General features: G+C 40.8%; 1 protein-coding gene across 1 annotated transcript; it reads right to left on the bottom strand.

Annotated features, from left to right (window-relative positions):
* Positions 1–61,798: 61,798 nt before the first annotated feature.
* On the bottom strand, positions 61,799–260,423 carry LOC124607412 (DIS3-like exonuclease 2). The gene is made up of 15 exons (XM_047139737.1): positions 260,025–260,423; positions 245,985–246,338; positions 236,769–236,877; positions 229,534–229,587; positions 216,066–216,167; positions 201,252–201,287; positions 194,824–195,056; positions 188,373–188,543; positions 188,097–188,289; positions 187,164–187,337; positions 159,956–160,197; positions 134,124–134,394; positions 91,112–91,302; positions 90,770–90,962; positions 61,799–62,280 (listed from the first exon to the last, which is right to left on the bottom strand). Exons 1-15 carry the CDS (start codon positions 260,282–260,284, stop codon positions 62,047–62,049), a joined length of 2,817 nt encoding a protein of 938 aa, XP_046995693.1. The 5' UTR covers positions 260,285–260,423; the 3' UTR covers positions 61,799–62,046.
* Between the last annotated feature and the right edge of the window lie 27,935 nt (positions 260,424–288,358).

The raw sequence follows: 288,358 nt of genomic DNA, 5'->3' as shown, positions 1-288,358 counted from the left end.
ATCATAATAAACACAAAATTTAAAAAAGGTGACCTGTTAAATAGAGACAGTAAAGAACTTGGAAGAGCAGTTGAATGGGATGGACAGTCTCTTGAAAGGAGGATATAATATGAACATCAACAAAAGCAAAACGAGGATAATGAAATGTAGTCGAATTAAATCAGGTGATACTGAGGAAATCAGATTAAGAAACGAGACATTAAAAGTAGATGAGTTGTGCTATTTGGGAAGCAAAATAACTGATGGTCGAAGTAGAGAGGATATAAAACGTAGACTGGCAACGGCAAGAAAAGCGTTTGTGAAGAAGAGAAATTTGCTAACATTGTGTACAGATTTAAGTGTCAGGAAGTCCTTTTTGAAAGTACAAGTGTGGAGTTTAGTCATGTATGAAAGTGGAACAAGGACGATAAACAGTTTGGACAAGAAGAGAATAGAAACTTTTGAAATGTAGTGCTACAGAATAATGTTGAAGACTAGACGGGCAGTACACATAACTAATGAGAAGGTGTTGAATAGAATTGTGGAGAAGTGGAGTTTGTTAAAAATGGTTTAAATGGCTCTGAGCACTATGGGACTTAACATCTGAGGTCATCTGTCCCCTAGAACTTAGAACTACTTAAGCCTAACTAACCTTAGGACATCACACACATTCATGCCGGAGGCAGGATTCCAACCTGCGACCACAGCAGTCGCGCGGTTCCGGACTGCAGCGCCTATAAGCGCGTGGCCACCGTGGTCGGCAAAAATGATTCAAATGGCTCTGAGCACTATGGGACTTAACATCTGAGGTCATCAGTCCCCTAGACTTAGAACTACTTCAACCTAACTAATCTAATGACATCACACACACTCATGCCCGAGGCAGGATTCGAACTTGTGACCGTAGCAGTCGCGCGGTTGCGGAACCGCTCGGCCACACTGGCCGGCAGTGGAGTTTGTGACACAACCTGACTAGAAGAAGCAATCGGTTGGTAGGACACATTCTGAGGCATCACGGGATCACCAATTTAGTACTGAAGGGAAGCGTGGTGTGGGATGGGGGTAAAAATCGTAAGAGAGACCAAGAGATGAACACAGTAAGTAGATTCCGAAGGATGTAGGTTGCAGTAGCTACTCGGAGATGAAGAGGCTTGCAGAGGATAAAGTAGTATAGAGAGCTGGAGCAAACAGTCCTGGCAGATTAAAACTGTGTACCGGACCGAAACTTGAACTCGGAACCTTTGTCTTTTGCATGCAAGTGCTCTACCAACTGAGCTACCCAAGCACGACTCACGCCCCGTCCTCACAGCTTTACTTCTGCCAGTATCTCGTCTCCCACCTTTCAAACTTTACAGAAGCTCTCCTGCGAAGCTTGCAGAACTAGCACTCCTGAAAGAAAGGATACCGCGGAAACATGGCTTAGCCACAGCCTGGGGGATGTTTCCAGAATGAGATTTTCAGTCTGCAGCGGAGTGTCCGCTGATATGAAACTTCCTGGCAGACTAAAACTGTGTGCCAGATCGATCTCGGGACCTTTGCCTTTCGCGGGCAAGTGCTCTAGTGGTACAGCACTTGCCAGCGAAAGGCAAAGGTCCCGAGTTCGAGTCTCGGTCCGGCACACAGTTTGAGTCTGCCAGGAAATTTCATATCAGCGCACACTCCGCTGCAGAGTGAAAATATCATTCCAGTCCTTGGGCTGAAGATCACAACCACAACAAAGTTGTAAACGTATCAAGAAGAACATTTTAAATTAAGAAGGTATTTAAACCAATAAGTACGATGAGCAAGCCCTTCCACAACACACTCTGAAAGCTAAGCTGTGCTCAAAAACCTTTTAGAAATATCAAGTACACATTAATAAGAGACCAGCAAAATTACACAGCAAGTCGCTAACAAGGCAGTAAGCCAACTCAGAGCAATGGAGGCCGGTGCAGCATTCGATTGCATAGCGGCAAGCAGGCCCACAGAAACAACAGCTACAAGGTTTACCCACCAAAGCCATGCACCGGCGATCCAACCGAGCCACCAAGAACAGGTCACATAAGCAACGCGCGAATAGTCCTCGAAAGGCCGCAGCCGATTAACTGACAACTGTCCCCAAACAGGAATTAGCAAGCACGCCAAGACACAGAAAGCAACGCCGGCCAAGCTCCGCCTCTGGCCCGCAACGCTGCCCAACTTGACTCATCTCTCTCCCGTCCTTGCCGCTACGGCTGCATGCCAAGAGCCAGCGCGAAAAGTCGCGCCTGCAGGTCGAAAGAGGAATCGAGGCGAGCCAGCTCGGCTCAGTTGGTCTAATACACTCCTGGAAATGGAAAAAAGAACACATTGACACCGGTGTGTCAGACCCACCATACTTGCTCCGGACACTGCGAGAGGGCTGTACAAGCAATGATTACACGCACGGCACAGCGGACACACCAGGAACCGCGGTGTTGGCCGTCGAATGGCGCTAGCTGCGCAGCATTTGTGCACCGCCGCCGTCAGTGTCAGCCAGTTTGCCGTGGCATACGGAGCTCCATCGCAGTCTTTCACACTGGTAGCATGCCGCGACAGCGTGGACGTGAACCGTATGTGCAGTTGACGGACTTTGAGCGAGGGCGTATAGTGGGCATGCGGGAGGCCGGGTGGACGTACCGCCGAATTGCTCAACACGTGGGGCGTGAGGTCTCCACAGTACATCGATGTTGTCGCCAGTGGTCGGCGGAAGGTGCACGTGCCCGTCGACCTGGGACCGGACCGTAGCGACGCACGGATGCACGCCAAGACCGTAGGATCCTACGCAGTGCCTTAGGGGACCGCACCGCCACTGCCCAGCAAATTAGGGACACTGTTGCTCCTGGGGTATCGGCGAGGACCATTCGCAACCGTCTCCATGAAGCTGGGCTACGGTCCCGCACACCGTTAGGCCGTCTTCCGCTCACGCCCCAACATCGTGCAGCCCGCCTCCAGTGGTGTCGCGACAGGCGTGAATGGAGGGACGAATGGAGACGTGTCGTCTTCAGCGATGAGAGTCGCTTCTGCCTTGGTGCCAATGATGGTCGTATGCGTGTTTGGTGCCGTGCAGGTGAGCGCCACAATCAGGACTGCATACGACCGAGGCACACAGGGCCAACACCCGGCATCATGGTGTGGGGAGCGATCTCCTAGACTGGCCGTACACCACTGGTGATCGTCGAGGGGACACTGAATAGTGCACGGTACACGCAAATCGTCATCGAACCCATCGTTCTACCATTCCTAGACCGGCAAGGGAACTTGCTGTTCCAACAGGACAATGCACGTCCGCATGTATCCCGTGCCACCCAACGTGCTCTAGAAGGTGTAAGTCAGCTACCCTGGCCAGCAAGATCTCCGGATCTGTCCCCCATTGAGCATGAAGCGTCGTCTCACGCGGTCTGCACGTCCAGCATGAACGCTGGTCCAACTGAGGCGCCAGGTGGAAATGGCATGGCAAGCCGTTCCACAGGACTACATCCAGCATCTCTACGATCGTCTCCATGGGAGAATAGCAGCCTGCATTGCTGCGAAAGGTGGATATACACTGTACTAGTGCCGACATTGTGCATGCTCTGTTGCCTGTGTCTATGTGCCTGTGGTTCTGTCAGTGTGATCATGTGATGTATCTGACCCCAGGAATGTGTCAATAAAGTTTCCCCTTCCTGGGACAATGAATTTACGGTGTTCTTATTTCAATTTCCAGGAGTGTATTTTCATAGTATTCGTCTTATATTGATTTAGTCTTTACAAGAATTGCAGTAAAAATGGCGATAATCTTCTCAGTACAGGATGTATCAAAAAGAATCGTCCGATTTTTATGAGATATGTGAGTGAACAACGTAGTGTTGGAAAGAGCAAACTCTCGAGTTTTACATGGTTCTCGCTAGGTAGCAGCAGTGCGCACCCACTTCACTTCCAGTAAAAATGGTGTCGGGACAACAGAATGTGTTTTGTGTTCCACGTTTTGCGCAGTGCGGGTCAGTAATAACTGTTCAGCGTGACTTTCGTACTAGGTATGGTGAGGATCCTCCTACAGCACAGAGCATTAGACGATTGCATGAACAATTCCGAAAACACGTTATTTGTGTGAAGGCAAATCGCCGGGCCGTCCCCGAGTGTCTGACACAGACGTCGAACGCATCCGCCATTGTTTCACGAGTCCGCAGAAGTCCGTTCGCTGTGCAGCTCGACAGCTCAGCATGCCCCCAATGTCTGTCTGGCGTGTGTTGTGTCGATGTTCACACATGAAATCATACAAAATTCAGCTTCTGCAAGCTCTTCGTGAAGGTGACAAATAACAATGTGTGGAATTCTGTAATATCGTTCTTGGTGAGATGGAGGACGACAGTTTTCTTCCAATCATAGTGTTTAATGACGAGGCAACATTCCATTTAAATGGAACGGTGAACCGTCATAATATGAGAATATGAAGTCGTACAACATGAGAGAGACTCTCCAAAATGTACTGTGTTTTGTGCAGCTTCACAAGAAAAGGTGTGTGGTCTATTTTTCTTTGCCGAGAACACTGTTGCAGAAAGCACATATCTCGATATGCTTGAGAACTTTCATTTCCTACAGTTGGAGACCAACTCCGACATCATTTACCAATAGGATGGCGCACCGCCACACTGGCATCTGGAAGTGTGGGAATTTTTAAATCAAAGGATTACTGAACGATGGATCATGGACCGGTCGCACTGGACCAAATGATTCAGCCTTACATTACTGGCCTCCAAGGTCACCAGACCTGACTGTATGTGATTATTTCTTGTGGGGGTTTATAAAAGATTGTTTATGTGCCTCCGTTACAAACAACAGTGAATGAACTGAGACATAGCATAACAGGAGCTGTGGAAGCCGTAACCCGAGACATGCTCGCTGCAATGTGGAAACAATTTAAATGCCACATTGACATATGCCGTGCATCTCAAGGGGGGCATATTGAAGACCTATGAAAAGTTATGGAAAAAATTCATTATTGATGTTCATTAGTTTCAGAAAAACAGACATGTCAAATCGGATGATTCTTTTTGATACAGCCTGCACTTTTAATCGGTTTTGCCTTGTGGCTGAAGGGATACTATCTTCTATCAATTGCTTTCACTTTTGTTTCGCTTGCAGTGTGAAATGGTGGACTCATGCCTCAGTCATGGGACTGTCTCCTTACATGATGTTTTAAACTGATAATGTTTTGGGACATCAGTTAGGACGATCATTTTCGAGAGAAGTAAGGCCTCCATCGAATTCCTCAGCTCATTTCAAATGGTTCAAATGGCTCTGGGCACTATGGGACTTAACTTCTGATCAGTCCCCTAGAACTTAGAACTACTTAAACCTAACTAACCTAAGGACATCACACACGTCCATGCCCGAGGCAGGATTCGAACCTGCGGCCGTAGTGGTCGCGCTTTTGCAGACTGTAGCGCCTAGAACCGCTCGGCCACCCCGGCCGGCTCTGCTCATTTTCTAACTGTTAAAAAGGAAGGAGGGGACTCAATAAATCTTCACCTAGTGAAGTTAATTCCATTTTGACAATAAATAGTTCAAAGAATTTTCAGGTATTATGGTATGTAGCTTTATGTCTTTGAGCTCTACACTACGAATAGCATAATTACTTTTCACAGATCACATTTTACACTTGACTTACAGTGTTGTGCAACGTGTAACATTATAATAAAAAAAAAGACAGAGGTCAACGCCATCTCTGTGGTATCTCACTGCCCAAATACGGGTATCTTTGGTACAAGGCTATTTTTAGAGCCAATACTAAGTAAAGTCTCCTAGTACTTTTGGGATTGTTAATTAGCAGTGTCAGTCATCATTTGCCTTACATTACTGCGAAAGTCCCAAAAATCGCAATACGTCGGTGTAATATGAATCAACTGACAAGAATAATGAACACAAAATTACCAAAACACCTCAATACAGAAGTGGAAGTGTGATAGCGAGCCAAGGCGCTGGTCTGTATTCGTCACTTGTCTGTGGAAAGTTGAAAGAGGTATGGCAGCTGGCTCAGTAAGAGTGAGACACAGCATTTCAGCAGCCAGAATATATACTACACAACAAGACAACAAGTTATCAGGGGTCTGAAAAAAAAGTCACCAAACGAAGCTTTATTCATGAATACTAATGGAAGGAACGTAATTAGTAAATGTATGTTTTTTTTCAGCATGGACAAAGATAGCGTTACACAAAAGCAACGACAGTTGAAAACAAATAATTTTAATCGCAGATGAAGAATTCGAGCTAGATAATCAAATCTAACCTAGGTGTATCGTTAGTTGCTCCAAATAATAGAAGATGAACTTTGTTGGTGATGCACAATATTCATGGGTTAGCCTGAGATAACCCGACGCTGCACTATTCATCTTCGGCACGCCAGTGTAGAAGTTGTCAAATAATCAGCTAAGTAAAAAAGTCAGTGTTTATTTGCGTATACAAGCCGATTTCCGAATTTTCGTTCGTGTGAGACCTCGAGTTCCATTCGAAATGCAAGAACCTAATACAGATTGGTCACAGTTGAAGATGCGCTACTTTATCCAGCGTAAACAGGACACCATTTACCTTGTGGGTACCCAACTTTATAGGAATGATGTTCAGACAGAGCACTGCAGGATCAGCGTTGTTAGTGGTGTTAGTGTAATGACGTGCCGTTAGGCGCCGGGTTGAAACCCAAGTGTCAGTGTGCAGTACAATTGCAGATGGTTACCATTGGTCTGGATAAGGTGAGCAGGGCTTCACCCGTGAAGCTGTTTATCAAAACAACAGCTATAGTGTTGCTGCCCGTAGCTAGTATCGACGCATTAAAGGAGTACAGAGAGTACCTCTTTCCACGCTGGAGTTGAAGACCATGGTTCGGAAGTTCGAATTAACTGGCGATTTGGGAATTGCTCCTGGGAGAAGCCAATGGCCAATTGCATCACAAATTGTTGAAGAAGTTACTGTTGCTATGGCTGAGAATGTTGGATGCGGTCCCTGAAGCGGTGAGCTGTGTCATGACAGCTGAACATTCCATGGCCTACCGCTCGAAAAGTGCTGCGAACGATATTATGAAATGGTATCCGTACAGACTTCCAGGATGTCGTGGATGCAGATGGTCGTCAGACTGAGTAACATTTCTAACCTGATACGTAAAGATGATATGCAATTAACAAATGTTACCCTCTCCGTTTCAGTGGTCTCTTTCGCATGTCCTTACAAATGTTTTCACAAAGTTTCATTGTCCTACGATCACTCATTTCTCATTGGGTCCCTATCATGTAGCGGAAGTTTAATTATAACCACGCTGTATTTTACTGTTCGTATCACTTCTGCATCATTTTTCATTAATTGTGTCAATACTCTTTTGTATCTTGATATTCTGTAAATTTTCGAACATTTGCGAGTTCCGCATTAAACTCATATCATTGTGTCAATACTCTTTTGTATCTTGATATACTGTGAATTTTCGAACATTTGCGAGTTCCGCATTAAACTCATATCATTATCGTCGATTGTAGGCCCAAACGTAAATTGTACTCTCTCAGGAATGTTTGAAAGAGTAGGTGCATCCTCGTTCAAAACAGCCATTCCCTAATTTCATTGTACAATTACATGAGAAATAAGTTTGTTTTTGAGACTCACTGAACACGTTCCTATCGACAGGCCAGATTCCAGTTAGTCGGAACCCATTCACAGCAGTGATCATTGTTGCAGCTTGCACATAAGTTGCACCAAACAGACAAGCGATCTGAAATAAGGTCACAACTCGTCCAGGATTAGATGTTAGCCATTTTCGTACTTCGTTCTCCTAATATTTTCTCAATGGTTTAGTAAATGATACATGGCTGCAGTCTATGACAACAATGTGGTGGAAAACACAGCAGAGTCATCCCATTTTCCCCTGCTAGGTCAATCAGGGTCAGACTTCTTGTGCACCTCGAGTGTCCATCAAGAAGAAGTAACTCTCGTCTTTCTTTTGTCGCTCCAGTGAACGAAATGAACGCTTTGAACCAGGCTATAAGAAGTTCCTTAGTCATCCATCCGCTTCATGAACTTAATCAGAAGTGCCAGGAGGAAATCAGTTTGGAATTCTTGTTGCTTCTGTTTTCTTGGAAAGACCAGCATGGGTGAGACATACGTCCCAACAGCAGACACACGAATTTTCTTACAAGTCTGAAACATAGAACCGTCAAAGGAATCCATCCGAATAAATAAAAGGTAATTAAATACGAAGTGGGCTGAACGGGGTACTACCCCACTATGCCCCACCCGTTTTGCCCCGTAAGAACATTTTTACAGTTATGAAGTCTTGACAGCAAACGTAATTCAAATATCTTACGTAATGTAAAGGAATAAGAAGCTCATAAAGCACACTTCGAAACAATAACACAACCTGTTACCTTTTTCCAGTGTATATTATTTCTACTTACTCGAGATCAAAGGATGCTGACCAAAGGCAAAACAAAGGCAGAGTACTAGGTAGTGGCCAAAATAACACACAAACACGCATGGAATGGCGGAAAACTGTCGTATGGTAGCAGATAGCCAGGTGATGTCAATGTTCTGGAAGATTCCGACAGATAGCGCCTCTTTCTGCGGGGGTAAGAGCCTCTACCGTAGTCTTTGACTTTTGCCGCCCACAAGACATAAATTACCCTCATAATTTTCGGTTTGACGATGAGTATGCTTGACGTCACGTTCCCATGCAGTTAAACATCAGGCCACTGTTCTATCCTAAAGCCACACAAATCTTGATATTGCATGGTTCGACGATTTGGCTCAATGGAAACACACAATGGAGCCCCTCTCAAACCGTTTACTCCCCTTATATACCCTACCTGGCCTGGAAACATCAAAAAACGCGAAAAGCACTATACGCACTCTGGTGACCATTCTGTCACAGAGAATTGTAGCTCCAGTCATTTACATACCTGCCGACGTTGTGCCCATGTACGAAGTTACATTAACATTCGACCAAGACTTCTGGGCGTTTCACTTTTTTTGTCAGGCAGTGACTTTCCTTTGATGTATGTGGCAATAGCACAACATGGTCAGAAGTCTAGAGATACCAAACCTTTCACGGAATATGAGGCTGAAAGAAACCAGAGAGTCGGTGGCGGTACAATAGAAGCTAAGTATGGGAACATGTTTACACACCTAGCCACAGTCTACCAAAAGGTCTCGTGGACATTATAAAGGCACTTTTCCTAGATCTGTCAGACACTCCGTCTTAAAGGAAATGTGCTTTTGGTAGAACACAGAATTGGAATGATGAGCTAGTGAACAATATGCGTTAGATCAGAATTCTGCTTCTGACCAATGAAGATTCTTTGCACTGGTTGTTGGAGTTGGCGTCTCCTCACACACAACCTCAGTAGGCTGTTGCTAGTACTATTGTTCGCGTTGTCATAAGAAACTGTAATTTTGTTACTTACCTAAGTTTCTGGATGTTTCTTCTTTTTAAAAGCTTGATGTCAGAATTGTACCATGTTTGCACTTGGCTAACAACATAATTCACTGAGCAACATCAAAGAAAATAGGTGGTTCTTGAGATTCGTCATATGAAATGGTCACACATGCTTGGAGCACCATTTTAGCCAGCAGTGGAAACATGTTTTACAAATTTGTTGCCAGTACATTTACTAAAAAGTTTGGATCGCAGATTTTTTCAGAGAACAAATCGTGACAAACCTGTCTCAGCATATCTATCGAAAATAAGTTAAAAGTACTCTTCAGGCTTTCCCGGCGATCTAAAGACATCTTGGGTTGTTGGGTGTTCTGCCGGATATCAGCGTCGTACTTGCACGGTATTTCGGTCACGTAGCTCGTAACCTTCATCAGGTGCGACCTGAGACTGAGCTACGTGGTTACGAGCTACGTGACCGAAATATCGTGCAAGTACGACGCTGATATCCAGCAGAACACCCGACAACCCAAGATGTCAAATTAAAAATGCTTCGAGTTAAGCTAAATGCAAAACACATACATCATTTTAAAGAGGAAACACTCGACTGTTTTAATATTAATACTAAGAGACAGTCTTAGATTGCAGAATGCTCTTTATTGGCCCGAAACCGACGAGTTTCGCGCGGGTAGAACATTATCAAGTAGTGTGATTATTCAGAGAAAAAGTTACAGCTTGCATTCTCCAATCCAGGATTGTCGGAAAATATCAACCACAATAGAAGATAGCCGTACCACACCGACACAACAGACGAGACTATATTTTATCAACTATTTTAGTATTAAAAAGAACAAAAAACAAAAATTTTCGTCATTTTCTAGATCCAGACCACCATAAAACAGATAGTGGTCGATTTGCTCCCCATTCCTTATCCAGCAGATCTAGTCTTCTCTGTCTTCATTAGATGCCTTTCTGCTCAGGGTTGGCAGGTGCTGTGAATTCTCGCAAACAGATTAACAATAATTTAATAGATAAGCAACTTTATTTCAGTGCGAGATTTATGCAAATCGTGGGGTCTTTGACAATGAAATTATATCTATTTTTATACCATCTGATAATTTTTACTGCAAGAATCTTCATCTGTAGGTAATTCACTGCAAATAACCCATTAATTTGTTCATATATATATATATATATATATATATATATATATATATATATATATATATATACAGAAAAATCTTTCTACAAGATGTAGGCCACTAACGAAACTACATTCACTATTTATGCGCTAAGAAAGTTTTGTTATTCATGTGTCCATCACCAAAATATGTAATCCAGTTAACATTCTTTTTTGCTTCTAGATGCAAACCGGCGTGCTCAGAGTTTTATGGATCGATCCAGGAAACGTTCCAAAAACGATCGGAGAACGAGGAAGACAGCTTCATAGAATAACACCGTGGGAAGGAGCCTCGCTCTCCTCAGCTGTAGTTTACTTCAGGAAAATAGTTCTGTGGACAATAGTTTTCAGTAATGGCCGTCACTGACAAATCTATAATCTTCGTTTCAGTTTATTGTGTTTTAGTTATTTCGTGCTATTGTGTGCACATGAATGCTATTTATACTGGATGTCTTTCGCTTCCATGTCTAATTTAAGCAAATCATGATTCCTTAAAAAGCAAATAAGTAAAGTTGTCTTTTTCCGGTGTGTTCATCTTAATTATTGTACATTAGTGAGTAAACAATAAACACATAGAACATCATAAAATGTCTGTAGGGCTTCGGAACTGCAGCTGGATGACGTCGGCATCTTGCCACGATATTTCGGCTGGCAACCAAGCAGCCATCCTCAGGTGAAGTTGCATGATTGTTGCGTACTACTGCGCGTCAGTGTATTTATTATGATGCATTTACACCTTTGCATCTAGATGCTAGGGAGCGTGTGGAACGGTGTGTACTGGATGCATCTAATTTGAGCGCACCGGAGTCTCTCCATTCCAGTCTGAGAGATATAAGCAGATGTCATGCGCATGTCCACGATTTTGTTCGTTTGTTGGTTACTATTACTACCGCTGATCGTAGAAAATTTCAGCTTTTCGCATCCGTCGAAACGGCCTCATTAGGAAGATTCGCGCCAGGTGCAGTCGATGAAGATGCTGTGAGTATCAGAACCATACCCCGCCTCCCCGAATTGCGCACCGTCGTCGCATAGTGTGGATGCAGGCGACAACGTGGGGAATGTCTGTGCTGTGCAGCTGCTGATGTGGTTGGCTGTGGCGCGATGAAAGACAGCGCCAACCAAACCGCATCCCCACATTCCTCTTATAAACCACCAGGAATATCTGCCGAAAACCAGGAGGTAGGACGTCCGTCCGACCGCACAGATGGGTCCAGCACTGGTGCTGATACTAAAATGTGGACTTTCACCAGTGCTGTCCATTATAATTATCCGGGCTGTTATGCCGTGGTCAGTTGATAAATTCTGTGTCAGTTCCCAACGTTTCGTCTCCGACTGCGGGAGACATCTGCAAGGGGGTCCGTAGCTCGATGGAAGGTCCAACACATCCACGGGCTCGCTACTGATTGCCGCTAAAGGGAGGCAATCGAAATCGCTAAACACCTTAATAATTTCAATCGAAAGGAGGAGGGCGTGAAATTAAACGGTATATGGATGCCGGTGTTAAAGAAGATGTGTACCACCCGTCCACTACTGGGTGATGGCAACGGCGATCGACGGCGACGGGCAGCGGCCAATTGCACTGACGTTTTCAAAACACGTGACGTCACGCCGCAGCGCGGGAGCGCGCGGACACGGAATTTAGCGGCAGTCAGTAGCGAGCCAGTGGGTGTGTTGGACCTTCCATCGAGCTACGGACCCCCTTGAAGATGTCTCCCGCAGTCGGAGACGAAACGTTGGGAATTGACACAGAATTCATCAACCGACCACGGCATAACAGCCCGGATAATTATAATGGACAGCACTGGTGCTGCTGAGGATGCTGAAAACTGTACTACTGATGCAGTGCCGCTGTCCGTGACTGCCATCGCAACGAACGGTGAGGGGCGCTGCGGCTGCGGTAGCTGGTGCAGAAGCGGCAGGGGCCGACCTCCATGGCAGAGTCGTCGGAAGAACCATGCGCCCGGGCGAGGCACCAGCAAGGGCTGCTGTGTGCAACAGGCTGGATTGCAGCCAGCGTAACTGGAAAATGAAAATCTGTGGCGGGATCGTTATAATCACGGAAAAGAATTTGGTTTTGATGTCGTCGACGGGTGCCCGATGCGCCGTGAATACTATAATGAGCACAGCCAGATGTATGAGATTCCCGGTCGTGAGAGCTGTTACAGACAGGATGGAAAACATTGTCCTCCCGGCAGAAATTTGCTGCAAAGTTAGTGTCGGAAAAACAGCGGTGAGGCTGAAAGAGATGCAGCAGAGGGCGGTGGACACGACAATGTGAGGGCTATGCTGGTGAAGTGTCGTGAGCAGGCATAGTGCAACAAGTGCTCAGAAACAAAAACGAAGCATTTTACCTCGAATGTGAAGCACATAGTTTGGGCATATAGGCCTTGAAAGTGCGAACCATTAGACTGAGGAGAGAATGGTGCTGTTCAGATACCGTGATTTCAGTTTGTTGGCATTGTTGAAATTCCGACGAAGAGAATTGTGAGCCATTGTCCGAAACAGTTGTTTGTGGCGACCCTTTCAAGTAAAAGGCTGAAGCCTGTGCTCTGGTAGTGTTAGCGCTAGTAGTCAAATGCACTGGAATGGCAGAAGGATATTTGTTGTATGCATTGACAATAACGAGCCATCGTGTGTTCCAGAAAGAACCAAGAAAATCAATATGAAAACGTTGCGAAGGACCGTCAGGTCGAGGCCAATTGAAAAATTCTTGGTGCGGTACTGCGTGGTTATCTACGCTTGCGTGAGCTACGGGTGGTCATACCTTCAATCTGTCTACCAAGCCTGAGCTATGAACAATGCTTGCGTCCTAGCAGCTCACTGTTAGTTCTAACGATTCCCCTATGTCCTCTAGATAATTGTTTCGAAACATGGTGAGGCAAAGACGAGGAAATCAGGACTCATGTTTGCTTATTAGAATGAATAAAATTACACCATTTTGAAGAGAAAGGCTGTTGCGTTGTGCATGTTATTTGCAACATGTTATTTGCAACCTACTGCAACTGAGACTGAGCCCTACGTCAGATAGAACTTGAAAAGAGACTCCATATTTATGAGGTGCTGTTCTGGTATTTGTCGGGGTACAATTATTCCACTTAAATAATTTGAACAGTACGGAGCTTTCAGCATCATTTGTTCAGAAAAGGAAAGTGCTGGTACTGATACAAGCCGAAGTGCTTGTCAACCAACAGAAATTTTTTTATTTTCTCATCAAGGGGGAGTTGAAGATAGGCATCGATCAAGTGAGGTTTTAAAAAGAATCTTCCACCTGGTAGGCGATCCGTAAGCCCGTCAATACGTGGAAGTACGAATGAATCAATCACTGTCTGAGCATTAACTGTAGCTTTAAATTTGTTACAAAGCCTGATCTTCCCACTCGTTTTTCTCGTGATCGCAAGGCGAGATGCCCACTGATTTGCAGAAACGGGTTTCAGAACTCCGATTTGTTCCAATCTGTTGAGTTCAGAACCAACTTCATCATGAATGGCTTGGGGAATCGAACAACAACGGTGAAACTTCATTTTTGCATTGACCTCAAGCCTGATGTCTGCGTGAAAATTCTTCTCGTGGCCGGCCGATGTGGCCGAGCGGTTCTAGGCGCACGTTCGAATCCTACCTCGGGTATGGATGTATGTGATGTCCTTAGGTTAGTTAGGTTTAAGTAGTTCTAAGTTCTAGGGGGCTGATGACCTCAGCAGTTAAGTCCCATAGTGCTCAGAGCCATTTGAACCATTTTTCAGAATTAAAGATGATATTTATTTCCATTTTCCTACGTCGAGATTTGTGAGTAACAGAATTTATTTTGCGCTTCTTTTACATGTCCACTTGCTGTGTGTGTTCTGACTTACGGCAGAATTAGTATTCTGCATGTTGGAGAAAGCCGTTTCTGTGATCGTGCGTTACACAGTATTTCACATGAAACATTAGACGGTTTAATTTACGAGGAGAACATGGCAAGTGGCATCACCCAGCTTTCCAGAAACTCGACTCAGTGGAAAAGAAGCCAAAATAAACGAACACGTGCCTCGACTTATCCGTAGATACTCGGCCGTTTCTGAAAAACAGAACGATGGTCAAAGTTTTCGAGGTATTTTCCACGTATTTTCTGTGTCTTTTACCGCGCCATCCCCTCAGACGAAATGATGCCACAGTGATTAGCGTCGCGGCTCGTCAGTTTTGCGGCCTGTGTTCGAAACCAGATTACTGTTTTTGCTTATTTTTGTTGTTTTCGTTTTTCTATCCATGTTTGTAGAAGGCGACTACACAAAAGTTTCTTATCAGATTAGGGGAAACAATGGCGTTGTATTCACTGTAATTCACACATTTGTTGTATTTGTGTGTATGGTATTTTGGGGGTTACAAAATTTTTAAATCCTTGTTTACTGATATTTCATTCTCTTATCAAATCTGATATTAATTCTTATATTTTATCCATACATTTATTCTCATTTATTCTTCAGTAAGACCTGGTGCATTCCCTTGACGATACTGATCGTAGAAATACAGAGTAAGTTCCATAAGTTATGCGACCAATTTTTTCTGACGCAACGGTACACCACAGCGTGTTGTAACCGGCTGGGCTAAGTGGAGGGGGGTGTTAGCTTCAAAATGTTCTTTGTCTCATTCGGCTGCGAGCTGCCGGAGAGTGAGGACGTGCGTTTCCGTCAACCCCGTTTTGAGTTTATGTAACACGGCACAATGGATCATTCTGTAGAGCAACGGTACGCTATCAAATTTTGCGTCAAACTTGGGAAGTCTGCCACCGAAACGTTTCCATTACTTCAGCATGCCTTTGGGACTGATTGCTTGTGCAAATGACAAGTTTTCCGATGGCACAAGTCGTCCATGGAGGGCCGAGAGGAAATCACCGACGAACCTCGCAGTGGACGGCCATCAACCGCACGAGTCGACGAAAATGTGACGCGTGTGCGTGATTGTTTGAACACTGACAGACGGCTGAGCCTTCAATTGATAGCACAAACTCTAAACATGTCAAAAAGAACCATTTTCCGCATTGTGACCGAAGATTTTAACATGAGAAAGGTGTGTGCCAAACTCGTCCCGAAAGTGTTGACCGACGAACACAAGCACATGCGAGTGCTTCGGTGCCGACAAATGTGGGAAATGTGTGAAAATTATCCTCATTTTTTAAACTCAGTTATCACTGGTGATGAGTCGTGGATTTTTGAGTACGACCCTGAGACAAAAAGGCAGAGCTCAAAGTGGTACACCCCATCGTCGCCCCTTCCCAAGAAGGTATGCATGAGCAAGTCTTCTTTGACGTCAGAGGCATTGTCCACCACGAATTCGGACCTACCAGGACTACAGTGAACTCAGCTTTCTACTTGGAAGTGCTCAAAAGACTGAAAAGGAGGGTCTTGCACTGCCGAAGCGACATCAAGGAGATGTGGAAAGTTCACCACGACAACGCGCCGAGTCACAGCGCCTTCATTGTCAACGACGTCCTGGCCAGGACCAAGGCACCACTGGTTCCCCAGCCTCCCTACAATGCTGACCTGGCTCCCACTGACTTTTTTTTGTTTCCTCAGTTAAAAGGAGTCATGAAAGGAAAATGTTGGGACACGATTGAAAGCATCCAAGCACATGTTACATCAGCTCTGAAGAACATTCCGGAAAAGGTATTCCAGGATGCCTTCCAGGGATGGAAACATCGCCTCCAGAAGCGTATCGACGCAAGAGGGTGCTATTTTGAACATTTTTGATTATTTGCACGGGTATATTCAATAAATGATTTTTTATGAATTTGGTCACATTAAGGGCGATGTACTTGAGGACAATATTATGGAAATGGAAGAGGATGTAGATGAAGATGAAATGGGAGATATGATACTACGTGAAGAGTTTGACAGAGCACTGAAAGACTTGAGTCGAAACAAGGCCCCCGGAGTAGACAACATTCCATTAGAACTACTGACAGCCTTGGGAGAGCCAGTCCTGACAAAACTCGAATACCCTCAGACTTCAAGAAGAATATAATAATTCCAATCCCAAAGAAAACAGGTGTTGACAGATGTGAAAATTACCGAACTATCAGTTTAATAAGTCCCGGCTGCAAAATACACTCCTGGAAATGGAAAAAAGAACACATTGACACCGGTGTGTCAGACACACCATACTTGCTCCGGACACTGCGAGAGGGCTGTACAAGAAATAATCACACGCACGGCACAGCGGACACACCAGGAACCGCGGTGTTGGCCGTCGAATGGCGCTAGCTGCGCAGCATTTGTGCACCGCCGCCGTCAGTGTCAGCCAGTTTGCCGTGGCATACGGAGCTCCATCGCAGCCTTTAACACTGGTAGCATGCCGCGACAGCGTGGACGTGAACCATATGTGCAGTTGACGGACTTTGAGCGAGGGCGTATAGTGGGCATGCGGGAGGCCGGGTGGACGTACCGCCGAATTGCTCAACACGTGGGGCGTGAGGTCTCCACAGTACATCGATGTTGTCGCCAGTGGTCGGCGGAAGGTGCACGTGCCCGTCGACCTGGGACCGGACCGCAGCGACGCACGGATGCACGCCAAGACCGTAGGATCCTACGCAGTGCCGTAGGGGACCGCACCGCCACTTCCCAGCAAATTAGGGACACCGTTGCTCCTGGGGTATCGACGAGGACCATTCGCAACCGCCTCCATGAAGCTGGGCTACGGTCCCGCACACCGTTAGGCCGTCTTCCGCTCACGCCCCAACATCGTGCAGCCCGCCTCCAGTGGTGTCGCGACAGGCGTGAATGGAGGGACGAATGGAGACGTGTCGTCTTCAGCGATGAGAGTCGTTTCTGCCTTGGTGCCAATGATGGTCGTATGCGTGTTTGGCGCCGTGCAGGTGAGCGCCACAATCAGGACTGCATACGACCGAGGCACACAGGGCCAACACCCGGCATCATGGTGTGGGGAGCGATCTCCTACACTGGCCGTACACCACTGGTGATCGTCGAGGGGACACTGAATAGTGCACGGTACATCCAAACCGTCATCGAACCCATCGTTCTACCATTCCTAGACCGGCAAGGGAACTTGCTGTTCCAACAGGACAATGCACGTCCGCATGTATCCCGTGCCACCCAACGTGCTCTAGAAGGTGTAAGTCAACTACCCTGGCCAGCAAGATCTCCGGATCTGTCCCCCATTGAGCATGTTTGGGACTGGATGAAGCGTCGTCTCACGCGGTCTGCACGTCCAGCACGAACGCTGGTCCAACTGAGGCGCCAGGTGGAAAAGGCATGGCAAGCCGTTCCACAGGACTACATCCAGCATCTCTACGATCGTCTCCATGGGAGAATAGCAGCCTGCATTGCTGCGAAAGGTGGATATACACTGTACTAGTGCCGACATTGTGCATGCTCTGTTGCCTGTGTCTATGTGCCTGTGGTTCTGTCAGTGTCATCATGTGATGTATCTGACCCCAGGAATGTGTCAATAAAGTTTCCCCTTCCTGGAACAATGAATTCACGGTGTTCTTATTTCAATTTCCAGGAGTGTACTAACGCGAATTCTTTACAGACGATTGGAAAAACTAGTAGAAACCGACCACGGGGAAGATCAATTTGGATTCTGTAGAAATGTTGGAACACGTGAGGCAATACTGACCCTACGACTTATCTTAGAAGCTAGATTAAGGAAAGGCGAACCTACGTTTCTAGCATTTGTAGACTTAGAGAAAGCATTTGACAATGTTGACTGGAATACTCTCTTTCAAATTCTGAAGGTGGCAGGTGTAAAATACAGGGAGCGATAGGCTATTTACAATTTGTACAGAAAGCAGATGGCAGTTATAAGAGTCGAGGGACATGAAAGGGAAGCAGCGGTTGGGAAGGGTGTGAGACAGGGTTGTAGCCTCTCCCCGATATTATTCAATCTGTATATTGAGCAAGCGGTGAAGGAAACAAAAGAAAAATTTGGAGTAGATATTAAAATCCAGGGAGAAGAAATAAAAACTTTTAGGTTCGCCGATGACATTGTAATTTTGTCAGAGACAGCAAAGGATTTGAAAGAGCAGTTGAACGGAATGGATAGTGTCTTAAAAGGAGGATATAAGACGAACAACAAAAGCAAAACGAGGATAATGGAATGTAGTCGAATTAAGTCGGGTGATGCTGAGGGAATTAGATTAGGAAATGAGACACTTAAAGTAGTAAAGGAGTTTTGCTATTTGGGGAGCAAAATAACTGATGATGGTCGAAGTAGAGAGGACATAAAATGTAGACTGGCAATGGCAAGGAAAGCGTTTCTGAAGAAGAGAAATTTGTTAACATTGAGTATAGATTTAAGTGTCAGGAAGTCGTTTCTGCAAGTATTTGTATGGAGTGTAGCCATGTATGGAAGTGAAAAATGGACGATAAATAGTTTGGACAAGAAGAGAATAGAAGCTTTTGAAATGTGGTGCTACAGGAGAATGCTGAAGAATAGATGGGTAGATCACATAACTAATGAGAAGGTACTGAATAGGACTGGGGAGAAGAGTAGCTTGTGACACAACTTGACTAGAAGAAGGGATCGGTTCGTAGGATATGTTCTGTGGAATCAAGGGATCACCAATTTAGTATTGGAGGGCAGCGTGGAGGGTAAAAATCGTAGAGGGAGGCAAGAGATGAATAGACTAATCAGATTCAGAAGGATGTAGGTTGCAGTAGTTACTGGGAAATGAAGAAGCTTGCACAGGGTAGAGTAGCATGGAGAGCTGGATCAAACCAGTCTCAGGACTGAAGACCACAACGACAAACAACGACTTATGGAACGCACCTTGTATTTGAACACAGATATTCTGAACACTATGAGCATCGCGTGAAGGCAGGTTTGTCACAGTGACATTTCTTCGTATGACTCCCACTCGGGAAATAAACGTCGTTAACATTGATGAAGATTTCTCGCGTTGACAATTATTTCACGGCAAACCATGCATAACGGATCACTTTTCCGAAAACTTGTGCTTGCAGTTGATTATGAATGAACTACAGGCATGTAATCGAAAAAAAAATTTCAAATATTAATTTCATTTTTTAAAAATGTATTCATCTGACACACAATTAGAAGACGAACAAGGACAACATTATATCAATATACACTGGAAAACATTCACGTAGTAATATTGTACAAACGTAAGTATATATATATATATATATATATATATATATATATATATATATATATATGGAAATGAAGTCCCATGCTTCTTGACAGAGCGTAGAGACAGATAATGTCGTGCAGAAAAAGGCACACAAAGGACCTGGAAAACAGCTCGAAAACTTTAAACGTTTTTTTCAGAAACGGTAGATTATCTACGGATAAGCCGAGACATGTGTTCGTTGAGTCTGACCCCTCTTCCACTGAATGGAGTTTCTGGGAAATCGGCCATGTTCTCCTTGTTAACCAAGGATGCAGCTGAGTGCCTCGTGCTGTGTTTATGCTTTTGCCTGTGGCAACAGTTGTCGCGTTCCATGCGAGACTGGGACCGCTGCAGGCTACCCGCGACCAGAATAACATTAAAGTCAAGTTCAATAAAGCTTCCACTCTCTGTGCTTCGATTACCGGTACTTTAAGCGCGTCATTGAGACCAGTGATGTGATGCTTTAGAATCTCAGCTGTATTCTGTTATCAGCAGGGTTGTGATTAATGGCATCACGAAGCGTATTTTCATCTTGTAATGAGGCTCCACAAGAGCAATTAAATTTACAGTTCCTAGCCCTTGAGTTAAGCGATCCGTTCCTTGTAGGATTGATTATTATGATAAATACGAAAAAATTTCAAAGAAGCAGCAACTACACGAATCTGAGCATCAAAGAAATCATTCAATATGCTAACATTGTCTTCACAGGGAGGGAGAGTGAACAGCTGTCTGCACAACATAAAAATACATATTTCTGTCAATGAAAAAAAGAAAGTGCGTCACGATTTATTTTCTATGATGTATGCTTGAAAATGTTGCTTTAGCTGCAGGCTGTCCATTCCTCTCTTTCTTCAATAAAAGAGTGGAAGGGAGGAGGCAGCACCTGACCACTGACATTCTGTGCTTCACTCTTTATTGTTTGTTGGGTTTGTTGTGCATCCATCAGTCTGCCAATAGCCGTGAGCAAGCAGGTGATTTTTTGGCTCTGAAACTGAATAATGGCAGTGAGTGATTGCTCTCCAGCAGTTGCCATTGCATACGCAAATTAAAAACACTATAAAATATATTTCACGCAAATATTACAAATTTTTTATAAATTTCTGACAACTGCCACACTTAAGCACCAGACCCTTCGCCTATAGACGTCTGATATGTTGATAGTTGAGGTGGTCAATAAATACAATCAGACATCTAGGAAAATGTAACACATTACTAAGTCTGTTTACAGTACGTACGTACACTTAATAATTGAGATGTACAGTGTGGTTATAATTCTTCTCTCGCTGCTTGATCCAGTGTAGACGGAAAGCTTTACCATATGGGTACTCAACTTTATAGGAATGATGTTCAGATGGTCTGCTGCAGAATTTACGTTGTTGGTAGAGTTAGTATCATGACTTGCTGTTAAGCGCCGGTACTGTTACGGCGACATACGGTTGAAACTGGTTTCGCCCTCAGTCCCGATGTATCTGGGCCGTCGCCGTTAGGGAGCTTCTTGTCCTGGCATCCTGACAAGACCCAATTTGTTCCGATTTTTCAAAATACTGATACGAGCTTGGTACAGGTACTGAAGAAACGCCATCTGTTAGCGCAACATGTAAATGCAACCGCGGTTCTATTTACGTCAACAAGTTTATGAGAAGGTTGTCTCACAGATGGCACTCCATGTTGCGCATCGTGTATCGACGATGCAAGCACCTTCTAGATCTGGCACCATCTTTCGAGAAAACACCAGACTTCTCCAGCAGTAGGGGGCTGGAACTATTTGAGCAGCGCCAAACGGAAGAATCGGACAGTTCTCATTGAATAGTGACCTGATAAGACGATTCTTTCTCACTGCAGTCCTTCGTGTCAAGGTTTATATGAGTCTGAAAGTTCACTGAATCTGGGGAGAAGCTTTGACTGCGGCTGCTTAAAAAAGGTGCATTGGCTTATCAGATTCACAGGCAGTGAACTAATCTGAATTCAGCATTCTCTGGTGGCTTGTATACATGATGCCCCCTCGAAGGCAGCAAGCGATGGAAGAGCGACTTCACCTGGCGGCACACTGCTGTCTCCTACGTAACTGTTAGGGCCCCCAATGCACCAGGTGCGGTCCTTGAAAATAATGTCTGTACTACCATCCAGTATCCTTGATATCCATCTGTTTTAGAATCTTGGAACATATTCTGAGTTTAAAAATAATGAGATATCTCTAGCATATTGACCTCTTAAAGCATGGTTACCAAAAACATTGGTCATGCAAAGCCCAACTCTTGCTTTTCTCCCAAGCCATTCTGAAAGCCATCCGTCAAGGCAGTCAGCTAGAGGAATATTTCTTAAGTTCCTAAATCATTCGGCTCAGTGACACATATGAAGTTGTTATAGAAAGTACAGTCAAATAGACTATCAAACAAAATTTGTGACTGGACCGAGCGTAATTTGACAGGCTGGACACAGTATGTTGTCGCCAGATGTAGAAGTAACTTCAAGTCTGACCCAGGGAAGTGTGTTGGGACCCTTGCTGTTCACGCCTGCACATGGTCCAGTCACATTAATATTCAATTTCAACATGCAATAACCACTCACAGACCATAGGTGGCAGCACTAGCAGTGGAGGCGATGTGAAACGTGTCAGGCGGACCCGGAAACCAGTGCAGTAGTTGCCACAGTGCGGAAATGGAGCGATTTATCTAACGTCCACAAGGTCCTGATCATTGGCTTTCAGGCCAAGGATGGAAGCATTTCCAAAAGGTTAAGTATGTAAACTGTTCGTTTGCCGCCATGGTTAAAGTATACCATGTGTAGCAAAATGGCACTATCCAAAACAGATGCTGAGACAACTGCATACCTGCCAACCTTCAAAAACCAAAAATCAGGAGATTCAGTTTTAAAAATCAGGAGATACGAAAGATCAAAAAGCTGTGGCTCATTTTTGTATACACCTTTGCCATTTCTCCGATAATTGCGACAGTTTTTGTCCTTCCGTAGCTGTATTTTTTCACTATACTGCTATCCAGGAACATTTTCCGGAACAGGTGACTCGCATGGTCAGCGCAATTAACCGGCAAATTATGTTCTAAAATAAAAGATGTAAATAAACATTCAGCATTTATCACTCCATCACTTTCGCTTTTGTCGCTGAATTCCAGTTTTTTATTGTTATTGACGCACTTCAAATTGTCTCGGTGCTTTTTTGTTTCCACACATTTGGAAACATCACTTTTTCCACCATGTGATACACAAATATCACATCGGCAAACGGTACAAAAAGCCAACATACGTCCAAGCAGAACACTGTGCACTACCGAGGTTCCTACATGTGCACTACGGGACACGGGTACATCTTCGACAAAACGCGCGGGAAAGTGGAAAAATAACTATCGATATACAGGGTGTTACAAAAAGGTACGGCCAAACTTTCAGGAAACATTCCTCACACACAAAGAAAGAAAATATGTTGTGTGGACATGTGTCCGGAAACGCTTACTTTCCATGTTAGAGCTCATTTTATTACTTCTCTTCAAATCACATTAATCATGGAATGTGTACCCGTGGAGGCCAATCAGCTGCTGATAGTGCCTCCACACGCTGTACATGGTACGGAAACAACTGGTTCTTCTGTAGCACTCTCCATACACTGACGTGGTCAACGTTACCTTGTACAGCAGCAACTTCTCTGACGCTGACATTAGGGTTATCGTCAACTGCACGAAGAATTGCCTCGTCCATTGCAGGTGTCCTCGTCGTTCTAGGTCTTCCCCAGTCGCGAGTCATAGGCTGGAATGTTCCGTGCTCCCTAAGACGCCGATCAATTGCTTCGAACGTCTCCCTGTCGGGACACCTTCGTTCGGGAAATCTGACTCGATACAAACGTACCGCGCCACGGCTATTGCCCCGTGCTAATCCATACATCAAATGGGCATCTGCCAACTCCGCATTTGTAAACATTGCACTGACTGCAAAACCACGTTCGTGATGAACACTAACCTGTTGATGCTACGTACTGATGTGCTTGATGCTAGTACTGTAGAGTAATGAGTCGCATGTCCACACTAGCACCGAAGTCAACATTACCTTCCTTCAATTGGGCCAACTGGCGGTGAATCGAGGAAGTACAGTACATACTGACGAAACTAAAATGAGCTCTAACATGGAAATTAAGCGTTTCCGGACACATGTCCACATAACATCTTTTCTGTATTCGTGTGTGAGGAATGTTTCCTGAAAGTTTGGCCGTATCTTTTTGTAACACCCTGTATAAATCGCGCTCGACTTCCTGATTTCTATAAACTTCGATACGTATCGATTAAGGTCGACTAATACGCAACGAATTCCGGCAACTGGCGAAAAAAAGAAACTGAAATGGTGGGTTTTCAAAAGAAATATCGTAAGTTTGACGATAACTAGTAAAAATCGGGAGAAGTACTGGAATAATCGGGAGGCGGGAGAAAAAGTGGAAAATCGGGAGTCTCCCGCCTAAATCGGGAGAGTTGGCAGGTATGCAACTGTGGTGCACCACGGGGCACACAGAACGGAGATGAACGAGAACTGTGGCGATGTGCATGGAAGAACAGATATGCAACTGACTACCCAAATGAACCAAGGGTCTACCAACATTGTCTCTTCAACGGCCATTCAGCTTATGTTGCTATGTATGGGCCTCTGCAAGTGGTACCTGGTTCATGCATCCATTCTGACTGACGATGAAGGCTGGAATTTCCACGCTAATATCCCAACTGGACGTCCACTGAGGGGCAACAGGTGAACTTTTCAGACGAATCACGTTTTTTGCTCCATTGTACAAATGGCCGCTGGTGTGTCCAGCGTGAATCACCTGAAATCAAACACCTTGCAACAATCGTTGGAACATTCCAGGAAGGAAGAGGGAACGTAACAGTCTGGGGAATATTTTCGTGGCATTCCCTGGGCGATCTCATCATTCTGGAAAGCACAATGTATCAACGCAAGTATGCATCCGTCCTCGGGGAGCATGTCCGCCGCTACATGCAGTTTGTTTTTCCTCGGCACGATGGCATCTACCAGCAGGACAATGCAATGTGTCATAAAGTTCACAGTGTATGTGTGTGGTTCAAACAGCACCAAGTTCCCCAGATTTAAACCCAATGGAGAATCTGTGGAGCCTCGTTAATCAGGCTGTTCTCACCACGGATTCTCAACTGAGAAACCTAGTGCAGCTGTCCATAGCACTGGAGTCGGCATGGCTCCACGTCCCTGTCGGTACCTTCCAGATCCTCAATGACTCTCTTCCTGTATGTCTCGCAGCTGTCCATGCTGGATAAGGTGATTACTCAGGCTTTGGACCAGCGGCCACGTTAATGTGTATGGACAGTGGTATAATGAAGTTGAAGATTGTACTAAAGTACCTCTGACTTTTCGCAAATGGTACAGTTATCTGTAATGAAGTCCTGCCTGATAAAAGGCAATATTGAGTTAGATTTTAATTAGATTTCAAAGCTGTGCAAAGACTGGCGTCTTGTTTTAAATGTTCAGAAATGCAACACCGTGCACTTCGCAAAACGAATATAATGTAGTATCTCTTAACTGCAATGTAGGTCACAACTCGAATCTGTCAGGTCTGTGGTCGTCAAACTTTTTTCTTCAAGAGGTGGGGTGTTACTGAGGGTGGGCCCGGGGGGGGGGGGGGGATGGGGGGCAGCACCTTGGGTCCCATAAGTACCAATCTCCTTACTAATTTGTAACGTATATAAATTAGTATGTTACGAGCCCTCAGCAGACTAGCTACAGTAAGTGAGCGCTAAGTTGGCTGCTGGCCCCCAAGTACTGATCGTTAAAAGTCGGCACAATTCGGAACAGTTTTTATTTAACTTCCTGGCAGATTAAAAGTGTGTGCCCGACCGAGACTCGAACTCGGGACCTTTGCCTTTCGCGGGCAAGTGCTCTACCATCTGAGCTACCGAAGCACGACTCACGCCCGCTACTCACAGCTTTACTTCTGCCAGTACCTCGTCTCCTACCTTCCAAACTTTACAGAAGCTCTCCTGCGAACCTTGCAGGAGCGCTAGTTCTGCAAGGTTCGCAGGAGAGCTTCTGTAAAGTTTGGAAGGTAGGAGACGAGGTACTGGCAGAAGTAAAGCTGTGAGTACCGGGCGTGAGTCGTGCTTCGGTAGCTCAGATGGTAGAGCACTTGCCCGCGAAAGGCAAAGGTCCCGAGTTCGAGTCTCGGTCGGGCACACAGTTTTAATCTGCCAGGAAGTTTCATATCAGCGCACACTCCGCTGCAGAGTGAAAATCTCATTCTGGAAACATCCCCCAGGCTGTGGCTAAGCCATGTCTCCGCAATATCCTTTCTTTCAGGAGCGCTAGTTCTGCAAGGTTCGCAGGAGAGCTTCTGTAATGTTTGGAAGGTAGGAGACGAGGTACTGCCAGAAGTAAAGCTGTGAGTACGGGGCGTGAGTCGTGCTTCGGTAGCTCAGATGGTAGAGTACTTGCCCGCAAAAGGCAATGGTCCCGAGTTCGAGTCTCGGTCGGGCACACAGTTTTAATCTGCCAGGAAGTTTCATATCAGCGCACACTCCGCTGCAGAGTGAAAATCTTATTCTGGAGTTTTTATTTATTTTATTTACACGTCATTTTGTCAAGTTCCGTGGGGCCAAATTGGGAACAAATCTCCAAGGTCATGGAACGTGTCAGTACATGAAATTACAACATAACAGTAATAACAGACAAAAATAAATGTTTATGAACCCGAGAAATGTCATTCCATAAGTTTAAGTAAGCGCAATCAACAACACAATAAGAATAAGCTTAATTTTTTAAGGAACTGTCGAAGCTGCGTTGGTAAAGTACCGGAATTTCAAGCGCTGATAGAAAACACCGAAGCTGAAATCGTTATATGTACGGAAAGCTGGCTGAAGCCAGAGATAAATTCTGCCGAAATTTTTACAAAGGCACGGACGGTGTTTAGAAAGGATAGATTGTATGCGACCGGTGGTGGCGTGTTTGTCGCTGTTAGTAGTAGTTTATCCTGTAGTGAAATAGAAGTGGATAGTTCTAGTGAATTATTATGGGTGGAGGTTATACTCAACAACCGAGCTACGTTAATAATTGGCTCCTTTTACCGTCCTCCCTACTCAGCAGCATTAGTGGCAGAACAACTGAGAGAAAATCTGGAAAACATTTCACATAAATTTCCTGAGCATGTTATAGTCTTAGGGGGAGATTTCAATTTACCAGATATAGACTGGGACACTCAGGTGTTTAGGACGGGTGGTAGGGACAGAGCATCGAGTGACATTATACTGAGTGCACTATCCGAAAATTACCTCGAGCAATTAAACAGAGGACCGACTCATTGAGATAACATCTTGGACCTACTGATAACAAACAGACCCGAACTTTTCGACTCTGTAGGCGCAGAACAGGGAACCAGAGATCATAAGGCCGTTGCAGCACCCCTGAATATGGAAGTAAATAGGAATATAAAAAAAGGGAGGAAGGTTTATCTGTTTAGCAAGAGTAATAGGAGGCAGATTTCAGACTACTTAACAGACCAAAACGAAAATTTCTGTTCCGACACTGACGATGTTGAGTGTTTATGGAAAAAGTTCAAGGCAATCGTAAAATGCGTTTTAGATAGGTACGCGCCGAGTAAAACTGCGAGGGACAGGAAAAACCAACCGTGGTTCAACAACAAAGTAAGGAAACTACTGCGAAAGCAAAGAGAGCTTTACTGCAAGTTTAAACGCAGCCAAAACCTCTTAGACAAACAGAAGCTAAACGATGTCAAAGTTAGCGTAAGGAGGGCTATGCGTGAAGCGTTCAGTGAATTCGAAAGTAAAATTCTATGTACCGACTTGACAGAAAATCCTAGGAAGTTCTGACCTTACGTTAAATCAGTAAGTGGATCGAAACAGCATATCCAGACACTCTGGGATGATGATGGCATTGAAACAGAGGGTGACACTCGTAAAGCTGAAATACTAAACACCTTTTTCCAAAGATGTTTCACAGAGGAAGACCGCACTGCAGTTTCTTCTCTAAATCCTCGCGCAAACGAAAAAATGGCTGACATCGAAATAAGTGTCCAAGGAATAGAAAAGCAACTGAAATCACTCAACAGAGGAAAGTCCACTGGACCTGACTGGATACCAGTTCGATTCTACATAGAGTACGCGAAAGAACTTGCCCCCCTTCTAACAGCCGTGTACCGCGAGTCTCTAGAGGAAAGGAAGGTTCCAAATGATTGGAAAAGAGCACAGGTAGTTCCAGTTTTCAAGAAGGGTCGTCGAGCAGATGCGCAAAACTATAGGCCTATATCTCTGACATCGATCTGTTGTAGAATTTTAGAACATGTTTTTTGCTCGCGTATCATGTCATTTCTGGAAACCCAGAATCTACTCTGTAGGAATCCACATGGATTCCGGAAACAGCGATCGTGTGAGACCCAACTCGCTTTATTTGTTCATGAGACCCAGAAAATATTAGGTACAGGATCCCAGGTAGATGCCATTTTCCTTGACTTCCGGAAGGCGTTCAATACAGTTCCGCACTGTCGCCTGATAAACAAAGTAAGAGCCTACGGAATGTCAGACTAGCTGTGTGGCTGAATTGAAGACTTTTTAGCAAACAGAACACAGCATGTTGTTCTCAATGGAAAGACGTCTACAGACGTAAAGTAACCTCTGGAGTGCCACAGGGGAGTGTTATGGGACCATTGCTTTTCACAGTATATATAAATGACCTAGCACATAGTGTCGGAAGTTCCATGCGGCTTTTTGCGGATGATGCTGTAGTATACAGAGAAGTTGCAACATTAGAAAATTGCAGCGAAATGCAGGAAGATCTGCACCAGATAGGCACTTGGTGCAGGGAGTGGCAGCTGACCCTTAACATAGACAAATGTAATGTATTGCGAATACATAGAAAGAAGGATCCTTTATTGTATGATTATATGATAGCTGAACAAACACTGGTAGCAGTTACTTCTGTAAAATATCTGGGAGTATGCGTACGGAACGATTTGAAGTGGAATGATCATATAAAATTAATTGTTGGTAAGGCGAGTGCCAGGTTGAGAGTCATTGGGAGAGTCCTTAGAAAATGTAGTCCATCAAGAAAGGAGGTGGCTTACAAAACACGAGTTCGACCTATACTTGAGTATTGCTCATCAGTGTGGGATCCGTAGGAGGTCGGGTTGACAGAGGAGATAGAGAACATCCAAAGAAGAGCGGCGCGTTTCGTCACATGGTTATTTGGTAAGCGTGATAGCGTTACGGAGATGTTTAGCAAACTCAAGTGGCAGACTTTGCAAGAGAGGCGCTCTGCATCGCGGTGTAGCTTGCTGTCCACGTTTCGAGAGGGTGCGTTGCTGGATGAGGTATCGAATATATTGCTTCCCCCTACTTATACCTCCCGAGGAGATCACGAATGTAAAATGAGAGAGATTCGAGCGCGCACGGAGGCTTTCCGGCAGTCGTTCTTCCTGCGAACCATACGCGACTGGAACAGGAAAGGGAGGTATTGACAGTGGCAAGTAAAGTGCCCTCCGCCACACACCGTTGGGTGGCTTGGGGAGTATAAATGTAGATGTAGATGTAAATGCAGACAGAATAGAAGGAGTGACCCATGAGGAAACTCTTCAGTTTCGATGGATTACTGCTTAGATTTTTGAATTCGAGTGGTAGCTTATTGAAAATGGATGCAGTATACTGCAAACCTTTTTGCACAAGTGTTAAGGAAGTCCGATCCAAATGCAGGTTTGATTTCTGCCGAGTATTAACCGAGTGAAAGCTGCTTATTCTTGGGAATAAGCTAATGTTGTTACCAAGAAATGACAGTAAGGAGGCCAGTGTCAAAATACCCAGACTCGTGAACGGAGGGCGACAAGAGAGGTTCGTGAACTTACACCACTTATTGCCCGAACAGTCCGTTACTGAGCTAAAAATATCCTTTTAGAATGGGAAGATTTCCCCCAAAATATAATACCAAACGACATAAGCGAATGAAAATAAGCAAAGTAGACTAATTTTCACGTCGTACGATCACTCACTTCTGATACCGTTCGCATAGTAAAAATGGCAGTATAAATCTTTTGACAAGGTCCTGAGCGTGGGCTTTCCACGACAGCTTACTATCTACCTGAACACGGAGAAATTTTAACTGTTCAGTTTCACAAATCACATGCCCGTTCTGTGAAATTAAAATGTCAAGTTTTGTTGACTTGTATGTTAGAAAGTGTAAAAACTAGGTCTTACTGTGATTTAGCGTTAGTTTATTTTCTACAGGCCATGAACTTAGGTCATGCACTGTACTACTTGAAACTGAGCCAATGTTGCGCACGGCATCCTTTACTACCAAAGCTAGTGTCATAAGCAAACAGAAATATTTTAGAGTTACCCGTAATACTAGAGGGCATATCATTTATACAGGGTGTTACAAAAAGGTACGGCCAAACTTTCAGGAAACATTCCTCACACAGAAAGAAAGAAAATATGTTTTGTGGACATGTGTCCGGAAACGCTTACTTTCCAAGTTAGAGCTCATTTTATTACTTCTCTTCAAATCACATTAATCATGGAATGGAAACACACAGCAACAGAACGTACCAGCGTGACTTCAAACACTTTGTTACAGGAAATGTTCAAAATGTCCTCCGCCAGCGAGGATACATGCATCCACCCTCCGTCGCATGGAATCCTTGATGCGCTGATGCAGCCCTGGAGAATGGCGTATTGTATCACAGCCGTCCACAATACGAGCACGAAGAGTCTCTACATTTGGTACAGGGGTTGCGTAGACAAGAGCTTTCAAATGCCCCCATAAATGAAAGTCAAGAGGGTTGAGGTCAGGAGAGCGTGGAGGCCATGGAATTGGTCCGCCTCCACCAATCCATCGGTCACCGAATCTGTTGTTCAGAAGCGTACGAACACTTCGACTGAAATGTGCAGGAGCACCATCGTGCATGAACCACATGTTATGTCGTACTTGTAAAGGCACATGTTCTAGCAGCACAGGTAGAGTATCCCGTATGAAATCATGATACCGTGCTCCATTGAGCGTAGGTGGAAGAACATGGGGCCCAATCAAGACATCACCAACAATGCCTCCCAAACGTTCACAGAAAATCTGTGTTGATGACGTGATTGCACAATTGTGTGCGGTTTCTCGTCAGCCCACACATGTTGATTATGAAAATTTACAATTTGATCACGTTGGAATGAAGCCTCATCCGTAAAGAGAACATTTGAACTGAAATGAGGATTGACACATTGTTGGATGAACCATTCGCAGAAGTGTACCCGTGGAGGCCATTCAGCTGGCGATAGTGCCCCCACACGCTGTACATGGTACGGAAACAACTGGTTCTCCCGTAGCACTCTCCATACACTGACGTGGTCAACGTTGCCTTGTACAGCAGCAACTTCTCTGACGCTGACATTAGGGTTATCGTCAACTGCACGAAGAATTGCCTCGTCCATTGCAGGTGTCCTCGTCGTTCTAGGTCTTCCCCAGTCGCGAGTCATAGGCTGGAATGTTCCGTGCTCCCTAAAACGCCGATCAATTGCTTCGAACGTCTTCCTGTCGGGATGCCTTCGTTCGGGAAATCTGACTCGATACAAACGTACCGCGCCTGTTTCACCAGGTATCCAGTCTAGCTTACCAAATTCCCAACCAGATTAACATTAATTATAATCTTTTAATAGTCATACGAAAACCGGTGATATATATATAAAAAGAGAATTTAAATAAAAAGAAATAAATCAGTTTATATTTGGAAATTTATTTTAACATTGATCATTGAAATTTCAGCATATTAAACGTGAGTCATAACTAAGCTGGTGCCTTATTTAGGACTGTGAAAATGTGAGTTTGTAATCTTACGGAACACATCAAATATGGAGCCAAGATTGGGAGACTGCATACAACACTGCATTCATAAAATAACACACAAGGAACGTTGAAACATATGCAAGAGAAAATTAACCACTACCAATCGATTCAATTTTCACCCAAAGCAGTTACGTTCGTAGCACAATCCTGTCCGTCATGTAATTACCACACACTGGTATACTAAATTCATATTAACTCTTTGTGAAATCTTCGCGAAAAGAATAGCTGAGGGCTACTTTGATGATTACACCACATGCTTCACGTGGTCAACTTGGTTTACACAAAGAGTGTAACTCCACAATAATTATGATAATTAAAATAAATTAGATCGAAAAGCAATTTACAAAAGGAAAACCTCGAACTGGTTACTATCGTCTTACTATTAACCTGATGGGTCAAACAATTATATAAGCAGGTGATAGTGGTCTCACAAAGTACACCCCACGTGGGTTGAACATAAAGAAAAAAACCGAGCGAGGTGGCACAGTGGTTATCACACTGGACTCGCATTCGGGAGGACGACGGTTCAATCCCGTCTCCGGCCATCCTGATTTAGGTTTTCCGTGATTTCCCTAAATCGCTTCAGGCAAATGCTGGGAGGTTCCTTTGAAAGGGCACGGCCGATTTCCTTCCCCATCCTTCCCTCACCCGAGCTTGCGCTCCATCTCTAATGACCTCGTTGTCGACAGGACGTTAAACAGTAATCTCCTCCTCCTCTTCCATAAAGAAAAGTTGCTATATTGAAAAATACTGTCAAGACGAGACGTTATAATCTCACGCACATTCGCATTTAAGATTGATGAACTTAGTTAGAGTTACTGATCAATACATGGTTCCACTTTACTCACAAAGTAGTGACAAAGCAACTACCGGAATATATTCTGAACTTCACACGAGAATTACACTGCGCTGCAATTTAAGATAACATTAGATATTTTAGAGCTAAACCTGAAATAAAGGTGATTAAATTTTCAGTTAGGCTGAACTTCAGAAATCCATTGTCCTACGGACTTAGCAGACACGCGCTTACCCGGAGATCTTACCACTTCAGATGCTCGCCACGGACAGACTGACCTCGTCCCTTTCTGAGGTTGGCTCACAAATACAAACGGAAGTGACCAGAGGGCCAACTTCCTATACCAACATGACAAAGGACAGACAGGACCATACTAAGGATAGAAACCTCTTTGCTTTTAGAAAGCGTAGCTACCTGTTCCGACATTGGTCCTACTGTTCTCTAGCAGACAGGCTTGTCTGCTACCCTCAAGCATGCAACTAGAAACACATTTGCTCATTCATCCTCTCACACAGAAGGGAAGGGGGATGACAGTATCTTATCATATACAGTATATAAAAGAAAGCGGATGTAGGTTCCGTATGAGACGGTGTGACATGAATTACATATAAACTGTGTTTTAAAGTGTAGTAGTGTGACAGATCATTCTTGTTTATGTGTAAAAGTAACACGTTTCACTGCTCAGTCTCCTCCCAGATAGTCAGAAACGCCACAGTAAATTTAGAAGAGGAATTTATGCCGTAAATGACAACAGATTTAAGAAATCAAACATGAAAGGAATCCAACACAGACCTTTCACTGTACATTTGATAGCAAATCGTGTGATGTAAAATGATCAATTATCCTTACACACTCAGCCGTTTCAATAACTTCTGCAAATACTATTGGCGTAGAAATAGGTCTAAAATTACCTACATTATCCCTTTCTCCCTTTTTATAAAGCGGCTTTACTACTGAGTACTTTAATCACTCAGGAAACTGACAATTCCTAAAGGAAAAATTATAAATATGGCTAAATACAGGGCTAACATGTGCAGCACAGTACTTAAATATTCTGCTAGACACTCCATAATAACCATGAGAATACTTAGTCTTCAGTGATTTAACTATTGACTCGACCCCCCTCTTGTCTGTATCACAGAGGAGTATTTCAGACATCAATCTCGGAAACGCATTTGCCAAGAAAGATACATGATTTCCAGTAGAAACTAAATTTTTATTTAATTCACCTACAATGATCAGAAACTGATTGTTAAATACTGTACATATATCTGATTTGTCAGCAATAGAAATATTTTTACAGTGAACTGACTTTATATCGTCGACCTTGTGCTGCTGACCAGACTCTTCATTCACAACTGACCACATGGTTTTAATTTTATCCTGTGAATTAGCTATTCTATTTGCATACCACATACTCTTTGCCTTCCTAATAACATTTTAAAGTACCTTATAGCACTGTTCCATTAAGTTTCGGGTGTGCAGCTGCAAGAAATCTCCTTCTTCTTCTAATATTTCGGCTGTAAAACGTTCAGCCATCTTCAGAGTGAGCCGCAAGACTGCCGCTCCAGTGCTTGCTTCGTCCCTTTATACTGTTGTACCGCGCGACTGCGCATGCGGCCACAGATGCAAATGCGCCAGAGACGTTGGTCGGCGGCAGAGACGTGCATAATGCGCGAGTTGTATCTATGACTCCGCAGTTGATCTTTGTTGGCATATCGATATATCATTGTGAGCTGCACTGTGACGACGTCTTTGCGAGTTTATCACAGCAAGTGCCGGGGTCCAGGATTTATCAAGGTTGAAACCACTGTCTCTATTAATTAAGTCCGTCGTCAAGCGAATTTCAATTGCCTCCTTTACTATTGAGTCCCAAAATGACGATGTAGTTGCCAAAATTTCGACGTTGTCATACAACATACTGTGACAATTATCAATACAGTGCTCTGCCACGGCCGACTTGTTGGGTTGTAAAAGTCGTGTGTACCTCTGGTGTTCTGTACATCTTGTACAGTACGAGTTGTTTGTCCGATGTAAGAAAGGCCACACTCACAGTGAATTTTGTAAACTCCAGATTTTCGGAGCAGCAAATCATCTTTGACGGAGCCCACGAGTGCAGCTGTCTTAGGTGGAGGACGAAAAATCACTTTTATTTTGTGTGTGCCGAGAATGCGTCCTATTTTTGATGAGAGGCTACCCACATATGGCAGGAAGGCCATCGATTTAAAGGTTTCTTCATCTTCTTCTGCTTTCTTTGTGGCCTCTTTCGGTTTCATTTTCAGTGCCCTCTGCATTTGTTGTGGAGAGTACCCATTGTCTTCAAACACTCTTTGTAAGTGGGAAAGTTCATCTTGCAGACTGCTTTCGTCAGAAATAATATGCGCTCTGTGAGTCAAAGTTCGGAGAACACTCATTGTCTGGGCAGGATGGTGGCAGCTATTTGTACGTAAATACAGATCAGTGTGTGTCGGATTCCTATACACTTCATGTCCCAAAGTGCCATCCTCTCTGCGGCGAACCAGAACATCCAAGAATGGAAGGCATCCCTCCTTTTCAATTTCCATTATGAACTTTATTTGATCATGGAGGGAGTTCAGATGTCTTAAAAAGTCTTGCAGGTTGTCTTCACCATGGGGCCAAACTACAAAGGTATCATCAACATACCTCCAGAATACCGTGGGTTTCAAGTCAGCAGATTCAAGCGCCTTCTCCTCGAAGTCCCCCATAAATAAATTGGCCACCAGAGGGGATAAGGGACTACCCATGGCAACTCTGTCCGTCTGTTCAAAAAATTCGTTGTTAAATAAGAAATATGTGGAGGTCAGAACATGTTTAAATAAAGCTGAAATCTCTTTGTCAAAACTTCTTTCAATAAGTTGTAGAGATTCTGGAAGGGGAACCTTTGTAAATAAATCCATCACATCAAAACTAACTAATATATCAGATGGGTTCATTTTCAATGATTTCAGTTTACTACTGAAGTCAGCCGAGTTTCTTATGTGGTGAGTACATTTTCCCACAAGAGGCCTCAACAATGATGCCAGATGTTTGGCAACGTCATAGGTCGGAGAGCCTATGTTACTCACTATGGGGCGTAGAGGAACATCTTTCTTGTGGACCTTTGGTAGACCATAAAGTCTAGGAGGCACCGGACCACTTGGTTTCAATCTCCGAACAACTTCTGGTGGAAAGGGAGAATCATTCAGAAGCAAAAGAGTTTTCTTTGCCACTCGATTAGTGGGATCCCTGCTGATCTTCCGGTACATGCTATCACTCAATAAATTGTACATTTTATCATGGTATTCGTCCCGAGACAATAAAACACTAGCATTACCTTTATCTGCTGGGAGTACCACCGTCTGAGTATCCAGGCGAAGCTTGCGTAGAGCAGCCCTCTCTGCCACAGATATATTGCTCCTTTGTGGGCGAGCCTTCATAATTGCACGGCATGTTTCACGTCTTATTTCCTCTGCTGAACCTAACAAGTCGGCCGTGGCAGAGCACTGTATTGATAATTGTCACAGTATGTTGTATGACAACGTCGAAATTTTGGCAACTACATCGTCATTTTGGGACTCGATAGTAAAGGAGGCAATTGAAATTCGCTTGACGACGAACTTAATTAATAGAGACAGTGGTTTCAACCTTGATAAATCCTGGAATCCGGCACTTGCTGTGATAAACTCGCAAAGACGTCGTCACAGTGCAGCTCACAATGATATATCGATATGCCAACAAAGATCAACTGCGGAGTCATAGATACAACTCGCGCATTATGCACGTCTCTGCCGCCGACCAACGTCTCTGGCGCATTTGCATCTGTGGCCGCATGCGCAGTCGCGCCGTACAACAGTATAAAGGGACGAAGCAAGCACTGGAGCGGCAGTCTTGCTGCTCACTCTGAAGATGGCTGAACGTTTTACAGCCGAAATATTGGAAGAAGAAGGAGATTTCTTGCGGCTGCACACCCGAAACTTAATGGAACAGTCTTTGTGCCGCCAAAACCTGAAGATTCATACCTTATAGCACTGTTTGTATTGGGCTACTGTAGCTTGATTGTGACTACTTCCAACATTCTTATATGATTCCCGCTTTGTTCTACAAGATATCCTTATCGCACTAGTCTGCCACCTGGGCTGTACCCCGTTTAGAACTTTCTAATAGAAACCGACTGTTCTTCGTTTCAGACTGCTGCCGCCCTCAACGATCCCAAAGCTGTGATACAGTTAGGCTGACCAGATTTTAGAGATAAAAAACTGGGGCACTTTTGATTGTACTTTATATCTTACTTCATTACTACACTTAAGCTCAGCTTTCTTCTCAGTTTTAGTGATATATTGAAATCGGCTACAAGCCTGTGGTGATGTAGCAGCTGAGAAACCCATAGCACTAATGTGTCTTCATTTTGTGAATTGGAAAGAAAAATGTAGATACATTACACACACTTAAATAAATTCTCCACCTCAGAAATAAAAAATCTGATACGTATTTTTTATTGTAATAGCTGGATATATTTTCTGCAATGATTAGTCACTCACTAGGTAGTTATGTACAAATTGTTGACCCTAAAAACTATGTAATATTACTAATCAGCAATCAAATACAAATTATACATGCTGTACCAAGATTTATGATTTCAGATTGTTGGGGCAAGCGTGCATACACGACAAACAACATTCAATTCACGCAGTGTCGCTCACATTCTTCACAAAATTAATTTTCATACGGCTGCAGTCCCGTTAGGGGAAACGTTCAAATTAATTTATGTTCCTTTACATGTCCTTTGGTTTTGTTTTTGCTTGTCCAGTGGACCATAAAGTGCAAGATTGGCAAGTTAAAGGCGAGGGTAGGTAATACCTGCTTCTCTTTTCAACATATCTCTTACTCCTTCTTTAGGCGTAAGACCAGTTAAACCACATAAGGCGAAAACATATATTTCTATAACGTTCTACTTCTAGAAAATTTGTTTTTCACAAATATGTAATTTAGTGAAATATACTAGTTGACGCATTTTCTTCCTCAATTAAAGACCGTGGCAGTTTGTGTCCCAAATGGTTTTCTCGGGTCACCAGCACATTTATGTGAAAGCCAGAACTGTCTCAGCAAAACCAGGACATCTGATAACGATAGATATAGTAATTGCCTGTTGAAGTGTTGTGTTGTCTGTGTGAATAATGATTAGTTGGTTAATAACAGTCACTATCGTTATATTTAAATGCATTTTGCAACACGAGACACGATCACAAATGTTTACTAAATGTTTTGAATGTCATTTTTCTTCTATTCATTGCGTTGTATTACAACAGCCTTAATTTTGATTTCATATACTGCATTTGAAGATGACCGCTTCTGTCATGTGCATTCATGAATCCACGATACTTCCATTTGTCATTTATACCATAGCAGCTGATCGGAATGAGGCACAGCCGGCCGGGGTGGCCGAGCGGTTCTAGGCGCTATAGTCTGGAACCGCACGACCTCTATGGTCGCAGGTTCGAATCCTGCCTCGGGCAAGGGTGTGTGTGATGTCTTTAGGTTAGTTAGGCTTAAGTAGTTCTAAGTTCTAGGGGACTGATTACCTCTGAAGTTAAGTCCCATAGTGCTCAGAGTCACATGAACCATTTGGAATGAGGCAACATGCCCGTTTGTCAGCACTGGAAGACGAAAATAAAATCTTTCCCCGCTCACATTCTGCAACCACGCAGTAGCCACAGTATTTACCTCTCTGCCCCTGACGTTAAGGTGAGCTGGCGGCCGAATTTATAAATGTTAATTAAAATGAAGCACATCTTAAATTATTACTGTCTCTGTAAGTATTTCTGTTTGTTATTGAGCAGGAAAAGTATACCCTTAAGAAGCTTTCAATTCTAGTTGTTGTTTTAGGATTCGACTGTTAGTTACTAGATACATATTACCATAACATGGCCACCATAACGTGGGTCACCGAATGATTTGGGTCACAGTTTGACGACCACTGGGTCAACTCCGTACATATACACTATGTGATCAAAAGTATCCGGACACCTGGCTGAAAATGACTTACAAGTTCGTGGCTCCCTCTATCGGTAATGTTTGAATTCAATATGGTGTTGGCCCGCCCTTCGCCTTGATGACGGCTTCCACTCTCGCAGGCATGCGTTCAATCAGATGCTGTAAGATTTATTGGGGAATGGCAGCCCATTCTTCACAGAGTGGTGCACTGAGGAGAGTTATCGATGTCGGACGGTGAGGTCTGGCACGAAGTCAGCGTTCCAAAACATCCCAAAGGTGTGCTACAGGATTCAGGTTAGGACTGTGTGCAGGTCAGTCCATTACAGGGAAGTTATTGTCGTGTAACCACTCCGCCACAGGCTGTACGTTATGAACAGGTGATCGATCGTGTTGAAAGATGCAGTCGCCATCCCCGAACTGCTCTTTAACAGTGGGAAGCAAGAAGGTGCTTAAAACATCAATGTAGGCTTGTGTTGTGATAGTGCCACGCAAAAAAACAAGGGGCACTACTCACGCTGGCAGATCACGTTTTCCGGGCATTCGCCATACCCACACCCTGCCATCGGATCGCCACATTGTGTACCGTGATTCGTCACTCCACACAACGTTTTTCCACTGTTCAATCGTCCAAAGTTTACGCTCCTTACAACAAGCGAGGCATCGTTTGGCATTTACCGGCGTTATGTGTGGCTTATGGGCAGTCGCTCGACCGTGAAATACAAGTTTTCTCACCTCCCCCCTAACTGTCATAGTACTTGCATTAAATCCTGATGCAGTTTGGAATTACTGTGTGATGGTCTGAGTAGATGTCTGCCTATTTACATTATGACCTCATTTAACTGTTGGCAGTCTCTGTCAGTCAACAGACGTGGTTGGCCTGTAGGCTTTTGTGCTCTACGTGTCCCTTCACGTTTCCACTTCACTATCACATCGGCAACAGTGAAGCTAGGGATGTTTAGGAGTGTGAAAATCTCGCGTACGGATGTATGACACAAGTGACACCCAACCACCTGACCACGTTCGAAGTCCGTGAGTTCCGCTGAGCGCCCCAGTCTGCTCTCTCACGATGTCTAATGACTACCGAGGTCGCTGATATGGAGTACCTGGCAGCAGGTGGCAGCACAATGCACCTAATATGAAAGACGTATGGTTTTGGGGTGTCCGGATATTTTTGATCACGTAGTGTAGCCATCATTAATTAATACATTAACTGTGTTCGTTTTCAGAAGCATTAAGTTTGGTGCAGGATGCAGTTTTTGGTTACTGGAAAGCCGCTTTTTCGACGGCTCGGCGCTACGTAAAAACAGGCTGCTGTTTCGCCCTTTTACACTGCTGCATGGCGCGCGACCCAGCCGCTGTGTCGCGTAGTCACAAAAAATGTCTTACACGACACTGGATCTCTTCCCAGAAAAACTGACGCTTTTTGTATCTTAGTTAAGCACTGGCATTTATTCTGCACTTTAAAACTGTCACTGTTCTGCTGACTCTAAAGGTGTTTAATTAACTTGTTGACCATGTGTTACCTTAAGGAGTATATTGTTAATTTTTAGGCAGTTTCTTTTTATCATGGACCTCTCTGCAAAGTGCGATGAGGATAATGGAGCACAATTTGCAATAACTTCAGCACACAACAAAGGATAATGATCTCTTCACTGCCTGCGTAATTGTGTGGAGGGAGGGTCTCAATCGAGGCTCAGCTCAACAGTAGGCGCAGGCTCTACGCTGGGCCACCACTTCACATTTTCTCTCTGCCTTTGAAGAAAACGAAAACATAAAAGCAAGAAATGCAAAAGGTACCTCATAAAACGAATATTCTTACATATTTAAAACTCTCTCTGGACCCTGATCATCATTCTCGGTGCAGAGTTGGATTCGCTGATATGTGTGCCTGCTTGCCTGGTGGAGGATTTTGGTACTTACGATTCTCAAGGTACTGGTAATCACTTCTTTCAGCTCTTCAGAGGAAGTCATGCGAGTTGCAGAAATCTGTTCTCATGAGGAGGACTGTATGATTATGTTTATGTTTTTGATCTACAGTTCTGTAAATTATTGTTCTTTGTTTTAACTTCATTTTTGTTTTCAAAACAAATGACAGTTTGAACTGCACAGAATATAGATGTAGAGTTTAGCTGTTGGAGCGTGATATTGGTCCTGTAAGAAAAAGGAAGTTTCCAAAACATAATTTTGAATTTAAAATACTGTGCTTCTGCGATTAATTGTACAAGAAGACCAACAACTGGTGACTCCGGCGTGATGGTGGTCCTGTAACAAAAAGGAACTTTCAAAATAATAATTCTGAATCTAAAATACTGTGTTTTGTGATAAATTGCATGAGAAGCCCAACAAGGACCACAGCCAATTAACGCACGTTGTTAAGTCCAGGCAGACATGTAAGAGGTCCTCCATGTCCAAACAGTAATGGAAACTAGTTGTCCAACCAGACTCAAACAAAAGTCCAGTAGCATCTAGGAGCACCATCCTGTTACATAACAACGTCATTCAGCAGGCCAACTTTGTCGAATTCAGGAACAGCCAGTTACGTCCAGAGGTCCGAAGCCCATCAGAAGCTCATTGAAGGAATACGGCCCGACAAGGTCACTGGTAACACCTGCCCTATAGCATAACATGAGGAGAGAATTGGTTAGTTTCTTCATAATGATGAGAGTCGCTGGTAACACTAGCCCATAGCATAATATGTGTAGAATGTTAGTTAATTTCTTCATAATAATAAGCATGTCTTTCACTCAGATATAACCATTTTGAGACTGGGAGCTAAGACCACAGCACAATCATCTGTCATCATAATCTTGAGGCGAGCTCATAATGATGGAAAAGCTGCAAGGAACTGTTCGCTCGAATTACATTGCTTATTCATATCATGATCACTTAATGCTGCCGGGTTGAAATGAATGGTCACCTTCTTTCTTCATTCAATGACGGATGGGGGTTCTGGGAATGTTCATCTCCACCGACCACTTCTCTGAGGATTTGTTTGGTGAACGAAGCAATTATGCAGTAATCGTTCAGCGACTTCATTATCATTGTCGTATTTCTTTGGTCTCTCGTTGCATAGCGCATCTCTCACAGACCCAGTTGCAAGCGCCTTCCCTTACAGTTTCTGAAGAATAGCCTCCATTGGGGCTTCTTTCTTGAAGCGATTAAAAACGATTCTCGCAATTTCATCATATGTCCCACCCACTCTTCTCACGCACCCATACTATAAGAAGAAGGCATCCATCGGTTGTGAATCTACTTGTATTCGCCATTATAACACAAATGTTTACTTGAGTATCACCTACGTAGCAAAACAGAACACAGTCACATGCCATAGCATTCGCTAGAACCACAAGCAAAACAAAACGATTTTCAGGTAGTGACACCAGAATTATTGTTATTTAGGCGCACCAGTTATCGCCTGCATTATTGTAATTTGAGTGACAGATGTATTGTAGGCACGTAGAATACATTTCCAGATCCATGTAACCGCGAAAGTATACGTTATGTTAACTGAACACTTTCTGATCGCGACTGCTGGCTCACCATGTATTATTAGAAGAACGCGACGAATCTCCAAAAATAATCTTCAAATTGGCCAGTAGATTAACTTTTAACAGCTTAGGACTGCAACAAGATCATACTCATCTCTACAGCTGACCGTGTAATTGTACACCTATGCTAAACCGAACGCATAATTCGTATTTCTGTGACTGATCGTGGTTCTTTGTTGCATTCGTAGACTTTGGGAGGCTGCCGCTCCTCGAAAGCACATTTTTCGACCTTCAAATGTAAATTGTATTTGTTATTTTCAACTTAGGTGTTTGAGTCCATAGCTCAAGTATTCAGCTACATACACGCATATACTCCGCAAGCTACCGAATGGTGCATGGTGGAGGGCATCTTGTACCACTTCCTTTCCTGTTCCACTCGCACAGAGTGAAGAACAAAAACGATTATCTATATGCCTCCGTACCAGCCCTCATTCCTCTTATCTCATCTTCGTAGTTCTTACGTGAGATACGTGTTGGCGGCAGCTGAATCGTTCTGCATTCAGCTTCAAATGCTGTTTCTCTCAATTTTCACAACAGTGGCCCACGAAAAGAACATCGTCTTCCCTTCATGGATTCCAGTTCATGAAGCACCATTGTACCACTCACGTCATGACTGAATCTATCGTCAACAAATCTAGCAGCACGTTTCTGAATTGCTTTGACGTCTTTCTTTTATCAGAACTGGTGGGGGTCCAACGTATTCTAGCGGTACTCAATAGTGCATCGCAGTAGCGTTCTATGCAACGTCTCCTTAATACAAGAGTTACATTTTCCCAAAATTCTCCCAATAACCCGAAGTCGACCATTCCCCTTCCCTACTATCGTTCTTATGTGCCCATTGCACGCCATATTGCTCTGCAGCATTATGCCCAGCTATTTAATCGACGCAACTGTGTCAAGCAGCACACTACTAATGCTGTATTCAAACATCATGTGATTGGTTTTCCCAGTCATCTGCATCAACTTGCATTTTTATAAATTTAGACCATGCTACCACTCATCACATTAGCTAGCAATTTTGTCTACGCTAACTTGACGTATAGATGTACATATCTAATTATACAGGGGGCGTTTGAAAAGTCTGTGCAGAAATAAAAACTACTTTAGTGTTTGGGGTAAACCTTTTTCATTTTTCGACATGGTCTCCTTTGTTCAACGCTTTTCTAAATTGTTGATCCTTTCCGAATAATAGGAATTGTCCAAGTCTGCAAAATAGCTATTAGTTGCTGCAGTCACCTCCTCGTTTGAATAAAATCTTTGTCCTGTCAGACATTTCTTCAAATTGGGGAACACATAGTAGTCCCAGGGAGCCAAGTCTGGAGAATAGGGGGCATGTGAAAAGAGTTGGAATCCTGTTTCCATTAACTGCTGAGGTGTGAGCTGGTACATTGTTGCGATGGAAAAGGACTTTTTTGAGATCCAATCCGCCAGCGTATTTCTTGCAGCTCGGTTTTAAAACGGTCCAATAACGATGAATAATATTCACCTGTAATAGTTTTATCCTTTTGCAGATAGTCAATGAGGATTATCCCTTGCGAATCCCAAAAGACAGTCGCCATAACCTTTCCAGCCAAAGGAACGGTCTTCGCCTTTTTTGGTGCACATTTTCCCTTGGTAACCCATTGTTTAGATTGTTGTTTGGTCTCAGTAGTATAGTAATGTATCTGTATTTCATCCACAGTGATGAAACGGTGCTTAAAGTCCTTCAGATTCTTCCTGAACAGCTGCAAACCATCCTTGCAACACTCACACGATTTCGTTTTTGGTCAAGCATGAACAATCGTGCAACCCATCTTGTGGATAGCTTTCTCATGTCCAAATGTTTATGCAAAATATTATGTACCCGTTCATTCACACTAGCAATCTCACGCACCTTAACTCTTCTGTCATCCATCACCATATCATGGATTTTATCAATGATTTCTGGAGTCGTAACCTCCACAGGGCGTCCAGAACGTTCAGCATCACTTGTGCCCATATGGCCACTCCGAAAATTTTGAAACCATTTATAAACTGTTCTAATCGAAGGTTCAGAGTCACCGTAATGTTTATCAGGCTTCTCTAGTCTCCTGAGGCGTTTTGCCTTTCATAAAGTGTTGTTTAATCACCACACGAAATTCTTTTTCGTCCATTTTTTGACAATCACTCGACTTCCTTGATTCACACGAATGCCAAACACAAGGAAGTAGACCAATATGGCTGAAACATGGCGTGCGTTCTTTCCAAAGATGCTACTAACTAAACATGACTTCAATCACGGCCGCCTGTATTAGAGGCGGCCGTGCCTCAATACGCACCGGTGGTGCCATCTCTCGGACTTTGCACGGACTTTTCAAACATCCCTTGTACGGTGACGAAAGTCATGGGACAGCGATATCCATATACATAGATGGAGGTATAAAAGGGCAGTGCATTGACAGAGCTGTCATTTGTATCCTTGTGAAAACGTCTAAGGCATGTGAAAACTTCTAAGGCATGATCATGGCAGAACGCACTGAACTTTGAACGTGGAATGGTAGTTGGAGCTAGATGCAAGGGACATTCCATTTCGCAAATCGTTAGGGAATCCAATATTCCGAGATCCACAGTGTCAAAAGTGTGCCAAGAATATCAATTTTCAGGCCCTACCTCTTACCACGGGCAAAGCAGTGGCCTAGGGCTTTCACTTAACAACAGAGCAGCGGTATTTGCATAGAATTGTCAGTGCTAACAAACGGGCAACACTGTGTGAAATAAATGCAGAAAATAATTGTGGGGACATACGAAGAACATATCCATCAGGGCAGTGCGGCCAAATTTTGCGTTAATTGTGTATGTCAGTCAGTAGATGACCGACATGAGTGCCTCTGCTAACAGCACATCATCTGCAGCGCCTCTCCTGGGCTCGTCACAATATCAGTTGGACCTTAGATGACTGGAAAACTGTGGCCTGCTCAGATGAGTCACAATTTTAGCTGGTAAGAGCCAATGGTAGGGTTCGAGTATGACTTAGACCTCATGAAACCATGGACTCAAGTTGCCAATAAGGGCATTGTGCAGGCTGGGTGTGGCTCCAAAACAATGTGGGTTGTTTTACATGGAACGGATTGAGCCTTGTGGTCTAACTGGAAATGGTTATGTTCGGCTACTTGGAGATCATCTGCAGCCATCCATGGACTTCATGTTCCCAAACAACGATACAATTCTTATGGATGAAAATGTGCTGTGTCACTGGGCCACAATTGTTCGTGATTGGTTTGAAGAACATTGTGGAATATCTGAGCGAATGATTTGGCTACCCATATCACCTGATATCAATCCCATTGAACACTTATGGAACATAATCAAGAGGTCAGTTCGCGCACAATATCCTGCACCAGCACACATTTACAATCATGGACAGCTATAGAAGCAGCATGGCTCAATATTTCTGCAGTGGACTTCCAGCGACTTATTGAGTCAACGCCACATCGAGTTGCTGCCTGTGCTGCGCGAAAGGTGGTCTGACATGATATTAGGAGGTATCCCATGACTTTTGTCACCTTAGTGTAGTATGGCTATTGTTCTGGGTGTACTACAATACATAGCTCTGTCATTTAAAATGGAAAATACAATCAGCAAGCCATCAAGCATTTTCCTCATCAACAGGCATGGAGCATTGGCATGTATGCAGCTGCCATTTTTAATTGGTGATGGATCCCATATTCCACTGTGCTGGACCGGCTCTCCACTGCATCACAGTAAGGGCTGAACAAGGAGGTGACAGTAAAACATTGAGGACAATGTAGCATGGTTCTGTAAAGGTTTGCATCCATCTTGACTGCCAAACGCACAGCTGCATCAAGACCTTGGCATCACTTCCCATGAACAGAGTGACAATTAAAAAAGACCAAGATATGTAGTGATTTGTTAAGCTATGGCATTACTCATTACATTTGTGAATATTAAATCTGTAGTTTAGTGGAATCACAAGATAGTGACTGTTAGAAAGTCAAGAGGATTCTGTAATGAATAAAACAGGCTGTACCCAGATTCCAGGAGTGGCCAAGTGAACTTTCTTGCACCTCCCCCCCCCCCCCCCCCCCCAATCCCATGCAAATGTCTATGGGTACAAGGTATCAAACTATCCCATGAAAGTCTAGTTCCAAGACCCAGCTTCACATAAGGGATCTATAAAAGTACTACAAACCCCTACATGTCACTTCACCATAGGACTGTGAATACAAGATTAAATTAATAACACCCCACACAGGAATTTATGTTATCATTCCTCCTGTGCTCTGTATGTGAATCCAATGAGGAAAGGTCCTAATAACTGGTACAGTGGGAGTACCCTCTGTTGTGCACTTTACAGTGGTTTACAGATATAGATGTACGAGGGCAGTTCAATAAGTAATGCAACACATTTTTTTTCTCTGCCAATTTCGGTTGAAAAAAACCGGAAATTTCTTGTGGAATATTTTCAAACATTCCCGCTTCGTCTCGTGTAGTTTCATTGACTTCCGACAGGTGGCAGCGCTGTACGGAGCTGTTAAAATGGCGTCTGTAACGGATGTGCGTTGCAAACAACGGGCAGTGATCGAGTTTCTTTTGGCGGAAAACCAGGGCATCTCAGATATTCATAGGCGCTTGCAGAATGTCTACGGTGATCTGGCAGTGGACAAAAGCACGGTGAGTCGTTGGGCAAAGCGTGTGTCATCATCGCCGCAAGGTCAAGCAAGACTGTCTGATCTCCCGCGTGCGAGCCGGCTGTGCACAGCTGTGACTCCTGCAATGGCGGAGCGTGCGAACACACTCGTTCGAGATGATCGACAGATCACCATCAAACAACTCAGTGGTCAACTTGACATCTCTGTTGGTAGTGCTGTCACAATTGTTCACCAGTTGGGATATTCAAAGGTTTGTTCCCGCTGGGTCCCTCGTTGTCTAACCGAATACCATAAAGAGCAAAGGAGAACCATCTGTGCGGAATTGCTTGCTCGTCATGTGGCTGAGGGTGACAATTTCTTGTCAAAGATTGTTACAGGCGATGAAACATGGGTTCATCACTTCGAACCTGAAACAAAACGGCAATCAATGGAGTGGCGCCACACCCACTCCCCTACCAAGAAAAAGTTTAAAGCCATACCCTCAGCCGGTAAAGTCATGGTTACAGTCTTCTGGGACGTTGAAGGGGTTATTCTGTTCGATGTCCTTCCCCATGGTCAAACGATCAACTCTGAAGTGTATTGTGCTACTCTTCAGAAATTGAAGAAATGACGTCAGCGTGTTCGTAGGCACAAAAATCTGAACGAACTTCTCCTTCTTCATGACAACGCAAGACCTCACACAAGTCTTCACACCCGAGAGGAGCTCACAAAACTTCAGTGGACTGTTCTTCCTCATGCACCCTACAGCCCCGATCTCGCACCGTCGGATTTCCATATGTTTGGCCCAATGAACGACGCAATCCGTGGGAGGCACTACGCGGATGATGAAGAAGTTATTGATGTAGTACGTCGTTTGCTCCGACATCGACCAGTGGAATGGTACCGTGCAGGCATACAGGCCCTCATTTCAAGGTGGCGTAAGGCCGTAGCATTGAATGGAGATTATGTTGAAAAATAGTGTTGTGTAGCTAAAAGATTGGGGAATAACCTGGTGTATTTCAATGCTGAATAAAACAACCCCTGTTTCAGAAAAAAAATGTGTTGCATTACTTATTGAACTGCCCTCGTAGATAAATATCAAACTAGGATAATGTCCCCCGTAGCAAGCACAGTATCAGATCTAAACTCTGGTACTACTGGAGTGGTGTCTCTATAGTTCGGATTTTCTTGGGCACCAGTGGACCAGCAAGATGCAATATTGCTTTGATATCAGTCACTGACATATGAGCCAACTTTTTAAACAGCATACAAATTATCACCTCTTCCACAACACTCACATCTGCTATATAAAACAACACACATTCATCAACCCAGAACTTGTGCTTATTTCTACAATTTTGTGTTTAGATGAAAATAACACCAGTCCTGGTAGCAGCAACTGCTCGTGAAGCAAACATCTTGAGCACTAGAATAGCTTGCGTACTTTACCTAGCTGTGAAAAGAATCATGATGATGATGATGATGATGATGATGATGTGTTGGGTTGAGGGGGTGCTTGACATCATGGGGGTGCTTGACATCATGGTCATCAGCGCCCTGACGAAAAATCAACATTAAATCTCATGGGTGTCCCCACATGTAGAGCAATTTATAATGTACTAAAGTCTGCCACCCTCCCCCACCAGTTTAGGGATGAGGACTGATAGTTCACAAAATTTCACCACTCTGTTAACACTGGTATCGGTATCTGCGAGGACGGTGGGCAAATCTCCAGCGAGACCAAGGGCTGCCCTATTATCAGTATACAGGACACACGTAGCCACAATATGCTGAACTGAAAGCAGCACGCCCCTGGAGGAGGAAGCTATGTGTGAAAGGGCTGTGCCCAATATGCAGTCTGGTAAGCAAAACCTCCTTCCAGAGGCAAGGCTGACACAAAGTTCGCCAAGCTTTTGTGGTCGGTTTGCAGTTTGAGTTACCACAGTTTGTTGTCCAACACCTGCAACCATTCAGTCTCCCACTGACGCATGGTGCATCTGTCAGAAAATGAGTTAATGGTGTGCAACCAGATGGGACATTGATGGACAGCACCATCCCAACATGCTTCCTTGGCAGCTTTATCAGCCATGTCATTACCCTGTATTCCAACGTGGCCAAGTACCCAACAAAAGATCACCACCTTGCCATGGCCTTTGAGCCACTGTAAGCAGTCATGGATCAGCTGAATCAGCTGGTCTATCAGATACATTTGGTGATGTGTTTGCAGTGCACGAAGAGAGTCAGAACTGAAAAGAAAACTCATATGGTGATGTCTGTGAACCCTCTCCAGTACCATCAGAAAGCCATATAACTCCACATCATAATTTGTAAATTGATCTGGAAGACACAATTTAAAAACCCTATAGGGAAAACCACAGAACAACCGAGAGCATTCTTCTGATGGGATTCATCTGTATAAGTAACGATAAAACTATGGTGGATACTTAAAATAGACGAAAACAAAGTTGTAAAAACTATATCTGGAGTACAATTTTTTGGGTACTGTGTCAAGCTTAAAATCACTTTGGGCCTCCGAAGGCACCAAGGCAGCAGTGCGTTCCATCCCTGGGTGTGTATTTTCATGCCCGAGAGATCCAGATCCTTGAGGCAGGCCGTAGCACATATACCAAATGGCTGGGTCACTTGGGGCCAATTCCTGAATAGTCGTTCGAAGGCGGGTTGGATCGCTGAACTAAATGCCAACGGCTGGGGTGACACTGAGATTTTCAGCACCTGTTGAACCAAAAGGATACGTCGCCGAATCCAGAGTAGTGGTTCACGAGCCTCTGCACACAGACCCTGAACTGGGCTGGTCCAAAAGACTCCAGTCGATATCCGAATGCCTGCATGGTAGATAGCATCTAACATCCGGAGGTAGGAAGGATGGGCCGATCCATAGACCACGCTGCCATACTCTTAAGCATTATCGAACTAATACCCTATAAAACTGTAGGAGGCGGAACCTGTCAGCTTCCCATGTTTTTCCGCCAAGGCATTTCAAAATGTTCAACAACTGGAAGCCCTTTGTTCGTAGGTCTTTCAGGTGTGGAAGCCATGTTAATTTTGAGTCAAATAATAAACCCTAAAAGTGCACTGTCTTGAAAAAGTAAAATACAATCCCCCATTGTAAGCTCTGGTTGGTTAAAACTCTGACGAGCACGATTAAAATTGACACACACAGTCTTCTTAGATGAGAACTGAAAACCAGTTGTCTGGGCCCAGGTTTCCAGCCTCCTAATGGTCAGTTGTAGCTGCCTCTTCGTTGTCATAAGATCATACGAAGAGTAGAAGATTGCAAAGTCATCCACAAACAAAATGCATTTGACAGGGCTACTCACCGCAGAGGAAATGCCATTGATAGCGATGGCAAACAATGTAACACTGAGGACACTGACCTGGGGGAAAAGAATCAGATGTGCACAGTTACTGAGAATACACACAATACACATGCCTCTTCTCACATGAGAGGCAAATGCACTTGCACCGGTGTTACGTGCACCTTAAAGACAACATGCGTGGCAGCACGTGTGCAAACCTTGACTGTGTGGCCACCCTCCATTGCACTGTGTGCTTTGCCATTGATTTTGCAGATTCTATTTACCAGTGAATAACTTTTACAGCACTGGAGTCAATAACAGATGCCAGTCTCAGAGACTTAAATTGTAGAAAGTCCTATCACTACTGTGAACAGTCATTTTCCGATAATATGTTGTGCCTTATAATTATAACCAAATAGTTGGTGTATTAATTGTAGATGAGCCACTTACCAGTTCACATGTAAGAGGGTATGAGATTTTCCAGACTTTTGTAGCCCAAGTTTTATGAAATACAACATTTTGTTGATTGAGGGTGAAATCTTGTACCAATTTTGAATATAAATGAATGAGCTTTATTAGCAGAAGACCTGTTCATTTGCTTACCTAGAAAAAAATCGTCCAGAACTTAATAGTTTAATTATTATGTAAGAAAATATATTAAGGAGCAAGTCTTGTATCATGTTGACCCGTCCCAAGTGTGTTAAAGCTGTAGTTGGTCCCAAGACATGCAAAATAATCAGAGATGGGCAAGAATCTTCTGCACAAATCACAGGGTCAAGGAATACTATTGGCCATGACATCATAACAATAATGACCAATATATACTGCTGTACAGGTGCTCTCATTTTTCTTTGAAAGTTCAGAGTATGTTAAAACCAAATTGTACCTAGATGATTAATCTATGATCATATTTTGTAATTAAAGGCACAATAAAAGCATTCCTATACATCAGAGTTGGTTCTGGTAGAAGTTGAGCTCTTCTGCAGATGCAAGAAGAATTATCAGTGAGTCAGGGTACATAGAGTTCTCAGAGCTGAAGACTGGCAATGAGGTAATTCATTAACTGAACTCTCACAGTATCAACAAATCCTAAAGAAATTGTTGTTGAATTACTTGCACGATGTTTCTTTGGTAACAACAACTGGCACAGCATGACGGAACTCCTGAACATTACCAATGACCATGAGTAGAGCACCTCAATAGACAACATCCTGGGCACTGGATTACATGCTGCTATGTTGTTGCATGGTCAGGAGCACCAACTAACTTTTTGTTACTAGATTATGTCTTTGTGGAACTAGTTAAAGACTAAACTCTACACAATCACTGGTACCATTAACAACAGAGAATCTACCTACACCAGCTGCAAAATACATTGAAGTGGTTTCTTTCAGCAAGAGATGTGTAGAGAAATTGAAAATATAATACAACAAATTAGATAACTCAGTTACAACACAATTTCCATTCATAACCATTTGAAATAGCTGTATCTCAGAAACTTAGAAAGGTTATTGTATGCTTTCCCTTTATAATAATCCTTATGTTTACCATCTAATGCACAGAACATTTGGCAGCCCCCAAGACGAAGTCCAAGTCATGTGCTTAAAGTGACAATAAATTTGCCTCCCATCAGACTCCTAAGTAAGGCTTTCTACATCTACACTCTGCAACCACTACGAGGTGAATGGCAGAAGGTATCACCCACTGTACCAGGTATTAGAGCTTTTTACTGTCCCATTCACATATTGAGTGCAGGGGGAATGTGTGGTTAAATGCCTGTGCATGTTGTGATATTCGCTATTTTTGACTTCATTAAAACAGCAAATACGAGTAGTTAGTACTTTCAGCCAGAAGGCAAATACTTGTTTGTAAATAATGATTAATGTATAATGAGGCGTCACATGGCGATGGTGGAATTTTCTAAATAATGTAATTCGTCGTCTTTGGGCGGCAATATAAACAGAAAAATACGGATAGATATGCGATCCTTCACTATTTTGTTCGCTGGAGAACAAACGAAGCCTTGAGCGCTAAAAAGACTTGTACTGTTTTTATCAAGTAAGACGGACGCAGATTTGTGGTAGTCTGATCTAATTTTTTTACTAAATGTATAAAAACGTGTTATGTCTAAGTTTGAGTGAAGTGTAAAGAACTGTTATAACTTACCGTGACGACGCACGAGCGACTCAAAGAAGACAATGGCCATATAAAAAGAGCGCTCAATGGACATGATACGGACATAAAAATCTACCGTCATTGTAGTACTAAGCTTAAGGTACGATATATGTTTTAGTTATAATAAATATTTGTTCTGGAAATACTGAGTCATTTAGCAGTGCTCATTCCTGTCATCTCCTCAGTATTATTTTCATTTTAATTATGCATTTTGCTAAGATTACAGACACCAAGATCAGCAGTCCAATGTGCGTGTTACATTGATAAAAAGAAAACTGTTTTATCGTCTTCTTGCATCAGCTTTAATATTGAATTTCCCTTTTGTGTGATGTTACAGTTGTATTTGCACCCTTAAGAACTTTCTGGTCCCTTAGGAAATTGTTTTGTCATAACAATAACTTCACAACCGGGTATGATCGTACCTACGATCATGAAGTAATTAGAAAGACAATAACGCAATTTCTTAATCAATAGCACGCTAGTTGTGACTGCCTCAAGCCACGCGAAGCTGCAAGTAAAAACTATTCACATCTCATAATGCAATATTTTATGACAATGGTCAATCCATGATTCTTACGCCAATTGTGATTGATAAAACAGTAAGCTAAATCTCAATTTCCAACTTTCCATTGAATAACAACATCACTTTTATTTTGTAACATCACAATGTGCCATAATTTATCTGGTCTCATCCTCACAATCCTTGCAGGAGAGATGCATAAGGGGTTGTAGTATATTCCTAGAGTCATCGTTTAAAGCTGGTTCTTGAGGCTTTGTAAGCAGGACTTCTCAGGAGAGTCTATGTCTTTCTTCAGCAGTCTGCCAGCTCAGTCTCTTCAGCATCTTTGCATCAATCTCAAACAGACCAAACAAACATGTGACCATTCATACTACCCTTCTCTGTGTATGTGCAGTATCCCTTGTTTGTTCTATTTAGTATTTGAGCAATAATCTAGGATGGGTCACATGACTGATTTGTAAGCGATCTCCTTTACAGACTGACTGCATCTCTGTAGTAATCTACCAATAAAGTGAAGTCTTCCATCAGCTCGAGAGTGTGCACTAGGTGCAGTGGACACGAGTCTGTGACCAACAGTGTAAATACAGCTTCCATGTGAAATACCTTCGATAAACCAAGTGTACACTGTGTAGTAACAACTGTGTTTGTCCATTGTTCAAGCAGCACATAATGTAAAGAATATAACCTACATAACCAAAGTTGAAAGTTACCAAAAATAAAAAACAGGTTGGTGCAGAAGCTTATAACATTTATATCTGGGTTGTTAGCACATAGTTTGTATGAGTGTTTTTATCCCTTGTTCTTTTTTTGTTTAACATTCTACTACTGCTCTTGCAGCTGGATAGTGTATTTGGCATATTTGAATTTTACAAGTGTTGTCTAAATGTCATAAAATGGTTCTCTTATTTCAAGGAGGACCATTTTGGTGTGAACTACTCTTCACATACAGAAAGGCCAACTGGCATTGATGAGTATCATTTAAATGTTTAATCCATGAAGATCCACATCGGTGTACCCAATAATTGGCAAATGTGATAAACTGCAACCATTTAATGGGCAGCATTCAAAAGTTGCATTAGTGGTAAAATTAATGTAGTACTTAACAATTAAATGATAATTCAACTGCTCCCCATCCATATTCTTGTAAGTTCATATGTACCACATGGAACTGAAACCTATGATCTGCCTTAGAAACTATTGTATGTTTCAGTGAGATCACTGTCTTGAATCCAGCTATTTTCATTTGCTATGAGTATCGTAGCTCTCTGTAGCAACAAAGCGATATGAAAGAAAATCTTCACATAACATAAAAGAGTTGTCAGAATCAGTTCATTTACCCCAAAAGTTCATTACAAGTTTGGAATATTAGCTCCAAATTATATTCTATAGCTTGCTCATGTGTTTCCTCAGAAATAACATTTCTCTATATTAAACAAAATCCTGTCTTTCAAGGCCATAACATTACAAGATTACCCTAATGTTAAATTGAGAGAGGAGGAGAAGTACTGACGTACTAAATTTTCATTTTATTACAAGTAAATTCAACTGCATTAGATACAATTAATTTTTATTTAAATATAATTTTAAAAAGTACTGCTTGTTGAAATGTCACTTTATTCTGTACATAAAATCTTTGACATAAATAAATAAAATATTTTATGAAAATTTTTCCTCTTATCGACATATCACTTAAAAATTATTTACTTCAATATTAAATTGAAGTCACACTGCTGTACGGTGAAAAATCTGTAAACTGAGTAGCTGAATATCACAAGCAGACTTGTCTTGGTCAGGATGAAATTGATATTCTATTGTCATTGTTTTGCACTATTTTCATTGGTAACATCCATTTCTCTAAAAAAATACAAAAACCGAGTTTTTCATCATTAAAAGTTAAAGTGGCTTTCAAAATTGGATTCCTAACAGTGCAACCCACATCATTAGCTTGATGTCTACCAGATGAACCTGTAACAGTTCGAGATCAGAATAATTTGACTCTTGAAAACATTGTAGCTGCAGCAGCTCTTATTCAGTGAAGTTAGATACAAGGTGTTAGGTGATTTTGTGCACTTTTTTACAGGGGGGGGGGGGTTAGTAAATTCTGAGAAGCAAATTGCCACCGTAACTGAAGGAAAACTCTATAAATATACACATCAACCAGAAAAATCAGAAAAATCAGAAAAAAAATCCTCCATAGGGGAAAAAAGGCAAAGGTAAGGACAGCATGTAAACTGCTCAAAATATTTGCTTTTGACAGGTATTTCAATATCAGAAATGTTAAGAGATTTATCTAAGAAAATAGTTAAAAAAAAAAAGAAAAAATGTTTATTGGGTGTCATTTTAAAATGTTTTCTAATCACAGGCCTGAAAAATTGGCAGTTTTAACAGAATCGTTATATGCTATTCCATCATAATGACTTTCATAAGGGTCTTCAAAATTCTACATTCCAGTAGAAACTTGAGATGGAAATGACAGAAGAAAAGTTTGCTGCAGAAAGGGATGCCTCTACGTCCCATTAGCTGACAATTAAAACATGTATTTAACATGTAGGGAAAGATAGATTGCTACTTACCATAAATATGACACATTAAGTTGCAGACAGACGCAATAAGCTTTGGGCCACAGCACTCATCAGTAAAAGAGAAAAACACACCATTCATTCACACAAGGAAGCACACCTCACGCACACATTACAACCAACACCAGCAGCTCGGGCCCAACTGACAGAATCTTTCAGTATTCAAAAGTTTATCAACAGATTTGGTTAAATCCTGAAACCACTTCAACATATTGTTGGACTCAAGAGAAGCTTAAAGCAGTCTAATAATGTTACTTGCATTATATTTAATAAAATTAAAACTGTTGATGTTTCATGATGTGATTCCATATAGCTGTTGGCTGTTGGATAAAACAAAAATATAAATTTTTTGATAATGTACTGAAGTTCCTGACAAGCTGTGCATCATCAGAGAATGTAACTAAGATTGGAATCATCTTCCTACTAACAGGTTGCTTGTTTCTGCCTTGAGATGAAGATTTTTCTCTCATTAAGAGAGAGGTACGGGTGGGAGTGGTATGGGGGGAGAGGGGGAGGGGGATTAATATACTAATATACACATGAAGTATTTGAGAAACACAGACCACTAAAGTTGACTGGAAAAGATTGCCCGTCCCAAGGCTACACAATACTGGTAAAACAGCATTAAAAACAGCAAGTCAGCTTCACTTCAGACTAATAGCCTATAGTAGAGCGTGCACAGAATAATGTGGCCAATAGACAAGCAATTGGCAGAGGATACATGGGGAGAGCAGTAGTGGTGGGGGTTAGGGCGGATGCCATAGTGGAAACTCCAAGTACTTGAGGGGAAGTGCCATTCTGAACTGAAGTCTACGCTCACAATTTTTGTAAATATTAAGTGTAGCCCCTCCAGACCCCACTGCATGGTGATCACTCAAAAATATCTACTGTCACATCTACTTTAGTGAGTATTTACAGATAATTCCACTTCAAATGCAACAAAAAGCAGTGATTACTTTCATGTGGCTTGTTAACCATTTGTAACATTCAGAGAAGCATCATGAGTGGCGAATTTTGAGCAAAACCTACATTTCTCTTGTTGCCATGTTAACATTTGCTTCTTTTGCCAAAACACAGCTGAGATTACTTAACTGTCACCTCACTAACATGTTGTGCAGACATAATTGTGGGAGGATTCTGAAACCATGGTTTATTAAGTGAGGAACTGATGAAAAGTTAAGATCAACAGATTAAAGCTATCATTTGCCAAAATCTCATTTTGATATCTCAAATTGTTTATTAAATTTGAAGAATGCTGTGGATATGTCATTCTGGCTTTATTATTGGCACATGCAACCACAAATGAGTGTGCTACTTCAGATCAATTTTCTTGCGATTGGTGACAGACAGAGATCACCACCCAAGTCAAAAGAAAAACTCAGTATGTTAGCTAAATTTGATACATGGCAACATAATATGTTATACGCACCAAATGCAGCATCATAGCAACCCCTATTTTTCATTACAAACTTTTTCAAATTTCACTCACTGTCTTACTTAAACGCAAATATCTCAATAACTATGACCATTAATAAAAAAAGACAGGCACATGAACATGAATGTGACAAATAGAGCTATACGGAATGCAAAAATGAAATTTTTTACCAAATAGTTTCTGTAAAATCATTTGAGACCATTTGTGGGGCATGCAGCTTGATTCTGTCATTGCTGCACATAGCTGCCTGGCTGGAAGTTGGCAATGTCGGAGTCCCCTTCAGAACAAACAAATGAACTCTTCCAGTGCTTTGGACAAAAACTGGTTACTGCACATCACCCAAAGCATCCAGTGCAGACTCTCCATTAATTTTCTAGAGAACTAGGATGGAAACATTTTAGTCAGGGGAGAACTTATGTATACTTATATCAGGGCAAAGTGGCAAATCTGTAAAGCAAACTGTGCATCTGTATATCCTGTCAGTATGCAAGTAATGGCTGTAGAAAATCAAGAGGTTCATTGGCTGTCTTAAACTTGGAGAATCTGTGAGTGTCACCTTTGAAAAGCTGTAACAGGGCTAAGGGGAACATTTCATATCAAGAGCACGAGTTTTTTCACTGGCACAAATCATTTTTGGAAGGCCAAGAACATGTTGAAAATGAATCTCGCTCAGGAAAACCATCAACTTCAAAAACCAAAGCAAACATCAGAAATGTGCATGCTCTTGTGAGATCAGACCAACATTTAACAATAAAGATGACAGGTGACCTGTTAAACTTTAACATTTTCACCATTCATCAAATTCTGACTGAAGTTTTGCACTTGCGAAAGGTTCGTGTGAAAATGATGCCGACAAACTTCACAACTTAGCAGGAGTACAATCAAAGACAAGTTTATTGAGCTTCTTCATAAGATTGCCAATGACGATAAATGGTTCAGCCATGTGATCACAGGTAATAGATGCTGGATTTTTTTTAGTATGATCCTGAGACAAAGCGGCACAGTGAGGAGGGGCACACTGAGACATATCCTGGGAGGAAAAAGCTCGAATCAGCAAATCAAAGCTCAAAACAATGCTGATGTGCTTTTTTGACAGTAGGATTACTGTGCACAAAGAATTTGTTCCTCCAGAACAAACTGTCAACCAAGGGTTTTACAAAGATGACCCCAAAAGGCTCAGCAAAAGGGTGAACTGAGTAAGACCGTACACTGCAGGCAAGTGGATGCTGAATCACGACAATGTCCCATATTACACAGCCACTTCCATCACAGAATTTTTTACCTCAACAGATATTTCTGTTGTTCTACAGACCTCATATTCACCTGATCTGTGCCCTTGTGACTTTTTCTTCTCCTGAAATTGAAAAAGTCTTAAAAAGACATCATGTTGGCTCTCTGGAGAACACTCAACAGAATGTAACCGACATGTTAAAGTCCATACCAGTCGAAGCTTTCAGTGCTGCTGCCAAGACTGGAAAACACTCCCATTGGTATATAGCTGTTTTAAACGGGAAAATACTGTTGTTTGAAAAAATAAAAGCTTTAGCAGATAAAAAATTAGTTCCATTACTTCTCTCACACACCTTATATATGCTTTTCTGTAAAAGTAACTAAATTTTGAAATGCATTTCTGATGTTTTTAATGTAATACACAGCTTCAAATGATACTTCAGTATTACTTTGTCATACAGAAAATCCCTGCCTTAAGAGGGATAAATTAATAAGTGTGTGTTTACATCATAAGTAGACACATGTATAGCTTGGTATCAGAAGTGGACACACACACACACACACACACACACACACACACACACACACACACACACACAAAGGGAAGGGGCAAAAAGAAAAGAAAAAAGAAAGAAAGCTGATTCCTGATTTCATACAAACAGCGTATGTCTGCCTCTGAAATTCAGCTACTCGTACACTTTCAATGTCATTAACTATTTGTGATTATTTTAAGTCATTATTTGTACTTTTATTGATACAAAGTAAATGGGAAACACTTATAAAAACATGAGTACTCCTTGGAATGTTCATGAGTTCTGTTATGACAGTCACTGTTGGCTGTTCTTTAAGTTCACCAGAACAATAAGAATTGACTAATTTGCCATCTCTGTGGTTCACATGTAATATATACAAAATTTTCAGGTAAATTGTAGGCATGTAAAACAGCACTGGATTTTGCAAATATGTGATGTGCAATATCTCAAATTCACTTTTGCTCCTTCTTCATTCACATTACTTCTACGAATCAGGAGAATAACAGTAACTGTAAAACATAATACTTAGTGTTCTACCTTCTATCTGTACTGAAATGTAGTTAACTACAAAACCAAGTACAAATGAAGCACTTCCAATCACAAACAACACAGCTATGTAATAATTATTTCTTGCAGTAAGGCTTTGGAACATTGTGGATCACAAAATACAACAAATCTGATATTTCCAGATAGTATTCCAAAATGACACTTTGAATGTTATGCGTGTGCAAAATAAGAAAATGAAAACAATTATACCAGTTGAACAAATAACACCGAGTTGTACAGTAATCCTCGCAATTTAAAACAATACTATCTATTTTTTTATACTCTGACTGTTAAGATAATGCTGGAAGTGTGCTGAAAGAATTTTGGTTTTCTGCAAGACAACTAAAACATTCACCAAAGACTGAGCATTCGAAACAAAAAAGAGAAGGTTTGGCATACATTCTTATTCTTGAACACAAAAATTGAATCTGTATATTCAAATTATGTTTATGTACAATGTTCTTTGTTTTCTGGATATATGTTGTTGAAGAATTGAAAATTAATCTTACTGTAGCTACAGGCAAATTGCCTGTTTATTCTAAGGAAGCAATTAATCACAGATTTTAAATCTTTTTGAAAAACCACAATTTGGTGCAATTGCTATATGCCATTTCTTTGTTACAACTACCAGTTTTTGTCGATCAACAGATCATCCTTACGCATGAAAACTGACAATTACATGCCATGCAACCAAAAACAGTCCTTTGTACCTAGATCCATACTATACATTAACTGTGTCACAATAACAGGATGCAAAAAAGTATCCAATTTATGCATTAGGCAAAATGTTAGGGTAAAGCACAAGGCCAAACTGAGAGAATATATTTCTGGAGCTTTGTGTCCTTTTTTGCGCAATACTTCTGGTTGGAGGACTACGACATGTGTGCCTTGTTCTTCAGGAAAATTTCAATCCAAAAGTACACATTGAAAGTGTTTCAGTTGCCCTACTAAACAATGTGGCCTGTAGGAGGGATGGAGTATCTGTATTGTTAAAGAAAGCACCTGCAAAGATACTTTAGTTTTCAAAGAGTTAGTATTATTTGCAGCAGAAGTTGCTAAAAAAATGACAAAAAACCTTAACCTGGTATATCATCTGCATGTAGACAGATATAACAGGAAAAAGAACAACCATGGTGGCATAAACCACAGCCAGGGTACAAATAAGCAAAATTATGTCACAACTTTGAACTGGGAATCATGAAGAATATTTCTTCATCTGATAAAGTATGCAAATAAGTCTGCAATAACTGCACTTTGTCACTGAGATAAAACAATGTCCAGAAGTAAAAGTGTTTTGTCCATTTCTAAATTAGATGTGAAATTTATTTTTCTTGGCCAAGAGAATTATCACTGAAAACACACACACACACACACACACACACACACACACACACACACACTTGGACATGCTAGTTGCTGTCACAACTAGTGGTAGAGAGCTCATTTTCCAAGATGGGTCCTGTCCATGTCGTCATATGAATGTCAAATAGTATGTGCACTACATCTGCCCGTTCAACAAATTGGTCACACAATTTCCACAAACAATATTGCTGTATGTAGCCACCCAACTTGCTAGATTTCCCAATGGGGGAATTGCTTTCTGTATGGTTTCTTTAATGATGAATCAAAAGTACCCAGAATATCACTTTAGACCTGGTGAAGCAAGTTAGGCATCTTATGTTTCTAATATTACACAGTGTGATCACTTGGAGGACACCTAAGGTTGAACACTGGAAACTTCCATCTTTGAGATGATGGAAACAACTTAATTCATGAACGGCCTCCAAATAAATACAACTTTATGGAATTACTAAACAATATTAATGAAATCAACAGTCAAATCATGATGATGTGTTATTGCAACGTCTCAACAAGGTAGAAAACTCATCAAAATGTTGCGACGACACAGTGCCACAACTCAGCTGATAATCCAAGATTTCATACATGAAATACACCAAGAAAGCCTGCATTCACACTAAATAATATGTAATAACTTTGAAGATAATGTAGGCAATTTCAGATGCCTACTCCTTACAGTATGTCTACATTACTATGGATACATCCACACACTTCTACATAACCCTAGACAAATTGAGAGGAAGCATATAACAACAGCTTTTAAACAAAAGATATAAAATAAAGATAAATATGGTAAAAAACTGCAAGCAAATAATACAAATAAAACATACTGAAATAATACAAATAAAACATACTGAGATAAATCACAGCACAAATACAAGGGACCAAGATACAAAATGGTGTAATCACAAAATTTTTCACAACAGCATATGTTAATAAAAATTGTTAATGTGCAGTCTTTGTCCATTTACTGTTTTTGCTCATGCTTTCGAAACTTATTTGTATCTTCCTCAACATCAGTAGAAAAATTGCAGTTGTTGAAACATTACTGACTTTCTACACATTCTTCTGCCACTCATTCAGTTACCTTTGGCAGCAGCAAAGTTTACTACACTCTGCATGTGCTGAGAGGCCAATTCAGTAATGGAGAAAATTGCACTACATCTTTCTACCTTGTGGTGTATAACAGTCTGTTCAGTCACATGGTGATAAACTTACACTCTCTCCGTATATTTTTAAACTCTTGATAGCAACAACTCTGAAAAGGCATAACTTGTATATAGAAAATCTCTTCTCACTACATTTGAGACTCAAATGAGAGAAATTTCCATCATTACAGTAGACCAACCACCTAAAACCTTAACTTGAAACAAAATTCAGTTTTCTAGTCATATCTGAAACAAATTGAAGAGGTGCATAAGATGATTACTGACTGTTAAAAGATCAATATATTCAGTATAACTACAGCAGTTCCAAACAGTGTGATGATGTTATACATATTATTTATGTAATGCAACGTTAGATTTCATAAAATATTTCTATATCCATTATAAAAATCAAATGTCAAATGACAGACAGACAACAATGAAAAAAGTATCTGATTTGCACATTTTATCTTCTAAGCATGTGACAGCACGAAGTAGGTATTATCTTTTCTATATCATAAAGACATGAACCAAAAATAAAGTGTAACTCAAGAGACAAGCTACAGTACTTCTTTCATCAGCACTTTCTGTTTAGTGCTATTTTCGTCTATACCTGCTACCACGGAAAATCTTTCTTTTTCTACATGATACATTCAGTTACTGTCATAAACATTTTGTTACCAACTGGAGTCTAGAAAACTCACAACAAACACAAAATAAAGTGAGTCACTTTGAATATTATCATGTCAAGCATCCATCAACATTGCTGACATTATTGGTATTAGCATTCTGAGGATCTATCAGCTCGGCCATAATTTTAGTCTGCTCTTCTGCAGCTGTCAGTCTCACACGAACTAAGCTGAATATCTCAATTACTTGGCAGAATATGTTATTCAAATTCTTTGATGACTTCCATGCTATTTTCAAGAATGAGAAATCCTTCTGGGATTCAAATTCAACATCTGCATCCAGTTTCTGCAAAAACAAAAATATCTGTTATAAACAGATTAAAAAATACAAACAAATTTTTAAATTATAATCCACATATTTTATTGGACAGTAGGTCAAAGGAGTGATGTTAGTACAAGAGAGAACTAATTTAAAATATACCTACTACACAGTCAGGGCTTGCAGTCACTGGCAAACATGTTACAGAAGATTGAGAGCTGTTCTTTATAACAAACACTCACTTCTGAAAGAATCTACTTGCCAGTCTACAATTAGGTTTTACTCTCTGTGATAAATCAGCCACAGTTTTCACATACATTATTATATGGACAGCATAACATGATGGTTTTAGGTGATGAGTGTTTTGAATTATGGCTGTGTAAGAGACCTACAGAGATTGGACCTGAGCTACCACTGGCAACCTCAAACAAACAACTGTGCCACTAAATGCTTTGTGTACTTCATTTTGCTGTGTGTTTTACACTGCTTATTGTTTTCTTTTCAACTTTGAAAAATGCGAAGACACTAGCCCTGGTCTGTCACAAGGTATGAATGTGATGTCAATGATGCCAGAAAGGATCAGCAATCCCTATGACCATGTGTCAGTTTCGGTTCTGCAAATGTACAAAACTCTGATGTAGGGTGGCAGCCCTGTGAGAGGAAGGCTGGGTTTATTCCCCCAACTGCTCCTCTCCTCTTGGGCAGTCTAAGTTCTTGTTTGTTCACACTTGCAGCCAACGGCCATGATAGTGTCTTCAATGAAACTCGTCTTGCCAATATTGTTCAAATGTTACATTTCTACTTCTTGCTGACTTAAAAAAACCATGCATTAATACATAAAAAAAATCATTTTTAAGAATACAGTATACTGATGCAAAACTGTGATATACTATTTCAATGATTTATTAAGTGCTAAAGTTTTTTCGTAACTTTTTGAAACTTCTTAGAGACATTACATAACAGAACTATGCTTCTTAAAAACATTTTATCCCTTTTTTACTAACTCCCTCTATTTTATTATCTTCCAGATTTTCCCAGCCCTTTACGGATTAATTCCTGATCACATGCTATAACAGGTATGTTATTCATTGTTTTTGAAACCTAAAGCCCTTTTATTACAAATTTGGATACAATCTTAATATACAAAGATTCAAATTTCTTGCTGAGTACTGTGACTGATGTGTGTGTGATACTTGACAACTTCAACTGCGAACTATGTGGGAAGAATAGCCTTTAACAGGCATTACAGTTATGAGGTCACATTCCTTGACTCCCACATTTTTGCGTTTCAGTTTCAAATAAAACAATCAAGCTACTTCTGCCATACAATTAAAGGCAATAAAATTGGACACGAGCAAAAAGAAACAGTGCTGAAGTTATAAGAGCTGTGCTCAAAGCAGATTCACCCCAGGCCCGAATGCTTCTGTGTCTCAGTGCCTAGTGTCATTAAAACCTGTTCAACTCCTGATAACATTCTAGCAGGGCATTCACATGTAACTCAATATTGTCATTTAGCAGTCATTCAGTGCCTGTTGCAATGGTAATGAAGGTAACAGACTGTGGCCCTACGTACTGTCTGTAGAGAAGGAGTGGTTTGAACATCCTTTTCATATTTGTTCCCCATAAAGTGATCCATAAAGAGTGTTGCCTGTTCCACTGCATCAGACAAATAGTCTGTTAAAATCTCTTGCTCTTACTCTCTCTGGTTGTAAAACAGTAATACTACATGAAATAGTGTACTGTTTTCATTGTATTGGGTGTGTGTATTTACATTGTTTTATGTTGCTTATGTTGTAGTTATGAGTGTTTCTGCTTGATTGATTTGGTAGCCGATTTCATTTTGCTTCATTTATCTGGAATTACATTCCTCCTTGGGGAATGCTGAATATCAATTCAGTATTACTCAATGACTTTCCATCGATTACTACGTACAGTGATCTTTCCGAGAGGAAATCACAGGGCTACTCACACAACTGAAGTGTTACTTCATAGGCACACAATCTGATTAGAAGTCTCGTAAGGAACTTTGTCGAAAGTCTTCTGGAAACCTAGAAATATGGATTCAATTTGAGATCCCCTGTCGACAGCACTCACTATTTTATGTGAATAAAGAACTAGTTGTGTTTCACAAGAATGATATTCTCTGAATCCATGCTGACTGTGTGTCAATAGACCATTTGTCACCTTTGAGGTAATTAATAATGTTCTAAAATCCTACTACAAATCAAATCAGTAATATTTGTCTGTAATTTCGCTAAGTATAGGGCTTTTGTATCAGCATATTCTGAAATAAATCTTACTGGTATGCTAATTGAACTGGAAGCCTTAGTTTTATTAACTACTCTAAGCTGCTTCCTACACTGAGACTACTACTTCTAAGTTAATCATGTTGGCAGTAGTTGTTGATTTGAATTCTGGATATTTACTTCATCTTCTTGGGTGAAGGAATTTTGGAAAATTGAATTCAAAAACTTTGCTTTAATGGCACTGTCATCAGCACTATTACCACTGGTATTGCGCAGTGAAGGTATTGATTGTTTCTTACTTCTGGTGTGCTCTACACATGACTGAATCTCTTTGGATTCTCTGATAGATTTTGACAAACAGTTTCATTATGGAAGCTATTAAAAGCACCTTGCACTGAAGTACACACTAAGTTTTGAGCTTCAGTAACTGTTTTGACCTGTTTTTATGTGCCATGGGGGATTAGCACCATATTTTATTAATTTATTTGTTATATATCTTTCAACTTCCTCAAATACTATTTCTTTGAATTGAAGCCACATCTCATCTACACTTACATAGTTAGTTGGGAATAAGTGGGGGTTATCTCTTAGGAAGCAGTCAGATGAATTTTTGTCTGCTTTTTTAAACAGATATATTTTGCACTTACTTTTAGTGGATTTAGATATTGTGGTGTTTGGTCTCACTACAAAGATCTTGTGGTCACTAATCCCTGTATCCATCATGATGCTCCCTATTTCCTCAGAATTATTTATTGCCAAGAGGTAAAATATGTTTTTGCAATCATTTACACTTCGTGTGGGCTCCTGTACTAATTGTTCAAAATAAGTTTTGGAGAAAGCATTTAGTACAATTTCTGACGATGTTTCATACTTACCATCAGCTTCGAATACGTATTTTCGCCAACAAATTAAGAGCACATTGAAGTTACCACCAACTATAATTGTGAGAGTGGGGTACCTATTTTTGATAAGAGTCAAGTTTGCTGTGAACTGTTCAGCAGTTGTATCATCACAGTCAGGAGGTCAGTGAAAGAACTAATTAATAATTTATTCTGTTTGTCATGTACAACCTTTAATCATACTTACTTACTGGAACTATCTACTTCAGTGTCACTACAAGATAAACTATTTCTAACAGCAATAAAGATACCACTGACAACTGTATTTAATCTAACCTTTTGGAACACTTATGTGCTCCGAAAAAATTTTGGCTGAACTTACCCCTGGCAGGAAATACATAGTGCATGTGGGTGCTAGGTGCAGACACAGAACGTGCTGGCTGCATTTCACCTGAAGATATTTTTGGCTATGCTTAGCCACCTGCATGGTTGCTGCCTCTGGGTGTAGTGCTGTAGAGCATCTGGGGCATCACATAGGACATGTTAGGTGTTGATTATTTCTCCCACACGCTCTACTGCCAAGGTAACTTGCAGTGTACCCATCATTGGGATCTGTGCTCACCACAGGCTGACTTGCGGATTCTAACACATTTGTGTCACTTGGGGTGTGAAGTCAATGTGGAGGCTGGTCTTGTGGTCAAGCTAATTCACTCTGTGAGTGGACAGGCTGCTCCTTCAGCAGGATCCAAGCAGGCACATGGTGGGGTGGATGGGTTTACTAAGGATTGGGAGGTCCAATGTAAGGTACGTTATGGAGACCATTACAGAAATAGCATTCTGGGCTGGAAAGAAAGCCAATGAGAACTCAGTATGTCAGCTGATGAGCTCCATCCAATATGCGGAGGAGGCCCTGCCTGTAGCTATCAAGCATGCAGGGTGCGATCTTCTGGAAGTTGTGGCTCACGTTGACATCAATGATGTCTGTCACTTGAGCTCTGAGGCCATCCTCTTGTTCGTTTGGGCAGCTAGCACAAGTGGTTTAGATTGTTGGCCTTGCGTGTGGGGTGCAAGCAGAGCACACAACTTGCAGCATTGTTTCTGGAATTGACTGGGGACCTTTGGTTTGGAGCTGTTTTGGTGGGTCACACTGATTGGGTGGGTCTCAACCAAAGCTTCTGTCAATTTTGTGATTGTCTTGCCTATGATTTATAGACTGTGCTTTGGCGTAAGGAATTGTAGGGCTATCCTCAATAGATCAGGGGTAGACTGCAAAGATGAAGCAGCTACTCAGGTAGCACATGTGAGTTTTTTTTAGTCTAGGTTGTAGTTTGAGGGCCCCTGATGAATGCTCGTCTGTTGATTTAGAGTGTGAAATCAGGTCTCTTACAAAGTGGACATACCTTTGAGTGTCAAAATTTTAACAGTAAAATGACGAAGTATTTGTAATATAGCACCTGAACCTACTGCCCTTTAGCAAAGTTGTCAGACTAAAATTATTCTCGCAGCCAAGAGCTGGCTGAAACCCAAAGTAGAAAGCTTCAAAATATTTAGTGACGCATGGAAAGTATATCAAGAAGACAGACCCAATTCCATAGGAGGGAGAGTGTTCAATTCTGTCAAAAAAATATTGTGTCTATTGATATCAAAACTGATTATCCTGACACAAGTAGCAGGATTAGGTGAACTCAAGTTAGTTAATGGATGTTTCACTGCCCACCTGACTTCCCTGCAACACTTGTACAATCATTCGAGGGAAGTCCACTATCAGTAGTGTGGAAATACCAAGATCATGCAGTACTAGTTGGAGAAGCCATTAATCTACTGAGTATGGACAGATATCTATGGACTCACTGCACATGATATGGAGAGAAGGGTTCGTGAAGCACTTTTGAACGTGTTTTCCAGAAACTGTTTTGAACAACTAGTTCAACAGCCTAATGCAATAGAAATATTTCAGACCTTGTAACTACAAACAGGCCTAACCTCAACAACAGTGTTAGTATAGAACAGGGATTAGTGATAATTATATCATAGCAACAACAGTTACTAAAATTAATAAATCCATCAAGAAGGATAAGAGAGTATTTAAGTTACAAAAAACAATGCGCAAATGTTGATGCACAGAAGTTAGTAAAAATTTGTGCATCCATAGGAAGATCAACTCACAAAGCATACAACAATTTCCACCATCATATCTTAGGAAAAGATCTTGATCAGAAACCAAGGAAAATCTGGCTAACATAAAGTCCTGAGCAGATCAAAGGCTGGTACCCAATCACCCACTGACCAGTCTGAAATGGCAATAGAAGACGGCAAAAGGAAAACTGAAGTTTTAAATTTTACATTTAAGACATCATTCATGCAGGAGGATCATACAAAGATACCATCTGACTGTCACCCAGACTCCCACATGGAGGACATAGAAACTGGCACATGTGGTGCAGAGAAGCAGTTGAGAGGGTCTAAAACAAATAAGTTGCCTAGTCCAGATGAAACCCCAATTTGATTTTATACAGAGTGCTCTGCAGCATGTGCCCCTTAATTAGGTTCTATTTATCATGAATGTGTCACCTACGGCCCAGTCCCAAGCAACTGGAAAAAAGTGAAAGTGAATCTTGTGCATAAGAAAGGTACAACGGACCCCATAATAACAGACCAATATCCTTAACCTCAGTTTGCTGCAAAGTACTTGAGAACATTCTGAGTATGAATAAAATAAATTTCCTTGAGAAAGAAATGTTTTTGTCCACAAATCAGCACAGATTTAGAAAGCATCACTCGTGTGAAACTCAGCTTGCCCTTTTCTGAGATGATATCCTATAAACCATGGATTGAGGGCAACAACCAGATTCCATATTTCTGTTGTTGTCGTGGTCTTCAGTCCTAAGACTGGTTTGATACAGCTCTCTATGCTACTCTATCCTGTGCAAGCCTCTTCATTTCTGTGTAACTACTGCAACCTACATCCTCCTGAATCGGTTTACTGTATTCATCTACTGGTCTCCCTCTTCAGTTTTTACCTTCCAAGCTTTCCTCCAGTATGAAACTGGTGATCAATTGATGCCTCAGAATGTGTTCTATCAACTGACCCCTTCTTTAGTCAGGTTGTACCACAACCTATTCTGTTCAGTACCACCTCATTAGTTACGTGATTTACCCATCAAATCTTCAGCAATCCTCTGTAGCACCGTGTTTCAAAAGCTTCTATTCTCTTCTTGTCTCAACTGTTTACCATTCCTGTTTCACTTCCATACATGGCTACAGCCCATACGAATACTTTCTGAAACGACTTCCTGACATTTAACTCTATACTTGATGTTATCAAATTTCTCTTCTTCAAGAACACTTTTCTTCTCACTGCCAGTCTACATTTTATATCCTCCCTACTTTGACCATCGTCAGTTATTTTTGCTTTCCAAGTAGCAAAATTCATTTACTGTTTTAAGTGTCTCTTTTCCTAATCTGATTCCCTCAGCATCACCTGATTTAATTAAACTACATTCCATTATCCTCATTTTGCTTTTGTTTATGTTCATCTTATATCCTTCTTTCAACATACTGTCCATTCCGTTCAATTGCTCTTACAAGTCCTTTGCTGTCTCTGACAGAATTACAATGTCATCGGCAAACCTCAAAGTTTTTATTTCTTCTCCCTGGACTGTAATTCTCACTCCAAATTTTTCTTTTTGTTCCCTTTACAGCTTGCTCAATATACAGATTGAATAACAATGGGGATAGGGTACAACCGTGTCTCACTCGCTTGTCAACCACTGCTTCCCTTTCATAATCCTCGACTCTTATAACTGTCATCTGATTTCTGTATAAATTGTAAATAGCCTTCCACACCCTGTATTTTGCCCCTGCCACCTTTAGAATTTGAGAGTATTCCAGACAACATTGTAAAAAGCCTTCCCTAAGCTTTGTCTATTCCTAGACATCCAGTAAACAACTGACATGGTGTCCCGTTGCAGACTGTTCACGAAGGTCTGAACATATGGAATACATTCCCAGATATGTGAATGGCTTGAAGGCTTGCCCTCGAGAGCAAGTGTCATCAGAGACATCGATACCATCAGGAGTGCCACATGACACAGAGGTATTTATGGCTGTTTGCTGAAGAAGCTGTGGCGTACGGGAAGGTGTCCTCCTTGAGTGACTGAGGGGGATACAAGATGACTTAGAGACAATGTCTAGTTGGTGTGGTGAACGGCAGCTTGCTTTTTTTTCCCTAAGAAAAGTTAATATGGTTTACTTGGAAAAACAATCCTGTGACGTTCAAACACAGCAATAGTAATGTTTTGGTTGAAATGCCATATGATCACTTCATTTTTTTCATCAGTTAAATATCTAGGCATAATATTGCAAAGCTTCTGGCTCATAGTTGGGATGGTGAATGCTCGATTTTTTTTTTTTTTTTTTTTGGGGGGGAGGAGAATTCTGGGAAAGTGTAGCTCATCTAATAAGGAGATGGCATAAAGAGTGACCCATTCCTGAGTACTGCTCCAGTGTTTGGAATCTGCATCAGGTCAGATGAAAGGAAGACATCAAAGCAGTTCAGAGGCAGGCTGCTTGATTGTAACTGGTAGGTTCAAACAACAGGCAAGTTTTATGGAGATGCTTCAGAAACGTAAATGGGAATCCTAGGAGGGAAAGGAACATTCTTTTTGAGGAACACTACTGAGAACATTTAGAGAACCAACATCTGAAGCTGACTGCTGAATGATTCTACTGCTGAGAACACACACTTCGTCTAAGGACCATGAAGGTAAGATACGAGAAATTAGAGCTCATACAGAGGCATATAGACAGTTGATTTTTCCTCTTGCTCTGTTTGCGAGTGGAACAGGTAAGGAAATTCCTAGTAGCAGTATGTTGTACCCTGTGCCACGCACCATACAGTGGATTGTGGAGTATGTATGTAGGTGTAGATACAAGAATATTTGGAATAGAGGAGTCAGGAACCACGAAATGGCTTTCCGACATGTAAAATGCTAAGCTATTTCTGTGACCATGCCATGCTGCACGAGTTTGCATAAAAAGATAATAATTGCTCCTATTACTCTTTATTTCGGGACAATGAAATTGCAGAACTTCACTACCAAAAGACAGGATAGTGGAGTTGGAACAGAAATTAAAAGATGTCACACGGAATGAAACTAAAAGTCAAACATTTAAACTCATGACAGATGCTTTACTACAGCGGAAAAGAATAGGTTGGTAAATTCATGTTTAAGCTATATTGTAAAAGAGAAAATTACAAACAATGCTACAAATATTGAAAGGATCTCAGATGTAATAGAAAGAGTTTAAAAAAAATACATTCCATTAAATTACCGATGTCTATGCATCAACATGCCCACAGTATCATGAGCAGGCGGAATACACAAATATCATCAATACACAAATATCATCAATACTCAAGCAAGCCACATGACGCTGTGCGGTGGTAGGTACTTCTAGTACCATTATCTGATCCCCTCTTCTATTCACAAATGGCATGCAAGAAGAATGAGTAAAGCTCTATATTAGCTCTAGTTTCTCAAATTTTCTCATTGCAGTCATTTCAAAAGATGTATGTGGCAGGAAGTAATATCATGTCCAACTCTTCCTGGAAAGCGCTCTCTCAAAATTTCAATAGTAAATCTCTCTGTGATGCAGACAGCCTCTCTTGTGGCATCTGCCACTACAGTTTATGCACCATCCCTGCAACCCTCTTGCATCGATCAAATGACCTGGCACAAAAGGCACTGATCTTCAATGGATCTTCTCCATCTCTTCTATTATTTCTATCTGATATAGGTACCAGAGTGAAGGGCAACACTAAAATTGGTTCAACAAATGTTTTTAAGTACTTTTTTCCTGGATGAATTACCTTTCCTTTAGATATTTCTTATGAATCTCGATCCAGCATCTGCTTTTTATACTTTCTGTCTTATGTGGTCATTCCACTTGAGGTCGCCTGGATGGTTACTCCTAGACTTATTATGGTAGGTATTGTCTCCAGTAATTTGACATCAATGATGTAGTTGAACAGTAGTTGGTACACATGCAATAGCGTGTGCTATCTACATGTTCCAAAACACTACGCATAAAAACAGGATTTTCCTGTGGCTCATACCTCAGGTTCTACTGGTGATAGAAAGATAGGGTCAAGTGCTTTGGATAACTTTTGAAGTAGGGACCATTTGTGTACCCAAAAGAAGGACTGTCTTACTGTAACTATCCTACAGTACAGCATGGAAGTTTGAATATTACACATTTCCTCCAGCTTAGACAAATGGAGTAAATCAGTTGACTCTTTTTGCGCTGGGTGTGAACTACGGCGTGTCTTAAGGGGCTTATGGAGGCGCCATTTAGTTCACGGGTGATTCCTGAGAAAACCCATAAAAAGTGTTTTTCGCCATTTTTCTGCCATCTGGAGCAGATATCTAACCACAGCAAAGTGCTGCATATTGTCTTGGCATTTAGCTAAAAGTGCTATCTCCCCATTTTCAAAAACTGAGAACCACACCAAAAACATTGGTTTTGGGTAAGAAAACCAAAATGTGTATTCCAAGGTGGTTAGGCACAGCAAATGGCTGTAATTTTCACGATATTCCTACAATTGGGATCTCGAATAACCTTGAAAATTTTCTTGATATCTTTATCCTTTCAGAGATAAAAGGATTCAAAGTATCATCAAAAGTGTTCTGGGAAACCCACATTGTGGTACTGAAGTACACGCAAAATTTTTGTGCACATAAAATCCAGTCTGAGGTGTAAAATTAGTTTTGCATTATCCTAATTTCATGTAAGTAAACCACCAAAATTTTACTTATCCGTAAAGTTATTTTCATTTGAGTGACACGCCCTGCTGTTGCAGGGAAAAGAAGGGAGCCAGATAAAAATGCTCCTATTGGAGCACAAAAAGGTGGATATGCTCCTGTTTAATAGACTGACTGAAAAGTGGGGTACCATCTGCTTCATTCTACCTTCATCATCACCTTTAAACATATTCCTACATTTTTTTGCATGTCATCATATTCTCACTTTTCTATGCTGTGAGAGAAAGAGACAGTGGTAGTGGGAATGAGATGGAAGTAATAAATACTGAGAGAGAGAGAGAGAGAGAGAGAGAGAGAGAGAGAGAGAGAGAGAGAGAGAGAGAGAGAGAATGACAGGAGACAGTAGCAGAAAGATAGTATGAAGGAGACTAGGCGTTAAGACAGGAGACAGTCACATTTAGAGGTACACAAAGAGACAATGACATTGAGTTCAGCAGAATGAGTGAATGAGAATGGGCAAGTGGCAGTGGATGGGTATGAGCAACTTACAGGGATGGACTAGGGGGAATGAATGAGTTACAGTTATGAGAGGGTGAGGCAGTGAGGTCAGTTGCATGTTACCAAGAGTGCGTATATTTTTGAGCTAGTATCCCACTTTCCAGTAAGTCTTTTAAGCAGAAGCATATTCACCTTTTTTGTGCTCTGATAAGAGCATTTTTCCACTGGTAGTTTCCCTCTCCTTTGTATGCGCAATATGTTACATTTGGAAATGACTAAAGTCTTCTGACAGTGATACTCTCTTGTACTGCCTATTAACAGACTGGAGCTTCTGACATTATCTACTAAATCCAAACATACTATAAAAATCTATGTACGTATATATGTATCTTTATAGGTATGTACCACAACTCTTAAACCAATGGACCAATTTCAACCAAACTTGGTATGTAAATCTCTCACTGTCTGGAAATAATCTCTGTGGGCATAAGAACCACCTACATATGAAAAGGATAGGGTTGGGGGTGAAAAAGAAGTGTAGCTCACAATGAGTGAATACCCAGACTTTATTCATCCATTATTTGAGAATGAGCGCACTTAGCGACTTGCAACCAACTTACACATAATTTCGAGCCTTTTTGAAAATTATTCTCACTGTCAATCACAACGAAGTGATGAAAGGAATAAACTTTATTGCTTACTATATTTCCACTGTTCATGAACTAAAAACTGTTGCATCAGGCATATCATTTTAATTGATTACTTCTTTACTACTAACTGTATTCATGACACATTTTGTAGAGAGTATTCACATATACAACTGAATGTACTTGCACAATTACATCATTGCACGAGGCTTAGTTCAGGAGCTATGACGTCATCAACATCGAGCTAGATGCAAATGAAACTATAGAACTAAATTCACTAGAGATAGAGGTGAAATAGGTGTACAAACACACATGAAATATATTAAATGTAAGTGAAATATAGGTCACACGTACTTATGTGGGCAGTGCTAAAGGTAAAAAACTCCATGATCAATTTCAACCGAACTTGGTACACATATTACCATCCGTAAAGAAATACTGTGGGAATACAAACCTGCAAACTCATACTATTGTGGGGTTGATAATGTGGAGAGAGAAGGGCAAGAGATTGACAGACAGAAGGGGAAAGAGGATATGGACATGAATGTGAGGGGGGAGGAGATGGACAGAGAGCAGGGGGAGGGAGGGGGGAAAACAGAGAAAGGGAAGAGGAGAAAATGGACAGGGAGAGGGAGGGAAGAGCAGAAAATGGACAGGGAGAGGGAGGGAAGAGCAGAAAATGGACAGGGAGAGGGAGGGAAGAGGAGAAAATGGACAAGGAGAGGGAGGGAAGAGGAGAAAATGGACAGAGAGGGGGGAGGGGTGGGGGGCGGCGGAGGAGACGGGCGGGGGGCGGGGGAGGAGACGGGCAGAGGAGGAGACAGGCAGGAGACGGGCAGAGGGCGGAGGGCAGGGGAGGAGACGGGCAGAGGGCGGAGGGCAGGGGAGGAGACGGGCAGAGGGCAGAGGAGCAGGGGAGGAGACGGACAGAGGGCAGAGGAGCAGGGGAGGAGACGGACAGAGGGCAGAGGAGCAGGGCAGGAGACGGACAGAGGGCAGAGGAGCATGGGAGGAGGTGGGCAGAGGGCAGAGGAGCAGGAGGTGGCAGAGGGCAGAGGAGCAGGAGGTGGGCAGAGGGCAGAGGAGCAGGAGGTGGGCATAGGGCAGAGGAGCAGGAGGTGGGCAGAGGGCAGAGGAGCAGGAGGTGGGCAGAGGGCAGAGGAGCAGGAGGTGGGCAGAGGGCAGAGGAGCAGGAGGTGGGCAGAGGGCAGAGGAGGAGGAGGTGGACAGAGGGCAGAGGAGGAGGAGGACAGAGGGCAGAGGAGGAGGAGGTGGTGGACAGAGGGCAAAGGGGGAATGGAGCAGAAGGACAAGAATTTGCATTAAATTTTGCTTCTCTAATTGAAAAATTGGAGCAGTGAATTCTGAAAGTTGTCTGTGGCCTTTTGGTGAATCTACTATGGGTAAGACAAGAGCTTATGAATGGTATAAATTTTTCAAACAGTGTTGAGAAAACATTGATGACAATGCCCCCTCTGGACATCCTAGCACATCAATTACTGACAACAATGTGAAAGAAGTAAAGAAAATGTTTCTGTAAAATCACCGAATCACCATCAGAGAGGCTGCTGATGATGTTGGAATATCCTTTGGCTCATACCAAGGAATTTTTTCGGATAGTTTGCACAGCAAAGTTCCTTTTGAATTAGTTGAATTTTGGTCAAAACTGACATCATAAAGATATCAGTCTTGAATTACTGAATGAAGTCGACAACAATCCAGAACTTCTAAAGAAGATTATAACAGGTGAGGAAATGTGGGTGTACAGGTATGACATCAAAATCAAGGCCCCATTGTCTCAACACAAACTGCCTGAACAGGCAAAACTGAAAAAAATTCGACACACTGATTAAACACACAGGTTCTGCTCACTGTATTTCTTCAGTTACAGTGGAATAGTGCATTATGAGTTCCTTCCTTATGGTCAAACAGTCAATAAGGAATATCATCTGGAAGTTATGTGCCATGTGCGTGAAGCAATCCAAAAAAAAAACAACTAGCACTGTGGCACAACCGCTTGTGAAAACTGTGCCACTATAATCCTCCCGCTCACATCTCAATGCTTGCTTGTAATTTTTTGGCAAAAAACAAAACCATTATGTTGCCTCAGCCACCCTATTCACCGGACATGGCCCCCTGCAACTTCTTTGTATTCTTGAGGCTGAAGGGAACCATGAAAAGATGCGATTTTGTGACCACTGGAGATAAAAAACAGAAATGCCAAAGAAGCAGAACACCTTACTGAAAAGTGTGTTCCAGAAGTGCTTTCAAGATTTGAAAATGCACTGGCACAAGTGTGTTGTATCTGAAGGGGACAAAGTTGATGTTGACGAATAAATAAAGATCCTTTACGAAAAACAAATGTTCCTGTTACTTTTTGATCACACCTTGTGTATAATACACAGTAATGGCCCTATCATACTTCTTTGGGTTTCTCCTGATATTACCTGTCAATATTTTTCCATTAAGATCAACATGATGAGTTCTATCTGCAAGAAGGTCTTGAATCAGTCAAGTTTGGTCTGATACTCATTACACAGCAGTGCAGGGGAGTGTCAAATGCCTTCCTGTAGTCTAAGAACATGGCATCAACCTCTGACATCAACCTGAGCACTGATGTCTACAGCACTGTGGATCTCATGGAGAAACTGAGAAATCTGCATTTTGCAAAATTTCTGTTTGCAGAATTGATGTTGATTTACATGGAGGAGATTTTTCTTCTCCAAAAACATCACAATACTTGAGTGTAACACATGTTACATAATTCTACAACATACTGATGTCAGTGGTACAGGCCTATAATTAAGTCTATCTGTCGTATGACACTTCTTGAAAATGGGAATGCCTGCACTTTTTTTCAGTCGCTAGGTGTCATTCATTGCACCAGCACCTATGAAAACTACTGTTAGTATGTGGCAAGTTCTTTCACATAATCTGTACAGAATCTCACAGGTTTCTCATCTGGAACAGTTGTCTCTCCACTACCATGGGATTTCAGTTGCTTTTCGATTCCAAGATCATTTATCTCAATATGGCCCTTTAAATGTTCATACAATGATTGAAAGGAGGGCCATATTATTAGGTTGGTGCACACGTTCATAGCACTTTTCCGTCAGTTTAATAAACACTTCAGATGCACATAACAGATACTCTAGTCAACAACAATATATTCTCCTTCAATATTATTAAAAGGATACATAGCTCCTCACCAAATAGTGGAGAAGAGGTTGAGTCACAGAGAGACACAACAAAAAGACTGCTAAACAAGTAAGCTTTCAGCCAAGCATCTGAATTAGAAAAAATACACACACACACACACACACACACACACACACTTTCACTCAAACACAACTCACACTCACATGACCACTGTCTGCCAAGGCAAGACTGTGAGCTACAGTTCATGATGGGAGACACAGTCTGGCCGGTGGGGGTACGGAGGAGGCTGGGATTGGTATTGGGGATGGGGAGTGATAGCAGGGAAGGGGTGGCGGATGGTAAAGTATTGCTTGTGGGGCCATACAGGGGAGAGCTTAGGGCAGCCAGGTGCAGTAGGGAGATTAGGAGGAGGGTGGGGGGAGCCAAAAAGGAGAGAAGTAAAACGACTGTGGGTGTGTTGGTGGAACAGAAGGCTGCGTAGTGGTCAGAGGGAAGGGGACATGTGGTTGAAGGACACTGACTAACGAAGGTTGAGGCCAGGAGGGTATAGAAACATAGGATATATTGCAGGGACAGTTTCCACCTGTGAAATTCAGAAAATCTGGTGTTGGTACAAAGGTTCCATATCACACAGGCTGTGAAGCAATCATTGAAGTGAAGAACATTGTGTTGAGCAACATTCTCAGAAACTTTGTGGTCCAGCTGTTTCTTGGCCACATTTTGTCAGTGGCCACTCATGCAGACAGACAGCTTCTACATCTACATCTACATTGATACTCCGCAAGCCACCCAACGGTGTGTGGCGGAGGGCACTTTACGTGCCACTGTCATTACCTCCCTTTCCTGTTCCAGTCGCGTATGGTTCGCGGGAAGAACGACTGTCTGAAAGCCTCCGTGCGCGCTCTAATCTCTCTAATTTTACATTCGTGATCTCCTCGGGAAGTATAAGTAGGGGGAAGCAATATATTCGATACCTCATCCAGAAACGCACCCTCTCGAAACCTGGCGAGCAAGCTACACCGCGATGCAGAGCGCCTCTCTTGCAGAGTCTGCCACTTGAGTTTATTAAACATCTCCGTAACGCTATCACGGTTACCAAATAACCCTGTGACGAAACGCGCCGCTCTTCTTTGGATCTTCTCTATCTCCTCCGTCAACCCGACCTGGTACGGATCCCACACTGATGAGCAATACTCAAGCATAGGTCGAACGAGTGTTTTGTAAGCCACCTCCTTTGTTGATGGACTACATTTTCTAAGCACTCTCCCAATGAATCTCAACCTGGTACCCGCCTTACCAACAACCTTGTTGGTGTTCATGCAAAAATAGAACACAGGACAGTGCTTGCAGTTTTAGCTTGTTGTTCAAATGACTGCTTTTGATGGGATACGTGATGCTCTTGACCAGACTGGAGTACTTGGCGATGGGAGGATGTGTGGAACAGATCATGTGTCAAGGTCTATTACAGGTGCCATGAGGCAAGGGGTTAGGAGCAGGGGTTGACTAGGTATGAAGGAAGATATTGTGCAGTTTCGGTGGGTAACAAAATACTGATGTGGGAGGCATGAGAAAGACTGTGGGTACAGCCTTCCTCATTTCCAGGCACGACAAATAGTAGTTGAAATCCCAGCCAAATGGTGAGACTTTGGGAGGTGGTGGCTGACTGGAAAAATAAGGCATGGGAGATCTAGTTCTGTACAAGGTTGGGTGGGTAATTTCTGTCTGTGAAGGCCCCGGTGAGGCCTTTGGTATATTTCAAAAGTAACTTCTCATCAATACAGATGCAATAGCCACAAGTGGCTAGGGTATATGGAAGAGACATGGGTGGCAGCTGTCAAATTGGAGGTACTCCTGGTGGCTGGAGGTACTGATGTAGTCACCTGTGAGATGTAAGTCAACATCGAGGAAAGTGGCTTGTTGGGATGACGAGGACCATGTGAAGTGAATGGAGGCGATGTTGAGGTTCTGGAGGACTGTGGAAAGAGTGTCTTTGCCCTTGATCTGGATCACAAAGATGTCACCAACGAATCTGAACCAGATGAGAGGTTTGGGATTCTGGGTGGTTAGGAAAGGATTCCTCTAGATGTTCCATGCACAGGCTTGCATAGGATAGTCAATGAGGATGCCCACTTTTGTATCCCAGATTTGTTCGTAAATGATTACTTCAACAGAGAAGTACTTGTGGGTGTGGATATAGTTGGTCCTGGTGACCAGGGAAGAGCTTGTAGGTTTGCAATCTGTTGGGCATTGGGAAAGATAGTGTTAAACAGTGGCAAGGCCATGGGTGTTAGGAACATTAGTGTAAACGGAGGTGCCGTCAATAGTGACGAGTGGGGCATGATGTGGTAAAGCAACAGGAATTGTGGAAAGTCGGTGGAGGAAATGGTTGGTATCTTTTATGTAGGACAGTAGGTTGTGGGTAATATAGGATGTGTACACAGACAAGGAAAGAAAATTCCCAGATTTCTCAGTTAAAAAAATGCTTTTTTCTTTGTGAAAATACACTTTCTCTGTCGAAAATGTAAAACTTACCAATCCTTGAATGGTTAGGGTCTTGTACACTGGCTTACTTGTTTAACAGGCTTTTTGTTGTCTCTGTCTGCAGCTCAGTATCTCCATTTCTTGTGAGTAGCAATCTGTCTTTTTCGTAACAGTGCTATTATTCCATCCTGGATTTTCCATTGTTTGACATATTCTCCTTCACTATTTACATCAGTCTGCCAAAGCTGGGGTAACTTTTCGATTCCATGACTGTAGAAATCATGCAGTTTTGAGATAAAGTCATGTTCAGAGTGCATTTACATCCAAGACAGAAGTTCCTTGAAGACTGTTTGACAGAGAGTAGAAAAGGTGAAAATCTGACGGCACAAGATTAGGTGGATAAGGTAGGTGCAGAATGACTCCTCAGCCCAACTCCTGTATAGTGTTTTTTGTCAAACCAGCAGAATGCCAGGCATTATTGTGGAGTATCATCACTTCACTCAGTCTTCCTGGCTGTTATTGGATTTCATCTGCAAGATGTCTCATTTGTTAACAATAAATGTTAGATTTTGTGGATGCATGCAGCCCCTTGTATGGGGAGTTGCTGCTTGGGCTAAACTATTCCTTTCTTTTCCATATATTATGATAAAGACACAATTTCTTGTCAACAGTAATGATTCAGGACAGTAATGGTCAGTGTTGTTCAGAGCCAACTGATGATAACCATGCAGATCTGCATACATAACCACCAACTGAATTTTGTGAATTTAACTTACAGCACACTCCTGATTTTTGAACAGAACCCATTGTATGCAAATGTCGCATGATTGTGGGATGAACATGGTTCATCACATTTGTCAGTTCTTGAGTACAATGATGGGGATCATTCTGTATTAATGCATTTAAATGATCTTCATCAAACCCTGAAAGCTTCCTGAATATGGAGAGACACTAATGTCAAAACAATCCTCCTTAAAATGAGAAAATCTTGCCATGTTCTATCAAATGGCATTATCCCCATACACAGCTGGCTGCCTATGTTGCTGTCAACCCTCTATTGAATTCAAACAAAAGACTGTGTTGGAAATGTTGTGATTTCTCCACTTGGTACTTCATTTTCTAATGTCAACAGCTCCACTCACTATTTCCAAGAGACAAAATGACAATACGTAAACTCAAATAGCAACAGTGAACTACAAATAAAAAATAACAATCAATAAATAAACCCATAGCAAACAGAATACCCAATACGCAAAATAAACCCATAGCAAACAGAATACCCAATATGCACCACCCTAACATGATCTTCTGTGATGAAACAATTTCAGAAGACTGAATTCAGCATTTTGTTTTCCCTCTGTCATCTTTCATTTCAGTGCTAGCATGGTCCCTGAGTGACTGAATAGGCGATTTTCACCCACTTATTGATTTTATGCAAGGTCAAAACCTCTTAGGATTTTTAGTCAGATTGGTTATACAAATTTTACTTTTAAAGTCACTGATTGCATCTCTCATTGCTCTACTTATGTTAATTTTTGCTTTGTTCGGCTTCTGTTTGTCAGCTAGCTTTTGACTTTTCTTGAATCTCTGGTTAAGCTCTCTTTGTTTACATATCGTTTTTGTAATGGGGTTATTAAACCATGGTGGGTCGTTCCCATTCCTTAAGATATCGTTCACAACGCACTTGTCTCAGGCATATTGAACAAAGCTTTTGAACTGTTTCCATTTGTGCCCTACATCTTTGTCCTCTCAACTGAATATTCACGCTGCCTATTCAGATACTTATTAATTTGTATCCTCTTGGTAAGCAAAAATATTTTCCTATCTTTCTTAATGCTCCTTGTAATATCAATAGTCATAGATGCTATCACTGGCTTATGATCACTGATGACAGGAGATTTTTAGGCAAACATTGGACTATAAGAAGAACTCAGCTTTTCAATGAGTAACTCTGTGTACAATATCAGAAATTTCATACATCATACATTAAGAGAACTTGCTAAGCTGAACGAAGTATTTGTCTTTGACACACTTCCAGAAGAAACAAATAGAAACTGGACTTAGGAAGAACTGCACGGAATTAAGAGAAAAATACTGGAGATGACCATTAAAAGGAAACTGTACTATGCATAAGCAACCAAATCTGGCATTATTATAAAAGAAAAAGAAAAAACTCTGTTGCTTGGCTTGTTTAATGAAATTAACAGTCACATTCTACCTACTGACCACAACTGATGCTTGTTCACAGAGAAACCGCCGTTTACTGGTTTTGTGATAAAGTTTAACAAGCAACAGCACTTTTTCTTGCCTTAGTAGAGTGGATATGTGAAGAGTTGTGTAGCTTTGGGATTAGAATAGAGTAGCCAGATTGCACCTGAAATGGATCAGTTGTGATATTTGTTGATTAGCATGAAAGTGACATCTTGGACTATAAAATATTTATCATTCATTTGTAAGGAATAGTTGAGGCAAATGTTGTAGGTAAGTTATAAGAAGTTTCACATCAACTTCGGATCTCAGGTCAGTGTGCCCGATTGGTTTGTTGTTTTGGTGAGGAACTACAAGATTATCAGTCCTGTCAGTGTGCCTGAGATGTAAGCAATATTCACCAATCTATGTTTCATTTTGGTTGCAAGAAAACTGTATGTTGCCACTGTAATTTAACTCACAGATAACATGAATTATGTGGGCTATTTAATAAAATTTACAGCTTTTATTAAGGTGTTAGCAAGGAAACGAAATTCAAAATTTTAATGAAAGTCTTGCATGCTGTAATTGAGGAGGAAAAAAAAGTGCAATTTAATGTCACCCACAAAGAGTTTGGAAAGAAAGAAAGAAAAAAGTAAAAAACTGAATATATCTTAGAATACAACAACTAAATGTTCAGTGGGTAATCTGAGTTACTGCAACTTTCAGTACAACCACACCAACTGATAGATGAGAAATCCCCCAAATTATAGCATTTTAACAGCAAAAGTATCTCCAATATTCCAAACAGTTTTTTTCTTTTTTTCTCTTTCTTTTTCTCTCTCCTTGTTGCACACATGCCAGTACATAACTGGCTTGTAATCAAGTATACAAAAGTCATGGGATACCTCCTAATATCATGTCGCACCTTCTTTTTGCCTGGCATGGTATGCCAGTTCAACATGGCATGGACTCAACAAGTCATCGGATGTCCCCTGTAGAAATACTGAACCATGCTGCCTCTACAGCCATCCATAAATGTGAAAGTGTTGTCAGTGTAGGATTTTGTGCACAAACTGACCTCTCAATTATGTCTCATTAATGTTTGATAGGATTCACGTCAGGTGATGGGGGTGGCCAAATCATTCGCTAGAATTGTCTAGAAAGTTCTTCAAACCAATTGCGAACAACTGTTGCAAGGTAACATGGTGCATTCTCATCCGTACAAATTCAATCGTCATTCAGGAGCATGAATTCCAAGAATAACCATTTCCAGTCAATGATTGGCTCAGTTTGACAAGAGGACCCAGTCCATGCCATGTACACGTAGCCCACACCATTATTGAGACACCACCAGCTTGCACCGTGTCTTGTTGACAACTTAGGTCCATGGCTTCATGAGCTCTGCACCACACTCGAACCCTACCATCCACTCTTATCAACTGAAATCAGGACTCATCTGACCAAGATATGGTTTTCCAGTCATCTAGGATCAAATCGATATGGTCATGAGCTGCGGAGAGGCACTGAAGGTGGGTGTGTGCTGTTAACAGAGGCACTCATGTTTGCTTCAATCCCATGACTTTTGTCACCTCAGTGTATGATTTCTCAAAGTTGTTTATTTGTTGATACACGACGATCCTGTATTACTTAATAAAAATTAATGATTAAGAACATTATTCACTACATTTCATTCGCCACTGACAAAAAGTATGAGAATATTTTGAAGTTCTTATTTTTGTTAAAAATCTTTATTTTGATAATATTTGTATACAAACAACATAGAAGGTGTCATCTATTGACAATTCATTTAATTAACATGCATGAAAGCTGTTGCAGTTGTTTCGATTCTTTATGCAAGTATACAATTTTGGTCATAAACATCAATGTAAATTATTTAGAAGGCACCATCTATTGAAAATCTAACTTTACAGCAGCTGGAGTTGTTCGCTTTCTTTGAGCAAGTGTTGTGTACTGCGCGAATAACCTGAATTACATCAACGTTCATCATCACAGGCAAGTACCGTTCCCTGCAGCTTCACACTGCTAAAATTGGAGAACATTTTTAAATATCATGGCAAACCTTGCTAACATTTCAACTTGCTGATCGTTGTTGCAACCGTTGCACAACACAAAACAGAAGCCAACAATGCAGAAAAAGAACGTATGAGCGGCAAAGACAGCTTATAAAAAGCTAAACAAAGAACAAAAGGCAATAGCTGAGGAAGTCTTGCATTCAGTAAGAAATAAGATGCCCAGTTGTTAGTTCACTGATGGACTAGGGGGCCCCTGTGCAATATTTGTTGACAAAATTTTGTCACATTTTACTAGGTGAAAATAAGATGATTTTAACAGTTGCATGGGCTGGCATTGCTGCCAATTTCCTACCAGGGCAAAGCATATTCAATTTTCAAAAACCTGTACCCACCTTAAATACTTCAGCCTCATCAATTCACAGTCACACCAATGATACACAACTTCGAGTGGCTTAGACCTCAACATTTGAGACAAGATTTCAATTGTTCCCACAAACACTCTAAACATTGTCGATCGACTTTTAAGGGACACCATGAAGAATTATCACCCTTATGGTGGCAAAATAATTCTGGTTTGTGGAAATTTCCATCAAGTATTAACCATCATTAGACCTGCCATTGTCGAAACTACAGTTAAGCCATCACCATTGTAGTCTCGTGGAAAAATTCATCAGTGGACTCTAAATGCGAGTGCAAACGCTGATCCCATTTCACATAATGGTTACTGAAAGTAGCTAATGGTTATTCAGAAAATCAGATTACTTCATTCGAGTGATAAAAATTCCTAATCACTTATAGTAATAAAGATAATTTTATTACCACAGTATTCAACGTCACATAAAGTAATGAACAAAATGTTTCGCTATTCTATTTGATGGTGATTCTATGTCCGAAACATGATGATTGAACAACACTTAATGAATATGTCATTTCCAATTTATTACCTGGAGATGCAAAAGTTTACCTCAGTTCTGGTTCTGGCCAACTTTAAGCAATAAGCAATACTCAATAGAATTCATAAACACACTAAATCCGTCCGATTTATCACCTCATCAATTGTTCTAAGGAAAAAAAGCTATTATTATGTTATTTAGACATCTTAATGCTAATCATGACTTAATTAATGGTGCAAGATTAGTGATAAAACTCACTCAGCTGAGAACATCATCACTGCTAAATTCACAGACTTCAATAGGACTGCGCTCATACCCCACATTAACATCTCAATTTTTGATCCAATCATGCCCTTCCAAATAATAAGAAAACAATTCCCACTAAAAGTAGCCTTCACTACTGATCATCAATAAAGCACAAGGTCAGATGCTTCAAAGGGAAGAACTGTATTTACCAGGACCTGTTTTTCTCTCTCTAAAACAGTTACATGTGGCTTTTTCACAAGTTTGCACATTCACTGATATTTATGTTTATGCTAGAGACACCTCAATCCCCCCCCAAATAAATAAATAAAAATGAAAAATAAAATTTGACAAAGACAATATCTGACTTTTATATGGTTTACAATTAATCATATGATATGTAATGACATAGATTTTTCACAATGAATCTAATATCTGTTATTACTATTCAGAATATAATGCCTTTTGTTAACCACCCCACACTGAACCCAGGGTTATTGTGGGATTCGGCCCCCAGCGGACCACCTCCAGGAACGTCTCACACCAGAAGAGTGAAACCCCGATGTATGCGCAGTAGAGTAATTATGGTGAACGCATACATGGAGAAAGTGTTTGCGCAGCAATTGCCAACATATCGTAACTGAGGCAGAATAAGGGGAACCAGCCCACATTTGCCAAGACAGATGGAAAACCGTGTTAAAAACCATCCACAGGCTGGCCGTGCACACCGGACCTTGATACTAATCCGCCGGGTGGATTCATGCTGGGGACCGGCATGCCTTCCCACCTGGAAAGCAGGGCGTTAGACCGCACAGTTAACTGGGTGGAATAAACTTGCATTAACTTATATCTCCATTACTATATTACCTATCAGTGCAAAATATTTGCACAGACCATGTAATGCAAAACCCTCAAATGAAACACCTACACTTTATCACAATGTGTTTAACCTGTTCTGTTGGTGTACAGTAAAGCACAAACTCATACAGGTGTTGTTCAAATTTTGCCCACCAAGATCACAACAGAATCCCGAGAGTTTGGCATACTATTTTCACAGCTGCAACAATCCTAGCAACTAGGTCTATTTGCATATCAATCAGAGTCTCTTAATCCAAGCTCTTCATATGCCTCTACAAGAAGTAGTCCATTGGTGTCATATTTGGTGACTGCAATGACCATAGAACATGACTACAACAACAGTCACATTGTCATCCAACAATATGCAATTAGTTTGTAATGAGCCACCAGAGATAATGGGCCACCTGTACTAAGTTACCCCAAACTGCCCTCACCAGCCTCTGAAATTTTGTTGGCAAAGCCTAGGTTCACTATACAGGGTGTCTCACCTAACTCTGCCACCTCAAACATCTCTAGAACAACAACAGATATTCAAAAACGGTTTTCACCAGCATGAACGTACGGCAGGGGCTCAGAAAACCAAATGCCAGGTGAAATTTTAAAATATAAACAAATACTATTTTCAATACAAACTTGCGTATTTTTAAATAGACACCTCCTATTATTTCATATGCACTCAATAGCATGAAAAATCACAAAAATAATGTGTTGGTTGCGTCGCAATATGTCAATTACATCCAGAGAAATTGCAAAGGGAAGTTGACGCTTGAAATAAATGAAGTGCACAGCTAGCGCATGTCCTGGGACTCAAGCGTGCACTTCACACTGCGGTAATCATGATATGATTGACGTACTATGTCAGTGGAGCGTTAACATATGGTGTGGTATTGTATGACAACACATCATTGGCCCACATTTCATTGATGGCACTCCTAAAGGGGGATAGTTTAGTCCCTTCTTGAGCTGTACCTTACTTGAACTGGTCCACCTCTTACAATGTGCCAAATAATGCAGTATCAGAATGATGGATGTCCTGTGCATAATGTTTATTGTTGCGAAATGACAACTAGAGGTGCAATTAGTGGTAACACACTTGATTTCACGTTTCTAAACCTTGTAAGTTCTGAAATATGTGGTTTGTAAAGGACAGCAACGGTGTCACAGTTTCTGATGTAACGCATCACATGTAGTACTGTGCTCGGAGTATGGGTTGCTTACACTGGCGCCTGTATCCTGCCGTAAACATACCAATATCACCACAGCACACTAACTTCAGTGTACAAGTGTGTCCTAGTCTGGTCTCCTGAACTGCTCTCAAACTGTAATGTAATTCACATATGTTGCCACATTAAAACCTGTTTTCTTGTGGATTGTTACATCTGCCATCACCTAGTCAATATACCGGCCTTCAGTAATGAAGAAAAACTATACCTTATTTTAATTTATGGCAAACGTCACAGAAATGCAACTGCAGCTGTGACACTGTATGCCGAACGCTACCCAGATCAGCGGTGTCCGTCACGTCGAACCATTGGCAACATCTGCAAGACACTCACGGAAACAGGAAGCTGGGCTCCCATAAAATGTTGACCTACAACACCAGCGACTGGCAATGGAAACAAAACAGCTGTTCTGGCTGTTGTAGTACACAATTCTCAGGTGGGTGTATGAGAAATTGCACAAGGTGTAGGAATAAGCCACAGTAGTGTGTGCAGAATCTTGCATCGGCATTGGTTTCATCCATTCCATATCTCACTGCACCAACAACTGTACAGGAATGACTTTGATTCCCACATTGCATTCTGTCATTTTGCACTTCAGCCATGGAAAGGTAATCCAGTATTCCTAAGCAAAACACTGTTCATGGATGAGGCTTCATTTACAAATCATAGTAATGCGAATCTGTGGAACATGCACTACTGATCCTTGCAAAATACCCACTGGATTTGCGAAGTTGCTCATCAATGACAGTGGAGTGTCAATGTTTGGTGCAGTATCATTGCTAACTGTGTTTTACTGGTGGAACATCGAATGGACAGCGATATGCATCATTTCTTCAACACACACTAGTGCTCCTCATGGGGGATCTAGGATTGGAAACTCGTCTATCAATGTGATTCCAACATCACGGATGTTCCACACACAAAGAAAAAGTTGCCAGCGACGTTCTAGATGTGACATTTCCAAATAGGTGGATGGGATGGGGAGGTACTGTGCGATGGTCAGCATGGTCCCCCGACTTGACGCCATTAGACTTCTTTCTCTGGGGCACAGTGAGAGACAGAGTGTATCGAAAACCCCCAACGACAGTAGAGGATATGCAACATCATATTACTGCGGCATGAGCGGCAATATCTGTAGAAACTCTACAATCTGTGCAACACTCTCTTGTTACCTGTCTGCAAACGTGTATTGATGCGAACAGAGGGCACTGGGAACATAAGTTGATGTGACACAATTTCATTGGTCAAGATGTGGGTGCATTTTCTATGCTGGATGTAATGCACAACAATACAGTTCCTGTGGGCAACAGGGCACTAGTAAATGTGTTTAGCAAAGTGAATTCAAGTGTGTTATCCCTAATTGCAGCTCTAGTTGTCATTTCGCTAGAATAAACATACATTTATAATTTGAAAAATGTAACTTTGCATTGGACGTGTCACTTGTTTATTTCTGTGGATTGTGCATACCTTCCCATTGTGTGATCCCCTGACACAGGCAGTATGAAGTGCATGCTCGAGTCCCAGGACATGCACTAGCTGTGCGCTTCGTTTATTTCAAGCGTCAACTTCGCTTCGCAATTTCAAGGGATGTAATTGACGTGTGCGATGCAGCCAACACCATTATTTTTGTGATTTTTCATGCTATTGATTGCATACAAAATAATACGGGGTGTCCATTTAAAAATACACAAGTTTGTATTGCAAATAGTACTTGTTTACATTTTAAAGTTTTGCATAGTATTTGGTTTCCTAAGCCCTTGCCATATGTTCATGCTGGTGAAAACCTTTTTTTAATATCTATTGTTGTTCCAGAGATATCTGAGGTGGCAGAGTTAGGTGAGACACACTGTGTAGACAGACGGGTGGATAGTACACGAATCAAAATTACTTCAATACTTTGACCAGGTCTGGCAATCAATATGATCCAGAAATATACTCAACGGACACTAGTAAGAGAAGTCTACATAATATAACCACATTCAGTTTTTTTTTTTTAATTTTCAACCGTCTTCTTTCTGCAGCATTACTTCCAGAGCTGCCCATGGCAGAAAATTTAAGACCTCTGATTACAGCCATTCATTCTTCCATTTTGCACAGTTAGTTTTCCTTACACACATTCACCACTACTTGTTTGACCACCGTCAAGATTTACACAGTGTCCTATTTACTTTGTAAGGACTTTATTTTACTGGTAGCTAAAGTAAGAGAGACACTGCCATTCTTCAGATTAGAAATGCACAGGGAAGAAATTAACACCATTGGGCATTGCCTTGGGTTACTTTAAGGAATCAGAAACACTAAATCTAATCACATGCATGCAGTAATGTGTGTAAATATGTCATTATCCTCTGAAGTTTGGACCAGATGTTCAAGAGAATTAAGCACTTCCTTCAGTTGTCTTTCAGAGCTTCTTTGTTAGTTTTCACAGGTATCTCAATGTCTGTTTACAATACTGAACTTGGTAATGTCTAGCCGTACAATTTGGTAGTTTGCTTCTCAAACCTATAAACTTTCACTTACCAATATGAAGACTAATTACGAGGGTCGGTCAAAAAGTAATGCCTCCCATTTTTTTTCTACTTAAAGAAATTAAGTTAAGTGAAAAATTTGAATTTGGCGCCATTCCTCAAACCTTCTTCTGCAATCCACTGCAGTAGTAACTTTCTGTGTCAACAGGTGGCAGCACAGCAGAAGTTTGTAAGATGGCCGACATCGATGTTCGTTTGAGACAGCGTTGTGTGATTGAATTCTTGAATGCAGAAGGTGAAACGCCCATACGCATTCATGGAAGACTGAAGAAGGTGTATGGTGTTGTGACAGTGGATGTCAGCACTGTTAGACGATGGGTTCGTCGTTGTAAGGAAGCTGAAGGGCAAACACCGTTGACTGACGAAAAGCGGAGCGGCAGGCCGGTGAGTGCAGTGACTCCACACAACATTCAGCAAGTTGATGACATCATTCGTGGTGACCGTCGGGTGACTGCAGATGAAGTGTGTCGCATTATTTCTCTTAGTAAAGGCAGTGTGATCACGATTATTAAACAATTGGGGTACTCAAAAGTTTGTGCACGGTGGGTTCCAAGAATGTTAACCGATCAGAATAAAGAGGCAAGGAAAACAATAGCCTCCCAACACTTGAAACGCTTCCGTTTGGAGGGAGATGAGTTTCTGAAAAAAATTGTGACCGGGGACGAAACATGGGTGCATTTTTTTGAACCCGAATCAAAGAGGCAGTCAATGGAGTGGCGTCACACAAGCTCGCCGAGGAAGAAAAAATTCAAAACTGTGCGATCGGCAGGGAAAGTTATGGCAACAGTTTTCTGGGATACAGAGGGTGTGATTCTGGTTGATTTTTTGGAGCAGGGATGCACAATAAATTCTGTTCAATACGTCACAACCCTCAACAAACTTAAAGCACGTCTTCAGCGAGTTCGCCCAACAAAATCAATGGCAGATGTTCTTCTTTTGCATGACAATGCAAGACCACACACCAGTCGTCACACCTCTGACGAGATTGTCAAAATTGGATGGGAAGTTTTGCCTCATCCCTCATACAGCCCTGACCTGGCACCATCAGACTTCCATCTGTTCGGGCCACTAAAAGAAGCTCATCGTGGGATTCATTTTGAAGATGAGGAGGCCGTCAAAACATCCGTGCGTCAATGGCTTAGGAAGCAGAGCTGTGATTTTTACCGTGCTGGGATACATGCCCTTGTTCAAAGATGGACCAAAACTGTAGAGATGGGCGGAGATTACATTGAAAAATGACAAAATGATCCTCAATGTTGTGGTTTTCAACCTATGTAATTGCATTTAAATTTCCTGACAATTAAACGTAGAAAAAAAAATAGGAGGCATTACTTTTTGACTGACCCTCGTACTACCATTAGGCATTAATACTTCTGTGATGGTATAAATTTTTTTTTAAATCACAATTTTTGTGAGCAGGTTGTAGCTCTAATTTTAAATTATCAACTGAAAAGGGCTTCCAAAGAGGCCAGAAAACTTGTGTTGCTTTTGCTGACTTAACTGCGGATTAAAATACTGTATGGCTAGACTAACTACTGCTTAAGTTGAAATGAATCACACGTCCTGCTATACTCACTAAACTAGAGGAGACTATGCTTAAAAATCACTTGTTTAGGGTCACTGTATGAAAATGTTCCCTGCATACAGAGTTCAGATGGAATTGTGAAATTAATTACATCTATAAATGTACACTTACTATCATTTTATACTAGTGTGCTAATACTTTCACATGTTTTGTGGCTTATTTTTAAGTTTTACATGTATTACATTTTTCTGTAGTTTTGGTTATACTAATAAAAAATAGTACTTACTTTTATGCCACAGTAGTGCCTTAGATCTACTGATAGTAACATGTATGCATAAAAATAATCCAACCAGTAATAATAAAATAAAAAGCAATAACTGGAAACTTACATCGACATAAACTCGTTGAGTGAGTCCATTACTACATACAACAGCATCAAATGAATGGTCTTTCACGTCTATAACAACAGCATCATCTTCAAGAGGTCCATTGATTTTTAAATACAGATAAAGAAATAACTTTACACTTTCTTCTCCAGCTAATTTTGCAGCATACTTCTTGTTGTTGCAATTCAATGCTATCCTGCAAAAGCATAATATTTTTATACTTGTATAAAAGGTCCAGATAACATTCAGGTACATTAATCTGTAATAAGCTATCTCAGTTTTTCGTGTATGTTGGGAAATTATGTATAAAACAATAAACAAAATATTATCTTGAGTAGGAAATACCTTTGGACAAACTCTTTCGTCCACTTTGGAGTGTCATGGTATCCTAGAGAGGCTCCAAGCAATCTGTGCACCATTACATCAGCATACCTCCTGATAGGTGAGGTAAAATGAGTGTACCGAGCAACATTCAAGGCATAATGGTTATAGTCATCTTCATCTTGGACAAAACCTGAGCAGAAATATTTCGCTCTCTGTAAAAATAAGTAAATAAATAAATGAATTCAGCATCGCAATTTATTTGAAAAAATCTCCATAATGCACTGATTAAAATATACCTAAACTTAACCAAGATCTGATGAAAACGTTAAGAAGTAAACAATAAATTCATACCAAACAGAATATACAAACATTATTTCATTTTTCTTACACTTTAAGTAAAATATGGATAAGCAGAAAGTGCAATAAAAAATATATTTCGACATAGATCTCTTCCCATACTTCTCAAATCAACATTATAATACAGATTGCTAACTTTTCCGTCAATATTCTTGGGTCTATGACTCCAGTCGAAAGAAGCTGAATGAATGGAAAATGTAACCTGCACCTCCACTGCCAACTTTTGCGAAGGTGTTTCATAGGCACTGGCATCTCATTGGCTATAGAGATCTGATATGTTTGAATCCCCACATAATGTGACCATATCTCATTTTCATTACATGTCTCTATACATCTACTGCTACAATGTTAAAAGTTATTCAAGAATAACTCACAAATTTACTTACCCTATTATACTTCAGCATTCTTTTACTATCAACAAATTTTCACATTCACTAATAATCCCTGTAGAGGTATCTAAATGAGGACATTGTCCTCGGGAATCTCTGCACAACTGTTTGATGGTATTTACAAAGTGAAACCAACATTGCCTAGAACGCACATTCTCTTACTGGAGCAAAACTATGCTATATTACTGCATTTAATTTGAAACAGTCAGTAGGGATTCTCCTACCAAATACATGCGCCTACACTTGGAATACCAAACCCTATTTCTGAAATCTACCTTTGAAATTTACATTTATGTCTTTATATAATAGAGGGAAACATTCCATGTGGGAAAAAATATATATAAATACAAAGATGAGGTGACTTACCGAACGAAAGCGCTGGCAGGTCGATAGACACACAAACAAACACAAACATACACACAAAATTCTAGCTTTGGCAACCAACGGTTGCCTCATCAGGAAAGATGGAAGGAGAGGGAAAGATGAAAGGATGTGGGTTTTAAGGGAGAGGGTAAGGAGTTATTCCAATCCCGGGAGCGGAAAGACTTACCTTAGGGGGAAAAAAGGACAGGTATACATTCGCACACACACACATATCCATCCACACATACAGACACAAGCAGACATATTTAAAGACATCTTTAAATATGTCTGCTTGTGTCTGTATGTGTGGATGGATATGTGTGTGTGTGTGTGTGCGCGCGCGCGCGCGCGCGAGTGTATACCTGTTCTTTTTTCCCCCTAAGGTAAGACTTTCCGCTCCCGGGATTGGAATGACTCCTTACCCTCTCCCTTAATACCCACATCCTTTCGTCTTTCCCTCTCCTTCCCTCTTTCCTGATGAGGCAACCGTTGGTTACGAAAGCTAGAATTTTGTGTGTATGTTTGTGTTTGTTTGTGTGTCTATCGATCTGCCAGCGCTTTCGTTCGGTAAGTCACCTCATCTTTGTTTTTATATACATCTATGTCTTTATTTTTTTATATATATATAAGATATCTGTGTTATGTCACATCCTACTGATATTAAACTGTTTCCAGCTTTCCATTGTTTTGTCTGTATACCACCACCTATAAACAACTGCTCTGATTTCCAACAAGGAAAGTGCATGACCTTGAACACTCAAGAACTACATGAAATTGCACTCCGAATACAAATCACTCATCGTAAAAACAGTTGTACGAGCCACTTGGATGCAAAACTATGTGCCTTACAACAAGAGCCAAACAATGATACTGGACTGTAACAACAGAGATGATGTAGAATGTTAAAAAATGCCCTTAGTTAGATTTGTATATTCTTGTTTTCTACTTTCTACTTGTGCCTACGCAAAAATGACCACCAGCTCAAGGTTGACCATGACACATTTCGTTGACACCCACCTGCAAAGGGAGATGTCTCGAGGCACTTTGGAAATGTGAAGAAAGGAAATATCAATGTAATAAGACCAAAAGCCCACACATTTCAATGATGTGACTTATTGCTGTATTTCCCTCTGCATAAAAGAATTACACTAACTGAACAACAGACTTTTTCTATGAACCTGACAGTGTTCCACAGCTATTCAAACACGACATTAATTACATTTTCAAACAATGATACCGGACTGTTTGACAACAGAGATGATGTAGAATGTTAAACAATACCTTTAGTTAGATGTGGATATTCTTGTTTTCTACTTTGCTTTGACCACTTCACTGAAATCTCACACCCACACTTTGAAGACTGAATAGTTGTGTACAACTATCAAGAGAGTAGAAAAAATGTTTGCATGGAATGTTCATGCAGGAGAGTGGTTGATGATGCATCACCCCACACTCAGTCATGTCATACACAGCACTGTTCGCACCTTATGCTTCAAGTACGAGATTACTCAAATGTATGACTGCCAGACTGCTCAAAACAGTATCAATCCCATCCTAATGATTTCCAATGTGTTCCCTAGGCCTTGTTATGACAAATAATACAAAAGATAGAACTGCAGATTAAATATAATTGCAGTTGAAGCAGGAACTAGCAAATAAACAGTACTGCAGCTTGGTCAAAGCTATCAATATCAAATCTCAAAACTTCCTGCCAAGTTAAACCCGTACATTAGACCAAAACTCAAACCTGGAGCCTTTGCCCCCTGTAAGCAAATGCTCCACCAAATGAGCTACCCATGTATGACTCATGACCTATTCTCATCATTTTACATCTGCCAGTACCTCATTCTTACTTTCCAAACTTCACAAAAGTTCTCCTGTGTATCTTGTGGGATGAGCATTCCTAAAATGAAGGCAGTTACTGATAAATACAGAGATCATTCCCAGAATGAATTTTATCTCTGCAGCAGACACACATAGATAAGGCAAAATCTATCTGCAGTATTATTACAAATGAAACAAAAAAAAGTAGTGATTCAAATGAAGCCGAGAACCCAGAATATATAAGTGGCACAAATGGTGACAGTTTCAAGTCACTGGCCATTAAATATAATAATTACTTATGCATAGTGGCAACAAATATTGCTCCCACTAACAAATGACTAAATGCATTAGCTTTAATTGAGCAGACAGTAGATGCACCAGCAACATAAATTAGTTGCAAAATTACAATCCTAAAGATTAAAAATTTCAGCATATCACTAAAAAGTAAAAATTCAGTTAGCTATGATGGTGTTTCTTACAGAATATAATAATATTGTGTTGAAATCATAGGATTACCTTTACAACAGCTTTGCCACCAGTGAATAAATCAAGCATACTTCCAGACAGATTTGGATATGCTGTCTGCTTTATCCTATAATTCTGTCTATCTGCAATATGGACACAACTGGTGAGTTGCCTTATCTTACAGCTCTGGACACTTCACAACACAGGCTGGATTGTAAATCAGTACCACGGCAGACCGAAACAACACCTGTCTATTTCCAAGTTAGATTCTGGGAGACACAAGGGAAATGTGTGGTACTAGCTTTGACATTCCAGCACTTGTGCACCCTACAGGCAGCACTATATGTGGAACTACTTGTCTCCACCAATCATGTGTCCATAGTAACACTGAACAAGTATCGATTCACCAAACCTGTACTTAAGTGGCTGCCCGGCCAAAAAGCATCAGTTCCAACCAAAGTGATCACCACAGCGGCGCCATAATTAGACACCAACAGCCACAGCCAGAGCCAAAGCCACTGCCTTCACTGACCCTGGCCTCAGACAGACACTGTGCTTCTGGGATGGCATATGACAGGTGAATTTTGATTTTGAGATCATTTGTGATAGACATCCAACTGAACTTAGAATTCCACTGTTGTCAGTTACCACCAACAATCTAATAACTTCAGATAAAAAGTGCTTGGTTTACTTGGTGTGTCCCAATCTTTTGACAATTTCCTCCATTGTTGTCATGAGGGGCTAAGACTCACTGTTGTGAAACAGGTGATGCTACCACTCTTATGCCCAGAGGATGGCATCTGATTGGCGGATTACATCATGATACCAGAGAAATTGTGCATACTGAGGTGGCATCCTCTATGTCCGTAGATCATGTTTGTGCTCTCTATCCAACGTAGCTTTCAGTGCCATCACAAGCACTATGTGGCAAAGTACAAGAAGTTGTCTTCTGTCCTCTTTCTTCATCAAGTGAATGCTTACATACAACGCTAAGTTCATAGGCAGTGCTTCTATTACAATTGTTTTCACACAGTCTAATTTCAACTGTAATCCCAATCACAGAGCCCCATAGTACGATGTGTGAATGAGTATTCTCATTTGTTCGAACAAAATCTTGTATTTATTTCACAGACTGTTTTCAGCCATTGCTGATTTTTTTTAAATTTCTGTATTGAAGGTAATGCTGATACTCAGCACAGCAATCAGCAACAACCCGTATAGACTTCTCACATAACATTTGCCACATCTGCAAGGAATATTATAAATCCATGGTACTATCAGGCCAAAATTTCCTTTAATGTGCTGCAACATTTCTTGAATTTTCCTGTGTGGACGTAAGACTGGTCTGATTTCTTGCCAGTTTAGGAATCTAGCTCTCTTACTAGTTTTTTCGTCACAGAAATGGAAGCCACACTGTGTGTTGGTCCTCCCGGCTTGGTTAATGGTATCGCATCTTGGTTTCCTCAACAGCAGTGATCTAATATCATGGACAGAATACCTGTCCCTTCTGACCACAGTTATTGGGTGGTTAATCTCAGAGCCAAGATGCTCACTGTCCAAAACAGTCCTGGCTCCATGTATTAGGGCATTAAGCAAAGCTCTCTTTTTATCTAGATGGTGAAAGTTACACCGATTGAGATACAGGTCTTTAAGGCATCTATTTTCTATACATATAACAGGCGAGCTGGTGATCTGATTTCTATTAGACTAACAGATCTGAGAAAAACAACTTCCTCTCCTCCCCCCATCTCCACTGTAGATATATGGATGTATACCATTCTATGTCAATAACTGCTGCAGAATCTCACTCAATGCTCATTCTTCAAAATCCTCTATGAAAAAATTAGCTTTGGCTGGTGACAGTTGCGAATGATGGCCGTTCCATCAGTAATTTCATAACAATATCCAGTATACAAAAAAGTAAGTGGTAGTCAATCTGTGATAAAGTTATTTTAAATTTTCACAGGAAAAATGAGTGGCCAATAGTTTTAATGTCATACCTTCATAAAAATTACCACCACCTCAAGATTGACCGTGACACATTTAGTTGACACCCACCTGCATAGGGAGAAATGACCATTGTAATAAAATAAGAGAAACTGGAACTTGTACAGTAACAAATATTTAACTGTTCTCATTTTTCCCAAACACTGCTCGAGAATCGAACAGCAGAGAAATAGAGTGAAAGTAGTTCGATAAACCCTCTGCCAGGTACTTAATTGTGAATTGCAGAGTAATCATCATGAAGAGGTCATGTAGATGTAGATTTCACTCAGGCCTATACTTACCTGCTTTATGATATCAATAAACATTTACAAGTCCTTAATACGATGAACTTCTACAGTTTGGTTTGGTTTTGTTTTGTTTTAGTGGCAAAAAATAACTGGGGTCACGCGCGCCCAAGTCTAAACTAGAGAACACGAAGACAGAGAGGTGTTAAAAAAAACAACTATATGTCAGCCTGAACTGACATAATAGAAGACAGCTAAGAACAGACACATGGACAAAGGGCTAAAAAAAGACACCATACAGAAACGGAGGTCCAAAACAAAAAATTAAATGGCCTACACCATATTGCTTTGTCGAATAAAAAGTAAAACACAGTCGACAGCCCAGGCATCATTTACTAAAATGGCCAATAACTCAAGACAGCAAACACAAGCAGGAATGAATGGTTAAAAAACGAACATTCCATCATGAAGTGGCAGACAGTTAAAACATGGGCGCAATTTGTACAAAGTGGTGGAGTAGTGCCACTTAGCAAATGACGTTGGCTAAAACGGCAGTGCTCAATATGCAGCCTAGTTAAAATAGCCTCCTCCCAGCGTGAGGGCTGAGAGGAGGTCGTCCTAGCCACTGGGAGAGGCTTAATAAGCCAGAGCTTATTCCCCTGATGGGAGGACCACTGGCGATGCCAAAGGGACACCACCTCCTGACAGACAGCGACACAGATCATCCGAGGGAATATAGGTACTTGCAGGCTGAGGTACGAGGACTGTTGCCTTGGCAGCAGTGTCAGCAGCCTCGTTTTCTGGCAGATCGACATGACCAGGAACCCACACAAACATCACACTGGTTCCACCAAGAGTGAGCAAGTGACATTTTTCCTGGACCCGCTGCACTAAGGGATGGGCAGTGTACAGCACACACAGACTTTGAAGGGTGCTGAGTGAATCCGAGCAGAGGACGCAATTGAAAAGGCTGTGACATCGGATGTACTTCGTGGCCTGAAACAAGGCGAAGAGCTCAGCTGTAAATACTGAGCAGTGTGCAGGAAGCCGATATCAAAACACACGGGTGCCAATGACGAAAGCACACCCGACCCAATCGTCAGTCCGAGAGCCATCAGTGTGTACAAAAGTACTATCACAAAGTTCCATGCGAAGGTCATGAAACTGAAAGTGATAGACTGAGGCTGGAGTAGTGTCCTTAGGAAGCGAATGAAGGCCAAGGTAAACATGGGCCACTTCACTAAGCTGAGGTGGTGAAGGGTTCCCACCCATCGGGAAAGTTATAAGTAGTGTGAAGTTAAGCCGCCATATCAAATGCTGAAAAAGGACTCCAGGAGGTAATAGAGAGAGAGAGACGGGCCCCATACTGACACTCAAAGGGATCATCAAAGTAGGAGGCATAGGATGGGTGGCCATGCATGGCAGACAAACAGCATGCATACCTACTGAAGAGAGAGTCACAGCGGTAGGACAGTGGTAGTTCAGCAGCTTCAGCATACAGGCTCTCAACTGGGTTAGTGTAAAAGGCACCTGTGGCCGAACAGGTAACATGATGGCAAATAGTGTGGACAGCATAAGAGGAATGGGTGTGCAGATGCATAAACAAAGCACCCACAGTCAAGTTTCGAACGGACAAGGGACTGGTACAAACGGAGGAGGGCGGTTCGATCGTCATCCCAGGAAGTATCATTGAGGACACATAGGGCATTGAGGAACCGTGTACAGCAGGCTGACAGGTAAAACACATGGGAGGACCAAGAGAGTTTCCTTCTGAGCATGAGCTCCAGGAATTTTGTAGTTTCAATGAATGGAAGGGCAACAGGCCCAAGATGTAAAGATGATGGAAGAAACCACTTGCATCACCAAAAATTCATAGAGATGATCTTGTCAGTGGGACAGCAAAACCCACTGTCGATGCTCCAGGAGTAAATATGATCAAGGCACTGCTGAAGATGCCACTCAGTGAGATAAGTCCATGGAGAACTGCAATAGATGGCAAAATCATCAACAAAAAGGGAGTTGGAGATGCCCGGTGGGAGACAGGTCATAGTAGGGTTAATGGCGATAGCAAAGAGGACTATACTCAGAATGGAACCCTGACGCACACTGTTTACCTGGATAAATTTGTCCGACAAGGCAGAACCCACACACACCTTGAAAACTCGAACTTTTAAAAATGCCTGAAGGAAACACAGCAGGCGGCCACGGAAGCCCCACATGTGAAGAGTATAGAGGGTACCAGTTCTCCAGAAGGTGTTGTAGGCCTTCTCCAAATCAAAAAACACGGCCACAGTCTGGGATTTCTGTAGAAAACCATTTGTGACATTGGTGGACAAAGTAATGAGATGGTCAACTGCTGAATGCTGTGCTCTAAATCCACACTGTGCATTCGTCAGTAAATTGCGAGACTCAAACCACCATACCAGCCGGGCATGAATCATATGTTCCATCATGTCGCAAACACAGCTGGTAAGAGAGATGGGGTGGTACACAGGAGGAGGCTTTTGTCCTACTGGACATAGGTATGGGTATGATGGTGGCTTCACGCCAGCGCCTGGGAAATGTGCCCTCTGTCCAGATGTGGTTGTAAATGTTACGCAGGAAGTGCTTGACCACAAGAGAAAGGTGCTGCAACATCTGAATGTGGATGGCGTCTGGCCCTGGTGTGGAGGATCAGGATGAACTGCAAGCATGATCTACCTCCCTCATAGTAAAGGTGGCATTTTAGCACTAATGATTCAGAGAAGAGAACGGTATCGCGCGAGCCTCCTTGCTTGTTTCCGATGTATGAAGGCAGGGTGATAGTGGGAAGAGCTCGACACTTCCATAAAATGGTGCTCCAAGGTGTTGAAGATAGCAACAGGGTCCACAATAACATCATCTGCTACTGTCAGGCCAGAAATTGGGGAATAGATCTTGGTTCCAGAGAGCCATCGGAGGTTGGTCCACATGTCAAAGGAAGGTGTGGAACTGTTAAAAGGAGTAGTGAATGAAATCCAGCTAGCTCTTTCGTTATCCTGAAGAATGCGATGACACTGCGCACACATCTGTTTATAATGAATGCAGTTTGCCATCGTAGGATGCTGATTAAAAATGCGGAGAGCACATCTCCGTGTGCTAATTGCATCACAGCATGCCTCAGTCCACCAAGGGACTGGGACAAGATGTCGTAAAGAGAAAGTGTGAGGAATGGAATGTTCTGTAGCAGTAGGGATAACATTCGTGAGATATTCCACCTGGCCATCACAACTGGGAAAATCTTGTTCTTCAAAGGTCACCAGGGAGGAGTGAAAGCTCCCAGTCAGCCTTAGTAAGCTGCCATTTGGGCACGCATGTGGACAGGGTAGGGAGTCAGCAAACGGATAGCACACGGGAAATGGTTGCTCGAGTAGGTGTCAGAAAGAACAGATCACTGAAGATGACTGCCATGCTGGGTAGTGCAGAAGAATACATCCAAATGGGAATACATGTGTATGTGTGAGGAGTCAGAAAGGAAGGTGGGTGCTCTAGTGTTAAGGCAGAAGAGATTAAGTTGGCTAAGAAGGTCAGCCAAGAGGGCACCTCTCTAACAGGTCCTCGGAGAACCCTAAAGGGGATGATGCACATTAAAGTCACCGAGTAGCGAAAATGGGGGAGGTCGCTGCCCAATAAGCTGAAGGAAGTCTGCCCTGGAGACATCAAATGATGGAAGGACATAATTGGTACAGAGGGAAAAATTCAGGTGGGGAAGGAAAAGTCGAACTGCAACAGCTTCAAGACGGGTAGTCAGGGAGATGGGTTGACTATGTATGTCATCCTGTATGAGCAGCATGATGCCCCCATGAGACGGAATGCCAACCTCAGGGGGAAGGTCAAAATGAATCGGTAAGAAATGTGAAAGTTTAAAGCAGTTGTGAGGGCACAATTTCGTTTCCTGAAGGCAGAGTACAAGGGGATGCTGTGATGCTAAAAGCAACCATATATTCTCTTTGTGCAACTAAAGGCCACAAACATTCCATTGGAGGACAGTCATAGTGAGCAAGAGATGCAGGGGTGTCAACTCGGCAGCAGTTGAGTGACAGCCAGTGTAAAGGGCACAGAAGGAGGAGGATCCTGCTCCATAGGGTCCACATAAGCATCGGCTTCCTTGTGCGGTCAGTCTGTGGAGTCCAATGCTGAGAAACAGTTGGTGGTGTGCACCGGCGATACGGAAGTCGGCCGGGTTAGGTACCACGGGGCAACACCGTGGAAGAGGATCTCCGAGTTGGCAAAGGTTAAGACCGTTTGCCTTTGGTGGACTTCTTCGAGCCTTTCCAGTTAGAGGAAGACTCGAGTGTTGTTTGGCTGGAGGGATGGAGGAAGTCTACAAAGGAGTACTCCTTCTATCCTTTCCAGCACATCAGTTGTGTAGCTGGTGGCTTCGCCCCTGTGAGGCAAGAGTTTGATAGGTTGTTGCACAGCTGGCGATTTCACAACCACAGAGCTGAATTTGATGTAGCATGTCGGCGTGGCCGTGTCCTTCATGGAGCAAGAAGTAACAATCTGGATCTCTTGGACAGCCCACTCATCACGATACATGGGACAATCCTGAGAGGCGATGGCATGGCCACCATTGAAGTTGATACAGCGGGGAGGCGGTGGTGGACAATCGCCCTCATGTGCATCCCTACCACAAGTTATACATTTGGCCGGGTGTCAACAAGATGGTCTAGTGTGGTTGAAACAATGAAACTGGTAGCAGCGCATCAGGTTCAGAACGTGTGACTAGACCATGATAATTTATAGCCTGCTTTGATCTTGGGCAGCAACACCACTCTATCAAAGGTGAGGAAAACAGTGCAGGTGGGCACTAAGGAGGAATCTACCTCTTTCATTACATGATTGATGGCAATGACACCCTGATCAGAGAGCAGGATTTTGACCTCAGTTAGACCACTGAGTTGCCTGATGTAAATTACACCATAGGTGAATTCAAAGTTCTAAGGGCCTTGACACGAACAGAGTAGCTGTGGAGAAGCGAGGCAGCAAGCAGTTGTTGTGCTTGAGAATCAGAAGCAGTCTCCAAAAGTAAAGTGCCATTCTGTAAATGAGAGCAGGATTTCACAGGGCCGGCAATTGCATCAACACCTTTCTGAATAATAAATGGATTGACCGTGGCTAAGGACTGACCGTCTTCAGTACATGAGACCACATGGAACCGTGATGCAGTGGGAAGGGTCTTGGAATCACTAGCCTCATTCTGTTTACATTTCGTAGACATAGATTGTGAAGATGAGTGACTCATTGCAAGAAAATCCCCCATGATGCCAGCGTCTCCGATGGCGGGCTCCTTCCAACTGGGGGCTCCCCTCACAAAGGGGTGCACCCGCCTTAGGTGATTGTGCACACCTCAGGTCACACCTCCCAAATACCTGGTGGAGGGACCAATCGGCAATTTGGGAAGGTTGAGCTCAGGCAATCACCCCTTCCTGGGCCTTGCCTGTACCAGGGGGTACGTGCGAATCCTACCTGTTGACCCAGGGCTACGAATTATGCGTTACCCAGTCACCTGTTATGCCTCAGATGCATGCGCCGGCCTTCTGGAGCGCACAGGGAGGAAGAAGAAAAAGAGGAACCTCAAACGCAGAAGCATAGGAATGAGAGGAGAAGAGAAACAAAGAAAGAAAAAGAGAGTGAAAAAACAAAGGTGAAACTGTTCTTATGTCAATGAAACACAATACAAAACATTCCCAATAACATCCCAGCCATGTTCCCCAAGGGAGGTGAAAAAAGAATAGGAAAAGGATAGACATGCAGCACGAAAGTGAAAAAATGCTGCAAAGGCTGGGGCCCCATAGTAGCCAAGGACGATCCTGCCAAAGAGTGGCGAGCCCCCTGGGACTTCTACAGTGGTTGACTGTAAGTGCCAATACTTCAGTTAAGCACTTTGCCTGCCTGTATGTAGAAGAATTGACAGCACTAACTTGTTAGTAAACCAAGAAATTTTCATCCAAGGACTTTGTTGTGAAAGGCTTTAAAGGCATATGAGTAACCTCAGAGACTTACAGTTCAAAATGGACACTGTGAATGACTTCATTTTTGTGTCTTTGTAAGGAAGTGTTATTTATGAACACTACCTGGGACACTTATTTGCTTCAGTGAACTCACTCTGGTCCACCACACACTGTTAACACTCATTTATAAATAAACTATCTCCAATTGCAGACCTACTTCACTCCTTCCAGCCTATTCAAAAGTTTTTTTGGAAAGTGGCCTACGATAAATTACTCACTCATTTAACTGAACAGAATTTGTTAACTGTCTCTCAGTTTGGTTTTTGTGAAGGATTCTCCACAGAGAAAGCAATAAAGGCCTCACAAGTGAAGTTTTGGGAGAGTTAAATAAGAGAAACTATTATTGTTGGTTTTTATCTTTTATCTTCCCAAAGCCTTTGTTGTGGATCCTAAATTCTACTGAGCAAATTAATGTATTAATGCATTAATGGCATCTCTCTTGCATGGATGGAGCATTACCTTCATAACAGAAAGCAGAGGGTCTCATTAACAGACTGTATCTTGGCATGAAAGTAATCTCTGAAAGGGGAATATAACATGTGGAGTGCCACATGCATCAATACTGAACTGTTCTAGTTTCTATCTTCCAATGACTTTTAAACGGCAAGTAAAAAAACACAATGTTTGCTGATGACACAAGCATTCTATCAACAGTATAAACTCAGTATTCCCAAACTGGGGTCAGATGATTGCTTACAACTGGTTCACAGCTAACACTTTAAGTCTTAATCTCCGAAAGATTAATCCCATGTGATTACAACAAAGCAATAATGATCTATAAGGACCAGAATTAAAAATTAATGGTTATACACTAAGTGAAACACATTGTATAAAATTCATTGTTGTCCAGTTGAATACCATGTCGAAATAGTATCAACATACAGATAAACTAATACATAGTTCAATTCTGTGTATTTTGCTGTTAGAAGTATCTCTCAAGGTTTTGGTTTTTTTGCACATGGAATTACCTTGTGGGGCAATGCATCTAAAGTAAACTTAGTATTCATTCAGCCAAAATGAGCAGTAAGAATACTGTTTAAAGTAGGCAACCATAAGTCTTGCACAGGCCCAGTTTCAGCTGAACTTCGATGTATAATACAAGGCAACTTGGAGATACATATCCAGGTGCAAAGGTATTCAAAGTAGCTCCTACCTAACATACAGGAAGAAATTGGAAAAGCCCAACCAGTTTGAAAGAAAATTAGAAAAATGCTCATTTACCACTGTCCCTCTAAATCATCTGTAGACCTAGAACCAAGGATTGAAATGGTCCGTCAGCTGCATGGTAAATAGCAGTGTATTTAGTAAAGCTGCCTTACAAGTATTAACATAATGTAAATAAAAACGGTGTTTACAAATGCAGCTGACTTTTTTAAATACCATCATAATCAAATACACACATGTTATCTACAACAAATAAACAACAGCTATCTAATATAACTGAGAAGGCAGTAGCTTTGTTTTTCTTTTTCTTTTTTTTTCTTCAAGTAAAACTTTCTATCTAATTTATTTAATTAAAATTAGCTAGGACTAACATGAATAACATTAAATATTCTACAGTCAGCAAGGAAATCCATAATATTTGTCCCTAATCAACTGTGAATAACTGAAAGTTATTATAAAGTGGGAAGAGAACCTGAAGAATATAAATCAAGCGACAGGTCCTACCACCCTACCACACTCCAAACAAAGTTAAAATGGAATGATCTTGTGAATGTAGTGACTACATATAAGTTACGGACCTCCTGCATTACTAGAAAAGATGTTTAAGCAGATCAGAATGTGGAACTCACCAAACGAGAATCAGAATTTTTGAAAAAGATATTCAATTTACCACTACCTTGTTGCGACAACAATGCATAGTCTAAAATTTTATGATAGTAAATGCATGAACCTTACCCTGAAAACTGACACTTAAAAATTAATCCATGTCAATATTTATTTGAAACAGATGTGAGAAAAGTGAAGCACTTTTGAAGATTTTTTTTGAGGAACGAGGGGAAAGAATGAAAGAAGTTGAGTATCATGTTTGATTCTCTTACCATAGTGCACTGTTTGGGGTATGTACATTGATATTGTCAGTTTTCTGTTTACTCCTTGTGGTTACTGTAATTCTGTGGTGGTTGTGTGTTCATGTATGTGTAGCCACTGTAGTGCAAGTACTGCTCTTCCCTTAATACAATGTCATTTCATAAATCTTTCACGTTAATTATACGACAATGCTCAACAAGAAGGTTAGGGGCCCAGGTGTGAAAGCAACATTTTATAAATATTAAAAATAGAAACTGTGTTTGGAAATCTGGAGTTTGTTCAAAGTAAATAATGTGTGTCAGCTCTTAATGCATTTGATGTTTTTGGATTTGGCTGTTGGTTGCTAGATGCATCCATACATATAAAAATGGATGCATTTATGTGTGTAAGTATGTTCCATATCACCTCCTTAACCACTGGACTGATATCAACAAACTCTGTAAACATCCCTCTTATTGTCAGGGAACAATCACTGTGGGGCTAAGAACTGCCTACCCATCATAGTTCGCCGGCCGGAGTGGCCGTGCGGTTCTAGGCGCTACAGTCTGAAACCGAGCAACCGCTATGATCGCAGGTTCGAATCCTGCCTCGGGCATGGATGTGTGTGTGATGTCCTTAGGTTAGTTAGGTTTAATTAGTTCTAAGTTCTTGGCGACTGATGACCTCAGAAGTTAAGTCACATAGTGCTCAGAGCCATTTGAGCCATCATAGTTCAGGAGATTGATGTAATAAACAATGAGATGCATTAAAAACTGCTGAATCATGCATGATGTTTAAATTAATTACTTCTTTGGTACTAACTATTCACAACATGTTTCGCAGACAATATTCACATATGCCGATGAATGCACCTACACAAATACATTATTGTACAACACGCAGTTGAAGGGATATGATATAAACAGTGAGATGCATGAAAAAATTCCGCATTGTGCATCAAGTTTTAATACATCTATCCTTTACAACTAAGACCACCCTTACACCAGGCAGCACTTTCGACAGCTTTCAACTGCGAAGCGCAAATGGCTGTAGCCAAAAACAATAGTCATTTATATAGCTACAAAAATGTGTTGCTATTGAGATGTTTACAAAATCACATTGCAAACATGTGAACCAGCTGCGCCCAGCATACAGGCATTGTCTCACACTGAACCTACTCCAAGAGCACATATAGGGCTTCTCGAATAGAGAACTGGCAAAATGAGTACCCAGGCAAAGCCAGATTATTCAGCTAGTATAATTGCAAAATTTTACTGGAAACTACAGGCCATTCGAATACTTGATTCGGAGGAGGTGGAGGACAAGACCAGTGTTTAACGTCCCATCGACAATGAGGTCATTAGTGATGAAGCACAAGCTCGGATTTGGGAAGGATGGGGAAGGAAATCAGCCGTGCGCTTTCAAAGAAACCATCCTGACATTTGCCTGAAGTGATTTAAGGAAATCATGGAAAACCTAAATCAGAATGGCCGGACGCAGGTTCTAACTGTCGTCGTCCTGAATGCGAGTCCAGTGTGCTAACCGCTGGGCTACCTCACTCGGTTACTTGCTTCACGCCGCAGTTTGATGACCACTACATTAAAGGCCAGGAAGCTCAACACAGAGCCTTGATTATAACATATATTTAAACTGAAGTATGAAACTGAGAAAGTTAATTTTCTAAAATGGAATCAAAATTTGTGATCATGGTCTAGCAACACTGTTCAATTGTCATTGCCTATTAATTATACTGCTGATACAGCATATCTGAACAGTTTGCACTGATAATATTACATGCCGCTGCAGCTTCATTGAGAGAGTTCAACAGAAAACACTGGCATGAGGGGAAACGAATCTTAATTTTGAGTGAAAATCCAAAATAATAACAGAGATTTAGGCAGATGAGATATCATTATGGGAAGGGAATGTAAAAGGTTTACTCCTTTTCTCTTTAAAGATTTAAATGACTACTACTGGTGGTGAACTTAATAAATTAAATTATGGGCTGAAATTATTGAGGCAAAGAGACAGAGTGTAATCTGGTTGAGCTGAACAGAAATGTAACCAACACAGATTAGGGAGTCTCTGGCATGGGCAGAAAATTTGTCTAGATGAACACAAGATTTAATGGAGTGAGAGAGAATACTAACGACACATAAAAATATGAATGATGGTTTTGGTAGTCATTTTACCAAAATGGATTCTATCACATCCAAATTGACAAAACATTTTCCTGTAGACAACACACAGGAAAAAGACAGACAAAAATTTCAACAATTGTAACATGCAGTAAGTCATGTGTGGTTCAGCCTGGACTGTGGAAAGAGAAACTGGTAAGTGTATTAAATATACAAATCCTTCAGGATGTAATACATGCTGAAGCTAATTTTAATTATAAATGGACCAAATTATCTCTGAGAAATTCAAAGAATGTTAGCAGCAGGATACATGTGTAGACAAGTGAGTGAGCGAGGGAGAAAGGGAGGTAAGGGGAGGGGGAGGCAGAGGGGAAGAGAGAGAGTGTTCTGTAATGCTTATCTCTGAAGGAGGAAATTGCTGGAAAGCTCAACATCATTTTCAGTCTTGGTAATGTGCTTATCAACCACTATGTGCCTGAAGTATGAGATGATTTATTACCGTTATTCCTTCCATTACTTGTAATCCACCCAGGATTAACCTGTTATCATATTATGTGCAGACAAGGATGAACAGCAAATGATATAAAAAATTTGGGCAAAGAAGGAGGCCAAAACAAAAACAAAAGTGTAAAACTTGAGCTGCTCCTGGCTTATCGATTGTTCAAGTAACTGATAGGTATGTCACCTGGTAACATCATCACCAACTAGTGACATTTCGACAGGTGAACATCCCACCCTTTTCAATGTACAAATGAAAAGAGAGAAAGCACATGGTCACTTTACATCATCTGAGGCGAGGTTGCATCAACCAGGAAATGATCAATGACATATGCAAAAAAACAAAACACATCGTGAACAACTTGTGCCAGCACACAAACAATAATAATTAAAGCCAGAAGTTATCACTAGTAACATACTTGTATTAACTAACAATGCATCAGCAAATAATGCTAACTCTGTTTCTCTGTTATCTGACCAGGGACAGAGAAGGTTCCCATGCAGAATTCCCCATTTATAATGTCATTTGCCAATTTAATCTAAACCCATTCCTTAACACTATCCCACTAACGAAGTGTGGGCCAGATATATTCCATCAGATGACTGGTACCAAGGCATTGTTTTGCAATCTCAGATTTGCTCAGCTGTTGTAAGCATATGTGCAGCTTAAGATCCATGCACTGATGCTCCATAGTCCTGAGCATCAGATCAATAAATGACATGCCACAACTGTGAGGAATATGACAGACACCAGAATTAAGCACACTGAGAAGTGAATCTATAGTCTAGGTACACTAGAAGGAGGGGTATGTGAAGTGATCTGATGGGTACAGTCAAGTGAGGAAAGAAAAGATCTCTACAGAGGATTTCCAGTCAATATCCAATTAAGAGTCCTGACCTAGGTTGAGTGTCAGGGTATCAGAACTAAAGGGGAGGGAAAAGAATCTGATAGCTGTGGTAGTAAGGCAATCGAACTGTGGAATCAAAGTTGAGAAGTAGTTGCTAATGTTGAAACCTCAAGGATAGGATCCTATATTCTGCAAGAAAACTGATTGCTGGGCTCATTCAAGTCCTACAGAAGCATAGTAAGTTGCACAATCCCCACCCCTGTATTCAGTTCCCACAAGCAATTTAATTTGAGCTGACAGATTTGGGGCAGCCAAGGCAATTTATAACCAAAGTGTAGGCCCAGGCAACTAGATTGTACAGTTGCCTTGGAATCATTGGTACCTAGAAAAAGTTGCAGGTATGGGTAGATTATAGTACGGTGATCGAAGTGCACTATTCATGTTTTGGCAAGGGAGAACTGAAAGCCACGGTCATGGGTCCAAGACGAGGCCCTTCATAAGGTTCCTTGGAGTTGATAATCAGTGATGGCCATGGACTTAGAAGTGAACCAAATGCAAAAGTCATTTACATAGAGGATAGGAGAAACTGTCGATCCATTGGAGGCCCCTGGTGCCAATAAGGAAAAGGGTGACGTTGAAGATGGGGGCCTGTGGTGCACCATTCACACGCATTAAAATCCCCATGGAAGGAGGACGCGAAGAGTTGCCATATCAGGTTAAGCAACTCAGGGTACCATATTTCCTTGTATGCTTGTAGGTAAATAATGCAAATGGTGATATCAATTGTCTTCTGAACTGGTACAGCCATTACCAACTGTTTATGGAGGGGCATTCATCGACTATATACATTTGTGCAAATAAACAAGTATGCTCCTGTAGATGCCCGCTCAGGGTTGGCACTGTTCTTGCAGAAAGCATAGTAAGAATTGAGCTTAGGATAGTGATTACTGAAAAGACAGGATTCTTGTAGGGAAATACAGATTCAAGGATAAAATAACAGTAGCCACCATAGTTCAGAGAAGTGACAGGAGTAGCAAATCGTGCTCCAGAGTCTTCACTCACCACCACCTATGTTGGTATTTTGCCCAGATCACATAGAGTTAGTGGGTCTGGACCTACCAGGCCTACTGGAATTATCTTCACCTTGAATTCATTCAGCAACCTACCTTTTAAACGCTTGGGAGTGTTCAAGATCTGCAAAGATTTTTTCAGTTAAAGATCAGGAACAGAACACAAGCCCGCACCATTACCAACTATCTGCTGTTCATACAGTCACTGACCGGAGTCTGGCAGTGACTCCATTTGACTCCAATAACAGAGTTCACAAGAACACAGAGGGACACTGGAGAAGATACTGGGGGACTGGATTCCCCAATACTGGTATGGAAGGGGATTATTAAAATGGTCAACTCTGCCTCTAATCAAGAGGGTTTCATTTCAGTATGATGAGGTGTTAATGCCGCCTGGATGGGCAGCAAGGTTTTTTCTGTAGTTGTCATCATAATACAGAGTAAAGATGTTCATACTTCTTTTTAGCATTTAAGTATGACAAATAACCAAACATCTTATATTCTTGGACTGACCACCTCTTCTTGTAGAAAGAAACACTGGTGAGTTGGAGAAGTGCTGGTCCTGACAGTTGACTCAAGGTGTAAGATGGACACAGGTCTTCTGTAAGTGTGTCCATAAACATTACGGATATCAAGATGACATATGTGCGACATGGAAATACTGAAAGCATTGGATGTGGAATGGTAGGTAGAGTCTGAGGTCACAGTAGTGAAATATGATCTTCACATTTTCTGGGGACTCTTCAATAAATACTCCAATGTCAACTGCATACAGTTGATAAACTGGAGCCCATGCTGTTCCAGGTTGGCACATAGGTCATCATAAACTTGTAATATCAAGTCTCCATTCTAGTACAGACTAGGTACTATGGTAAGTAGGGTTCTCCTTCTTTATATCATCATCATTCTACCATGGTGTAGAGAAGGGTAGGAACACTTTGAGGTTGTACTGGCAAGCATCATAATGGAAGTTAAAATCTGATGAAATTGTCAGGGTCTCTTAACCACCTGCTTGAGGTTGCAAGACTATTGCCCCTTATGTCACCCACTCTGACAGGGGACTGTCTCCATTGTTGCCACCCAGCCATGACAACAAACACCTGGCATAGTGATTGTTGCCTGGAGTCTCAGTGTCCCAGTGTGCATGGGCATGCTTGTAGAGTTCCCAGCACAGATATCAGCAGCGTAATTTCTATATTGACAATTATGCAGGTACATGGTTACCTCTTACAATGGAAATGTTACCGTGTTAGGTTTTGGGTCTGGCACGTAGTTTACCTTGGACAACTTTCCCTGTATAATTCGTACTGCAGAGAGATTTGGAAAAGAATGGAGGTCAAGCTTGGGCACGGGCAAAAAGAATTTAAGATAGGAAGGAAGTGATGTAAGGAATCACTAGAATAAGCTATGACAAGACTTAAACGAAAGCCAGGTTGTCATCAAGAGAGCAAGCAAAGGCACAGTGATCAGGGAAATAGGATAGCAAAAGACAGGAATGACAGTTCAGTAAGAAGTAGTACTGCAATGGTTCATAATGCACATCTCCATAAAAGAGTTATGTAATGGATATAGCACATAACATTGAGAGAGATGTGGGACTTGGTAGCTGTTGACATTGTTTTTAGGCATGAGTACCAGGTGGAGGAAGTACAGTGCACATTTTTTATGTTGACTGAAAGCTGGAAAAAATTTCTTACATTACACTCTATCAAAATTTAGAATTTAAATGGAGATAAACTGAGGTTACTTCACTGTCCTAATGATGAATTCCATTATCAAATAAAATTCATTGCCAACTGAAGAGAAACTTACTCAAGCATCAGCAGGTTAGGAAAGCTCAGGGTAAATAAGCAAGCAGAGACAACTAAACATCAAGTCAAGTAACAGCTAGTATTTTCAGGTGAGCTAGATTTCAAAATGGGAGGAAGGAAGGATAGGCTATTAGGATTTAATATCTCATAATGATGAGGTCATTACAAACAGAACACAAGCTCAGATTAGGAAAGGAAAGTGGCTGTGTCCTTTCCAGAGAATCCATCCAAGACTTGCCTCAAGGTAATATTTGCTTCTGCCCTTGCATCATGATATAAAATGCACCCCATTAAAATATTGCGGATAGAGATGTGCATGCCACAAGCATCACAAAATGAGGGATCCTCTTGCCGTAGTAGAAAGCTATATGTAAACTGGCAGTGCCCAATTCAAAGACGTGTGAAGGTCACTTCATCCCACCCGAGCAACTGGCAGGAGGAACGACATGGCCGGGTTGTTGACTTCACCAAACCCAGCTTATTGGCCATCACTGCCAGCCATTCCTCATCCCATAACTGCATGCAATTCCTGTGCAGTGCAGAAATGACAGCCTGCAAGGGAATAGAGCACTGTGCCACATATTGTCCTCTGCAGACCACCTTGGCAGCCCAATTGGCCTGTTCATTTCCCAATATCACTACATGACCTGCTACTCAGCAGAATGACAACCGCTTCTCCTGCCGTTGGAGTAAGTACAGTTGGTCATATATCAGCCAGACAGACTCCTCAGCAGGAGAAAGGTTTTGTAATGATTGTAAGGCACTAAGGGAACAGAAGCAAATGAGAAACCATTTGCCCCAAATATGAAGCATCTGCTCCAGTGCCTTCAGGATCGCGTGGAGCTCCGCTGAGAAAACAGTACACTAGTCCCAACTGCGAATCCTGGTGACACGGTCAGAGAAAGAAAACGGTACACTTGTCCGGAATGCGAATCCTGGTGACACAGTCAGGGAAAATGACAGAGCAGCCAAGGGAATTCCCTTGCTTCGAACCATCAGTGTACAATATTGTGAAACTGTGATGCGTACCTAAAATGTTAAAAAACAGAGATTGAAATGTAAAATCTGACATACAATCTTTCTTAAAATTTGTCAAGTCTAAAATAAGTCTGGGTCTCCAGAGAAACCTAGGTGGAAATCTGCTCCCACCGAGACGAAAAACATGAAGACCAGCAACACTCATCTCTAGAAGCCAATCCTGTGCATGTATCCCATAGGGCCTAATTGCCTGTTGCCAGTTATGAAAAAGCCTTTCCAGTGGAGGCTGGGCAACGGCATGGCAGGACGGTGTGTATGGCATGGACGGCGTTTTATACACCCGGCGCATCGTACGTAGCCGTCTGCTCCCCATGTACTGTGGCTAAGACATTTTAAAATACTTAAAGCCTTAAGTGACCGTTTTTTCATGTCCCTAAGATGTGGTAACCACACAGGGTTATAGTCAAATATACGGCCCAGAAACATCACTGTGTCGTTAAAAGTAAGGACAGTGTTCCTCATCTTCAACTCAGGAAAGTTTAAAATGGAATGAGAACAGTTAAAAACAACACACACAGGCTTCTCGGTAGAAAACTTAAAACCAATCTTCTGCACTTAGCCATCCAAACATCGAAGAGTTAGTTGCAACTGATGTTGTTGTTGCAAGGCTTGAAGAACAGTAAAACGCAGATGATTATGATGATGATGATTTTTTTTTTTTTTTTTTTTTTTTGGGGTGAGGGGGCGCTCGACATCATTGTCATCAGCACCCTGACGGAAAGTCAACACAAAATCTCATGGGTAGTGACGAAGGCTGTCCCCAAATGCAGAGCAGCTGATAATGTACTCAAGTCTGCTGCCCTTCACCACCAGTTTAGGGATGAGGCCTGACAGTTCGCAAAATTTCACCACTCTGTTAACACTGGTATCGGTATCTGCAAGGATGGTGGGCAGATCTCCAGCGAGACAAAGGGCTGCCCTAATATCAGTATACAGGACACACGTGGCCACAGTATGCTGAACTGAAAGTGGCATGCCACAAACCTCCTTCCAGCGGCAAGGCTGACACGAAGTCCGCCAAGCCTTTGTGGTCGATTTGAGCGACCACAGTTTGTTGTCTGACACCTGCAACCATTCAGTCTCCCAAAGTCAGAAAATTAGATAATGACGTGCAATGGGATGGGACATTGATGGACAGCACCATCCCAACATGCTTCCTTGGCAGCTTTGTCAGCTATATTGTTACTCTGTATCCGAACTTGGTCAGGTACCCGGCAAAAGATCACCTCCTTGCAACAGCGTTGCAGCTGCTGTAAGGAGTCATGGATGAGCTGAATCAGGGGGTCTACCGGATACATTTGGTGATGTGCTTGCAGTGCACTAAGAGTGTCAGAACAGACAGGAAAACTCATATGGTGATGTCTGTGAACCCTCTCCAGTGCCATCAGAATGCCATATAACTCCGCATCATAATTTGTAAATTGTTATGGAAGACGCACTTTAACAACCCTATCAGGGAAAACCACAGAACAACCGAGAGCATTCTCCTGCAGGGATCCATCTGTACAAATAACGATAAAACTATGGTACATACTTAAAATAGACGAAAACAAAGTTGTAAAAACCATATCTGGAGTACAACTTTTCCTGTACTATGTCAAGCTTAAAATCACTTTGGGCCTCTGAAGACATCAAGGCCGCAGTGCGTTCCATCCATGGGTGTGTGAGACAGTCCGTAGCATGTACACCAAATGGCTGGGTCGCTTGGGGCCTATTCCTGAACAGTTGTTCGAAGGTGGGTTGGATCATTGAATTAAATGCCAGTGACTGAGGGGACGCTTAGATTTTCAGCGCCTGTTGAGCCAAAAGGATATGTCGCCGAATCCCGAATGCCCTCATGGTGGACAGCATCTAACACTGGGAGGTAGGAAGGACAGGTCGATCCGTAGACTATACTGCCACAGTCTAAGCATGGTCGAACAAATGCTCTACAAAACTGCAAGAGCCGGGACCTGTCAGCTCCCCATGTTTTTCCACCAAGGCATTTCAAAATGTTCAACAACCAGAAGCCCTTTGTTCTTATGTCTTTCAGGTGTGGGAGCCATATTAATTTGAAGTCAAATAATAAACCCAAAAAGTGCACAGTGTCTTGAAAACGTAAAATACTGTCTCCCATTGTAAGCTCAGGTTGGTTAAAACACAGACGAGCATGATTAAAATTGACACACATAGTCTTCTCAGTTGAGAGCCGAAAACCAGTTGTCTGGGCCCGGGTTTCCAGCCTCCTAACGGTCAGCTGTAGCTGCCTTGTCATCACCGTAAGATCAGAAGAGGAGTAGAAGATTGCAAACAAAGAGCATTTGACAGAGCTCCCGACCGCAGAGGAAATGCCATTGATAGTGATGGCAAACAATGTGATACTGATGACACTGCCCTGGGCCACACCATTCTCCTGAACGAAGCAATCAGACATGGCATTGCCAATGTGATAGCGAAAATGCCCAGGATTGGATCAGAAGCGGCAGGCATCCACGTAGTCCCCATTCATAAACTTGGCGAAGGATGTTGTACCTCCAAGTAGTATCATAGCTTTTTCAAGGTCAAAAAACACACAAACTAAATGGTTTCGGCGTAAGAAGGACTCCTGTATCACTATCTCCAGTAGAATTAAGTTGTCAAGAGTGGAATGGTAGCACCTGAAACTGCACTGGGAGCAGCTCAGATGACCTCGGGACTCAAGCAGCCAGACAAGGTGGTGGTTGACCATGCGTTCAAGAGTCTTACCCATACAACTGGTAAGGGCGACACTGTGATAACTGTTAGGGGCACTACGGTCCTTCCCTGGTTTTCAGAATGGAATTAATATTGCCTCCTTCCAAGTCATGGAGTACTGTCCATCAAACCAGATCTGATTGAAACAAGAGAGGAGCTGACCTTTCACTTCAGGGCACATATGACAAAGCATGGTGTAATGGATCTCATCAGGTCCTGGAGCAGTGTCTCTGCAGATAAAGCTGACTCCAGTTCCCACATGGAGAATGGAAGGTTGTAGACTTCCTCATTACGCGAGAAGAAATTGAGCTGCTTCATCTCTGCAGTGGATACACCGGTTCCCGTGAGATCACCGCAGTTAAGCGCTGTCGGGCGTGGTCAGCACTTGGATGGGTGACAATCCAGGCCGCCATTCGCTGTTGCCATTTTTCGGGGTGCACTCAGCCTCGTGATGCCAATTGAGGAGCTACTCGACCGAATAGTAGCGACTTCGGTCAAGAATACCATCACAACAACCGGGAGAGCGGTGTGCTGACCCCACGCCCCACCCCACAGCGGTCGGATGGTCCCGGTAGCCCACTCGTGGCCTGAAGACAGAATGCTTCATCTCTGCAGTCTGATGGAATACCTGAACAGCAGGAGCTTGTCTGGATAAATTAGCAACAGTAAAGAAGTGTTCAGCTAAAATGTGAGCCATGTCTTCTGATGTGTCCACCTACACCTCATTATTTGAGAAGACCATATGGGGATGTGGACTACCCTTGCCTGAGATACGTCTTGTTGATTTCCAAACATAGTAAAACACAGAGAAGTCATTCACAAACAGAGAACACTGGACAGGACTTTTCACTATGGACGTAATGCTCTTTAACAGCTATGGCAAAGACAGTAACTCTTAAAACACTACTTTGAGGTACACCGTTCTCCTGTTCAAATTGATCAGACTGGACGTCACTGACTTGATGTCTAAAATATCGTGGCGAGAGGAAGGACTTAATAAAAATGGGAAGACAACCATGAAAGCCCCATTCGTGAAGCTGCTCCAGGATAAGATGCCTCCAAGTAGTATAGCAGGCCTTCTCTATGTCAAAAAATATACCTAGAAGATGATGCCAGCATAGGAAAGCCTGTTGTAGAGCCACCTCCAGCAGGACAAGGTTATCAAAGGTGGAGCAAAACCTCCTGAAGCCACATTGAAAGTGACTAAGGAGTTGCCTGGATTCTAAGATCCAGACAAGGCGGCAGTTGACCATCTGCTCCAAGGTCTTTCTCATGCAGCTAGTGAGGGCAACACTAAGGTAACTACTTGGGCATGTATGGTCTTTCCCAGGTTTTATAAGAGGAATTAAAATTGCCTCACACCACGAGTTGGAAAAGTGACCTAATGCCCATATGGCATTAAAAAGTGTGAGGAGGATATCTTTGTTTCGACTTGTGAGGTGCCGCAGCATACTATAATGGATTCTGTTGTGGCCAAGGGATGTGTTACGAGCCACAGAAAATGCAAAATCCAGCTCCCACATGAAAAATGGGCAGCGGTAGTCTTCATCAGAGGTGGACCGGAAGCCCAAACTACACTTCTTAGCAACTGCTCTATGACCCCGGAAACCTGGTTTCTGACTGGCTGTTGCAGTAACTGTGGCAAAATATGCTGGCGTAGTCTGGGAAATGTCTTGTGGATTGGTTTTGAGAGTGCCATTCTCCATTACAGCAGCCATGGGCCTGCCTCCTCTCTCTAAAATTCTTCTGATGGTCTCCTACACAATGGAATTTTTGGTGAAATGATTAATGGTGTTCAGGAACTGTTGCCATGACCTCTCCTTGCACTCTTGAATAATTCAGCGACACTTTACTCTCACCACCCGAAAGGCTGCAAGATTCTATGCAGTTGGCCGACAGTTGAACCTACGCAGAGCCACACATCTGGTCCTGATTGGAGAGCCACAGTCAGCACTTCACTAAGGGACAGGATGCCTCTTCCTTTGTTCCGTGGATTGTGGAATGGATGCTACAGTGGCATGGCAGATCATTTTGGTAATATGATCCACCCATGCCTCGACATTCGCACAATATTTGAACTCGGCCAACTGGCTATAAAGCGTCCAGTCAGCTCTACCGAGCACCCTTCGCAGTAAGTTTCCTTTCAGGTTCCAACCCATCTGGCAGGTGAATCCAGATTGGGAAGTGATCACTTTCAAGCAAGTCATCAACCACTTCTCATTGAGCAGTATGAGCAACAGCTGGGGAGCAAAGCGAGAGATCAACAGCTGAGAACGACCCAGTTGCCCTTCAGGAGTGAGTACTCTGTGCCACATTTAGCAAGAAAGTGCATGATGGCGTGAGAAGCCTCTCAATTGCTCCACCCCTTGGACAGGTAGCTGCAGAGCCCCAAAGCAAATTCCGTGCATTAAAATCACCACAGAGGATTAAGGGGTGGGGGAGCTGTGTAATAAGGTCGGTTAGGGCCTCTTCATCAAGTGCATCATGTGGATGCAAGTAAAGGGAACATATTGTCAACAGATGACGCTCATACACTGATACAGCAACTGCTCATTGTACGTGAGAGAGGCGAGGACTGGTAGTCGGTACTAACGAAAATACCTACACCACCTCTAGCTCTCTCTCCACTCAGGTCATCTTTTTTGTAGTGTGCATAACCACATAACTCAGGGGTGTAGGATTGATGGACATGAGTCTCCTGGAGACACAGACACAGTGGTCTACCCTGAGATAAGAGACGGAGTTCCTCCACATGTGTCCTGAACCCCTACAAGTTCCACTGTAGGATGGAAGCCATTTCATCGATGTGGTTTTGCTTTACCCCTATCTTTGCACTGCAGAGATGAAGCACTTGTAGAGCGAAGGGGAATGGAAGGGCTGTCTGGAATCAATGCTTCTAACTCCTTGATGTCCTAGACATCAGTCAGACATGAAAGAATCATATCTGACGGTGCTCAGGACAGCTTTTGACCCGAATGTCGTGAACCTTTCCCTGCACCCTGCCCCTTCGAGGATGAGGGGGAAAGAAGCACTCTGCTTGTTGTGTGCCTTCTTGACACTTACTACAGAACTGTTGCTGCTCTTTTTTCTGGTGGCTGCTTGGATTTCTTTACCCTTACTCATTTTGCCTTGCCATGTACACATGCAAGTACAGGTACTGTGGTGTACGGTTGTACACTGGATGATGTCTGCATCAAGGTGTCGACCTTAGGAACAGGTTTGCGTGCCATGGAAGTGTAATAAGTGGTGAAGATGGGAGGTTTCGTCATCTTACATTCCTTTCTGGCTTCAGCATAGAGGATCCACTTGGTGACTTTTAGTTCCTGAATTTTTCATTCCTCTGCAAAAAAAGGGCAGTCTCGGCTCCAGACTGGGTGGCTCCCAGCTTCATGGGCTACCTTTCCACATTTCCCGCAGGTCCCTTCACCCCCACAACTCAGCGCTGTGTGACCAAAACGCTGGCATTTTTAGCACCAAAATGGGGTTAGGTACACAAGGCCTAAACCTGAGACGGAGGAAACCTGCCATGATGTGGTCAGGCAATGTTGGAAAATTAAAGGCAAAATGAAAGTGGCAGTCTTCTCAATTTCTCCATTATTCCTATGCATCCTTTGTTCTACATCCACTATCCCCTGTAATGCATATGCCTGTTTAAGATTGGCTAAGTCGATATCCATAATGTCATGGCATGTGACCACGTCTTTGCTAGAGTTAAGGGAGTTATGCAGTTCAACAGTAACATCACATTCATCCAATTTTTTGGTCTTCATAAGTAGTTCCACCTGCTTTGACCTGTTAGTCTTAACCAGTAGGGAACCATTCCGCAGCCGCTTAATAGACTTCAGGCTTCCAGCAAGTCCTTTGGTTGGGTTGTTTGGAGAAGGTGACCAGACCGCGAGGTCATTGGTCTCATCTGATTACGGAAGGACGGGGAAGGAATTCGGCCGTGCCCTTTCAAAGGAACCATCCCGGCATTTGCCTGGAGTGATTTAGGGAAATCACGGAAAACCTAAATCAGGATGGCCGGACGCGGGATTGAACTGTTGTCCTCACAAACGCGAGTCCAGTGTGCTAACCACTGCACCACCTCACTCGGTCCAGCAAGTCCTTCCAAGCGTTTATGGATATAGAAGGGGGACACTTTTTCAAATGTCCCCTCCCTCCTTTTAATGACCAAAAACACATATTGATTTATGACTCCTTGAGCCCTGTTACTATAATTCAACTGATGCAGGTTACCACAAGGGCTAGCCTCCCTCATTCGTGTGGTGTGAATACTCCCAGGCGGTACATCTTTCCCACTGGGAGGAGAAGATGACAGTTTTGAGGATTCCATCTTAGTCCCAACGAGCAGTTACGGAAACAAGGGTCCACTCAGACAGAGCCTCACACGCCTGAGTAAGCCTTATACAACTGAGGTGCGGCAGGTTCCCAAGAGATTGCCCGCTAACAACTGTTCCACCTCAGTAGCCATGCATCCCATCAGCATGCAGCACACCTTGAGAATGAGGTTTCTTTTATACAGGTTTTTAACATCCTAACGATCTGTGCAGTCAAGCCAAGATCCCCATTCCCTGTGACACACAACATTCCACTGCCACGCCATACAGTGGTTGTTGAAGCATGCCCAGAGCTTATGGTAACAGGGGACTGGCAGCGCTTACCATTCCCCAGCTCAGGAACCCCGGGGTTGCCAAGCCCATACTCAGCAAACAAATGCTGAACCCCTGAGGACTGGTCCGCTACCAGGCGGGTGTGGCGCTTATGTCTTCTTCACCTAGGGACTGCTGCAATCGCATTGTCATCCTGGAGAGGGGTCGGTCTGCGTGCGATTGGCCGACTTCTTCTCACAGCCGTCTCTTCTCTTTCGTTCCTGACTGGTGTGCTGGCACTTGAATTTACGCCGTAACAAACAGTTAAAACTATACTCTTACAAAGTTGTGCTTTGCAATTTCAAACAACCTTCTAGTACCAGAGTAAATACTAATAGCCATTCAATAAATGAAACTGCATGTATAACAACTCAAGGGGTCCATCCAGATAGCAACATGAATTGACACACATTAATCAAACTCCATTTGGCATGTTTTGCAACTGAAAGTTTCCTCTCATTGTATCAGACTTAACTGAAGAGGCTACATCATGTAATCTAATATTACAATTCTAAATTGAGTATGTGAAGACACTTGCTGCTTTTCTAACAGCAGAGTACTGTCGGTCACTAAAGGAGCCAATCATTCCTAGCAACTGGAAATATGCGTAGATCATTCCCATTCCAAGAAGGGTCATCTAACAGAGATACACAAATATAGGCCAATATTGATGTCTGCTTGTTGTATAATTTTTGAACGTTTTTACAGTCATCTGTTATGACATTTCTTTACACCAAATATCTCTTCTGCAGGAATCAATATGGTTACTGAAAACAACAATCATGTAAAAGCCATCTCCCTATGTTCATCTTCAAGACCCACAAGGCAACAAGTGCCAGAATTCACACTGATGTCATGTTCCTGGACTTCCAGAAGACAATCAATACAACTCTGCCCTGTCAACTAATGAACAAAATACCAGTGGTTATAATTAAAGTGCAGCTACTCACAGAGGTCCAGTGTGGGCTGTAATTATTGTATGAAAGCAAAACTTGGTAGATATTCTAATGCATTATTGTGGAACCAATTTGAGCAGGAACAAAATTAGTTCCAATTATGGCCACCAGGTACAAATCTGGCACTGTGAATGCAAGAAAGATGTTGTTGTTGTTGTGGTCTTCAGTCCTGAGACTGGTTTGATGCAGCTCTCCATGCTACTCTATCCTGTGCAAGCTTTTTCATCTCCCAGTACCTACTGCAACCTACATCCTTCTGAATCTGCTTAGTGTATTCATCTCTTGGTCTCCCTCTACGATTTTTACCCTCCACGCTGCCCTCCAATACTAAATTGGTGATCCCTTGATGCCTCAGAACATGTCCTACCAACCGATCCCTTCTTCTGGTCAAGTTGTGCCACAAACTTCTCTTCTCCCCAATCCTATTCAATACTTCCTCATTAGTTATGTGATCTACCCATCTAATCTTCAGCATTCTTCTGTAGCACCACATTTCGAAAGCTTCTATTCTCTTCTTGTCCAAACTATTTATCGTCCATGTTTCACTTCCATACATGGCTACACTCCATACGAACACTTTCAGAAATGACTTCCTGACACTTAAATCTATACTGGATGTTAACAAATTTCTCTTCTTCAGAAACGCTTTCCTTGCCATTGCCAGCCTACATTTTATATCCTCTCTACTTCGACCATCATCAGTTATTTTGCTCCCCAAATAGCAAAACTCCTTTACTACTTTAAGTGCCTCATTTCCTAATCTAATTCCCTCAGCATCACCCGACTTAATTAGACTACATTCCATTATCCTTGTTTTGCTTTTGTTGATGTTCATCTTATATCCTCCTTTCAGGACACTGTCCATTCCATTCAACTGCTCTTCCAAGTCCTTTGCTGTCTCTGACAGAATTACAATGTCATCGGCGAACCTCAAAGTTTTTATTTCTTCTCCATGAATTTTAATACCTACTCCGAATTTTTCTTTTGTTTCCTTTACTGCTTGCTCAATATACAGATTGAACAACATCGGGGAGAGGCTACAACCCTGTCTTACTCCCTTCCCAACCACTGCTTCCCTTTCATGTCCCTCGACTCTTATAACTGCCATCTGGTTTCTGTACAAATTGTAAATAGCCTTTCGCTCCCTGTATTTTACCCCTGCCACCTTTAGAATTTGAAAGAGAGTATTCCAGTCAACATTGTCAAAAGCTTTCTCTAAGTCTACAAATGCTAGAAACGTAGGTTTGCCTTTCCTTAATCTTTCTTCTAAGATAAGTCGTAAGGTCAGTATTGCCTCACGTGTTCCAGTGTTTCTACGGAATCCAAACTGATCTTCCCCGAGGTTGGCTTCTACTAGTTTTTCCATTCGTCTGTAAAGAATTCGTGTTAGTATTTTGCAGCTGTGACTTATTAAGCTGATAGTTCGGTAATTTTCACATCTGTCAACACCTGCTTTCTTTGGGATTGGAATTATTATATTCTTCTTGAAGTCTGAGGGTATTTCGCCTGTTTCATACATCTTGCTCACCAGATGGTAGAGTTTTGTCAGGACTGGCTCTCCCACGGCCGTCAGTAGTTCCAATGGAATATTGTCTACTCCGGGGGCCTTGTTTCGACTCAGGTCTTTCAGTGCTCTGTCAAACTCTTCACGCAGTATCATATCTCCCATTTCATCTTCATCTACATCCTCTTCCATTTCCATAATATTGTCCTCAAGTACATCGCCCTTGTATAGACCCTCTATATACTCCTTCCACCTTTCTGCTTTCCCTTCTTTGCTTAGAACTGGGTTTCCATCTGAGGCCTTGATATTCATACAAGTCGTTCTCTTATCTCCAAAGGTCTCTTTAATTTTCCTGTAGGCGGTATCTATCTTACCCCTAGTGAGATAGGCCTCTACATCCTTACATTTGTCCTCTAGCCATCCCTGCTTAGCCATTTTGCACTTCCTGTCGATCTCATTTTTGAGACGTTTGTATTCCTTTTTGCCTGTTTCACTTAGTGCATTTTTATATTTTCTCCTTTCATCAATTAAATTCAATATTTCTTCTGTTACCCAAGGATTTCTACTAGCCCTCGTCTTTTTACCTACTTGATCCTCTGCTGCCTTCACTACTTCATCCCTCAAAGCTACCCATTCTTCTTCTACTGTATTTATTTCCCCCATTCCTGTCAATTGCTCCCTTATGCTCTCCCTGAGTCTCTGTACAACCTCTGGTTCTTTTAGTTTATCCAGGTCCCATCTCCTTAAATTCCCACCTTTTTGCAGTTTCTTCAGTTTTAATCTACAGGTCATAACCAATAGATTGTGGTCAGAGTCCACATCTGCCCCTGGAAATGTCTTACAATTTAAAACCTGGTTCCTAAATCTCTGTCTTACCATTATATAATCTATCTGATACCTTTTAGTATCGCCAGGGTTCTTCCATGTATACAACCTTCTTTCATGATTCTTAAACCAAGTGTTAGTTATGATTATGTTGTGCTCTGTGCAAAATTCGACCAGGCGGCTTCCTCTTTCATTTCTGTCCCCCAATCCATATTCACCTACTATGTTTCCTTCTCTCCCTTTTCCTACACTCGAATTCCAGTCACCCATGACTATTAAATTTTCGTCTCCCTTCACAATCTGAATAATTTCTTTTATTTCATCATACATTTCTTCAATTTCTTCGTCATCTGCAGAGCTAGTTGGCATATAAACTTGTACTACTGTAGTAGGCGTGGGCTTCGTATCTATCTTGGCCACAATAATGCGTTCACTATGCTGTTTGTAGTAGCTTACCCGCATTCCTATTTTCCTATTCATTATTAAACCTACTCCTGCATTACCCCTATTTGATTTTGTGTTTATAACCCTGTAGTCACCTGACCAGAAGTCTTGTTCCTCCTGCCACCGAACTTCACTAATTCCCACTATATCTAACTTCAACCTATCCATTTCCCTTTTTAAATTTTCTAACCTACCTGCCCGATTAAGGGATCTGACATTCCACGCTCCGATCCGTAGAACGCCAGTTTTCTTTCTCCTGATAACGACATCCTCTTGAGTAGTCCCCGCCCGGAGATCCGAATGGGGGACTATTTTACCTCCGGAATATTTTACCCAAGAGGACGCCATCATCATGTAATCATACAGTAAAGCTGCATGCCCTCGGGAAAAATTACGGCTGTAGTTTCCCCTTGCTTTCAGCCGTTCGCAGTACCAGCACAGCAAGGCCGTTTTGGTTATTGTTACAAGGCCAGATCAGTCAATCATCCAGACTGTTGCCCTTGCAACTACTGAAAAGGCTGCTGCCCCTCTTCAGGAACCACACGTTTGTCTGGCCTCTCAACAGATACCCCTCCGTTGTGGTTGCACCTACGGTACGGCTATCTGTATCGCTGAGGCACGCAAGCCTCCCCACCAACGGCAAGGTCCATGGTTCATGGGGGGGGGCAAGAAAGATATACAGAAATATTTAAAGAGATCCAACAAGATCCAACAAGAAAGATATACAGAAATATTTAAAGAGATCCAACAAGTGAAACAGGCATAATGTTGACTTCTTGTTAAGCGCTGCTTACACAATGTCTTCAATATAAACACCACAGATGTCGACAAGATGCTACATTCATAAAACAATGTGCTAGCAGCAGTTCTGGTGGAATATGAGTGACGTGTTCCTTCATACTGGGGCCTTCAGATCAGATACAGACCAAGTGTGCCCCTGACAAGTGCATTTTTTAGATATCCCCAGAGCCAAAAGTCAAATGGATTCATATCAGGTGATCTAGCAGGATATGCATCTGCAAAATCTCTGAAGACAACACATTTGTGGAAGCATGCATCAAGCAGATTTACCACAAGACAAGCAACATGAGATGCTGCCCTATCTTGTACGAAAACAGTGGTATCTACACAGACGCAATCTTCCAAGGTAAAAATCAAATGCTGTACATGGACGCCTCAATAATATGCAGATGTTACACTACATTTGACAGGCCATCTGGATGTATTCTTTTCAAAGAAGAACAGATCGAGAACACATGCTTGTAAATCCACATCACACAGCCACATACAGCAAGTGCAATGACTCTTCGTTCACAATACACAGTTTAATATGAGGGCTCTTCAGAAAGTAGGGAACGTTTCCGACTGCCGCCACTAGGCGCGCACCGATAGCATATATTTTGGTATGTACATGCTCGGCAGCTCAGTCAGAATCCATCTGTGATAGTGGGAACATCTCTACATGTCTGGTTTTTCCAATATTTGAATTTGAAATGTGCACTGCAATCGAAAATCCTGCCAGTGGTGAGGTGCAGTCTGCGATACAGTTTTTTTTTGTCAAAAAACCTAAAACCTATAGAAATTTATCAAGAACTGTGCGAAGTGTACAGAAACAATGTAATGAGTGAATGTTCCGTTCAGAAGTGGTGCATTTGGTTTAAAAATGGCTGAAGCATCATTCATGACGAAGAGAAGAGTGGACACCTGAGCATTGTGACTGACGATCTTGTTGCTAAAGTTGATGAAACGATTCATGGAAACCGTCGCTTCACAATAACGGAGCTTTCACTTTCTTTTCCATAAGTTTCATGGACTTTATTGTTTGAAATTGTCACTCAAAAACTAGGCTACCACAAATTTTGTGCACGACAGGTGCCCAAAATGCTTACAGAACACCATAAAGAACAGCAAATGGGGGCAACGTTGACATTTCTGGAGGCCTATAACAAACATGGCGATTCATTACTGGATCGAATCGTAGCTGGTGACATGACTTGGGTGAAACAGGTCAATTGCGAGACAAAATTACAGTCCATGGAGTGGGGACACACAAGGTCCCCCCAAAAACCAAGAAAATATTTGCAAACCTTGTCAGCAAGGAAGCTGATGGTGACATAGTTTTGGGATGGGCAAGATGTGCTTCTTATTGATTTTCTTGAACATGGAGCAACAATAAATTCTGCCCGGTACTGTCAAACTTTCCACAGCCTTAGGAAAGCAGTTCAAAACAAATGCCAAGAAAAGCTGACATCCAAAATTTTGTTTTTGCATGACAATGCCCGATCTCAGATGGCAAACTGCACTAAAGAACTCCTTAATTCACTCAATTGGGAAATTTTCCCCTCATCTGCCCTACAGCACTGATCTTGCACCAAGCGTCTTCCACTTGTTTCCCAAGATGAATAACTGGCTTGCAACGCAGTGCTTTGATGACAATGCGGAACTCCAGGTGGCCGTGACTCACTGGCTGAAGTCCCAGGCGGCAGATTTTTGTGACAAAGGTGTTTCAAAGCTTGTCCACCGCTATGATAAGTGCCTTAATGTGTTTGGTGACTATGTGGAAAAATAGTATGTCAGTCACTCTTTCAGATGTATGTAATAAAATGTATTTCTTGCACTTAGCTTTTTCCTTTTTTAAAAAAAAGAAAGCCAAACGTTCCCTACTTTCTGAACAGCCCTCATAGTAACCCAAATTCAGCAGTTGTGTGTGATCACTGTACCCTCTAGTGTAAAATGTGCCTCATCACTCACAGGACATTGCCCGGCCACATGTCATCAACTTCAATCCATGCTAGAAACTGAAGAGCAAATTCAGAACACTGCTGCAGATCAGGAGGTTTCAGTTCACACACTGTTTAGATCTTGTACCAGTGTAAAATAGTCTGCAAAAGTTTCCGTAATTTTGACCATGGGATGGACAATACTCATGACACTGTTCAAGCACCAGCATTTCCTGGGGCACAGCCTGCATAGGCACTTACAGCAACAGCAACCTTGTAAATAACTTCCACAGGAACAGGGCACCTTCCTCTTCCAGGTACCACACTGAGCTCACCCATGGTTTTGAATTTCATTATCATCATCTTTTAACCATGTAATGACATCAAGCCTCTTCTCTGACCTTTTAGTTGGCGATATTCTCTCAATGCAGCAATGTAATTACTGCTACTCACATAAAACAGTTTCACTAACAATACATTCTCTCTTCTCGATAGCCATACGTGTTCACTAATGCTATGGCTTATCAGACAACAGTGAGGATACCATACCATCCTACAAACAGTGTACAGTGCAAGATTTGAACCCGGTGGTTGCAAATGGGACTAATCTGTTTTCCAGCACAAACTGGATCAGTATAAACGCTTTAGTACATTTACCAAGTTTTACTTCCATACAACTATTACAGAGTGGAACGACTACACAAAACTAATTGCATGAATGGCAGGTGCCATGTTGAGAGTAACTAGAAACACCTTCAGGATGATTGGTTGGTTGGTTTTGGGGTTTGATGGGGGCTAAACATCGAGGTCATCAGTCCCCGCTTCCAAACAGACATACTTGTAAAAGGCCTATACAGTAAAAGCGTAGCCTCTGCACCCAGAGGGAGGGAACACCAAGGGGTACAGAGCTAAAATGTACACCGCAGTAACACAAAATAGAGGACACTTACAAGGAGCAGAGCAAATGTTTGACTAGAGTAAAACAGACTACAGTGGTTGATGGCTCAGGTAAAAGGTCAACTACTGAACAACAAACGAAGAACCTCCAGCGGGAAAGCATTGATAGAGGTACCAACACAACTTGCTACCATAAAAGACACTATTTGGTATCCACATCACAATTAAAAGTCGCTGGAGTGGGTGTAGCCTGAGAAATCATGCGAGAGCACCCACACTAGAGCGAGTGATAAAAACCAGCTGCACGGGTAAAACGTAAAACTGAGTCAGCTATAGAGGCATCGTCACCGAGAATTAAAGGAAGTGCAGCTGGTAAATTAAAGGACTGCTGCAAGGGGGCTAAAAGGGGGCAGTCCATCAGAAGATGGCTCACTGTCAGCCTTGCATCACAGCGACACTTGGGCGGGTTCTCACGACGAAGGAAATAGCTATGGGTCAACCAGTTCGGAGACGGCAGAGAACAGCTGAGTCCCTACGCGTGCCCCTCAAGGATGAGTTGCATACGGTCATGGATGACTTGACCATGCAGAGCTTATTTGGCGTGTTCAAGACAGACCATTCAGAGCTCCAGACATCGCGGACCTTGCAATGTAGGGCTGACCAGAGGTCTCTTTCCACGAGACCAAGCTCCAGGGGTGGCGAAGTGGTGGCCTGCTTGGCCAACCGATCGACACGTTTGTTTCCTGGAATGCCGATGTGGCCCGGGGTCCACACAAACGTCACTGAGCGACCACACTCGGCGAGAGCAAAAACAGCATCTTGAATACCACGCACCAAAGGGTCCCGAGAAAAACACTGGTCAAGTGCTTGCAATCCACTCAGGGAGTCACTGCATATGACAAATGACTCCCCAGGGCAGGAGGAAAGGTGAGCGAGTGCACGATAAAGAGCAACCAGCTCCACAGTGAAAACACTGCTCCCACAAGGCAGGGAACACTGCCCAACATAGTCGCCATGGATGAAAGCAAACCCAGTGCATCCATCAACCACAGAACCATCAGTGTAGATGACATCTGCATCGCGAAATGAGGCAAGAAGAGCCAGGAACTGTTGATGAAGACTGGCAGGTGGAACAGAGGACTTGGAGTTGCAGGACAAATCCAACCAAAGCCGCAAGCGAGGGAGGGACCAAGGAGGGGTAGAAGAAGAGGGCCAGAAGGATGGAGGAAGGGGAAAGGACTCTAGTGACGAGAGAAGGGAACAAAAGCGGACCGCGATCGGGAGACCCGACCTAGGCCGCTGTCATGGGGAGGGGACTGCAGAAGATGGAAAAAGGAGCCTGCAGTTTAGGCGGTCAGGCGAGGCATGGACGCGGGTGATGTATGATACAAGCAACTGTTGTCAGCGGAATCGTTGGGGAGGGATTCCAGCTTCCACAAGAAGGCTAGTCACTGGACTAGTGAGGAAGGCACCTGTCACCAGTCTGACGCCACAATGTAGAATCGGGTCGAGGATCTGAAACGTTGAAGGTGCTGCTGAATCATACACTACACTCCCGTAGTCAAGACAGGATTGAACTAAGGCCTTATAGAGCTGCAGGGGGGTTGTTCGTGCAGCCCCCCAAACGGTGTGGCTGAGGCAGCAAAGGATGTTGAGGTGCCGCCAGCACCGTTGTTTAAGCTCACGAAGATGAGGTGGTCAAGTGAGCCGAGCATCAAACAGCATGCCAAGGAAGCAATGCGTCTCCTCAATACGAAGGAGTTCATTGGCAAGGTAGAGCTCTGGATGGAGGTGGACTGTTCGACAACGATAGAAATGCACACTCGGGTCTTAGAGACTGAGAACTGAAAACCATGGTTGGATGCCCAAAAATGTGCCTTACGGATAGCTCCCTGCAGCCGCCATTCAGCGACACTGATGCTTGGGGAACTGCAATAAAGACAAAAGTCATCGGCATATAGAGAGGAACAGACCGATGAGCCCACCGCAGCCGCAAGACCATTAATTGCCACCAAAAAGAGGGGAACACTGAGAACCGAGCCCTGCGGGACACCGTTCTGCTGAATATGAGCAGAGCTAAAATAAGTGCCAACTCTACCCCGAAAGGAGTGATCAGAGAAAATTCCGTAGAAAAATCGGAACTGGACCCTGTAAGCCCCATTCGTGCAGCGTAGCAAGGATATGATGGCGCCAGGTGGTATCGTACGCCTTCCGAAGATCAAAGAAAACAGCAACTAGATGTTCTCGCCAAGTAAAAGCTGTACGAACAGCCGACTCTAGCGAGACTACATTGTCAATCGCTGAGCGGCCCTGACGAAAGCCCCCCTGTTGCTGGGCTAGGAGGCCCCGAGCTTCGAGGATCCACATGAGCCGCCGACTCACCATCCATTCCAGGAGTTTGCACATAACGTTGGTAAGGCTGATAGGGCAATAGCTATCAACCACCAGCAGATCTGCACCAGGTTTCAGCAGCGGGATGGTAACGCTATCCTGCCAACGAGTTGGGAAAACGCCCTTCATCTGGATGTGGTTAAACAGGGCGAGTAATTCACCCTGACAGTGCGCCGAGAGATGGCGAAGAAACTGGTTGTGAATTCGGTCTGGACCCAGAGAGGTATCGAGGCAAGCTGTAAGGGCACTTTGGAACTCCCATTCATTCACTAAATGGGGCGTTGTATCGTTCCAAACGGTGCGTGCAAAACGACAACTGCGTACACCTCGGCCTGCTCTTTAATGGCGTGGAATTCTGCGCTGTAGCCTGCTGTCGCGGAAATACGAGCGAAGTACTCTGCCAGATGTTCGGCGATGGTGATTGGGTCAGTACAAAGTGTACCCCAAAGAGAAAGGCAAGGGACAGATGCACGAGGGCGAAAGCCAAAAATGCGCCAAACCCGCGACCACACCTGAGATGGGGAGGTGCAAGAACCTATGGTGGCAACATATCGTTCCCAGCAGTCCTGTGTGCTCCACCGGATTAACTGCCGAGCCCGGGCCCACAGCCGTTTTAAAGGCAACCAAATTCTCTAGGGAAGGATGACGCCGGTGTCGTTGCAGGGCTTGCCGGCGGTCCCGGATAGCTTCTGTAACCTCTGGTGTCCACCAAGGGATTGACTTACACCTTAGGGTACTTGAAGGGCAGGGGACAGTTGCCTTGGCAACAGGAACAACGGCCATAGTGACCTCGTCCACTGCCAAATCAATGTCAACAGGAAGCGGATCAATGGCCACAGTAGCGGAGGTGTAGGCTGCCCAATCAGCTCCACGAAGAGACCATCGTGGCAGCTGGTCAGGCGGTTGGGATTGAAGAAGGGAAACCAGGATAGGAAAGTGGTCGCTACCACAGAGGTCATCGCGAACCTCCAACTGAGGTATGGAAGAAGACCAGGGCTACTAAGAGAGAGGTCAATGGCCGAGTATGTGCCATGAGTCAAGCTAAAATATGTGGGAGCACCAGTGTTAAGGAGGTCAATAGCCTGCTGTGCCAAGAGAGCCTCAACGTTCCTACCCTGGCCCGAGATCTGGGCCCCACCCCATAAAGGGTGGTGGGCATTAAAGTCCCCCAAAAGGAGCAATGGTGGGGGGAGCTGGGCGAACAAGGCAGCTAGGTCGGCAAGAGGGACAACCTCATGCGGGGGAAGGTAGAGGGAACAGATGGTAAGCTCCATTCCTGCACAGATTCGAACAGCCACAGCCTCGAGAGCCATGTGAAGTGGCACTGGGGCACTAGGAACAGTGGCAAGAACATAAACACAGACACCGCCAGACACCCTGTTGTATTCTACATGGTTCTTACAGTAACCCCGGTAGCCACGGAGGGAGGGGGGTCCACCAAATAGGAAACCAGGTTTCCTGTAGGGCCACACAAGTGGCACAAAAGCTGTTTCAACCCAGCAAGGTGGTGAAAAAACCACAGCAATTCCATTGAAGGATAATGGTATCCGACTGTAAAGACATGAAAAAACCTGGGGCAGGGGGATAGGTTACGCCTTAGAAGCGCTCACCGCCACTGATTGCGAAGTAGCCTGATCAACTTCCATAGGAGCTGCGGGTCGAGCAACATCTAGCTCCTGAGTGGACGCTAGATGCTCCACATCATCTTCAGGGGCTGTGGTGAACTCCTTTTCTGTCTTTATGCCCTTCTCCTTTTGCTTTTTCTTCTTTTTGGTAGGGTCCCGTTTGTCCTTTGGTTTATCAAGCTGGGTGGGCTTTTCCGACCCAGTCTCATGGACCAAGGAAGACCTGGAAGCCCTACGGCCCTCAGGTGGTGGCTTTATCAGCCACTGGCTGACATCTGGAGGGGCAGTAACCGTGGAAGGGAGGACACCAAGCGATCCCTTCAGCACGAAGGGAGCTGGAGGGGGCAGGCACTTCTCCGGCTCAGAGGTGGGGACTGAAGTCCCCAAAGAAGGAGGGGTTGTTACTCCCGATGTTGATAACAGGGGAGCAACGGAGGTGTTCCCCCAACTACCTGGGGGGCAGGAATAGACGGCCGGGCTGGAGGGCCCACAAAAAGTGGCTGAGCTTGGGGGCTCATCACCAGGGATGGCGACATCAAAGCTGCTGCAGCAAACATTGATGAAATGCGCACAGGGTGAAGTCGGTCGTACTTGCGTTTGGCCTCTGTGTAAGTGAGCATGTTCAAGGTCTTATACTCCATAATCTTCCGTTCTTTTTGATAAACCACGCAGTCTGATGAGCAAGATGAATGTTTCTGTCCGCAGTTGACACAAACAGGGGGCGGCGAACACGGGACGTTGGGGTGGGAGGCACGTCCACAATGCCGACAGGTAGGGTTGGCGTCACATCTTGGCAGGGTGTCTCCCTTGATAGCCAAGATGAAGGCACCGGTGGCGACCCTACTATCTTTGGGTCCCCTGAAGACACATTGTACAAAGTGGACACCGCGCCATTCCAGATTTGCACGGAGCTCGTCGTCAGACAGCAACAACAAATCATGATGAAAAATATGTCCCTGAACCATATTGAGGCTCTTATGATGCGTAATGGAGACTGCAACATCACCGAGCTTGTCACAAGCAAGCAATGCCCGTGACTGTGCTGGGGATGCTGTCTGTATGAGGACTGCTCCAGACCTCATTTTAGACATCCCCTCAACTTCTCCAAACTTGTCTTCTAAATTTTCCACAAAAAACTGAGGCTTTGTGGTCAGAAATGAGTCCCCATCTGTTCAGCTGCAAACCTGAAATCGAGGAGAACAAGTCTCACCAGGTAATTTAGACCGCCATTCCTCTCCTGGTGTGGACAGGGAAGGGAACGATTGGGGGCCATACTGTAAAGCATTGAACTTTAGTTTCTTAGAGACTTGTGCTTGCGCACTATTCGTATTTCGTTTCATGGTGATTCCACGAGCAGCTAGGGGAAGGAATGTCCACCCAGACAGAGCCCCGCTTGCCTGGATAAGCCTAATACAACCGGGGGGCACCCGCTAGCAACTGTTCTACCTCAACAGCCATGCGTCTCCTCAGTGTGCAGCACATCTTGAGACTGAGGTTTTTTTTAGACATGTTTATACCATCCTCACGACCCAGGCAGTTAAGCCAAGATCCCCGGGCTCTGTACTGTACAACATTTCACCGTCACGCCTTACGGTGGTCGTTGAAGCACGCTCAGAGCTTCCGGTATTGAGGACTGGTGGCGCTTCCCAGTCCCCAGCTCAGGGACCCTGGGGTCGCCAAGCCCATACCCAGCAACTAAACGCTGAGCCCCCTGAGGGGTTCAGGATGATATTTAAGATGCCTGCTTTGTTCGGAAGTATGATGCAATGTTCATAGAGAAATGCACGCATGTCTGAAGGAAAACGCATTGCAGCGATTACAGCTGTTGTAAGACACACGAAACATATTTGCAGTTGTAAATATAGATAACTGTGCATAAATTTCATGTATTTAAAAATGGCTGTAGTCGCAGCAGTGCCTGTTCCTTCGGACATGTACACACGTCTGAAGGAACATTGCACTGTACTTCTGAACATCGTAAGTGTTGCAAGATTGTATTATCTGCCGACACCAGTAACATTTAATTAAAATGTCTCCCTTGTATGGGAATATACATAATGAATGTATGAGTGCAGGTCTTTTTTTAGCAAAAAGTACATACATTCACATGCAGACATCCAAATGTGCACTCCCATGCCCAGGGGGCTAGGAGAAGAGCATGAGCTCAAAAGCTGGTGTTAACACTGCTGCCCACTGTGTGTTTCTGTGCTCCATGCATCTGTCCAATGTGAGTGAGTGGTTGCCTTTCCCTTATTTTATATACTGCTCCAACCAGCAGTATCCACCATGTGCAAGTTTTTTTACTTCTGAATAAAGACTTTATCCAAAAGCTGAAATATTTCAAGCATTCCTTTTCACTGTGCCTGTCTGCAACTCGAGTGTCATCTCTATGTTGTGAGTAACAATCTATCCTTTCCATATATTATTACTGTTATTCCATTCTACACTTTCCACTGTCTGAACCACATAAATTAGTTACTCAATAAATGTAAGTGGTAAGAAACTGTTGAACATCTGCAGACATCTCTATTAACTACTCCTACAAATCATCAGATTCTATGACTGAAAGCTCATCTTCTCACACAACAATTAGGTCCCTATTCTTACATGATATAAAAAGCTAAGCCTCTCATTTGATGTGTACCTTGACTCTTACCATATCATAAATAACTGACACTATCAGCTGGAGAGCAATAAATTAATTAAGCATAAAGAAAACTTCATTTCAGAAGTTTTTTACTTCCTTCAATATGTGTATATAGCTTTCACACTGGACTGGATCTTACAGGACTCAATCTGGAGATAACAGCTTAGTCCCGTCGAAACTAGTAATCCAGTGTACAAACACATGATCAAGGCAACAAAAAACTTCATACCAGAAGCTTCATTTACACTGTCTTACCATATCCTTGTTTTCTTCTATATGATGGGAACCACGGAACTTTGAGAATGAATGAACAAATGAATAAATGGTAGCGATCTAAGTCACTGAGTTGTATCTTTAGAAACAGATTACACTGACCAAGAAACTATATGTAACCATCACTTCCATTTTCACTTACACATTTGGTAATCTCTGCTTCCACATATGGAGTTTTAAGTTTAAGTCTATTAATAAAGTTATTTTTTTACCAGCACTAAACAAAAGCAGTGTTTTAGTATTGGGCCACTCAGTAACATTATTAACACCAACTTGAAACTGGCACATGAAAAGAAATAATGTATATACTTACTGACATGGCACGGGCACATAATGAAGAAATGACCATCATGCGAGCTCGGCTAACAAAATCATCTCCACTGTAGCGCCACATTGATGTTTGTAGTGCACCCGCTGACGATACGTCAAGGTGAATTCCCCGCTTCTCAAATGTGGCCTTTACCTTACTCAACATTAAAGTAACAGGTCCTGGATGGCATCGCAAAAATGCAAGTTCAGGATGATCAGTATGTAATTGCCTAGCAACACACATATTGGCCAGCAGCATAAACTCTTCAATTAACCTGCAATTTAAAAATATTGATGAACATGTACGGAGGTCTTTTTGTATAACCAAATAAAATGAATCATAAATACCTGTCACTGTGTAACGCAATAATCAAAAAGTGTGGGAGTTTTACGCATTAACAGTTAAAGCAGCTTAATTTGCTTTCAGATGAACACTTATAAAAGTGACAGCATGGAGAGCACAGTACAAATAATTTTTTTTCTTTTTTCCCAAACAAGTGCTATGTAACAGTTTTTTTCCACTTTTATTGTCATTACAAAAGTTTCATGTTTAGATGCACTGACAAATTAAAAAACTTTAAGGTCAGATTCAGTTCAGTTTTCAAAAGTCACTACTTTATATTTTTTTAAATGTTCACAGCTTCACCCAAAAGTTTGAAGATATATTACCTATCAACAGGTCCCCCCCACACACAAACTTCAAATTCCAGCACATCTTTAGCATTTTACAGTTTACGGTAACAGTGTACTTCAACCAGATTGTGTTGGAGGTGCAGGTACAGATTAAGAGCAGATCATCAAGTTTAGTTTGGATAGAATTTCTTATTTTATTTGCCATTTATTTTATTATCTACTAAATGCTTTACATCACTGGGTAAATGGTCAAAGTTTTTTTATGACTGACTACCTCGTTTCTTTCTGTGCTTTCTCCTTACATTTATGAACGTAACTGTTCATCTGAATTGGACTAACTTCATAAGAGAGTAAACATACTGTGAAGTTAGTATGGGCAACTGTTTACAGGACTGTATAGAAGAGATTCTAGAGTGAACAACACATAACTCGTTCACTGTCCCATAATATATTGCACCAGCCGAAATGCAGCCACACTGTGAATGCTGTTCTTGAACACTGGATTGGTTGGTTGGTTTGTGGGATTGAAGGGACCAGACTGCGACGGTCATCGGTCCCTTTTTCCAAAACTTCAAACAACCACACAGAATAAAAACGAACAATGGAGACGACAAGAGATGACACAGGACAAGAAAGACTCAGACAGAGATCAGACAAAACGAATTAAAATCACACAGAGTGTGACAGTGGTTGCCCGACCATAGAGACAAAATAGGAAAAGCCAACCACCGAGAAACACACTAAAAACTCAATCTAAAATCGTAGGCCAAATGCCAGGCTCAACACAAAAAAATGACAAACTCTTAGATTAAGTGATAAAAGCCCCCTGCCCGAATAAAACACAAAACTAAGCCTGCCTTGGCAGTGTCATCTGTTAAAAGGGCAGGGAGCGTATCAGGCAACGCAAACATCTGCCTGAGCACAGCTAAAAGGGGACAGGCCAACAAAATGTGGACCACCGTCAAAACGGATCCGCAGTGACATAGAGGTGGGTCCTCACAGCACAATAAGTGGCTGTGCATCATCCGAGTGTGCCCAATGTGCAGCCGGCAGAGGACAACAGACTCCTTGCGAGAGACCCGCAAGGAGGAGCGCCACGCAACGGTAGCCTCCTTGATGGCCCGAAGTTAGTTTGGTGAAGGCAGGGTGTGCCATTCTTCACCCCAGCTGCGAAGGACATTCTGCTGCAAAACAGCCCGGAGGTCACTCTCCGAAAGCCCAATCGATAAGGTTGGTCCACCGACAGCCTGTTTGGCCAGCATGTCAACACGTTCATTGCCCGGGATGCCGACATGACCAGGGGTCCACACAAAGACCACAGAGCGGTCACAATGGGCAAGAGTATGGAGGGACTCCTGGACAGCCATCACCAGACGAGAGCGAGGGAAACACTGGTCGAGAGCTCGTAAACCACTCAGGGAGTCGCTACAGATAACGAAGGACTCACCTTAGCAGGATCGGATATACTCTAGGGCACGAGAGATGGCGACCAGCTCAGCAGTGAAAACACTGCAGCCAGCCAGCAAAGAGTGTTGTTCGTAATGGTCCCCTAGAGTGAGAGCATAACCGACACGACCAGCAACCATCGAACCATCAGAGTAGACAACGCCAGAGCCCCTGATACATGGTAAGGATGGAAAGAAAGCGGCGGCAGAAGGGCTCAGGAAGGACTGAGTCCTTCGGGCCCTGTGCCAATTCGAGCCAAAGGCATGGGCGGGGCACAGACCACGGGGGTGTATGCAGAGGGGCCCGGAAAAGAGGTGGAAGAGGGAAAACCCGAAGCCCAGAAAGAAGCACTCTGATGCAAACTGCAATCATACAACCCGACCAGGGCCAACGTTCTGGGAGATGGACAACCGACTGAGGGAACAGGAGAAGATAATTAGGATGCCGGGCAAGCTACAAACATGTGTAGCATAAGCGGCCAGTAAATGTTGGCGCCGTAACCGCAGTGGAGGGACACCTGCCTCCACAAGTATTCTGTGCACAGGGCTGATCCGGAAAGCTCCAGTGGCAAGTCGGATCCCGCTGTGAGGGGTGGGGTCCAGCACCCGCAACACAGAAGGGGATGCTGAACCATAAGCCAGGATCCCATAATCCAGATGGGACTGAATTAACGCCTGGTAGAGCTGTAAGAGGGTAGACCTATCAGCTCCCCAGCTGGTGTGGCTCACGCAACGCAGAGCATTAAGATGCTGCCAACACATCTGCTTAAGCTGCCGAATATGAGGGAGCCAAGTCAACCGGGCATCAAAAACCACACCCAAAAACCGATGTGTCTCCACCACAGCAAGAGGTTCGTTCTCAAGATAAAGCCGTGGCTCAGGGCGAACAGTGCTTCACCGGCAGAAATGCATGACACAGGTCCTGGCGGCCAAAAACCGGAAGCCATGCGCTACAGCCCAAGACTGTGCCTTGTGGATTGCGCCCTGTAGTTGACATTCAGCAGCTGCAATGCCAATGGAGCTATAGTAGAGGCAGAAGTCGTCAGCGTACAAGGAAGCTGAGACAGACGTTCCCACTGCCACAGTGAGCCCATTAATTGCAATTAAAAACAGGCAGACACTTAAGACAGATCCCTGTGGTACCCCGTTCTCCTGACCAGTGAACTTGGAGGGAACTATGGGAGGCTGCAACTTGCATGTGGAAGGTACAATGTGACAGAAAATTTTGTATGAAAATCGGCAGCGGACCACGAAGGCCCCAACCATGAAGCGTAGAGAGAATGTGATGTCACCATGTGGTGTAGTATGCGTTCCGCATGTCAAAAAAGACAGCAACAAGGTGCTGACGGCGGGCAAGGGCCGTACGGATGGCAGACTCCTGGCTCACCTGATTATTGGCGGCAGAGCGGCCCTTACAGAACCCACCCTGAGACAGAGCCAGAAGGCCCCGAGACTCGAGTACCCAACTCAGCCGCCGGCTCACCATGCATTCGAGCAACTTGCAAAGAACGTTGGTGACGCTAATGGGGCAGTAGCTGTCCACCTCTAGTGGGTTCTTGCCAGGTTTCAAAACGGGGATTACGATGCTTTCCCGCCATTGCGACAGGAACTCACCCTCGACCCAGATACGATTGTAAAGGTCTAGGAGGTGACGCTGGCAGTCCGCAGAGAGGTGTTTGAGCATCTGACAGTGGATGCGATCTGGCCCAGGAGTCATATCAGGGCAAGTGACTAGGGCTCTGTGGAATTCCCACTCACTGAACGGAACATTGTAGGATTCAGGAAGGCGTGTGTGAAATGAAAGGGTCCGACGTTCCACAGAGCGGAAGGCCAGTGGGTAATTTGTAGAAGCGGAAATCAGAGCAAAATGTTCTGCTAAGCAGTTTGCAATTACGTTGGCGTCAGTACAAACTGCTCCATTCAGTGAGAGTGCAGGGATGCTGACAGAGGTGTGATAGCCATAGAGTCACCTAATCTTGGCCCAAACCTGCGATGGAGAGATATGAAGGCCAATGGTGGAGACATACCGTTCCTAGCACTCCTGCTTGTGTTGGCGAATGATGCAGCGGGCCTGCACACGGAGGCGTTTAAAGGCGACGAGGTTTTCTAATAAGGGATGTCGCTTGTGACGCTGGAGCGCCTGCCGGCGATCTTTAATCGCCTCAGCGATCTCAGGCGACCACCAAGGCACAGTCCTCTGCCGAGGGGACCCAGAAGAACGGGGAACAGCAGATTCCGCAGCAGTAACTTCATTGGAAAGAGGCTCAATAGTGGCAATGGAGGTGAACAAGTCCCAGTCAGCATTATTCATAGCCCATCTGCAAGGGTGCCCAGAAGGTGACGCGGTGGCAGTGACAGAAAGATCGGAAAGTGGTCACTACCACACAAGTCATCATCATGCATGCTCCACTGGACAGACAGTGAGAGGCTAGGGCTGCCGATCGAAAGCTCGATGGCTGAATACGTGCCATGCACCACACTGAAATGTATGAAGGCACCATCATTTAAAATGGAGAGGTCGAGCTGAGCCAATACATGCTCAACGGTGCTGCCTCTGCCCGTAGCCACTGATCCACCCCACAGAGGGTTATGGGCATTGAATTCACCCAGTAACAAAAAAGGTGGCGGAAATTAGGCTATCAGTGGAGCCAGGACATGCTGCGGGACATCACCACCCGGTGGAAGATACAGACTGCAGACAGTAAGAGCCTGAGGCGTCCACACCCAAACAGCGACAGCCTCTAAAGGTGTTTGGAAACGGACAGACTAGCTGTGAAGAGAGTGAAGGATGTAGATGCAGACGCCACCAGAGAACCTTTCATAGGCTGCCCGGCTCCTATAATAACCCCGATAGCCATGGAGGGTGGGGGTTCGCATCGCCGGAAAGCAAGTTTCTTGAAGAGTGATGCAGAGGAAAGGGTGAAGGCTGAGAAGTTGTCGGAGCTCAGCAAGATGGTGGAAAAAACCGCTGCAGTTCCACTGGAGGATGACATTATCGATGGCCGAGAAAGGCGTGAAGGGACTGGGGAGGCAGATTACACCTCCTGGTCACCTGCTGCCACCGATTGAGTACCTGTGCAACTGCTATCCATTGCGTCTGAGGGAACGGCGAGATCCAGGTCCTCAGTGGATGCCAGAATCTCCACCTCATCTTCAGACGCATAGCTTGGAGGTTGCGGTGGGGTGGGTGCCACCCCGAGTTCCTTGGGCTTAGAGGTCTTCTTCTTGGATTTCCCATGCTGCTCCTTGGGTTTCACTGGCTGGGAGCACTTCACCAATTCAGTCTCCGGGACAGAGGAGGATCGCGAAGCCCTATGACCAGTTGGTTGTGGGCACTTATACCACTGTCGGGTGTCAGCCTTCCCGCTTGTGGAAACCTGGGAAGGGAGGGCCCCAAGGGACCCCTTACGAGTGAGAGAAACCGAAGAAGTTGGACGCTTCTCCAGCTTAGAAGCGGGGACGAACGTCCCTGATGGGTGAGGGGTGGAGGGGGGGGGAGGGGGGGGGGGGAGGTGTTGCTTCCGAGGTAGGCGGCACAGGAGCAACAGGGTGTATAGTGCCCCCTACGGGCAAGGGGGTATGTGTTGTACGCTTCGGCAATCCGACTGGAAGTCGCGGAACAGACGGGGCTAACACAGTTGTCATTGCAGCGGCGAAGGAGGAAATCATTCGCACAGGATGCAGTCGTTCATATTTCCTCTTAGCCTCAGTGTAGGTCAGTTGGTCCAGGGTCTTATCCCATGATTTTGTGCTCTTTCTGTAAGATCCTGCAGTCTGGCGAGCAAGGTGAATGATGCTCTCCGCAGCTGACACAGATTGGAGGCGGGGCACATGGAGTATTGGGATGTGATGGGCGTCCGCAATCTCGACATATGAGGCTGGATGTACAGTGGGAAGACATATGGCCAAACTTCCAGCACTTAAAGCACTGCATCGAGGGAGGTATATAGAGCTTGACACCACAACAGTAGATCATCACCTTGACCTTCTCCGGTAATGTATCACCCTCGAAGGCCAAGATGAAGGCACCAGTAGCAACCTGATTATCCTTCGGACCCCGATGAACGTGCCGGACGAAATGAACACCTCGACGCTCTAAGTTGGCACGCAGCTCGTCATCAGACAGCAAAGTAGGTCCCTATGGAAAATAATACCTTGGACCATATTTAAACTCTTATGTGGTGTGATGGTAATGTTAACATCCCCCACCTTGTCACAAGCAAGTAACCTTCATGACTGGGCAGAGGAGGCTGTTTATATCAAAACTGACCCAGAGCGCATTTTGGGCACGCCCTCCACCTCCCCAAACTTGTCCTCTAAATGCTGTACGAAGAACTGAGGCTTTGTGGGCATGAAAGACTCCCCATCAACTCTTGTACAAACTAGGAACCGGGGCGAATAACTGTCACTGGCATCCTGAGACTTACGCTCCTCCCACGGTGTGGCCAGAGAGGGGAACGTTTTCAGATCATATTTCCGAGCGTTAAATTGAGCCCGAGAACACTTAGAGACTGCTGGCGGCTGGCCGCCCGCGAGAGATGATGTACAACGCTTCACTGCGGGTCATCTGCCCTGATGGCACCCACTCCGACCAAGGGCCTCCCCAAGGGCGCCACCCAGCCTCAGCAAGGGTCACCTGGCAGGATGGCCATTGCCGGGAGTCCCGATGCCCCAGGGAGACGGGCAGCTACTCCTTGGCATACGTGGGGAGTTAACGGCGCAGGCATCAGTAGAGCAATCCCTGTGTTGTCAGGGGGCTACAACCAACAGGGTACACGGCGGCCCCACCACAACGGACTGGCTACCGTGCTGGATATTAGGTGACAAGTAGTCCATGTTCGTCGTCAGCGCAGAAAGCGGCACTGCACATTGCATGGTGGAAAATGCTCGCAAGAACGTATCCATGCCCAAGAGAGCGGGCAGGACTACAATGCAATGACGAAAGGTCTCAATGCACGATGGACACAATGCACCAAGTAAGGCGCCCTTCCCCAATCGGCTTGCTCTTCGGAAAAATTTTGAGATATGGAGGTCAAACCCGACAGGGAACCATAACATACAGGCCGAAATGTTTGAGACTCCTTTTAGTCACCTCTTATGACAGGCAGGAATACCACAGGCCTATTCTTACCCCCAAACCTGCTGTGGGGGTGAACACTGGATGACTTCATTGACACTCATAGTAAGCAACTGGAAATCGTCCTAGCTCTACTGTCAAACGATTGGCAGCTGCTGCATATCTTGTAAGAGCTCCCAAGAGTCGTGTACCTGTGATACCGCGTATCTTGTAAGAGCTCCCGAGAGTCGTGTACCTGTGATACCAATACCACAGGTACCTCAAGTACTATCCTCTCCTGTGGGTCCTGTCTACTCTGCAGAAAGCACAGGATCTGTCATTACTCAGCCACTTGACTGCAAGTGGCATCCTATACAGGGTGGAAGGAGACCAGGAAGAAAGATTCTGTCTTTCACCAAAACTGAAACTGAGCAAGTGGGACTTACTTCACCTCTTTTGGAGAAAACTGTTCTGACTGGTATCAAGACTTGGCAAACGCAAAAGGGTAGGCCTACTATACGTCACCAGTTCAAACGCATGAGAAATGCTGTCTTTCACTGAAACTGAAAAAGTGGGACTGATTTCACCTCTTATGGGAAAAGCTGTTCGGACTGGTATCAAGACTAGGCAAACGTGGAAGTGTAGGTCTATTAAACGTCAGCAGTTCAAAGGTACGGCACATCATGGTACCCCTTAGGGAAATGGCAGGAAGGAACAGGAAAGGATACCATGTGTCCTCAACGTGCATGCCTGTGGGGCCTCATTCAACAAGCTGAAGTGGCTATTCCAGCAGCCATTGAGGGCACAACGTGCAATCAACTGCAGATTGCGGCCACGTTGGAAAAAATTATGCCTGTCGTCTGGTCTCCGAGGTCATTCTTGGTTCATTCCAGCGACTGGAAGAGAAGGCTGAGTACACCAGCCTTGTGCACGGAATTTCAATGAAGCACACAATTTGCATCATTGTCTCCAGAACTGATCATGGCCCTTTGGCTCTGATTTGAGCGGAAGGACTGAACCAGAGACTTCGAAGATTCTGTGACAAGCTAGGCTGTGATTTCTTGGATTTGTACCATCGGGCTGAGAACTGTTGGATTCCCCTAAATGGGTCAAGTGTGCACTACACATCAGAGGCTGCTACTCAGGTAGCTGACTGTGGGCTTTTTTATATTTTTTTTAGGTGACTCTCAATCCGAACCAGATAACAATAGCTGTAGAAAACCCAGAAGCAACAGAGTAATATTGAAAGATATGCCTCCCACAGGTAAGAGTATTAATATCCAAATGATTAACTGCTGAAGCATTCACGACAAAGTGCCGGAGTTTGAAGCGCTCCTGAAAAGCAGTGAAGCTGACACAATGCTATGCACAGAAAGCTGACTGAAACCTAAAATTTTTAGCAGTGAAATTTTTAGGGAAAATTTGAGTGTATATCTAAAGGATAGGCAATGGGAAATGGAGGTGGTGTATTTGTCACAGTAGATGTCATTATTGTTGTTGTTGTTGTTGTTGTTGTCGTCATCATCATCGTCGTCGTCATCGTCATCGTCGTCATCTTCAGTTGGTTTGGTTTGATGCAGCTCTCCATGCTACTCTATCCTGTGCAAGATTCTTCATCTCTGAGTAACTACTGCAATCTACATCCTTCTGAATCTGCTTAGTGTATTCATCTCTTGGTCTCCCTCAACGATTTCTACCCTCCATGCTTCCCTCCAATACTAAATTGGTGATCCCTTGATGCCTCAGAAGGTGTCCTACCAACCAATCCCTTCTTTTAGTCAGGTTGTGCCACAAATTCCTCTTCTCCCCAGTTCTATTCAGTACCTCCTCATTAGTTACATGATCAATCCATCCAATCTTCAGCATTCTTTTGTAGCACCACATTTCGAAAGCTGCTATTCTCTTCTTGTCTAAACTATTTATCGACCATGTTTCCCTTCCATACATGGCTACACTCCATACAATTACTTTCAGAAAAGATTTCCTGACACTTAAATCTATACTCTATGTTAACAAATTTCTCTTCTTCAGGAACACTTTTCTTGCCATAGTCAAGTCTACATTTTATATCCTCTCTACTTTGACCATCATCAGTTATTTTGTTCCCTATATGGCAAAACTCATCTACTACTTTAAATGTCTTATTTCTTAATCTAATTCCCTCAGCATCACCTGATTTAATGCGACTACATTCCATTATCCACAGTATCCAACTCAAATACACCAAGATAGAAACTGAAGTTTCTTGTGAGAGTCTTCGGGCAAGACTCAGTATCAGGGGTGGGCATAAAATAATAATTGGATCCTTCTATTGCTCACCAAGACTCATCTCCTGATGTAAACAAAAACTTCACAAACAAAAATCTCAGTTCACTTGGATGTGCGTCCCCCAATTATACTATAATAATTGTTGGAGAATTTAATCATCCCACAATTAACTGTGAAAATTGCAGTTTCGTTAGTGATGGACATGATAAGACATCCTGTGAAACATAACTAAATGCCTTCTCTGAAAACTACGTAGAACAGAGGGTTAGGAAACCAACTTATAATGAAAATATAGGGCATCTAATTGCAATAAATAGACATAACTTTGAGGATGCCCATATTGCAACTGGTATCAGTGACCATGACACAGTTGCAGCAACAATGATTACCAAAATAGAAAGGACAACTAAAACAAGTAGAAAGATTTGTGTGTTCAGTAACTGGAAAAAAATAGTAGTGAAATAGCTCAATCAGAAACTTAACACTTTCAGGACAAGGCAGGAGCATGTAGAGAAACCACAGTTGAAGTTCAAAAGAATAGGTGACCAAGCACTGGACAGATATGTAGCCAGTAGAACATTTCAAAATGGGAGGGAGCCTCCATGTTATACTGTCATTGTAAAGAAACTTCTAAAGAAATGGAGAGTGCTGCATAATAGGTGTAAAACAAAGCATAGGGCTATAGATAGAGAGATGCTGAATGAGACTTCTGGCTACCAAGAGAGCAATATGTGATGCCTTCAATGACTATCACAGCTTCGTCAAATGATATTTCACAAAACCCAAAGAAATTCTGGCCATATAAAGCCTGTTAGCAGCACCAAAGTTAAGTGTCCAGTCCCTAGTGAATTAGACAGGAACTGAAATTGTCTGTAGCAAAGCAAAAGCCGAAATGCTTAACACCATTTTCAAATGTTCCTTTATAAAGGAAACCCCAGGAGAATTGCCCCAATTTAATTCTCACACCACTGGATAGATGAGTGAAGTCAATATTAGTATCAACAGTGCTGAGAAACAGCTCAAATCATTAAAACTGAACACAAAACTACAGTCCAATATCCTTGGCATTGATTTGTTGTAGAATCTTAGAATATATTCTGAGCTGAAACATAACAAGGTATCTTTAACAGAATGACCACCTCAATGCCAAAACACACGGATTCCAACAACATTGATCATGTGAAACCCAATTCACACTTTTCTTACACAATATACTGAAAGCTTTGGATCAAGGCAGTCAGACAGATGCAGTATTTTTTGATTTCCAGAAAGCATTTGATTCAGGACCACACCTACACTTATTGTCAAAAGTACAATCATATGGGGTATCAAGTGAAATTTGTGACTGGATTGAGGACTTTTTGGTAGGGAGGATATAGCATGTTATATTTGACGGCGATTCATCATCAGACACTGGGTAACTTCAAGTGTGCACCAAGGAAATGTGTTGGACCCTTGCTCTTCATGTTGTATGTTAAGGGCCTCGGAGACAATATTAATAGTAACCTCAGACTTTTTTTTAAAAATGATGCAGTTATCCTTGATGAAGTACTGTCTGAAAGAAGCTGCATAGCTATTCAGTCAGATCTTGATAAGATTTCAAAGTGGTGCAAAGACAGGCAACTTGCTTTAAATGTTCAGATATGTAAAATTGCACACTTCACAAAATGAAAAAAACATAGTATCCTATGACTATAATACCGATGAGTCACTGTTGGAATTGGCTAGCTCATACAAATACCTGGGTGTAACACCATGTAGGGATATGAAATGGAATGATCCCTTAGGCTCAGTCATGGCAAAGCAGGTGGTAGACTTTGGTTTGTTGGCAGAATACTGGGTAAGTGCAATCAGTCTACAAAGTAGATAGCTGACAAATCACTCAAGCAATCAGTTCTAGAATATTGCTCAAGTGTGTGGAACCCGTACCAAAAAGGACTAACAGGGGATATTGAATGTATGCAGATAAGGGTAACATGAATGGTCACAGGTTTGTTTAATCCATGGGAGAGTGTCAGAGATACTGAAGGAACTGAACTGGAAGACTCTTCAAGACAGAGGTAAACTATCCCAACAAAGTCTGTTAACAAAGTTTTGAGAACTTGATGACTAGGAATATACTACAGCCCCCTAGGTGTTGCTCACATAGGGATCGTGAAGATAAAATTAGAATAATTATTGCATGCACAGAAGCATTCAAACAATCATTCTTTCCATGCTCCATTCGAGAATGAAATGCGAAGAAATCCTAATATCCAGTACACTGGGACATACCCTCCACCATTCACCTCACGGTGGTTTGCATGGTATGGATGTACAGGTAGAAATAGATGTAGATGTAAATTATGCTAAACATACATCTGTGCAATAAATACTTTTTGCCTCAATTATGAGTTATCACAGAATATGATGCTGTAAAACTTGAGTAAATTAAAATAGGAAAACTAAATCAACTTTGTAACATTATCATCTCCAAAATCTGGTGTTATCTGTAAAGCAAAGTCCCACAGCTTAGACGGACGATGGAAACATCCATAACATGTGATTTCCAGTTCAGGTTCTTATCAACATAAACACCTAACAAATCAGAACATTCTGTTTCATTTACTGGTTTTTCCTCAGACATTTCTTCTTGTGTTGTGGCCAGACTTGTGCAAATACAGAATTGCATATTGCAAAGATTTCAGTGATGGTTCATTTGCAGAAAACCAGCTATTAATTTCCAAGAAAATTTCATTTAATACGTCTTATGCTGAACTTTCTTCATTACACGATTTCTGCTTCTTGGCTATATGATGGCACATCATTTACATATAAGGAGAACAAGAGCACACACAATATTGGTTCCTGTGGAACAAGTGTAGTGATTATTTGTGAACTGAGGATGCCATTTTGTTTCTTAATTTGACCTTCAGCACCTGTTTAGATACAATGACCTGTTTAGATACAATGAAAACTGGTTACCAACAAGACCTCTGATACTATAATATTCAAGTATTGCTATAAGAACATTGTGAACTGCTCAATAAATACTTATGGCTTGTCATACAAAATTTCTGTCGGAAGTTTTGTCATTTTAATTTAGTACACTCTGCATTTCTGAACTGAGAAAATGGCATTTTATGTGAAGACACCACTTTTAAATCCAAACTGAGGTTGACTAAAGATCGTATTTTGAGAAAGGTGTGTTATGGTTCTTCCACACACATTCTTATGCAGTACCTTTGATGAACACGTAAGCAGTCAAATCAGTTGTTAAATATCATCTTACTACCTTTCTTGTAAAAGGATCTGACAACAGCTTATCTCAGTCTTTTTGTGATGGTGCTGCATTGGATATATGAATGATACCCCATGCGGTGAAATTTTCACCATTGTTCATCTGCATATAATGACGATATGAGTGGTGGAATACCTGATGAAACTTGAACTCTATCTGAATATATTACGACACATGGACAACAACACAGCTGGATAAAATAATGTTTTATTTAGAAAGCCAGATGGAAACAACTTTGGCCAAACAACTGCTGATGAAATACCCAGGTGATTATGCTGCACAGAGCTGGTCATCTTAACCTTAAGTCTTGCCCATAAGGTCATCGCCGTCTTGAGGCATACTCTCAGTCACGAGATGCACTGGGGCTAGGGCTGCTGATAGACATCTGCCAACGAGAGTCTTCAAGTTCCCAGTGCCCTCCTGAGACATGTAGACACTTGAGTACTGTTTGTTACAGCTATGATGACAAAAGAGAATGTTCTATGTATGTTAGCAGACAGGATGCAGATGAGAAGGGCAGACTGGACACACCCAGAATAAGTCATAGCAGTTCCTGCTGTGATAATTTCAAGGTATTATTTCATTCTGTATCTGGAGATCCTCAATGATGCAGAAAAGTCAGAAAAAAAGAATACACAATACATATTTTTTTTAAATGCTCATGTACTGACCACAGACCTTAAATGAAATGGTACTCATGTATAAACATACTTTCATTTAAAAGGTAATAACTAACTTGTCACAACACACGTAGGTGTATAATACACTGAGGTGTGTGTGACAATTCTTAGGCTATTGTAACCATACATCATCAAAGAGAAAAATCAGTTTAGACCACTTACTTACACTGATCGCATTACTCCAGAAGCCACATTTTAAATAACACATTATTCGATATGATTAATAACAGTACACAAGAGTCTGTTTTAATGAGAAATTTGTCAATAGAGTAGGAATAGCAGGCTACAAATAAATGCTTCGTGCTCTTCTTAAACTGAACTTTATTAGAAGTTAAAACTTTTCATGACTGATGAAGTTACTGCAAATATGTGTTCCTAAATAGTGGATCCTTTTCTGTGCTAATGTTACTGACTAAATCTTTTTGAAGATTAGTCTTATTTCTAATAATAATTGTATTGATTGAGCACTTAGTTTGAAAAAAAAAATGTTATTTATGACAAATTTCATTAAAGGATAAATACATAGGCAAGCAGTAGTTGGCATCCTCAGTTCTTTGAATAGGTCTCTGCAGGATGTTTTTGAGTTCACACCACAAATAATTCATATTACATATTTTTAGTGGAGCGTACCATGTCTCATTACTAGTCATTTCCCTTCCTCTTTCACTTGCAAAGTGAGTGAGGGAAAAACAACTGGCTGCACAGCTTCATATGAACTCTTAATTTCTCATATCTTATCTTTGTCATCCTTATGTAAAATGTCTCTTGGTGGCAGTAGAATCATTCGCAGTAAGCTTCAAACACCAAATCTCTAAATTTTCTCAACAGTGTTCATTAAAAAGAATGTCGCTTCCACTTCAGAGATTCCCATTATTCCAACGTATCTCCAGTACACTTGTGTGGTGATCAGACCTGCTGGTAAGAAATCTAACAGCCTGCCTTCGTATTGCTTTTATGTTTTTCTTCAATCCAATGTGGTATTGATCCCAAATACTTGAACAGTACTCGAATAGGTTCCACCATCATCCTATATGCAGTCTCCTTGACAGGTGAACCACATTTTCCCGAAATTCTACCAACAAGCCAAAGTGAGCGTTTGTCTTCCCTACCACAATCCTCAAATGCTCATTCCATTTCATATCACTTTGCAGCATTACGCCAGGATATATAATTGAGGTGACTGTGTCAAACAGGAAACTACTAATGCTGTATTCGAACTTTACTGGTTTGTTTTTCCTACTCAACCACATTAACTTACATTTTTCCACATTTAAAGCTAGCTGCCATTCATCACACCAACTAGAAATTTTGTCTACGTCATCTTGCATCCTTCTACTGTCACTCAACAATGACACCTTACCGTACACCACAGCATCATCAGCAAACAACCACACATTGCTTCCCAACTTGTCCAACATATCATTTATATACACAGAAAATAATAACAGCCCTATCACACTTCCCTGGGGCACTCCTGACAGTACCTGTCTCTGATGAACACTTGCTGTCAAGGACAACATACTGGGTTTTATTACTTAAGGAATCCTCAAGCCACTCATTTATCTAGGAACCTATTCCATATGCTCATATCTTCATTAACAGTCTCCCATGGAGCACTGCCTGTTGCCCTTCATCCAGTGTTCACAGTATATCATGTAAGAAAAGCGAAAGCCGAATTTTACTTTAGTGATGCTCTCTAAAATCATGCTGATTCACTGACATAAGCGTCTCCAGCTCAAGAAAATTTGTTACATTTCAACTGACAATACGTTCAAGAATTCTACAGCAAACGGATGTTATGGATATTGGCCAGTAATGTTGCAGATCTGTCCTTTTGCCATTCTTATATACAGGAGTCACATGTGCCTTTTTCCAGCTGCTTGGGACCTTGTACTGGACAGATTCACGACAAATAAACCAAAGTAAGGGGCAAGTAAGGGGCAAATGCTACAGAACACTCCTTGTAAAACCAAATTGGGTTTCCATTTGGACCTGGTGAGATGTTCGTTTTCAACTCTTTCAGTTGTTTCTCTATGCCAGGTATGTTTGTTACTATGTCATCCATAAGGGAGTCTGTTCGATAGTCAAACAATGGTATGTTTGTACAATTCTTCTGTGTGAATAATTTCTGAAATAAAAAAATTAAAACTTCAGCTCTTGTTTTGCTATCTACAACTGCCATACCAGACTAGTCAGCGAGCAGCTGGATGGAAGCTTTAAATACACTTAGTGATTTAACATATGACCAGAATTTTTTCAGGTTCTCAGACAGATCTTTCGTTAAAGTATGACATTGGTGGTTATTGTATGCTTCACACACAGATCTTTTCAGAGGTGCACAAGTCTTTACTAATCTTTGCCTGCCATCATCTACAAGATCTGTTTTGAACGAAGAGTGCAACAGCCTTTGCTTCCACATCATCTTCCAAATTTCATTGTTAAACCATGGTGGGTCTTTTCCATTCTTAAGCCACTTAATAGGTACATAATTCTCCAGACGATGATTTATAATATGTTTAAACTTTATCCATAATACCTCTAAGTCCATCTTACTGGAACTATGAGATTTCAATTCATGTCTAAGTGAGATGCTAACAAATGCTTATTTGCCTTCTAAAACTAAACTCCGCCTAAACAAGACATGAAGGCTCAACGCTACCAACCGGCTGTCGTATCACCCTCAGCCCACAGGTGTCACTGGATATGGATACGAAAGGGCACATGGTCAGTACACCACTCTCCTGGCCATATGTCAGTTTACGAGACTTTCCTAGCCTTCTTGACTGATTTATTAACTTTTGTACCCACAGTTGCTATAACGAAATCACTAATCCCCATCTCTGTACTGATGCCGACACCAAGGTCTGGCCTGTTTGTAGATACAAGTTTCAACATATTTCCATTGCGTATGGGCTGCCAAACTAACTGCTCAACACAGTTTTCGAAATATGTGGTCAAAAGTACTTCACAAGACTGTCTACCTGTATAGCAACAATGAATCCATAGTCATCCCAGTCAATACTCTGTGGGTTAAAGTCACCTCCAATTAGTATTACCTGATCTGCATCTTCACGTGCTACTGACTGTAGACTTTCTTTGAATGACTCTAGAACTGGTACAGCAAAAGCGGGTGGCCAGTAAAAGCATCCAACAGTTATCTTGGTTCCAGATAGACCTGTTGTAAGCGATCAGACAACTTCACTGTGACACTCAACTGCGACCTAAGGGAGAGACTATATTTTCATGAACTGCTACGAACACCCCCACCTCCTCCAACAGCATCTAATCTGTCTTTCTGATATATGTTCCATGATTCACTAAATTTCTCAGAGCTCTCTACTTCAGGTTTCAGCCAGCTGTCCATCCAAAGAATAATTTTGGGTGCGAGACCTTTCCTGGAGGCCATTACATTCGGAACTTTATTACAAATGCTTTGACAATTTACTGAACACGGTCTGACTTCCCTTTCTGCATACTGACTGTTCATCAAAGTACCTCAAACTACTCCCTAACCTAAAAACCCTCCTATGCTCTCCACAAGTACTCTGCTACCTGGGAATCTGCTCCTTTTGTGTAGTGCAGTCCTGACCTGTCAAGGGGAGCCCTACAAATCCCCACTCAATAATGCAGGTCCATAATTCTGCAGCCTAGACTCTCACGAGAGTCGACGAAGCCTTTGGCTGAGACCCTCCATTCAGTTTCAAACCAAGGGATTGCCTTCATCTCTGGGAACAATGCCACAAATTTCAAGCTCTGCTTGCACCCTGCAAGCAAGGCCAGCAGCCTTTACCACCTCCACCTGTAAGAACTGAGAATGGTGTCAGAACCCATAGCAGTGGGAGCAGATCCACCACATTGGGTTCACTAGGAGATGCATCGGGTGCAGAGCCCATGGGCGAAACAAGCAGCACCTGAGGTATCCCATATGACATGTCAGATTCTCCAACACTGCTAGACCCTGAGGCGGCAGCCTGAAGGCAGCTGACCATAGCCAAAAGCACCTTCATCATGAACTGTGGTCAGTTCCTCCTGTGTCTCTACACACAGCATGCACACATCCTACCCATCCTAGCAGGACTACCGAAAAAGAAAACTATTTAAGCAGACAGAAACTTAGATATGCAACTTGCTACCCTCCTGATGTGTCAACAATGGACATTGATGCCTTAATGAGCTGTTTAGCTGGCTGCTCAGAAGAAATAAGAACCATGTTACAGACTGCCTGAATGTATATTTGCAGTTAACAATGCAATATTAAACCTCTTAAATAGAAAAATACGCATGAAACTCAAGAAATACTGCTAGTAACGACAAAAATAGCTAAATTCGTAACTGGCTGCTACAGAGATGTGAACAGGCGACAGCAGAGGGCCCAACCCACAGTCAACCGCCTTTGACAGATCACAAAATAAACTAATAATCTGTAATTTATTGTCTAATTAATAAGAAGGCCCTGACTTCACATGTACATAATCTTCCCAGTATCACAGCCTTCTAGAAATCTAAATTGTGACTTTAAAATGTACAGGGTGAAGAAAAAATGTCGCACTTTGATGTTGGCATGCGATTCCTCATCCAGGTTCAAGACCAAAATTTATCTAGCAAAATCAGATTGGGTACATTTTAAAAGCACATGTATGAAAACAAGGAGCTGGCAACACTGTCATATTATCCAGTACATCTGAGTGTACAGAGGAATGTGTATCACCCTGCACTAGTGTATCATACATCATAGCTGACTGGGTAGGCTGCTGGGACATTAAACCCACAACTACCATGGAGCTATGGTTCAAATCCTCATCAGGTCCCCCCCCCCTTTTTTTTTTTTTTTTTTTTTTTTTTTTTTTTTTAACGCTTGTGTTCCTACTTCTTGTCGTTTATAAGCAGGACATCATTTTATCACATGACAGTGGGATCTATTAAAAAGCATATATGTGTTTACTAAATGCACAGTGCACGAGCATGACTGGTTCTGTCAAGTTCCTGTAGGATGGCTTCCCAGCGGAGTGAACAAAACAAATGATGAATATATTGATATGCTTTTGGTGCTGGGTGCATCCAATAACCAAGCAGCAGCTGCTGCTGCTCATGTGTATGTTGCACAGTAGCCTCAAAGGTGCCACCCAATAAGAATATCCTTCATTGCCTGGAGCAACACCATCGGGAAACTGGTGATCTTCATCCACAAGTAATGGACAGAGGTCGTTCCAGGACTAGACGTACTCCACAAGAAGAGGACACAATTCTTTAAACCATTCACAAATCACCTTGGTGAAGAACCTATGATATTGCACAGCGGTTCCAAATATCTTAAAGACTAGTTGTTGAAATGTTGCATGATTAAAAACTGCATCCATTTCATTACATGTTAACTCAACATCAGCAGACAGAAGATTGCATTCATCGAGTACAGTTTTGCGAATCGCTTTTGCACCTGGTGGAAGATAGTGAACATTTTATAAACAATGAGATATGGACTGATGAATCTAACTTCACTCATGAAGATATTTTAAACCTCCATGACAGCAACTACTGGTCAGAACACAATACACATGTCGCCTATGAATGTGGCTTTCAGGCACACTTTGGCAAAAACCTGTGGGTTGGAAGTCTCCTGGTGTGGTGAGAGTCATATTCTTATAACTGAAGTTATTTGTGATGGTTAGTTTGAGATACTCCATGGCAGCATTTACTAAACCTGACAACACCTTCTTTTTAGTAACAGTTGAAAAATGTTTGTTAAAAAGTTTCACAACACTGCACACATGTGATACCAATGTATCATTTACTCTTAATGCTATCTTCTCTTCTCTGGTTCTCCTAGTCCATGCCTTCACTACATCCTATCTTATTTTGTTGCCTGATGTGATTATCTTTTAATCAAAATATGTTCGCTTGTTGGCTGTGAAACATTAGAAAGGGAGGGCAAGTTGTTCTGATCTGAGGGTGAAAGGAGAGAGAAAGATCAAGCTATGGTACCATCAACATAGCACTCCTCTTTCTGTGAATATTTAAGTCCTCACTGAGGTCAGAAAAATCAAAATTCTTACCTGACAATCTAAAATAACGTATCACTCTTCTCCAACTTTCTCAGCATATTATTATGAATTCTGCACTCTTAACCAAGCTGCTTTCTACCAGAGCAAACTGCAAACACCCATCTGCTCTATTGCATCCAAACTAATAATTAATTTTTTCTTCACTTATTTTTGAATTTGCTTACATTTTCTTACTAAGTGATAGATGCTTAAATATTTCAAAACCTTAACTAGCTTTTCCCCAGCTTGCATTCATTATTCAAGGCATTATATTCAATGTGATGATTCCAATGGTGTATCTAGTTTCACTGAAAACCTCGTTAATCAAAACATATGAATTACCGAACCTTTTATTACATTACGACTTTGCAGCGTTCATGTGAGTTAATAAGTACTTACGGACACAGTGACATCACTCATTGTAAAGACTAGCATTCTGTCTTTTCTGTGACATATTTCAGTTTCAGTGAAACTAATTAACTTACAAGATAATTAATGTTAAAGTTTGTAAGTACCTATGTTTTCCATTGCATATTTTGTCTCTGTGCTTGTTAGATTCTAACCTTTCCCATTATACTTTTGTTGGCCTCACTTTTATACACAAGTTGACATATTCCACTAATTGATTAAGCCATTAATTAAGATTTTGCATAATTTTCCATAATTTTCAATATGGTGCTTGTACCCATAAATGGACTATTCCCAGTACAGATACATAAAAAGGTTCCGTAAACTTTCCTAATCTCCTAAACCACCACATATTTCACGAAGAGAGTTAGTGTTAATACTTACAGTCCATACTAAGTAGAAAAAAATCTATGAAAACCATTTTTCAAATGATTATGTGGTTTTCAAGATCACAATAAGTTCACGTGCCGGTCTTTATATAGTTCACCCCACACCCAAAATAGTTGGTCCCAGGAGAGCTATTAAACACGCAACATCTCTGTACATATTTGTAACAATGATGAAAATCCCAGGAGATACTAGTACTCGTGCAACACCTCTGCTACATCTTGAGAAACAGCAGCTAGTTTAAGTTGTGTTAATATTGAGCCTAGAGTGCAAATCTGGTAAACATATGACTAACATCTCAGGGAGAGTATTCTGATCATGTAACCTCATATGTTGTATTTTTGAACAGCTATTTGGTTAAACTTCAGTTCCCACCTAAACATTGATCAGGAAGTGCTTCACAGTTATCAGTTGTTTATTTTGTGTTAATGTTTCCCCGTTAACTGAATACATTTCTGCACTTCATGGGCAGTCATCATGCAACTTACTATTTCCACTATCTACATAATTCAATGCCAACTTGAGAATGGTCACCTGTTCTACTCCAAGTATAAGTGGACTGCAATTGATTTGCTACTGTGTTTAGATGTTGTAGGACAGTGCAAGTGTCTACTTGCATCTAAATGTTTGATATGAAACAGAATCTGGTCATTATAATGTTTGTGGTGATAATAAATTTGGAAAAAAAGCCATATCATTTGGGAATCTGTGTAATGTACATCATTTGCACAAGTCTAGAAGTCAGTTTACGGCTACTCCACTTGACTTTGATCATTGAGACTCTGAGGGCTTAATGGACAATGAAGGTAGGCACTGTTGCACATGCATCTACATATGTGAGGAGCTGGATTTTAAAATCTGCTCTACACTTTCTGTTTTTTTTGTTGGAATTTTGTGTGAACATTCACATGTTCCCAATGAATATTGGTAAAGTCTTACTTTTACCAATATTACACTTGCAGAGATATAGTCATTTGTTTGACCCCATTGTGCAACTTTCAACAGAGCATCCCGGACTTTTCAGCAAATACAAGACATTCTATCTCCAGCAACATTTTCTTTATTAAACAAAGGAAACTAGGCAATCTTGTACAACATTCTGCATGGTTTTAAGCAAAATAATAATTTAAAAAACTACGTCATGGGCATTTTTTATTTAGATAAGCTGAAGCAAAGTCAGTTGCAAAAACAGATGCTTTGAAGTTTAGTTTGGATTATCTCTGGGGGTAATTGCTGTACAAACCTGAAACTTTGCACATAATACTGCACCAACACAAGGTCACACAAAATTTCATTCTCCTAGTGTTTTCCAACAGTTTACAAACTGAGGGAAAAAGATGGTGACTTCTGTAAAAAAAAAAAAAAAATACTGACAGTAATGAAGGTCATATATCAACATGAAATCTCCAGCCAGGGCAATACACTGCACACATTTGTGAAAAAGAGTGGTGGATTGGAAATATCTATGAAACCTCTCATGACCAGAAGGATGCTTCAACGAGCTTTTTACACCCACATAGCATAGCAAATTCATTATATCGGACATCAGGAAGTGATAATTGCTGGGTTCTGGAACAACACATTATTGCAGTTACTCCAGCACCGCCAGTGGCACCATCAGCCCAGCAATATAGTTTTCCTCATAACATTCAACAGCAAATTAATAAAAGCTGGTAAAACATTCAAGTAGCTTGAAGTAAACATAAGCTTAGGATCCTAAGAGAGACCTGTTCTAGTTCTTGTCTGTGATATTTAAGAGAAATGTATTATCACACTTGGGAGCTAAGGTAAAGAACCACAACAGTGGCTGCTGTTGCACAACTATTGGGCATGGCTCCTATAGTGATGGAGATACTAATTTTCTCACTTTAAAAGAAACCGACAGTAGTTATGCCACAAAGGACCATGGCACTACATTTATACATTTTTTCCATCATTACACTAACATTCCACATAAAGAGCAAACTATGTGAACACAAAATAAGCTTTACTTTAAACTAGAATTAAACTAGTCCATCAATATCATTGTACACTATAATAGATACTCAAAATTCTCTGTAACATGAAACCTTTCCAAAAAAATTTGTTGGGCAAACTGCTGTGAACTTCACCAAAATTTACACCATGTAACAACTGTATAAACTCAGTGGCAATTAATGTGATGTGTATTGCAGTTGTTATGCAGCAATTTTATTACTATGAAATCCTATGCCTTGATAATGCACAGTTAAATTTTGAAGTTTATAATTAGTTTGGTTCTGTACTTATTATAGCAGAAACACTTTTCTGTAAAATTGGGCTAAAAACAACCATTTTTTGCAATTTTACAAAAATTACCAACTTTGCCCTCAGTTTTCAAACTATTGGAAAGCACTAGGAGAATTAAATTTTATATTCTTAGTCTTTGAATTGGCAAACTATTTCATGCAAAGTTTCAACACTAATTTATCAATGTTACTGGCTGCTGAGCTCGGTGACTGTGGATTATATTATTGTAATAGATACAGCCACCAGCCACTCTGCTATGTATTTTTATTTAAGTTAATACACAATTATTTTCTTCAGCATTCACTTTGCTGTTGATATTATTAGCATGTACTGACTGGAGACTCAAATATGTATTATGCTAATTAAGGCCAAAAACGCATTCTAGTTTAAATAAAAACTCATAACTAAGTGGCTGGTCGCTATATTTATCAAAATAACGCAAAGTTTCAAATTTATCCCGCAGTTACTTCCAGATATATAAAAAGCTAAACTTAACATTTGTTTCAAGTGTCTATTTTTAAGCAAACTTTGGATCACATTATCCACATGAAAAATCCTCATGAAACATTTTTTCATTACTTTGCTTATGAGAGTACAAAATGTTGTATGAGATGGCCTAGTTTTGTTTGTTTCAAGGAAATAATGCTGGAGACATAACGTCTTAAAGTTGCCGAAAACTGAGAGGTGCACTGTTGATAGCTGCACTTTGAGATCAAACAAATGACAGTCTTCGCAAGTACTGAACTGGTGAGCATGAGATTTTACCAACATTTATTTGGAACACAAGTGAATGTTCACACAAAATTTTATGAAATTCATGATGGTCAAGTGTTTCTCTAGACCACAGGGCATGGAATGACCCCAATGTCAACCACTATCAAATGCACTACCAGGGGTAGTTAAAGTTTTTTTTAACACCTTGAAAACGAAAGCTGTGATGATCAAATGGGATGAAAGTATTTGTCCACCTCTATATATTCAGCTATCAATGGGACACATTTTTCCCAACGGTGGATGATTTGATAGATAACTTGGCTGAACAAGGTTGCTTTCTGGACTTTTGGGAAAGGATTCACCTTGAAAATAATATTGTTGATATCCTGGAAATGCCTGCCATGCAATGGTTTCTTCATTTCATGAAAACGGAACAATCACAGGGTGCCATGTCAGGAGAATACAGAGCTGCAGGCGAAATTTGATGGCCCGAAGAAGCAGCATGTGTGAACTGTGTCACGTGAAGAATGAGCTGGGACACCGTACTGGAACAAAATTACTCCCAGAACACCTCCAGTAGCCTCATCCACAGATTTAAGTATTACGCACCTGTCACTGATTGTTTCTCAATAGCATAGTCTGTGCTAGCACCACACCATGGTAGTCCCAGAAAATGCCCATCCTCACCCTGCCCAATGTTATTTCGGCCTTTGCTTTTTTCTGCTTGCTGTGTCTTAGGAATCACAGTGATACAGCCAGCTCTGGCCCATGTTAAGTCATCTGGATTGGTGTGACATAGCTACACCACTTCTGTAACTGCCTTGGTTCAGAAGGCATGCTGAATGGATCCGACATGTTGCAGAAACCACTATCAAGTGATCCTTGTTACGTTCAGAATGTCATACAAGATGTTGAAAACTGATCCACGACTGATTTTCACTTTTGTCACTATCACTTCAATTGTGATATTCAGGTCTGCAAGCACCAGGGCTTCCACTTCTCCTGCAATTACCAGTTCTTCAAAGAGAGATGGTCTGCTACTTTGTTTTTCAGCATTGAGACCGCTATGACCACAATGGAAGTGCCTGTGCCACCTCATCACTACATCATATGACGTACCCCTTCACCAACACAACTTGTACTGTTGCTGCACTGTTTCCTTCAAATGTAGGATACAAATCATTGCTCAATACTCCACTTTATAAAAGGCCTGCACCACTTTACTTCGAAATTTCTACTAGTGTGCTATGATACTGTGATGCAGGAACTTCAATGTTTAACAAATACTAACAAAGAGATAGAGGGGCTGGCCAGTACTTACCTCAGCTCAGTACAGGCGATAGATACACAAAAAACAGAACCGAAAATTTACGTTCCTAGCTTTCGGAACAAATGTTCCTTCATCAGGGAGGAGAGAGGGGAAAGAAAGAGAAGAAGGGAAAGTGGATTCAGTTACTCACAACCCAGGTTATGAAGCAACAGGGAAAGGAAAACAGGGAGGGTAGCAAGGATGGAGGCATGGTTGTCAGAGGGAACTTCAATGTTTACCAGAAATGCAGCTTTGTATGTGGAAAGAAACAAAAATTAACTATGTAGCTGTAATTTTTCAAGATAATAATTGAAACTTAGGATAATGCCTCATATGAATCTTGACCAGTGTTTTATACAATAATAATCACCACCTACACATCACTTGAACTGATGTGCATTGAAACTGCTTACACCAGTAGCATCCAGCACCCTGTTACTTAGTACACTCTGTGATATGCTATCAGTTCCCTATCCTCCAATTTTGATCTCCCTCTACAAACACTTGTTCTTCTCAAGTCCAAAGATGTGAAATGGCTATCCAACTTCACACTTTTCTGTTGACATCCGCTACTTATTAATTAATGTTAACCTCTTAATTCATTCACTTCTACAAATATCCTTAAACTGCATTTTCATGTACATTCTATATCAACTCACACTACGCATATGTGTGTGTGTGTGTGTGTGTGTGTGTGTGTGTGTGTATGTGTGTGTGTGTGTATGTGTGTGTGTGTGTATGTGTGTGTGTGCGCATGCTTTTTTTTCCCAATATTATTCTTGTGATTATTCAATTAGTTCAGAGAGAATGAGTTTCACCCACACATGGGATATGAATGCGTAGAAGATGACAAACCAATATTGGGGTATTTAGATAAACTGAAAATTCACGTTAAGCACAATTCTTAAGGACTTCGAGAAAACTTCTATAGATCAGTGATTAAATTTTCATCTATGTTTGCCATACAAAGTACATTTTCGAATTAATCAAAATGTTTTGATTTCAGAACATGTTTGCTTCACATTCACGTTCAAAAATGGGAAACCCACTCAGAATTAACAAACAGATATTTTTTTCTTTTACATTTGTCGTCATAAAATTTTCCTTAACAGGAACACTTACGAAGTGGCATTACATGCTTGCACACACAAATTTTTCAGTGTGAGAGCAAATGTGACAATGAAACTGTTGAAGACCAATGATAATAACTATTCTAAGCAGAACACATTCAAAGGAAATCAATGGCAAATAACAGCAACCCCTAATTTTTCTGATCTCCAAACCATAAATAGAGTCTTAAATTCACACTCATGATTCAAATGGTAGAACAATGACTTATAATAATCTTACCTATGTGAATCATTCTGGACATAACAGTTATATGCCACTGGTAGACCTAACTCATCCAATGAGAAGAATACTTTAGTCTGGTCAATTTTTAGAGCTCCTCCATCAAATCGCCGCTTTCGCAATATTAATGCTAATTTATGGAGCCACAGAACACGAGAAAGGATATCTTTGGGTTCAAAGCCTCCAGCTAATGGTGGCAGGTCCTCTTTTGTCCACTGTTTGTCTGGGTTTTCAATCATTGCCTGTACAGAGAATTTGTGTGTGAATGAACATAATTTATGTAGGGATTATTGTATATAAATATTTACAGAAGAAAGTATACTACAATATCATTATTATACTAACAGAGGGAGACAGAATTTCATACTAAATATACTTCTTAATACTTGAGGACCTTCTACTTTCCAACCAATGAAACAAGAATAACTGAAGCAAAGGTCACACACACACACACACACACACACACACACACACACACACACACACCTTGCAATTTTGAATATGTTAACAAAGACGTATGTCAGAGAAGAAAAAGGAACCACCAAAAATTGTAGGAAAGACTGGAAATTAAATAGGCAGTTTATCTGGACAGATTGGTCACAGCAACTACAAGAGGAAAAACATATAACTATATAGACAATTAAACATTATCAATTTTTGAATATATAATGTAATTAGATAGACAAGTGGTGGCAGGAGAATACATATACAGTATTTACATTTGTAAGCTTTCAGAGCCAGTGGCTCCTTCTCCTGGCAGAAGTGTTGAAAGGGAAGAAGAGGGGTGAAGGCAAAAACTTGTGAGGTTTAGCAAATAGGGAGAGTTCGGAAAAGTCACCCAGAACACCGGGTCATAGGAGACTTACCAGACTGGATGAGAATTTTCCTGCCCTTTCAATCTTTCTGCCAGGAGGAGGAGCCACTGGCTCCTAAAGCGTGCAAATTTAAATACTTTTATGAGGTTTTCCTTTCATCACTTGGTTAGTAAATTTTTTATCTGTCCAATTACATTAAATATCTAGATTGCAATAGAACATATTATACACTGAAGCACCAAAGAAACTGGTGTAGGCATGCATATTAAAATACAGATATATACAAACAGGCAAAATATGGCGCTGCGGTTGGCAATACAAGACAACAAGGCAACAAGTGTCTAGCACAGTTTTAGATTGGTTACCGCTGCTACAATGGCAGGTTATCAAGATCTAAATGAGTTTGAACATGGTGTTATAGTCGGCACACGAGTGATGGGACACAGCATCTCTGAGGTAGCGATGAAGTGGGGATTTTCCCATATGACCATTTCACAAGTGTACTGTGAATATCAGGAATCTGGTAAAACATCAAATCTCTAACATCACTGAGGCCGGAAAAAATACTGCAACAACGAGACTATTGATGACTGAAGAGAATTGTTCAACATGACAAAAGTGCAACCCTTCTGCAAATTCCTGCAGATTACAATGCTGGGCCATCAACAAGTGTCAGCGTGCGAACCATTCAATGGAACGTCATCGATATGGGCTTTTGGAGATGAAGACGCACTCTTGTACCCTTGAGGACTGCACAACACAAAGCTTTACGCCTCGCCTGGGCCTATCAACACTGACATCGGTCTGTTAATGACTGGAAGCACGTTTCCTGGCCAGATGAGTCTCACTTCAACCTGTACCGAGCAGATGGATGAGTATGGGTATGGAGTCAACCTCACGAATCCATGGGCCCTGCGTATCAGCAGGGGACTGTTCAGGCTGTTGGAGGCTCTGTAATGGTTTGGGGTGTGTGCAGTTGGACCGATATGGGGCCTTGATACGTCTAGATACAACTGACAGGTGAGACATACATAAGCATCCTGTATAATCACCTGCATCCATTCATGGCCATTGTACATTCCAATGGACTTGGGCAATTCCAGCAGAACACTGGAACACCCCACACCCCAGAATTGCTACAGAGTGGCTCCAAGAACACTCTTCAGAGTTTAAACACTTCTGCTGGCCACCAAACTGCCCAGACGTGAACATTATTGAGCATATCTGGGATGCCTTGCAGTGTGCTGTTCAGGAAAGAACTCCACCCCCTCATACTCTTACAGATTTATGGACAGCTCTGCAGGATTCATAGTATCAGTACCCTCCAGCACTACTTCAGACATTAGTCAAGTCCACCCCATGTCATGCTGCGGCACTTCCGCATGCTTGCGGGGGACCTAAATGATATTAGGCAGGTGTACCAGTTTCTTTGGTTCTTCAGTGTATGATTCAGCAGTCAGCTTCTCGGCAATTACACACATCAAATAGTGTGGTCAAAGTATATGAAAAAAATGGACAAAAACAGAGAAATAATATCAAATTCAGAATGATAAAATGATAACAATAAAAAACAGATGGTGTGGAGGAATGAAGAAGAATGATATTTGGCAAAATAAATCCACGGACAAGATTTATTCGTAAAAGTGGATCATAGGTTCCTTTGTAACTGAATTCTATTTATGGATGTTCTGTATTACAAATCAGTGGTTAGTTTTCAGTTCTTGTGGGAATGGCAAGATAAGCATGCCAAGACGTAGTAACAAACAATGTTGTTATTAATATGTACTGGCCACAAAAATTTTCAGAGACCATACTGGGTAATGGATAGCAGAGGTACTTAACAGCTTGAGCACATTTAAAATTAACAAATATATTGTCTAAGCACACTTGTCCCCTAGTAGGGTTATAGTTAACACTGTAAATTGAACTGTTGTGACGATGTTAACAAATTTCTCTTCTTCAGAAACGATTTCTTTGCCATTGCCAGTCTACATTTTATATCCTCTCTACTTCGACCATCATCAGTTATTTTAATCCCTAAATAGCAAAACTCCTTTACTACTTTAAGTGTCTCATTTCCTAATCTAATTCCCTCAGCATCACCAGATTTAATTTGACTACGTTCCATTATCCTCGTCTTGCTTTTGTTGATGTTCATCTTATATCCTCCTTTCAAGACACTGTCCATTCCGTTCAACTGCTCTTCCAAGTCCTTTGCTGTCTCTGATAGAACTACAATGTCATCGGCAAACCTCAAAGTTTTTACTTCTTCTCCATGAATTTTAATACCTACTCCGAATTTTTCTTTTGTTTTCTTTACTGCTTGCTCAATATACAGATTGAATAACATCGGGGAGAGGCTACAACCCTGTCTCACTCCTTTCCCAACCACTGCTTCCCTTTCATGCCCAGACATGTCCATGAAAAAATCATCATTGACCTATTTTAATTTTATTTTGCTGCACTTTTCATGCCGCCATTAGTTACACTTAACACACAGGATTCCTTTTATCACTTTCTTTTTACATTCTTTACATAATGAACTATTCAATTTTCCATTTTTGATGAGAGTGGAACACTATCTGTTCCTATGGGTGTCATCTTGCCATCTCGCTGTTAGAAGTAGTTTACTTTGTAGTGAAATTGAAGTAGACAGTTCCTGTGAGACAGTACGCGAACAAATTATGCTTGACAACCGGACTAAATTAATAATCAGTTCCTATTACTGCCCCCCCCCCCCCCCCACTCAGATGATGCAGCTGCTGAACAGTTCAAAGAAATGTTTAAACTCATTGCAAACAGGTACCCCACTCATACAACTACAGTTGGCGGTAGCTCCAATCTACCCTTGATATGATGGCAAAAATACAAGTTTAAAGTCAGTGGTAGACGTAAAATGTCATCCTAAATTGTACTAAATGCTTTCCGCAGAAATCATTTTGAGCAATTAGTTAAGGAGCCCATTCAAAACGTAAATAGATGTGCAAACATTTCTACGGAATCCAAAGTGATCTTCCCCGAGGTCGGCTTCTACCAGTTTTTCCATTCGTCTGTAAAGAATTCGCGTTAGTATTTTGCAGCTGTGACTTATTAAACTGTTAGTTCGATAATTTTTACATCTGTCAACACCTGCTTTCTTTGGGATTGGAATTATTATATTCTTCTTGAAGTCTGAGGGAATTTCTCTTGTCTCATACATCTTGCTCATGAGATGGTAGAGTTTTGTCAGGACTGGCTCTCCCAAGGCTGTCAGTAGTTCTAATGGAATGTTGTCTACTCCTGGAGCCTTGTTTTGACTCAGGTCTTTCAGTGCTCAGCCAAACTCTTCACGCAGTATCATATCTCCCATTTCATCTTCATCTACCTCCATTCCATTCCATACCATTTCCATAATATTGTCCTCAATAACATCGCCCCTATATAGAACCTCTACATACTCCTTCCATCTTTCGGCTTTCCCTTCATTGCTTAGAACTGGGTTTCCATCAGAGCTCTTGATATTCATGCAAGTGGTTCTCTTTTCTCCAAAGGTCTCTTTAATTTTCCTGTAGGCAGTATCTATCTTACCCCTTGTGAGATAAGCCTCTACATCCTTACATTTGTCCTCTAGCCATCCCTGCTTAGCCATTTTGCACTTCCTGTCAATCTCATTTTTGAGACGTTTGTATTCCTTTTTGCCTGCTTCACTTACTGCATTTTTGTTTTTTCTCCTTTCCTCAATTTAATTCAGTATCTCTTCTGTTACCCAAGGATTTCTACTACCCCTAGTCTTTCTACCTACTTGATCCTCTGCTGCCTTCACTATTTCATTCCTCAAAGCTACCCATTCTTCTTCTACTGTATCTCTTTCCCCCATTCCTATCAATTGTTCCCTTATGCTCTCCCTGAAACTCTGTACAACCTCTGGTTCTTTCAGTTTACCCAGGTCCCATCTCCTTAAATTCCCACCTTTTTGCAGTTTCTTCAGTTTTAATCTACAGTTCATAACCAATAGATTGTGGTCAGAGTCCACATCTGCCCCTGGAAATCTCTTACAATTTAAAATCTGGTTCCTGAATCTCTATCTTACCATTATATAATCTATCTGAAACCTTCTTGTATCTCCAGGGTTCTTCCATGTATACAGCCTTCTTTCATGATTCTTGAACCAAGTGTTAGCTGTGATTAAGTTATGCTCTGTGCAAAATTCTACCAGGTGGCTTCCTCTTTCATTTCTTAGCCCCAAGCCATATTCACCTACTACGTTTCCTTCTCTTCCTTTTCCTACTGTCGAATTCCAGTCACCCATGATTATTAAATTTTCGTCTCCCTTCACTACCTGAATAATTTCTTTTATCTCATCATACATTTCATCAATTTCTTCATCATCTGCAGTGCTAGTTGGCATATAAACTTGTACTACTGTAGTAGGCGTGGGCTTCGTGTCTATCTCGGCCACAATAATGCGTTCACTATGCTGTTTGTAGTAGCTTACCCGCACTCCTATTTTTTTTATTCATTATTAAACCTACTCCTGCATTACCCCTAATTGATTTTGTATTTATAACCCTGTATTCACCTGACCAAAAGTCTTGTTCCTCCTGCCACCGAACTTCACTAATTCCCACTATATCTAACTTTAAACTATCCATTTCCCTTTTTAAATTTTCTAACCTACCTGCCCAATTCAGGGATCTGACATTCCACGCTCCGATCCGTAGAACGCCAGTTTTCTTTCTCCTGATAACGACGTTCTCTTGAGTAGTCCCCACCCAGAGATCCGAATGGGGGACTATTTTACCTCCGGAATATTTTATCCAAGAGGACGCCATCATCATTTAATCATACAGTAAAGCTGCATGCCCTCGAGAAAAATTATGGCTGTAGTTCCCCCTTGCTTTCAGCCGTTCGCAGTACCACAACAGCAAAGCCGCTTTGGTTAGTGTTACAGGGCCAGATCAGTCAATCATCCAGACTGTTGCCCCTGCAACTACTGAAAAGGCTGCTGCCCCTCTTCAGGAACCACACATTTGTCTGGCCTCTCAACAGATACCCCTCCATTGTGGTTGCACCTACAGTACGGCTATTTGTATCGTTGAGGCATGCAAGCCTCCCCACCAATGGCAAGGTTCATGGTTCATGCCTCCGTATGAGTCGGAATTTTCCCTATCTGATCTTCATGGTCCCTACGCACGATGTATGCTGGAGGCAACATAACTGTTCTGCAGTCAGCTTCGAATGGCAGTTCTGTAAGTTTTCTCAATAGTGTTCCTCGAAAAAAATGTCGCCTTCCCTCCAGGAATTCCCATTTGAATTCCTGAAGAATCTCTGTAACATGTGTGTTGTTTGAACCTACCAGAAAGAAATCTATCAATCCACCTCTGAATTGCTTCGATGTCTTCCTTTAATCCAACCTGGTACAGATTCAAACACATGAGCAGTACTCAGGAATAGGTCGCACTAGCAACCTATATGCAGTCACCTTTACATATGAACCCTACTTTTCTAGAATTTTCCCAACAAACCAAAGTTTACCATTCGTCTTTCCTACCATAGTCCTCACATGTTTGTTCCATTTCATATCACTTTCCAACGTTACACCCAGATGAACATGTAACAAGTCAGCCTCAGTTGCAAATAGAAACCAAACTTTACCCAGGTTTCAGCCAAAATAATTTGGCCTTCTTCAGAAGTGAGCGACACTAAACTACTGCATGCCAAAGTTTGGCCATGTCAAGTATAAAACTGTAGCACCGTAGTAACCAGTCACAATCTACATTACTTGGGCTGAAGAGAAACAGCAGGCCCCACTGTGTGGACGAGGTTGGTAGGCCGTGAGAGTTGCACCGGAACTGCATGCAGATTATGACTAGTAACTATGGTGCTACAGTTTTATACTTGACATGGCCAAACTTTGGCATGCAGTAGTTCAGTGTCACTTGCTTCTGAAGAAGGCCAAATTATTTTGGCTGAAACCTGGGTAAAGTTTGGTTTCTATTTGCAACTGAGGCTGACGTGTTGCATGGTCAATTATCACAGTTACTGACAGGGCTGCACAACGTTAAAAATTGTTACACCCAGATATTTGAACAACATGACTGTGTCAAAGAAAACAGTACTGGTTCAAATGGCTCTGAGCACTATGAGACTTAACATCTGAGGTCATCAGTCCCCTAGAACTTAGAACTACTTAAACCTAACTAAATTAAGGACATCACACACATCCCTGCCCCAGACAGGTTTCGAACCTGTGACCGTACCGGTCGCGTGGTTCCGGACTGAAGTGCCTAGAACCGCTCGGCCACAATGGCCGGCTGGGAACAGTACTAAAGCTGTATCCAAACATTACAAGTTTGTGTTTCCTACTCATCCAGTTGATTTTCATCCCGCTGCACACAACTTTGTTGGTTGCACTTGCTGGCATACATGCTCAATAAGTCATAGTGTTTTGAAACGAGGACTCTGCTGATCACTGTCATTGCGGTTCAATTGCCAATGGCAGGTTACACTTGGAGCCTGAAGCTGACACTATTTGGTGTCAAAACTGGTAGCACATTTTGAATAAATGTTGTTGGATTACAATACATCATTTATCATTACTCAAGTTTCCATAATATTGCCACAATCGAACAGAATAACCTCCTCAATGCCAAAACACATGGATTCTGAAAACATGAATCACGTGAAACCCAACTCGCACTTTTCTCATCACACACTGAAAGCTTAGGATGAAGGTAGGCACGTATACACAGTATTTTTTTATTTTCGAAAAGCCTTTGACTCAGCACCACATTTATGCTTATTTTCAAAAGTACAATGATATGGGGTATCAAGTGAAATTTGTGATTGGGTTGAGGACTTTTTGGTAGTGAGGGCACAGAATGTTACCTTGGATGGAGAGACACCATAAGGTGTAGAAGTAACATCAGGTGTTTCTCAGGGAAGTGTGTTGAGACCCTTGCTGTTCATCTTTTATATTAATGACCTCGCATGCAATATCAATAGTGCCTCAGATTTTTTTGCAGATAATGTAATTATCTATGATGAAGTGTTGTCTGAAAGAAGTTGCATATATAGCAAGTCAGATTTTGATGAGATTTCAAAGTGGTCAAAAGATTGGCAACTTGCTTTAAATTTTCATACATGTAAAATTGTGCACTTCACTTCACAAAAAGAAAAAACATAGTATCCTATGACTATAATATCAATGAGTCACAGTTGGAATTGGCCAAATCATATGACTTCCAGGGTGTAACACTTTATAGGGAGATGAAATGGAATGATCACATAGGCTCAGTCGTGGATGAAGCAGTTACTAGTAACTTCGGTTTGTTGGTAGAATATCGGTGAAAAGCAATCAGTCTACAAAGGAGATAGCTTACAAATCACTTGTGCAACTAGTCTCTGTTGGTCCATCATGGACACCGCTGGTTAAGTAAATGTCAATGTCAATGAAATTCACCAACAGCCATGTATCTTAAGACGTTATTTTATTTTATTTTGAAGGCTACCACATCTTAAGACACGTGGCTGTTGGTGAATGTCCGCAGCTCGTGGTCTTGCGGTAGCGTTCTCGCTTCCGCGCACGGGGTCCCGGGTTCGATTCCCGGCGGGTCAGAGATCTTCTCTGCCTCGTGATGACTGGGTGTTGTGTGTTCATCATCATTGACTCGCAAGTCGCCGAAGGACTTGCAATACGGCGGCCGAACTTCCCCGCATGAGGCCTTCTGGTCAACAATGGCATACGATCACTTTTTTTTTTGTTGGTGTATTTCATTGACATTGACAGTTACTTGCGCAACTGGTTCTAGAATACTGCTCAGGTGTGTGGGACCCTTACCAAACAGGACTAACTGGGGATATTGAATGTATACAGAGAAGTGCAGCACAAATGGTTAGAGGTTTGTTTAGTTTGTGGAGAACGTCACAGGGAAATTAAAGGAACTGAACTGGGAGATTACTGAAGGTTATTTACATCTATCTCGAGAAAGTCTATGAGCAAAGTTGCAAGAGCTGGCTTTAAATGATGACTATAGGAATATACAACTAACTACATATTGCTCACACAGGGATCATGAGGATAAGATTAGAATTATCACTGCACACACAGTAGCATTCAAACAATTATTCTTCCTGCACTCCATACATGAATGCAACAGGAAGAAAATCTAATAACTGGTAGAATGGGACGTACCCTCTGCCAAGCACTTCACGGTGGTTTGCAGAGAATATATATAGATGTGGAGATGTAGAAGTAACAATCTATTCTTTTCATAATATTTTCATAAAATTATGTACAAGCTTCATCCTTTTTTCTTTTTATATCTGAAGATGGCTGCCTGATATGGCCAAAACCAGTGAAGTAAGAATATAAATATTAATGTATCAGGAAAAAAAATTGTTAAAAATACTAATACAGTAACCATTAGTTCCTGAATGTGACTGTAATGCTGTCCCCCACGAAGTCATTCAGCCGCAATCATTCAAATTCCCAATAATATGATTATAGGCCTACAAAGTACAGGATCAATGTGTGTGTGCGTGCTGAAATTTGCTATTGCCATGTTAGTAATAATGACAGTTGCTGGCCAAATTCACTGCAAGTGCATGTGTTAAAAGTACACAGTAGTTCCTGTTACAGGCCCAATTACACTTCTGCATCCCATATGAATACAAATCAGAAAGAGAGCCATTGTTTCATAGTGAATTCATGGCATCTGGAAACAGCCAGAAAAGAAATAAGAGTAATCTGCTGAATTATACACCCATATCACTGATGTTGATTTGCAGTAGGGCTTTAGAACACTTAGTGCTTTTGAAAATTGTGAATTATCTTGAACAAAATTATCTAGGGACAAATAATCAGCACAGAATCAGAAAATATCATTCTTGTGAAACACAACTGGCTCTTTATTCACGGGAAGTAAAGAGTGCTATCAACAGGAGATTCAAATTATTTTATATATCTAGATTTCCAGAACACTTAACACCTTTCCATACAAGTGAATTCTACACAAATTGCATGCCTATGGAGTATCATCTCACTTGTGCAACTGAATTCGTGATTTCCCGTCAGAAAGGTCAGTTTGTAGAAACTGATGGAAAGTCAATGAGTAAAACAGAAGTGATGTCTGGTGTTCCACAATGAAGTGTTCCTAAATTATATAAACAATTTAGGAGACAATTTGAGCAGCCCTCTTAGATTATTCACAAGTCATGCAACCATTCATCGTCTAGTAAAGCCATTAGAATATCAAAACCAATTGTAAAATGATGTAGAGAAGATATCCGTATGGTGTAAAAAACTGCAATTGAATCTAAGGAATGAAAATTGTGAGGTCATCCTGTGAGTACTAAAAGGAATCCATTAAAATATGATTACACGATAAATCACACAAACCTAAAGGCTGTCAATTCAATTAAATACCTAAGGATAACAATGAGGAACAAGTTAAATTGGAATGATCGCATGGATTATGTTGTGGGGAAAGCAAACCATAGACTGTGTTTTATTGGCAAAATACTTAGAAGACAAAACAGATCTACTACAGAGACTCCTACACTATGCTTGGCCGTCCTCTTTTCGAGTATTACTGTGCTGTATGAGACCTGCATCACATAGGATTGATGGAGGGGTGTGACGTTGTATTATCGCAAAAGAAGTGAGTTGGTGCACAGATTTGATACATGAATTGGGATGGTAATTATTAAAAGACAGGTGTTTTTTGCTACAGTGAGATCTCTTCATGAAATATCAGTCAGCAACTTTTTGCCCCCAAATGTAAAAATACATTTTTGGTGCCCACCTAATTATAGAAAAATGATCATCATAATAAAATGAGAGAAATCAAACCTCCACCAGAAAAACTTAAGTATTCATTTTTTTTTCTTCCCCACAATGTTCAAGAGTGAAACACTAGAGAAATAGATTGTAGGTGGTTTGATGAACCCTCTGCCAGGCAATTAATTGTGAGCTGCACAGTAGTCATGCAGATGTAGAGGTAGATACATCAAATTAAGCTAAGTGAAAAGTCACATTGCAATCCCATAACTGAATGAGAATAAGATCCCAATGTTGTATATCTCTACACCTACATCGATACTCTGCAATCCACCTTGATGCATGGCCGATGGTACCCCTTACCACTACTAGTCATTTCCTTTCCTGTTACACTCACAAATAGAACAAAGAAAAAATGACTGTCTATATGCCTCCATGTTGTTGTTGTGGTCTTCAGTCCTGAGACTGGTTTGATGCAGTTCTCCATGCTACTCTATCCTGTGAAAGCTTCTTCATCTCTCAGTACCTACTGCAGCCTACATCCTTCTGAATTTGCTTAGTGTATTCATCTCTTGGTCTCCCTCTACGATTTTTACCCTCCACGCTGCCCTCCAGTACTAAATTGGTGATCCCTTGATGCCTCAGAACATGTCCTACCAACTGATCCCTTCTTCTAGTCAAGTTGTGCCACAAACTCCTCTTCTCCCCAATTCTACTCAATACCTCCTTGTTAGTTATGTGATCTACCCATCTAATCTTCAGCATTCTTCTGTAGCACCACATTTCGAAAGCTTCTATTCTCTTCTTGTCTAAACTATTTATCGTCCATGTTTCACTTCCATACATGGCTACACTCCATACAAATACTTTCAGAAACGACTTCCTGACACTCAAATCAATACTCGATGTTAACAAATTTCTCTTCTTCAGAAACGATTTCCTTGCCATTGCCAGTCTACATTTTATATCCTCTCTACTTCGACCATCATCAGTTATTTTGCTGCCCAAAAAGCAAAACTCCTTTACTACTTAAGTGTCTCATTTCCTAATCTAATTCCCTCAGCATCACCCGACTTAATTCGACTACATTCCATTAACCTCGTTTTGCTTTTGTTGATGTTCATCTTATACCCTGCTTTCAAGACACTGTCCATTCCGTTCAACTGCTCTTCCAAGTCCTTTGCTGTCTGACAGAATTACAATGTCATCGGCGAACCTCAAAGTTTTTATTTCTTCTCCATGGATTTTAATACCTACTCCGAGCTTTTCCTTTGTTTCCTTTACTGCTTGCTCAATATACAAATTGAATAGTATCGGGGAGAGGCTATAACCCTGTCTTACTCCCTTCCGTACCCCTCGACTCTTATAACTGCCATCTGGTTTCTGTACAAATTGTAAATAGCCTTTCGCTCCCTGTATTTTACCCCTGCCACCTTCAGAATTTGAGAGAGAGCATTCCAGTCAACATTGTCAAAAGCTTTTTCTAAGTCTACAAATGCTAGAAACATAGGTTTGCCTTTCCTTAATCTTTCTTCTAAGATAAGTCGTAGGGTCAGTATTGCCTCACGTGTTCTAACATTTCTACGGAATCCAAAGTGATCTTCCCCGAGGTCGGCTTCTACCAGTTTTTCCATTCGTCTGTAAAGAATTCGCGTTAGTATTTTGCAGCTGTGACTTATTAAACTGTTAGTTCGATAATTTTTACATCTGTCAACACCTGCTTTCTTTGGGATTGGAATTATTATATTCTTCTTGAAGTCTGAGGGAATTTCTCTTGTCTCATACATCTTGCTCATGAGATGGTAGAGTTTTGTCAGGACTGGCTCTCCCAAGGCTGTCAGTAGTTCTAATGGAATGTTGTCTACTCCTGGAGCCTTGTTTTGACTCAGGTCTTTCAGTGCTCAGCCAAACTCTTCACGCAGTATCATATCTCCCATTTCATCTTCATCTACCTCCATTCCATTCCATACCATTTCCATAATATTGTCCTCAATAACATCGCCCCTATATAGAACCTCTACATACTCCTTCCATCTTTCGGCTTTCCCTTCATTGCTTAGAACTGGGTTTCCATCAGAGCTCTTGATATTCATGCAAGTGGTTCTCTTTTCTCCAAAGGTCTCTTTAATTTTCCTGTAGGCAGTATCTATCTTACCCCTTGTGAGATAAGCCTCTACATCCTTACATTTGTCCTCTAGCCATCCCTGCTTAGCCATTTTGCACTTCCTGTCAATCTCATTTTTGAGACGTTTGTATTCCTTTTTGCCTGCTTCACTTACTGCATTTTTGTTTTTTCTCCTTTCCTCAATTTAATTCAGTATCTCTTCTGTTACCCAAGGATTTCTACTACCCCTAGTCTTTCTACCTACTTGATCCTCTGCTGCCTTCACTATTTCATTCCTCAAAGCTACCCATTCTTCTTCTACTGTATCTCTTTCCCCCATTCCTATCAATTGTTCCCTTATGCTCTCCCTGAAACTCTGTACAACCTCTGGTTCTTTCAGTTTACCCAGGTCCCATCTCCTTAAATTCCCACCTTTTTGCAGTTTCTTCAGTTTTAATCTACAGTTCATAACCAATAGATTGTGGTCAGAGTCCACATCTGCCCCTGGAAATCTCTTACAATTTAAAATCTGGTTCCTGAATCTCTATCTTACCATTATATAATCTATCTGAAACCTTCTTGTATCTCCAGGGTTCTTCCATGTATACAGCCTTCTTTCATGATTCTTGAACCAAGTGTTAGCTGTGATTAAGTTATGCTCTGTGCAAAATTCTACCAGGTGGCTTCCTCTTTCATTTCTTAGCCCCAAGCCATATTCACCTACTACGTTTCCTTCTCTTCCTTTTCCTACTGTCGAATTCCAGTCACCCATGATTATTAAATTTTCGTCTCCCTTCACTACCTGAATAATTTCTTTTATCTCATCATACATTTCATCAATTTCTTCATCATCTGCAGTGCTAGTTGGCATATAAACTTGTACTACTGTAGTAGGCGTGGGCTTCGTGTCTATCTCGGCCACAATAATGCGTTCACTATGCTGTTTGTAGTAGCTTACCCGCACTCCTATTTTTTTTATTCATTATTAAACCTACTCCTGCATTACCCCTAATTGATTTTGTATTTATAACCCTGTATTCACCTGACCAAAAGTCTTGTTCCTCCTGCCACCGAACTTCACTAATTCCCACTATATCTAACTTTAAACTATCCATTTCCCTTTTTAAATTTTCTAACCTACCTGCCCAATTCAGGGATCTGACATTCCACGCTCCGATCCGTAGAACGCCAGTTTTCTTTCTCCTGATAACGACGTTCTCTTGAGTAGTCCCCACCCAGAGATCCGAATGGGGGACTATTTTACCTCCGGAATATTTTATCCAAGAGGACGCCATCATCATTTAATCATACAGTAAAGCTGCATGCCCTCGAGAAAAATTATGGCTGTAGTTCCCCCTTGCTTTCAGCCGTTCGCAGTACCACAACAGCAAAGCCGCTTTGGTTAGTGTTACAGGGCCAGATCAGTCAATCATCCAGACTGTTGCCCCTGCAACTACTGAAAAGGCTGCTGCCCCTCTTCAGGAACCACACATTTGTCTGGCCTCTCAACAGATACCCCTCCATTGTGGTTGCACCTACAGTACGGCTATTTGTATCGTTGAGGCATGCAAGCCTCCCCACCAATGGCAAGGTTCATGGTTCATGCCTCCGTATGAGTCCTAATTTTCCCTATCTGATCTTCATGGTCCCTACGCACGATGTATGCTGGAGGCAACATAACTGTTCTGCAGTCAGCTTCGAATGGCAGTTCTGTAAGTTTTCTCAATAGTGTTCCTCGAAAAAAATGTCGCCTTCCCTCCAGGAATTCCCATTTGAATTCCTGAAGAATCTCTGTAACATGTGTGTTGTTTGAACCTACCAGAAAGAAATCTATCAATCCACCTCTGAATTGCTTCGATGTCTTCCTTTAATCCAACCTGGTACAGATTCAAACACATGAGCAGTACTCAGGAATAGGTCGCACTAGCAACCTATATGCAGTCACCTTTACATATGAACCCTACTTTTCTAGAATTTTCCCAACAAACCAAAGTTTACCATTCGTCTTTCCTACCATAGTCCTCACATGTTTGTTCCATTTCATATCACTTTCCAACGTTACACCCAGATGAACATGTAACAAGTCAGCCTCAGTTGCAAATAGAAACCAAACTTTACCCAGGTTTCAGCCAAAATAATTTGGCCTTCTTCAGAAGTGAGTGACACTAAACTACTGCATGCCAAAGTTTGGCCATGTCAAGTATAAAACTGTAGCACCGTAGTAACCAGTCACAATCTACATTACTTGGGCTGAAGAGAAACAGCAGGCCCCACTGTGTGGACGAGGTTGGTAGGCCGTGAGAGTTGCACCGGAACTGCATGCAGATTATGACTAGTAACTATGGTGCTACAGTTTTATACTTGACATGGCCAAACTTTGGCATGCAGTAGTTCAGTGTCACTTGCTTCTGAAGAAGGCCAAATTATTTTGGCTGAAACCTGGGTAAAGTTTGGTTTCTATTTGCAACTGAGGCTGACGTGCTGCATGGTCAATTATCACAGTTACTGACAGGGCTGCACAACGTTAAAAATTGTTACACCCAGATATTTGAACAACATGACTGTGTCAAAGAAAACAGTACTGGTTCAAATGGCTCTGAGCACTATGAGACTTAACATCTGAGGTCATCAGTCCCCTAGAACTTAGAACTACTTAAACCTAACTAAATTAAGGACATCACACACATCCCTGCCCCAGACAGGTTTCGAACCTGTGACCGTACCGGTCGCGTGGTTCCGGACTGAAGTGCCTAGAACCGCTCGGCCACAATGGCCGGCTGGGAACAGTACTAAAGCTGTATCCAAACATTACAAGTTTGTGTTTCCTACTCATCCAGTTGATTTTCATCCCGCTGCACACAACTTTGTTGGTTGCACTTGCTGGCATACATGCTCAATAAGTCATAGTGTTTTGAAACGAGGACTCTGCTGATCACTGTCATTGCGGTTCAATTGCCAATGGCAGGTTACACTTGGAGCCTGAAGCTGACACTATTTGGTGTCAAAACTGGTAGCACATTTTGAATAAATGTTGTTGGATTACAATACATCATTTATCATTACTCAAGTTTCCATAATATTGTCACAATCGAACAGAATAACCTCCTCAATGCCAAAACACATGGATTCTGAAAACATGAATCACGTGAAACCCAACTCGCACTTTTCTCATCACACACTGAAAGCTTAGGATGAAGGTAGGCACGTATACACAGTATTTTTTTATTTTCGAAAAGCCTTTGACTCAGCACCACATTTATGCTTATTTTCAAAAGTACAGTGATATGGGGTATCAAGTGAAATTTGTGATTGGGTTGAGGACTTTTTGGTAGTGAGGGCACAGAATGTTACCTTGGATGGAGAGACACCATAAGGTGTAGAAGTAACATCAGGTGTTTCTCAGGGAAGTGTGTTGAGACCCTTGCTGTTCATCTTTTATATTAATGACCTCGCATGCAATATCAATAGTGCCTCAGATTTTTTTGCAGATAATGTAATTATCTATGATGAAGTGTTGTCTGAAAGAAGTTGAATATATAGCAAGTCAGATTTTGATGAGATTTCAAAGTGGTCAAAAGATTGGCAACTTGCTTTAAATTTTCATACATGTAAAATTGTGCACTTCACTTCACAAAAAGAAAAAACATAGTATCCTATGACTATAATATCAATGAGTCACAGTTGGAATTGGCCAAATCATATGACTTCCAGGGTGTAACACTTTATAGGGAGATGAAATGGAATGATCACATAGGCTCAGTCGTGGATGAAGCAGTTACTAGTAACTTCGGTTTGTTGGTAGAATATCGGTGAAAAGCAATCAGTCTACAAAGGAGATAGCTTACAAATCACTTGTGCAACTAGTCTCTGTTGGTCCATCATGGACACCGCTGGTTAAGTAAATGTCAATGTCAATGAAATTCACCAACAGCCATGTATCTTAAGACGTTATTTTATTTTATTTTGAAGGCTACCACATCTTAAGACACGTGGCTGTTGGTGAATGTCCGCAGCTCGTGGTCTTGCGGTAGCGTTCTCGCTTCCGCGCACGGGGTCCCGGGTTCGATTCCCGGCGGGTCAGAGATCTTCTCTGCCTCGTGATGACTGGGTGTTGTGTGTTCATCATCATTGACTCGCAAGTCGCCGAAGGACTTGCAATACGGCGGCCGAACTTCCCCGCATGAGGCCTTCTGGTCAACAATGGCATACGATCACTTTTTTTTTTGTTGGTGTATTTCATTGACATTGACAGTTACTTGCGCAACTGGTTCTAGAATACTGCTCAGGTGTGTGGGACCCTTACCAAACAGGACTAACTGGGGATATTGAATGTATACAGAGAAGTGCAGCACAAATGGTTAGAGGTTTGTTTAGTTTGTGGAGAACGTCACAGGGAAATTAAAGGAACTGAACTGGGAGATTACTGAAGGTTATTTACATCTATCTCGAGAAAGTCTATGAGCAAAGTTGCAAGAGCTGGCTTTAAATGATGACTATAGGAATATACAACTAACTACATATTGCTCACACAGGGATCATGAGGATAAGATTAGAATTATCACTGCACACACAGTAGCATTCAAACAATTATTCTTCCTGCACTCCATACATGAATGCAACAGGAAGAAAATCTAATAACTGGTAGAATGGGACGTACCCTCTGCCAAGCACTTCACGGTGGTTTGCAGAGAATATATATAGATGTGGAGATGTAGAAGTAACAATCTATTCTTTTCATAATATTTTCATAAAATTATGTACAAGCTTCATCCTTTTTTCTTTTTATATCTGAAGATGGCTGCCTGATATGGCCAAAACCAGTGAAGTAAGAATATAAATATTAATGTATCAGGAAAAAAAATTGTTAAAAATACTAATACAGTAACCATTAGTTCCTGAATGTGACTGTAATGCTGTCCCCCACGAAGTCATTCAGCCGCAATCATTCAAATTCCCAATAATATGATTATAGGCCTACAAAGTACAGGATCAATGTGTGTGTGCGTGCTGAAATTTGCTATTGCCATGTTAGTAATAATGACAGTTGCTGGCCAAATTCACTGCAAGTGCATGTGTTAAAAGTACACAGTAGTTCCTGTTACAGGCCCAATTACACTTCTGCATCCCATATGAATACAAATCAGAAAGAGAGCCATTGTTTCATAGTGAATTCATGGCATCTGGAAACAGCCAGAAAAGAAATAAGAGTAATCTGCTGAATTATACACCCATATCACTGATGTTGATTTGCAGTAGGGCTTTAGAACACTTAGTGCTTTTGAAAATTGTGAATTATCTTGAACAAAATTATCTAGGGACAAATAATCAGCACAGAATCAGAAAATATCATTCTTGTGAAACACAACTGGCTCTTTATTCACGGGAAGTAAAGAGTGCTATCAACAGGAGATTCAAATTATTTTATATATCTAGATTTCCAGAACACTTAACACCTTTCCATACAAGTGAATTCTACACAAATTGCATGCCTATGGAGTATCATCTCACTTGTGCAACTGAATTCGTGATTTCCCGTCAGAAAGGTCAGTTTGTAGAAACTGATGGAAAGTCAATGAGTAAAACAGAAGTGATGTCTGGTGTTCCACAATGAAGTGTTCCTAAATTATATAAACAATTTAGGAGACAATTTGAGCAGCCCTCTTAGATTATTCACAAATCATGCAACCATTCATCGTCTAGTAAAGCCATTAGAATATCAAAACCAATTGTAAAATGATGTAGAGAAGATATCCGTATGGTGTAAAAAACTGCAATTGAATCTAAGGAATGAAAATTGTGAGGTCATCCTGTGAGTACTAAAAGGAATCCATTAAAATATGATTACACGATAAATCACACAAACCTAAAGGCTGTCAATTCAATTAAATACCTAAGGATAACAATGAGGAACAAGTTAAATTGGAATGATCGCATGGATTATGTTGTGGGGAAAGCAAACCATAGACTGTGTTTTATTGGCAAAATACTTAGAAGACAAAACAGATCTACTACAGAGACTCCTACACTATGCTTGGCCGTCCTCTTTTCGAGTATTACTGTGCTGTATGAGACCTGCATCACATAGGATTGATGGAGGGGTGTGACGTTGTATTATCGCAAAAGAAGTGAGTTGGTGCACAGATTTGATACATGAATTGGGATGGTAATTATTAAAAGACAGGTGTTTTTTGCTACAGTGAGATCTCTTCATGAAATATCAATCAGCAACTTTTTGCCCCCAAATGTAAAAATACATTTTTGGTGCCCACCTAATTATAGAAAAATGATCATCATAATAAAATGAGAGAAATCAAACCTCCACCAGAAAAACTTAAGTATTCATTTTTTTTTCTTCCCCACAATGTTCAAGAGTGAAACACTAGAGAAATAGATTGTAGGTGGTTTGATGAACCCTCTGCCAGGCAATTAATTGTGAGCTGCACAGTAGTCATGCAGATGTAGAGGTAGATACATCAAATTAAGCTAAGTGAAAAGTCACATTGCAATCCCATAACTGAATGAGAATAAGATCCCAATGTTGTATATCTCTACACCTACATCGATACTCTGCAATCCACCTTGATGCATGGCCGATGGTACCCCTTACCACTACTAGTCATTTCCTTTCCTGTTACACTCACAAATAGAACAAAGAAAAAATGACTGTCTATATGCCTCCATGTTGTTGTTGTGGTCTTCAGTCCTGAGACTGGTTTGATGCAGTTCTCCATGCTACTCTATCCTGTGAAAGCTTCTTCATCTCTCAGTACCTACTGCAGCCTACATCCTTCTGAATTTGCTTAGTGTATTCATCTCTTGGTCTCCCTCTACGATTTTTACCCTCCACGCTGCCCTCCAGTACTAAATTGGTGATCCCTTGATGCCTCAGAACATGTCCTACCAACTGATCCCTTCTTCTAGTCAAGTTGTGCCACAAACTCCTCTTCTCCCCAATTCTACTCAATACCTCCTTGTTAGTTATGTGATCTACCCATCTAATCTTCAGCATTCTTCTGTAGCACCACATTTCGAAAGCTTCTATTCTCTTCTTGTCTAAACTATTTATCGTCCATGTTTCACTTCCATACATGGCTACACTCCATACAAATACTTTCAGAAACGACTTCCTGACACTCAAATCAATACTCGATGTTAACAAATTTCTCTTCTTCAGAAACGATTTCCTTGCCATTGCCAGTCTACATTTTATATCCTCTCTACTTCGACCATCATCAGTTATTTTGCTGCCCAAAAAGCAAAACTCCTTTACTACTTAAGTGTCTCATTTCCTAATCTAATTCCCTCAGCATCACCCGACTTAATTCGACTACATTCCATTAACCTCGTTTTGCTTTTGTTGATGTTCATCTTATACCCTGCTTTCAAGACACTGTCCATTCCGTTCAACTGCTCTTCCAAGTCCTTTGCTGTCTGACAGAATTACAATGTCATCGGCGAACCTCAAAGTTTTTATTTCTTCTCCATGGATTTTAATACCTACTCCGAGCTTTTCCTTTGTTTCCTTTACTGCTTGCTCAATATACAAATTGAATAGTATCGGGGAGAGGCTATAACCCTGTCTTACTCCCTTCCGTACCCCTCGACTCTTATAACTGCCATCTGGTTTCTGTACAAATTGTAAATAGCCTTTCGCTCCCTGTATTTTACCCCTGCCACCTTCAGAATTTGAAAGAGAGCATTCCAGTCAACATTGTCAAAAGCTTTTTCTAAGTCTACAAATGCTAGAAACATAGGTTTGCCTTTCCTTAATCTTTCTTCTAAGATAAGTCGTAGGGTCAGTATTGCCTCACGTGTTCTAACATTTCTACGGAATCCAAAGTGATCTTCCCCGAGGTCGGCTTCTACCAGTTTTTCCATTCGTCTGTAAAGAATTCGCGTTAGTATTTTGCAGCTGTGACTTATTAAACTGTTAGTTCGATAATTTTTACATCTGTCAACACCTGCTTTCTTTGGGATTGGAATTATTATATTCTTCTTGAAGTCTGAGGGAATTTCTCTTGTCTCATACATCTTGCTCATGAGATGGTAGAGTTTTGTCAGGACTGGCTCTCCCAAGGCTGTCAGTAGTTCTAATGGAATGTTGTCTACTCCTGGAGCCTTGTTTTGACTCAGGTCTTTCAGTGCTCAGCCAAACTCTTCACGCAGTATCATATCTCCCATTTCATCTTCATCTACCTCCATTCCATTCCATACCATTTCCATAATATTGTCCTCAATAACATCGCCCCTATATAGAACCTCTACATACTCCTTCCATCTTTCGGCTTTCCCTTCATTGCTTAGAACTGGGTTTCCATCAGAGCTCTTGATATTCATGCAAGTGGTTCTCTTTTCTCCAAAGGTCTCTTTAATTTTCCTGTAGGCAGTATCTATCTTACCCCTTGTGAGATAAGCCTCTACATCCTTACATTTGTCCTCTAGCCATCCCTGCTTAGCCATTTTGCACTTCCTGTCAATCTCATTTTTGAGACGTTTGTATTCCTTTTTGCCTGCTTCACTTACTGCATTTTTGTTTTTTCTCCTTTCCTCAATTTAATTCAGTATCTCTTCTGTTACCCAAGGATTTCTACTACCCCTAGTCTTTCTACCTACTTGATCCTCTGCTGCCTTCACTATTTCATTCCTCAAAGCTACCCATTCTTCTTCTACTGTATCTCTTTCCCCCATTCCTATCAATTGTTCCCTTATGCTCTCCCTGAAACTCTGTACAACCTCTGGTTCTTTCAGTTTACCCAGGTCCCATCTCCTTAAATTCCCACCTTTTTGCAGTTTCTTCAGTTTTAATCTACAGTTCATAACCAATAGATTGTGGTCAGAGTCCACATCTGCCCCTGGAAATCTCTTACAATTTAAAATCTGGTTCCTGAATCTCTATCTTACCATTATATAATCTATCTGAAACCTTCTTGTATCTCCAGGGTTCTTCCATGTATACAGCCTTCTTTCATGATTCTTGAACCAAGTGTTAGCTGTGATTAAGTTATGCTCTGTGCAAAATTCTACCAGGTGGCTTCCTCTTTCATTTCTTAGCCCCAAGCCATATTCACCTACTACGTTTCCTTCTCTTCCTTTTCCTACTGTCGAATTCCAGTCACCCATGATTATTAAATTTTCGTCTCCCTTCACTACCTGAATAATTTCTTTTATCTCATCATACATTTCATCAATTTCTTCATCATCTGCAGTGCTAGTTGGCATATAAACTTGTACTACTGTAGTAGGCGTGGGCTTCGTGTCTATCTCGGCCACAATAATGCGTTCACTATGCTGTTTGTAGTAGCTTACCCGCACTCCTATTTTTTTTATTCATTATTAAACCTACTCCTGCATTACCCCTAATTGATTTTGTATTTATAACCCTGTATTCACCTGACCAAAAGTCTTGTTCCTCCTGCCACCGAACTTCACTAATTCCCACTATATCTAACTTTAAACTATCCATTTCCCTTTTTAAATTTTCTAACCTACCTGCCCAATTCAGGGATCTGACATTCCACGCTCCGATCCGTAGAACGCCAGTTTTCTTTCTCCTGATAACGACGTTCTCTTGAGTAGTCCCCACCCAGAGATCCGAATGGGGGACTATTTTACCTCCGGAATATTTTATCCAAGAGGACGCCATCATCATTTAATCATACAGTAAAGCTGCATGCCCTCGAGAAAAATTATGGCTGTAGTTCCCCCTTGCTTTCAGCCGTTCGCAGTACCACAACAGCAAAGCCGCTTTGGTTAGTGTTACAGGGCCAGATCAGTCAATCATCCAGACTGTTGCCCCTGCAACTACTGAAAAGGCTGCTGCCCCTCTTCAGGAACCACACATTTGTCTGGCCTCTCAACAGATACCCCTCCATTGTGGTTGCACCTACAGTACGGCTATTTGTATCGTTGAGGCATGCAAGCCTCCCCACCAATGGCAAGGTTCATGGTTCATGCCTCCATATGAGTCCTAATTTTCCCTATCTGATCTTCATGGTCCCTACGCACGATGTATGCTGGAGGCAACATAACTGTTCTGCAGTCAGCTTCGAATGGCAGTTCTGTAAGTTTTCTCAATAGTGTTCCTCGAAAAAAATGTCGCCTTCCCTCCAGGAATTCCCATTTGAATTCCTGAAGAATCTCTGTAACACGTGTGTTGTTTGAACCTACCAGAAAGAAATCTATCAATCCACCTCTGAATTGCTTCGATGTCTTCCTTTAATCCAACCTGGTACAGATTCAAACACATGAGCAGTACTCAGGAATAGGTCGCACTAGCAACCTATATGCAGTCACCTTTACATATGAACCCTACTTTTCTAGAATTTTCCCAACAAACCAAAGTTTACCATTCGTCTTTCCTACCATAGTCCTCACATGTTTGTTCCATTTCATATCACTTTCCAACGTTACACCCAGATGAACATGTAACAAGTCAGCCTCAGTTGCAAATAGAAACCAAACTTTACCCAGGTTTCAGCCAAAATAATTTGGCCTTCTTCAGAAGTGAGCGACACTAAACTACTGCATGCCAAAGTTTGGCCATGTCAAGTATAAAACTGTAGCACCGTAGTAACCAGTCACAATCTACATTACTTGGGCTGAAGAGAAACAGCAGGCCCCACTGTGTGGACGAGGTTGGTAGGCCGTGAGAGTTGCACCGGAACTGCATGCAGATTATGACTAGTAACTATGGTGCTACAGTTTTATACTTGACATGGCCAAACTTTGGCATGCAGTAGTTCAGTGTCACTTGCTTCTGAAGAAGGCCAAATTATTTTGGCTGAAACCTGGGTAAAGTTTGGTTTCTATTTGCAACTGAGGCTGACGTGCTGCATGGTCAATTATCACAGTTACTGACAGGGCTGCACAACGTTAAAAATTGTTACACCCAGATATTTGAACAACATGACTGTGTCAAAGAAAACAGTACTGGTTCAAATGGCTCTGAGCACTATGAGACTTAACATCTGAGGTCATCAGTCCCCTAGAACTTAGAACTACTTAAACCTAACTAAATTAAGGACATCACACACATCCCTGCCCCAGACAGGTTTCGAACCTGTGACCGTACCGGTCGCGTGGTTCCGGACTGAAGTGCCTAGAACCGCTCGGCCACAATGGCCGGCTGGGAACAGTACTAAAGCTGTATCCAAACATTACAAGTTTGTGTTTCCTACTCATCCAGTTGATTTTCATCCCGCTGCACACAACTTTGTTGGTTGCACTTGCTGGCATACATGCTCAATAAGTCATAGTGTTTTGAAACGAGGACTCTGCTGATCACTGTCATTGCGGTTCAATTGCCAATGGCAGGTTACACTTGGAGCCTGAAGCTGACACTATTTGGTGTCAAAACTGGTAGCACATTTTGAATAAATGTTGTTGGATTACAATACATCATTTATCATTACTCAAGTTTCCATAATATTGTCACAATCGAACAGAATAACCTCCTCAATGCCAAAACACATGGATTCTGAAAACATGAATCACGTGAAACCCAACTCGCACTTTTCTCATCACACACTGAAAGCTTAGGATGAAGGTAGGCACGTATACACAGTATTTTTTTATTTTCGAAAAGCCTTTGACTCAGCACCACATTTATGCTTATTTTCAAAAGTACAATGATATGGGGTATCAAGTGAAATTTGTGATTGGGTTGAGGACTTTTTGGTAGTGAGGGCACAGAATGTTACCTTGGATGGAGAGACACCATAAGGTGTAGAAGTAACATCAGGTGTTTCTCAGGGAAGTGTGTTGAGACCCTTGCTGTTCATCTTTTATATTAATGACCTCGCATGCAATATCAATAGTGCCTCAGATTTTTTTGCAGATAATGTAATTATCTATGATGAAGTGTTGTCTGAAAGAAGTTGCATATATAGCAAGTCAGATTTTGATGAGATTTCAAAGTGGTCAAAAGATTGGCAACTTGCTTTAAATTTTCATACATGTAAAATTGTGCACTTCACTTCACAAAAAGAAAAAACATAGTATCCTATGACTATAATATCAATGAGTCACAGTTGGAATTGGCCAAATCATATGACTTCCAGGGTGTAACACTTTATAGGGAGATGAAATGGAATGATCACATAGGCTCAGTCGTGGATGAAGCAGTTACTAGTAACTTCGGTTTGTTGGTAGAATATCGGTGAAAAGCAATCAGTCTACAAAGGAGATAGCTTACAAATCACTTGTGCAACTAGCCTCTGTTGGTCCATCATGGACACCGCTGGTTAAGTAAATGTCAATGTCAATGAAATTCACCAACAGCCATGTATCTTAAGATGTTATTTTATTTTATTTTGAAGGCTACCACATCTTAAGACACGTGGCTGTTGGTGAATGTCCGCAGCTCGTGGTCTTGCGGTAGCGTTCTCGCTTCCGCGCACGGGGTCCCGGGTTCGATTCCCGGCGGGTCAGAGATCTTCTCTGCCTCGTGATGACTGGGTGTTGTGTGTTCATCATCATTGACTCGCAAGTCGCCGAAGGACTTGCAATACGGCGGCCGAACTTCCCCGCATGAGGCCTTCTGGTCAACAATGGCATACGATCACTTTTTTTTTTGTTGGTGTATTTCATTGACATTGACAGTTACTTGCGCAACTGGTTCTAGAATACTGCTCAGGTGTGTGGGACCCTTACCAAACAGGACTAACTGGGGATATTGAATGTATACAGAGAAGTGCAGCACAAATGGTTAGAGGTTTGTTTAGTTTGTGGAGAACGTCACAGGGAAATTAAAGGAACTGAACTGGGAGATTACTGAAGGTTATTTACATCTATCTCGAGAAAGTCTATGAGCAAAGTTGCAAGAGCTGGCTTTAAATGATGACTATAGGAATATACAACTAACTACATATTGCTCACACAGGGATCATGAGGATAAGATTAGAATTATCACTGCACACACAGTAGCATTCAAACAATTATTCTTCCTGCACTCCATACATGAATGCAACAGGAAGAAAATCTAATAACTGGTAGAATGGGACGTACCCTCTGCCAAGCACTTCACGGTGGTTTGCAGAGAATATATATAGATGTGGAGATGTAGAAGTAACAATCTATTCTTTTCACAATATTTTCATAAAATTATGTACAAGCTTCATCCTTTTTTCTTTTTATATCTGAAGATGGCTGCCTGATATGGCCAAAACCAGTGAAGTAAGAATATAAATATTAATGTATCAGGAAAAAAAATTGTTAAAAATACTAATACAGTAACCATTAGTTCCTGAATGTGACTGTAATGCTGTCCCCCACGAAGTCATTCAGCCGCAATCATTCAAATTCCCAATAATATGATTATAGGCCTACAAAGTACAGGATCAATGTGTGTGTGCGTGCTGAAATTTGCTATTGCCATGTTAGTAATAATGACAGTTGCTGGCCAAATTCACTGCAAGTGCATGTGTTAAAAGTACACAGTAGTTCCTGTTACAGGCCCAATTACACTTCTGCATCCCATATGAATACAAATCAGAAAGAGAGCCATTGTTTCATAGTGAATTCATGGCATCTGGAAACAGCGAAGGCAAATCATGCTGACTCACTACTGACTTGTCTACTGCTTTTTTGCAGCAATGCATCTGCACAAACTACTTGGGTGATGACACAGACATATAATCTGTTCTATTAGTGCATGCACTAATGTCGTCAAATCTTATTCCATAGTCAATTTGTATCCCTTGATCCCAGGAAATGGTCATAAGCAGAATAAAATAGTTGTAATGCTATGATTAATATGATTTGAGTGTTATGATCATTAAGGTTTAGATAATGGTTTCATCATAACTGTAAGTATGGTGGGAATGACATTAAATGTAAAGGAGTGTAGGAAACCGCTGTTGCATGAGGAATAGGGACATTACACATCAGAAAATGTGCACAGCAAGCTGAATATAAACAGATTTGCCACTGTTTTACAAATACCTCCCAAACTTCTTAATGCTGCAAGCATCTGCATTTCACCAAGACATTTTCACAACAACTGCACAGAATCAGACTATATGCTATGGAGACTATGTAATGGATTTCACTAACATGCACCCTCTGCCCACCAGACTGCAGCTTTCTACTGAACACCTTGATTGGCACAGTGCAATGTTCTTAGCAGAATCCCAGTATACCAATACATAAAAAAAAATTATGATGGAGAACTCTTGTTGCATTATGTACATGACATCAGTATCATGACTAACTGTCCACATGGTCTTCTTTTATCCCACTGTCCATGTTAACAAAAATTACAACACAATAACATGTTAGCAACTGTTTAGCAGTGTAGGACATGTAAAGATAAAGCTGGCACAGAAACTTGCGTTTACCCAACAGTCAGCGAAATATTCTAACCAATAACTACAAGAAGCCAAAGTCTCTCCACACCCGCTACACAATACCAGAAACCAAACATTTCTGTAAATACATATCTTCTAGTGTGAAACATTGTTTACCCCCATCATCTCATGAAATCTGGTAATTATCTCTTAAAGTAAAAGCTAATTAGCAACTGTCACATACCTGAACATGTTCATAAGCAAGTTGTGAGCAGGAATTTATGACAGAACGTGTTAAACGCTGAGACAGTATTTCAGCATTTGGAGTCATTTCCCATATTACAGAGTATGTCAATTTATCTTCACCAGGTAATAGAGAGCATAGCATGCACAGTTCTTTTGGGAGCATGTGATGAACCTGAAATACATTTTTTCACATAATACGAAAACTGTAGAGAATTTGAAATAAAAGTTCAGTTAAACACAATACCAGTTTATATTTAAAGTTTAGCCTGTACCGTCTGATTTAAAGACCACCTGACTTCACAAACAAAGAAACAGGTCTTCACTACTTCTTGAGAAATACGTGTCAGATTCAGATAGAGGATCTGAATGTTTTCCTGTTGACGCAACAGTGATGCAAGTGACAAAAAAGAGCTTATTAGTTTTTATGTGTTAATGGAGAAGCTATGCTCATGGAAAAGACACAAATGGCACTGGTCTGTTCTTTGTAAGTATGGTGTTAACACAAAGTTTGTATGAAATTTACAACCTTATATTACAAAAAAATTAGGGACTCTGTCATGGTAACTGAAGGACTGATAACACAGTTTTGACCTTGTATCAATTACTTTTACACAAAATTTCTTAAACAAAATTTAATTAAACAAAACCAATTAATTCATCAGCTCTGTTAATCTTTCCACAAAAAATTACTATGTCCATCTATTCTGCTAAAGTACTGTTTTCTTCACTAATCTGTAGTCTTCTGTGCCTCATGTCTTCCTGCTTAGCAACAGTGACAACCACCCTGTCCAATAGTTCACTGGTCACACCATCAATTTGTCTGTGGTAAATGTTTCTCACATAGTACCAACATTATGAGCATAAACAAGCATAAATGAAATGTAATGTCATTCTCTAGTTTGATTAAAACTGCTTGTTTGGTGTTACTTACCGCATCAACAAGATATACACTGGTAGCTTTCTTTGAAACAATGTCATCCAAAGGAGTCTCTGCTGTTAAGAAGTGTGTAACATCTGAAATATGAACTCCTATTTCAAAATTTCCATTTTCCAGTAATTTACACGAGACAGCATCATCCAGATCTTTCGCAGTCTTTGGATCAATAGTGAAAATGCACTCCTTCCTGGAATGAGAAAAGTCAAATTTCAAGGCTTTCAAACACTTGATCTAAGTGAAGTACTTTAAAGATATTTGTAACAAATCTACCTCAAATCAACTCGTTTTTGTATTTCCTCTTCGCTGATATGGTACGGTGCTTGAGGGAAATAACCTTTCATATCATCTGAATATGGAGTAACATCAAGTCCGTGCTCCAACAGAATACCTGTGGTCTCAGCTTCCTTATTACCAACTTCCCCTACCAGTTGAATAATTTCTCTAGAAAGAAAAAGTACAAGCATTTAATATCTAGCCAATGAAGTTTCAGAACATATGCTGTAAGTAATATTTTTTGGGTGAAAATGATAGATTTAACTACAAATATGTATATTAAAATGCCTACTTCTGAGAATCACACATCATCATTATTCTCTCTACATATAAAGTTCCAAGTTACAAAATACATGCAGCCATAAAGAATTTCCTACTTGGTACACATTTAACATCAAACCCACAAGCAAAAACAAATGTATGCAGGTGAAAAATTGGATCTACAAGAGCCCGGCCAACTAAAGAAAACTTGCTTCTTGGGTCAGTTTCAGTTATGGAAGCTGTCAAATCATTAACGCGGTGGAACTAGGTCACAATAAAGTGTGCACACAGTGAATCATTCAAAAACTGTCTGAAGAACAGAAGTTGAAAAATCTGCAGATTAGCAAAAGACCCATCTTTACACTTCCCAAATTTTTATTCTTACAGTATAAATCATATTTTTCAATATTTAATCATCCAGTTTTTCCCCCCAAATGGCAATAAAAAGTCTAGTCTACATGCTGTGGGCTTCCACATTTTCAATATCCAGCACAATACAAAGGGAACAATTCTCATCTTTTATACCTTTGTTTACATTACTTGCACTTCAAATTATTTAAGGAAACAGTTTTGTTTATTTTTCATAATACTTCAAGTGGCTGTATTGGGGTTTATTGGGTTTAATTATTAAATTTTATAAAAACTTGTTGGCGCTCCCTTTCACACGTACAACTCACAAAATCTTCAGTAAGAAAAACTTACCTCACGTAGGAATGAACTCTTATCAACTCCTAGCCTTGGCAATCAAAACATTTTATCAACTCATAAATAGTTGGAACTAACAATGATGCCATAGTGACACACTGTTATTGACAACCTTTTAACACTATGTTTGAGAACATCTTGAAACAAAATTCACAGCAAGATGACCACATTATAACAACATCAAAAAACATTTCTGTTCACAGATATGTAAGGTATTACATGTGTTTAACATACATACATATCCATGTACCACTGAAGTTACACAGTGTGTATAAAAATATCATACAGAATGAGAAACATTGTGCACAAGGCAGTACATAAGAGATTAAATAAGATGAAGTCTACCTATCAGCTGTCAGTAAATAGTATGCTGTGTGTGTCTTTCATACAGTTTAGAATTAATTTACTCTACTTTGCATTTATGACCAAGGACAGCAATTTGCCATGCTGATATATTGATGTATTTTCTTACATCCCTTGCCCTACAAATTTATACAGAATAGAAATCCCTGTTCTAGAAGTATAAAGAGGATTTTCTACTATTCAGATATTTGTTATTTCTACCTTCATATAGGGTGTTTATTTTTTTCCGACTGATTATTTATAAATATTTTGTGCTACTTAGACATTTAATTGGCAGAATCCCTAACTTTGACCTTTCTTTACCATACAACCAAGTTGTATTTGGAATAATAACCACACTGCAAGAGTAACCTCATGGCAGGTTGAACATTAATAACTTGTAACCCAAGTCTAAAAAAAAAGTGTGTTTCCTCTATGAAAGTAAGCCAACCTATTTACAACAAATACGAACAGCTTTTACACTAATGAACATACAGTAACATTCCATCTGCACTACATATGGAGGGTGAAATCATAATGAAAAATTACAGGATACACAACCTAATACAATAAAAAGCAATGACACACTAATGAACACACATTCAGAATTGAATTATTCTCATATTAGAGGACACTTTACTCACATCACATAACACCCTGTACAATACATACCAATGTATGACACTTTGTAGTTCCTTGCCCAAGATTACCACCATTCTCTATGACAAGAATGACATTGGTAGCTGGTAGCTTTTATTTGTTCCACATCATTTCCATAGTTGCTGTAAACCTCACAAATGATACATATCCACACCTTCTGAAAGACACTCTGCCTCCCAAGAGAAAAAAAGTGCCTTTGCAAGTACACAGCTACTTGAGCTACTTGAGTGTGCCCCAGCCCATTTCCAACCTCTGTCAAAGAACCTCCACTGGAATGTGCAGTTTTTGGTGCAGAAGAACATGAATAAAATCACGCATTTCACAGCATACATACACAATACTTGATCTGATCATTATCCTCTCCTCCATCAGTTTGTCCCCCCTGCCCAAAACTCACCATCCAAGCCTCTGTTAAATGACATAAGTAAAAAAATAATAATTACATAAAACATTATATCAAATTTCCTGTTTTTACAACTTCAGTTAAAAGAGTTGTATTTACTGAAAAGAGTCAAAAAGAGTCAAAAAGAGCAAGCTTCAATGTATATAAATATAAAAAACAAATCTTAGCTTAAAATAGTAAAGTTGCCATCAATTTGAACATTGGTTTGAACACCACAGTGCTTTACTAGAGATTGACTTGATGAAGATATACCATTGTCTTCCTCCAACCTGTGAGTTGACATACCCAGCCAGTTCTATGGGGACCTACAGTTTACCATGGATTCTGAACCATGGTGCACCTTGGCATTTTTCATGTCAACAAACACTGCCAGAGGTGAAAGAAGTCATAACTCATAGGTGACAGGCAAACATTCTAGGGCTGACTGGGGACTGAATGTGTGAATTTTAGATCCATAGTTTAGCACTTTACCACTGAGTCATCCCGCATCATATCAGGATGTTTGAGGCCCCCCTCCAGTATTCAGTGGCAAGTAGCTGTCGAGGTGGAAAGGAAGAAACAGTTGACAGATAATTGTCACCCCCTACGGGACACCAACAAAAGCCCGGGTGGCTTCACTGAAGAAAGAGCTTCCTTTGTATGTCAGAGCCCATCAATGTCACCATTGAAGAGAGGAGACTTCGGCTATGGAAGGAGGCAACACCAAACCCTGCCCTGGAGCTTAAGGAAAAACTTCCGACTGGAAGTAATAAATCCTTCACAACCTGGAAGGCTCTCAACAGGTTGAGGACTAGGGTCTCAAATAGCAAGTACAACCTTCCCTGTTGGGACTACTTCAATGGGGAACCACTATGTGACTGTGGGATGTCCAAACGGACAGCCTACTGATGTGCCAAACCTCAGCACAAGCTGTACCCTAGTAGATTTACCGCTAGCTAATGATAAAGCCCACCAGTGTAGCTGATTATTGGGCAAAACATTTAAATTTTATTACAGATGACTTACGTTAGATTTTAATGTATGGTGTTCTGGACACGGAAAATAAAAACCATTGAGCTAAAGACCTTTGTCTAAAAATTATAAATGATTTATAATAAAGCGTAAAAGGAAATTCTGTAAAACTGTAAAATGCAGAAGGGGGGCCAATAACAGGACAATCAATGTGACTTGAACACAGGACAACAAGTACACGCAAGGGAGATGTTAATGCATTATTGACAGATCAAGTTGGTTATTGGTATCAACACACAGTATCACATGTCAATAACATGGAATAGTCATCAGAAATGAAACTAAACATGTGTTTCCATTTCTTCTTTGCAGCCCCAGACTTGTGAGGTTTTATAATACACTCATGCTCATAAATTAAGGATAATTGCAGAATGTGATGCCGCACAACATGGCACTACACAAAACTGGCACTAGTAGCATATGTACATATGGAACACACACGGCACTGATCTGTAAGTCCATGGTATTGGTGATAAGTTGAGAATACTGTCCCAAAACACATGTGCTACAAAACGCCACTGTCTCCTGCGCATGTACCCTGACATCAATATGGGATATGATCACCATGCACACATACACAGGCCACACAATGGGTTGGCATACTCTGGATCTCGTGGTGGGGCAGCTGCTGGGCTATAGCGTACCATTCTTGCACCAGTGTCTGTCGGATCTCCTGAAGTGTCCTAGGGGTTTGAAGACACACAGCGATACATCAACCGAGAGCATCCCAGACATGCTCAATGGGGTTTAGGTCTGGAGAACAGGCAGGCCCCTCCATTTGCCTGATATTTTCTGTTTCAAGGTACTCCTCCACGATGGCAGCTCGATGGGGCTGTGCGTTATCATCCATCAGGAGGAAGGTGGGACCCACTGCACCCCTGAAAAGGCGGGCATACTAGTGGAAAATGATGTCCCGATACACCTGACCTGTTGCAGCTCTTCTGTCAAAGACATGCAGGGGTGTACATGCACCAATCATAATCCCACCCCACACCATCAAACTACGACCTCCATACAGGTCCCTTTCAAGGACATTAAGGGGTTTGCATCTGGTTCCTGGTTCACACTAGACGAAAACCCGGCGAGGATCACTGCTCAGACTATACATGGACTCATCCGTGAACATAACCTGGCACCACTGTTCCAATGACCATGTGCTGCGTTCTTGACACCAGGCTTTACAGGCTCTCCTGGGGCCAGGGGTCAGTGGAATGCACCTTGCAGGTCTCCGAGCGAATAAACCATGTCTGCTCAGTCGTCTGTAGACTGCATGTCTGGAGACAACTGCTCCAGTGGCTGCGGTAAGGTCCCGAGCAAGGCTACCTGCAGTACTCCATGGCCGTCTGCGGACACCGGTGGTGAGATATTGATCTTCTTGTGATGATGTACACTGTGGACGTCCCATACTGTAATGCTTGGACAAGTTTCCTGTCTGCTGGAATCGTTGCCATAATCTTGAGATCACACTTTGTGGCACACGGAGGGCCCATGCAACAACCTGCTGTGTTTGACCAGCCTCCAGTCGCCCTAGTATTCTATCCCTCATAACGTCATCAATGTGTGTTCTTTGAGCCATTTTTAACACACAGTCACCATCGACATGTCTGAAAACATTTGCACACTTACTCGCTGCACTGTACTCTGACATGAACCAACACACCTGTGTGTATGTGGACTGCTGCCGGCACCACCGTACGAAGACCGCAGGTCAAATGCACCACATGGTCATACCCCGAGGTGATTTAAACCTGCAAACCTCCCAGCAGAGCATTGTTTCACCATGTATCAGCATTATCCTTAATTTATGAACATGAGTGTACTTCCCAGGCAAATGTCTCTTCCCTGCACACTCACTCTTCTGCCCCTTTCCTGTTTATCCCAACCACAGCTAACTGTTCTGAAACACAGACTTAATGTTTGTTAGCAAATGTTTCTCCATCCAACATTGAAGTTATAGTTACATTATTAAAATAACTTTCCATAAAATAGTATCGGACTATGGCTATAAGTTTTTGGGTTTGAAGTCAAGTTGTTTCCACATGATATTTCAACATCTTTCGTAGATGTATTCACCAGGTGTTAAATGCAGACTTTTTTTGTTGTTGTTTGCACTCAACCAAACTGTGAATTATTCATGGCGTGCATCACCAAAGTAACTGTTTCCTGGTGCCATTAAACTAACAATAAAACACTCAACAAAAATTCAGATCCAACAGAAAGGCTATGTTAAAATGCAAAACAGTCTAAGTAAGGACAATGGGGTAAAAAAAAACTTCACTACAATGCCTCTTAATATGATTTGCCTATGTGTGTGTGTGTGTGTGTGTGTGTGTGTGAGAGAGAGAGAGAGAGAGAGAGAGAGAGAGAGAGAGAGAGCGAGCACTTTGAGATGTTTTCTGAAATGATTTCAGTACAATGAGTACCACATCACATACCTTACCTGAGCTAAATCCTCCACCCCTATTAATAAAATTATCCATCTCTCTAATCCTGATTGCCTCCTTTATTACACTATCCCAGAAATTGATCATCTCCATTAGAATGATGCATTTTATGCTGATTTACTTGGCTGCACGAGTCAGGTGAAATACTTGTATTATTTACATATTTGTTAAAGAGTTCTTGAAGGCTGTCCAACACATGACATACCGCATTCATACAATATGCAATATACACCTGGTTTTTGGAGCCTAAGGCACTCCTTCGTATATGTTCTGGTACAGCACTTCTGTTGTTTTAAATTTCTGTTGACTGCCTAATTTTTTTAAAACACCAACAAACAACTGCTGGAGCAGTGCACAGTGTGTCGCACTCACAGTTTGGCCAGAATACAAACAACATAGAATGAAATCTGTGCTTGACACCTCATTAATACAACAAGGAAAGCTGTAAAAATATTCTGTAAAGAGAAAAAGAAAATTCAACCGCAAATCGAAAAACTTGTAAACTGTCAAATTCAATGAGAAAACAAAGGATCACAAAAACAGATAATATTATTCATATGACTGTTACTACACTAAGAAACAAAAACAATAAAGTACAGGACAAATAACAATTTTTGCTTACCCAAGAGCATAATTTACGTTGCTCCACTCTACCATTTTTGCTAGAATTATAACATTTTTGAATTTTTCAGGATCTATCAAGAACTCAAGAGGGCATTCATACAGAGGAATCTTCATACGAGGAATTCGAGCATCACGTGGGCTAAAGAGAGCAAAATGAGAGTTCTCATCACTCATTTTTTTCAGCGTACCTACAGCAACTTTCAAATGATTGCGTACAGAGATGAAGACAACCTACAAAAGCAAAGTTCATAAGTTTAGGGCAGAAAATACATTTCTAGCTTACTAGGGAGTACCCAAAAGAAACTGAACTTTTAGCTTATTTATTCACATTTTAAGTACACACCTTTAATCTCCTTGAAAGTACTCTCTACTTGCACTAACATATTTGTCTGATCTTTTATTCCATTTTTCAAAAGACTGATTAAATTTCCCAACAACATCAGCAAAATACTTTCCTATCATGTCTCTTTTCACTCTAGGAAAACGAAAAAAGTCGCATGGGGTAATGTTGTGCAATTTGGGGGGGCGGGAAGGGGGGGGGGCAAGGGGGGAAGGGGGAGGGGGGAGGAAGAGAGGGTCCTACCATTTTTGGTCAAGAATTCAAGAACTGTCAGACAGACAGGGCTGTATGAACAGATTATTGTCATGATGAAAAAACAGTCACCCCACTGCCACAAATCAGGGCACTTCCAGTGTACAGAACAATCTCTGAATGGATGATCCTTCTCACATCGAAAAAACAAATCAGCACTGTTTAAATGTCTGATTTTACCTGATGAGATTTCTTAGCCCGAGGCAAACTCGACTCTTCCACTGTCTTGATTGTTGGTTTGATTCAGGATTGTAAGCACAACACTGAGCTTCATCACATGTGATAATTTTTGAAAAAAAGTCTGGATCATTTCAGGACTCTTCTTTCAAAGCCCAGAATGCTTCCATAGAAACTTTTTTTGTTCTGCAGTCAGCAGTCATGACACAAATTTGGCAGCCACCCTTTTCATTCCCAAATCTTCTGTCAGAATTCGCTGTACTGAACTCGAACTTACTCCTGACAGCTTCACAATTACTTAAATGGTCTGTTGTTGATGTTCGTTTATGACTGCACAAATGTTTTCAACATTTTCATGTGTTTGGGATGTGGAAGGACAATCAGAACAAGGTCATTGCAAAAACAACAATCATACAGAACAGTTGTCACTATAAACTCTATCAAAATTAGTTCTGACCTCCTTGAGTGACAACACTCAGCTTATTGACTCTGGAATGTTTGTTCTATGCACTCCTAGTGACAAAACGCAGTACTACAAAAGCTCTACCCATGAAAAAATTAGTTTGGTTTCTTTTGGGTGTCCCCTCATATATCAAAAGTGAAATAACATTTTACAACTAACTACCAAGACACAGATATTATTTTGGACACTCGTTCCACTGACTTCAATACAAATGCATTCCGAAATACTTCTAGTTTGCTGTGTACTGTGAGGGCGAACGCACACCAATTAATAACCCACTAGTATAATTGCATAGGATTCCATGGCCAGTGTCAGTTGACATTGAGTTTTTCTGAATATCATACCACGTCATAATGTAAAAATCTATATTTGAGAAAATAACGTGTTTTCCATGGTTACAATAGCCTCCTCCTGGGTCTATTGGGTCATCAGTAGACTCAGAAGCGGGCCTATATAACTGTAGCGGACATGTTGGTTTTCTCACTACAGTTTTTACATTATGACACAGTACGATACTCAGAAAACTTTTATGTCAAACCACTATCAGTTCAACTCAGTATCTTAGTGATCAAACAGCACATGTTACATGAACCACATATGAAACTTCGTCCTGACAGATGTTCCAAGCTAGCAAATCTTTCAAGAGTTACTAACCAACCAAACACTCCTCTAACACAAACTGAAAGAAAACAATAAGAATCTGCATGGTATCCAGAAATTTGATAACATCAGAAAGGATTGGAGGAGTGTGGGAGTGAGAGCAAAAAATGAGTGTGTGTAAGGACAATAAAACGAAATATAACATAACTGGTCATAAGTTACAGCTGATAATTTATTTCAGTCACATTTGCGATTTAATACAGGCTATTACTAATTTCAGCTATTACTGGCCATTTTCGGATATTTTCAGGTTTGTTACAGAGCAACATGTCAGCTTTGTTACAACAGAATGTGTGAACTTTATCACTATGCATGGCTTCCTCAAAAATGAGACAGCATTTTACTGTTAATGCACACATTCAATCAAAACTGACTGAAATAAATAATCTGATACAAGCATAACACTGGGATGATGAAGATAGAGTACTTACTACAATCACAATTTACAGTCTAACAAACAAATAACAATTGTTGAAACTCATTGTACCAGAACCAAATGTTCATTTCCATGGAAGTGAAAGCGAGATGTAAATAACAGGATGGCATGGAATATAAAAATAAATGACAAAGAAGTCAAGTGGAACTATGTCATTGTTAGAGGGTTGATTTCTGCATAAGTGCGTACATCACACATTATATTTTAAGTGAATATTTTCTTTATAAATGCATATTTCACAAAATTTGTCTCATTATCACTGTGAGTATAAAAAAGAAGCATTTGCAACAAAGAAAAAAAAGGAGCGGCACAATACACTTGACATCATCTATTCACATTCTGAAAATGCTCAAAGCTTCTTAATTTTATGGCACCTTATGTGTTACTTAAAAAAATATAATCATTCTATGCTATTGAACCAAACAATTAAACCAGCATATCACAGAATTTGAACTCAATCGGCTTGGTCTGAAATGAAACTGTGATCATAGCAATGAGAGTGGGAAAGGAGAGCAGCAGGGTGCATTAGCAGAGGGCAACACACATGGAGGGTGAGGGGACATGAATCAGGAGGAGATGATAGACGGAAACTGTTGGTGGAGAGTCTGGGGACAGTAGGTTAGCGTAGGTTGAGGCAGGATAATTTCAGGAATGGAGAAAGTGTTGTAGGGTTAATTCCCATCTGAGTGGTTCAGAAAAGCTGGTGGTGGAATGGACAATCCAAATGGTACTGGTTGTGAAGCAGCCATTGAAATCAAGCATATTATGTTCAGTCGCATGTTGTGCCACAGGATGGTCTACTATGCACTTGGCCACAGTTTGGCAATAGCCATTCATCCTGGTGGACAGGTGGTTGGTACTCATACCAGTGTAAAAAGCTGTGTCATGATTGCAGCAGGGGTGGTATGTGACATGGCTGATTTCACAAGTGGCCCAGCCTCCGATGGTGTAGGACACGCCTGTGACATGACTGGAAAAGGAAGCACTTAGTGGGTGGACTGGGCAGGTCTTGCATCTGTCTTCCAATGGGATATGATCCCTGTGGCAGGACACTCCACCAGACAGTGCTCTTCTCTCCCCCTACCTACACCCTGCTATCCCAAACCCTTCCCTGTCCAACTCCAGATTGCTGCTCAACGTGAGAGGTGAGAGTTGCATTCTGGTCTGAGCTGACAGAGATGGCAGTCATTTGAGAAGAGGTGTGAATGTCTTGTGCCGCGCCGTGCTGTGTCGTGTCAGCGCGCACGTGTGTGCGTGTGCATTTGCTTTTCATTGTGGCTGCCTGCAACTCAACATGTCATCTCATGGTGAGTAGCAATCTATCCTTTTCCTACTATTAAAGAGTAGTGAAAAATTAGGTTTCCTTCATCCTGAAGTGAATACTGCAGAAGGTAATGAAAGTGTTCATTAAAGTTCCTTTGAAACTAAAACTTACCAAAGAGATCTTTCAGTAAGTGCCACCGCACCTGACACTTAACCTGTGTAAACATGTGAACATTGTTTGAAGCTGTTTTGCACTCTGATTACTATTTGGAAAGAATTAAGAAAGTGCTTTTCTTTTACTTCAATTCAATAAGCAAGTGGCCAGGTGTTATATGAGTAGTATAAACATAATGTCATCCAAAGAGTAAGTTGTAAAATATATTGCAAATATATGAGACAGTTCAGTTTACAGCTGAGAGAAGTAACGAAAATTTCTTTGAGTTTGTTGATATGAGATATGACAAACTAGTCCTAATCCAAAGTGTGAAATTATCTTCAGAATAAACCGTGTTCATATCTGGTGCTTTTTGTATACAATGGAGCAGTTAATGAAACTACAGATACCTATAATTATATTTTTACAATTTTTTACAACAGTTTTGTTTGCTCTAAACCTTGAGCAATGGTACAGCATCCAGACAGTCTTATGAGATAGAGAGTAACAAGAATCTGGCATCATCAGTCAAATCACTGACTGGTTCAGGACCTCCTTTGGTGCTGACTCTGGAATGTACAATTCTGTAACCAAACAGCAGTGATGTGCTGATGTGGCATAGTCAGTTTTTGTTATAATAAGTACAGTGGAAGCAAGAAATGTGGAGCAACATTTAATTTACGTCATTCAGTTCTAGCGGGAGAATCAGAGAAACATTTGGAAAACTGTTTCCCAAGCAACGGTGCTGCAATGATGTTCTGCTCTCTAATTTCAACTATAGAGAATATTTTCACAAACTTGTAAAATAGAAGAAAAGGATTTACTACAAAGAATTTGGAAAATATTTAGTGGTATACCGAATCAGACCCCATCAACAACTCCTAGAACTCTGAAATTGGTACTGCTGATATGTATCAGAAATTGAAAAATAAAAAAATAGAAAATAGTTAAAACATTTTTAGGTCTGTAAGGAGGTCCTCTTTTACATCAAGCCATTCTTTTCGTGTGTGTGTGGTTCATATACCTCTAGTGCATATTTCCCACATCATAAACCACATTGCCAGAATTTTAGTGCATACCTGTATGCATATTTTTGTTACTTTTAGTCCTCATCAGTCCATCCTGTAAATATTCAGCTAAGACAGTCATGCAAAGCGATGTAACAAATTAAATTTGTAATAGAGTATACAAAGCCAGATGCATTGGGTGTTTGTATGCATTAATAGGCGTATTTAGTCTTCTACAGGATGGGGATGTCCACATGACACAGTGACACAAAACAATTCATCACTTGATTTTAGTGTTACATTTGATATTCTAGTCGATAATATTTTGGTAGACTCAGTTTAAACATTGGCTGTTCTCAAGAATTTCTATTGTAAACTTATTCAGTAGGAAACAACTGGATAAAACTGGAAATGGTTAAAACATCAATGCTAAACAACAGTAGTGGTTTCTTAAATGAAACTTACTTGTTCATGTAAACAATATTATGAAGGGTAATTTCAAGAAAAGTGAAGCTTTTGTTACTACTGTAACACTTCCTGTTCCTTTGTTTGGAGACAAATCAACACAGTCATTCACTGTATATTCTTCATATTCAGGTCTATCTGTTTTCCACTTTCATGTTAATACTTCAATGTAAATTGTTCAAATGTTATGCTCATAACTACGGAATGACTTTAAAAGTTTCTATGTGGTACATGTCAGAAGCACATTTTGCAGTAGAAACAGTTGGGAAATCTGAGGGGAGGAGAGAGGGGAGGGGGATGATGGGACAGAAGCATACGGCAGCATAACACTGTTGTACACCAAAAGGACCACATGCAGGCGACCAACTTTGTGTCCTCTTCCTACAGGGTCACTGGACATCAGTATGGAAAGACACTTCATTAGTTCATCCCTCTCCTAGGCATCAATAACAAAATTTCCATCAGTGTTGTTGCTTTCCTGATTGTCCTCCCGAGGCTATTGCTTCAATTATCTCGTCAAAATAAATCCCTGGCAGTACTGAGAATCAAACCCATGTCCTCCATGTGGTAACCCCTACTCACAGTTTAAAGAAATGTATAGTATGAGGGGACAGGAGTGTGCTCATAAAGCTAAAAAGAGAGATCGATTCCCAATGCAGACAATGTGTGTCCCCAAGCTGTGAGGACCGGGTGTGAGCTGTGCTTTGGTAGCTCAGTTGGTAGAGCACTTGCCCGCCCAGAGTGAAAATCTCATTCTGGAAATATGTGTCCTCTTTGCCCATATGCACTAATTGTCTTAGAACTCTAGTGGGGAAACTCTGAGATTCACAGAAACCATAAGCAGTACTGATGAGAACTGTTGTTCAAATACTTTGATATGCACAGTCCACGTCTGCACAATACCACTCATAACCTCCTTTTTATTATTATACAGAGCATCCAGGTCTACACATCTACTTATTTCTCCACCAGGAACTCAATATTGTTATGTAACGAATCAGTTTATTCTGGTTTGCATCATTTATTCGTCACTCACTGCCCTGTGTGGAGAGTGTAAATAGAAACCTCTCTCCCATGTAACGTTTATAAACTAAACTCTTCCTTCCCATCACAATTCATAATAATGAATATATTGATTATTGTACAGTCCCTGTCAAACACATACAATACCAAAAGTTTTTTACTATTTGTTTCTCACAGAATAATTACCTTTCCTGTTTTTTGATAGCAGCCATTTGACTGAAGCTGAAACATAGAAGGGAAAAAACTCAAACAATTGAAACTCCAGGTTGTAATATCAACAATATTATGAAAAGGACAGATTGCCACTCCCATAAAGATTACACATGGGATTGCAGACAGACACAAAGCCTTCTTCAGAAAGAAAGAAAAACACACACACACACACACACACACACACACACACACACACACACAAGCAAGCAAGCGTCAGCAATCTGGATTGCTGCTTCCACTCAGCCCGGTAGAGTTGCATTCTGGCACAACAGCCATGGATAGCAGCCATGTGTGTCATGTGTACTAGCTTGTATTCATGTGCCTCTGTGTTTTTCTTTCCCTTTCTGAAGAAGGCTTTGGCCAAATGCTCAATGTGTGACAGCCGTTTGGAGTGCCTGTCTGAGACTCAGTGTGTCATCTTTACAGTGTGTAGCAATCACGAAAAAAATTCATGCAGCTGAAGTTAAATATCAAACTGAAATCACAGACAATTTACATTTGGCAAGGGGTGCATATAACTTAAAGACTTATAAGTAATCACATAAAACTACTGTATGTTGCAACTGCACTCTCAAATAAGATTTTTTAGTATACCACCACAAACTTTCACAGTTAGATCAGACAGAAATGAATTTAAAAATAAAACTGACTGTGACATCAGCGACACTACAAAATTGAAATTATGTTAATAGCTATTACCCAATGAAACTGTTTTTCTTATGTATGTAGCATTATCATTCATTTATGCAACTGCATATGTACAAAATCCTCCTACTGCTAACATGCTCCTGTGATTAGACAATGTTTTCATTCAGTTCTATGACCGGTAAATGCATATCTCAATCATATGCACTGCCTGACAAAAACACGAAACATCCAGAAGCCTCAAACTGATGTCAATGTTAACTTCATACGCGTACACACCATCGACGGGTATGTAAATGATGAAGAAATGCAATTCTCTGTGACAGGTAGAATGGCCACCAGAGTGCATTAGTGCTGTCCATGTTTAGTGTTGTTACAATGCCCAATGGGGTATATAAGGGGTGTAAACAGCGTCAGATGTTGAGCGAGCACTGTGAAGGGCACACAGATGCCACATACTCCCGTGAGACAGTGGTATCAGAACCTGACAGTGTTTGAAAGGGGCTTCATTGTTGGTCAGCTGGTCAAATAGTGCAATATCCAGATTTGTGGGTCATTTGGATGGAAGTGTTAGTGGCCCATTGGACTACATGAAAATGTGAGGGAAGGCATACTCCTAATCAAGGTTCAGTTGAAACACATCTGACCAAAACATAGGAGGATTACTGTATTGTGCACCAAGCACATCACAACCTCTTCATATCCGTGCCTGGCATCCACGAACAATTAATGAACTGCCTGCGATCTTGTGTCATCCCACGTCATTGATCAGAGACTAGTAATGGCCAGACTAGGGAACTGCTGTCCCAAGGGTAGGTTGCTGTTAACACAAATGGCTGCATCTGGAGTGGTGGCACGATTGGAAAGCACCGACTCCTCGAACAGCATAGCACTGTGTTGTGTTCGGCAATGAATTGTGGTTCTGCACTGGCCCAGATGAATAGCTGATGTGCATGGCAGAGACCTGTGAAAAGTTACATTATTCTAATGTTTTGGAGAGGCATAGCAGTGTTACTCCTGGTGTCAAAGTGTGGGGAACCATTGCGTGTGACTTCAGACCGTGCCTGGTAGTGATTAAGGGAACAGCATAATGGTATGTCACAGTCATCTTGCACCCACATGTGTTACCTCTCACATGACAGGGTCACGATGCCATTTTTCGACAGAAAATGCTCGTCCACACAAGGCTTGTGTATTTATGAGCTGTGTGTGCGAAGTGAGGTACTTGATTGGTCAGCAAGATCCCAGCTCCATCCCCAATAGAGCTCATGTGGAAACAGTTCAGACATCAATTCCATCCAAGTGCCTGTATGCAGGATATGAAAAATCAGTTACAACAGTTGTGGGCAAGTTTGCCGCAGGAGCGGGTGCAGCAGCTTTATGACACCCTTCCCAACCCAATCAGTGCACGCGTCCAGGCCAGAAGGGGATGCAAGTCACACTGATACTTGGGTTCAGCTGCCAAGTTCTTTGTAAATTTGACTTGATATTGAAATTACTGAAATAACATCACATACCCTTTCAATCCATGAAGTTTCATTTCATTTCTTCCTTCCCTTTTTGATGCATCACCTCTTTTTTTTTTTTTTTTTTTTTTTTTTTTTTTACCAGGCAGTGATATATACATATGCAAACATCACAGTGAATTTTAGCAGGCAATCATTACACTCAAATTATGAAGCTGTTTAATGAAATTATATGAACGTCCTCATCTAGTTCAGTAAAATATATTTTGTTCTGGTGTATCACAATAAAAGCTTTTTTTAAAGAAGGAAAAAATTATGGTATTTCCCCCACACAATTTTTGCAGGTCCTCAAGCAAGCCTTCTCCTTTCAAACCGATACAATCATATTTGTAACACATGCTGTCACAAAATAATGAATAAGTTCTACAAACAGAATATTGTTATATATCATAGGTAAAATTTCCAAAGAATATTCATTACTGATGTGCACTATTTGAAAAAGCTCTAATTGTCTGAAAGTACTTTTTTGGACCACCTATTTTCATTATACTAAATCATACTAGCCATATTTTTTTTTGCCATTTTCGTATAACACTCATTATTTGCTTCATGTCTATAATCATAATTTGAATTATTCTTGACTGAATTTGTTTTATTCCTTTGGTAGTAACCTAAGCATAAGTTACTGAAAGAACATCATTTAAGAAACACCTCATAAGCCCAGTCACGACTTTCTAACAAAGTATGTATTATTATCCACATAAAGTGAGCAGAAAATTATGTTTGCTGTATTTGCTTCTTCACTGTTGCAGAGAATATCGTAAATTTTTGTTTCATCGCCAAGTGTGTATTATAAGGTTTTATGAAATGCCTTATTGAAAATCATAAAAAACGAAACTGTAATACATTTAAAATGACAAGTGAACTTTTTTGGGGGTGGGGTGGAGGTGAGGTGAGCTAATTGTTTGCCCTTCTGACACAAAGCTACATGCCCATAAGAAAATAGAAACACAACCATTACAACAAACTCAGCTATTTGAGAGATATTACATGATAGAAAACTGGACCAATATCATCTCTGGAACATTTTATGCCTTTTCAAGCAGATAATAACTTCACATACGTATCTCAGTTGTCGATACAGTGAAACCTCTATTTTATGTTTTCGTGCAGTCCAGAGTTCAATAACACAAAATTGAGGAAAATGCAGAAATGATGAAAATGTTAAATCCCCCAAAATACATGCAAAAAGATATGTAACTGGCATATATGACTAAAAATTGTAACCCTCTCCAGTACACTGTAAATATCTGTGCAAGTGAAGGAAATTAAATGTGCAATACAATATTTATACAGTAATTTGTGGTTATGAATTAGATCAGTTCTTAAAATATCACAGATGTGTAACAACAAGTGAAAACTTGTCAAAAAACTGTAATTGGTATCTGGGTTCAAAGTAATCGAGCTGTTTTCAGACATGCTACAACTACAAATTGTACATCAAAACATGCATTTTTGAGAGGTCTTTCCTTGTGTTCACCCAGGAAAAAAAATCAAAAATTTATGAACATGGCGAATTACACCAAAAATATCACAGCAGTCAAGTGGTTAAACCATAAGCATAAATGTGGACATCTGCTTAGTGACAGACTTTGTCACCATTGCTGTTATTGTTTAACGCATTCATATGCTCATCACCGACAAAGTGTTATTTTTGGTTCCATGAGAGAAACACAGACATGAAAAATTGAGTTTACTTACCCGACTGATGCAGACACTTATAAGAAGTCGGCTCAATGAATTTCTGCACACTGGGTAAAATACAAATTCAAAAGAAAGTTCAGGTGTTACAGATTCGCTTCATGAATTCTATCACTGCTGCCAATCTTTATGATCTACAGCATGTGGTGCAAAGTATACACGCAAGTAGTGTATGTAGTTGTTGCAACTGTATCATGTCAGATTTGAACACGAAATTCTTTAAAACATGCTATCACAAAACCCTGGTTCTATTTCTGTGTGACACAGCACATGATCTGTGTGAAAAGTATATTTTCAGCACTTCACAAAATGCTTCCGCCCGTACCTGCATTCCAGTGTTGACAGCCCACTCTCCCTCTCCATTCATCCAGGAGGTGAGATCATTTTACATATCTTAGTGCGGTGTGGTGGCTGTCAACAACCCATAGAAACAAAGCTACAAATTCCCTGATTTTATATGTCTTCCTAGTAAGGTGTACCTCAGGCCGTTTTCTTTCTATTTACATTTGTTGTGATTGAACAAGTTGATAAGTAGCACAAAAGACTGATGGTTCGCACTATGGCTGGTGACGGGGTTAAGGGAATATTTTTGGCCATTGCGGAGAGGGGAGACATGAGAGGAAATGCTGACGTAATCCACAATTGGTGTTGTCAACACTATTTGCAATGTTTAACTTCACTGTGAAATTATGATACAACTACTATTAAGCTGTGGAAGCAAAGGAAAAATAGGGCAGCCGACGCAACGTCCTGGGCTGAGACAATCTGTGACAAAGAGGCCTAGCTGCCACCTTATGACTCAGTCTTGTCATTTTGCACATACTTCAGGTGTGTCATATTTAGCAAGCTTTTAAATCTAAACACTGAGTCTCGTAGTACGCTTGGTCAGAATCAAGGAATTGTGAGTCATTTCTGACTAGTGAGCTCTTATTGGCTGGCAACTTGTTACACCACCCAACAGCCAGCGCAACCACCACACTACACTACGCTAGTTTTACACAAGTGACTTGATCCAGTTTGACATGAGTGAATCACTGGTCAAAACTGACTATTTGAAGTGCATGTGCCTTTTGCACTTGCACATAAATCAGCAAAAAATTACAATGTGAGTGCCTCCATGATGTCAATGATCTATAGATTCTCCAGAGCGTAGAGTTCTAAATGTCTGAGTATGCTGCACCCTGCACATGCGCAGAGACAGGCAGCTATGGTGGCATCTGCTAACACTGGAAGTTATAACGTAGTCTGGTTGAGTTCACTCCTATTACAGAAATAGATTTTGTGATTTTGTGTCTTCTTAATCTTTACTGTAATGTTTTCTTTGTTTCGTGGCACACTGGAAGGTTACACAAGGTCCTGATATTTTTGCCTACAAGTGTTCTCCTACAAGAGATACAAAATATCTGAAAGCAAAAAGTGTATGTTTCACAGAGAAAGAACCTACTGTGTTTACATAAGAACATAAATAGATAAACACATTTTAAATGAAAATTATTTCAACTGTGAAAAACTGAGAATTACTGGACAAGAAAATTAATTTTCACTGTTACTTGGCACCTAGAAAAAAGATCACAACATACAAAGGATGAAGGAAAAAGTCACTATTTACTGCTTTCTACATACTGTCTATAGGTGAATATGGAGTGGGGGTAAGGAATGGAAGAGAAAGCCGCCTGGTACAATTCTGCTCAGAGCATAACTTAATCACAGCTAACACTTGGTTTAAGAATCATGAAAGAAGGTTGTATACACAGAAGAGGCCTGGAGATACTGGACGGTTTCAGATAGATTATATAATGGTAAGACAGAGATTTAGGAACCAGGTTTTAAACTGTGAGACATTTGCAGGGGCAGATGTGGACTCTGACCACAATCTATTGGTTATGAACTGTAGATTAAAACTGAAGAAACTGTAAAAAGGTAGGAATTTAAGCTAATGGGACCTGGATAAAGAACCAGGGGTTGTAGAGAGTTTCACAGAGAACACTGGGGAACAACTTGCAAGAACACGGGAAAGAAATACAGTAGAAGAAGAAGGGGTAGCTTTGAGAGATGAAATACTGAAGGCAGCAGAGGATCAAGTAGGTAAAAAGACTAGGGGTAGTAGAAATCCTTGAGTAACAGAAGAGGGACTGAATTTAATTGATGAAAGCCGAAAATATAAAAATGCAGTAAATGAACCACGTGAAAAGGAATACAAATGTCTCAAAAATGAGATCGTCAGGAAGTGCAAAATGGCTAAGCAGGGATTGCTAGAGGACAAATGTAAGGATGTAGAGGCATATATCACTACGAGTAAGATAGATACTGTCTACAGGAAAATTAAAGAGACCTTTGGAGAAAAGAGAACCACCTGTACCTAAGCAAAGAAGGAAAAACAGAAAGGTGGAAGGAGTATATAGAGGGTCTATACAAGGGTGACGTACAGGAGGGCAATATTATCGAAATTGAAGAGGACGTAGATGAAGATGAAATGGGAGATATGATACTGTGTGAAGAATTTGACAGAGCACTGAAAGACCTACATTGAAACAAGGCCCCGGGAGGAGACAACATTCCGTTAGAACTACTGATAACCTTGGGAGACCCAGCCATGACAAAACTCTACCATCTTGTGAGCAAGATGTATGAGACAGGTGAAATATCCTCAGACTTCAACAAGAATGTAGTAATCCCAATCCCTAAGAAAGCAGGCGTCAAAAGGCGTGAAAACTACCGAACTATCAGTCACGGCAGCAAAATACTAACACGAATTCTTTACAGACAAATGGAATAACTGGTAGAAGCCAATCTTAGGGAAAATCAGTTTGGATTCTGTAGAAATGTTAGAACCCGCATGGCATGATTTATCATAGAAGATGTATTAAGGAAAGGCAAACCTACGTTTCTAGTATTTGCAGACTTAGAGAAAACTTTTGACATTGATGACTAGGATACTCTCTTTCAAATTCTTAAGATGGCAGGGATAAAACACACGTAGCAGAAGGCTACTTACAATTTGTACAGAAACCAAATGGCATTTATGAGAGTCGAGGGGCACGAAAGGAAAGCAGTGGTTGAGAAGGGAGAGAGAGAGAGAGAGAGAGAGAGAGAGAGAGAGAGAGAGAGAGAGAGAGAGAGAGAGAGAGAGAGAGAGAGAGAGAGAGAGAGAGAGAGAGAGGGAGGGAGGGAGAGAGGGAGGGAGGGTTGTAGCCTAGCTCCGATATTATTCAATCTGTAAATTGAGCAAGCAGTAAAGGAAACAAAAGAAAAATTTGGAGTAGGAATTAAAATCCATGGAGAAGAAATAAAAATTCTGAGGTTTGTTGATGACATTGTAATTTTATCAGAGACAGTAAAGGACTTGGAAGATCAGTTGAGTAGAACTGACAGTCTCTTAAAAGAAGGATATCAACATCAACAGAAGCAAAACAAGGATATGGAATGTAGTCATATAAAATCAAGTGATGCTGAGGGAATTAGATTAGGAAATGAGACACTTAAAGTAGTAGATGAGTTTTGCTATTTGAGCAGCAAAATGATGACGGTCGAAGTAGAGAGGAGATACAATGTAGATTGGCTATGGCAAGGAAAGCAATTCTGAAGTAGAGAAATTTGCTAACATTGGGTATAGATTTAAGTATCAAGAAGTCCATTCTGAAAGTATTTGTATGGAGTGTAACCATGTATGGAAATGAAACATGGACAATACATAGTTTAGAAAAGAAGAGAATAGAAGCTTTTGAAATTTGGTGCTACAGAAGAGTGCTGAAGATTAGATGGGCAGATCACGTAACTAACGAGGAGGTACTGAATAAAATTGGGGAGAAGAGAAATTGGTGGCACAACTTGACTAGAAGAAAGGACCGGTTGGTAGGACACATTCTGAGGCATCAAGGGATCACAAATTTAGTACTGGAGGGAAGTGTGGAGGGTGAAAATTGTAGAGGGAGACCAAGAGATGAATACACCAAGCAGATTCAGAAGGATGTAGACTGCAGTGGTTACTCAGAGATGAAGAATCTTGCACAGGATAGGGTAGCATGGAGAGCTGCATCAAACCAGTGTCTGGACTGAAGATCACAACAACACAACATACTGTCTCATGTGTTTACCAGCCTATAATGTCATGAGCAAATAAATGTATGTGTTCTGAAATGGTTGGATGACACTTTTCATACTCTGATGATGATGATGATGATGATGATATGTGGGGCACTCAACATTGTGGTCATCAGTGCCTGTACAAGTTCCGAATCTTTCCATTTCCAGTCTCAGTACTTCGCGAATGATGATGAGATCATATAATCCCTGACCCAGCCGGGAATCGAACCAGACACCCCGTGATCCAGAGGCAGCAATGCTAGCCATTAAACCACGAACTGCGGACTTTTTCATATTCTCAGGAGAGTGAGTAATTTACTACATGACATTAGACAAGAATTTCCGCTATGAATTCTACTTTGGTCGTTAATAAACTCTATTGTCATTGCTTTTTCCTACGTTTTGCTACCACATTTCAAATTTTCCATAAAAAGGATAGTCCCTCATAACCTTGCTTTCACCACTCAGATACCAAACTCCACAGCAGACAGCTTTCACAACACCAGCAATTTGAGCAAAGATGTGTAAATGAAACTGATTACTCAAAACAGACAACACTCCAATAAAATGCCAGGGGTGCTGCAGTAGAGCCACTTTCACTTGTCGCGAGTAGTCAACTAAGAGAAGAAAGTCGACTGTATAAAAGCGGCTTTTAACACAAGTATAATGAGTTCGCCTGCTGGACACACTCAGGTCACTGCGCTCGTGGACTGCCATTGGCTACAGAAGAAAAACACTCATTTCCACATGTTAGATACCAATGCCTTTCACCGTACTTCACAGTTTTGACTTTTGTTCACCATGTTCATCAATTTTTGTTTTTTCAGGGTGATCAGAAAGGGAAGACCTCTCAAAAATGCATGTTTTGATGTATAATTTTGGTCGTAGTAAGTCAGAAAATAGCTCCATTAGCTTGTACCCAGATACCAATTTCAATTTTTGGACAAGTTTTTACTTGCTGTTACACATCTGTGATCTTTTAAGAACTGATGAAATTCATTACCACAAATTATTGTATAAACATTGTACTGTACATTTAATTTCCTTTGCTTATATAGATTTTGTACACTGTACTGGAGAGGGTACAATTTTTAATCATATATGCCAATTAATATATGTTTCTGCTCATATTTTGGAGTTTGTAACTTTTCCTTGATTCTGCATTTGCTCAGTTTTATGTTTTTTAAGTCTGGACTGCATGAAAACGTAAAATAGGGGTTTCACTGTACTGATATAGAAATAGAAACAAAAATACCTGCATTATCAATTATGTGGAACTGGAAACCAGCAGAGGATGAAGAAAGAGATGAAGAAACAGTGGGAAAAATTTGGATTAGGGATAGGAAATGAGACAAGGAAATGACTAATCAGTTTCTGCAAAGAAAACTTACTAGTAGTTGGTATTTGAAAATCACAAAAGTGGATGTTATTCCTGGATCTCAAATTTGAGCAGAGTTGGATTTTAGATTGACACAGGAAAGATTTAGGAACTGTCTGATGAATGGCAGAGCTTACCCAGGAACAGTCTACATAGTGGGAAGAATAAAAGTGAAGTTGCAGAAAGTGTGGAGTGGTAAAGCAAAAGAAAGATTAAACTTGAACATATTCAAGGCGCTGGAACACAGGTTTCTTGAAAAATTGGAAAGAGGTGGAGTTGAATGTGTAAATGACAAGTGAATTAAAATGAGGGAAGGACTCATGGACTCTGCCAAAGAAGTACTAAGAATTAGTGTGTCCACAGAAACCAGGAAAGAATTGACTATAGGAAATGTGTTTTAAAAAACAAGAACAACTGAAAAATGGAAAAACGAGAAAATTAAGGATACAAGAAACTGAATAATGAATTGAGAAGAGAAACTGAAGAAGCAAGAGAAAGATGCATGGAAGCGGAATGTGAGGAAATGGAGAAATATACAGATTGGCTAGGGATAGTTATTGAAAGTAAAAGAAGTAAGACTGAACATGGAAATACAAAAGAGCGAACGATACAAGAACAACTGAATGTTTTGAGCAGATCAAATATCAACTGAAATCAAGCTTGAAGAGAAGAAATGTTTGCAATAAAATGGAAAGAAATACAGCAGCTTGGAAGCAGAGGAGGGAAGGGGCTGAAGGAGATGAAGAATCGAAAGAAATTTGGAATCGATAACTTGTCGGCAGAAGTTTTTTTAGAGTTTTGGAAGCAGAGGAGAAAAGAAATAGTTTACACCTGTAATGTGATACAAGACAAAGGGAAATGGCCTGATGACTTCCTTGCAGCAGTAATGACACCAATGTAGGAAAAGAGAAATGCCAAAAATGCAAAGAGCTTCCAAGTATCAGGCTAATTTCTCATGCAGCTAATACATTTCTGAGAGTGCTGAACAGTAGCCTCTACGCCAAGTTGGATAGATGGGTTGGGGAGGAAAGGTTTGGATTTTTTTTTTCTCAAAGAAACAAGAGATACTACTGGCCTGCTAAGAATCATAGAGAAAAATATATTGAAAAAGGAAGAGAAATTTATGCTGTTTTTATTGATTTGGAAAAATCTTTCCACAGAATGCAAAGTATCAAGCTGATGGATACTTCCAAGAGGGAACAAGTAGACTTTAGGGATAGGTGATTGTTACAGAAGCTATATTTACAACAGAAAGAAAGAATAAGGATTAGAAATGAAATGTCGGAAAGAAGCAGCAATGGAAGGAGCATTAGACAAGGTTGCTGACTCTCCCTTTTATTGTTCAACTTATACCCGAAAGAAATTATTGCAAAAGGCTTAGATAGAAAGAGAGGAATGTATATTGTTGGAAAGACAAAAGGATATATAAGGTTTGCTGATGACGTGGTACTAGTGGCAGAAAGTGAACGAACCGTAAAGAAAATGCTAAGAGATTTGAACAAAGCTTTTGTGGAATATGGGACAATACATCAAAAACAAAAAGTATGGCGACTGGCAAAGGAAGGAGATTGGTAAATGTTAAGATAGGACAAGTTATTATTAGTTATGTAAGAGCATTTAAATATCTTGGAAGTACAATCACTGAAGACTTTAGATGACATCAGGAAATCCACATTCTTATACCAAAGGGGCATTCAACAGAAATTGTGGCAAATTAGATAAAGGTCTGAGAAACTGACTTGGAAGCCTTTTGTGGGGAGTGTGGCATACTGCTGAGCAGAAAAATGGACACTGAGATAAGAGGATGTAAAGAAAGAAGAAAAAAAACTAGAAGCATGTGGATGTGGAGGAGAAAGGGGACAATAAGCTGGATGGAAAGAGTAAGTAAGGAAAGAGTTTGTCTGACGAGACTGAGAGGAAGGAGGATATATAAGATGATAGATGGCATAAGTGGAAGCAGAAATTACGCACACCTCCTGAAGAGGGTGGCAGAAGACAGCAGAGCATGGAGTATTACCATGTGGAAACCTGCCTTTGGCAGAACACTGGTGGTGGTGGTGGTGGTGGTGGTGGTGGTGGTGGTGGTGATGATGATGATGATGATGATGATGCAGGGCATGATGATGATGATGATGATGATGATGATGCAGGGCATGATGATGATGATGATGATGATGATGATGCAGGGCATGATGATGATGATGATGATGATGATGATGATGATGATGATGATGCAGGGCATGACGATGATGATGCAGGGCATGACGATGATGATGATGCAGGGCATGACGATGATGATGATGCAGGGCATGACGATGATGATGATGATGATGATGCAGGGCATGACGATGATGATGATGATGCAGGGCATGACGATGATGATGATGATGATGATGATGCAGGGCATGACGATGATGATGATGATGATGCAGGGCATGACGATGATGATGATGATGATGATGATGATGATGCAGGGCATGACGATGATGATGATGATGATGATGCAGGGCATGACGATGATGATGATGATGATGATGCAGGGCATGACGATGATGATGATGATGATGATGATGATGATGATGATGCAGGGCATGACGATGATGATGATGATGATGATGATGATGATGATGCAGGGCATGACGATGATGATGATGATGCAGGGCATGACGATGATGATGATGATGATGATGATGATGATGATGATGCAGGGCATGACGATGATGATGATGATGATGATGATGATGATGATGATGATGATGCAGGGCATGACGATGATGATGATGATGATGATGATGATGCAGGGCATGACGATGATGATGATGATGCAGGGCATGACGATGATGATGATGATGCAGGGCATGACGATGATGATGCAGGGCATGACGACGATGATGCAGGGCATGACGACGATGATGATGATGATGCAGGACAGATGCATCCCAGAGTCTGTTTCAACTTACATTGCAGCAGCATCTTGGCATTAAGAACAAATTTATGTCATGAAGGAATCTAAGAATAAATGTCACTTGCCCAAGTACTCATTTCCACAGAGTAAAACTTATTGCATCACCTCATATAACCCATTTTCTCAGTTTCTGACTGACTGGAATTGCACAGCATGCAAAGGTCAATATAAATTAATACGATGCTTTTGCTGCATGTATCCTTCATGAATGGATTGTGACTAGCATCTGATTCCTACAAACTCTGCTGATGGTACCACTTTCTATCAACTTTGGAATTGCTGGAAGTATATTAATAACATTTTGTATCTCTCATTTCCTACTGGGAATATGCACTGAATTATATGGTGTGCACTAACTGTCAGCTGATTCATCTCTGTCTCACTCAGCCTGCTACCATATCTATAACAACACTTGGAAATCATCACTAAAAGCTGTAAATTTATAGTAGACCGGACTCCTGAAGTTAAGACCACAGCCATCACCGTATACAACTATTGTAATAGCCATGTTTATTGTTACCAAATGCGCCTAATTCCGTACTTTATATTTGGGAAATCTGAAGAAATAAAAATTCACACAAGGCCTCATAACGACATAGTGATTGCTCCAGCCTGAAATAAAACATTTGTAACCACCAAACCAACTTCTGGTAGATCATCTTTCGATTATATTCAACAGTAATTTGTGCTCTCAGGTATTGCAATACACATAATGGATTAGATGACAATTTCACACTCTGCAGACTCTAGTACAGTTGGTCAAGTGAACTTAACACTTTGGCAACCAAGCCCGAGTATAACTTTGGCCATTACACTGAGTTCAAAAGATCTTGCCCAAGTATAACTCAGGCAGAAATTTTCTCGATGCGCAAGCCATCTATCGCTTGAACACTGAACTCATTTCAAATGAAAGTATTGTATGGACGTCTCACTACTTGTCACTTAACAGGTGCTGCCTTCTGTTGTCAATTTCTAAAATTATTTTGAAGAAACAGTAGTGAATGTAACAGCTGCTGTTACAACTCGTTGAGCCATTATGTGAATACACCATTGTTGGTTTTGTGTATGTACTCATTAGGTTCTGCAGTTTGTTGCAATTCTGCTACAAAATGTAATGTTTGTTGAGTGAGCAAGAAATTCTGGAAGTTGAAGAGGAAGAATTCAATAACTCTGGATCGGAGGGAGAAATATCCGCGTTGGAAATGGTCTGAACATTCATATTCAGGTAAACTGCAGTCTGCCACAATTTTTCCATCGCTAATATTGTTACTACAGATACTGCTGCTGTAATTACAATTTAGATCTGTTTTATTTGTCTTAATCTCATCTTCTTTACAGATGAATTTCATGACCAAGCAGCATCCAACATGGGTATCCAAGATTTGTTTTGAGAAGATGAGACAATTTACTGGTACAACATGCAGAAGAGATACAAACTACTACTGTGCTGATCACGATATACCTCTATGAATACTATAATACTTCAGATTTTTACATACAAAAGCAAAATACTTGTGAAATTGCACAGTAACCCACCTCTCACTTCCTTGTTAAGGATAATTACATTTCCTGTCATCATCATTTTAAAACTTGCAAATCTATCAATTAAGTTCGTATTATGTTTTATGATGTATCACAAACTTATGTCAAAGTAACACTTCACATAATGGCCTGTTTTCCATGCCGAAATTCTTCTAAGTGGTTGAACTTCAATGTGTTAATTGAAATGTTGTCTGATTAACAGTGTTCTTCCACATTACTCTACCAGAGAAATTTTGTTCTTGGTATGTTAATTTTGATATGATTAAATTATGTAAGAATGGTTGGTAATGATGTTTGGTGCCACTACAGCTGCTGTCAGTGACAAAATTATGAAGTTACAACAGTTTGTCTACCTTGGCCCACTTCCACACCGACTGGGGGACTTTTAGCAGGTCCAGTCATTCAACTTTAAATATTTTGTATTATTTACACATGAGAACAAATACAACACTACTTTTCCATATGAATAAACTGCCTGTAACACACTGACAATTCCTCATAACACATATTTATGGCATTCCTTGCATTATCAATACCACCAATTCATTAAATACCCCTACAATTGTTGCCTATCTCCACCTCATTCCCACCTTCATACCCAAAGTGTTTGATTCCCTTTCTGTTTTTTTTAAGCTAAACTAATTACTTTATAGAAGTGCAAACAAGTTTCTGTTCATAAACAGGAGTTTGAACTTGTCATGTATGAACAGTTTTACTATATTGCCTGGTTATTCTACTTTAAGCTCTTCTTCCTCAATCTCGGCTGAAAAAAAGAACATAAAATATACATTTCCAAAATCTCTTCTGTACAATGATACACACTCAAAAACACCCCAGAATTCTATCAGAAATTTACAAATTACACTGTTATTAAACAGACCAAGTTCTGTGTAATCTCACAATGGCTACATAAAATTTAAACGAAGTTTCAAAATAACATTTATTACCTTCCACTCTGAAGACTGTTCTAATTTTACAACAACTTCATCTCCCTCAAGTGCTCTATTTCTCTTCTGAACACCAGATATTAAAATATCCATCTGCCCATCCTAGGGAAGGAAATAAATATTTAGCAAGCACTGAAAAGTAATCTACAAATGTGGAAAAAATACCTCTAAAATAAATATACATATGAAAGCCAGGAACTGCAAATGTCACTCTGAAGCTTACTTATATCAAACTTCTTTGGCATCAGTGGGTAGGATTGGGATTAGGATGAAATAATAAATGCAAAATAAAAAGTTATATTTCAATTCAACAAAATCCAAAACGAACACACAAATCAGCACAGAGCATTTTTCAAATTTTGGAAGGTACACATAAAAATTAGTTTTTTTTTAGTACTGTGACAAGTTTCTTGATAAATAATATACAGATAACTATGTCGAACAGGTATAATGACTGGTTTGATCTAAGTAATAAATCAAACTTTCAGAACCTGTCATGTTTTACTCTAATGTGCATCACGCAACACTTCACTGGCAAACATTGTAATTTGTATATCACAACATACTGTTCAAAGCATTTTGGAAAATTATTTCACACAATTTTCACAGACATAACAACCTGACACAGAGAAATACCAAATACAAAACTAATCCTAATGTTTCTGATTATATTTTCCATACATTACATGCCTTTGGGTGTTCACTGAAAATTAAATTATTTGTGCTCATTCTCTCTCTATCAATGCCAAGACCTCACAAAATTTAGCATTATAACCATTTAACCTATAACATTGTGCAGTTTATTTACTGTGTTTAGCGTTTTCAGTTGTGTAAAGTGTAATTTCAATGTTAAGAAACAAGCTTGATGCATGACACACTATGCACATGGTTTGTATATTTGCTTATAATGTTTGATCACCTAAGAACTAGTGTCCCTTTGAGTGCTAGTCAGCTGTTTCCTGAAGATGGCCCAATAAGCTGAAAACTAATTTGAAATGAACAAAAATCAGTAGAATAGAAACAGTGCTTGTTATTCAATCTTAAATATGGAATTGTTCTTCCAAGAAGTACCAGAAGAATCCACACATAAGTATTTAAAAATGTCACAGTTTTGAACTTCAATTGTTCGTTGTTTGTTTGTGGAAAATCCAGGATGGAATATAACAACATAATGAAAAGGATAGTTGCTACGCATCATACAGCACAGAAGCTGAATTGCAGAAAGACACAACAAAAAGACTGTCGGAAAGTTAGCTTTTGCCCAACAAGGCCTTTGTCAAAAGTAGACAACATACTCACACGCACGCAAATGCAACTCACACATACATGAGCACAGTCTCTGGCAGCTGGACAGAATCTGGTTTTGTGTGTGTGTGTGTGTGTGTGTGTGTGTGTGTGTGTGTGTGTGTGTGTGTGTGTTGTTGTCTATTTTTGACAAAGGCCTTTTTGGCCAAAAAGCTAACTTTCCAACAGTCTTTTTGTTTTGTCTTTCTGCGAATTAATACCTCCACTATACGGTGGGTAGCAACTATCCTTTTCATTATACTGTTTATTTGTGGTTTATAATAGAGATGGCATCATCGTTCTAATGGGAGGGATCTGTAGAGTGACATATAACTTTGGTGAAAAGATATGTTGCACAACAAATGACAAACAAAAGAATGATGATCACGAACACAAAAGTTTATTTTAATAATGAGTTTAGAATGGTACACTGTACAGTGATTTGTTTCTCATTTTTGCATCTACCCCGGTGTGGAATGGATGAAGCATATCTGCAAGCTAGGAAAACAATAGTTTCTTTATCACACACTGCGGCACTTCCTGGTCAGTGGTTTATTCCATGTCATCAGATCATGCCTTGGAGATACACCATACTCCATGGAAGAAGGACTTTGGTGACAATCACAATGATGTCACCAATACAGAGAGAGCCTTCTCTTTTGTCATAAAGTATTGTTCAAGGTATTCATATTGATGAAGAAGGTCTCTACATTCATTGTTGGCAAGCTGGAATTTTTTAGAAAGACCTTTTCCACTTCCAGCACAAAATAAGTTGCAGAAGAAGACAAAGTCTGCATTAAATAAGACATACACAGTCATTCAAACTTTGTGCTTGAAACATAAACGACCATAACCATAAATCAATGGAAACTGTTCATTTCCCGGGTATCCACATGACCTGGAACGCTGACAAAGACAACTGGACAGGCACGGCAACTAAGGTAAAAGATAAAGTCAGAGTAATGGATATCACAGCATGAGAAGAATAAGATTGATCAATAGCCTGGAGACTTCTCACTGAGTGTCTACAAATTAAAATGCAATCAAGGGAGGTTTGTTTAAAAAAACCTTGGGCTCTGTTAATGGCTATCAACTCCTCCATAAAAACAATAAATGTATCCAGTAACAAATCTTGTTCTTGAGTGGGAGATGTAAAAGCATATCTCATCTTACCCACGGTTTTAAACCAGTCAATATTAGTAACAATGGTAGCTGAAAAACAAAGTAACTAACACCGAATGGTCATGGCACTAAAATGTTAGGTCCCTGAAATAGATCGGTTGTAATTTGTGGTCTGGGTACAAACCAAGGAGCATACACAGGAAGCACAGTCTAAGGAAGTTAGCCAGAGGTGCCTGAAGAGGGCCTTGAAGTGCATTCCATCAGCTAAACCTATCCGTGGACAAGAGGTAGTGTGTTGATACAACTTCTAAGCAAAAATTAATGTGCCAAGTTAGATATTTAGGAAACTGTTACATGGTGATTGCTTAAGTGAGCAAGAGTTGGTACAATCTGAATTGAAAAGGGGAGTTTCTCACTTCAGCAAGGGGACTATCTATAGGATTAATCTAGGAGGCATCGATGGCTAGTTTTACTCCATGATGGTCGAATGGTTCCAACAATTTCAAGAATGGACATGCCATTGAGTCACAGCAACCAATCAGAATGAGCCAAGGGTCCAGTAAATATGGAGGAGAGCAGGTCAATCTGCATCCCAAGAGGCATGGGCAAGGTAGTGAAGAGCATTAGGTTTCTGCATTCAAACTAGTCTTTAGATGACCAGACTCAGCTTTTTATCGAACAGGAGTCTGAAAAACTGGGACTGTGCAATGATGTCCACACACTGCGTAACAAAAAGCCATGGGAAATTGGCCCAAGCAGAGACCTTTTGGATGGCACCTTGGAACTTGCATTCAGCCGAATGCTACAGACCGGGAGCTGTACCAAATGTAAAAGTCACTGCCAAGCAACATGGCATGACCATGATGGAGATCACGAGTCTATGATGGTTGTGAGGAAGAGAAACACTCAGCATAGAGCTGTGAAGGATGCCATTCTCTTGGACACTTGAGGCACTAAATGACATAGCAACTCTAAACCGAAACAATTGGCGAACAAAAACTGATGAATAAAAATCAGAAGGGGGCCTCAAAAGCCTCAGTTGAGGAGGTCATGAAAAGTCTGATGTTACTAAGTGGTAGCGTGTACCTTATGTACGTAAAAAAAAGACTGGTGAAAGACGTGCTGGTCTCTAGAAAAAATTTGTCAGATTGCTGTTTCCTACCTAACCAAATGGTTGGTTGTGGATCATCCCACTGAGAAGCCACACTGATTCACATTGATAGGGGGACAGAAGGCCCTCCAATTCAAGACTCAACATAATCTTCCAGCTACCATCCCTTCATGCAGTTTGCAGAAAACATTGGTGAGCATCATCAGAAAGTAGTTGTCGACAGATGTTGGATTTTTGCATGGGTGAAACATTGGGATGACGATACTATCTCGCCCTTGTGATAGGAAAACAACTTCCAGCCAATACAGCCAAAGACCCTGAGGACTCTGAGTAACATTCAGACGTAGGATCATCTGATTATGAATGCCTTTATGTTAGAACTCTGACAAGTGGTCTAATAACAAACATATGGAAGTTGAAGTGTATTGACATATATTTTCTTTTTTCCTGGCTGGTTAATTCCACAGTTTACAGAGACAGTGAAACTGACAGTCTACTGTTCCTCGCAAATGCGAGAAACCTGGAAACATCAAAAGCCAACCAAAAAGAAAAAGCTTCTACTCATATTTCCGATGAATAAACATTGAAGAAGAGGGGTGATTCTGGGTCTCTTTGTGTCCTAAAGCCTGGCTCCTTCGCAAGCTCCTATGCTTCATGAATAGTTCATGTTAAGTGAAAATAAAAGAACGCCGAAATTATACTTCTAATGGAAATACGATATAGCAGAAATACTGAGTTGCAGATAGACACAACAAAAAGACTGTCACAAATGAAGCTTTCGACCATTACGGCCTTCGTCAACCACACACACACACACACACACACACACACACACACACACAAAGAGAGAGAGAGAGAGAGAACTCACACATACGACTACAGTCTCAGACAAATGAAACCACCCTGCAAGCAGCAGCATCAGTGCATGATGGGAGTGGCGACTGGGTGGGGGTAGCAAGGAGGCTAGCACAGGGGGAGGGGGGGGGGGGAGGAGGAGAGACAGTGTGGTGGGTGTGGCAGACAGTGAAGTGCTGCAGGTTAGATGGAGGCCTGGGGAGAGGTGGGGAGGGGGGAGGGGGAGGAAGTAGCAGAAAAGGAGAGAAGTAAAAAGACTGAGTGTGATGGTGGAATGATGATTGTGTGCTGCTGGAGTGGCATAATATTGTTGCATTCCATCCTGGATTTTCCACTGTTTGATTATAATTGAAATACCTGCTTCCACTGCTGTACGGGTACTACAGAATCATTTGATTGCTATTCAGATCCCCAAACACTGTGTGAAATTCTACCTTATTTCAAAACCTCACACAACTTCCAACAACTCTTCTTTCAATTATGGACAGTGAAGACAAACAAAACTAAAAACTCTAATTAAATATCTGTGACAATATAAGATCCCCCCACCCCACCAAACACACACATTTGCATATTCAGAAATTAACACACATTCTGGAGCTACTGACTGCAGAAATTAAGCTTGAAATAAGCAATTCACTTTCCAGAGAAAGAAACATTAAGTTGTCACCAACCTAACTTCCAAGGATTTCACAAGTACTTGGTAAATTTCTGAGATAATGATGGATTTCATTGCAGTATATGTCTTTAATTAGAACTCCAAAAAAGGGATAATTATTCTCAATAGCAAGAATTCAAATTCGAAGCATCACAGCAAACCTTGTCACCAATGGTATAGTATCCGAGTATTTTGTAATTTCCTTCATTATCAGTGGTCTGACATAACAGAGAGAGAAGAAAAGAAAGTTGGATCCCATATGTTGGAATAGTTCCAAGTTTACTCTTGGAAAAGATACAATGAAAAACATTGCTACAAATACTCAAACCCATCTAAAATACAAGCTTAGAGTACTCATAACTGAGGATGCAGATCCTGCAAATGACAAGGCCCTTACCCCTCTACACTCAGTGCATCGGAGTTTCACAAGTGTGATATTCTTACTTCCTCTGAAGAACAATTACTGATACAAATTAGAAACCTCAACAGCACATCTCCAGCTTCCAGCAGAATTCCACTTCCATAATGTATTTTTTCAAACTTCCCGGCAGATTAAAACTGTGTGCCGGACCGAGACTCGAATTCGGGATCTTTGCCTTTCGCGGGCAAGTGCTCTACCGCACTTGCCCGCAAAAGGCAAAGGTCCCGAATTCGAGTCTCGGTCCGGCACACAGTTTTAATCTTCCAGGAAGTTTCATATCAGCACACACTCTGCTGTAGAGTGAAAATTTCATTCTAGAAATGTATTTTTTCATTGCAAATGGAACCAGAAACCCAATATCTAACATACAGCAATTCTTCATTAGCTGCGAGCCAGTCTTTGTATGTTCCAGATCTATACACTGCAGAAGCTTCTCCTCTCTATACTTCACAAATTTCAATTCACAATGCATTCAGCCTAGCCAGCAAATCAAATTCATCAGAGCAACAATAAAATACCCAGATATTTCAAACTTTCTCTAATACTTCAATCTACAACCCTCCATGTGAAACAAAACTACGCATTCATAATATAAACGGAAGGAATTTACAGACATGTTTTATTTGATGATAGTTACTGTTTTCTTAATATTAAGTTTTTCATACTTACAAGTCATCAATAAGATTATTCATTTTGTAAGACTAATTAAGTACATGTTCATTCTCAATGTTAAAAATCCAAAAAGGTGTTTTGTTCCCCACATTAACTCTAATATGTAATGGCCAGTGGTCACAGAATGCCTTTGGAGGACATGTTGGCACTTCAGCCTCATTGATGCACATTGCCAACACACTTGTCTGGCACTGATAGAAAAAACCTCTGCCCACTGTCCAATCACAGGCCCATTTAACTTGCAGCTGCAGATAGATGAATAGAGTAACATGTATGTTTCTCTCTAGATGTGAATAGAATCAGTAACGCTCCCATTTTGGGGAAGAGGCATGCACCTACACACAAGCCTCAACTTGCATGTGGGTACAGGCACACGGTGCTAGGTGCACAGGTGTAAGCATAGCTTAGGTTTAACAAGAAGATGGAGGATGTTAAGGCTGAGACAAGAATGGAGGCAAGTTAATAATTAGACCAAAGTTGATGAATGCTAATGTGAGAATCAGTGATAAGCCATTGACAGTGGGATAATTAGAGACCAAGAACATGTTCATATTTCCCAAGGATGATTATGAATCAGAGAATGATCTTTTTATTGGTTCCACACTGATCATTTATTTTAAGCGTTTGAATAAACCACAAAAACCTAAATCTAGATGACAGGGTAGAGGTTTCAACTCTTCAGCTCTGAAGCCTAACTAGCATACCACATCTCATGGCAATGATCTCAGTAAGTAATGGTTTATGAACGGCAGCGTGTGACAGTCGATGGAAAAGACAGGACAGTGGAAGCGGAAAGAATAATTTTGGATGGTAACAGTAAGATCACCTCTCTAGTTACATCAAAATCTGTGAAATTAGGATGACCCTGACCTTATTCAATCTTTTCGTGAGCTATTTGGAAGAGACACTGCTCAACACCAAGGAGCTCCTCACTTTTTCGAAAAGTAAAACAAAAACTGAATTCCTATTTGCAGCCCATTACCACCCAGGCCTCAAATGTCTTTATTACATTTGACCACCCATGGCACAACTTCAAGAACTGAAAATATGATCGCTCCAAGATACCCTCCCTGTGTAACTCACTTTTGCCCTCCTAAACTCTGCAACAAACTTGTCAAACTGTGTGACATATCTAGATCTTCATCCCAATCCCCAAGGTTCAAAGTCCCCATCCACTCATTCACTACCAGTTACTCCTATTCCACCAAATCCCGCATCATTAAAGCCAGAGCAGCATGTGAAACCATGCGTCTTTACCAACTAACAAGAATTCATTACACGGCTTTTTACACTGCCTGACAAAAAAAGTGAAGTGCCCACATGACATGGTTGCACATCAATGTAGCTTCATACATCATTGGTAGATATATAAATGATTGTTGTTGTGGTCTTCAGTTCAAAGACTGGTTTGATGCAGCTTTCCATGCTAGCCTATCCTGTGCAAGCCTCTTAATCCCTGCACAACTACCACACCCTACATCTTTTTTAATCTTCTTATTGTATTCAGGCCTTTGTCTCCCTCTACAATTTTTACCACCCACACTCCTTGCTATTGCACACACCAGACTACTACCTTGTGACACAACCATCACTCTTACAGATGTGTACTGTAGGTAAGCAGTAGCCCCTGCTGCTATCAACTCTACTCCAAGAGATTGTGTGGAAACATCAGGCATAGACACAACTCACACACCGTTTTCATTCAAGCCTCATGCCGCTTTGCAAAATCGTGTGCAATTAACTAGTGTGAAAACGTGTCCCTAGAAACTGTACTGAGTAATATTTTTAGTTATAAGTAGTCATTGTTACCTGGGCATTTCAACTGTCACCTGTTGCGCACCTCAGCCACAGAAACTAAACTTCCATCAACACACACTGGCAATTCCTTGATGGTGCAGGATGTGACCTATCAACCGAACCCTTCTTTTAGTCAAGCTGTGCCCTATATTTCCTTTTTCACCCAACTGGATTCAGTACCTCCTCCTTCGATATTCCAAGCTATCTTCTGTTTGTTTGGATTGCCTATTGTCCACATTTCATTGGCATACAAAGCTACATTCCAAGCAAATATCTTAAGACTTCCTATCATTTCAATTTCAATTTGATGTCTACAAATTCCTCTATTTCAGAAACCCTTTTCTTGCTACTGCTACTCTGCATTTTATATCTTCCCTAGTTCATCCATCAGCGAAAAGCTGCTCAAATAACAAAACTCATCTACTACTTTCAGTGCCTCATTTTCTAATCCAATTCCTTCAGGATTGCCTGGTTTACTTCAACTACATTTCATTACTCTTGTTTTACTTTTATCAATGTAAATCTTATAATCTCTTTTCAAGACACTATCCATTCCATTCAACTGCTCTCCCAAGTCAATAGTTCTCTCTGTGTCATTGGCAAACCACAAAGTTTTTATTCCTTCTCCATGAATTTCAATTCACTTTGAGAGAATTTCTCCTTGATTTCCATCACAGCTTGCTCAATGTACAGATTTAATAACATTGGGGACAGGCTACAACCTTGTCTTACTGCATCCTCGACTATGGCTTGCCTTTCAAGTATTTTGACTATTACAACTGCAGTCTGGTTTCTATACAAATTGTAAATAACCTTTCACTCCATATGCCAGCTAATTGCAAAATTTCAAACACTGTAGTCAAGTCAACCTTGTCAAAAACTTACTCTATTCACATATGCTATAAATGTAGGTTTACCTTTCTTCAATGCATCTTCTAAGATAAGTCATATGGTCAGTATTGCTCCCCGAGTTCTTAAATTCCTCCAAAGTCCAACCTGATCTTTCCCAATGCTGCCCCCTACCAGTCTTCCCATTTTTTGTTGTTGTAAATAATCCATTTCAAAATTTACTCACGCCTGTTAGTACCTGCATTCTTTGGAAATAGAATTATTACATTATTCCTTAAGTTGCAGGGTATTTTGCCTGTCTCATATCTTGCACACCATGTGGTACAATTCTGTCTCTATAATTCTGAGGGATTGTCATATACTTCAGGAACCCTGTTTTGACTTAGATCTTTCACAGCCCTGTCAAATTCTTCTTACAGTATCTTATTTCCTATCTCATTTTCACCTACTAGATGTTCTCTTACTACAATATCGTTCTGAAGTTCTTTCTCCTTGTACAGCCCCTTTATGTATTCCTTCCACTTTTCAGCTTTCCCTTTTTGTTTAGGACTGGCTTGCCATCTGAGCTCTTCATGTTCATACAATTGCTTCTGCTTTTTCCACGGTTATCTTCAATCTTCCTATAGAAAGCATCTACCTTTCTCCTATTTATGAATGCTTCTACAGCCCTGCATTTGTCCTCTAGCCATTCCTGCTTAGCCATTTTGAACTTTCTGTCAGTCTCATTTTTTAGAGCTCTGTATTCTCTTTCACCTGCTTCATATGCTGATATTTTCTTCTTTCTTCAATTAAATTCAAAATTTCCCTAGTTATCCCAGGATTTCTACTATGCATTATCTTTTTGCATAATCTCTCCATAATTACCTGTCTTCTTGCAATTTCTTCAGTTTTAACCTACAGTTCATTGCCAAAAAATTATCGTCATAACATACATCTGCCCCCTGGAAATGTCTTAACAGTTTGAAATCTGGTTTCGAAATCTATCTTATTATACAATCAACCTCAAACTTTCCAGTGTCCCTAAGTCCCTTCCACATGCACAATCTTCTTTCACGATTGTTAAACCAGGTGCTAGTGATGATTAAATTATGCTCTATGCAACATTCTAGCATGCAGTTTCCTCTTTCATCCCTTTCCCTTAGTCCATATTCCCTGACTATTTTTCCTACACTTTGTTTCCCTACTACTGAATTCCAGTCACCTGTAACTATTAAATTTTCATCTTCTTTAACCAACTGAATATTTTTCTGTTTCTCATCATTCATTCTTTCAGTCTCCATCTTCTACAAAGCTAGTTGGCATACGATCTTGTAGTACTGATAGCTGGGGGCTTTGTGTCTATCTTGGTTATGATAATGCATTCACTATGCTGTTCACAGTAGTTCGTGGGCATTCCTATTCTCTTATTCATTATTAGGCTTACTCCTGCAATATTCTGGTCTCATTTTGTGCTGATAACTCTGCACTGACCTGACGAAAAGTCCTGTCCTGTCAGTGCACTTCACTAATTCCCATTGTATCTAACTTTAACCTATCCATTTCCCTTTCCAAATTCTGTAACCTATCTACCCAATTAAGGGCTCTAACATTCCACGATCTGACCTGTAGAATACTAGTTTTGTTTTTCCCAATGTAATCCTCCTGAATAGCCCCCACCCAGAGATCCAAATGGGGGACTCTTTTAGCACTATAATGCTTTACCCAAGAGGATGCCATCATCATTAACCTATATAGCAAAGCTACATGCCCTTGATGGGAAAAAAAAAAAAAAATCACAGCTATAGTTTCCCCTTGATTTCAGCTATTCAAAATGGTAGCACAGCAGGACAATGCTGATTATTCTAACAATGTGAGATCAATTGATCATCCAGAAAGTTGTCCCTGAAACTGTTGAAAAGGCTGCTGCCCCCCCCCCCCCCCCTCCCTCTCTCTCTCTCTCTCTCTCTCTCTCTCTCTCTCTCTCTCTCTGAAGATACCCCTTTCAGCTACAGTTCTCTGTGACAAGCAGAACGGTAAGGTATATAAGGAGTGTGAAGAGCATCAGACTTCAACTGATCACTGTGAAGGGCATGGTGAGGACATGTACCTGTTTGAGACAGATTTATCTGCACTCATTGTGGGTCTACATCTGGCCAGCTGGTCAAATCTTGCAATATACAAATTTGCGCGTGACAAGTGACCCAATGTTGGACTACATGAGACTGTGAGGGCAGGCATACTCATCGTCAACATTCTGGTAGATGTGACAAGGTTTGGTCACTGTATTGTACACCATACACATATGCACCTACCCTTTAAGAACACATAATGGATTCCCTGCAACACTCTGTGTCACCTCCCACCACTGTTTGGATTCTAATAGCAGCCAAACTAAGGAATTACCATCCCAGGCGTGATTTGCCATTACCACCACAACACATATAGTTATGTGTTGAGTAGTGGTGTGACTGGGAAGCATGCCTTGCTGATGAATGGTGTCACAGTGTGTTCATCGACTCGGTAATATGCTTTGTAAATTTGACTCCCTTTTGTAACCATGAAACTAACATCACATCCCCTCTCAATCAGTGAAGTTTCATTTTGTTTCTTCATATTCTTCTGAGTGCTTCACTTTTTCTGTCAGGTAGTTTATATCATAATTGTCCCCCCTCCCCACCTCTCCATTAACAACCCCACACCTTTTTCACTCTTTTACATCCCCCCATCCCACCTCTCTCTCTCTCTCTCTCTCTCTCTCTCTCTCTCTCTCTCTCTCTCTCTCTCTCTGGTTTTACACCATCTCTCCAGCTTCCATCCCAGTTCTAAGTGTAATATTCATTCCATTTCTCATCTCCCTTTCACTTGATCCATCTTTACTACTCACTCTGTCATTCTATGATCTCCACACTAAATTTGGCTCAATGCTTACCGTATTACTGCCTTTCACCTCTCATACTCTCTTCCCTTTCACCTTTGTCTCACCCTGTCTTAGTAACAGGTGGATCCCTCTCAATCTCAAGTGACTAGCTATTCCTTTTCAAACTTTCCCAAAGTATCCCTCTTTCCTCCCCTCCCCAAGGACAAACTAACAGTTCTGAAAACTTTGTACAGTTTTCTTTTCTCCTGTTCAACATGCCTACTGGCTGTACTTGCTACATTGCCTCCTGAACGAAAGTACTGTCTCCTTGTTATCATACTGACCATCTCTTTACATATACCTAAAACTATCACAATTTTTCTTTGTTAGTTACATGTTCCATAGATTATTTGAATTATTCCTTTATTGAAATGATGTGGAATGAGTCAGTTTGCAGGACATGAATATGTGATGAGTGTTGATTTAATGAACACATAATTTTTAGTCCTTCTCACCTACTGATGTAGCTACGCTTTCCTCTTACTGGCTACCAGTTTGTAAGCAGAAATTTGTCAATGGAATAAAAAGAACTGTCCAGAAGAAATGGATTTAAATTAGATGTAAAACTTGCTCCACTACCCATCAGTCATTTGGCAATGATCAAAAATTCTTTTTGCTGCCTGTTGAACTCCTTTCACAGCCACTGACAGCTTTAACAATGGGTAATAAAGGTCATTTTTCCCTGTAGTATTGTAGGTATGGACATCACTGTTCTTTTCAAATTGTGATGAATTATTTATGAAGAATTTCATTAGTGAATATTTACTGTGCTGGTTTAGGTAAAATGCCTAGCTCTTTAAAGAGGTACCTACATAACTTCTGTGGGTAAACACAACATATTGTTCTTACTGCTCACTTTCTTTCTAAGAGAATTATTCTGTAAGACATTATTGAGTGGAAATATGCAAAATGTGTCAGGAGGCTGATGCATTTGTTTCAAAGACAAGCAATTATACAAAGAGCGGAAGTGGTTGCAAAGAACTGTTTGAGAAGCTCAGTAATATGCTTCTTCCAGCTAAAGTTTCCAAAAATTTGGAGCATTCTACCCTATTTACTGACTGCTGCTCATGTGCTACATCAGTTGTTGGTATGACTATTTGTTGTACAGAACTGAATGTAGTGTTGTTTTTTTTTTTTTTTTTTTTTTCAAAATTTAGGAAGAGTCTTTTCAGATAACCACATAACAATTCATTGGAAAATTTCATTTACCAACACTTCTGTTGGTTTCTCTCAAGGGATTTATTGTAATACTAGTACCATCTGCAAAAAGGGACAATTTTGCTTGTTGAATGTTAAGTGGAAGATAATTCACTTATACAAGGAAATAGAGGTGGTCCCAAAATTGAACTCTGTGAGACTCCCTTTGTGATCTTTCCCCAGTCACTAAAATTATTCTACCTTTCTGATACAAAATCATTCAGCACTACTTTTTGCATCTGTTTGTTAAGTATGATTCACACCAGCTGTGTGTAAAGCCATGAATTCCATAAAACAGGAGTTTTTCTTAGAGATTAACATGGTCTATACAATTAAATGTCTTGGAATAGCCACCAAAAATACGACCTGCTGAGATATTATTATTTACTGCTTGTAATATTTGATGAGTGAATGTATAAATAGCATTCTCAGTCATTCAATCCTTCTGGCATTCAAACTGTTATATTCTAAGTAATTATTGAATATTGATCTGCAACAACAGATCATGAATAGAAAAGGAAAAAAAAAAACTTATATTTACCAAAATTCAAAATAATTCAGGCAGGAAAAAAAAACAATAATTCATAAAAGCAGACAAAGACTTACAGGGTTACTTATGTATGACTCCTTGTAGTTCCTCTGGTTTACGCGGATAATACCCTGGGGGAAAAAAAAACTATTACTAGTAATAGTTTCACAGTTCTTAAGTAGTTTGAGGTCAAAGAATTCAAAGTGGCACATTTTTCAGTCATAATATAAAACAATGATACAGCAGCATTAACAGTTTAAGTAAGATTAAAAAATGACTTGGTCACTGTATAAAATATTTGAAAACAGTAACTTGTGAGCCCCTGAAGAGGGGCAGCAGCCTTTTCAGTAGTTGCAGGGGCAACAGTCTGGATGATTGACTGATCTGGCCCTGTAACACTAACCAAAACGGCCTTGCTGTTGTGGTACTGCGAATGGCTGAAAGCAAGGGGAAACTACAGCCGTAATTTTTCCCGAGGGCATGCAGCTTTACTGTGTGATTAAATGATGATGGCGTCCTCTTGGGTAAAATATTCTGGAGGTAAAATAGTCCCCCATTCGGATCTCCGGGCGGTGACTACTCAAGAGGACGTTGTTATCAGGAGAAAGAAAACTGCCGTTCTACGGATCGGAGCGTGGAATGTCAGATCCCTGAATCGGGCAGGTAGGTTAGAAAATTTAAAAAGGGAAAAGGATAGTTTAAAGTTAGATATAGTGGGAATTAGTGAAGTTTGGTGGCAGGAGGAACAAGACTTTTGGTCGGGTGAATACAGGATTATAAATACAAAATCAAATAGGGGTAATATAGGAGTAGGTTTAATATTGAATAAAAAAATAGGAGCCCGGGTAAGCTTCAACAAACAGCATAGTGAACGCATTATTGTGGCCAAGATAGATACGAAGCCCACGCCTACTACAGTAGTACAAGTTTTTATGCCAACTAGCTCTGCAGATGATGAAGAAATTGATTAAATATATGATGAGATAAAAGAAATTATTCAGGTACTGAAGGGAGACGAAAATTTAATAATAGTCATGGGTGACGAATTCGACAGTAGGAAAAGGAAGAGAAGGAAACATAGTAGGTGAATATGGATTGGGGCTAAGAAATGAAAGAGGAAGCCGCCTGGTAGAATTTTGCACAGAGCATAACTTAATCACAGCTAACACTTGGTTCAAGAATCATGAAAGGAGGTTGTATACATGGAAGAACCCTGGAGATACTAGAAGGTTTCAGATAGATTATATAATGGTAAGACAGAGATTTAGGAACCAGGTTTTAAATTGTAAGACATTTCCAGGGGCTGATGTGGACTCTGACCACAATCTATTGGTTATGACCTGTAGATTAAAACTGATGAAACTGCAAAAATGTGGGAGTTTCAGGAGATGGGACCTGGGTAAACTGACTAAAACAGAGGTTGTACAGAGTTTCAGGGAGAGCATAAGGGAACAATTGACAGGAATGGGGGAAAGAAATACATTAGAAGAAGAATGGGTAGCTTTGAGGGATCAAGTAGTGAAGGCAGCAGAGGATCAAGTAGGTAAAAAGACAAGGGCTAGTAGAAATCCTTGGGTAACAGAAGAGATATTGAATTTAATTGATGAAAGGAGAAAATATAAAAATGCAGTAAGTGAAGCAGGAAAAAAGGAATACAAACGTCTCAAAAATGAGATCAACAGGAAGTGCAAAATGGCTAAGCAGGGATGGCTAGAGGACAAATGTAAGGATGTACAGGCTTATCTCACAAGGGGTAAGATAGATCCTGCCTACAGGAAAATTAAAGACACCTTTGGAGAACCACTTGCATGAATATCAAGAGCTCAGATGTAAACCCAGTTCTAAGCAAAGAAGGGAAAGCAGAAAGCTGGAAGGAGTATATAGAGGGTCTATACAAGGGCGATGTACTTTAGGACAATATTATGGAAATGGAAGAGGAGGTAGATGAAGATGAAATGGGAGATACGATACTGTGTGAAGAGTTTCACAGAGCACTGAAAGACCTAAGTCGAAACAAGGCCCCGAGAGTAGACAACATTCCACTAGAACTACTGACAGCCTTGGGAGAGCCAGTCCTGACAAAGCTCTACCATCTGGTGAGCAAGATGTATGTGACAGGCGAAATACCCTCAGACTTCAAGAAGCATGTAATAATTCCAATGCCTAAGAAAGCAGGTGTTGACAGATGTGAAAATTACTGAACTAGCAGTTTAATAAGTCACAGCTGCAAAATACTAACGCAAATTCTTTACAGACAAATGGAAAAACTGGTAGAAGCCGACCTCGGGGAAGATCAGTTTGGATTCCGTAGAAATGTTGGAACACGTGAGGCAATACTGACCCTACAACTTATCTTAGAAGAAAGATTAAGGAAAGGCAAATCTACATTTCTAGGATTTGTAGACGCTGAAAAAGCTTTCGACAATGTTGACTGGAATGCTCCCTTCAAATTCTTACAATTTGTACAGAAAGCAGATGGCAGTTATAAGAGTCGAGGGACAAAAAGGGAAGCAGTGGTTGGGAAGGGAGTGAGACAGGGTTGTAGCTCTCCCCGATGCTATTCAATCTGTATATTGAGCAAGCAGTAAAGGAAACAAAGGAAAAGTTCGGAGTAGATATTAAAATCCGTGGAGAAGGAATAAAAAACTTTGAGGTTTGCCGATGACATTGTAATTCTGTCAGAGACAGCAACGGACTTGGAAGAGCAGTTGAACGGAATGGACAGTGTCTTGAAAGGAGGATATAAGAAGAACATCAACAAAGGCAAAACGAGGATAATGGAATGTAGTCGAGTTAACTCGGGTGATGCTGAGGGAATTAGATTAGGAAATGAGACACTTAAGTAGTAAAGGAGGTTTGCTTTTTGGGCAGCAAAATAACTGATGATGGTCGAAGTAGAGAGGATATAAAATGTAAACTGGCAATGGCAAGGAAAGCGTTTCTGAAGAAGAGAAATTTGTTAATACTCAGTATAGATGTAAGTGTCAGAAAGTCGTTTCTGAAAGTATTTTATGGAGTGTAGCCATGTATGGAAGAGAAACATGGACGATAAATAGTTTGGACAAGAAGAGAATAGAAGCTTTCAGAATGTGGTGCTACAGAAGAATGCTGAAGATTAGATGGGTAGATCACATAACTAATGAGGAGGTATTGAATAGAATCGGGGAGAAGAGGAGTTTGTGACACAACTTGACTAGAAGAATTGATCGGTTGGTAGGACATGTTCTGAGGCATCAAGGCATCACCAATTTAGTACTGGAGGGCAGCGTGGAGGGTAAAAAATCGTAGAGGGAGACCAAGAGATGAATACACTGAACAGATTCAGAAGGATGTAGGTTGCAGTAAGTACTGGGAGATGAAGAAGCTTGCACAGGATAGAGTAGCATGGAGAGCTGCATCAAACCAGTCTCAGGACTGAAGACCACCACAACAACAACAACAACAACAACAACAACTTGTGACCTCCTAACACACAGACCTGGAACTATCTTACTTGAAAGATTTAATACAATTTTAAATTACAATCCAAAAATGTGATGTTACTATCAGCAAAGAGGAACCCTGAGTGTGTATTTAGGCCAGTGTATCAAAATTTATTGCAGTTTCACTATTGCTTTTAATATCGAAAATCTCAGAGCAGTATCTTAAGCCATAATGAGAGACTGTAGTGGATGTTTGCACTCTTAATAATTGCATTTTGGCAGTATGAATCACACTTACCCAATTTTAAGTCTAGCAATATGTTACTTTTTTTCTAGACTTGACAAATATGACTTGATGTTTAAAGTGACTCAAAACATAAAGTCTATAATGGATCACTACAAATAATTGGCTAAGTATGTGTTCTATTTGATATACCAGTATTACTATGGAGACAACAGAGCCAGTATTGTTAAAGTGATTTCCCTCAATCCAACAACATTGCAGTAGTGGAATGTGAAAAACAAATTACTGGGAGACACTGTAATGCAGGATGAAGGGGTGGGAAGAATGGTCAGCAAAATCTGTAAGCAGTCAGTGCCGTCCTGACAAGAAATGCAACAATTCAAAATCATTTTCGAATGGCTACACTATGGAGCAATAAAACGTGATTAGTATTTCAGCAGATACAGCTACTTAAACAGCAACTTAACAAATATTTTGTAGTGTAAAGTTAAGGTAATTAACCTGTGGAAGTGAATTTTAAACACTTGTTCCCTCTTGGCAAACAATTAATAACACGGTTCAAGCAAAGAGAACAGCTAGAATTCCTGGAGTAAAAGGTGAGTAAATAATAATAATAATAATAATAATAATAATAATAATAATAATAATAATAATAATACTTCCACTGCCTGCATTTTATAAAAGATACATTGATCACCTTACTAGTTAAAGCTGTTGAATTTGATAGCATCCCCAAACACTTAATAATAAATACACATTGTTGATGTTCATGCACAGTCTGATGTACATGGAATTATTTTGTTGGAGGTCATAAGCCATTCTTTAGATTTTACTGGCCGTTGTAAATGATGTAAATGATGAGAATAACATGAAAGCAGGAGGGTGGGGATGGAGGAGGGAAGACTGGCAAGGGGGGGGGGGGGGGGGGGGGCGTGCATGGGAACAGTAACAAATAATTAAAACATTTAGTTAATTTGATATCCTTACTGAATACCAAAGACCACATGAGACGTTTCTTTATCTTATTTTATTAACAGACAGTAGAGCGGACTTCTGCGACTATAGGGTGTAGTTGTGTAGTATTAATTATCACTTCAAGAAAAATAAAATTCTTATGTTAGTGAGATTCTTTATTCTTTTGTTTATTTACAGGTACATCACTACAGACCTGACATGCAATGATATCCCTGTGTCACACGACCGCAACACACCATCAGAGGAGCCACAACAAAATAGCCACCTGGACTGACCTGACACTGCTGCAACATTTCCACTGCTGGTGAAAATGAATTACTGCATGGTAGTCCACTATATCAATGTGGGTTTGATCTTGCTCTTCTAGCTGTGTACTATGGTACTTTGACACAGCGATTTCAATGTGTAATAGGGCTACCGATGTGTGCAGAAAAAAAAATCTACTTTTTTCATACTGATAAAGTGTTACGAATATCTCTCATCTCTTATAGGTTGTTTTTTTTTTTTTTTTTTTTTTTTGCTAATACGCCATATTCAGTCACAACATATTACTCAATTTTATAAATGTTACAGGAAAATAGAATTTGAAATGTGAAGAAAAATGCATTTTTGCAGCATTTTAATATCTCTGTTTCAGCAGAATTTACTTGAAGACATTATGGTTTCCATATACCTTTATAATACAAGGTGTACAACTTTGCTCCCGCCATTTTTTCATTTTTTCACCAACATTTGAGGTTTTAATGAAACAAACTGGTTACAGTCGACATAAAAGTTTTCTGGGTTTGGTACTGCGTCATAATGTAAAAAACTACTGCTGCTGGAGAAAAACCAACGTTTTGGCCACGATTGCAGCAGCCTTCTTCTGGGTCTAATGGTGCGTTATAGCCTTGCAGTGTCCTTCATATTTTGTTGTTAGTGTTCACTACGCATGCCATTATGTCATAATTTTAAGAAGGTAGTTAGTTTCATTGGTCACTTAAGGAAAAAGGAGAGGGAACTTTATTTTTAATAGGTAATTGCGGTGGAGGGAGAACGTGACCTCTGTTGTCTATTGGCTCTTGTGTAAGGTACCATGATTGGTGGTCACTGTCGAATGAGAAGTTTACTGCTGTTTACCAACTGCTGGACATCGGCCGCGTGGCAGTTGGTTACACATGTATCACTGAAAGTATTTTCCATCACTGGCTACTACTTTCTCCCATCTTTCGAACAGTGTATGAATCCCGCGTTGAAAAAACTGTTTACCTTTTGAAGCAATCCACGAACTAGTCCAACTTGTGACTTCTTCATGAGACCAGAAGTGTTGGCCAGCCAGGGCATGTTCCATTGATCTGAACAGGTAATAGTCAGAGGGACCAATGTCTGGAGAATATGGCAGGTGGGGTAGGACTTCCCATTTCAATGTTTCCAAGCACTTTTTGACCTCTTTTGCTATGTGGGGTCGAGCATTATCGTGCTGCAAAATCACTTTATCATGCCTCTTGCTGTATTGTGGCTGTTTGTCTTTTAATTCTCTGCTCAAACGCATTAATTTCATTCGATAATGATCACCTGTGATTGATTGACTTTGTTTTAACACCTCATAGTACACGACCACTGAGCTGGTCCCACCAAATGTCGAGCATGATCTTGGAGCCGTGAATATTCAGTTTGGCCGCCAACGTGGAAGCATGGCCAGGATATCCCCATGATATTTTGCATTTAGGGTTATCGTAATGAACCTATTTTTCATCCCCGGTCACAATGCGATGCAGAATTCCCTTCCATTTTTGCCTCTGAAGCAACTGTTCACAAACACACAAATGTCATTCAACATCTCTCGGTTTCAGCTCACACGGGACTCAAGTTCCTTCTTTCTGAATCATGCCCACAGCCTTGAGACATTTTGAAATGGCTTGCTGTTTCACTCCCACTAATCATGCCAATTCTTCTTGAGTTTGACAAGTGTCTTCACTCAGCAATGTCCCCAATTCTGCATCTTTGAAAACATTCTCTCTTCCACCACTATGCCGGTCTACGACATTAAGATCACTGTTCTTGAAGTGTTGAAACCACTCATGACACATTCTATCACTAATAGTATCCTTACCATAAGTACTTAGAGCATCTGATGAGACTCAGCCGCTGTTTTCTTCATACTGAAACAAAACAGTACCAACTCCCGCAAATGACGAGAATTTGGCTCGTAAACTGACATTTGCAATCAAGAATAACTTTATGATGCAGACACAAATTGACCAATGTTTGACTGAGATTATGTTGACCGACGTCCAAGCTAACTGCCTGACGTCTGCGATCTGTTTCTTTCGACCACTACTTACTGTTGTCGCCACCTATCGGCAAATGGTTGAAGCAAAGTTGCACACCTTGTAGTAGCCCAAGAAGCAAAGATCCTTTACTAGTTAGTATGGGATATATTTTTGTTTCACTGTTTTCATGTAATTCTTTCTTTTCCATACTTATCAACATCAATCACTTTGTGATACGTTAGTGTAATATGTGACACATGAGGATTCAGCACCAATGGCAATCTTGACGTGATAAATTATTGTCTGAATGTTTAACAATTGCATACTTCCATCTGACAATGTGTATGTTCTTTTTTTAAAAAAAAAAAAAAAAAAAAAAAAAAAAGAAGGAGTAGTGTAAACTTCACTGCAATACTTACCTTAATTAGTGTACCATTCTGGAGTCCTTCCTCTATCTCTCTTTGCGGAAGGTATTTTTCAAAGCCCTGTGCTTTGTTGGTACTTTTTCGTGGGCTTCCATTATGACCACTAAAATTTTAAAATTTAAGAACAACAGATTATTAAAGTGACAAACTGGATAAATATTTTTTGGAACTGACTTTATGGAGATACTAAATCAAATAGCAATAATACATTGAAAATTTAACACAGAAGCACATGTCATAAGTAACCTTCAAATAAATAGAGCCACAAACATTATGTTGTTTTAATTTGAAAATACAATTGTTCAGTTTATTTGCAAATGACAGGAGTGATTTAATTATATCCTTACAGGCAATATGTGCAGAGCAATGAGAGGCAACAGTTTTTACTACCATTCAAACTAGTCAGAGAGGGCACAAATAAGAGGTGTGTGTGTGTGTGTGTGTGTGTGTGTGTGTGTGTGTGTGTGTGTGTGTGTGTGTGAACATAATTATATACAGGAGAAACATTACAGGCCCATAATTTCTCTGTTTCAACAAATGTGAACATGACTGTAAGAATGTGCTAGAACGTAGTAAAATTTTATACTGTGTTCTACAAAAAATGATTCATTCTTTAACACAACCTACTTGGAAAATTTCACTCTGGATTAAGAATTTGATGTACATCAGAGTATTAATTTAGAGGGGTAGATGAGAGCATTATTATTCTCTACAATTTAAATTTTTTTTTTTTTTTTTTACCTTCTGGGAATTTTTACATTGGCTGAATTCAAATTATTTGTGTCTTACCTTGAGTAAATATGGAGTGCGTAGTCATCTGTGGTGTAATGACCTAATCATGAAGGATTCTCATTTTAAAAAATCATCTAAATACAAATATTAACTGTGAGCTTTGTAACTTAAGTAGAGACACACAGTACAAGCCACTTTTATCAGTCCAATAAGAGGTCATACAAATTGAGAAATCACTTATTTCATCCTCACTGTTTGTGAACTGGAGGTAAAAAGTGACACAATCACATCCCATTTGTAAGCAAACAGCCCAAGATATCTTATATAGAAGCCATAAAACATCAAGCAAGGCAGATGCAGCAAGCAGAAGAGTTCCACCAGTCTTGGATAGGCAAGCCTATAGTGTATACTACATGAGTGAGCATTGCCTTCAGTTAAACTAGTACACCAAGAAGGACTTGCAAAACTTGCCTGCACACACCTCTGGAATAGGGTTACTGGTTTTCATCACATGCATTTGCACACATATACTTATGTATGTATGTCACTTTCAATGTGATGAAAACTTGATCACATCAACGGCATCTGGTACTCTGATGGTTCATGGTATGTAGTAGTTGTTGTTGTTGTCTTCAGTCCTGAGACTGGTTCGATGCAGCTCTCCATGCTACTCTACCCTGTGCAAGCTTCTTCATTTCCCAGTACCTACTGCAACTTACATCCTTCTGAATCTGTTCAGTGCATTCATCTCTTGGTCTCCCTCTATGATTTTTACCCTCCACGCTGCCCTCCAATACTAAATTGGTGATGCCTTGATGCCTCAGAACATGTCCTACCAACCGATCAATTCTTCTAGTCAAGTTGTGTCACAAACTCCTCTTCTCCCCAATTCTATTCAATACCTCCTCATTAGTTATGTGATCTACCCATCTAATCTTCAGCATTCTTCTGTAGCACCACATTCTGAAAGCTTCTATTCTCTTCTTGTCCAAACTATTTATCGTCCATGTTTCTCTTCCATACATGGCTACACTCCATACAAATACTTTCAGAAACGACTTTCTGACACTTACATCTATACTGAGTATTAACAAATTTCTCTTCTTCAGAAACGCTTTCCTTGCCATTGCCAGTCTACATTTTATATCCTCTCTACTTCGACCATCATCAGTTATTTTGCTCCCCAAATAGCAAAACTCCTTTACTACTTTAAGTGTCTCATTTCCTAATCTAATTCCCTCAGCATCACCCGAGTTAACTCGACTACATTCCATTATCCTCGTTTTGCCTTTGTTGATGTTCTTCTTATATCCTCCTTTCAAGACACTGTCCATTCCGTTCAACTGCTCTTCCAAGTCCGTTGCTGTCTCTGACAGAATTACAATGTCATCGGCAAACCTCAAAGTTTTTTATTCCTTCTCCACGGATTTTAATATCTACTCCGAACTTTTCCTTTGTTTCCTTTACTGCTTGCTCAATATACAGATTGAATAGCATCGGGGAGAGCTACAACCCTGTCTCACTCCCTTCCCAACCACTGCTTCCCTTTTTGTCCCTCGACTCTTATAACTGCCATCTGCTTTCTGTACAAATTGTAAATAGCCTTTCGCTCCCTGTATTTTACCCCTGCCACCTTCAGAATTTGAAGGGAGCATTCCAGTCAACATTGTCGAAAGCTTTTTCAACGTCTACAAATGCTAGAAATGTAGATTTGCCTTTCCTTAATCTTTCTTCTAAGATAAGTTGTAGGGTCAGTATTGCCTCACGTGTTCCAACATTTCTACGGAATCCAAACTGATCTTCCCCGAGGTCGGCTTCTACCAGTTTTTCCATTTGTCTGTAAAGAATTTGCGTTAGTATTTTGCAGCTGTGACTTATTAAACTGCTAGTTCAGTAATTTTCACATCTGTCAACACCTGCTTTCTTAGGCATTGGAATTATTACATGCTTCTTGAAGTCTGAGGGTATTTCGCCTGTCACATACATCTTGCTCACCAGATGGTAGAGCTTTGTCAGGACTGGCTCTCCCAAGGCTGTCAGTAGTTCTAGTGGAATGTTGTCTACTCTCGGGGCCTTGTTTCGACTTAGGTCTTTCAGTGCTCTGTGAAACTCTTCACACAGTATCGTATCTCCCATTTCATCTTCATCTACCTCCTCTTCCATTTCCATAATATTGTCCTAAAGTACATCGCCCTTGTATAGACCCTCTATATACTTCTTCCAGCTTTCTGCTTTCCCTTCTTTGCTTAGAACTGGGTTTACATCTGAGCTCTTGATATTCATGCAAGTGGTTCTCCAAAGGTGTCTTTAATTTTCCTGTAGGCAGGATCTATCTTACCCCTTGTGAGATAAGCCTGTACATCCTTACATTTGTCCTTTAGCCATCCCTGCTTAGCCATTTTGCACTTCCTGTTGATCTCATTTTTGAGACGTTTGTATTCCTTTTTTCCTGCTTCACTTACTGCATTTTTATATTTTCTCCTTTCATCAATTAAATTCAATATCTCTTCTGTTACCCAAGGATTTCTACTAGCCCTCGTCTTTTTACCTACTTGATCCTCTGCTGCCTTCACTACTTGATCCCTCAAAGCTACCCATTCTTCTTCTAATGTATTTCTTTCCCCAATTCCTGTCAATTGTTCCCTTATGCTCTCCCTGAAACTCTGTACAACCTCTGTTTTAGTCAGTTTACCCAGGTCCCATCTCCTGAAACTCCCACTTTTTTGCAGTTTCTTCAGTTGTAGTCTACAGTTCATAGCCAATAGATTGTGGTCAGAGTCAACATCAGCCCCTGGAAATGTCTTACAATTTAAAACCTGGTTCCTAAATCTCTGTCTTACTATTATATAATCGATGTGATACCTTCTAACATCTCCAGGCTTCTTCCATGTATACAACCTCCTTTCATGATTCTTGAACCAAGTGTTAGCTATGATTAGCTATAATTAAGTTATGTTCTATGCAAAATTCTACCAGGCGGCTTCCTCCTTCAGTTAAGCTAGTACACCAAGAAAGACTTGCAAGCTTGCCTGCACACACCTCTGGGATAGGGTTGTTGGTTTTCATCACATGCATTTGCACACATGTACCTATGTATGTATTTCACTTTCAATGTGATGAAAACTTGATTACATCAATGGCATCTGGAACTCTGATGGTTCGTGGTCTGTAGTATCATGCATTATTATGTATACCCGAACCTTAACAAAGTTATATGCCAGGCAGTCATTTGTTCTGGTAAATGACTGGAGAATCTAGTATGCATCATCTACATTTTACCCTTACTAAAGTTTAAAACTAGTGTCTGTGCCCTCCTTCACATTCATTGCAAACACACAAAGAAGCAATAAAAAGTAGACCAACAAGCAAACACAGAGTCTCATTACCATACCTACCTCCTTAGTCTAATATCCAAATCATTTAGTACTATCTCCAACCACAGTGGTCTGAAAAATCTTAGCTTGATCCCATCACCATTTCATTTTTCTACAAAGATGCTTGCCTTTCAAGAAACATATGACCTACAAATCCTCATCACCTTTTATCTGAATGCGAGCTTCCAAACACACTGCAATCCACATTGGGTTACAACATATAAACATGTGTCATGTGGGGTCAAGACTGATTTCTGGCTGATTACCTTCACTAAGAAGTTAGGAGCCTTAAGAGTACAGAATATAGAATCTTCTCTTAGGAGAACTAGTAAGCTCCATCTTAGGATGAATCAGCTTGAGCTTTCGAGGTAGATCAGGTACAGTGAAGAGCCAGAGAAGTCCTTTTTAGTGTACAGCAGGAGCGAAGCAAGAAGAAGAAGAAGAAGAAGACGAAGAAAGAAGAGGAAATCTTCCGCCACCACAAAATTACAAGACCACAGCAAGCAGTCCACTGCACTAAACATCAGAGGAGGTCTGCATAGCAGTTACAACAATCAAGGATGGGGCCATTGGTTTATGAATCGCTGGCACGTGTCCTGACCACACCATATTCCAGCCTTACACCTGCACGAGACATCAACACAGAGCTGCCACCTCTCCGACAAATATGGTGAGTGCATCACAATGTATCATGGAAACAAGGTCTTTGGCCTTGAGAAAAGATGAGAAAGCACCTAATATGAATCTGGAAAATAATGAAGTCCCTGCTCAGCATATAGTCTTGCCTGAAGCATTTAAGTTAATTCCGAGAGCTTTTGATGGAAATAAAAATGAACTTCGAGAATTCACAGACAATTGTGACTTAGCATTAAAACTAATGCTAAGCCCTAGTCATAGTGTGCTATTAATATTTGTTAAAACTAGGATTGTGGGTGCAACTCGAAGTAAACTACTTGTATGAAATTTGACAGCAATATGGGCAGATGCGATGGGAATTTTATTCGAGAACTATGAGCAAAATGTACTTTGTATTACCATGTGATTCTCTAGTAGGCACAAAAGGGCCAAAAGTATGGCCAAATGGGGGAGTTGCACCGACACATTGCAGCACCAATTTCGATAAGGCGTCCATGGAGTGATGATGGATTCAGACATCCTGGGTTGCCAAGCTCTATTGGGGAAGATGGCACAAGCAGTGTTTATACAGGGAGTCGAAGATGAGATTATAGAAATAATCATGAGAGCGAGTGGAGAGGATTTAAAGTTAGCGCAAGCAGTGGATCTTATATTAACAGAAGAAGCATCCATCACCTCTTGTAAAGAAAAGTTCAATGAATCCAGTCATCCGGGGGATTATTTTAAATGTAAGAGAAGAAGCCATCATGCAAGGAACTGCAATATGGAGAAACACACCAGGAAAATAGACACCATGTAGCTAAGTTTTAGTGGAGCAAGAAACGGACACCCCTCCCTCCACCACAGATGAAAAGGATAGAGGAGATTCTACACAGAGGTCAACATAGGGAAACTGGATGCATGTGACCGAAAGTGGGTCATCAATGCGATCTTCAAGGGCATCCAGGGCCATGTAATAAGGCAAGACTCATGATATGTTACATTTGCGAAGAACCAGTACACTTACCCTGACAGTATAATGCAGATGCTAGGCTAGCAAATACGAAGTCTCAGAAAACAGGAAATGAAAGAACCCCACAAGTATGCAGTCAACTCATGACACATAGCTGTACTCAGTATTCTGCAAGGGTAGAATTAATTTCATATGTATATGATGCACATGAACCACAACTTTCACAGCAGATAGTGCCGCTCAGGTTACCGTAATAAAAGAATCAGCATTGAATAATAGTATGGTGGGGAATAAAACCGACAAAATAGTAAAACTTACAGGGATCACTAAAGAAGTAATATAGAAACATGCGAAGCCACAAGATTAACACTGAGGTTAGGAAATGATGTACATATGGAACATACATTTCATATAGTAGAGGATGAATTAAATGTCCCATACTCAAGGAATCTCAGACAGAGACTTCTGTGAGAGTTGAAAAGTAATCATACATTACACAGTGTAGATGCTATGGGTCAAGCGCAGACTTGTAGAGTTACAGATTTAACTGGAACCAACTGCTGAATCTCGCAGACTGGGTGAGAGCCGCAAAGAAAAGAAGTGTGTCCCATGGAACAGAAATTAGGTAGCTAAGAAAAACATGTTGTGAAGGCAAATGTGACACCAGCTATACCGGTAGGAATACAGGAAGGATCAGACTTAGAGTGAAGAGAGAAGAGAGAGCTCCAGAGTGAGAAATCGGAAGAAATAAGCAATAAGACACCACATCTAAGGGAAAAAAGGAACAAAGGTAGGCGGAATATGGAAAGGAAAGTGAGCCTGTGTTACTTATACAAATAGGCCCATATGAAGAAAAGATTTTAAGGATTAAGGTGCAGATCACAGATCTGACTGAAAGAAGCAGTGGTTGCAAACAGCCTAGATAACCATGCAACAAGCCACTTGTGTCACAAGTATTTTGAATGGCACAAGAGAAAAAGTTATAATGAAATGTCCAAGACTCAAAACAGATGCAGAACCTATCATGGGAGAATGTCACTTACAAAATTTAGCTTCAGTGGCACAAGACAGATGGCCACAAATTAACAGATTAACGGAAATGGTTTGAGTAGATAACTGAAATGACAAAGAAAGGACTTCAAATACTGAACTATGTATTGCACCACATCATGATGTGTTTTACATACTCGGAGATAGAGTAATACACACTGAGATGGTGCAGCATGACAAAGTTAATTTCAAGTTGGAAGTCAGATAAGAAATGTTTTTTATGTTCGCCTAGGGGTGGCAGGAAAACACAAATATGATAGTCATTAACATCTGCAAGCCTTTAGAGCCAATGGCTCATTCCTCCAGTAGAAAGGGGGGAAGGAAGAGGGATGAAGGAAAAGAAGGGATGAAGGAAAAGAAGGGATGAAGGAAAAGAAGGGATGAAGGAAAAGAAGGGATGAAGGAAAAGAAGGGATGAAGGAAAAGAAGGGATGAAGGAAAAGAAGGGATGAAGGAAAAGAAGGGATGAAGGAAAAGAAGGGATGAAGGAAAAGAAGGGATGAAGGAAAATGGCTGATGAGGTTAAGAAAAGGGATAGAATTCAGAGAAGTCACCCAGAAAGACACGTCTGAGGACACTTAGTGGATGGTATGAGAAGTAGAGACTGACTGTTGGTGTCTGCTCTGGTCTTGTTCACTTCCCTGGTAACTTACAGTTTTCAGGATATACAAGTAAGTTATGTTCATAAGCATAATTTTCTGCCTGATGTTATGGTCTTGCTGCAGAAATACACGTACTCTGCTACAGATTCTCCACATATTTGTGGAGTCCACATTATTTCTGGAAATAAAGTGAAGTATTCATGTTTTGAGGCCAGAAGGATTTTCACATCTATATCCATAGCCTGTAACAGCAACTGCTATAACAGGACACAAAATGTTAAGCAGAATATTGTGGAGCGCTAGGCAGAACTAAAAGGTTAAACAGCTAATGTTTGGGTATAGAGAACACAGTGAATACAGTATTGTCCAAGATACTTATGAAGTTTGAAATCCACATATGAAAATCCTCATGTGAAGGATACTACTGTGGAGATTTTCTTTCCTCAGTAACCGTCAATAGTGAGAAACTAGCGCGTGGAAAAAATGTTTTGATCAGATCTATGTGCCACAGGAGTCTTAGATCTATAACCACAGTTGTAGCTGTGGAGACTGCAACCACCACCACCACCACCACCACCACCACCACCACCTCCTCCTCCTAAATTAAGTACACAAAACCATTCCCTTTGGTCTTAAATCTGTTTGAATGCAAATGCTGGTACAATACAAAGAAAGATTAATCAGTCTTTCTCTTTACAGATGCTCCATAAACCTCACATGTGGATCTAATCAGACCAACTATCATCAATCACTGTAATGCCCACTTTACTCTTTGTTGGTTGGTTGGTTGGTTTGAGGAAGGAGACCAGACAGCGAGGTCATCGGTCTCATCGGATTAGGGAAGGACGGGGAAGGAAGTCGGCCGTGCCCTTTGAAAGGAACCATCCCGGCATTTGCCTGGAGCGATTTAGGGAAATCACGGAAAACCTAAATCAGGATGGCCGGACGCGGGATTGAACCGTCGTCCTCCCGAATGCGAGTCCAGTGTCTAACCACTGCGCCACCTCGCTCGGTTACTCTTTGTCCTCAAGCTTGCAGACAGTACTGATCAATTCTGTTTCAGACTTTCTCATTTGCCTGTGTTTGTTGTAGGTTAGCAGGGACAGTTACCAGTATCGATAGGTATACCTATGGAGAGTTGGTCAATATGCATTGAGCATGATGGTTCCCTGAATGCAACAGAAGGTAGGCACAATGACACTATGCTAAGCCATTGCTGCAGTGGTGCAAATCGCATCTGTCGGACGGTTATTGCATTACCCTGTTTTTTGTATTCTGCAGTTTGGTGAGTACACATTACAGGATATGTCACTGTTGTGAAGGTAATTTCATAGAACCAAACTTAACTGGGGAAAAAAAAGTACATCATAATTACATGGTTATGAGCCTTACACCAAAATATTCAGAAAATATACCTCAACAACAACCGAAATTTTGTTGCTAGAGTTTTGACTCAGCCTGAATCATCTGCTGTAGGACACACATTATGAAATTACAGTGTCTTATAATACAGCCAAGCACACAATAATGAAAGGAAGCTATCATGACTGTTTAAGTACCCTTCAAGGTACTTGCGTATTGCTTTTGGATTTGTTAAAGGTAGGATCTCAAAAATCTTTAACAAATGTTCTCCAAAGCACTATTAAGTCTCACTGTCATAAACAAGAAGCCACTAACTGACCTCCAAAATTAGTTAACATTTGGCTCATAACACCAATATGCTGCAGTAACGGCGACAGGAAGAGAAGGTGGTGTCTGCCGCCCCCCCCCCCCCCCCCTCCCAACATAAACACAGCAGCAATAGAACACACAAGACGCATCACCAATGAAAAATTTTGCACAGAGCACTGAATCAACTACTCACCTTAATCTTTTACTTTCAACTTGTGCATCTTTTACAGCCACAGACTCTTGTCTATTTCCACCTGTGCACTTGTCACTTACAACGGATTCAGAAAGCTGTCTTTGTGCCACATTTTTTTTACTACATTTCTTCACTCTTTTCTTTGACTTTTCTGGAACTTTGGTTTTACTGGAAGTGTGAGAATGCTGCAAGATTTCAGGTTTTGTAGCTTGTTCGTTAACTGGTTCAGAATGAAAAGTTGTGGACATGGAGACATTACACATTGACACACCACCCTCTTGTAACTGGATAGCCCGTACATGTTCACAGACGCACTGGATGTTACTAGTGGTTTCCTTATCTCCTGCAGCTGTGCTGTAAATTTATGAGAAACTTACATAAATGGTTATCCTTGTTTCACAGTCTTATGTTAAAAATGGGACAGTGTGTTATTTATAATTAAAAAGTTACACACAAAATTTTCATTAGCAATCATGAAGAAACAAAAGATTTTCTGCCAAAAATTATACAACAAAATTGAATTCATTATTCAACAACATGCTGCCAAGAGCTATTTTATATATCTTAGTTAAGGTATTAATAACCCAATTCAAATTCAATAAGCAACTGCTACTTGATTCATCTTAAAGAAAGTACCAGTTTCCAGATAGTTTCAAATGTAGCTACAGATGACAGTACAAAGTATATCAGTTGCATCAGTACCTGGCTACTCCAAACAGAATTGGTAAATGAGAACAAAAAAAATCTCCATATCTCTGTATGATAACTTTTAGTATTTACCTTTTAATTTTACAATTGAAGTCCTTATATAATATGGATGTGGGAGGCAGTAGTATAGTCCCCAATACCACATCGTATTCACTTTGCACATCAAAGGGTACAACAGCAATGATAAATTTAATGCTTCGTAAAGAGAAAATAACTAACGTAGAGCCATGAGTTTGGATTCCACTGGGACCATGTGCTCAATGGGTTCAATATTAGTATTATAAACAAGAAAATTGGCAGCAATGCTTGTAAGATGTTTCAAATCACTTATTACAGCAAATCAGTTTCAGCATTACAGCAAATCAGTTTCAGCCACTGTGTGAACATCTTCAGTGCTAAAAAAGTATGACATAAAATTACACATGAAGACCATATAATATATTACAGACATTCGTCACACTGAGTACATTACGATTATGATACATAGTACATATCCAATATTAAAATATTGAACACTCATGAAATAAAAGCAAATATTACAACTTCAAAATGGTGTCAATACAGAAGAACATCTATAAAATCAGTAAGTTAAGCATACTGACAAAGTCTCTCACATGCATTAATGCTGGATGACTAACAAAGAAACGATACAAATGACCCAATTACACAGAACTAAGGATTTGAGACTTCTAGGATAAGTATTAATACTTATTTCAAATTGGTATCTCCTTCTTGAGTATAAATAATCAATGCGTCTAAGTAAACATTTAGGTAGCAATAAAAAATAATCATCATTTGAGTTATGCAGAAGCAAAAACCATAGCAGTTCAGTTTTTACCATTCAATATTCAAGGGCATTATGATATAATTATTGCCTGATTTGTCTTATCTAACCATACTCAAAACCTAGCCTTAATTCCAATTATAGTGCACATAAGAATGACAAATATAAAACAGAAAGAATCCTCCAATTGGACATTAGTAACAAATATAGTTTTTAATACAAATTCTATTAGCATGGAAACTATACAGGGTGGTCCACTGATAGAGACCGGGCCAAATATCTCACAAATTAAGCATGAAACGAAAAAACTACAAAGAACGACACTTGTCTAGCTTGAAAGGGGAAACCAGATGGCGCTGCCATAGGTCAAACAGATATCAACTGCATTTTTTTAAATAGGAACCCCCATTTTTATCATAAATAAATATGAATGTTTCAGTTGGACCACTTTTTTCGCTTTGTGATAGATGGCACTGTAATAGTCACAAAGGTATAAGTACATGGTATCATGTAACATTCCGCCAGTGTGGACTGTATTTTCTTCGTGATACAATAACCGTGTTAAAACAGACCATTTACAAATTGTGGAAAAGGTCGATATCGTGTTGATATATGGCTATTGTGATCAAAATGCCCGACGGGCGTTTGCTATGTATGCCGCTCAGCATCCTGGACGATATCATCCAAGTGTCCGGACCATTCGCCGGATAGTTACGTTATTTAAAGAAACAGGAAGTGTTCAGCCACATGTGAAACGTCAACCATGACCTGCAACAAATGATGATGCCCAAGTAGGTGTTTTAGCTGCTGTCGTGGCTAATCTGCACATCAGTAGCAGACAAATTGCGCGAGAATCGGGAATCTCAAAAACGTCGGTGTTGAGAATGTTACATCAACATCGATGCACCTGTACCATATTTCTATACACCAGGAATTGCATGGCGACGACTTCGGACGTCGTGTACAGTTCTGCCACTGGGCACAAGAGAAATTATGGGACAATGACAGAATTTTTGCATGCGTTCTATTTAGCAATGAAGCGTCATTCAGCAACAGCGGTAACGTAAACCAGCATAATATGTACTATTGGGCAATGGAAAATCCACGATGGCTGCAACAAGTGAAGCATCAGCGACCTCGGCGGGTTAATGTACGGTGCGGCATTATGGGAAGAAGGATAATTGGCCCCCATTTTATCGATGGCAATCTAAATGGTGCAATGTATGTTGGTTTCCTATGTAATGTTCTACCGATGTTACTACAAGATGTTTCACCGCATGACAGAGTGGCGATGTACTTCCAACAGGATGGATGTCCGGCAAATAGCTCGCGTGCGGTTGAAGCGGTACTGAATAGCATATTTCATCGTATTTCATGACAGGTGGATTGGTCGTCGAAACACCATACCATGGCCTGCACGTTAACCGGATCTGACGTCCGCGAATTTCTTGCTATGGGAAAAGTTGAAGGATATTTGCCATCATCATCCACCAACAACGCCTGACAACACGTGTCAGCGCATTGTCAATGCATGTGCGAACATTATGCAATTGCCAAATCCACTGAGGTTGACGGACATAATTTTGAGCATTTATTGCATTAATGTGGTATTTATGGGTAATCACGCTGTAACAGCATGCGTTCTCAGAAACAATAAGTTCACAAAGGTACATGTATCACTTTGGAACAACTGAAATAAAATGTTCAAACATACCTACGTTCGGTATTTTAATTTAAAAAACCTACCTGTTACCAACTGTTTGTCTAAAATTGTGAACCATATGTTTGTGACTATTACAGCGCCATCTATCACAAAGCGAAAAAAGTGTTCCAACTAAAACATTCATATTTCTTTACGTACTACACGAATATGTAATAAAAAATGGGGGTTCCTATTTAAAAATATGCAGTTGATATCCGTTTACACAAGGCAGCGCCATCTAGCGGGCCAACCATAGCGCCATCTGGTTTCCCCCTTCAAGCTAGACAAGTTTCATTCTTTGTAGTTTTTTCGTTTGACGCTTCTTTCGTGAGATATTTGGCCCGGTCATGATTAATGGACCAACCTGTATAGGCCTAGTGTAGTACCACTAACAACTCTGTTGAGGACACTTGTCTAGTAATGGACTTCACTACCAGAACTTGCACACCACATTGTTCAACATAACTTATACACCTAAAAAACAGACATCAGATTATTGAAAAGTAGCAATGGTGATCTGAATCACTACTTGTTCTGAAATGATGTCCAACAGCTTTCCATTATTATATTGCAGTTAAGTTAGTCTGATTTTTTTAAAACATGATTGTAAAAAACCAGGAGCAAATTCTATATATCATTCAGCTTGTTTTAGACAAACAAAAGCCTTAAAAATAAAATGCTGGTCCAGTGAATTAGCCAGAAACAGCTGGCCCCCATGTCGTTTTTGCTGGTCACCTCCAGTTCCGTGTAGAAATAAATGACGTGAATAAGATGTCATACTAAATGTCAACTATCTCAGAACATTAATGAATAGAGAATAGATGCTGCTGGAGTTGTCGAACGTACAGTGACGAGTTCCACCTTTCGACCTTATGAACACTCTCTATTAAATATTGCCTACCTTTCAGAGCCTGTAGCGTTCTTGTTCTCGGGCTCTCTCTTCCTTATCCTATGTCTTTTCTTTCATTTTACTTCAGTCCAGACAATGTCACCTTCGGCCTCTTCTAGACAACTTGCACCAACATTTATCAAGTCTTCCGGTTTTACTGTTATATTGTCTGTCTCGGTAACTGTAAGCTCTTTCGCAACATCTGATAATGTTTCCGTAATTTCAGAAAAATCTCTGCTATCTACTGGAATTACACCCATGTTTTCGCCCATTACATTAACTGTCTTACTGAAAGCGAAATAAAACTTCTAAAATCTTGCTCAATGGGTGCAATATTAGTATTATAAACAAGAAAATTGGCAGCAATGGTTGTAAGATGTTTCAAATCACTTATTACAGCAAATCAATTTAAGCTACTGTGTGACCATCTTCAGTGCTAAAAAAGTATGACATAAAATCAGACATGAAGACCTTATAATATATTACAGATATTAGTCACAATAAGTACATTACTGTAACGATACATAGTTGTTGTTGTGGTCTTCAGTCCTGAGACTGGTTTGATGCAGCTCTCCATGCTACTCTATCCTGTGCAAGTTTTTTCATCTCCCAGTACTTACTGCAACATACATCCTTCTGAATCTGCTTAGTGTATTCATCTCTTGGTCTCCCCCTACGATTTTTACCCTCCACGCTGCCCTCCAATACTAAATTGGTGATCCCTTGATGCCTCAGAACATGTCCTACCAACCGATCCCTTCTTCTGGTCAAGTTGTGCCACAAACTTCTCTTCTCCCCAATCCTATTCAATACTTCCTCATTAGTTATGTGATCTACCCATCTAATCTTCAGCATTCTTCTGTAGCACCACATTCTGAAAGCTTCTATTCTCTTCTTGTCCAAACTATTTATCGTCCATGTTTCACTTCCATACATGGCTACACTCCATACGAATACTTCCAGAAATGACTTCCTGACACTTAAATCAATACTCGATGTTAACAAATTTCTCTTCTTCAGAAACGCTTTCCTCGCCATTGCCAGCCTACATTTTATATCCTCTCTACTTCGACCATCATCAGTTATTTTGCTCCCCAAATAGCAAAACTCCTTTACTACTTTAAGTGCCTCATTTCCTAATCTAAGTCCCTCAGGATCACCCGACTTAATTAGACTACATTCCATTACCCTTGTTTTGCTTTTGTTGATGTTCATCTTATATCCTCCTTTCAAGACACTGTCCATTCCATTCAACTGCTCTTCCAAGTCCTTTGCTGTCTCTGACAGAATTACAATGTCATCGGCGAACCTCAAAGTTTTTATTTCTTCTCCATGAATTTTAATACCCACTCCGAATTTTTCTTTTGTTTCCTTTACTGCTTGCTCAATATACAGATTGAACAACATCGGGGACAGGCTACAACCCTGTCTTACTCCCTTCCCAACCACTGCTTCCCTTTCATGTCCCTCGACTCTTATAACTGCCATCTGGTTTCTGTACAAATTGTAAATAGCCTTTCGCTCCCTGTATTTTACCCCTGCCAACTTTAGAATTTGAAAGAGAGTATTCCAGTCAACATTGTCAAAAGCTTTCTCTAAGTCTACAAATGCTAGAAACGTAGGTTTGCCTTTCCTTAATCTTTCTTCTAAGATAAGTCGTAAGGTCAGTATTGCCTCACGTGTTCCAGTGTTTCTACGGAATCCAAACTGATCTTCCCCGAGGTTGGCTTCTACTAGTTTTTCCATTCGTCTGTAAAGAATTCGTGTTAGTATTTTGCAGCTGTGAGTTATTAAGCTGATAGTTCGGTAATTTTCACATCTGTCAACACCTGCTTTCTTTGGGATTGGAATTATTATATTCTCCTTGAAGTCTGAGGGTATTTCGCCTGTTTCATACATCTTGCTCACCAGATGGTAGAGTTTTGTCAGGACTGGCTCTCCCACGGCCGTCAGTAGTTCCAATGGAATATTGTCTACTCCCGGGGCCTTGTTTCGACTCAGGTCTTTCAGTGCTCTGTCAAACTCTTCACGGAGTATCGTATCTCCCATTTCATCTTCATCTACATCCTCTTCCATTTCCATAATATTGTCCTCAAGTACATCGCCCTTGTATAGACCCTCTATATACTCCTTCCACCTTTCTGCTTTCCCTTCTTTGCTTAGAACTGGGTTTCCATCTGAGCTCTTGATATTCATACAAGTCGTTCTCTTATCTCCAAAGGTCTCTTTAATTTTCCTGTAAGCGGTATCTATCTTACCCCTAGTGAGATAGGCCTCTACATCCTTACATTTGTCCTCTATCCATCCCTGCTTAGCCATTTTGCACTTCCTGTTGATCTCATTTTTGAGACGTTTGTATTCCATTTTGCCTGTTTCACTTACTGCATTTTTATATTTTCTCCTTTCATCAATTAAATTCACCATTTCTTCTGTTACCCAAGGATTTCTACTAGCCCTCGTCTTTTTACCTACTTGATCCTCTGCTGCCTTCACTACTTCATCCCTCAAAGCTACCCATTCTTCTTCTACTTTATTTATTTCCCCCATTCCTGTCAATTGCTCCCTTATGCTCTCCCTGAATCTCTGTACAACCTCTGGTTCTTTTAGTTTATCCAGGTCCCATCTCCTTAAATTCCCACCTTTTTGCAGTTTCTTCAGTTTTAATCTACAGGTCATAACCAATAGATTGTGGTCAGAGTCCACATCTGCCCCTGGAAATGTCTTACAATTTAAAACCTGGTTCCTAAATCTCTGTCTTACCATTATATAATCTATCTGATACCTTTTAGTATCTCCAGGGTTCTTCCATGTATACAACCTTCTTTCATGATTCTTAAACCAAGTGTTAGTTATGATTATGTTGTGCTCCGTGCAAAATTCTACCAGGCGGCTTCCTCTTTCATTTCTGTCCCCCAATCCATATTCACCTACTATGTTTCCTTCTCTCCCTTTTCCTACACTCGAATTCCAGTCACCCATGACTATTAAATTTTCGTCTCCCTTCACAATCTGAATAATTTCTTTTATTTCATCATACATTTCTTCAATTTCTTCATCATCTGCAGAGCTAGTTGGCATATAAACTTGTACTACTGTAGTAGGTGTGGGCTTCGTATCTATCTTGGCCACAATAATGCGTTCACTATGCTGTTTGTAGTAGCTTACCCGCATTCCTATTTTCCTATTCATTATTAAACCTACTCCGTACATACCCAATATTAAAATCTTGAACACTCATGAAATAAAAACAAATATTACAACTTCAAAATGGTGTCAATACAAAAGAACATAACAGCTAATGAACAAATGTTAAACTGAGCTTGCAGCTTACAACCACATGCAGCAAAGCCAGGTTATTACATTACATAGGCATCACAGTGCCCTCTTTATTCAAATAACACATTACATATGATTTTTTTTTTTAAATTGTCAACATTTCTGAGCTCTTCCACTATGGAGAACTCATATTGGAAAAACATATGCTGGCTTCCTCACACAACTCAATTCGGTATATTTGTCAGTAGAAGTCCGAGAGTTTACATCTTGTGTTAATGTTCATTCAATATCCTATGGAATAAGAAAAGGTTTTCAAGTACACAAAGAGAAGTATAAGGAGCTCACCACCATCTTTACCACTATGAACAATACTTTCTCCTAGCTGATGTTAAACTGTGCTTTGGAGGTGTACGCTCATCTACGAGACCAACTTGGTATGAATTCATTTTCTCTTTGGTCTGCAGAGGCTAGCATGTTTGGGAAGTGGCAACTATCATAGAAGTCTCCATGACCCTTCATCTCTGTTGCAGGGGTGAGGCTAGGGTTACATATTATGAGATATATTGTTGAGCTATAACCGTACGCAGCACTAAAATATATTAAAGCTCCTGTGTTTAGCAAGTAGAGTTCTAATTCAGAGGTTAAGCTTTCTAATAGTTATCCTATGTTTTTTTCTTAGTTGTCCTGTTCCGCAAGTGCCTGCTGATGTTAAAATCCCTGAATAACTGTTCCACAAGGCTTGTTACCTCAACACACAATTGGCCATGGTTGGCTATTGATTCTATTATTGCATCAAGCGGCACTTGCTTTCTAAAAGTGTTTGAACGTATGCAGACTCATCCAGATGTCTTCTTGGTATTTCTTCAGTTTTTGCAAAAGTTACAGTAATTTCTGACATGGGGAAGGTGATCACCTAATGTGCCTAGTAGGATAAATGCAAGGAAGATTAGGATCAGTCTCAGTGACATCATGGTCATTACATACACAGCACGTGTTCAGAATGGTTCAACAATGGGGAAGGAAAATGACCACACCTTTTCAAACAAACCATCCTGGCATTTAACTGGCACAATTTAGTGAAACCATCAGGCTGATATAAATCAGGATGGTCAGATTGGGATTTTAACCGTCATCATTTAACTGTCATCCTCCCGAATGCGTCTCCAATGTGCTAAGCACTGTGACACAACTGAGTGTTGTCCTTATACTGCATACAGGCTCATCTGCATTCAAAGTGGTGGTCAGATTGGTTGCAACAACTAAATTACATTTTGGTTTAGGTATTTATTTTGTTATTCCTTTCTTATTATTTATGCAGGGTTTGGGCTCTAGTTGGAATTTTTCAGTTTTAACATCTGAAGGTGATAACTGGACTATTCTGTGACTTGACACCCGTGACACTTTCGACCAATGGCTGATGTCGGGCTGTGGATCTGCTCCATTTTGGGAGTGCATCTTGGTTGATGAGCCAGTCTCTGATGGCACTACAGGAAGCAAATCTCAAGGTTATTCCAGATGCACCAGTGTTGACCTCTCAGCTATTGCCATAGGTTTGGGAGTTGAGGTGGTTGGTGAAAATGATGCATGAATCTGTACTGACTGCCACAGTTTTGGCACAGAGCATAAGGAAGTGGTAGGTTTTTTGCCATTATATCTGCAGACAAATGGTTCACTTTAGGAGATAGTGTAACACTACCTTCTGCAGCATATGTAGGAGATTTCAGCATACCTGATATACATATTGATCAGGGACATCATTTCTGTAAGTACAATGGGAATGGTAGGAACACATGTGTGAGTATAATATGCCAGATATAGATGGATGGTTACTGGAGTTCTCTGATCCCTAGGCAGTGACCCCAGTGAATATAACAACCACAGAACAATGAGTGGTGGAAGTGGCAGAATGTTTTGTTACCACTGAGGTAAAAGGCAAGGCGCGCAAATTTTTATTGGATATGGGATCAACGCTATCTGTAATCATCTGTGGATTGCTCTGTCCTGGGAATATGAGCCTGCCATGTGCGCAATTGGTGGACATAAAATAAGTACATTGAGTTTTACATTGGTAGTTTTTGTAATTAAAGAGAATAGTTTACAAGCAAGAAGAAAGTACTTCCCCGAATCTGTGGCATTTATAACACCATTCACAGAGTAGTAGTTGTGGTTTTCAGTGGAGATTTGATGCAGCTCTCCACTATTGTCTATCCTGTGCACAACTACTGCAATCTACATCCATTGTAACTTACTTACTACAATCAAGCATTGGTGTAAACCTACAATTTTTACTCTCTGAACCTCCTGTTCTTGCTAAAGTGATATTCCTTAATGCCGCAGGATTCTTTTAGTCAAGTTATGCCACCAACTCCATTTTCAATTCAATTTAATGTTCCCTGCCCCTCATATAAGGTGACTCATGAACAAAACAATGCCCTCTTCTTTTGAGTTGAAATACCCCCATCATATGTCAACATTTCCCACATTCAGGCATTTGTGAAATTGGTGAAAGTTATTGCCAAACTGTGAACACCAAAGCTTTGGAGTGGCAAGAGACAGTAGCAAATACATACGCATTACCTCCAAAATATCACTTAGGACAATAAAGGGAAAAAGATAGATTGCTACTCACAATAAAGCTGACATACTGAGTACAGATAGGAACAACAAAAAGATTGTTATTCATTTACCTTTTGGCCAGAAACAGACACACATTTGTCACAGTAGCAAGCACAATTCGTGCACAAATGACCACCATCTTCCGCAGCTCAGATCAGAATGTGACTGCCACATAGTACAGAAGCAGTAATCTGGAGGTTGGGGAGGGGGTGGGGGGAGATACAGGGTTATAGTATAATTACAAAGTGATAATAGTGCATTACAAATTAGCTATAAAAGCTGAATGAGGCAGAAAAGGCCAGTGTTCCAGTGGAAACAGCTCCACAAGGAAGTATATTACTGTTCAAGTGCTTGCCCATACCCTAGAGAAATAAACAACAGACAATACCAACACTATCACTCAACCATACTAAATAAAAAAAAAATATGATGCACATTGTGGGAAACACTTATTTCTGTCATGTGTTACAGGCAGGGGTGCGCTGGAAAAGCCCAACAAATGAAACATTGAAATAGCTCTCATCTGGTTAATTAGAAATTAAGTTAGCCAAATGGGCCATTAAGAACACAAATTCAAGTGGCCCACCAGAGACCATGTCACCAAATGCATTCTTCATTTGGTTTCCTAGAACCGAACAAGAGGGCAATAGAAAAATTGGACACAGGATGGTATCAAGGATGCAAAGGACGAGCAGTCTTGCACACTATTATCTATGCTATGAAAATGCAAATCATGGCAACTGCAACTGGCATGCCGCTTGAATTTGCATGCACAATGACATGAATGGCTAACATCAGTGCTAATTAACTTAAAAAGGTATAAAAAATGGTAATGGAAATAGTACCTGGATTATATTATATAGTTAATATGAAGTCCACAATACCATAGACCAACACACAGTTCCAAAACACTGTACCAGAAACTTCTCTTCAAATATACAGTTCAAACTAAATCCACAATATCACAACACCACACACAACTCAACAAATCTGATATCTAACACTAGACCTAAACACCTAAAAGCAAAGTCCACGGTACCACAAAACCACAACTCACCCATATGATTAACACTGAAAATCTCACCTTATCAACACCAATGTACGAGTAAAAAACTCCACAACACCCATCAATCACAATCTGACACAAATACCAACAACTAACAAAATGGTTCAAATGGCTCTGAGCACTATGGGACTTAACTTTTGAGGTCATCAGTCCCCTAGAACTACTTAAACCTAACTAAACTAAGGACATCACACACATCCATGCCAGAGGCAGGATTCGAACCTGCAACCGTAGTGGTCGCGCGGTTCCAGATTGTAGCGCCTAGAACCGCTCGGCCACCCCGGCCGGTAACAACTAACACCACTACTCAAATATGTATAAAAAAGAATGCACTAACACCAATTTCAATAAGCACGAAACACAAAATTATGCACAAAACACATACATAAAACAATAAAAATTTAAACCAAAGTGTCATCAACACGACATCTCAAGCCCCATGTGTAGACTTCTCTAACAAGAAACCCCTCCACATAAGATGCTTCCACGAGTGAGTTATTAAGGGATTTTCTTTATGTGTTTGGCGATTTTGTTATGTCTGTTTAGTTTGGTGTTTGTTGTGGGAAAGAAGACTAATTTTTTAATTGCTTTTTTGTTACGTAGAGAGAGACGACAGTGAAGTTCAGGAACGTAGCATTACACTCCGAGACGGGTTTTGATATGATGTGTGTTATACAGTTTCTACAGAAGTTAGGTCTTATTGCTGAATATGTTAGGTTTCACATCTGTGGCAACAACACAAGGGTGATGACAGTTCCGGTGATCCGGGCTAGGAACATGTATATTTGGCATTGTCAGAGAGAGAGAGAGAGAGAGAGAGAGAGAGAGAGAGAGAGAGAGAGAGAGAGAGAGAGAGAGAGTGTGTGCGTGTTTTGGTTTTATTCTATAGTAACTGTGATGCTTTTAGTGTTGTATATCATGGTAGGTTGTCTGTATTTTAATGGGTATTGTGAATATGGTGTATTTGGGTTTCTGAGTTGTTGGGGATTTGGTTCCACTTTTTGGAGTTGTGAATGTTGCGATTTTGGTATCAACAGCTGCAGTTGAGCTATGTCGGTCAAAGGAAACTTCCAATTCCACTTTTGGAGTTGCAGGTGTTGTTTTCTTGGTATCTGTAGCTGCAGTTGTGCTATACAGGTCAAGAGAAGTGTCCGATTCCTGTGGTTTTGTTGATGTAGCAGAGTGCTGTATTTTTTTTTTTTTTATGTTAGGCCTATTTGTTTTGGGGTGATGCAGTGTTCTTTTATAGTTGCATATTTAGTTTGCCCCCACCCTAAACCCCCAATTTTCCATGGTTTTGGTGGAAGCATGCAGTGGCTTTACTGTCGTTATTTTGCATACACTGGAAGTAGCCATTTCTGCCGCATTGATAACGTAACCTTTCCTCACGATCACTGTGTGAGCGATACATGAAGGGTTGCATTACATTCCTAGTGCCATCATTCAAAGCCAGTTCTTGAATCTCTATTAACAGACTTTCTCACAATAGTTTACGTCTATCTACAAGAGTCTTCCAGTTGACTTCCTTCAGTGTCTCCGTGACATTCTCCCATGGATCAAACAAACCTGTGACCATCTGCACTACCCATTAGTCCTACTTCATACAGGTCCCACAAACATTCTAGAACCGGTCGCTTGAGTAATCTGTAAGCAATCTCCTAGCAAACTGATTGCACTTCCCCAGTATTCTACCACTGAACTTAACTCTACAATCTGTTTTACCTACGACTGACACTATGTGATCATTCCACTTTATATCCCTACAAAGTGTTTCACACAGGGGAACATATGAGTTGGCCGATTTCAACAGTAACTCACTGATATTACAGTCATATGATACTATGTTTTTTTCATTTTGTTAAGAGCACAATTTTACATCTCTGAACACTTAAAGAGAGAGAGAGAGAGAGAGAGAGAGAGAGAGAGAGATGTGTGTCTGCAGGGCAAATCAAATCATTCAAGGTAAAGTTGCACCTTCTTGTTAGCTAGGCCTAACCCATTTCACATATGAGCAATGAAGAAATATATTTTTATAAAATCAGTAGGTTAAGCATACTGACAAAGTCTCTCACAGGCATTAATGCTGAATGACTAACACAGAATGAATATAAATGCTCCAATTAAACATAAATGAGGATTGGAGAATCCAAGTATAAGTAGACCTATTAATACTTATTTCAAATTGATACCACCTTCTTGAGTATAAATAATCGATGTGTCTAAGTAAACATTTAGGTAGCAATAAAATATAAACATCATTTGAGTTATACAGAAGTTAGAAACATAGCAGTTCAGTTTTTACCATTCATTATTCAGAGGCCTTATGATATATTCATTGCCCAATTTGTCTTATCTAGCCATATTCAAAACTTTACCTTAATTCCAATTATAATGCACATAAGAATGACAAATATAAAACAGAAAGAATCCTCCAATTGGACACTAGTAACAAAAATAGTTTTTTGCAGTGCAAATTCTATTAGCATGGGAACTATATAGGCCTAGTGTGGTACCACTAACAATTCTACTGAGGACACCACACTGTTCATCATAACTTATTTACCTACACAGCACACATCAGATTATCGAAAAGTTACAATGGTGATCTGAATCACTACTTGTTCTGAAATGGTGTCCAACAGCTTTCCATCACTATATTGCAATAAAGTTAGTCTGATTTTTTAAAAACATGACTGTAATAATCACACATAAAAAACCAGGAGCAAATTCTATATATCTTTCTGCTTGTTTTAGGCGAAGAAAAGCATTAAAAATAAATGCTGGTGCAATGAATTAGCAAGAAACAGCTTGTCCCCATGTGTATTTTTCAGGTCACCTCCAGTTTTGTGTAGAAATAAATGACATGAATAAGATGTCATACTAAATGTCAACTACCTCAAAACATTAATGAATAGAGAATAGATGCTGCTGGAGTTGAACGTATAGTACTAGTGTCAACCTTTGGACCTTATGAACACTCTCTATTAAATATTGCCTACCTTTCAGAGCCTGTATCGTTCTTGTTCTTGGGCTTTCTCTTCCTTATCCTATGTCTTTTCTTTCGTTTTTCTTCAGTGCAGACAATGTCACCTTCGGCCTCTTCTAGACAATTTACACCTACATTTATACAGTCTTCCGCTTGTACTGTTATATTGTCCGTCTCGGTAACTGTAAGCTCTTTCGTAAAATCTGATACTGTTTCCGTAATTTCAGGAAAATCACTGCTATCTACTGGAATTACACCCATGTTTTCGCCCATTACATTAACTGTCTTACTGAAAGCGAAATAAAACTTCTAAAAATTTGCATCAGTAGTTGCAATCACACTGTCGCCGCACAACACATTTCGCACAATTACAATACACTCCATAAAAAAAAAAGTACCCTCTGCATTACTACCAACAAAACCGTCTGCTATCAGTTGATACGTCAAATCACTTGTGGGCTCACTGCTCCGTGAAGTAACATCGCTGGCGGTCGACCTAAGATTCTTTCACAAACGCAAATGCGATTTTTTTTTTTTTCTCATGTTCAACATCGAAGCTACTTCTTTCTACTCCTGAACTGCTTGACTTCGCACTGTACTACGTAGTAGTTACCCGAAATAAGACGGTAACTTATATCTTAACTATAATCTGAAATCTTGCACCAGAATATCAGGGAATTAAAAAACAAAGTAGATTAGCGTCTTGTTTTTTTAGAAGACTTTGAAATTAAGGGCGGAAAAGAGTACTTTGCCTGTCTGAACACCATATAGCCACTGGCATGAAAAATGTAAATGTAGTGAATATAAGCTTCCAGCACATGTAATTAGGGGCACTTTGATGAGAGGAGGAGTTGTTATATGTGTAAAAATTTATCACAGGGTGAAAAATTTAGGAACTAAAAAGTTCTGTGTATTGCAACATACAGAAGAACGTGCGTGTGAGCTTAAACTAAATAATGATACTATTATAATTGTAGATGTATATTTGTCCCCATTCGGAAATTTTCAGCAATTTTTGAAAAACTAGGATTCTCCGTTGTACTGTCTGTCAGACAGAAGGAAGCAAATTAGTGTTTGAAACATCCTGGCAGATTAAAAATGTGTGCCCGACCGAGACTCGAACTCGGGAGACGAGGTACTGGCAGAAGTAAAGCTGTGAGTACCGGGCGTGAGTCGTGCTTCGGAAGCTCAGTTGGTAGAGCACTTGCCCGCGAAAGGCAAAGGTCCCGACTTCGAGTCTCGGTGGGGCACACAATTTTAATCTGCCAGGAAGTTTCATATCAGCGCACACTCCGCGGCAGAGTGAAAATCTCATTCTGGAAATTAGTGTTTGTAGGAATTTCAATGTAGATTTTCTGAAAGAGTCAGACAGAAACCTTTCCCTTGAAATATTACCACAGTCTAACTGCGATATTACTTGGTTCTTTCAATTGACATCAATTACTGGTTCTCCTACCTGGGTGGTAGACGTAAGCAGCACACTGATAGAAAATATCATGAGTGATAAAATACCAGTGGTTATGAGGTTCAGAAAAGATTCTTTTTTTAGGGTAGCAAGGACAGAAAGAAACCAAATTTTAAGAGAAGTTACGACTGAGACAAACCTTCAGTTTGAGAAAGAAACCAAAAAACATAATTCTTGCTTATTACTTCAGCATAAACAGCTATTAAGAATTTTCAACAGTCAGCAGATATTTTAACTCTACCCAATTTTAACTCAGTCATTGTGAAATGTCAGCTATCTTTATTGTATCAAAATATTCGAGGACTGAGAAATAAAATTAATAAATTAATTATCTGCATATATGAATTCGAGTCTTCAAACCCAGCTGACATATTCTGTCTCTCTGAACATCATGTGACCACTGGTATAGAACTTTTAAGTGTTACATGGTTTAGGTTAGCGTCTCACTATTGAAGATCAGAAATTGAGTAAGGAGGAGTTGCAACATTCATCAGGAACTGTCATAAATTTAAGAACATAGACATTCATGAATTTTGCCTAGAACAGCATGTGCAACAGAAGTAGAATTTCACAAAAAATCCTTCATAATATTAAGTGTATATTGGACACCTGCAGGTAACTTTAATCTGCTCGTAAACCACCTTGAAGTGTACTGGCCCATTTAACAGCTGAAAACAAATAAATAGTGGTTGCTGGTGATTTCAATGTAGATTTCCTTAAAGACCCTTCCAATAAGATCTTATTTGAGTTAGTAACACCATCATTCAACTTAATTCCCACTGTAAAGATTCCCACTAGGGTAGCCGATTGCTCACAAACAGCCATTGATAATATCTTTATAGAAAAGTCCAATGAACAAAATTATATTACAAAATCAATAGTCAATGGCCTCTCAGATCATGACATGCAGTTCCTTCTCTTAAATGTCAACACTGAACAGGATATAAAATCTGTTAAATCTGAGCTCAAGAGGGTAATCAATAAGCAAAAAATTGATTATTTTAGGACACTCCTCAAAGACATTCACTGGACTGATGTTTACAGTGGTCATGGCATGAATGAAAAATATAACAATTTTGCTAATAAAGTGCTTACCTTATTTGAACACCGTTTTCCACAAAAACTTACCACAGTTAGAGCAAAGTCTACAAAAAAACCATGGATTACTCAAGGAATAGTGGTATCTTGTAAAACAAAAGGAAAACTGTATCTGTCAATCCAAAACAAATCCAGTGTTGATGCTATAGCACATTACAAGAAATACTGCAAAATATTAAAGACTGTAATACAGACATCAAACCAAATATATAACAAGGAAAAGATAGTCATATCAGATAACAAAATAAAGACAATATGGGATATAGTGAAGAAGGAGACCGGTAGAACCAGACATGAAGAGGGACAAATAGCATTAAGAGTAAATGATACATTGGTGACAGATGTGTATAGCGTTGCAGAACTTTTTAACAAACATTTCGTAACTGTTACTGAAAATATGGAGTTGTCAGGTTCTCTAGATGTTGCTATGGAATACCTCAAACCAGACATTTCAAGTAGCTTCCATAATATGAATTTGACCCTCACTATCCCAGCAGAAATAATGTCCATCATAAATGCTTTAAAATCAAAAATATCTAGTTGGTATGATGAAATATCAACAAAGTTAATTAAAGAATGTGATTCTGTGTTAAGTAACATATTAATCTATCTGTAAAACCAGTCGTTTATCAGTGGAACATTTCCTGAATGGTTAAAATACGCTGAAGTTAAGCCACTGTTTAAGAAGGGAGATGAAGAAATAGTATCAAATTTCCGTCCAATTTCACTTTCGCCAGCATTCTCACAAATTTAAGAAAAAGTAATGTACAATCGGCTTTATAACCATCTTATCTCAAATAACATACTGTCAAAGTCACAGTTCGGATGTCTAAAGAGTTCTGATATTGAGAAGGCTATCTACATTTACAGTGAAAATGCGCTTAATTCATTAGACAAAAAATTGAAGTCAACTGGTATATTTTGTGATCTGTCAAAGTTATTTGACTGTGTGAATCACAATATCTTTTTAAGTAAATTAGAATATTATAGTATAACAGGAAATGCTGCAAAATGAATCAAATCTTATATCTCTGGTAGGAAACAAAGGGTGTTACTAGGAAAGAGACATGTATCAAGCTATCAGGCATCATCCAACAAGGAACTAATTGCATGTGGGGTCCCACAAGGTTCCATTTTAGGGCCCTTACTTTTTCTTGTGTATATCAATGACTTTTCATCAGTAACATTACCAGATCCAAGATCGTTTTGTTTGCTGATGATACAAACATTGCAATAAATAGCAAATCAAGTGTAGTCTTAGGAAGGTCAGCTAATAAAATATTTGTGGACATTCATCACTGGTTCCTAGCCAATTTTTTGTCACTAAACTTTGAAAAAACACACTACATGCAGTTCAGATCTTGTAAGGGGTGTCCCATGAGTATATGCCTAACATACAGTGACAAGCAGATAGAAGAAGTGGACAGTGTTAAATTCTTGGGATTACAGCTTGATAATAAATTCAACTGGGAGGAGCACACCACAGAACTGCTGAAGCTTCTTAACAAATCTCTATTTGCAATGCGAATTGTGTCAGACATAGGCGATATAAAAATGAAAGCGCTGGCATACTGTGCTTACTTTCATTCCATAATGTCATATGGTATTATTTTTTGGGGTAATTCATCAAGCCAAGCACAAAAACGTGCAGTAAGAGTTATATGTGGTGTGAACTCAAGAACATCCTGCAGAAGCCTGTTTAGGGAACTAGGGATACTAACTACTGCTTCCCAATATATTTACTCCTCAATGAAATTTGTCATTAAAAATATATCACTTTTTCAAACCAACAGCTCAATTCACGGAATCAATACTAGAACTAATAAAAATCTTCACAATGATCTAAAGTCACTTAGTCTTGTACAAAAAGAAGAGCATTATTCAGGAATACACATTTTCAATAACTTGCCAGCAGCCATAAAAAGCTTAACAACCAATGAAATTCAGTCTAAGAGAAGCCTAAAGGATTTATTGGTGGCCAACTCCTTCTACTCCATTGATGAATTTCTCAGTAGGACCAACTGATTATATATATATATATATATATATATATATAAAGTGTTATGGAGAAATAGGTTCCAAATATTCATTAGGAAATGCAAGGCAATTATAAGGAAGAGGCAATACCTATGCAATTTGGCAAAAGTGAAATCGAGCCCACCTCTATTACTTAAATTAGGAAAATAATAAATTCACTCAAAAATAAAAACTCACATGGAATTGATGGTATTCCCAGCAGAATACTAAAAGACTGTTCCCAACAACTTAGTAGAATTCTCACCCACATATGTCGTAACTCACTGAAGCAGGGCATTTCGCCAAATCGACTGAAATAAGCTATTGTAAAACTGTTGCATGAAAAAGGGGATAGGGCTGATACTAGCAACTACTGCCCATTCCCACTTCTGACAGTTTTATCAAACATTCTGGAAAAAGTAATGTGTTCATGGACAGCATCACATATTTGTAGAAATTAGTACTAACAAAATGTCAGTTTGGTTTAAAGATAGGCTTTTCAACAGAAAATGCTATAATGCTTTTATTCATCAAATGTTAAATGCTGTGATCTCTCAAAGGCTTTTAAATCTGTGAATCATGGAATTCTTTTAGAGAAACTTAAGTATTGTGGTATGAGTGGGACAGTGCACAAATGGTTTAATTCATATTAATTCATATTTAAGAATGCAGAATGATAAAATTAACGGTACAGCTAGTCTACAAAAATCAGTAGAGTCATTTAACTGAGGAGATATCAAAAACAATGTCCCACAGGGTTCAGTCTGGGGTCCCTTATTGATTATTTATTTATTTATTGACACGCCAAGTTTCGTAGGACCAAATTGTTGAGCAAATCACCAAGGTCATGGAACATGCCAGTATATGAAATTACAACATAAAAGTAATAACAAAAAAAATACAACTCGTTTATGAACCCAAAAATGTCAATCCATAAGTTTATGTAAATGCAGTCAACAATACAACAAGAACAGCTTAATTTTTCAAGGAACTCCTCGACGGAATAGAAGGTGTGACCCATGAGGAAACTCTTCAGTTTCGATTTGAAAGCGTGTGGATAACTGCTAAGATTTTTGAATTCGAGAGGTAGCCTATTGAAAATGGATGCAGCAGTATACTACACATCTTTTTGCACAAGAGTTAAGGAAGTCCGATCCAAATGTAGGTTTGATTTCTGCCGGGTATTAACTCAGAGAAAGCTGCTTGTTATTGGGGATAAGCTAATATTGTTAACAAGAAATGACAGTAAGGAATATATAGATATACTGAAAGGCCATTGTCAAAAATCCAGACTCGTGAACAGGGGTTGACAAGAGGGTCGTAACTTACAGCACTTATTGCCTGAACCGCCCGTTTCTGAGCCAAAAATATCCTTTTAGAATGGGAAGAGTTACACCAAAATATAATACCATACAACATAAGCGAATGAAAATAAGCAAAGTTTAATTTTCTTCACAGACGATCACTCACTTCAGATACCATTCAAATAGTAAAAATAGCAGCATTAAGTCTTTCAACAAGATCCTGAATGTGGGCTTTCACAACAGTTTACTATCTATCTGAACACCTAGAAATGTGAACTGTTCAGTATCGCTAATCACATGCCTATTCTGTGAAATTAAAATGTCAGGTTATGTTGAATTGTGTGTTAGAAACTGTAAAAACTGAGTCTTACTGTGATTTAGAGTTAGTTTTTTTTCTACATGCCATGAACTTAGGTCATGAACTGCTCTATTTGAAACTGGGCCAATGTTGCGCACGGCGTCCTTTACTACCAAGCTAGTGTCATCAGCAAACAGAAATATTTTAGAGTTACCTGTAATACTAATATATATATTAATATATTCATAAAGCTGATACAAGTACAGTAATCATGCCCAACAAACAAGAATCAGCTGACGAAATTGTAAGTAATGTTTTTCAGAAAATTGTAAAGTGCTTCTCTGCAAATGGACTCTCACTAGATTTTGAGGAGTCACAGTAGTTACAATTTTGTACAGTAAATGACATAACACCATTGATAAATATAGACTTTGAAAGGAAGTCTGTTGCTAAAACAGAATATTCAAAATTTCTGGATGTGTGCACTGATGATAAATTGAATTAGAAGAAACACATTCATGATCTTCTGAAATGTTTAGGTTCAGCTACTTATGCTGTTTGGGTTATTGAAAATTTTGATGGTAAACATATCAGTAAATTAATCCACTATGCCTATTTTCATTCGCTGTTTACGTATCATCATACTTTGGGGTAATTCATGATTAAGAGAAAAAGTATTCATTGCACAAAAGCGTGTAATCCAAACAATAGTTGGGGCCTACCCAAGATCACATTGCAGTTATTTATTTAAGGAACTCAGGATATGCACAGAAGCTTCACAGCACATGTATACTCTAACCAATTTTTTTTGTTAATAACCCATCCCAATTCAAAAAATAGCGAAGTGTATAACTAAAACACTAGTAGAAAGGATGATCTTCACTATTCTGGGTTAAATCTGACTTTGGCACAGAAATGGGTGAATTATGCCAAACAGCACTAAAAGTTTGACAGACAACCAACCAACATTTTAAACAAATTAAAAGAATTTCTGAATGACAATGCATTCCACTCAATAGATCAATTTTTAGATATGAAGTAGTGTCTGTAAAAGTAATAATAATTATTATATTGTGTAAGGAAAATATGTTACAGTGAGACATTCCACATCACTACGAAATGTTGTATTCATGATTTACGGAATAAATATTAATGTAATATAACGCCAATATGTCATTAATTGATATTTAATTATAACAACTGTAAAAAAGAGTAACATGTTTTTGATAAACCTTCAACGTACCATTGCTTGAAAGCTGAACTGGCTTCTCCCAAGCTAAACAGCAGAAATCATCAGCCTGGACTCGCAAATGATCGTGGCAGCATAACTGTAGCGATATCTATCAGATTCATAGCTAACTTTGAATTCCCATTTCTCTTGGCCCTAGACGCCATGAGTGACAAGAAATCAAAAAGGTATATAATCATATACAAGGTGTTTCACAATTCATGTTACACACTTCACGTGGTTCTATAGGGGACTTAGTAGATTATGTTTTACCCATGTCCAGAAACGTTATCCAACGACACTACAGAGTGACGAAGTTACAGGTGCCAGCACCTGTAACCAGATGTACATACAGGGTGAATCCGTGATGATGTTACAGACTTTGTAGGATGATGCAGAAGGATCATTTCGAGGTAAGGGTCCCCATACCAGAAACTCACGAATCGAAAGTTATAGGTGAGAACAATTCTGAAACCTCTGACAGAGGAATACGTGTACTGGTACTGTTGTTACTAAGATTCTATGGCAGGCAACTTTCAGAGATGGTAGTATGGACCAAAACAAGGAAAAGATACATAGTAAACATGGGCTCTAAAATCCATACCCGAGGATGAGCACTTGCTCATCTTTGATGCTGTGAAACACATTTCCCCTATCGAACAAGTGCTCATAGCTCTTAAGGTACACTTTTTACAGCTCATGTTTCTTAACGTTTTTTTCTTTTTTGGTCCATACTACCACCTCTTAATGCTGTATGCACTACAATCTTAGCAACAACAGTACGAGTACATATATTCCACTGCCAGATGTACCAGAACGGTTTTCGCTTATAAATTTCGACCCATTCGCTTCCATTACAGAGACCCTTACCTCAAATTGATACATTATCCTTCTCCATCACCCTAGAAAGCTTGTAACATCACCATGTAATCGGCCCCTTTAAAACCACTAGGCGTGTTTAACGTGAATTGTGAAACACCTTCCATATGTAAGTTGTTGATAAAAATCAGAAGTACTTCTGGCACTAGACTGAAATCAGAAATCAATCACATGATGCTCCTAGCTCTTGCGATGCGATCTTTGTCTTGGCCAACAAATTATGTGACAAGCAAGACTATATATTGCTGACCATTTCATTAGCGATAATTTAAGTTGTGCTCTTAGATTCCTGTCTAAGTACGCCCTCAGAAATCGCAACATATTCGGAAAAACGGTCAAATACATGTGACGAAGAGGAATATAAATGTCATTTCAGGTTGTTACACTCGCAGAAATTTCATCTGTCACATAATGGAAGGAATTCACTACTGAGGGAGCATGTTCTTATATATGCTGATCAACCAGAACATTATGACACCTACGTAACAGCTGGTATGTCTATCTTTGGTATGGATAACAGCGACGACACATTGTGGAATCAAAGCAATGACGCCATAGTAGGTCGCTGGAAGGAGCTGGCACCACGTCTGCACACACAAAAGTCATCTAAGTCCTGTAAGTATCGGGGAGGGGGATGATGATCTTTGACGTCACTTTTAATCACGTCCCAGATGCGTTCAATAGGGATCAGATCTGCCGAGTTGGAGGGCCAGCACATCAATTGGAACTCGCCGCTGTGTTCCTCAAACCACTCCATCACACTCCTGGCCTTGTGACATGTCGCATTAACATGTTCAAAAATGCCACTGCCGTTGGGAAGTATGATCGTCATGAAGGGGTGTATGCGGTCTGCCGTCAGTGTACGATTTGCCTTGGTGGGCATGGTGCCCTGCACAAGCTCCACTGGACCTATGGATGGCCACATAAATGTACCCCAGAGCATAATGGAGCCGCTGTCAGCTTCTCTGTGTCCCGCAGTACAGGTGTCAAGGAGCTGTTCCCCTGGAAGACGACGGATTCGCGCCCTCGCTTCAGCATGATGCAGAAGGTATCAGGATTCATAGACCATGTAACACTCTGTCACTGCACCGACAGCCAGCTAACAGTGGCACATTCATGGGTCATCAGTGGCAGAAACCCATCGTTAGGAGTGTTCAGTGCATTGTGTTTTCAGACACACATATACTCTGCCCAGTTCTAAATTCTGATGTTAGTTCGGCCACAGTTCGCCGCCTGTCTTGTTTTACAAGTCTGCCCAGCCTGATGCCTGACATCTGTAATGAGGGTGCTCCCCAACCCTCGACGTATGGATGTGGTTTCCCCTTGGTTTCACCAGCAGTTGAAGACACTCACCACGGCTCTCCTCGAACACTGAACAAGTCTTGCAGTTTCTGGAATGCTCGTGCCAAGCATCCAGGCCGTCACAATCTGTCCTCAGTCAAACGCAGATAGATCACGCACCTTCTTCGTTCTCCACACTGACAGGACACTCACTGATACTCCATGCACTGTCCATGTGTCTGACTAGCAGTCATTCATCGCCAGGTGACGCTGCTGTCGCGGACGGGTTTATGTCGATAGTAGTTTGGTGCTCATAACAAGTAACATCGAATATTGCAGAACATAGTCTGTCACACAAACTTCCAGAATGTGTTACAAATGCGAAAATGAAAAAAAAAATTAGAATGTACCTACAGACAACTTTCTGGGTATGGCAACAGCAGCCCAGAGACGTCATGATAATAGTAACAACATGCAACACTCAGTAGCCATTCAAATTGGCATAAAAATTACAACAATTAGAAAGACAAGAATGATGAGGTGTTTCCAAAAGCCACATAGCTGTATGAAGGTGCGTTATTCGCAACTACCGGTTACACATCAGTATAGATGCATCTCCAGGTTTATCTGTCAAAAATACTAATCACTACATGAAATTTTTTAAATGGTGGAAATACAGAACCAAAGTATTGACATTCAACAAGAGAGAATGATGAGTACTCACAATGCTATATTTTCATGATGTAGATGGCCAGTTACAGAATCCCAGCTTTGGGAAAGTTATCCACATTAAAAGTCAAACCACAATGATGGGTTGTGATTATAAAATTGGGTATATCCAAAAAACAATTTCAAAATGAGCGGAGCATGATTGCTGACTGAGCCAGGCCTAGAAAAAGGGGGAAAAAACTAATATTGAATGAAACATTACTGTGAACAGGGATAAAATGCCTAAAAATAACTAATGTATAGTGAAAGTGCTATCCCATAAATAATAATCCAGTATGACACTAAAATGTTGAGAAGGGAAGAAATCCGAAAAATAGCTGACCAGATAACACCACGTAGGATATATTATGAGATCTGGTAGACACCAATTGTATATAACCAATTAAGTAAAACGTAAAATGTAATGTAATGTGGGTACTTCCTCAGTATTGATAACTACAAGATGGGGTGTAAGCAGCCTATGGAGGCTAACAATACACTGGAAGGTGGAAGACTACATTGACTGAGAGTAATCAAAGCAAACACATGAGCAACTGCAAGGAGGAAATCATAAGCAGGAAACAACCGAAGACTAGGAACTGTATTACATAACTTTAAAAATCCATAGTTTACTGTAGGTATAACTGAAAAATAAAATGTAATACACTTTACATTAGTACCTCAATATCATAAAGTTACCAAAGAAGTAGTATTTAAGTGTTATACAGTTGCTAAATTAACGTGAAAATCATCCAAATAACTATTTGTGACAATTCAAATAATCAAAATTCGATAGAATATTGTAGTGCTTCAGTTCAATCTGATTCAGTTGAAGCTGGAGCTCGCTTTAATGCCTTCATGATATGTATTTCTTCCAAAACATTTAAAACATATCCTTTTGTAGCATTAAATATAATATGCAAATTTTTCTCAGTATTGGAAATAGAGTGACCCATTTCTTTTAGATGAGCTGAGATAGCTGATTTGGGGCCGGCAAGGTATGGGTGTTCTTTTAACTATGTATTAAAATTGCGTTCAGTCTGACCTATATAGTTCTGGGGGCAGCAATTTCAGGCAATCTCATAAACCCCAGAGCCCTTATACTTATTGTATTCGGGTTTTTTACTATGCCTGTGTCTACCACTAACATTTCCTGGAATAAAGAATGGTGGACAGAGATTTTTCTTTTCTAACTTTCAGCCATCATATTCTGATACACTACTGAAATACGGTACACTGTCATAACTTGGTCTTCTGTTCAGATGGAATTAACTTTGTGGCCAAACTAATATTGCCTGCTGAATCGACGGAGTAAGATGACCTTTTCTTACTGAGGACTTCTTTTTGATCTTCTCGACAAATTCGCTATCGGAACCATTTGATGTCGCTATATACTATATTCTTGTATAAAGATTTTCTTTTATGCTATGCTTCATGCTATGTAACTGGTGCCCTGTAAGCTGTATTTTTGTACTTCATGTGATGTTTTTTATGACTGATGGATAGGCATGTTAGTAGTAGTAGTCTTCCAAAAAACACCAAAAGAGAAAGTAGCACCTTCCACAGTTAGATGCAGGTCCTAATACAGTTAGGAGCTATCCACACTATGTTCTGTTAAAAACTGAATTTATTTCTACAGAGAGATCAGACGATTTACAAACTAGTTACAATCATTGTTTGAGCCTCTGTATAGCATAAATACATCATCTACATATCACAGCCACAAAACAGTCCTTTCATTGTGCTCTGGGGATTAGAGAACATATTGATGCCCGAAGTGCATGATGTAGACTTCAGCAAGACAATAAGGCAAAATAAGTGTGAACATCTACGAGTAATTTAATAAGGAATGCCTAAAGAAAACGATATTTCCCAATTGTGTTAGAAGAATGCTATATAAGAGCTTATATCTGTTTATGATAATTTGATTGGTTACTGAGTGTTGAGTGTTGTTATTGTTATTCAGAGTGTACCTAGTTTTGAACCTACTTTGCTCCATTCCACAACAGGACATCTTTCACCAGAGAACCACAACAACTTGTTTGGTGGAGGTCGTCCTAGCAGGTCAGCATAGAGCCTTTGAGCCATCCTCCATCCATCCATAGCTGTTTGTAGGACATAGCTTCTATTGAGGTAGTACTCCTTACAAGGGGCAGCTATAAAGAATGTCAGTTATGATTACCTACTCTTGCTCAGACTGCAGCTGGTAAATTCCCAATAGTGCTGTTGGCGATCCATCTGTGCTGTTGACCTGAAAGGTGGCTGTGTGGAGAACCAGCAGCTCCACACATTTCCATTTGAAATCGGCAAGTCCAACGCCATTGAGGGACATCTCCAGTATAGAGGTCGCCGCTCTTATTTTAAAGAATCCATGTCTCCACAGCAATCAATATATCGCTTGTGAGATAGAACTACTCATAAGTTTCAGCACAGTTAGCAATTATGAAATGTATCAGGCCTTGGAGAGAATAACAGTGTTCATTAGGGCCACTCTTTAAAAGAGATTAAGCCACTGAGCGGCATGACTTCTGCAGAGTCCCTTTATGATAACAAGGCGTTTCCTCCAGTTTCGTGACTGCATTTGGTGTGGGCACCTAGTCACATCAAATCTCAGGATTGTATGCCCCAATACCATCATTGGCCGATACCCATGTTGAACAGGCCTAGTGGGATTAACACATTTTATGTTTGTCAATCATTGTACCAGAGGTCTGTTCAAAAAAGTGTGGTATGTTACAAATCAAGTCAGTACATGAGTCATGTCCCGTGAATACCCCAACGCCACCAACATAGGCTACATACTTGAGCTTGATGTTGTGTATCCATATGCTATTAGCTGTGTAGCCTACAACCCTCAGCAGAGGGTCTACCGCAATGACATTCAAAAACATCGAGAACTGACAGCTCTGTCGAATAGACTGATGTATAGAAAAAAGTTTTGTTTCCTAACCATTGGTCACCACCACTGAACTGGCCCCCGTTAGAAAGTCCTGAATAATATTTGTGAACTGGGGGCTGAATCCCATTTTAGTCATCATGTGTAGTAAATATTTATGGCCTTTGCAGTCAAAAGCATTTTTGAAGTCGAGTGACAATATTTCCACCGAAAGCCTATTAGCTGCAAATTGGGAGACAATGTCTCTATAACCAGAAGCCACATGGAAAATATTTCTGTGAGTCGCTCTGCATGACTGGCATGGACTGATTATTTTGTCCATAACCAGTTTCATCTTTCGTGAAAAACATCTTGCAGAAAGTTTGTAACGTGAACTGAGTAGGCTGATGGGTCTAAAGCCTTCACTTTAGGAGGTAAGCATGACTGGGCCTTCAAATCTGAGCGGAACAGCCACGCCAGTAGTAATTTCGTTCACAACTTCTGTTAATTTGGCAGTAGTGATGCCCCAGTAGACCTGACAGAACTCTGATTGGAGTCCATCTAGTCCTGGAGACTTCCCTCTTGTACATATCTTCAAAACAGATTCCATGTCTTGCATTGACATCTCCTCACCTCATTCTTCACGCTCAGAGTTAGAGATAGCGCACTCTTATTCATCAGACAGGGCACATATGGCACTTCTGTTGCCTTCAGTATCTCAGAAGAAAGTGCCATAATGCTCTGTGACATGCGCGGTGATCTGTCTCCTCTCAGAAAGGTGATCACCAGTATCTGTCGCTACTGAAGCGACATGCTTCCTTCGCGCCAGTCGTTTTTCGCATGCCAGGTGGTATGTTGCCAGCTTTTCGTCATACAAGTCACACAGAGGACAGCTCCAAACCCAGATACGTTTCCCCTTTTCGCGGTGGAAACAAAAGACCTTGCTCTTACAGTAATTTTGTTTAGATGCAGGCAAAGGTTTTCGTTGTGTCTTACAAGGGAATTGAGTACACCCTGCAGGCATTGCTGATAAAAATCTAGGGTACTCCTTTTCCAAAAGGATTCCTTGTGACTGTAAAACTGAGTGGTATTTCTCAGATGTGGCTTTGCAAGATCAAGCCATCACTTAAGAGCTGACGTGTAATCACCCTCTTTTTCTAAACATTGATTCCATGCAGACTGCACCTACAAACAGAAGCCGGCTGCAGTGAGATGACACATATTGAGCTTCCAGTAACACGAAACAGTCATCTGATACATTCGAAGACACAGTGATCACTAAATGCTATGGGGAGTATTTGACATTTATTAAATTTTCGATAGAACGTTTGGAGATAATAATCCTATCTATTCTGCTGATACAATTGTAGTGCATATGGATGAACTGTGTAGGAGCTGGGTCAAAATTTTGCCATGTGTCCCATTGTTCTTTTGCAGTTATGAGGTCCACGAGGTCTGGACATTTTGTAGGTGTAGGGTGTTGATCTACTGCGCCTGTGAGACAAAATCGCCGCCAAGAATTATGTGGTGGGTCGTGGCAAAGGAGGGATAGACTATGTGACTGAAAAAAGCAAACCTTGTGCGTCTTTTTTCACTACCAAAGGGCGCAGAAATGTCAATAAATTGCACCCATTACCCCCTCCTCCCTTATTGTACAACCGTTTGGCAATAATTGAATTCGTTTGGGCGTGAGCGTGTCTTTATATAGAATACCTATTCTGCACTTAGTGTTGAAACTAATATTATAAATTACTTCATAGCCAAATACGTTATTACAAATCAGCAGTTGCTATCAGTAAAAGAACGGCGTCAAAATTGCTTTACTTTGCAAAATAAAATTAAAGACTAAAGCTTATGGAGGGCTAATATGGCGTTTATGTTGAATGTTAAGACAGAAAAACTCCTATATATTGTTATTAGACATTTGTCAGTAGCGTATTTGCATCTCGCGGCGTGTGGTTGCAGCTGTAGTGGTTAAAAGCCAAGTACTGACAAAGTTCTTTGTGCACTGTTATACAGTTATTAAATTTAATAGTTTTCAACAGAAAGAAGAAGGTTCTGCTGTTAGGTAATTACACAGTAGAGGTGTGGGCCAGCAGTTGCAGAAATGTTGGGGAGAGAGTTCCAGGTCACCAGCATTGTGAGGCCTAGTGCAACATTGGCTCAGACGACTGACAGCAGAAGGGAGTTATCTAGGAGTTTTACGAAGGTGGATCAGTTAGTGATAGTGGGTTGAACAGGGAATAGTCTTGATAGGGATGGGAAATATGACGTAGGTGGTGACCTGGTAAAGATAGATACTCAAATTGGTGGCACTAATGTGCATTTCATGCAACTGTTTCAGCTTCATGATTTGCCTCATCTTAATGCAGCTGTTAGGCGCATTAACATGGAGCTGGAGACGGCATTGATGGCATAGGAAGACGTTACGGTTGTGCCAGTTGAGTCTATCAGTAGATCTGGTTTCAATAGATACCTCAATAGATATGGGAAGGGGAGGCTGGCAAAGCTTATAGGTGATAGTGCAGTGGGTGGTGGTGGGATCACTCATGGAAAAATTCCTGTAGTAGTTGGTGTTAGAGGTGCATCTTTTTTAGATTGAAGTTAACTGATAGGTATACCTGCTTAAAGGAAGTCCCTCTAAGGGATCACCTTCAGAGGACGTCATGTTTCCAAGTAGAGAAGGAATTAGCATATTTCATCAAAATATAAGAGGTATTAGGGATAAGTTAGTGAATAGCTTATAGATGTTGACTCTGAAATTATTGGTATTTCAGTGCACCACTTAAATGATTTGACAATTCAGAGGCTTCCTTTACCAGGATACAGATTAGCTGGCTGTTTTTCATGGAGTTCCTTGCAGAGTGGGGGAGTGGCCATCTACATAAAAACAGTATTCCATTTGAGTCGATAGACCTATCACAGCACTCCACTGAGCAGATATTTGAATGTTGTGCAAGGGCAGTTGAATTTAGTGAAACTAAACTTCAAATTTTTGTTGTTCAGAGGTCCCCTAACTCTGACTTCAGAGCATTTCTGCTTAAGCTAGAGAAGGTTCTTGATTCACTTTATAGGAAGTGCCAGAAATTAGTTATATGTTATGATTTCAATATTAATTTTGTATATGATTGTACAAGAAAAAGGATGTTGGTAGATCTCCTCAATTTATATGATCTGATGCAGACTACGTTCTTTTCAGGTAGGATGCAGAGAAACTGTAAGACAACCATAGACAATATTTTTATTCATTCTTCCTTACTAGATGGGCATTCTGCTAATTAATGGGTGAATGGCCTTTCAGTCAATGATGCACAAATTTTAACACAAAAAGACTTTTATACTCAAACAACTATCACATATAAATACAAACTAATGGGAAAGTTAATCCAATGGCAATAGAGAGTTTTTCAAAACTGATCAAGGAACAAGAGTGGCAGAATGTTTATAGTGCCAATAACATAGATGACAAATATAATGCTTTCCCTAACGCGTTTTTCATGCTCCTTGAGAGTTGCTTTCCACCGAAAGTTCTAAATGGGGCGCTATCAGTAATAGGCAGACTGGGTGGCTAACTAGCGGGATAAGGACATCATGTAGAACAAAGCAGAAATCATGTCAAAATGTTGGAAGTAGTCACACTTAAGCTACAGTATCCCATTATAAATAGTATTGTAAGATGCTTAAGAATGTTGTTAGGAAGGTAAAGAGTACATAGTACGCAAGTAGAACAGCTATTTCACAGGATAAAATTAAAACCACATGGTCAGTTGTAAAGGAAGTGTCTGGTCAGCAACACAAGTTCGACAATATATAGTCAGTTCATTGTAAAAATATTTCTGTTACTGATAAATCGGACGTATGTACAGTATTTAAAAATCATTTTCTGCGCATTCTGGTGAATTAAATGAAAATTTGGTTTCTACATGGAACCATATAACTTTCTAGGCAAATGCCTTTCCGAGATTGATGTCTGAAATACTTATCTGTGATACAGACAAGGGGGAAATTGAGTCAATAATTAAATCACTGAAGATGAAGGACTCTCATGTTTATGACGGAGTGCCTAGAAGAATATTAAAATACTGTGGTGCACATTTTACCCTGTACATAGTCATATTTGTAATTTTTCCTTTAGGAATGGTCAGTTTCCTAAACGATTAAAGTACTCAGTGGTAAAGCCACTTTATAAAAAGGCAGAAACGGATAATGTAGACAATTTTGGACCTATTTCTATGATGTCAGTGTTTGCTAAAATTATTGAAAAGCTGTGTATGTAAGGATAATAGATCATTTTATATCAAATAATTTGCTATCAAATGTGCAGTTCGGCTTTAGAAGTCGTTTAACAACTGGAAATGCTACATTCTCATTCCTCTGTGAGGTACTGCTTGGGTTAAATAAAAGCTTTCGAACGCTAGGCATATTTTTTTTTATTTAACTAAAGCGTTTGATTGTGTTGATCACAAAATATTGCTCCAGAAGTTGGACCATTATGGAATACAGGGAGTAGCCCACAATTGATTCACCTCTTACTTTACCAATAGATCGCAAAAGGTCATTATTCAAAGTGTTGAGAATGGCTGTGATGTGGGATCTGAGTGGGGTACAGTCAAATGGGGGGTGCCCCAGGCATCAGTGTTGGGGCTACTCCTGTTTCTTATATATATAAATGATATGCCCTCTGGTATCACAGGTAACTCTAAAATATTGCTCTTTGCTGATGACAATAGATTGGTAGTGAAGCAAATGTCACTTCTCCACACACATAGTAAAATGTGTCTGCACTGTTAACACAAACTCGTGGTATTTTTGTTCATTTGAATAGCACTCAACTTGAACAACTGGTAGTTAATATGGAAACAAATGTGCAAAAGTTATTACACGTATTAATAAAGTCACTGAAGTTGAAGAGGAGGGAGACAAAAAGATCACTAAAATTGGTATCAAAATGTTTATATAAAAAATATTGCACACAAGTAAGACCAGAGACAATAACTTAATCCATTGCTACTAGATATTATGACTTTGACAAACCACTATAATATTTGATTTTAAACTTAACATAATAAAGCAGTGTAAAATGAAAGCTAGAGGTAATTTTGAATTGTCTTTGAAATTCGTGATCAGCACATTACAATTGATAGGAATTGGCTATCTTCATTCGATTTACATTTTCATTGTTGCACAGTGTAATAGAAACCTAGAGAACAGAAAAAAGCGATTGTGCAGATGTTGCTTCAAAGATGTAAAATTTAAGTTGTTTAATGTTACATTATACATAATGGACACTGACCAAAGCGTGTCTCTAAACAGTGGCAAATAAATAAGATCAACTTATTTCCGACCATTATGGTGAACAGAACATGAAATTAAATAATGTTGTGTCATCAGTGTCTTAAAGAAACTCAAGCTGATGATAATGTGCGCTATTCCGCAAATACTAAACAGAGAAGCAATATTTTAGAGAATATGGCTATTTTATTTATATTAGTGATGTTTAGATAATGGAAAGGATATTGATCTCAATTGGCGTGTAATTTTCATAATACATTCGAAATAAACCTATTTGCAATGCGATCATACATTACCACGAAATCTTTTGCTGCTTACTGGGCATATAGAAGGGAAGACTTTTAATTATGATCCTGCACCAAGCCCTCCCACTAGAGAGGATCTTTGTCGAATTGTATGTGAACAGGCACTTTGATTGTGTTCTCGGCAACACAGTTATGGGGCATCGTGCCACCGCCTTTGGTAGACATTCCGTCTGTTTATAGAGTGAGTCAGTGTGCACTTTGTAATGTTTCCGAATAATTAATGTCGGTATTGCGTTTAGTTAGGGATGCAATTCGTCCTTGCTCTTTTGAGCACAAGTTTAAGTTGATCCACGTTTTGTTTGGTGTATCATTGCTTCTCAAACTCAGAACTGCGCGACAGAATATGAGAGGGACGTGCCAACTGCTTGTCGCTGTGATTTTTGCTTTCTTGTGTTTGTGGAACAGAGTCAGAGTTTCGCTTCTTTCCTTTATTTCTCTTTCCCTTTGTGTCTTATCCTCTGTTGCATTAGTTGCAGGTGACAACGATGGTTTTGGAATTGTCTCACACACTTTTCGTTTCATTGTCATAAGGATTAAAAAAATGTAGTCTAGGATCACATCCAACCAGTGATAGGAACAAAGTGGCACTGCAATCGCTGAGTCGATCGGAAACTCTGTAGGCTGCACACAAAGTTGTATGCTCGGTCTGTCTGAAGAGCACCTTAATGTAAAATCTCGGATTTGCAAACATGTTGAATATGGGCACTAGCTACTATTTGGATCTTGTGCTAGCTTTGTGGTCACTCATGGAAAAGAGGAAGTGAAGATGGATGCAGAAGTGGTATAACAAGAAAAGAAGATCGATGCACGAAATTTCCTAATTGTAAGTGATCTGAGGATAAGCAAGCCAAATGGTTATTAGACCTTACAAGATGGTGCCCCTAATTGTATGTACTTTTGCAAATGGTTACACCTTAAATTAAGAGAAAGGACACTCATTTGCGAGTTGGCATCTCTGTAAGTTAGTGCCTGTACATTACCTTAGGTTGCTTTGCAGCAGAAAATTCATCTGAAGACCTTAAATTCGTTAGTGAACCATGACCATGGTTAACAAATCTAATCATAATGGGAAAATATACAGCTGTTATACAAAGCTTGAAATAATGCATAAAGCTAACTAAAGATGCCTCATTAGAAAGGAGTGAAAAGTCTGTACCTTGTAAATTATTTATGGTTTTCATTTTCACTCACAGGCCACAACCTAGAAACCATGTGAGAAGCTAGTTCTCACTGTCCTGAACGTATCAGATCCAGCAACACACAGGAAACGGATGTATCAAGAACCAACCAAAACAATCAATCTCCTTGAGACAACACAAAATATATATACAAAATTCTTAAAAGTAATATTAATACATATGATAAACATAAAATTACAGCTACAGCAACAGCAACAATCACAATATTTGAACCACTTTCCCAAATTTAACAAAGATTGATTGATTGACAAAGAGATAAAATTGCAGTTGTACTGATGAAAAAACATCTCCAAATTTCGACCCTCGAATCAAATTTGTGAATGAAACAAAATTACTATATTACTGTTAAACATCAATATTGGTAATATTGTGGTTGGTGGAATGGTGTATCCTAACAGCTTGGCTAACACATTAACGTACTGCAGGAGGAGAATAAAATGAGAGCAATGTTCTCTGGAGTGAGGTTACCCAATGGGGCATTTCGGACTGTTTCTAGTCAGGGAATTTGCATGTCAACTGCAACACCCTACAACGACTGGGGCGAGCATGATACTGGTGCTACAGACTGGCTTCGACTTGTACTTGCTTGAAGTACAATGGGCCACACTGCCTGCTAGGGAGTTGTTTTAGATGTGCAAACCCTCTGAGTTTGCTTTGAGCCTGGGATCATTTTTGGATCCGTTATAGGGCAATAGGACATCAGATCTACATCTACATCTACATCCATACTCCGCAAGCCACCTGACGGTGTGTGGCGGAGGGTACCCTGAGTGTCTCTATCGGTTCTCCCTTCTATTCCAGTCTCGTATTGTTCGTGGAAAGAAGGATTGTCGGTATGCTTCTGTGTGGGCCCTAATCTCTCTGATTTTATCATCATGGCCGCTTCACGAGATATACGTAGGAGGGAGCAATATGCTGCTTGACTCTTCAGTGAAGTTATGTTCTCGAAACTTCAACAAAAGCCCGTACCGAGCTACTGAGCGTCTCTCCTGCAGAGTCTTCCACTGGAGTTTATCTATCATCTCAGTAATGCTTTCACGATTACTAAATGGTCCTGTAACGAAGCGCGCTGCTCTCCATTGGATCTTCTCTATCTCTTCCATCAACCCCACCTGGTATGGATCCCACGCTGCTGAGCAGTATTCAAGCAGTGGGCGAACAAGCGTACTGTAACCTACTTCCTTTGTTTTCGGATTGTATTTCCTTAGGATTCTTCCAGTGAATCTCAATCTGGCATCTGCTTTACCAACGACGACAACGATGACATCGGAAGTTCACTGAGGCTTTTTGCAGATGATGCTGTGGTGTATCGTAGGGTTGTAACAATGGAAAATTGTACTGAAATGCAGGAGGATCTGCAGCGAATTGACGCATGGTGCAGGGAATGGCAATTGAATCTCAATGTAGACAAGTGTAATGTGCTGCGAATACATAGAAAGATAGATCCCTTATCATTTAGCTACAAAATAGCAGGTCAGCAAATGGAAGCAGTTAATTCCATAAATTATCTGGGAGTACGCATTAGGAGTGATTTAAAATGGTATGATCATATAAAGTTGATCGTCGGTAAAGCATATGCCAGACTGAGATTCGTTGGAAGAATCCTAAGGAAATGCAATCCGAAAACAAAGGAAGTAGGTTACAGTACGCTTGTTCGCCCACTGCTTGAATACTGCTCAGCAGTGTGGGATCCGTACCAGATAGGGTTGATAGAAGAGATAGAGAAGATCCAACGGAGAGCAGCGCGCTTCGTTACAGGATCATTTAGTAATCGCGAAAGCGTTACAGAGATGATAGATAAACTCCAGTGGAAGACCCTGCAGGAGAGACGCTCAGTAGCTCGGTACGGGCTTTTGTTAAAGTTTCGAGAACATACCTTCTCCGAAGAGTCAAGCAGTATATTGCTCCCTCCTACGTATATCTCGCGAAGAGACCATGAGGATAAAATCAGAGAGATTAGAGCCCACGCGAACAATAAGAGACTGGAATAGAAGGGAGAACCGATAGAGGTACTCAGGGTACCCTCCGCCACACACCGTCAGGTGGCTTGCGGAAGTACGGATGTAGATGTAGATGTAGATCAACTTTATATGATCATTCCATTTTAATGACCAAAGGTAGTTGATTGTAACATATTTCACAGTATATATTAGGATACGTAACCAAAAAATATTTAAAAAAATCGGACCTATGAAGTGTAAGGTTACTGGGAGTTGAGCAACACTGGAATAATACCATTGATGAAAATGACATCAAAGTTAGCTGGACACACATTCCTTTTAGAGCTACTGGGAGACTAAAGGGGTTTGCAGGTTTATGATGCCTTAAATACATTTATTTTTGTAACTTCCAAAACAAAAATGAACAGCAGAATATGTTACTGACCAAATATAGGAAAAAGTACCCACAAGCAGGTAGGTTCAGCTAATTCACAAATTAAACTCATTCTGTACCAATTATTGGAAGGAACTAAGAGGAGTAACGAATGGACCAGAAAGCAGAGCTAGTCCTAACGAGCTACAGGAACCAATACTACATCTACATCTGTACTCTGTAAACCAATGTGAAGTGCATGGTAGAGGGTATGTTCCATTGTGGAAGTCTAGGGTTTCTTCCCATTCCATTCACTATGGAGAGTGCGAAGAACATCTCTGTGCATGCTGTAATCAATCGAACATTGTCCTCATGTTCCCTACATGAGCGAACATAGAGGAGTTGTAGTACATTCCTAAACTCCTTAACTAAAGTCAGTTCTTGAAACTTTGTAAGTAGGTACAATATTGTGCCCTGCCCGTGACGTAATAACATACTATTTTCTTTTTCTATCAGAATATTAAGGTGTAAAGATGCAATTTAACCACTGCGTCAATGAACTGCACTGCAAGTCAGCGAATATGTAGGCCCAGAATAATGAGAGCGGTGTATCATTATCATCTGTATTTTGTTCTATGTAAGAACGCATGCTCACCTTTTCTTTCTCTTCTCTTCTTCAATCGCGCGCCTTTACAACAGCATCTTACGTTATCAGACTCCTATTTTCTTCCATTTTGTTCGAATGAACTAAACTTGTATTCCTGCTGGGAATTTATTTAATCATTCTATTATTATCGCCAATTGAGAGTACTAATATGACCTTATTATGAATGCTTTATTCTTTCACTCAAGAGTTGAGCTAAGATTATTGCAATTTCCAGGTATTTCGCTGAAATACGGCACAATTCTTTGCTATGTTCAAAACTGTGATAATTATTCACAAAATGCTAGATTTCTGTACAAGTTATTTAGTTTATTAAATAATAATTGTTTAATTTAACATTTTCGCTTTCATTTCGTAACAGCAGTCCCAAATTTCCAATTTATTAATGTTATAGATATTTCTTTACTCCACTTTTTCTTATGGTGCCAACACCACACTCACGAGATTAAATTAAATTAGTCTGAATTTCTCGCAAGGCGAGAAGACAGTTAAAAATTTGACTGAGATTACAAAAAAAAACACAAAATAACCATTTTTCAGCACACTGCTTGCCTACTGATATTTACTTCAAGCAAAAAAGGTAAAAAGAGTAAAATAAATTAAGGAGTGCAGTGATAATATTGTGTGCTCAATAGTATTGTGTGCATTTTCTGATAAAAATAATTTTATGCGTAAGTCGCCGAAGTGGCGTCAAATCGAAAGACTTGCACCAGGCGAACGGTCTACCCCACGGGAGGCCCTCGTCACACGACATTTAATTTTTCAGTTTGAAGGAATTTTGCTTGACAGTCATCCAGGTTAAATCCATCATAATTTACACTAGTCAAAGCATAAAATTCCACAATTCCATAACAATATTCATCCATATTTATAAAATATACCACAGTCAAAAAGATTCAGTACATATGCTTTCTCAGGACAGTTAACATCTGTTTTCAAGAGTCTGTCAGCATTCCTGCAACACTCTCCCAAAGTTCACACAAACATGTAATCATTTGTGCTACCCTTCTATGTATGTTCAATAACCCCTGTTAATCCTATCTGGTATTAGACCAACACACTTGAACAAAATTTTGCCGCGCAGGATTAGCCGAGCGGTCTAGGCGCTGCAGTCTTGGACTGAGCGGCTGATCCCGGCGGAGGTTCGAGTCCTCCCTCGGGCATGGGTGTGTGTGTTTGTCCTTAGGATAATTTAGGTTAAGTAGTGTGTAAGCTTAGGGACTGATGACCTTAGCAGTTAAGTCCCATAAGATTTCACACACATTTGAACATTTTTGAACAAAATTTTAGAATGGGTCACATGAGTGGTTTGTAAGTACTCTCCTTTGTAGGCTGATTGCATTTCCCCAGTATTCTACCAATAGACCAAAGTCTACCGCAGGCTTTACTCACGACTGTATCTATGCGACTGTTCCCTGTTCCCTATAAAATGTTACCATCAGGTATTTTATGCGATTGGCCGATTTCAACAATGATCCATTGATATTATAGTTATAGGATACTATGTTTTTTCGTTTTGTGAAGTGTACAACTTTGTATTTCTGAACATTTAAAGCAAATTGCCGATCTTCACGCCACCTTGAAATGTTATCAAGATCTAATTGAATATTTATACAGCTTCTTCTGGACAGAACTTCGTTATAGATAACTGCATCATCTGCAAAAAGTCTGAGGTTACTATTAATGTTGTCCACATTGTCATTAATATACAACATGAAAAGCAAGAGTCACAACATACTTCCCTGGGGCACATCTGAAGTTACTACTACATCTGACGATGACTCTCCATCAAAGATAACCTGTTGGGTTCCTCATACCAAAAAATCTAAGATCCAGTCACAAATTACGCTTGATACTCCATATCCTTGTACTTTTGACTTTTTGATGAGGTACTGAGTCAAATGCTTTTCGGAAATCAAGGAATCCTGCATATACCTTCCTGCCTTCATCCAATGATTTCATTATCTCATGTTATAAAAGTGTGAGTTGGGTTTCTCCTGATTGATGTTCTCGGAAATCACACTGTTTGGCACGGAGATACCTCATGATGTCTGAGCTCAGAATACATTCTAAGATTTTACAACAAGTTGTTGGCAAGGATATTGAGCATTAGTTTCGTGGGTCATTTCTATTACACTTCCTGGAAACGAGTATGATCTGTACTTTCTTCCAACTATTAAGAATGGTTTTTTGTTTGAGGGATCTATGATAGATTACAGTTGGAACAGGAGCCAATGCTACTGCAAATTTAATGTAGAATCTGATAGGGATTCCATTGGACCCTGGAGTTTTGTTTAGTTTTAACAGTTTCAGCTGATTCTCAACTCAGCTGACACTAACACTTACTTCACTCATATTTCAGTAGTATGAGGTTTAAATTGAGGCAATTCTCCTGTGTTAAGCATTTCAGCTTCTGCTCGCCTATGCTTAATTTCAGTTCCTTTCGCATTCACAAGTTACATATGACCAGAATTCCTTTGAGTTTTATGAAAGATCATTTGACAATAGTCTACTATGCTAGTTATTGAAGACTACATGCATTGATATTACAATGCAATGAATTTTTTGAAAACAATGAATTTCTTCTCATTCATTTATTCTATGAACATTAGTCATGTGATGATTGGGTAGGAGGAAGTCATGTGACTGTGCCTGAGGGAAGATTTTAAATAGTGTTGTATAAATGTTAGTTCATATCAAGTGTTGATACTTGTACATGTCATCAAAACAGTAATATGTACTCTACTAGATCTATTATCTGTGTTACATGAATTTTGTTTGCTATCGAACCTGACCTTCACTATGAAAGTAAAAGCAACAACTGTCTCTCACTGATCTTTCGTGGAGTGAATCATGTATGCAATAAGCGTTCTTCACACCTGCTGCTTTCTCATATTCATTAGATATGTATGTGTTTTCTTGGTTTTTGTGAGACACATTCACAGTTTTCTGAAATGCACCAAATCTTGATATCAATATGCCAAATGTTTTCTCCACAACACACCAGCTGGTAATTAAAATGGACTGTTATCTTCCTACTCCACTTTGTCTGAAGGTTTTCAACAAGTTATCTGTCAATGAAAAAGCATCATCCCACACAAAACGAAGTCTTTTCTCACTATTTGGCAATATAAGTGTTACAGGGATCTGTAGTGACTTAGCACATAACGCGTTTTGTAAATCAACATATTCATAGTTATAGCTCACTGTAGCCATTAGTACATTGTTGAAAAACTTCTTATAGTTACAACTATAGGAACCACTGTTTTGGTGGTCCTTTGATGGAAATTTGCCTTCCCTCCATTTCTCACAAATAGTTTAGAAAATTCAACTGATCATGAAAGCCTTGACTAACAGCTTCCCATTCCGTTTCATGTTCTGGAATCTGCAGTACATGATAGAAAATTCCATTAGTAGTCAGTAGAACACTTCCAGATATTATACTAATTCTTACATATTATTTTTTATAGTGTGAAGATGAAAAAAAAACAGAAAAGAAAGATGATATTGGTCATTTAATTCCACAGCCATGTAAGCACCTGCAGCAGCTGCAGCCATGACAAAAGGATTCAGAAAAATTAATTGCTGGATGGACAAATTATTTAGAAATTATAGGATCATGCCAAAGCAATCCATGACATCGTTTTTAAGGATAAACAGGCACTTTGGACAGAGATTCAGTTCAAACCAATCAAAGTTCACCATCTACAATTTCAAAACAAAGTACTTTGTTAACTGGCAGTCTGCTGATCAACAGAACATGGCAGAAGACACAATCCCCAGTGCTGATCAAGTGATTTTGTAGCACAATTTAAATGAAATAATGTATTCACTGTATTTTTAAATTTGTACCTAAATAAATAAATGTTAAGCAAATATAATCACAATTCCAAGATTAAAAACGTCTTTAGTTAGCTTTATGTATTATTTCAAGCTTTCTATAATAGCTGTACATTTTCCCCTTTATGATTAAATCTATTAAGCATGGTCATGGTTCACTAACTACTCTCAGGTCTTCAAATGAGTCTAGGATGATCGTTAACAGTAATTATTGTGTAAAACAATAGAACTGGAAATCGGCTGATTAAGAACGCATTTATAATGGAAAGGATGTTTAAATGAATAGTTGACCATTCTCTGGATAAATATGTACAGTTCATAATAAGAGGGAACATGCATGCTATACAGTCACTGCAAAGAAACTTCTGAAGCAAGGGGTATTACTGTATAATAGATGTAAAACATAGCGTAGTGCTATAGACAGAGAGATGCTTAATGAAATGTATTTGGTTGTCAAGAGAGCAATACTTGAAGACTTGCAGCAGAATATTATCAAATGATCTTTCACAAAACCCAAAGAAATTCTGGTCATATGTAAAGGCTGTTAATGGCGCCAAAGTTAGTGTACAGTTCCTAGTGAATGAGACAGGAACTGAGATTGAGGGGAGCAAAGCAAAAGCAGAAATGCATAACTCTGTTTCAAATGTTCCTTTACGAAGAAAAACCCAGAAGAATTACCCCAATTTAATTCTTGTACCACTGAAAGTATTAGAGTCAGGGGTGTTGAGAAACAGCTCAATTGTTAAAACTGAACAAAACTCCAGGGCCCAGTGGAATCTCTGTCAGATTCTGTACTGAATTTGCGACTGAGTTAACCCTTCTTCCAATTGTAACCCATCACAGATTCCTCGAACAAGAAACCATGCCCACTTCTCGAAAAAAAAGCGCAGGTCACATTTGTCTACAAGAAGGGTAGTAAAAGTGATCCACAAAACTACCATCTAATATACTTGACATCGATTTGTTGTAGAATCTTAGAAGATATTCTGAGCTCAAACATAATGAGGTATCTTGAACAGAATGACTTCCTCAATGCAAACCAGCATGGATTCTGAAAACATTGGTGTAAAACCCAACTCGCACTTTCCCACATGATGTACTGAAAGCTTTGGATCAAGGCAGTCAGGCAGATGCAGCATCTCTTGATTTCAGAAAATCATTTGACTCACTACCATATTGTCAAAAATACATGGGGTATCAAGTGAAATTTGGAATGAGAACTTCTTGATAGGGAGGACGCAACATGTTTACTTGGATGGAGAGTCATTGTCAGATGTAGAAGTAACTTCAGCTGTGCCCCAGGGAATTGTGTTGGAACCCTTGCCATTCATGTTGTATATTAATGTTCTTGCAGACAATATTAATAGTAACCTCAGGCTTTTTGCAGATGATGCAGTTATGTATAATGAGGTATTGTCCAAAAGAAGTTTCATAACTATTCAGTAAGATATTGGGAATGTTTCAAAGTGGTGCAAAGATTAGTAACTTGCTTTAAATGTTCAAAAATGTTGAACTGTGCACTTCAAAAAAAGAAAAAAAAGTAGTGTGCTTCGACTATAATATCAACGAGTCACTGTTGGAA

The sequence above is a fragment of the Schistocerca americana genome, chromosome 3 (genome assembly GCF_021461395.2).
Source record: "Schistocerca americana isolate TAMUIC-IGC-003095 chromosome 3, iqSchAmer2.1, whole genome shotgun sequence".
Lineage (NCBI taxonomy): Eukaryota > Metazoa > Arthropoda > Insecta > Orthoptera > Acrididae > Schistocerca > Schistocerca americana.
This window is presented reverse-complemented; position numbering and strand designations above follow the sequence as displayed.

Bases quoted from the DNA above. Each gene is read 5' to 3' on its own strand.
- LOC124607412 (XM_047139737.1), bottom strand. From the start codon at position 260,284: ATGGGCGAAAACATGGGTGTAATTCCAGTAGATAGCAGTGATTTTCCT. The intron at 216,168-229,533 runs GTAAGTCTTTGT...TTCCTTCCCTAG, and splicing joins AGTCATACATAAGTAACCCT to GATGGGCAGATGGATATTTT. The intron at 134,395-159,955 runs GTAAGATTATTA...TTTAAATTGCAG, and splicing joins GTCCAGAATGATTCACATAG to GTTAATTGAAGAGTTTATGC.